A 270,005-nucleotide genomic window follows, 5' to 3' on the forward strand; every position below is an offset into this window, starting at 1 on the left:
AAGAAGTCATGTCAAATCATTTGAAATCAGTGACTATAAAGTGCACTTAAGTTAATGACTCAAGTCATTGAGAGGTCATTACTACACTCGAAGTATATTCAACACCCGGTTTCGTTTCCAATATTGCAAAACGTGGTAAATATTGAAGTTTAATAAAGATAGCTTAGTCATCACTCAAAAAATCTCAAAAATCTTCTTTTACCGGTACCGTAGGCCTACTCAAAATAACATACATCTGATTGACCGAGTTGTAAAGACGCAAATATATATTTTTACTTGACTTGACTTGACTTATTTTGTTTAAACAAAACACTTTAAACCGTTATAGCCACTGAAAAAGAGTGTTTTCATTTAACTTTTTATTTGTAAAATTAAGCTATTTATCTTAACTTTTGCATGTCAAACGATTATGTTGCTACATGTTTTTTTTTTTATTTTTTATTTTTTATTTTTTATTTTTTATTTTTTATTTTTTATTTTTTATTTTTTTTTTTTTATTTTTTTTTTTTTATTTTTTTTTTTTTTATTTTTTATTTTTTTTTTTTTTATTTTTTATTTTTTATTTTTTTTTTTTTTTTTTTTTTTTTTATTTTTTATTTTTTTTTTTTTATTTTTTATTTTTTTTTTTTTATTTTTTATTTTTTATTTTTTTTTTTTTTGGAGCAAGATGCACGACAGGTGCTAACAGAGAGGCGTACACTGCCTTAAGATTTCGCATTTAAATTTGTGGCGGTAAATACACCCTATTGACACTTGATTATTAAGCGAAGCTTATCGCAAAGTAATTGGTCGCCCCAAAAAATGCTGACGCCGCATTTAAAGCAAGCATTATAAATGTGTCGCCGATATACTGCCTTGAACATCCCTACTCGAAATGCTTCCCTGCGTTAATTGTACGGTGGGTGAAACTTTATTCACGGCCTTACCTCTTTGTGTATAACCGCGACAATACGATGAAATACGATTTGAAGAATATTTGAAAAAATCGTATTTGGAGAATATTTGCTATTTGCACCTGTGTAGTATGTTACTCCAATCCAACATATCAACACACAATTTTAAGTTGTGTAGGCCTGGTGTTGATATGTTGGATTGAAGCAAGATGCACGACAGGTGCTAACAGAGAGGCGTAGACTGCCTTAAGATTTCGCATTTTAACTTGCGGCGGTAAATACACCCTATTGACACTTGATTATTAGGCGAAGATTATCGCGAAGTAATTGGTCGCCCGAAAAAAAACTAACGCCGCATTGAAAGCAAGCATTATAAATGAGTCGCCGATATTCTGCTTTGAACATCTCTACTCGCAATGCTTCCCTCCTTTAATTGTACGGTGGGTGAAACTTTATTCACGGCCTTACCTCTTTGTGTATTACCGCGACAATACGATGAAATACGATTTGGAGAATATTGGAAAAATCGTATTTGGAGAATATTTGCTATTTGCACCTGTATAGTATGTTACTCCAATCCAACATATCAACACACAATTTTAAGTTGTGTAGGCCTGGTGTTGATATGTTGGATTAGATTGCCACCAGATTTCGCATTTAAATTTGCGGCGGTAAAATAAGTTGTTTCTTAACAGCATTAAGTAATTTTACTAAAGAGAAGCCTCGTTTTAAAATGCAAGTCGCACGAGCCTAGTTTAGGACGTGCCACTTCGCACAATGAAAATCTCACGCGCGGGACAATAAAGCGCAGCAGGCGGTAAGTCGCTTCGTCACTTCACAAGCTGGACAAAGCAAGCGAATATGAACGAATTCTGTATGAAAGTTTTTCTGCTGCTAGATGGCAGTCGTTAGCTACAAAGTGCTAAAACGCAATATTTCAGGTTTTTACCCCCCAAGCAAAGGCCCCTGGGGGTGCAGCCTCATAAACTTTTACAAAGCACCTACATACCACTCTACGCCATGTCTGAAAATTTGAAGGTTCTACTTTTCTATAAAGCTTCGGACAAAAATCGGTCTGAAACATACCATAGGAAACCATAGGAAACCATAGGAAACCATAGGAAACCATAGGAAACCATAGGAAACCATAGGAAACCATAGGAAACCATAGGAAACCATAGGAAACCATTGGAAACCATAGGAAACCATAGGAAACCATAGGAAACCATAGGAAACCATAGGAAACCATAGAAAACCATAGGAAACCAAAAAAGATCTAGACGGGAGTGCGGTTGTTGTATATTTTGTCAGGGGGTATATTTTCAGGGCTTAGTATTTATTTTCAATTTTTACTTTATTTTATTTTTTTATTTTATTATATGGGCCGAAAATTTATTTTCGGGACATATCTTGTTTTTGCCGTTATTCTTTTTTTATAACGTTTTTTTTTTTTTTTTTATAATTTTTTAATAACGGCAAAAACAAGATTTGTTCCGAAAATAAATTTTCGGCCCATATAATAACGGCAAAAACAAGATATGTCCCGAAAATAAATTTTCGGCCCGTATAATAAAAAAAAGAAAAAAAAAAGCTAGATTTAGTTTCATTTGTTTCACTATGTTTAATTTTACAGTAACAATGGCTTGGGCAGGAATTAAAAAGGAATTTAAATTTATTGTTCAGTCGCAAGTATCTTACTAATACACGGTTGAATAAATAATCTGTTTTGAAATATGTTCTGTTGTGTTTTGTTCTAAACCTACCTATTTTTTTTTCATGAAAATTCTATTGGAGCACAGAATTTTTTTGCAACGTAAATGGGCCACGAATGAAAAAAGATTCCACTGGTTTAGGTTCTTCTTAAATATTCGGTTAATTCCAATTTGGCTTCTTGAAATCTTACAAAAAATGTTTTAGGTTCAGTTACGGTTCGGAAAAAATTGGTCTAAAACCGGTTCATAAAGCTCCGGTCAGGTTCGGTCTCCCTAAATCAAATAAACAACAAAAATTAAATCAATCGGAAGGCTTTTGCTTCATTATTTTTAAATTAAGTCGAACCATGATATTGATGACGCAAAATTTGATGAATTTACACCAGGGCTGCGGAGTCGGTTAGAAATAGCCCGAGCCGACTCCGGCCAAAAAAATACACCCTAGTCCCGTCTCCAGTTCTGAATCTACAGCCTGTATTTTTACCCATTTACGCAACTAAATCAAGGTTGACTTTTCTGCAATCCACTCATATTGGTGTCATAATTGATCCACCCGCATTACATGATTTAAAAATATTTCACCATTTGCTATTACACTTTTACAACTTACATTTTGCCGCCTTAACAGCATGCGCACGTCGGACTCTGGACTCGGGTAGTTTTACGCGGTCTTACTCGAGTCCCGAGTCCGACTTTGACTCCGAGTCCGCAGCCCTGATTTACATAACGAAACAATAAATCACGATACAATAGCTGATGGCAGTAAATGGTCTGGAGATCAAGGAATCACTAAAAGCGCATTGCAATTGGCGATTCAGTGTTTTTACTTGCAATTGTTGTCATGAAATTTAGGAAACAATTAAACCAGGCATGAAACATTCTAGTCAGTTTTTAATAATATTTTGTAGAGCTTTATTACCCTTATAAGCTTAGGAAAAAGATCTAATGATTAATTATTGGAAGAATTTGATTAATTCTTTGTGGAATGTTGTTTTCTCTCCATTTTGAAGATAACGAACCTGTGAAACATAATAGTTAACGCACAATCCAGTGTTGCATGTGTATTAACACCCAATTACATATCAAATACCAAAATGTCAATTGTGGATTCTAATAAAAATATATTTCGCGCTTATTTTTTTATGGTTTAGGACTACGATTAATTTTTTTGCATTTTGAGTAAAAAAGATAAAATTTCATGATGTAATGTTTGGTGTGTGGTTAAGATTCCAGTTAGAGCTCGCCGAATTAATTGCCAAATTCCAGTATCGTCGTTTAAATTTCTCGGGTTGCAGCAGCTCATGCGTTACAACTCCACCTTGGTATTCGATTGACCGCCTGTCATCGCTATGGTTAAGTTGCCACTTTGGCACACTCCTTAAAATTCCTCCTAAAATATGTAATTACTATCTTAAAGATGTAAATACCCTCTTAAAGATATAAATACCCCCCTTAAAGATGTAAATACCCCCTCAAAGATGTAAATACCCCCTCAAAGATGTATATACCCCCTCAAAGATGTAAATACCCCCTTAAAGATAAAAATACCCCCTCAAAGATGTAAATACCCCCTTAAAGGTACAAATACCCCCTCAAAGATGTAAATACCCCTTAAAGATATAAATACCCCCTCAAAGATGTAAATACCCCTTAAAGATATAAATACCCCCTCAAAGATGTAAATACCCTCTTAAAGATATAAAGACCACCGAGCATTTTTGCTGTTTATTGTATTCCAGGTTATTTATTTTCGCGGAACTTTATTTATTTTCTTGGCTGTTGGGTCGTCCCCGCTCTGTTTGGTTGCTTTGCTATATCTTTGTTATGGCTATGCTATACGTACATTTAATTGAATTTGCGTCATACTAATTCTGTTTGTCGTAGCTTTGTTCGTTATTTTTGTGTACTCTATGGCAATGTGCCATTCGCAAAGATGTAAATACACACTTAAAGATGTAAATACCTCCTTAAAGATGTAAATACGCCCTTAAATATGTAAATACTCCCTTAAAGATGTAAATGTCCCCTTAAAGGTATAAATACCACCTCAAAGATGTAAATACCCCATTATAGATGAAAATACTCCCTAAAAGATGTATGTGTTTTTCACCACCCAGGACAACCCCAAATTTTATAAGCGTGGTTTGTTTAAATGAAGTTTTTTAGCTGTATTTCTTAAAGGTAAATAACTAATGCTGCAAATAAACTGGAACTTCTAAAATCAATTTTCGCACACTGATTTAAGTTTGTTATTTCGTTAGGAAAATAGGTCAATACTAAAATATTTCTTCCGTGGTTTCGCTGTCTGACTTAATTTGGTAATCTAGTTATACGCAAATATGAAAACAGCCAATGCAGTATTCTTGAGTATAATTCAACAACAAAAATAAACACGATGAAAAGAACAAAACAAAGAAACTAGCAAACGATTTTATTTGCATACATTAAACAATGAAAGAATAATTTTAATAATTAAAGTTATTTCACATTAGCTTCGACCTCACTTTTAGGGTTTTGAGTTTTTGCAATTACAAGTCTCTTGCATCGAATGTAAAAGTTGTCAAACAGATTTGAGTAAAGCAAAGGGTTTAAAGCACTGTTAATGGGAAGCAAAATACCAGCACTGACAATGTAAATATCATTAGTAAGGGGAACACCAGAAACAGCTAAAAAGCCACAAGTACACAAAGGAATCCAGCAACAGAAGTCAGTGATAAGCAAGCGAGAAATACGCCTTTGCATTTTGGTGTTAGCCTGTTTCTTTTTAGCTTTTGACATTTTGTTGCTTTTAATGTAAATGGCAACATAGGATATAAGCATGACAATAAACAACACAAAGTTAAGAGAGATAAGGAAGGTAGAATATTGCCAAGAAGCTTCATTTACAGAGGCAAATAACCTAGGCATGCAAACACTAGTTTCACCAAAGTAACCAAATTCACCTTTAATAGGAAATTGTGGGAATGTCGAGCTAATTAGTTGCTTGACTTCATACCAGGGTAAATCGGTAAAATTCTCCTTCATTATTCGTTTTGCAAGAACCATAGTTTCGTTTCGGGGAACTCTGTCAGTTTTATAAAACAGGTTTGGATACCACACATGGGAGGTAAAGTATCCAGATGGGTAGTAAAACAAGGGTATAGCACCCAGTAAGAAGCTAGAAGCCCACACAGTTATACAAGACAAGTAAGCCCACTTTAGTTTTAAGGTTCTAGTTGCAAATGGATTACAGACGGTATAAAGTCTACAAGCAGTCATTGTTGCCAATATTAAAGCACTGGCTTCAGAAGCAAATAAAGCAATGAAACCGAATATTTTACAAGTATCACTGGTTCGCCAAGCGGCATCATTTAAGCAATAATTACCTGAAAGTTGGGCGCTTTTTGCAGATATAGCAAGCAAATAAACCCCCATCAAAAAATCTGCACATGATAAATTAATTACAAACAAATTATTCATTTTTTTAATGACTTTAGCTTTGTTATCAGTAACCATTTCCTTTATAGTGGTGACGAAAACTATAAAGTTTCCTCCCCCAGCTAGAAAACCCATTACCCAAAACATGGCTCTGAAAAAAGGGTTTGCAATCATTTCTTTCACATTTGAAAACACGGTGTCATACTTGCTAACATTCGGACATTCGTCACTTCGGTCCGAACACTGTTTCAGTCCATCTTCAACCAAGTTGATGTCGACAGACAATGGTTGTTTGTTGTCGCAATAATACCTTGTGTTCTTGCATCGAGACTGCAGTTCATCTGATCCGTCGTCGCAGTGAATTAGGCCGTCACAAACTTGGTTCACGTCGATGCTAGTGTACAGGTTGTTGTTGCGACAATTGTGGCGTTTTGGACAAAGGTTCTTTCCAGTTTCGTTACAAAATGCCTCACCGGAGGAAGGGTCAGTCAATCCTTTGCAAACCCATCCATAATTTTCGTTTGCACGTGAACACCAGTCATCACAAAACGGCGGACGGTCTTTGCAGTCCTCACATTCGTCCTGGAAATTACTACATTCTGGTCTTCCATCGCATTTAGTAGCCGTTATTACAAATGATCGCGTATCCCCAAAATAAGCATAGCATTCGGTTGTGTTTTGAACTTGCGAGTTTTGTTTTTGTGAACTGCTGCACGGAATGGTGATTTGTACAGCACAACTGACTTGTTGGTTGCAAAGCGCTTTGTCTATATCCACGCAGTCCGTTTCATTGTGGCAATGCATTTGCATGGGAGGGCAAGTGTCTCCAGCGTTGCCAAGGATTGTCCTGCAAACTGTTTGGTCGTCACACAAACATTCATCAGAAAGATCGTAGCAATCTGGAACCCCGTCACAAACTTGCTGTTGAGAAACAACCAGTCGTTTATCTAAACACAAGAAGCAAACAAATTGCCCTTCAAAGAAACATACATCTGATTCGTCATCACATTGGGCGACCTCATCGTAGATATTACTTTGCGGTAGGAGACAGGTTTCATACCTTTGTGTTATCTGTCCTGCCACACATTTCAACCCGAATCTAGGCGCTTCACAGCTATATAAATCAGATTCATAGAGTCCGTCCTCACGTTGGTAGAAATATTCAAATGGTCCATCGGTACAAAGCCACTCTTCGCTTTCACAACGTTCATCTTTTCGATTCCCACAAGGCCCAAACTTCTTGACACAAGTTAAACCGCCTATATTAGAAATTAGGACGTCTTTTTTAATCTCGTTCAAACAATGCCACAAAAAGTTAACATCGCGAGCTCTGGTAATTGACCTCAGACATGGTTCATCTTCTCCTTCTATGCAATGCTTTGATCCATCCAAAATTTGTATTTCCCTTATACACTGTCCAGATAGATCACATGTACTTTGGTTAAACAAACAGCCACACATAACCGCGCCATCTTTGCAAGTTGTACAGTTTAACTCGTCGTTAACATCCCAGCATTGCCTATAGCCATCACAATTAACACTTTGCTGAAAACATTGACTTCCAGTTTTACATTTAAAAGGTCGATCGACGGGACAAGTTGTACAGTTGGACTCGTCGCTATTGTCGCCACAATCCTCTATTCCGTCGCAAACCCAGAATTGCTGAATACATGTATTTCTATCTTTACACAACCACAGGTCATCTCGACAAGTTGTGCAGTTTAACTCGTCGCTACCATCCAAGCATTGCCTATAGCTATCACAAACATCACTTTGCTGAATACATTGACTTCCAGTTTTACATTTTACAGGTCGATCGACGGGACAAGTTGTACAGTTGGACTCGTCGCTATTGTCGTTGCAATTATTCCATCCGTTGCAAACCCAACTTTGCCGAATACACTCTCTTCCATCTTTACACAACCACGCCCCATCTTGACAAGTTGTACAGTTTATCTCGTCGCTCTTGTCGTAGCAGTCATTCCATCCGTCGCAAACATAACTTTGCTGAATACATCTATTTTCAGTTTCACATTTCCACGCGCCATAGTTGCAAGTGGCGCATTTGGACTCATCTTCAAAACGCATGCATTTAGGTTTACCGTCGCATCTTTCACTCTCGTTAAAGCAGTCGTATGGCTTGTATAAAAGATCGAAGCACACGCCATATGGACATTCAAGGGCGGAACAGATCGGCTGAGCAACATAAACCATAGCTACAAAGCATAGTAGCTTCATTGCTGCAGTACACAACATACTTACCAATAACTTACAACTTCTAAAATGTACAAGGTAAATAAAAAGAATGCTGTAAGTCCAAAATTATTCTAGTTACTGAATATAGCCAAGTAAATAGAAAAACACACCACACCAAGAAATAAACATATAACATTGAAATATGAGAATTCTATCAAATGTTCCCTACATCAAATTAAAATAAAAAATCGTGTCGTGCCGGAAAAGTTTGAAGTTTAGTTGGGGCCTCTCTTGTCGTGCCAGGGACTTTAATCAACTTTGTAGTTTAGTGGGGCCTCTCTTGAAGTTTTAAGGAACTTTAAATAATTTTGCAGTTTATTTGGAGCCTTTCTTGTCGTGATAAGCAACTTTAAATAGCTTGTAGTTTATTTGGGGCCTCTCTTGTCATGTAAAGAAACTTTGAATAACTTTGAAATTTAATTGGGGCCTCTCTTATCGTCCCGGGGAACTTTAAATAAATTTGTAGTTCAGTTTGGGCCTCTCTTAACGTTTTAAGGAACTTTAAATTATTTTGTAGTTTATTTGGGGCCTCTATTGTTATGTCGAAAAATTTCAAACAACTTTGTAGTTTAGTTGGGGCCTCTCTTGTCGTTTTAAGGAACTTTAAATAACTTCTAGTTTAGTTAGGGCTTCTATTGTTATGCCGAAAAACTTCAAACAACTTTGTAGTTTAGTTGGGGCCTCTCTTGTCGTGTTAAGGAACTTTAAATAACTTGTAGTTTATTTGGAGCCTTTCTTGTCGTGATAAGCAACTTTAAATAGCTTGTAGTTTATTTGGGGCCTCTATTGTTATGTCGAAAAACTTTAAACAACTTTTAGTTTAGTTGGAGCCTCTCTGGTCGTTTTAAGGAACTTTAAATAACTTCTAGTTTAGTTAGGGCTTCTATTGTTGTGTCGAAAAACTTTAAACAACTTGTAGTATAGTTGGGGTCTCTCTTGTCGTTTTAAAGAACTTTAAATAACTTGTAGTTTAGTTAGGGCTTTTATTATTATGCCGAAAAACTTCAAACAACTTTGTAGTTTAGTTGGGGCCTCTCTTGTCGTGTTAAGGAACTTTAAATAACTTGTAGTTTATTTGGAGCCTTTCTTGTCGTGATAAGCAACTTTAAATAGCTTGTAGTTAGTTGGGGCCTCTCTTGTCATGTAAAGAAACTTTGAATAACTTTGTAATTTAGTTGGGGCCTCTCTTATCGTCCCGGGGAACTTTAAATAAATTTGTAGTTCAGTTTGGGTCTCTCTTAACGTTTTAAGGAACTTTAAATTATTTCGTAGTTTATTTGGGGCCTCTATTGTTATGTCGAAAAATTTCAAACAACTTTGTAGTTTAGTTGGGGCCTCTCTTGTCGTTTTAAGGAACTTTAAATTATTTTGTAGTTTATTTCGGGCCTCTCTTGTCGTGTTAAGGAACTTTAAATAACTTGTAGTTTAGTTGGGGCCTCTCTTGTCGTTTTAAGGAACTTTAAATTATTTTGTAGTTTATTTCGGGCCTCTCTTGTCGTGTTAAGGAAATTTAAATAACTTGTAGTTTAGGTGGGGCTTGTCTTGACGTTTTAAGGAAATTTAGATTATTTTGTAGTTTAATTAGGGCCTCTATTGTTATGTCGAAAGACTTTAAACAACTTTGTGGTTTAGTTGGGCTTGTCTTGGCGTTTTAAGGAACTTTAAATTATTTTGTAGTTTAGTTAGGGCTTTTATTATAATGTCGAAAAACTTCAAACAACTTTGTAGTTTAGTTGGGGCCTCTCTTGACGTTTTAAGGAACTTTAAATTATTTTGTAGTTTATTTGGGGCCTCTCTTGTCGTGTTAAGGAACTTTAAATAACTTGTAGTTTAGTTAGGGCCTCTATTGTTATGTCGAAAAACTTCAAACAAATTTGTAGTTTAGTTGGGGCCTCTCTTGTCGTGTTAAGGAACTTCAAACAACTTTGTAGTTTAGTTGGGGCCTCTCTTGACGTTTTAAGGAACTTTAAATTATTTTGTAGTTTATTTGGGGCCTCTCTTGTCGTGTTAAGGAACTTTAAATAACTTGTAGTTTAGTTGGGGCCTCTATTGTTATGTCGAAAAACTTTAAACAACTTGTAGTTTAGTTGGGGCCTCTCTTGTGGTTTTAAAGAACTTCAAATAACATGTAGTTTAGTTAGGGCTTTTATAATTATGTCGAAAAATTTCAAACAACTTGTAGTTTAGTTGGGGCCTCTCTTGTCGTTTTAAAGAAATTTAAATAACTTGTAGTTTAGTTAGGGCTTTTATTATTATGTCGAAAAACTTCAAACAACTTGTAGTTTATTTGAGGCCTCTCTTGTCGTGTTAAGGAACTTTAAATAACTTGTAGTTTAGTTGGGGCCTCTCTTGTCGTTTTAAAGAACTTCAAATTATTTTGTAGTTTATTTGGGGCCTTTCTTGTCGTGTTAAGGAACTTTAAATAACTTGTAGTTTAGTTGGGGCCTCTCTTGTCGTTTTAAGGAACTTTAAACAACTTGTAGTTTAGTTAGGGCCTCTATTGTTATGTCGAAAGACTTTTTAAATTACTTTGTAGTTTATTTCGGGCCTCTCTTGTCGTGTTAAGGAACTTTAAATAACTTGTAGTTTAGTTGGGGCCTCTATTGTTATGTCGAAAAACTTTAAACAACTTGTAGTTTAGTTGGGGCCTCTCTTGTGGTTTTAAAGAACTTCAAATAACATGTAGTTTAGTTGGGGACTCTCTTGTCGTTTTAAGGAACTTTAAATAACTTGTAGTTTAGTTAGGGCTTCTATTGTTATGTCGAAAAACTTCAAACAACTTGTAGTTTATTTGAGGCCTCTCTTGACGTTTTAAGGAAATTTAAACAACTTTGTAGTTTATTTGGGGCCTCTCTTGTCGTGTTAAGGAAATTTAAATTATTTTGTAGTTTATTTGGGGCCTCTCTTGTCGTTTTAAGGAACTTTGAATAACCTGTAGGTTAGTTAGGGCCTCTATTGTTATGTCGAAAAACTTCAAACAACTTTGTAGTTTAGTTGGGGCCTCTCTTGTCGTGTTAAGGAAATTTAAATTATTTTGTAGTTTATTTGGGGCCTCTCTTGTCGTTTTAAGGAACTTTGAATAACCTGTAGGTTAGTTAGGGCCTCTATTGTTATGTCGAAAAACTTCAAACAACTTTGTAGTTTAGTTGGGGCCTCTCTTGTCGTGTTAAGGAAATTTAAATTATTTTGTAGTTTATTTGGGGCCTCTCTTGTCGTTTTAAGGAACTTTGAATAACCTGTAGGTTAGTTAGGGCCTCTCTTGTCGTTTTAAGGAACTTTAAACAACTTGTAGTTTAGTTAGGGCCTCTATTGTTATGTCGAAAAACTTCAAACAAATTTGTAGTTTAGTTGGGGCCTCTCTTGCCGTGTTAAGGAACTTCAAACAATTTGTAGTTTAGTTGGGGCCTCTCTTGACGTTTTAAGGAACTTTAAATTATTTTGTAGTTTATTTGGGGCCTCTCTTGTCGTGTTAAGGAACTTTAAATAACTTGTAGTTTAGTTGGGGCCTCTATTGTTATGTCGAAAAACTTTAAACAACTTGTAGTTTAGTTGGGGCCTCTCTTGTGGTTTTAAAGAACTTCAAATAACATGTAGTTTAGTTAGGGCTTTTATAATTATGTCGAAAAACTTCAAACAACTTGTAGTTTAGTTGGGGCCTCTCTTGTCGTTTTAAAGAAAATTAAATAACTTGTAGTTTAGTTAGGGCTTTTATTATTATGTCGAAAAACTTCAAACAACTTGTAGTTTATTTGAGGCCTCTCTTGTCGTGTTAAGGAACTTTAAATAACTTGTAGTTTAGTTGGGGCCTCTCTTGTCGTTTTAAAGAACTTCAAATTATTTTGTAGTTTATGTGGGGCCTTTCTTGTCGTGTTAAGGAACTTTAAATAACTTGTAGTTTAGTTGGGGCCTCTCTTGTCGTTTTAAGGAACTTTAAATAACTTGTAGTTTAGTTGGGGCCTCTCTTGTCGTTTTAAAGAAAATTAAATAACTTGTAGTTTAGTTAGGGCTTTTATTGTTATGTCGAAAAACTTCAAACAACTTGTAGTTTATTTGGGGCCTCTCTTGTCGTGTTAAGGAACTTTAAATAACTTGTAGTTTAGTTGGGGCCTCTCTTGTCGTTTTAAGGAACTTTAAACAACTTGTAGTTTAGTTAGGGCCTCTATTGTTATGTCGAAAGACTTTTTAAATTACTTTGTAGTTTATTTCGGGCCTCTCTTGTCGTGTTAAGGAACTTTAAATAACTTGTAGTTTAGTTGGGGCCTCTATTGTTATGTCGAAAAACTTTAAACAACTTTGTAGTTTAGTTGGGGACTCTCTTGTCGTTTTAAGGAACTTTAAATAACTTGTAGTTTAGTTAGGGCTTCTATTGTTATGTCGAAAATCTTCAAACAACTTTGTAGTTTAGTTGGGGCCTCTCTTGTGGTTTTAAAGAACTTTAAATAACTTGTAGTTTAGTTGGAGCCTCTCTGGACGTTTTAAGGAACTTTAAATTATTTTGTAGTTTATTTGGGGCCTCTCTTGTCGTGTTAAGGAACTTTAAATAACTTGTAGTTTAGTTGGGGCCTCTCTTGTCGTTTTAAGGAACTTTAAATGACTTGTAGGTTAGTTAGGGCTTCTATTGTTGTGTCGAAAAACTTTAAACAACTTTGTAGTTTAGTTGGGGCCTCTCTTGTCGTGTTAAGGAACTTTAAATAACTTGTAGTTTAGTTGGGGCCTCTCTTGTCGTTTTAAGGAACTTTAAATAACTTGTAGTTTAGTTGGAGCCTCTCTGGATGTTTTAAGGAACTTTAAATTATTTTGTAGTTTATTTGGGGCCTCTCTTGTCGTGTTAAGGAACTTTAAATAACTTGTAGTTTAGTTGGGGCCTCTCTTGTCGTTTTAAGGAACTTTAAATGACTTGTAGGTTAGTTAGGGCTTTTATTATTATGTCGAAAAACTTCAAACAACTTTGTAGTTTAGTTGGGGCCTCTCTTGACGTTTTAAGGAACTTTAAACAACTTGTAGTTTAGTTCGGGCCTCTGTTGTTATGTCGAAAAACGTCAAACAACTTTGTAGTTTAGTTGGGGCCTCTCTTGACGTTTTAAGGAAATTTAAATTATTTTGTAGTTTATTTGGGGCCTCTATTGTTATGTCAAAAAACTTCAAACAACTTTGTAGTTTAGTTGGGGCCTCTCTTGTCGTGTTAAGGAACTTTAACTAACTTGTAGTTTATTTGGAGCCTTTCTTGTCGTGATAATCAACTGTAAATAGCTTGTAGTTTAGTTGGGGCTTCTCTTGTCATGTAAAGAAACTTTGAATAACTTTGTAATTTAGTTGGGGCCTCTCTTGTCGTCGCGGGGAACTTTAAATAATTTGTAGTTTAGTTGGGGCCTCTCTTAACGTTTTAAGGAACTTTAAATTATTTTGTAGTTTATTTGGGGCCTCTCTCGACATTTTAAGGAACTTTAAATAACTTTGTAGTTTAGTTGGGGCCTCTCTTGTCGTGCTAAGAAACGTTAAATTATTTTGTAGTTTATTTGGGGCCTCTCTTGTCATGTAAAGAAACTTTAAATAACTTTGTAGTTTAGTTGGGGCCTCTCTTGTCGTGCTAAGAAACTTTAAATTATTTTGTAGTTTATTTGGGGCCTCTCTTGTCATGTAAAGAAACTTTAAATAACTTTGTAGTTTAGTTGGGGCCTCTCTTTTCGTGCCAGGGAACTTTAAAAAACTTTGTAGTTTAGTTGGGGCCTCTGTTGTCGTCACGGGGAACTTCAAATAACTTTGTACTTTAGTTGGGGCCTCTCATGTCGTCCCGGGGAGCTTTCAATATCTTTGTAGTTTAGTTGGGGCATCTCTTGACGTTTTAAGGAACTTTAAATAACTTGTAGTTTAGTTGGGGCCTCTCTTGTTATGTCCTCTACTGTTATGTCGTTTTAAAGAACTTTAAATAACTTGTAGTTTAGTTGGGGCCTCTTTTGGCGTTTTAAGGGACTTTAAATTATTTTGCAGTTTATTTGGGGCCTCTCTTGTCATTTTAAGGAACTTTAAATAACTTGTAGTTTAGTTGGGACCTCTCTTGTCGTTTTAAGGAACTTTAAATTATTTGTAGTTTAGTTGGGGCCTCTATTGTTATGTCGAAAAACTTTAAACAACTTTGTAGTTTAGTTGGGGCCTCTCTTGACGTTTTAAGGAACTTTAAATTATTTGTAGTTTAGTTGGGGCCTCTATTGTTATGTCGAAAAACTTTAAACAACTGTGTAGTTTATTTGGGGCCTCTCTTGACGTTTTAAGGAAATTTAAATTATTTTGTAGTTTATAAGGGGCCTCTCTTGTCGTGTTAAGGAACTTTAAATAACCGATAGTTTAGTTGGGGCCTCTCTTGGTATGTCGAAAAACTTTAAACAAATTTGTAGTTTATTTGGGGCCTCTCTTATCGTGCTAAGTAACTTTAAATAACTTTGTAGTTTATTTGGGGCCTTTCTTCTCGTGTTAAGGAACTTTAAATAACTTGTAGTTTAGTTGGAGCTCTCTTGACATTTTAAGGAACTTTAAATTATTTTGCAGTTTATTTGGGGCCTCTCTTGTTGTGTGGAAAAACTTTAAACAACTTTGTAGTTTATTTGGGGCCTTTCTTCTCGTGTTAAGGAACTTTAAATATCTTGTAGTTTAATTGGGGCCTCTCTTGCCGTGTTAAAGAACTTTAAGAACTTGTAGTTTAGTTGGGGCCTCTCTTGTTATGTCGAAAAACTTTAAACAACTTTGTAGTTTATTTGGGCCTTTCTTCTCGTGTTAAGGAACTTTAAATAACTTGTAGTTTAGTTGGGGCTTCTCTTGACGTTTTAAGGAACTTTAAATAACTTGTAGTTTAGTTCGGGCCTCTCTTGTTATGTCAGAAAAACTTTAAACAACTTTGTAGTTTATTTGGGGCCTTTCTTCTCGTGCTAAGTAACTTTAAATAAATTTGTAGTTTATTTGGGGCCTTTCTTCTCGTGTTAAGGAACTTTAAATAACTTGTAGTTTAGTTGGGGCCTCTCTTGGTATGTCGAAAAACTTTAAATAACTTTGTAGTTTATTTGGGGCCCCTCTTGTCATGTAAAGAAACTTTAAATAACTTTGTAGTATAATTGGGGCCTCTCTTGTCGTGCTAAGAAACTTTAAATAAATTTGTTGTTTAGTTGGGGCCTCTCTTTTCGTGCTAAGGAACTTTAAAGAACTTCAAACAACTTTGTAGTTGAGTTGGGGCCTCTCTTGTCGTTTTAAGGAACTTTAAATAACTTGTAGTTTAGTTAGGGCCTCTATTGTTATGTCGAAAGACTTTAAACAACTTTGTGGTTTAGTTGGGCCTGTCTTGGCGTTTTAAGGAACTTTAAATTATTTTGTAGTTTATTTCGGGCCTCTCTTGTCGTTTTAAGGAACTTTAAATAACTTGTAGTTTAGTTGGGGCCTCTATTGTTATGTCGAAAAATTTAAACAACTTGTAGTATAGTTGGGGTCTCTCTTGTCGTTTTAAAGAACTTTAAATAACTTGTAGTTTAGTTAGGGCTTTTATTATTATGTCGAAAAACTTCAAACAACTTTGTAGTTTAGTTGGGGCCTCTCTTGACGTTTTAAGGAACTTTAAACAACTTGTAGTTTAGTTAGGGCTTTTATTATTATGTCGAAAAACTTCAAACAACTTTGTAGTTTATTTGGGGCCTCTCTTGACGTTTTAAGGAACTTTAAATAACTTGTAGTTTAGTTAGGGCTTTTATTATTATGTCGAAAAACTTCAAACAACTTTGTAGTTTATTTGGGGCCTCTCTTGTCGTTTTAAGGAACTTTAAATAACTTGTAGGTTAGTTAGGGCTTCTATTGTTTTGTCGAAAAACGTCAAACAACTTTGTAGTTTAGTTGGGGCCTCTCTTGTCGTGTTAAGGAACTTTAAATAACTTTGTAGTTTAGTTGGGGCCTCTCTTGTCGTGTTAAGGAACTTCAAACAACTTTGTAGTTTATTTGGGGCCTCTCTTGTCGTTTTAAGGAACTTTAAATAACTTGTAGGTTAGTTAGGGCTTCTATTGTTATGTCGAAAAACTTCAAACAACTTTGTAGTTTAGTTGGGGCCTCTCTTGACGTTTTAAGGAAATTTAAATTATTTTGTAGTTTATTTGGGGCCTCTCTTGTCGTTTTAAGGAACTTTAAATTATTTTGTAGTTTATTTCGGGCCTCTCTTGTCGTGTTAAGGAACTTTAAATAACTTGTAGTTTAGTTGGGGCCTCTATTGTTATGTCGAAAAATTTAAACAACTTGTAGTATAGTTGGGGCCTCTCTTGACGTTTTAAGGAACTTTAAATAACTTGTAGGTTAGTTAGGGCTTCTATTGTTATGTCGAAAAACGTCAAACAACTTTGTAGTTTAGTTGGGGCCTCTCTTGACGTTTTAAGGAACTTTAAATTATTTTGTAGTTTATTTGGGGCCTCTCTTGTCATGTAAAGAAACTTTAAATAACTTTGTAGTTTAGTTGGGGCCTCTCTTTTCGTGCCAGGGAACTTTAAATAACTTGTAGGTTAGTTAGGGCTTCTATTGTTATGTCGAAAAACGTCAAACAACTTTGTAGTTTAGTTGGGGCCTCTCTTGACGTTTTAAGGAAATTTAAATTATTTTGTAGTTTATTTGGGGCCTCTATTGTTATGTCAAAAAACTTCAAACAACTTTGTAGTTTAGTTGGGGCCTCTCTTGACGTTTTAAGGAAATTTAAATTATTTTGTAGTTTATTTGGGGCCTCTATTGTTATGTCAAAAAACTTCAAACAACTTTGTAGTTTAGTTGGGGCCTCTCTTGACGTTTTAAGGAAATTTAAATTATTTTGTAGTTTATTTGGGGCCTCTATTGTTATGTCAAAAAACTTCAAACAACTTTGTAGTTTAGTTGGGGCCTCTCTTGTCGTGTTAAGGAACTTTAACTAACTTGTAGTTTATTTGGAGCCTTTCTTGTCGTGATAATCAACTTTAAATAGCTTGTAGTTTAGTTGGGGCCTTTCTTGTCATGTAAAGAAACTTTGAATAACTTTGTAATTTAGTTGGGGCCTCTTTTGTCGTCGCGGGGAACTTTAAATAATTTGTAGTTTAGTTGGGGCCTCTCTTAACGTTTTAAGAACCTTTAAATTATTTTGTAGTTTATTTGGGGCCTCTCTCGACGTTTTAAGGAACTTTAAATAACTTTGTAGTTTAGTTGGGGCCTCTCTTGTCGTGCTAAGAAACTTTAAATTATTTTGTAGTTTATTTGGGGCCTCTCTTGTCATGTAAAGAAACTTTAAATAACTTTGTAGTTTAGTTGGGGCCTCTCTTGTCGTGCTAAGAAACTTTAAATTATTTTGTAGTTTATTTGGGGCCTCTCTTGTCATGTAAAGAAACTTTAAATAACTTTGTAGTATAGTTGGGGCCTCTCTTGTCGTTTTAAGGAACTTTAAATAACTTGTAGGTTAGTTAGGGCTTCTATTGTTATGTCGAAAAACGTCAAACAACTTTGTAGTTTAGTTGGGGCCTCTCTTGTCGTGTTAAGGAAATTTAAATTATTTTGTAGTTTAGTTCGGGCCTCCGTTGTTATGTCGAAAAATTTTAAACAACTTTTAGTTTAGTTCGGGCCTCCGTTGTTATGTCGAAAAATTTTAAACAACTTTGTAGTTTAGTTGGGGCCTCTCTTGTCGTGTTAAGGAAATTTAAATTATTTTGTAGTTTATTTGGGGCCTCTATTGTTATGTCAAAAAACTTCAAACAACTTTGTAGTTTAGTTGGGGCCTCTCTTGACGTTTTAAGGAAATTTAAATTATTTTGTAGTTTATTTGGGGCCTCTATTGTTATGTCAAAAAACTTCAAACAACTTTGTAGTTTAGTTGGGGCCTCTCTTGACGTTTTAAGGAAATTTAAATTATTTTGTAGTTTATTTGGGGCCTCTATTGTTATGTCAAAAAACTTCAAACAACTTTGTAGTTTAGTTGGGGCCTCTCTTGACGTTTTAAGGAAATTTAAATTATTTTGTAGTTTATTTGGGGCCTCTATTGTTATGTCAAAAAACTTCAAACAACTTTGTAGTTTAGTTGGGGCCTCTCTTGTCGTGTTAAGGAACTTTAACTAACTTGTAGTTTATTTGGAGCCTTTCTTGTCGTGATAATCAACTTTAAATAGCTTGTAGTTTAGTTGGGGCCTTTCTTGTCATGTAAAGAAACTTTGAATAACTTTGTAATTTAGTTGGGGCCTCTTTTGTCGTCGCGGGGAACTTTAAATAATTTGTAGTTTAGTTGGGGCCTCTCTTAACGTTTTAAGAACCTTTAAATTATTTTGTAGTTTATTTGGGGCCTCTCTCGACGTTTTAAGGAACTTTAAATAACTTTGTAGTTTAGTTGGGGCCTCTCTTGTCGTGCTAAGAAACTTTAAATTATTTTGTAGTTTATTTGGGGCCTCTCTTGTCATGTAAAGAAACTTTAAATAACTTTGTAGTTTAGTTGGGGCCTCTCTTGTCGTGCTAAGAAACTTTAAATTATTTTGTAGTTTATTTGGGGCCTCTCTTGTCATGTAAAGAAACTTTAAATAACTTTGTAGTTTAGTTGGGGCCTCTCTTTTCGTGCCAGGGAACTTTAAAAAAATTTGTAGTTTAGTTGGGGCCTCTGTTGTCGTCACGGGGAACTTCAAATAACTTTGTACTTTAGTTGGGGCCTCTCATGTCGTCCCGGGGAGCTTTCAATATCTTTGTAGTTTAGTTGGGGCCTCTCTTGACGTTTTAAGGAACTTTAAATAACTTGTAGTTTAGTTGGGGCCTCTCTTGTTATGTCCTCTACTGTTATGTCGTTTTAAAGAACTTTAAATAACTTGTAGTTTAGTTGGGGCCTCTTTTGGCGTTTTAAGGGACTTTAAATTATTTTGCAGTTTATTTGGGGCCTCTATTGTTATGTCGAAAAAAAAACTTTAAATAACTTGTAGTTTCGTTAGGGCTTCTATTGTTATGTCGAAAAACTTTAAACAACTTTGTAGTTCAGTTGGGGCCTCTCTTGACGTTTTAAGGAACTTTAAATTATTTGTAGTTTATTTGGGGCCTCTCTTGTCATTTTAAGGAACTTTAAATAACTTGTAGTTTAGCTGGGGCCTCTATTGTTATGTCGAAAAACTTCAAACAACTGTGTAGTTTATTTGGGGCCTCTCTTATCGTGCTAAGTAACTTTAAATAACTTTGTAGTTTATTTGGGGCCTTTCTTCTCGTGTTAAGGAACTTTAAATAACTTGTAGTTTAGTTGGGGCCTCTCTTGCCGTGTTAAGTAACTTTAAATAACTTGTAGTTTAGTTAGGGCCTCTCTTGTTATGTCGAAAAACTTTAAACAACTTTGTAGTTTATTTGTGGCCTCTCTTGTCGTTTTAAGGAACTTTAAATAACTTGTAGTTTAGTTGGGGCCTCTATTGTTATGTCGAAAAACTTCAAACAACTGTGTAGTTTATTTGGGGCCTCTCTTGACGTGTTAAGGAACTTTAAATAACCGATAGTTTAGTTGGGGCCTCTCTTGGTATGTCGAAAAACTTTAAACAAATTTGTAGTTTATTTGGGGCCTCTCTTATCGTGCTAAGTAACTTTAAATAACTTTGTAGTTTATTTGGGGCCTTTCTTCTCGTGTTAAGGAACTTTAAATAACTTGTAGTTTAGTTGGGGCCTCTCTTGCCGTGTTAAGTAACTTTAAATAACTTGTAGTTTAGTTAGGGCCTCTCTTGTTATGTCGAAAAACTTTAAACAACTTTGTAGTTTATTTGTGGCCTTTCTTCTCGTGTTAAGGAACTTTAAATATCTTGTAGTTTAATTGGGGCCTCTCTTGTTATGTCGAAAAACTTTAAACAACTTTGTAGTTTATTTGGGCCTTTCTTCTCGTGTTAAGGAACTTTAAATAACTTGTAGTTTAGTTGGGGCCTCTCTTGACGTTTTAAGGAACTTTAAATAACTTGTAGTTTAGTTGGGGCCTCTCTTGTTATGTCAGAAAAACTTTAAACAACTTTGTAGTTTATTTGGGGCCTTTCTTCTCGTGCTAAGTAACTTTAAATAACTTTGTAGTTTATTTGGGGCCTTTCTTCTCGTGTTAAGGAACTTTAAATAACTTGTAGTTTAGTTGGGGCCTCTCTTGGTATGTCGAAAAACTTTAAATAACTTTGTAGTTTATTTGGGGCCCCTCTTGTCATGTAAAGAAACTTTAAATAACTTTGTAGTATAATTGGGGCCTCTCTTGTCGTGCTAAGAAACTTTAAATAAATTTGTTGTTTAGTTGGGGCCTCTCTTTTCGTGCTAAGGAACTTTAAATAAATTTGTAGTTTCGTTGGGGCCTCTCTTGTCAAGTAAAAGAACTTTAAATAACTTGTAGTTTAGTCGGGGACTCTCTTGGTATGTCGAAAAACTTTAAACAACTTTGTAGTTTAGTTGGGGCCTCTCTTATCGTGCTAAGTTACTTTAAATAACTTTGTAGTTTATTTGGGGCCTTTCTTCTCGTGTTAAGGAACTTTAAATAACTTGTAGTTTAGTTGGAGCTCTCTTGACATTTTAAGGAACTTTAAATTATTTTGCAGTTTATTTGGGGCCTCTCTTGTTGTGTGGAAAAACTTTAAACAACTTTGTAGTTTATTTGGGGCCTTTCTTCTCGTGTTAAGGAACTTTAAATAACTTGTAGTTTAGTTGGGGCCTCTCTTGCCGTGTTAAGGAACTTTAAATAACTTGTAGTTTAGTTAGGGCCTCGCTTGTTATGTCGAAAAACTTTAAACAACTTTGTAGTTTATTTGTGGCCTTTCTTCTCGTGTTAAGGAACTTTAAATATCTTGTAGTTTAATTGGGGCCTCTCTTGTTATGTCGAAAAACTTTAAACAATTTTGTAGTTTATTTGGGCCTTTCTTCTCGTGTTAAGGAACTTTAAATAACTTGTAGTTTAGTTGGGGCCTCTCTTGACGTTTTAAGGAACTTTAAATAACTTGTAGTTTAGTTGGGGCCTCTCTTGTTATGTCAGAAAAACTTTAAACAACTTTGTAGTTTATTTGGGGCCTTTCTTCTCGTGCTAAGTAACTTTAAATAACTTTGTAGTTTATTTGGGGCCTTTCTTCTCGTGCTAAGAAACTTTAAATAAATTTGTTGTTTAGTTGGGGCCTCTCTTTTCGTTCTAAGGAACTTTAAATAAATTTGTAGTTTCGTTGGGGCCTCTCTTGTCAAGTAAAAGAACTTTAAATAACTTGTAGTTTAGTCGGGGACTCTCTTGGTATGTCGAAAAACTTTAAACAACTTTGTAGTTTAGTTGGGGCCTCTCTTATCGTGCTAAGGAACTTTAAATAACTTTGTAGTTTAGTTGGGGCCTCTCTTTTCGTGCCAGGGAAATTTAAAGAACTTTGTAGTTTAGTTGGGGCCTCTCATGTCGTGCTAAGGACCTTTAAATAACTTTGTGATTTACTTGGGGCCTCTCTTGTCATGTAAAGAAACTTTGAATAACTTTTTAGTTTAGTTGGGGCCGTTCTTGTCGTCCCAGGGACTTTAAACAACTTTGTAGTTTAGTTGGGGCCTGTCTTATCGTGCTAATGTACTTTAAATAACTTTGTAGTTTAGTTGGGGCCTCTCTTTTCGTGCCAGGGAACTTTAAACAACTTTGTAGTTTAGTTGGGGCCTCTCTTTTCGTGCCAGGGAACTTTAAAGAACTTTGTAGTTTAGTTGGGGCCTCTCTTTTCGTGCCAGGGAACTTTAAAGAACGGTGAAGTTATTGGGGCCTCTCTTGTCGTGCTAATGTACTTTAAACAACTTTGTAGTTTAGTTGGGCCTCTCTTGTTATGTAAAGAAAATTTGAATAACTTTGTAGTTTAGTTGGGGCCGTTTTTGTCGTCCCGGGGAATTTAAAGAACTTTGTAGTTTAGTTGGGGCCTCTCTTGTCGTCCCGGGGAAGTTTAAAGGACTTTGTAGTTTAGTTGGTGCCTCTCTTGTTGTGTCGAAGAACTTTAAATAACTTTGTAGTTTCGTTGGGGCATTTCTTGTCGTCCCGGGGAAGTTTAAAGAACTTTGTAGTTTAGTTGGGGCCTCTCTTGTCGTCCCGGGGAAGTTTAAATAACTTTGTAGTTTAGTTGGGGCCTCTCTTGTTGTGTCGAAGAACTTAAAATAACTTTGTATTTTCGTTGGGGCCTCTCGTGACGTTTTAAGGAATTTTAAATTATTTTGTAGTTTATTTGGGGCCTCTCTTGTTATGTCGAAAAACTTTAAACAACTTTGTAGTTTAGTTGGGCCTCTCTTATCGTGCTAATGTACTTTAAATAACTTTGTAGTTTAGTTGGGGCCTCTCTTTTCGTGCCAGGGAACTTTAAACAACTTTGTAGTTTAGTTGGGGCCTCTCTTTTCGTGCCAGGGAACTTTAAAGAACTTTGTAGTTTAGTTGGGGCCTCTCTTTTCGTGCCAGGGAACTTTAAAGAACTTTGTAGTTTAGTTGGGGCCTCTCTTTTCGTGCCAGGGAACTTTAAACAACTTTGTAGTTTAGTTGGGGCCTCTCTTTTCGTGCCAGGGAACTTTAAAGAACTTTGTAGTTTAGTTGGGGCCTCTCTTTTCGTGCCAGGGAACTTTAAAGAACTTTGTAGTTTAGTTGGGGCCTCTCTTTTCGTGCCAGGGAACTTTAAAGAACTTTGTAGTTTAGTTGGGGCCTCTCTTTTCGTGCCAGGGAACTTTAAACAACTTTGTAGTTTAGTTGGGGCCTCTCTTTTCGTGCCAGGGAACTTTAAAGAACTTTGTAGTTTAGTTGGGGCCTCTCTTTTCGTGCCAGGGAACTTTTAAGAACGTTGTAGTTTTGTTGGGGCCTCTCTTGTCGTGCTAATGTACTTTAAACAACTTTGTAGTTTAGTTGGGCCTCTCTTGTTATGTAAAGAAACTTTGAATAACTTTGTAGTTTAGTTGGGGCCGTTTTTGTCGTCCCGGGGAATTTTAAAGAACTTGGTAGTTTAGTTGGGGCCTCTCTTGTCGTCCCGGGGAAGTTTAAAGGACTTTGTAGTTTAGTTGGGGCCTCTCTTGTTGTGTCGAAGAACTTTAAATAACTTTGTAGTTTCGTTGGGGCATTTCTTGTCGTCCCGGGGAAGTTTAAAGAACTTTGTAGTTTAGTTGGGGCCTCTCTTGTCGTCCCGGGGAAGTTTAAAGAACTTTGTAGTTTAGTTGGGGCCTCTCTTGTTGTGTCGAAGAACTTAAAATAACTTTGTAGTTTCGTTGGGGCCTCTCTTGTCGTGCTAAGGAAATTTAAATAACTTTGTAGTTTAGTTGGGGCCTTTCTTGTCGTGCTAAGAAACTTTAAATTATTTTGTAGTTTATTTGGGGCCCCTCTTGTCATGTAAAGAAACTTTAAATAACTTTGTAGTTTAGTTGGGGCCTCTCTTTTCGTGCCAGGGAACTTTAAACAACTTTGTAGTTTAGTTGGGGCCTCTCTTTTCATGCCAGGGAACTTTAAATAACTTTGTAGTTTAGTTGGGGCCTCTCATGTCGTGCTGAGGACCTTTAAATAACTTTGTGATTTACTTGGGGCCTCTCTTGTCATGTAAAGAAACTTTAAATAACTTTTTAGTTTAGTTGGGGCCGTTCTTGTCGTCCCAGGGACTTTAAAGAACTTTGTAGTTTAGTTGGGGCCTCTCTTGTTATGTCGAAAAACTTTGAACAACTTTGTAGTTTAGTTGGGCCTCTCTTATCGTGCTATTGTACTTTAAATAACTTTGTAGTTTAGTTGGGGCCTCTCTTTTCGTGCCAGGGTACTTTAAACAACTTTGTAGTTTAGTTGGGGCCTCTCTTTTCGTGCCAGGGAACTTTAAAGAACTTTGTAGTTTAGTTGGGGCCTCTCTTTTCGTGCCAGGGAACTTTAAAGAACGTTGTAGTTTTGTTGGGGCCTCTCTTGTCGTGCTAATGTACTTTAAACAACTTTGTAGTTTAGTTGGGCCTCTCTTGTTATGTAAAGAAACTTTGAATAACTTTGTAGTTTAGTTGGGGCCGTTTTTGTCGTCCCGGGGAACTTTAAAGAACTTTGTAGTTTAGTTGGGGCCTCTCTTGTCGTCCCGGGAAGTTTAAAGGACTTTGTAGTTTAGTTGGGGCCTCTCTTGTTGTGTCGAAGAACTTTAAATAACTTTGTAGTTTCGTTGGGGCATTTCTTGTCGTCCCGGGGAAGTTTAAAGAACTTTGTAGTTTAGTTGGGGCCTCTCTTGTCGTCCCGGGGAAGTTTAAAGAACTTTGTAGTTTAGTTGGGGCCTCTCTTGTTGTGTCGAAGAACTTAAAATAACTTTGTATTTTCGTTGGGGCCTCTCGTGACGTTTTAAGGAACATTAAATTATTTTGTAGTTTATTTGGGGCCTCTCTTGTTATGTCGAAAAACTTTAAACAACTTTGTAGTTTAGTTGGGCCTCTCTTATCGTGCTAATGTACTTTAAATAACTTTGTAGTTTAGTTGGGGCCTCTCTTTTCGTGCCAGGGAACTTTAAACAACTTTGTAGTTTAGTTGGGGCCTCTCTTTTCGTGCCAGGGAACTTTAAAGAACGTTGTAGTTTTGTTGGGGCCTCTCTTGTCGTGCTAATGTACTTTAAACAACTTTGTAGTTTAGTTGGGCCTCTCTTGTTATGTAAAGAAACTTTGAATAACTTTGTAGTTTAGTTGGGGCCGTTTTTGTCGTCCCGGGGAACTTTAAAGAACTTTGTAGTTTAGTTGGGGCCTCTCTTGTCGTCCCGGGGAAGTTTAAAGGACTTTGTAGTTTAGTTGGGGCCTCTCTTGTTGTGTCGAAGAACTTTAAATAACTTTGTAGTTTCGTTGGGGCATTTCTTGTCGTCCTGGGGAAGTTTAAAGAACTTTGTAGTTTAGTTGGGGCCTCTCTTGTCGTCCCGGGGAAGTTTAAAGAACTTTGTAGTTTAGTTGGGGCCTCTCTTGTTGTGTCGAAGAACTTAAAATAACTTTGTAGTTTCGTTGGGGCCTCTCTTGTCGTGCTAAGGAAATTTTAATAACTTTGTAGTTTATTTGGGGCCTTTCTTGTCGTGCTAAGAAACTTTAAATTATTTTGTAGTTTATTTGGGGCCCCTCTTGTCATGTAAAGAAACTTTAAATAACTTTGTAGTTTAGTTGGGGCCTCTCTTTTCGTGCCAGGGAACTTTAAACAACTTTGTAGTTTAGTTGGGGCCTCTCTTTTCATGCCAGGGAACTTTAAATAACTTTGTAGTTTAGTTGGGGCCTCTCTTGTCGTGCTAAGGACCTTTAAATAACTTTGTGATTTACTTGGGGCCTCTCTTGTCATGTAAAGAAACTTTAAATAACTTTGTAGTTTAGTTGGGCCTCTCTTGTCGTGCTAAGGAAATTTAAATAACTTTGTAGTTTAGTTGGGGCCTTTCTTGTCGTGCTAAGAAACTTTAAATTATTTTGTAGTTTATTTGGGGCCCCTCTTGTCATGTAAAGAAACTTTAAATAACTTTGTAGTTTAGTTGGGGCCTCTCTTTTCGTGCCAGGGAACTTTAAAGAACTATGTAGTTTAGTTGGGGCCTCTCATGTCGTGCTAAGGACCTTTAAATAACTTTGTGATTTACTTGGGGCTCTCTTGTCATGTAAAGAAACTTTAAATAACTTTGTAGTTTAGTTGGGGCCGTTCTTGTCGTCCCAGGGACTTTAAAGAACTTTGTAGTTTAGTTGGGGCCTCTCATATCGTGTCGGTAAACTTTTAAATAACTTTGTAGTTAAGATATATACTTTATTTATTTTTGGGGTAACCCATAATATTTGTTTTGAACTGCAAATTGATTTGCTTGGTATTATTTTATTTTAAACAAGCTCCTGCACAAATTGAAAAACAAAGTTTGTTCTAAAACACCTCAAAAATGATTTTAACCATGAATTCCAATTTTACCCTCGATTCTTCATCAATTGTTTTAAATGAATCACAGCATTTTTTTAGTTTGATTATTGTTGATGAAATAGTTCTGTCAAAGTACAATTTACAAATCGAATAACATCAATCTTTTGATATTTAAAATAATCTTCTTTTTTTTATACAACCCAGTTTCCGTAACTCAATATTTTTAGTTGAGCAGTTTATTTTCAAAACTCAATGTTGTCAATCTAATAAAGAGTTTTTTAACGTTTATTTTTAAAAATTTTAATGCTAAATCATGTTGTTAAATACGATGCAATGACCGATGAATTAGTTATTCAAATTTAGGTGATAGTTTGAACTTTTGCAGCATTCTCTTTCCGGATTTGGCTAAAATAAAAAAACACGAAAATTTTTGTACAGTCAAAACTTGATAATGAATTTAAAAGTCAAAAAGGTTGAATAAATCAACATCATCTTGCTTAAGACATTTCGATACCGATAATTGTACAAAGTTCGTATCGAAACGTATTTGTCAAGATATGTAACTTGAAAAAGAAGTAGTTCTTTTTGTATTTGATATTCATTTTCAAGTTAACTTACAGATCCACCATTACAGATCCATGCATATGGTAGTTCAAATAAACTAAAATTGTCAAATATATGTGAGAATCAGGCAACAAACTTATTTGCAACGAATGTTTAATTTGTTTATATTAAAAAGCCAAAAACCAAAATTTTGAAGGCAAATTATCAGTTCCGACAGTTGTTTATTGCTATTTATAGTTTAAAATATTTTAACCAAATGTATTTTTTTTATAACGTATTTATCATGGAAACTTATTTTATAACATTAATTACGGCGGTCGTTAATATTCACTACATTTACGTTTCAATTGTATGTGTTCAAAATACTGAATTCCCAATTACATTGTTCAAGCCTTTTCAGGTTTGTCAATTAACATAATATTTTGACTTTTATCTGAAGTCACGAGCATATAGCATATCTTCAGCCAAAATATTGCAGATAAAAAAGAAACATGTAACATACCTAATGTGTCCAAAACTTAATTCTATCAACTGTTTTAATACCACAATATTTTTATCACGCCAACCGCTCTTTACCAAACAGCCTTACTCACAATTTGGTTTTCTCTAACTGCTGCAAATGCAAGATTGTTGGAGGTTTTATGAGCAGGACGCCTAAAAAAAAAAGCATATTAGGATAAAATGGCATTTACGAACAAGCTAGAGGAACAGTGGAGGTCGTTTGGAACGGAGAAAGTCGTGTCACTTCCAAGTAAGCTTCCGATTAGATCGTGTTTGAGTTCTCAGTAAGCGCTGGACGTCGCAGTCGTTAACATTAAACATGTGCACGAATCTGACGCATTGGTGTGAGCAGACTTGGACAACTAGATTTATTTTAGCTTTTTAAAATTAGATTAGAATTAAAATTAGAGCATTTCAGTTTTTTCAAATTAGATTAGAATTATAATTAGATCATTTTGAGTTTTCTCAAATTAGATTAGAATTAGAATTAACGAATTCTTAAAAAAACGAATTTAAACTAAAATACATTTTAATATTCACAATCAATTACATTTAAATCGAGAAGTATTTTAATAGGAATGTGCATGTCAATTATGTGTGTGCTAATTTGTAAGCATTTTAGCATAGATTACGTTTCAACCAAAGAGTTTGAATTCAAATTCTTTGTTTTCACTAAGAGACTAAAAATGTCGTTGGAAAAAGTAGGATTTTTGGTAAAATCCGAATTAGATTAGAACTACAATTAGAGCACACAAGTAATTCACAAATTAGATTAGAATTAGCCGCATTTTGCTCTAATTCATTGAATTAGAAAACTAGAATTATCTAATTGTTAAGTCTGGGTGTGAGGAAGAGTGCAACATATCATTCCTCCAAGCAACATCAACATTTATTAGAAATCTGACGAAATGTTGTGAGGTAGAGTGGAACAGTTCATTCTTCCAAGCAACATCATCATCTATCATAAATCTGGCGCAATGTTGTGAGGTAGAGTGCAACAGTTCATTTCTCCAAGCAACGTCAACATTTATCAGAAATCTGACGAAATGATGTGAGGTAGAGGGGAACAGTTCATTCCTCCAAGCAGCATCAACATTTATCAGAAATATGACGAAAGGATGTGAGGTAGAGTGCAAAAGATCAATCCTCCAAGCAACATCAACATTTACAAGGAATCAAGCGGATGGTTGGGAGCCTGAAACCAACCCAGGCTGCCACAATAAACAACAACATTGTGACGAAACATCCACCCGCGAAAAAACATTTAGCGAGAAGCTAGGATTGCGTATTAAAATTAAAAGCGGCATCAATCAACATTACCACACCATTTATATTTTACTGATTGATTAACCAAGTGGTCGGCAAACTGTGGGCCGCAGAGCCATTTTTGGTGGGCCGCGAGCTACTTTTTAATATTTTTGTGTTACCATGTACTCGTGGGACGCTTGATAGCTGTACGCGCACATTCATTGCACTGTAATTTAAAAGTTGGAATTTATATATTTTCTCACCGTGGTTCAGGCCCGCGTGCCAAATGTGGCCATGAGAGTGCCTGTAACTATATTATTTGCGAACTTAAACTATGTAAACGCAATTTTTTTCGCGCTTCGCGCGTTCATTTTTCGTTTCATACTATGTTTTACATCAGTGGTCGGCAACGGCCGGTCCGTGAGGAGTTCGTTAACAGTCCGTAGCAAGGCTAGGAAAAGTCAAAAACGATTAAAAGTATTTCTATATCCAAATCACCTTAACTTTCGTTTAAATATACTGCATGGTTAATTGGTAAGCCTATATGAAAAGTCACAATTAGTTTTAAGCAATCATGAGGTGCAAAACAAACCAGTGTGCTGTGGCCATATAAACTATAGAGCACTTTCGCAACATTCTAAAATGCGTTTTTTGATTGTAAAATCTAACTGGTTAATTGGTAAGCCTATATGAAAAGTCACAATTAGTTTTAAGCAATCATGAGGTGCAAAACAAACCAGTGTGCTGTGGCCATATAAACTATAGAGCACTTTCGCAACATTCTAAAATGCGTTTTTTGATTGTAAAATCTAACTCCTCTTATGTACCATATATCGCAAAAGGTCCAAAAAATCATATATTTTTTATGCTTAACCGGGTTCACCCTAAAGTGCAATAGAATCAAATCATGCAAACAACGTCCCGCAATAAAATTAATTATTATTTTTATACTCAGGCGGGAAAGTTTTTAAAAACAACGTATGCATTTTAATTCGTTTATTGAAAAAAGGTTGTAATAAATTTTCTTTACTGAGCATTGGTTGTTTTTAAGGCCGGTCCACGAAAAAAAATCAGTTTTAAACCGGTCCGCAGTGTAAAAAAGCTTGCCGACCCCTGTTTTACATTATACAATGGCAGTGTTTTCAAAAGCCTAACGCTGTCTGTTAACTGTCTGACTTAACTCCCTGCAAAATGCAATTTCTACCAAAATATGTCAAAATAGCTATTATAACGTAAGTAACATTTATCAAAAAACAACAAAGATTTCACGTAATATATGCATTTTTGCGTTCCGTGTGAACATTTTATGTGATTGCTATGTGATATAGTGTTAATCTGTTATGCATTAAGATAGTCTAAGTCAGTGTTTCTTAACCATTTTAGCGCTCGTACCCTTTCAGCTTTTATGGAATTTTGTCGTACCCCCTGTAAATATAATGTTAATAGTATGAATTAAACTCAGTGTATTTATAAATTAAGTCTTGAATTCATGCATGAAAATCAGTCTTGTCAGTTAAACAATCACTAAATTTACTAACGGACTTTTCTAAATTACACATTCTTCACAAACATGCCTAAATAGCGCATAATTTCACACTGCATGTCGTACCCCCTGTTTTGGTGCTGCGTACCACCAGGGGTACACGTACCCCTAGTTACGAACCCCTGGTCTAAGTAAACTATGAAAACAAATATAGGCGAATTTTTTACAAGTTTTGCGCGATAAACTTGGTTTAGTTACAAAACAACGCACCAGTTTGTTCGTGAACAACACGTTTCCTAAATTACATTAACTACGACGTTACTTGTGAAGTCAATGTGACGTCCAAAATTTTAGGACTAGTCACGTCTAGGCTTACAAGTTAGCAAACCCTAGGCTTAAGCCTCTGTTAGTGACATCATCGGGTACGATGAGTCAGAAATTCACAATTGTCCTCGAAACTGTACAAACTGTGGTTTTCAGTGATATATTATGGCGATGAAGGTGAAAGAACGGTGAACTGATTCGGCGACAGATAAACAAATACAGATCATATCCAGAGTCCAAAGGGAGAGCACAATTCAAATCACAGCATAGAGTGGGTTAACATTATACAGTAGAGAACACGTTGAGATTTCTGAAGTTCACAGTACCTAGGAGTTGAGCATCACGGTGTTGGTTTAATCGTCTAAACATTTAAAGAATAACAAAAACAATATGTAACCAAAACACTTCTTCATAACTAGACATTAGCTAAATTGCAATTATCTTACATTAACGAGCATATAAACAACTAAACTTACCCGATTCCAACAGATAACTGCCATTCAAAGACTGCAACAGAAAGTACACAAAGACTGCACAAAGAGGGTGTGCCGAAACCACGCCGAAGTAAAGCAATCATACCGTAACGCATGGTTGCACTGGACAGAAAAACATAGAAAACTTCTAAAACATTGCTATTTTGTCCGTAACAGTCAAATGTAACAAAGTTAACAAACCTGTAACACACAAGTTTCCAAATTTTTTTTCGCAGTTTCAATGTTAAAGATGACAAAAAAAAGTTTGTACAGCGCTGTAGGAGTGGTGTACAAGCCAAACGAAACCATAGAATCATTGCATAAAATTTAACTTAGAGCTCGCGCCCCCCTAAGAATTTGTTTGGCGCCCCCCCGGTTGAGAATCGCTGACCTACTAGACACGCTTTTGAAAGAAATAAGGACATATCCTACCATACAGTAACACTGATGGTATAGGATAGCCTAGGCCTACAAATCTAATAACTTTGCTTCATCAATGGGCCTTTTCAAATGTGAGGTTTTGTTGCCATTTTGCTGGCGCAATGTTTGCCATAAAAATTAAGAAGGTAGGGTTGGTAGGTCAATTTGTTGGAAAACCTGTTTTAAACCAGCTATTCAGCATGTTTCATGGCTACAGTATTTTTTGGAAATAAAAACAACGTCTCGCCTAAAAGTCTTGCTAAAAGTATAAGTAGGTAACTCGAAATGCGAAAAAAGAGGACATTTGGACATTTTTGAGAACCATTCAGTTTTCTTTAGAAAGGAGTACAAGTCCTCCTAAAAGAGGACATATGGTAGGCCTAAGATAAATATAATTAAAGTAGATAATGCGTACAACTATGTCATTAGTGGGTCAATAAAGCACAGCAGGCGTCCAATCGCTTCGCGAGCTGAATAAAGCAAGCGAATGTGACCGAATTCTTTACTGACGTTTTTCTATTGCTAGATGGCAGTCGATAGCTACAGATAGCTAAAACGATGACGTCACAATATTTTAGATGTTTTGTCCCCCAAACGAAAGCCCTTAGGGTTGCAGCCTCATAAACCTCTTATGTACACCTACATACAACTCTACGTCTTGTCTGAAATATTTAGAACTCTACGATGTATACTTTTTCTGTAATTCTTCGGACAAAAATTGGCCTAAAACATTTAACGACAAAAACGAGATACGTCCCGAAAACAAATTTTCGGACCATATAATTCGACGTTCTTTCATTTTCAGGTACACAAAAAACTTTTTTTTTTTATTGATTGGATGCAAGTCTTTGTACGTTTTGGAGGCCTTGTGTAGTGTACAGTATACAGTAACATATACTAACATTTTACTTTCAGCTTTATTTATAGAATAAGATTGTAAAACTATATCTTCTTCGTTTTTGACAATTTTATTGATTAAATGTAAAGGTTGCTTGGCAGTTTCCAATTGTGGTAAATTTAAAAATACCATTACAGCAAAATTTCGGATGTTTTCTATTACACAACCCGGTTGATTTTTTTAAAATAACTGCAACCAATCTGTAATTACTTCATAGACAATAAGGGAAGCTGAATCTCTCCCGGCAAAACCCGAGACATAGAACTGATGGTTGCTTCTAGTGTTGGCTTGATTAGTGGTTGTAATTCCACTTCTTCAAAAACGTTAAGCAGTTCGGCTATTACCTCGCTTGTCAGTTCAATACATGTTAAATTTATCAAACTGACAAAATAGACATGGATAGAACTAGAAAAGTTCGTGCATTAACTTAAACGCTGAATAAAATACGCAAAAACGCGCAAAATAATACGCCGGTCAACCTATAGTTGCTATTTATTTCGTTCGAACGCCAATCTAACCAAATTAATGCGATATAACAAACAAATGTAACATTTTTCCACTTAATTCCGTTCATTACGCATATACGTTTGTATATTGGGTCGTTACAATTTACAAACTTGACCAAAAAAGTTAAAAACGACGAATTTCTATTTTGCTCCCATATGAGCCCATTATAAATTGGGGCAATTTGGGATTTGAGCGCGCATGAATCTGAGTTGCACAACTTGTATAATTTCTATGGACTTTGGGTAAAATAAAAATTCCCCTTTAATATTTCTCTACAAACGTCAAGAAGGGGGTTTGTCAAAAAGTCATTTCATAGTCAAACTTTGGTAAACGGCTTTTAGTAGTAACATTACCCGTTATATTAAAAAATAAGGAATAAGAGTTACATTTATATTAAATACATATCAATACATACTTGACTGTTTGTGTATGTCTATCAAGCTTTAATCTAATTTCTCATTTCCAGCTTGAGGTTTCATTATTTATGCGCCAAATCCAGCATTTCGTTTGCAATGCGTTTGTTTTGGCAAATTCTTAATTAACTTTATGACATCGCTATTTTTTTTTACATTTTTATAGGTTTAAGTTGATATTAAAATCGTTGAGAAGAGAGAAAATCTTCAATATAGAATAATTAATACGTATTTTAAGGTTATTCTGCGAAATTTGATGTGAAATTTAGGTGTTTTGTTTTTTTAATCTAGGTTTTTTCTAAAAATTATTACTGGCAACCCTGCTAAACTCACCAAAATACCATATCAATATTATGTATGTTTTTTTTAATTTTAGTTTTTAATTTGGCAAAGTTTTGACATTCTTATTGATTGGTGAAATTGTTTTAAAAAAAAATTAACAAAAATGTTTATCTAGCCGTTGAAATTTCTTCGTGAATTTTGTGTGTTGGCTATCTTCTGCTCAAAAAACAATTTTTGTTGTTTTTTTTAGGGAGAAAAAAGCTAAAGAATGGGTAGGTCTAGGTCAAAAGAACCGGAAGGGGGTAGAAGGTCCCGTTCTAGATCACGCGACCGCGATGCAAGACGAGAACGGAAGAAACGCCGTTCCCGTTCCAGGGAAAGAAGAAGATCTCGTTCTAAAGAGAAGAAATCCAAGGAAAAACGAAGATCTCGATCAAGGGAAAGAAAAAGGTTCGTTGTTGTAAAAGCTTAATAATGTACAGTTAAATTAAAAACATATATATATAGGCGACATTGGCGCCAAACGTGGGTAGGCAGATTGTCAAAACGCCCTGGAATTCGCTTACGTTTCGTCTGCAATTAGTGTGCAACTTCGCTTTTGTGAACATTATATTACAGCTAGCGCAATGTACACTGCTAGTAGCACAATCGTGGTTCACTAATAGTATGCACAACTTTTCTGAATTACATGGGTATAGAAGTACCCTGCGAAAGTGTTCGTTCGCACCTATTAATAAACCACAGCGCTAAAAATATGAAATACCAGGTCGCGCTAATGTAAGCTAAAGTTGATGAGAAATTTGTGTTTAGTGAAAAATCTTCTGTGATAAAAGATGCGTCAGGCCTTAAGTTATTTTCCTAACTTTTAAGCTATTTTTACCATTTCGCTTTTGCTGGACGTTAATTGGCTTTGTTTGGTTATAAATGTATCATGTCATTCCCTTCACTATTGTCCTGCATACGTTTTTTTTTTAAATAAAACCAAATAAGGGTGCAGCCTTCAATATAAAAAGGTCATGTAAGATTGTAGAAGCAATACTACAGAAAATAAATGAGCTTAATTAACTGTTCGGAGCTAATATAGAATAATTTTAAACATCATAATGACTCGATTAGGTGTAACTTTTTCGTCTCGATTCTCGGTATTTCCAGGAATTTTTATGTTTCAATCCCGTTTCCCTGGAATGAAAAAATCTGGAAAATAAGAGGAACCCTACCTGTACCGCTAGAAAATAAATATGCACCCAAATTTCCTAAATGTTACAACAGGGGGGCATTTTCACCCTTCGATGCACCCAATGACCTTGATTTTTTTGGCCATGCACCTGCAAATCTCGTCAAGATCTGCTATACTTTCATGGTTAGCCACACAGCATTTCGAAACTTTGCCCTGTAAAATTAATATTTTAATTTGAAATTGTTTAATATCATTATTTGTGTCAGTGTGTGGCGGTATTCAATTCTTTAGGTTTGTACTATCCCATACCTGATAACGATAATTGATTTTTGATATACTGGAAATTAATAACTTTGTTTAATCAAAAATATAATCCAAATTACATTTGGCATTTAACTTGTGCAAGTCTTTTTAGCACAGTAACTTGAACCAAAAATTATGTTTAACCAGTCAGCCTTTTGAAAAAAAATGACAATTTCAGAAGTTCTAAAATTGGGAAATTGGTTTATTTGAAAGAAAATGCTATAGAATGTTTTCATAGAAAAAAAATCTGTCCGATATGTTCGTAGTAGTGGAATATCGGCCAATATATATTATAGCTAAATCAATGTGTCGGTCTATCTCTAATCAATACATTGGGAATTTTGTTTTTTGCAGGGCAAAGCGTTCCCCATCGCCAAAAGATAACAGAAAGGATGGTAAAAATGAAAAAGCTGAAGAAATTGAGGAAGAAATTCCAAAGAAAAAGGTTGATTTAACTAATTTATGCAGCATATTAAGATACACCACAAATTCTTACTTCAATAATATTCCAAATGGTATACGTTTTCGAACTTCCAAGGTTTCTCAAAAATAAGACTTTTTCAATTGATAGACCAACCCATATCAGTTTAAATACCGATAAATATCGGCTGACATTTCACTAATATATCGCTAATTGCTAAATTTTGGCCGATATTTACCAGGTCGATCTTTAGTGCTACGTTGTTTTACCCTTATATTATTTTCCAAAATGCCAACTGTAGATTTTAATTATATAATATATTATATTTGTGCTTATTTTATTTTAAAAAGGATTCAGGAATGCACCTAAATTTTTGCATTATTAATAAAATTAAGGAAGAAGCTGAAATCAAAACTCACATGTGAATAGGTGCTGAACTTTAAAAATTCTAGTGTGTTTTTTTCAACCATAACAAAATGCTTAATTACCAACAAAGCGTAACAACACTGGGAAAAAACATTTTTGCCCTTAAATATGCTGTTGCTACCAGGCATAGTGTATTTAAAACTGGTTCCTCTGGCATATATATTATTTTCTACCAACGTTTCGGCTTACTATCCGGCAAGCCTTCGTCAGGGACTGACACACAAAGCCAACAGGACGCAAAGTACCAACAGGTGCTAAAAATAACGACTAAATTGCGCATTGTCTTATCGCTGTGAATTTTGAACGCGTCTCGCACATTTTTATCTCCTTTTTTCTTGTGATTTTACTTTGTGTCTTGTTGGCTTTGTGTGTCAGTCCCTGGCGAAGGCTTGCCGGATAGTAAGCCGAAACGTTGATAGAAAATAATATATATTGCCAGAGGAACCTGTTTTAAATATTTTTGCCCTTCTGCCTAATTATCCATTGATGGAACAATGCGTTTTGTCTCTTGTAATTTCGCCAGAACAAATTGTTGTGTACTGATCGAAATCGGTCGTGTCATTTCACTGCTTTGGTTTATATATTTAGGGATGGTTTGTTGCTTTTGCAGATCTTACCTCCCCATGCCATAATACAGGAATGTATCGCGCAATGTTAATGAACCCAAACTGTGTAACTGAGGGGAAATTTTGTGTTATCTTACTATTTTTCTCGCATATAATTTGGTCAAATTTCAGGGCGTTTTGAAACCCTGCGAAAAATCCAGGGCGTCAAAACGCTCTGCACACCTTAGTTCAGCTTTGGTTTGAATAGCGGTTTGTAATTGGCCACGACAAAAGCCGTACCATCTACTTTTTTGCTTTTACTATTTGTTCAGACTCAGCCGCTCAGTTTGGAAGAAATGCTGTTCAAGAAAAAGGCAGAAGAGGCTGCAGCTGCTAAGGTCAGTACCAGACATTTTGGTGACAAGCATTTTGGCCCAAATTCTTCATTTTGTTTTTGTTCTGGTTTCCAAAGTGAAATACTGTGTTGGCCTAACGAATAAATAAACCCTGCCAGAATATAGCACCAATTTCTGAGGTTTTCTGATTGATTCTTCGGCCGACATAGTTACCAGGTCGCCAACATTCTACCATACTGGTCAGATTTAACATAACATTTTTTTATTTTTAAAGCAATGTTTTTATTTTCAACTTGTGTTTGATTATAATAATGCTGGACCAGACAGTATACTAAAAAGAAACTTTTCAGGTACTTTTTGATTTGTTTACCAACGTTTGTGCTACCTATGCACCTATGCCTTTGTCAGGGAATGCAATAACACCACACTAAAAACCTTCTGAAGCAAAATGACATAAAAGGGGTTAAAATGCGATAAACAACAAACAAAATAGAAAGCTTTAAGGGCGACGACTTATTTGCTATCTTTCAACACCGGGTACTTTGCAAGGTGTTGGGCGTGGTGTGTTTTATTTCCTGATGAAGGCATCCTGGATAAGTAGCCGAAACAACAAAAAAAAAATAAAAAAGTAAACAAATAATACCAGAAGAACTTATTTTTAGTATATACTAGTATAGAGCTAGAAATCAAAGTTTGTTTTTATATTTATTGAATCTGTATCAGTGATATCAGTATATCTCTAATCTTTAATGTTCAACCAACATTTTGAAGGAAAATTTTTAAAATATGTTTTGCTAAAAAATATACAAGCTTTCATAATTTCCATATCGGTAAAACAAAACCAAACTAAAAAAGAATCTTGGGTCTTGTGTATACTTTATGCTTTGTATTATAACAACTCCAATGACATTTAATCAGGGATAAAACGGGATATTTTGCAATTAAAAAGGGGTCCAATTACATGTTACACCTGCTGCAGGAACAAAATTTGCGCCCCCCCAAAAAAATTGCTTTTACATAGTTAAAATAGCAAACGGGTCATAGGTTGCCCACCCCTGGTTCAAAACAATTTTTTTTATTGTAGTTTCATTGTTTAGCCAATTTTTTAAGCCAACTTCTTAAACTCCGTTGAAATGAAAACTATACAAGGTTTTACAATTTCCATAACGTTCAAAGCAAGTATTTTTATCATTTAGCCCAAATTTTTAAGCCAACTTCTTAAACTCCATTGAACTGAAAACTATGCAAGGTTTTGCAATTTCCATATCTATGCAAAACAATTGTATTTTCATCGTTCAGCCAAAGTTTTTGAGCAAAGAAGAAAGAGCAGCGGCAGCCTTGGCTCGTCGCCAAGAGCAAGTCAGTCAACAACGACAAGAAATCGATGAGCTGCGAAAAAAACAAAGACAAATATTCGACGAAGGGAAAAAGCAACTTGGTAACATGAATAAAAGACTGAGTATTTGTATTGTATAGCGCAGTGGTTTTCAACCTGGGGGTCGCGACCCCCGGGTGGGTTGTTTGCCTTTTCTCTGGGGGTCGGTGAGACGACAATTAAATACCAATCACTGTTAGAAGAATGGCAATTAATTACCAAAAAAATTAACTGTATTGATGTTATTTAATGTTTAATCGGTTGTGTAAAGTTGAATGTTCAAACAGTGAGCAGCCAGGAAGCAAGTTGTGAGATAGACTAGTCACTATACTATTATGTGTGACTCACTAGATACCGAAAACACAATCTAAACCAGGGGTGGCCAACCAATCATATACCACAAGCTGCATTTGGTGTTTGGTTAACTGAAAGAGCCACACTTTACACACATGTAACAAAATGAATAGCCTATCATTCCATTTCTTACTCACCCCACAAAGCAGTTGCACGAAGCGCAAAAAAAACTATTTTTTATTTCGTTAAATAGAAAAAAAAACACTGAATGAAATTTACTTTGTTACAACTAACAACCGTATATACATGAAAAAATTTGAACTAAAAGCATCAGTATATAGTTCCAAGGGGGTGGTGAAAAACTGTCATCTAGTCAGCTGTCACCTGGCTGTGGTTCAATTCGTGTTAAGCATTTTTACAAAAAACAAAATACGACTTGAAATAATTTAGACAAATTTTCACCCTGTGTGAAGATTTTGATTTTTTTTGCCAGTCAACAATGTTTGCCTTTGAAAACAAAATATAATTAAAAGTTTGTTTTTAAAAATGAGAACCACTTATTTTAAATATTTTTTAAATATTTATTTAAATTTTGCTAATTCACTTATCAATTTTTTTGCCAAGTAAAAAAAAAACGCATTTGAAAACAAAAAAATACAAAAAAAAAGGTTTTTTTTTAAATGAGAACCACTAATATTAAATATTTTTTTTTTTTAAATGTAAAATTCTGCTAATTCGCTTATTGCTTTTTCATTCAGAGGACCCAAGGGATAGAGATCGTCGCGAGCGCGAAGAGCGAAGAAAGCAAAGAGCGACCGGTGATACTGGGGAAGGTGGGAAGAGACCCGACAAGGATTCGGAGAAAGAACTATCTGTAAGCAAACTCAAATATTGTTATTTAAGTTTTTTATATTTACTTTACAAATTTCCCAAAAGAGGACATATCAATGTCGAAATAAAACACAGCAACACAGTTTTTTTTTCGAAATAAAACACAGTCACAAGAATAAGACAAAGTAGGAATAATACAAGAATATTGTCTAAATCAGAATTTATTTACCCTTTAGAATACAATGACCAGAATAGGACATTATTTAACCTTTAGCCTAACCCAGTGCTTCTCAACCTTTTTTTCGCGGCGACCCAAATATTAGGCGTAAGTATGACGACTAAGCTTTGGCGACCCAATTGTTTTTTCTTGTAAGAGAAATAAAAACTAGCTTCTTGTAAGCGAACAAAAAATAGGCATTAGCATAAAGAATTTTAAGCTTTAATATTTAATAATAAGACATTATTTGTATTGCTTTCTTAAATTTTCTTAATTGAGAAATATTTCTCAGAACCAATCTCAATAAACATGTGAACTACTGTGGTCGGCGACCCAACCAAATCAAACAGCGACCCAATTTTGGGTCGCAACCCATTGGTTGAGAAGCACTGACCTAACCCCATCCCTACCCCTAAGTATATAACTAACTCCCCAAATAGTTTCAACCCTAAACACAACAAAAGTTTCAACTCTACCTAGTACCCGTTACAGCTATGCAAGACAAATATTGACAACACAATTTTGAAAGGCAGCCTTGGTGGACAAAAAAAACAAAAAAAAACTCGGCACAATTACTTTAGGTTTCGAGTTTTTTTCTGGTACCAATGGTTTTAGTTAAATTTTGTAAATTCTTAGTTTGGTAAAATTTTGTGGAACAGGCGTAGATCCCAATATTAGTAACAAAAATAATATTAGTACACCGAAAAGCCATTGCAGACTCATCGGACCAACGATAACGGCTTACGTATTATTAGTTATGTGTGTACATATGTTTCATTGAATAATAATGTTATTATCTTTTTATCAGTGTTCACTGTACATAAAATTATTTTGAACGTGTAGCTGAAATTGCAATTTTTAGGTAAGCGCCTGATCGTACACTTCTGGGCTAACAGATGAAAATAAACGTCGACTTGGCGGAGTAATTACAAACATCAATAGCATTAAACAAGGCAAAGTGTCAAAACAGCGGTGTGTTCTACAGTATTCATAAGGGTTCGATACTAGGTTGGTATGGGTGCCGATCCATTACCGAAGTAACATCGAAATTTAGCCATGATTTACTATCGAACTCAGCTTCAACTTATAAGGTAAAATAATAGTAGGTTAACAACGGAGGGTAACTATGCTCATGGGCGTAAAAGGGGGGGTCCCGAATTTTCAACTTAAGGAATTCCCCGTTTTTTTGTCTGACTTTAATGACGTCATAAAATAGTGACAGATATGACGTCATAAAGTAGCGATTGTAATGACGTCATAAGTAATATCAGAGCAGCCAATTAACGTCCAGCAAAAGCAAACTTTTAAACGCAAAACGCACACGTGCGTTGCCGACATTTCTGCAAGGCGCCAGCTGCGAAACCGCTTAGTGTGCAATCGTTAACTTCAGTAGAAAAACAGAAACAAGACCGTGAAGTATATGTGATTATTTTTGGTAGATCCATGTACGGCAGTACGCTAAATTGCAAGCACGTCTGTCGCCACATGCAATACTAAACAAAGTTGGTTTGCCCCGGTGTTATTTGATTAGCACAACATGTGCAAAAAACGCCACTTCAATACTAGTTGAGTATTTGTAACCTTGTGCACACCTGGCGAACGAAGCGCGCGCAATTTTTTTTGGGGGAATAACAGCATTTCTTTGCAAAAACACGCAGCTTCGGACGGTGAGTTAAACCCTGACAAAAACGAACAAAAAACGATGATGTCACTTACAAAAAGGGGGGGAGGGGGTCCGAACCCCAAATCCCTCCCCTGGATACACCACTGACTATACTTCCTAACCCTTAGCAAATTTTGGCCTGATAACCTGGAAAAAAGGCCTTCGAATATTTCAATTCACCTATTTTGTTTTTGCCAACTTAGTATTGTTGTCATTTGGTGTCTGATTGTGATACTTTCTGTCCAAAATATCGGGTATCAGTATTCAAATAAAATATCAAGTAGCGGACATACCTTATATTCATTCTTTTTAAATCGCAACTAGCATCCTTTGACATCAATGATGGTGTTTTTATTGGTAATATAGCTTGCCACAAACAACCATTTTATCCCGCCAACTTACAAGTTTTAATATTGGGTTTATCTTGCTTTTCTCGCCTCATCTTGCAAAAAACACGTGTTTCATTGCATTTTTTTTTTGCAAAAGAAGCGTTTTATTTTTTGTATGTCAAAAAAGCATTTCTAGAAACATCATTTGATTCGCACGGAGCCTGAAATTTTTTTTACATTTACTTAGTTAATATAGAAAAAAGATACATTTTTCGGGGGTGGGTACATAATTAGTTTCGAAAAAAGATTTGAATTTACTTAAAAACAAATTATTTTTAAAATAATTATCATAGACAAAGAATACAGTTTGAGGGTGGCCATGCCCCTTGCCACCAACAACCGTTGTATTCTGCCAACTTACAGGATTCATTTTATATGTCTTAGTTATATCGTTACCGGAAAGAACAATTTTACAACTGATGTCATATTGAATATATTGATTACAATTTTATTTTTATTTGCTTTTACGTGCATTTTAGTTCTTTTCATTTATACTTTGACCTGATGAAGCACGGTTGTGTGAAAGCTTGTCGAGAATTTAATACAAATTGTCTTTATATAGTGCCACCTGATTCCTCTATTTAGAATTAGACAATATACAAAGTTTTTTAATGATGGTATTGCTTGTTAGGCGATTAAGGACAGATATCTCGGCATTGTGAAGAGGAGGAAGCGTGTCAGAAGATTAAACGACCGCAAGTTTGTGTTTGATTGGGACGCAGGGGATGATACGTCGGTCGACTTCAATCCAATGTAAGTGCTGTGCTCATATACAAACGTTTCGTTTATTTTTTCTTATGTTTTTTACCTGCTCCAAGCCTGCGAAGCCGGTTAAAAATAACTCGAATCCGGCTAAATGTGCGATTTCGTTGAGTCGAACGCCGACTCTACATCCTGTGTTTTACCCAATTATCTAGCTGAAATAAGGTTGGTATATCAGCAATCCACTCATAGGGTTTTCATGTAACTCTTTCGACTACAATACGCTGTTGGAAAATATTTAGCGCCTTTACAATTTACAGTCGACTGCCTTTTTTATCAGTTTCATACTTGTTACTGCGCATGCGGAAGTTGGACTCGGTACTCGGGTAGTCTTACCTCAGTCCCGAGTCCGACTCCAGTAAAACAAACCGACTCCCCAATTCCGACTCCGCAGCCCCGCTTATTATTTTGGACTAAAAAGCTGGATATTCGTAGTCCAACATATGCTATTCCACCTTAACAATTTACAGTTTGCGGCCTTATTGGTTTTGAAATTTGGTACTATTGTACAAATGTCACATTTCAACCACATTTGTTAGGCTGTTTTGTACGAAAAATAGCCTTTTAGCATGTTTCTTTGAACTGTAGATAAGTAATTGATATAATTGTGTGAAGACTAAATGCACTATTTTATTGATTTGATGTCATGTGTGCTGCATCTACTTTATTTTAAATTTTTAGGCCATAAAACAGCCTAACAAATGTTGTTAAAATGAAACATTTATACAATGAACACTCAATTTTAAGCTGTAAAACAGGTTTATTTATGGCTATTCAATTGCAAAGCAATGAAAAAAAGTAGAAAAATTTTTTTTTCTGGGGGAGGATAAATTATTTTTTTCCAAAATTTTAGCCTAAATCTGAATTTTTAAATTGACGTAGCACGGTTAATACTGAACCAAAAGTGCTTCGATTTGGTTTGTGGGGGTTTTAGACGTAACCTAATAATAATTCCAGAGGGTCCCCACTGAAATTTGACAAAAAAGTGTTATATTGAACAACCCTAATGTCTATTTGGTAAAATAGATACTTTATTTTCCAAAATTACAAAAATTAAAATTTTTATATTTACTTTACAAATTTCCCAAAGTAGGACATATCACTGTCGAAATAAAACACAGCAACACAGTTTTTTTTTTTCGAAATAAAACACAGTCACAAGAATAAGACAAACTGGGAATAATACAAGAATATTGTCTAAATCAGAATTAAACCTAACCCTTTAGAATACAACTTAAAATGGCTAGAATAAGGCCTTATTTAACCTTTAACCTAACCTCATCCCTACCCCCAAGTATTGGCGGCACACTTGAATTAAAGCTTAAAATTACAATTTTTTGTTTTTATTTAGTTCTTCGATAATTTATTTTGCTCAGTTACAAGGAAAAGCACCAAGTCCATCTGTACGGTCGCGGTTTTGTGGCTGGAATCGACATTAAATCGCAGAAAAAACACCAATCAGAGTTTTACGACGACCTCATTGAAAAAAGAAGGACAATCAAAGAAAAAGAACAGGAAAAGTAAGTGGGAATAGTAAGAATATCGAAGCTCATATTGGAGTCGGTAGAATTTTGAAGGTTTTAAACATTTCTTTATTCATTTTACACCAAGATATTTGAAACGTTTAAAGTCTTACCTACTTCTGTGTATGCTTTAATGTTCCCTACAATGTTCAACTTCAACCTCCAACCATCATGCTGCTAAGTGGAAATATATTTTTGGTATTGTCGAGTGACTGATATTTTTAATATTTGTACTAGTGATAGTTAACTTTAATACCCGAAAAAATACAACAAGAAAAGTCCTTTAATTTCTTAAATTTAAAATCCTTATGAGGCTAATAACTGGTTGTGCCAATAAAGCTTGTTACCAGATGCCATGATCCAACACTCTGCTACAAATAATAATTTGAGCTCACCAATTAGATAGTGACAAATTGTTCCTTATCTGTGTTCAATAACTGTGATGTAGCGGAGTGCTCTTCAACCTTAAAGTTCGCTTAAAGTTGTTTGCGAACTCATGCACCCTGTTCACTTACAACGTAAAATAAAAAGCGATATGAAAAATCATTATGCACATCAATATCGTCATGTCAATTAAACCGAGCGGAGCTGCCGAAGTTTTACACATTGTCGTTGAGAGTACGATTATGGCTGCAGGCTGCTTGCGAGTACTATTGCATGTCATAAAACAGCTTTCAAACAAACTTGAGAAAATATCAAAAAACTATTTCAATTTTCAACATTTAAAAAAATACGGGGGTTCATTTATACATCAGTTTTTTTTTTATAATATCCTGAATGTCAAATATTAATTTTTATAGCATAATGGTTGGAGGTTGTAGTAAGACATAATAAGATATCAACGCTCATACAGAAGTAGGTACACTTTGATGAATAAAGAGTTACTAGAAACGCTAAAAATCCTACCCACTTCTGTATGGGCTTTAACATTCTTATTACGTCAAATATTAATGGTTCACTAAAAGTTTGTGATGCACCCTTGTATACCTTTTCGTACTGGCACACCCCATACATATTTTGGTGCACCGCGCACACTGGTTGAAGAGCACTGATCTATCCCTTCACGTATTTGTGTATCTTTAAATACTGTATTGCTTGTTGGCAGGAAACGTCTCAAAAACATGCAGAGAAAGGAGCGCAAGAAGTTGTGGGACGATCGTCATTGGAGTAAGAAGGAAGTAGCTGAAATGCAGGAACGAGATTGGAGAATTTTCAGGTTCGCCAAATATATATTTTATTTTGTAAAAAGGTCCAAATGAGTCCATAACGTTAAACTTGTGCCTACTTTGACTAAAATATACCTTGCGTAAAATGCAAAATAGAGCGATATTATGATTTTTGCGGTCTGTTTTATCGTAGAAAGGTTCAAAACACACTGGAACGTTGAACCTGTGCCGTAAAACTACTTTGACAGAAATATACCTTGCGCAAAATGCAAAATAGAACGATATTATGATTTTTGCGGTCTGTTTTATCGTAGAAAGGTTCAAAACAGACTAGAACGTTAAACCTGTGCCGTAAAACTACTTTGACAAAAATTTGTTTTATCTAAAAGCTATTGCTTTAAAAAAAGCTACTAATACAAAGTTTAGGATTATTGTGACGTAACACTTGGTTAAATAGAAATTTGTTTTGCTTTGAATATGCCTTTTCTTTTTGAAAAAGACTGCAACATTAGCCCCAATGTCTTAATTACTGATAGCGTATGGCGCAACAATATCACGGTTCAAATTCAAATCGGAAAGGCCAAATTGAAATATTAGTGTACATTTAAAAAGTAATCAATTTTTCTAAAAAAAGAGTTTAATTAAAAATGAAGCATTTTTGCACTGAATGTATTTAGACGTAATTTTCTTTAAAAAAACCTGCTTAAAATGAAGCCAACACCAATATTAGTAGCCTATTACAAAATTTGCTTACTACAATTAGCACGAAAGGCAATGACAACACAAATACGATTTGTTTTGCTTTCAATTTACCTTTACTTAGCGATTTTGTTTAGATTCAAATTTACTGTTGTATTGCAGAAAAGACTAAAATTTTAGCTGATAAGGCAATATCACCAAAAACGATTTAAATTTATTAAAGGCGTTCTAACTTATACCATAATAATTGGTGCTTTATTGTGGCGGTTGGTGCTTTATTGTGTAGCTGCGACATGGTTAAGTTAAGGAAAATAGGTAGCAAAAGCACAAACACGCGTTTATAAATGTACAACTGCGAAATAGGAAAAAAGGCGATCTGCACGCTTCGATGAACGTGGATGCACATCGGTAGGTTCGCTACAGAACCCCCCTCCAGAAGCGGGCACGTGTGAAGTTGCGTAGGTTGCAGGGAAGTTCGTCGGGTTGCTTCGTTGCGACTATATGCATGTGGGCGAGTTCAATTCGCTCTCAAGTACGCCACGTCGGTGACGTAGTGAATATTGCGGGTTGCATCAACGGCGAAAATAGTTGGCGAACTTGGATAAGCGGTTTTGGGAACGGATCCTTTGAAGGGTTTCTGCGACGTTCGAGACGAGCGAGGAAGAGCTAGTACCAAACGCAGGTAGGCTAGCTTCCATAAGCGGTCTTAAGAACGGAACCCGGTGGATTGGTGCGACGTTCACGACGAGCGTGAAAGCAGCAGTTTTCTTCAGCGGCCTTGCCAATCGAATATCCTCCGGCATGTGTTGTAGCCACCAGGGACGAGTGTGCCAACGAGAAAACGTCTCGAGTAGAGCGGGCATCTACTCTCGTAAAACAGGTGTTTCTGTTCGCCCGAGAAAACGTGTTTATAAACAAAAAAGTCGCGCTTCAAGTTCCTACCGGGAACGGGTAGAAAATGGAAGAAATGAACGCTGCCTCTTGATTGTCCAGTTAGTGAAGTTGAATAGTTGCGCTGCCGTTCCTGCCGGGAAAGAATAAACAACTAAATTCCTATCGGGAAAGCGCAGATGCCGAAAGCAAGCGCTCTTCGATTGCGTTGTGTCGAGCCAAGTAGCCAAAATCCTAGCTGTGTTTCCCAGAACGTGGGAAGCTTTGTAGAACAGGCGATAGTCATTCAACTAACTTTGCTTAGACTCCAGTTGTGCAATTTCTTCTTTTGACCTTCAAAAAACGTTTTGAAGACGCGGGGTCACCAGTAAAGCGGTTGGTGCTTTATTGTGTAGCTGCGACATGGTTAAGTTAAGGAAAATAGGTAGCAAAAGCACAAACACGCGTTTATAAATGTACAATTGCGAAATAGGAAAAAAGGCGATCTGCACGCTTCGATGAACGTGGATGCACATCGGTAGGTTCGCTACAGCATGGAAATATTATAACTTAATACGATTTGTTTATATTCAAATTTACTTTTACTTATGAGCTTTTTACTAACTCTTATAACCCAACAATGCTACATTTTAAATTTGTTTAGATTTAAATTAGAGCTTGCTATTTGCAGGAAGGACTACAATATTAGCGCAAAAAATATTTGTTTATATTCAAATTAACACCTATATTTTAGGGAAGACTACAACATCAGCTTAAAATGCCCTATATTATTACTAATATGATTATACGGTAACAATAACCTGATTATATTTATGTTAAATTCAAAGGGTTATTATCCCTGTACTGTGACGTAACAGTATCCTGGACTGGATTTGTTTCGATTCAAATTTACTCTGGAATTCAATGCGTTCTAGCTTATACCATAACAATTATACATTATACTGATGGTTTATTTTCATATTGTCACCAATGCGACTTGTTTAGATTGAAATGTACATTTATATTTCAGGAAAGACTATCATATCAGCACAAAATGCAAAATTATCCCAAAACGATTTGTTTAGATTCAAATTTACTGTGGTATTAAAGGCGTTCTAACTTATACTGTAACATTTACACTGATTGTTTATGGACAAGGGGTTATAATCACTGGACTATGACGTAACAGTGCGTTGGACTGAAATTGTTTAGATTCAAATTTACTCTTGTATAACAGGAAAGGCTACAATTGTTCCACAAAAGGGAATATTAAAACAAATACGATTTGTTACATTTTTTATTTAGTCCTGTCTTAATTGCGTTCTAACCTAAGTACACTTATTGTTCCCGTTTAAGGGGTTATTATCAATGCACTATGACGTAACAGTATGTTGGATTGGATTTGTTTGCTTTCAAATTTTCATATACAGGGGAAAATATTATCACTAATGCTTTTTATTTAAGTTCAAATATCAGGAAAACTGTTGTAGCATTAGAACAAAGGGCGATATTATCACAAAAAAACATTTGTTTATATTCAAATTTACACCTATATTTTAGGGAAGACTACAACATCAGCACAAAAGGCGGTAACATCCCAGAACCGATTCGCAAGTGGAACGAGTGTACAGACCTCCCAAAGGAATTGCTGGACGTGATTGACAGAGTCGGATACAAGGACCCCACCCCTATTCAGCGACAGGCCATTCCAATCGGTTTCCTAAATCGTGATATCATCGGGGTGGCAGAGACCGGCTCAGGAAAAACCGCCGCCTTTTTAATTCCGCTTCTAACGTGGATCATGTCGCTGCCCAAAATCGAACGGTATTGTTGTTGATTTTTTTTATGTAAATGTAAAAAAAACGTATCCATTTAAAAAAAGTCCTTAAAATTTTGATCCCCCCTCTCTTCCTAATAAATAACAGGCCCTTATGCGATCATAAGGTCATTTTACCGAAACGATTTAGGTCAAGTCAAGTCATTTAAAAACAGTGAAAAGTCATTACATTTTTAAAACAAGTACACTGAAAGCCATTGCAGATTCACCGGGACGGTCCCGGCTTGACCGGAGGTCGTGAGTTCGAACCTCATTGCAGGCTAGTTGTTTTTCTAGTCTGCCTTGCTTGCATCATTGATGGACAGATTCGGTGAGTCTGCGATGGCTTTCGTTGTACTAATTATACGTAAGCCGTAATCGTTGGTCAAAAGCAGCTTCAGAAGGGCTAGATCTCAGTTGTTAACACACATATGTGTGCATTGTGCATGTTTCATTGAATAAATTTGTAAAACAAATTAGATTTTTAGGGGGCTTTGTATAGATTTCTTCCTTAAGTTTTGTATAAATTTACTACAAATAAAACTCCGTGTTTTGGGCAGTCTTGAAGACGCAGACAAAGGCCCTTATGCGATCATAATGGCTCCAACGCGTGAACTTGCTCAGCAGATCGAAGAGGAAACGATTAAGTTTGGCAAGGAGCTGGGAATAAGGACGGTTGCTGTTATTGGAGGTCTTTCTAGGGAAGATCAGGGCTTTAAACTGAGGATGGGATGTGAGGTATGAGTTGGTTAATATTTAACATTTCCACACAAACTAACGAAAAATTTAAATTTTTATATAATGTTATGCAATTTGAAATACTAATAAACTTGTTTTTAATTTTTTTTTAAACCGAATAACAGTCTCTTGTAATAAGAATATCAAATCCCATACAGAAGTAGGGAGCATTTTGAACGTTTCAAACGTACCTTAAGTCAATGGCTGGAGGTTGTAGTAGACCAGGGGTCGGCAACCCTTGGCACGCGTGCCACTTGTGGCAGGCAAGATGATTTTGCATGGCACGCCAAATGGTTTAACGCGCACGTCATATCACCTTAAGAAAGTGCAAGCATTACATCACTACCACATCATTAACATAACTAGTACATCACTAACACTAGCGCTAACTAAATGGTTGCACACATTAATAGTTCGTGTCACAAATAAATGTCTTAACTGTGTTGTACTCAATATTATTTTTTGTCGGCGCTATACTTGTTGTTTACCAATAACCGTTCGTATTACGTCACCATGCCCCAAATTTGGCGTAACGTTCACTACATTAAAGCAGGTCATTCTACATCAGTGGTTCTCTCAACCGCCGGTTCGCGTCAACTTTTGTCGGTCCGGCAAATTTAGTTCAAATTTATATCTCAATTGCAAAAAGCAAGATTTTGAAGGCTTGTCCATCAAATTTAGAACTTCTATATAGTTCCATAATTTGCAGCATTGTGACGTAACATAGAGCTAATGGTCTAATTTTGACTTTATCGTACGTCACAATGCTGCAAGTGTTGTGCCCAACTGTTTAAAAGTAAGCTACAACTTGTTTAAGTCTTAAACTTTAAGACCAGTTGTATGTGAAATACTTCAATAGAACACGTATAACACGTATGATATCAAAAAGACAGCAGCTAATTTCTCATTACATTGAAGTTTTCGTTATTTGCTTTTAAGTTGTATACTTTTGTGATAATTACATTTTGGGTTGATTTTAGTTTTTGAAGGTCTATCGGTCCGCAAAAATTGTTTCAATATTTTACCGGTCCGTAAGCAAAAAAGGTTGAGAATCACTGTTCTACATTCAAAGTAAGCACGTGTGTTTTTGTGCGACTGAGAAACCAACAAAAAGCGAAACTGATAGTTAACACTTCTAGGTATCGGGCTATCAGCTTAAAAAGCATCGATTGTGGAATATCCACCATATTTTAGTTACGTAAATTGGTGAAATACAGAGGCTGAGTCGGACTCGGGACGCGATGAAATCTCATAATCGGCCGGACTCGGGTTGTTTTTAACCAACTCCGCAGCCCTGATTGCCAGTGGGAAACCAAACATAGAAAAATGTTGGGCACGCGAGTTGTTAACATTTTGACACTATTCATAATCTGGCACACTGCGTACGAAAGGTTGCCGACCCCTGTAGTAGACTAAGTATGGATATCAAAGACTGTACAGATATTAAACATTTCCACACAAACTGGCGAAAAATTTAATTTTTTTATACAATGTTATTCTATTTGAGTTGCAAATAAATTGAGGGCTTGCCAAAGATTTGTGACAAAAATATCGGCTGCGAGGTATGAGTGGGGTAACTGAACATTTCCACCCAAACTGACGAAAAATTTCAATTTTGTATACAATTCTATTCAATTTGAGTTAAAAATAAATATATTTTTTCATTTTTTTTTCACACAAAGTAATCATCTCTTTATTACGTAGAATGAATATCAAAGCCCATACCGAAGTAGGTATCATTTTGCGAACGTTTCGAATGACTCTTTGTTCATTTTCAACATGGTCAAAAAAATGATACCTACTTCTGTATGGGCTTTGATATTCATTCTACGTCTAACTATGACCTCCGGCCATAATCTTAGGATTTTTCTGAAGCGTTCACAAAATGCTAACTACATCTGTATGGGCTTTGGTATTCTTGATACGTATTAAAGAGATTAATATTCGGTGTAAAAAAACGACGTAGACTCGAAGTACAACCGCCAACTATTATGCTTCGAAAATCTCTTTTATAAATTGAAATTCAATGAGCATAGTTAACTTGCTAATTAGAAAGCTCTGAGCTATAAATGGGGTATTTTTTTTGCCGAGTTTTTTTAGATTATAAATAAATATGTTGCTCTCCCTGTGGGATTGTATTTTTATTATCTAATTAATAACAAGACATTGCCAATGCACGCAATATAAGACGGCTTGTATAAAGTTTAATAGTAAAATTGACCATTCCACTACATTCCCAGTCGCTATTGCCTCATATAAAACTCAACTGCATGACTACAACAATGATCGAAATCTTCTAATGCTTTTATGTGCAGATTGTCATTGCCACGCCTGGTCGTTTGGTAGACGTGCTTGAGAATCGCTACATTGTGCTGAGCCAGTGTACTTATCTTGTGTTGGACGAAGCCGATCGAATGATTGACATGGGATTCGAACCAGATGTACAAAAGATCCTAGGTAAGTCCAGTTCACAACTTTTGTGTGATAAAAGCTAGCAGGACGTACGCTGTAATTGATCAGTACGACTTTAGCTGGGACACGGTGTATACTAGTGTTGAAATAACTTGACTTAAGCGTTGGCATAATTTTTTTTAATTTTATAAGAAGTATAGAGAAACCTGCGGCTTTTGGTCCTTATGAAATTAAGTTTAAATACATTTAAAGATCCAGCGTCAAAGTATGAAATATTTTTGCTCGAAATCTTTTTTCTTTTAAAAAATTGTTTACCTCTTTTAAGTTATACACTTAGATTTCAATAAGGCTTTCATATGATTTTAAATCAACTCCTTTTCATAAAAATAAAACTTTAACAATTAAAACTGGTATACTCGTCTTTGAGTAATCCGACTATTTGAGCAATAACTCAAATAAAAAATAAGAAAAACGCAACATATAGCAAGCAAATTGTTTTGTGTGCAAAAATTAGGATAAATGACCCAATTTTATAAAAAATGTGCCTTAGGAAAACACTTAATTTCAAGTCATTTGTCCAAAATACTAAAGTCAAGTTGAGTCAAGTCATTTGCAAACTGTGTCTTAAGTGTCATTTACTTAAGTCATTACAACACTGCTGCCTCCCCACAAAAAAAATCCTACGAAAGGGTTTCTTAAAACGGCACACCAATATAAAAATACAAGGAAATACGGCAACCGCTAAGTGGCGACAAAGAGTTAACTGGGAAAACTCAATTTTAAATTTCATAATCAGGGGTGCAAAAACTGTTCCAAGGGGGTGCGGGGATGCTGAATCAGACACAGAAAATGTTTTACTGTATTTTTTTTTTGGTCAGTTAAATATAAAACTAGTTTGAACAAATCGCGAAAAGGCAAATTAATTTATTAATTTATTAAATCAAAATTAATTAAAAAGGAAGAATAATTTTGATATTGAAAATGAATAAAGAGCTATTAGAAACGTTTAAAATAATTCGTATTTCTGTATGGTCTTTTGCACTCAACTCCAGCCTCCAACCATTATTTTAGGTTTATTCGAAACATTCAAACCTACTTCTGTATATAGGCTTTGTGATATGCACACTTTTCTCAACAGAGCACATGCCGGTGACCAACCAGAAACCGGACGCTGATTCAATGGAAGACCGCAACATCATGAAATCAAACTTCCTTTCCAAGCACAAGTACAGACAAGTAAGTAAAGCGGTAATATCGGTATAAGCGTTCTTCTTCTTTCTTTTGGACGTTTTTTACTCTCCAGTATTATATGTCTGGGCAGTTTTCAACCAGCCAGCGTTTTGTTTCACAGTCCAGAATAATCAGACCGCTCATCCCGTTGGGAGGTCGATAGATAGGGCATTCCAAAATAATGTGATTAGCGGTCTGTTCCTCCGCGCCACACTCGCACGCCGCAGAAGAAGCAAGGCCCCATTTGTGCATGGATGACTTGTAGCGGCCGACCCCAGATCGCAGTCAATTCAGGCGAACCCATGCTAGCCGCTTAATTCCAAAGCCGAGCGGCTTTGCAGTAGGACGGGGGATGTATGAATGGAGTATAAGCGTTGCGGGTTGCTACGGGTAAGTTAGGGCTTCAGTCTTTAGGCGAGAGCCGATGGCTGCTTAAGTCTCTTACAATTTCCTTGTAGGTATCTGACTCCAAGGAGCAGGCCGCTAAAATACCTCCAACTTCTTTAACTCTAGACCAGCGGTTCCCAAACTGGGGTCCGCCGACCAACTGGGGTCCGTACAGCAGTTTCAGAGGGTCCACAAGGAGAATAGTCTTTAAGTTATGTTTAAAAACCTATGTTTGAAACATTATCTTTAATCATTATTGTCTTTGGTTATGCTTTATTATTCGACCATATAGCGTGTTTTATAATGTCTCTAAACTAAAGCATCTATTATGCTGTGCTACCTGCTATCAGCGAATCGTTCGCTTTAGTTAGAAAGTTGTTACATTAGAAAGAATCGTGACTTCACTATAGTGTACTACAATAAACATGGGTCAAGTGACCCTTGAATTTTTATAGGACCGTGAAATTTAAACGGGTCCACCGGGCAATTTTTTTAGAAAAGTTCGGGAACCGCTGATCTAGACACAATCACTTCAATCGGTAGCTATTGCTCGTCGAGTATATATATTAAAAGCACTTTTTTACAAATATGCAAAAGTTTATTTGCGCATTAAAAATATTTTGCTTATTTAATCAAGCAAATCATTCATGTTTCACCAAAACTGTGTTTTTGCAAACGTTTGTTTTTAGCCAAACTCTGAAGATTGGCCTTAAGCTGTGTAGTAGCAATGCGCATTACTGCATCTAAGTGTCCGTTGGTGAGCTGACTTTTGCTTCTTGTTTCTTCACACCATGCTATATAATTATGTGAATGCCAGCCTACACTACAGTATAATGTTATAGTACAGCGGTTCTCAACCAGTGGGCCATGGAAGCTTTTTAGGTGGGCCACAGACCAATTTAAAAAAGCTAGATTTATTGAAGAATTTAGTTTCATTTGTGTCTATACCTAATTTTACAGGAATGATGGTTTGGGATGTAAATGAAACGTAAACTTATTTTTCAGAAGCAAGTACCTCACTAATGCACGGTTGAATAAATAATCTGTTTTGATTTATGCTCCGCTATTTTTTGTTCTAAACCTTTTTATAGTTTATTGGGCCACAAAATTTATGTGCAACGAAAATGGGCCACGAAAGAAAAAAGGTTGAGAACCATTGTTATAGTATCAGAAGTAATTGTTAGTTGTCGAAATTGCCGCGATTGTTATTGTGAATAAACAATTGCAGTTGGCTGTATAACAAATTTACTATTTTATTTGACTATTGGCTGAATAACAAAGTATTTTTAGGGGCTTGCGTTCCATTTTTATAAGGTAGCGTTCCACCTTTGGCACGCGTGCCCGCGTGTCGGACACCCCTGGTGTAAGGGCTTGAATTCCAAAGGTTAAAAATCCGTGGTTCTAGTCACGTACGACAATTGATTGTGGCCGGTGATTTCAAAAAGCCAACACTAGCTATTTGCTCAGCCGATTTATTCGATCAATATATGGAATGCTGACTTACCACTATTTGCTTTTGCCCTGTTGTTTTTAGGACTGACGACAGTATTTGTTTGGAACATCTGTTTCAATTAAAAACTAAAAATATTATACTTTTTCGGGGAGGAATCGTAATCTGTATAGTTTCCTTGCTTTTACCTAGGAATTGAAAGTCCATATTTTTGTGTTTTTTTACAAACATTAAGTTCAATGCTCCGAAAATTACTTTTCTAATGTTGCAAATATTATCGAATCGCAGCCGATACCCGATGTCAAGTGGTAGTATCGGTTATCGCCCGATACTAGGGCGGCATCGGCGCCGATCTGATAACAAACTTAGATAGGTATTTCAGTCGTAATTTGCGATTTAACTCAGCGATTTTACATTGAAATAGTGAAAGCTTGAAAATGCTTCTTTCATTGAATGATATGGTGATGTAGATCGCCTTCAATTTGAAGTTGCTTGTAGAATGTGGCAAGCAACGGTGCTATGGTTGTTTCTTGACTCAATCCATCTGACGCTGTGTAGCTCAGTTGGAAGAGCGGCGGTCCCGGTATAGCCGAGGTCGTGAGTTCGAACCTCACCACAGTCTAGTTTTACGAACAGAATGCAGCAGGCAACGGTGCTATTGTTGTATCTCGACTCGCTGCCTTCTGAGCCTGCATAGCTCAGTTGGTAGAGAAACGGTCCAGGTTTATCCGGAGGTCGTGAGTTCAAACCTCACCGCAGGCTAGTTCTTTTCTACTGTGGCCTTGCTTGCACTATAATCCTGATCGAATTGTATTGTCTACTCCAGACAGTCATGTTCACCGCTACAATGCCAGCGGCTGTTGAGCGACTGGCACGAAACTACCTTCGACGACCTGCTGTAGTGTACATCGGCTCGGTAGGCAAGCCAATTGAACGAGTCAAGCAAATTGTCTACCTCGTCAAAGAAAACGAAAAGAGGTGGGGTTTAAATTGACAAATAAATTGTTTACAATTATTTTGCGAGATTTCTTTAATGGCAGTAAGATTATTATTTTAGTTATTTTGCGGATTTTTTGGGTTTTTTTGAATTTTGTAATAAATGTGTTGTTTTAGAAATCGATTTTACGGTTTATGCTTCAAGAAAAAAAAAAAAGTTTGACTGTTTTGTTTAAAGCCAGTGGGATTACCACGTTTTTTTTATTTCAATTTTGCACATAAAACAATTTGCTTACTAATCATTTAATTTTTATGACACGGACTTGACTTGTTATTTATTCAAAAAGTCTTTACTTGGACTTTAGTTATTTTGTAAATGGCTTGGTAGGGAATTATGTCATTTAAAAATGACTTTTTTACAACACTGGAGACAAGTATGTCGGGTTGGGATTGTTTTTTCTTTTTTAGAAAGAAGCTTCTGGAACACCTGTTGATTTCAATTTTTTCATTTTTTACCAATTTTAGTTTGTTTCCTGAATTTGTTATCGTTAAATTTTATATTAAAGGTGTGTTTTTTTTTCATTTCACGTTTTGGTCTTTAGGGGAAGAAATTAAAAGCCTGGATATTTTCAAAATTGTTTAAAGCCAGTGAAATTTCCAAAAATACGCCTTCATTATAAAATTTAATAAAAAAAACTCGGCTAAAAAAGCCCAAAAAATTGTTAAAGTTAGTGAGACAACTATATTGGCTTTTGTCTATTATTGTTTTCCTTTCCGTTTCAAAAAGAAGCTTCTGGGAAACAAAAATAAAATAAAAAATAAAAAACCTTATTATAAAATTTACAAAAAAAAAAAAAAAAGGGCTAAAAATTCCCAAAAAATTGTATAAAGTCAGTGAGACAACTATATCAGGTTGGTGTTATTTTGTCTTTCTGTTATTTTCTTTTTCCTTTATAGAAAGAAGCTTCTTGGAATCTTGGAGAAGGGAATTACCCCTCCCATCATCGTGTTTGTCAACCAGAAGAAGGGTTGCGACGTTCTTGCAAAGTCTCTTGAGAAAATGGGCGTAAGTTTTTTTTTTATATATTTATTTTATTGAGGTAAAGATATTCCATTGGTGTTGTCCAAGTTTTTTTTAGTTTTTTTTTATTTGCGGATAACAGTTTTGCACTCCGAAAAAACAAGTTGAAAACATTTGATTTATATTTTGCGAATTTTCCCTTCTATTTTATTTATATATAGTTTAATTTTCTATTTTTATTGTTTATTTTTTTATTTTTTTAACGAATAAATTTTTTGCACTGATAACCCATAAAAGAATGCATAAGTTGACATTCCATTTGTGTTGTCCAAAGTTTCATTTTTTTTTCTTTTTTGATAACGTTAAAATTATTTAACACTCCGAAAAAACTATTTTTAATCCTAAAAACCAACAATTGCGTTGAAGACGAACTAGCAATTGAGCGGTTTTAACCCTATTCAACAGTATTTTAATCACTCAAACGAATGATTTGACTTTTGGGTAAATGACTAAAAAGTGAAATATTGAAGTAGAGCTTCGCTAAGAAATATCTAACATAACGAAATACCTTTTTTTCCCTAATTTTATAGTCATTCCTGTTTTGAAGGTCCACTTCGGAAAACAAAGTTTTTTTGTTTTTTTTAAGTTTTTTTTTTATTTATTTTAAGCAATTCAAAATCTAAACGACCTACAGCATGTACCTTGTTCCGCGACCCATAGCTTCTATATCTTGTTGTTACAGTACAACGCTACCACTTTGCACGGCGGAAAGGGCCAGGAACTAAGAGAATTGGCTCTGAGCGGCTTAAAGAGCGGCAACAAGGACATTCTGGTGGCTACCGATGTTGCGGGACGTGGTATCGATATTCAGGATGTCTCCATGGTCATCAACTTCGACATGGCAAAGTCCATTGAGGGTAAGATTTTGTCTTTATCTCTACTTCCTTGTTTTTTTGTAAGGTAGCCAAAAGAAAAAGGAGCGATTTATGATAAAACGCTTTGAAGGCGCTAATGACTTCATTCAGTAATGACTTCATTCCGTACAGACGTGCTTGTAATGTAGCGTAGTCCCGTACATGGATCTACCAAAAATCAATCGCATATATTTCACGGTCTTGTTTTCGTTTTTCTCCTGAAGTTAACGATTGCACATTAAGCGGTTTCGCAGCTGGCGCCTGGCAGGAGTGTCGGCGACGCACGTTTTCGCTTTGCTTCGCTTTTGCTGGACGTTAACTGTCTGTTTCTGATGTTTTTTTATTTATGACGTCATTACCGTTAGACCAGGGGTTCTTAAACTGGGGTCCATGGCCCCCTTTGGAGTCCGTGAACTAGTTTTAGGGGGTCCACGAAGGTCTAATTGAAATATTAGTGTTTATTTGAGAAGTAATCAATTTATTAAAGAAATCAATTTAGTTAAAAATAAAACGGTTTTGCACTGAATGTATTTAGACTCCATTTCACTTTCATAATTTTGGACCAAAATCAGCAAATTTATGAAGTCTATGTGTACTGTGACGTCAATAATTTATGACGTCAGTTTTTAATTTGATTTTTGCCTACAGTGGTCCACGCGAGATGAAAGTAAATTTTAGGGGTCCGCGGTAAAAAAAGTTTAAGAACCCATGCGTTAGACGAAAAAAACGAGTATTCCCTAAGCTGGAAACTCGGGACCCCCGTTTTTGAATTCTGGATTCGCCCCTGACGTCATTGGTATCGTAATGACGTCAATTTGTTTGAATCGGTATTGGATTATAATGGTGAAGTTTTAGTTTAATATAATTTTTTTTCGGAGAATATTAGTGACGTCATTGGTGTCGGACCGCGATAGTTTGCAACGGTATAATTGTTTTAAATTGACAGTCCATATTTCTTGGCAGTTTTAGTCTGATTTTGTTCTTATTCCGAATGTTAAACAAATATTATTTTAACTGAAAATGACGTCATAGGTATCGGATACTTTTTGTTAAAAATATCGGGTATCGTTATCGGAATAAATTGTTAGGTATCGGACATATGGTGAGCTAACTTTTTTTATTTCCGATTTTTTGAATTTTTTTTTAGTGTTTGATTTTTTTTCTTTAAATCGAATTTAATCCGCCGTCCATATTTCTTTGCAGACTACACGCATCGTATCGGCCGAACCGGTCGTGCAGGCAAGAGCGGTATTTCGGTGACTTTCCTCACCCAGACCGACTCGTCGGTGTTCTACGATCTGAAACAAGCGCTCATAGAAAGCCCCATTTCGTCATGTCCGCCCGAATTGGAACGACACCCGGATGCACAACATAAACCTGGCACCATACTGACCAAAAAACGACGCGAAGAGACTATATTCGCATGATTTTTTTCAACCTTTGATTTTTTGCGGGTAGGTACAATATGTTGTTGGACTGAATATGCGATGTTGCAAATCACATTGACACTTGCAAGATAAATGTCGAAATCAATTCCTTTTTGCTAGGGCGATTATTTTTGACGTAAAAATATTTTTTTGACCTATTGCCATGAGTTTTCGACTTTGATTTTTTACGGGTTGGTACAATATGCTGTTGCACTGCATATGCGATGTTGAAAATCACCTTTACCCTTGCAAGATAAATGTCCACCAATTGTTTTTGACTTGAAATGAGAAATTTCGATCAAAAAATTTAAAATTTTGACCTAAAAATATTTTATTTTGATCATCGCATGAGTTTTTGACCTTCGACTTTTTACGGGTAAGTACGATTTGTTGTTGGACTGAATATGTGATATTAAAAATCACCTTGGCCCTTGTAAGTTTGGTACACTTTATAGAAAAATCTCTTGATGTTTTGATGATTTTGATAAAGCCGTTTTGATGATCAAGAATAATCAAATTTCACTTATATATGGTGGTAGCACTGAATATGTGATATTGGAAATCACCTTGACCCTTGCAAGATAAATGTCGACCAATTATTTCTGACTTCAAGGCCAATTATTTTTGACTTAAAAATGAGAAATTTCGACCTATAAAAAATGAAATTTGGACAAATTTGAACTAAAAATATATATTTTTTGACCTATCGCATCTTCGACCTTGGAGTTTTCACGGGTAGCTACAATTTGTTGCACTGAATATGTGATAATGGAAATTATCTTAACCCTAGCAAGATAAATATCGACCTTAACTTCTGATCAGTAGGGCGATGAGAAATTTTGACCTTTGAAATGAGAAATTTTGGCCTTTAAATTAGAATTTTGACCTAAAAACTATTTTTTGACTTATTCGACCTTTGGCTATTTACGGGTAGGTGCACTGAATATGTGATATTGGATATCACCTTGACCCTTGCAAGATAAATATCGACCTCAATTCCTGATCAGTGGGGCGATTATTTTTGACTTTGAAATAAGATGTTTTGACCAATAAAGTTAAAATTTGCACAAATTTTGACCTATCGCATAAGTTTTCGACTTTGATTTGTTACGGGTAGCTACTCTAATTTTTTGCACTGAATGTGTGATGTTGGCAATCACCTTGACCCGCGCAAGATAAATGTCGATCAATTGTTTTTGACTTAAAATAGAGAAAATTCGGCCTATAAAATTAAAATTTGGACAAATTTGACCTAAAAGTATTTTTTTTGACCTATCGCATGAGCTTTCGACTTTGATTTTTTACGGGTAGCTATTACAATTTGTTGCACTGAATATGTGATATTGGATATCACCTTGATCCTTTTGCAAGATTAATGTCGACCTTAATTCCTGATCAGTGGGCGATTATTTATGACTTAAAAATAAGAAGTTTCGACCTATAAAATTAAAGTGTGGACTAATTTTGACCTAAAATATTTTTTTGGCCAAATTTTTACATATCAGGAATAAATTGAAATAAACAACGCAATTTTGCTAAAGTACTGCATTATGGTCTTGGTGCCGTTATTCAATCTTTTTGGTGTTCTGCTGACGACCAGTGGAACAAAAAACAGTTTTTTTTTTCGGTTTTAAAATTGTTTTTCGGTTTTTTTTGAAGATATTTTTGGCATTTTAAAAAGAAAACAACTATATAAAAATGCCAAGAAAACGCGGGTTATTTGAAAAAAAATTTGAAAATAATTCCAAAAATTAATAAACAGCTATAATATTATCGAAATAGCAAACAGGAAAATTACAAATCACCACCGAAAAACATCTGTGATTCAAAACTATTATCGAAGTTCGCTAAACCTAACGCAGTGCTTTTCAAACTTTGAAAGCACTGTTCGCACTTTTTTTGTTTCGGAAAATTTTCATCCGTACGAAACAAGAACACTAAGGTTACAACCTTTAGTTTTCCCGATTTGTAAAATAACAATGAAGGGCTTTGTGAATTAAAATCGTGAGCCTTAACCGATGTAAAATAGAAAGGTTATAAGCCGCAATGAACCACTGAAAGACTATATTACTGTACCTGTAACGCATAAGTGGGCGCACCAGCTTATTTGATTACTGTATTAAACATAATGAAAAATAATAACATGCATCAGTTTCATCCGCACATTTATCCGTACGACGTTAGTCATCCGCACAATTTTTTTCATCCGCACAAGTGCCTACCATCCCACGGGTTGAAAAGCGCATCAATCTTATATCGTATATTGCTCTATACAAACATAATGGAGTTAAAATCTTGTTAGAGGTAATTTAAAACTAAATTTTGATATAACTAAACGACAACTTTAAAAAGCTTAATTACAGTTTCAAAAAAAATTTTGTAACGATTTTTCGCCATTTCGTAAAATATTTTGACAAATTTTGACCAAACGCGCAAGAAGTCAAAAAATAATCGCCCTATATACTGAACAGTAACCGCAGAATAAGTTAAGCTTTCTTACTCACCGAATTTTGAGAAGTTTTTTGTCAATAGACAATAAAACGTGTGTATTTTAGAAACGGCGCCAAACTTCTAAACATTTTTGTGTTTGTAAATTAAACAAAACCTGATTTCCAGCTTTTATTTTTATGTTCCATTTTTAATGTCAATCAGCTTTAGAGCATAATGGTTTGATGTTGTATAGTTCAACGTAGTAAGAATATCAAAGCCCATACAAAAGTAGGGAGCATTTTGAACTTTTCGAATAAATATTTATTCATTTTTTCAACATTAAGTTTGACAACGAATCAACTTTAGTTTAAAAAAATATTTGCACAATGACTTGGCAGTTTTTAAATATTAACGTTCATCATATTTGGCCTTGTTGTTTTACAACATCTCTCTGATAATTTGAAAAAGGGAAAACAGCGCGCATAAAACAAATTTTGCGGTTTTACTTGGTATGTAGTGTCGTAAGCGCTAGACTGGAATGCAAACAAAGTGCGATTTGGCAAATATGTAAACGGGAACACACATGAAGACCTACGAGGCAGCAATATCTTAAGCAAAATATACGCCAATCCAATAGCATTAAGACCAACGCAATAATAAAGCCTAATAAACTTAATAAACATTAATTTCCACGACAGAATAAGATCTAAATCGTCTTAATAAAGGATAAGTCTTAAATTAATCAGAATAAACCTAAACTTGTACTAAGTACTAATTCGGTGAGAATAATGCAAAAATGGCCAAAATAACGCCTAAAACTGTAGCGGTCAGGGGCCATCGGCCGTTTTGGTGTCCAGGTTTGGGCGCCTTAATTTGAATGGCGCTGTTATTATGGCTGGGGTCCCAAGTAAATTTACCCCCTCCCAATTTACCGCCTCCATAAAATTTAACTATGAATCGTTCCAATACATAATTTGAATATTTAAAGAAAAAACAAATACTCCCTAAAAGTCCCTAATTTATCTAAGGTTTGAAGAAACTCCCGGTTTTAAAAAAGTTAATTCATTTTCAGATTTTTTTTACAATAGCTCATACCATTATCAGTGTACAAAATGAAGTTAGTATAAAGTTCAGTTTTTTTGATTGATAAGGTATTTATTATAACCCTCGCTATGACGCCACACGCGCAATTGCTGGAATTTTGGAAATGTCGATTTTATAGACTGTTGTGGCTTTCATATTTTCTTAGCGTTGTATTTTATATATAATTGAAATATATTGCTTTGCATAGCTTGTTAATAAACCTCAAAGCCAAAAAGGTCGAGTAAATCGACATCATCTTAACTGACTAAAGATGAGACCAGTTCGTATCAAAACGTCTTAATCAAAATCGATCTACTTGTCCTATTTGACTTTGAAATTCATTATCAAGCTACATTACAAATCAATGCATAGTGTGGACCCAAGTAGATTGCTTAACATCCTTATGAAGTATAAATATTTGCAATGTATACCTTTTCTTTAGAAATGATTTCAGCCAACCTGCCTAAGCGACCATCTTACAATGAATGGTGTATTCAGCTGAAATCGCAGTTTCATTTCTTGGCAACTTTTTGATGAAACGGTGCATCTTTACCCTGCTGAAATTCTAAACTGCTGAAAATCGTGAAATTCAAGGTTTCTCACCCGGATGAAAAAAACTGTTTGATTGTTTTTTTTACAATTTCAACATTTTTTTTGTGACAAAAAAAACAACCAAATGTTCCCATCCAAGTTTCTGTTTAAAATTCGAATCTATTTCTTTGAGGGGGTATCCCAAAATGGGGGTATCCCAAAAGGGGGTTCATCAAACTTTATATTTCTGTTTTATTTGAAGGCATCGTTGTATTTGCTCTGTCTATAGTTTAAAGTCTAAAACAGGGGTCAGCATAATACGACCAAAAAAACTTGATTAACTTAATTATCGTGAAACGAAGAAGATATAAACTAGTATGCAACCAAAACTGTAGTGAGCCTGGTAAATTGCCATACCGTTTAAAAACTGAACGTAACTAAACTTCTCAACGCTAAATCATATTTTGGTCTATTAACCTGGAAAAAAATATCTTTGAACGTTTTAGTTTTAACTATTTTGTTTGCTTTGGCATGGTAATGACGTCATTCGATTGCAATACTCGTTGTCTAAAATATCAAGTATCGGACATTCCTAGTACCGATACTTCCTACCATGGTATCGATTCTGATTCGATATTATCGGTCATCCCTTACAGTTTCGCGTCTTTTCTTTGGGCACTGCTGAAATAAATTCGAACGTGAAACTTTGCAAAAGTGGATTTTCTTTATTAATTTAGTGTTGCTGTCAGGTTTCGTTAAAAGTATAGAAATAGGGCGATATTACACACTGGTCGATATATCGCTATCGGTGAATTCATACCGTTAATTTTGCCGATATTTTACTTTTTAACTAGTATAGCGTTTTCCTAAAAAGAAACGAATTGTTCAACTCCCAAATGAGTTTTCTCAAATTAGAATTACCGAACACCTAAAACATCAAATTTCAACTAGAATTTGAACAAGAATCACATTTAGTTTTTACAACCAATTTAATTTAATCGCAATTCTTTCTCATAAGAACGTGAATGGTAAATATGTGTGTGCTAATTTGTATGACTTGTTATGCTTTTTAGCCTGTAAAAATTACATACAAGTCGTTCCAATCAGAAAATTTTAATTGAAATTCTGTGTTTGAACTGAGAGACTAAAAATGCTGTTGGACAAAGTAGCATTTTTGGTAAAATCCAAATTAGATTAGAATTAGAATTAGAGCACACGAGCAATTCACAAATAGATTAGAATTAGAATTAGCCGCATTTTGCTCTAATTCATTAAATTAGGAAGCTAGAATTATCTAGTTGTCCAAGTCTGCCGTGAGGTGAAATAGATCAATAAACTCTGTTCAAGAGGTTTGAATGTTAAACCTTTATCAGACGCCCCTTAATATAAAAAACATTACTTTCCAAAGAGTGAGTGAAAATGTTTGCACGGCTTAGCTTAAACACTGTAAAAGTATATTATAAACCAATTTTGCTTTTGCATAAATAAAATAACGTATTTTGGAGAAGCGTAGCTTACCGTTTTGCCGTGATGTAGCCTAGCCGTTATTTATAATGAGTAGTTATTTCCATACTTGAGTTGCAAGTCGGTCCGCATGTTTTGTGAGTTATTAAACGGAATGAACCCGAAATTAAACCCCACAAATATTTGTAGGTTTTTATAAAAATAAAAAGCTTTATGCTGAGACATAATAGACGAAAAAATACGCAATGCCGACGACTCTTTTGCCCGATAATTAAAGGTATAGTTTATTATTTATTCCGTAACTCCATTTTGTGCAAACGTGTATTGCGGATTGTCAATTTCCAGTACGCATTTGGTGAATGCCAGTATTGTGAACAAATAATTTTGAACTGCTTAAGTCCCGGTCAAGTCATTTGTAAAATAATTCAAATCCAAGTTAGGGTTAAAAAAAAGTGAATTCCAAGTCATTATTCATGCAAGTCAAGTCCAATAGTCAAGTCATTATTGGAGCAAGTTTAATTACTGATATCAATAAAACGAAACCTTTAAAATTGATACAATCGTCCGATTTGGAGCAATAAGTGAACTAAATAAAGAATAAAAAAACAGCACAATCTAATTGTTCTACGTGCAAAGCATAAATAACTCAATTTTATAGCAAACTATTAGTTTTAAACATTTAATTTCAATTAACCCGAGTAAATGAACTCAAAACGCAAGGCCAAGTCAAGCCCTTTGTCCAAAAGACCTAAGTTAAATCAAGTCACTTTAGCAAACCCTATAAAGTCAATTCAAGTCATTTGAAACAGTGACTTAAGTGCACTAAAGTTAAGTTACCTAAAAGTTGGTTTTACACATGTCAAAATAATGCCAAAATTTAATACGCGCAATTTAAAAAGAAATAAAAAAATCTATATAAAATAAAACATACCCGAAGTCATGCTTTATGTAAAAACGTTAAAGCCAAGAACCCAAATGCTTTGTGTCAACCCTTAATCGGTTCCTCTTATCTGTTTGCTCTGTAAGTTACGTACGAATTTATGTGGTAGCTGTGCTATTAGAGCAGCACACACCCTACATCACGTAAGCAGTGCCATATTCCAAACATTCAGGGCTATTGGGTCGCGAGCCACGGCAGGCCTTTTAAATAATAGAAAGTCCAACACCAGCTGCTTTTATTTGCGTATTTCTTGTCACAGTCAAACACCAATCGAGGCCCTATTTGACTGTTACGCCCATATGAGCTATAACTGCTAACTAATTTTAGACGCCACAGTGCTGATTTGTTTTGTCACTGTTCTTGGAATTGTCTTTGTGCTGCATGTACGTCGCATCGTTTTTGTTGGATCAAGCCGGCTTAGATCTGCGATTTTCGACGGCAAGCTGAGCAAGCTACAAGCATGCACAATGGAGACCTGCTTGGATTCTAGGACAAGCTATGATTCAGCTTTGCGTAAGTGTACACTTTTATAAATCATTAGGCGGAAAACCTTAGGCTACTCCTACTGGAAACATTGCCGCGTTTTTTGTCCGATAGGAACAGACTGATGTGCGCTGCGTATAGTTGTAAGACGAAAGTCGCCAGTTTTAACTTGATTATGCATTTAAAAAAGGAAAGGTTGAAGACAAACAGTGTGTTGTTAAAATTAGGACAACTAACACCACTCATCTAGTTAAAAATGTGTTTTGTTAGGTAAAATTAGCATTAGGCTGCATTGTCACAGCTGCGTACAGTGTACGGTTATTATTAATTTACCGCCGTAAAGGAAGTTATAATCAAAGAGTAGCGAGATGGCTTTACAAAGTCACGTACACAATTGTGATTCAACACAGCTGTGGTTAAGTTTGCTGTTTTTCTCTTTGCTTTCGTTATAGTGTACAACGTCTTCAACTATAAGTATATCCTCTGTTTATTGAACAGAACAACCGTCACAAAAAAGCGTAAGAGGGTGCGATGCCAACGAAAAAAGAAACATATCGAATTTCGTATTCGGCGGCCTACAAAGTCTTTAAGTCGCGCTAGCCACTTGAATAAAAACGTAAATATTTCAAAAACAAAGTTTGTTTTGTTTCTGCTTGTTACAGCAATCGATTTGTGCAGCTGCGAAGACCTAAATGTATTTTTTTTTAATTGTACCACTCATTAACTGGTTCAATCATTTTTCTTAATATTTTTAACAGCTGAAATTAAAGTTTCAGGGTCTATTGTGAAATATATCCCTGCGTATGTGTGCTAGTACAGTAGCTGGTAAAAATAACACTAAAATCCCATGTAGTGATAATTAACGCTTGCGACAATACGATTTCCCGAACGGCAATTTTGTTGGTTTGTCAGACACTTGTTTAATGTGTACGTGACATCGTACGTACTCAAATGGAGTCATTGTTGACTCATAGATTTGTGCAGGATTTGTTTAACGGTTTGCTTTTGTCGGCCGCCCGAAAACCTGCAAAAGATCGAAACAGTTTTAACTAGTTTTGTAAAAAATGATCCTTAAGTTTCTCCGATTTTTTTTTTCTACTGAACAAAAAGTTGTAGAAGTAATTCCCTGATGTAAAATAAAGAGATTTGGCATTTGTATTTGCCCGGCACCTTATGCTAGGTTTGATGGGTTATAAAAATCTTTCAGATGCTAAATTATTTTCCTTCTTGGACAAAAATGAAAAAACGCGACAAGTCTATTGAAAACGGGTGTTAAATCCACTCCCCATGTTTTGAAATGTTGCGTACGTGATCAAAAAGTTATGTAACCAGGCCGCTACGCATGGCATTTTATCCTAGAAGCCAGCGCCTTCCAAAACAAATCTTTAAAAAGCTTAGTCACTATTTGGTGAATTTAAATGCCTTTTAGTTTAAAGATTATACATTTATGCCGCGCTGCAGAATAAAAATGTTGTTGGAACTTTTTAAATATAACATACGCATTTAGTGTCACACCAAATGCTGCTCTCGGTAAACCCAGTTTACCCAGAAATTGAAACCAAACATTTGGTGCAATTAATATTTCATTTTGCCCAAAGGCATTTCCCTAAGTTAAAATACACTTTTTTATGTCTTTTACCAATTCACAATACGTATACATGTTTTTATAGACATGAAATTCTCTTAGACGCCTATAACTAATGCAAGTTCACTTAGTTTTAATACCCAGCAGTCTGGTATTTTATTGCACTTTGCGTTAAATTTCAAGACCTATTAAATTTAAGGGGTGACGTCATAAGTTGATATATTTCCTTAAAATGGTCCGCAAAAACACACATCTTGCTTATCAATGATGGGTGCACAGGTGTTCGTTGTTTAAATGCGACATTAGACTCTATTATAGTCTCAGAAAAAAAAAGAGATTGGGCCTACACCAAACACAGCGCGTTTTACACATTTTGATGATAGTTCAAACAATTGTTCGAAATAAAGGCTATTGAAAGTGAGAATAAGTGGTAGGCCGCACTTTAAAATAGTTTTTTTGCACCAATTTCAATTTCTAACTGATTCTCAGGCCGATATAGTCGTCAATTCTGCCATACTGGCTGACAGTATGCTATTTATGCCCATAAAAAAATATCTTTATAATATATATATATATATATGTATATATATTGATATTGTTACCAATTTGTAATACAGAATTTGCCTGAAATAATTCGCACATACTGCTGTTATCACTTAAACCATAGTTCACCTGGATTATCAAAGATTGTCCGGAATTTTTGCCTGAACCCTGTGTTATGGGTGGCAGCAATGGCAGACGCAAAATGTCACGTTTGCGGCTCGTTAGATAATATTTCATGGTGCTCACGTTGCCACCAGGTTGCCTATTGCGGCAGGGTCCATCAAAAGTCTGATTGGAAGGCTCACAAAAGTAGCTGTAAAGTACTGGCTGAGAAGTTTGCCAATTTAAAAGTGGATGGCGACAGCGAAGAAGAAAATACTGAATCAAACGGCAAGGCATTTTAGTGGTTTATTCATTTTGGGTTATTATATATGGGGCATAGAGATAGGTTTTTCTGGTGTCACTTACAAATTTATTTTTATGTTAACAAAATTTAAAATTGTGCAGTGTTTTAAAAGTTTATCGAACACAGATTCAAAATAGATCTACTTTTTTTTTAAATCCAACCGCTACCCAACTCCATCAAGCCCATTGAGCAGTACCATACTTTAAAACTGATATTGTCGCCAACTGTGAATTTTAAAGGTGGAATAGCATGTGGTGCAAAATTTTACAATCCTGTTTTGTAACTGGATGAATAATAATATGACAGCCCTATAAGCGGATTGCTGAATATCCACGCGATTTTAATTACGTAAATTTATTTTTATTACTTAAATGTGGTTAGTTAGAGAAATTAGGAAAGACCGGAAGGGCGGCACCGGCACAAAAACACTCAAAGTATCTTTAAATGTCGCTGTTTGGCGCCTCTTGGGAATAAAAGAAGCGGATATTTTTTTTTAATTTTGAAAAAACGAATGATTTTGAAAAATTGGCAATGTATTTAAACTGGGGTCCCCTTGAGGTAAGTGAACTAGTTTTAGGGGGTCCATGAAAGCCTAATTGAAATATTATTATATATATAATTAATATTTTAATTAAAAATAAAACGTTTTTGGACTTACTGTATTGAAACTCTATTTCACTTCCACATTTTGAACCGGAAACAGCAGATTTCTAAGGTCTATTTGTATTGTGACGTAAATGCTGACCCCGGTCCATGCCAAGCTAAAACATTTTTTCCGCGTTAAAAAAAGTTTAGGAACCCCTGCCGTTGAGTCATTGCCGCACATTTGTCCAGATTAATACTCAGGACTTGGACTCTGGTTATTTATAACCGACTCTAGAGCACTAAATATAATCCTGCTTTCTTAAAACGGAAATTTAAAATATTTCAGCAACTCGTCCAAGTTCTGCTTCGTCGGAAAAGCTATGGTCTGCTCAAAATTCCGTTCCCATGGAGGCGTATAAAGAAGAAGACGTTCTAGACAAGGACCGAGCACTTGTACGCTCGATTTGGGCGTCTTTGCAGCAGAGCGGGCTTTGTTTACTTGACGACTTCTTGCAGACGAAAGACGCCGAGAATGTGAGTTATTGATGTAATTTGACTTTTAAAACTTGTAAACCAGTTCACTATTGACCGATACCAATTAAATTTTAAAAGAATTGATACCAAAAACACATATTTTTACGTTTTTGCAAACCGATAGCGATTTTTTTTATATTATATATACTGTTTACCTGAAATATAGGCTAAATTTGAATTAATTAAAAATAATTCTAAATAACATTTCAATTTATCTATGGTTAATCAACCCTAAATTTTGCATTAACTTGTCATTATGCTAAACATAATATAAAATTTGTTTGTTTTCAGGACAAAAGTGTATTATATTAATTATATAATGTCATAGATATTGGACGATATTATCTGAAACTGCTATATTAGCCTATAAACTACTAAAAAACATAGTGGCAAGCTTAACGATTATTATTATTTGTAAAACAATAGTATACACCAGTGCTTCTCAATCTGCGTTTCGCGGAACACTAGTGTTAAAAAAAAATATGGCACAAATCCAACAATATTACTGAATAAATAAATAATCAGTGATTACAGATCTTCCCCCACCTTTTTTTTCAATTATGTCAATAAAACCAGATAGAATGGTGCGTCAATCACATCAATGTTGATAATGTCGCCTTGCGCGTAATGTGCCTATATTATTAGTACAGCAACACATTGAAAAAATTAATTTGCGAATATCTCCAAAACCCAATGTGCTAGAAAAACGGAAAACACTTTTAAGAATCGATCTATTACGCCGCCAAATTTGTTGTTGACCAGTGTTATTCTTCTCGCAAAAATTTTTAATCAAAACAATTTTTTTACAACCTAAAAACTGTATTGAGTTGCTCAAAGATGTCCAGCAAATGTACTGTTGTAGATAAAACCAGATAGAATGGTGCGTGAATCACATCAATGTTTATAATGTCACGGTGCACAATTTGCCTACATTAAGAGTACAGCAATACATTGAAAAAAATTAAAATGCAAATATTTCAAAAACCTATTGTGCTAGAAAAAAATGAAACACTTTAAGAACTGTCCATCACATCTCCACTTAAAATTTGGCAAAAATTGATGAAAATTTTTTTTGTACAACTTTATACTTTATTCAATAAATATACTGTTGCTGACAGACATTGTTTCAGTTGTAGAAAAAAAATGCCAGAACAATTTACAATTAAAACCTAATTTAATAAAATAAAAAAAATTATTAATACAAAAAATAAAATAACATAAAAAATTGCGGGAAGAACAATTTTACAACTGAAACTTTATTGAATAAACTTAAAAAAATGTTAAAAAAAATTATTTTGAAAGAACAATTTTACAACTGAAACTTTGTTACATAAATAAAACAATTATTTAAAAAAAAAATTGCTTGTAAGAAAATTTTACAATCAAATACTGTATTTAGTTGCTGAAAGACGTCCAGCAAATGTACGGCGCTGGCATCTTCAAAGACGGCGAAATCGTCAAACAAGGAAGCAACCTCGGTACTACGAGGATTCGTAGCGATCAAATAACCTGGGTAGACGAGGATTATTCTCAGTGCAAAGGTCTGGAGGCCCTTTGCAAGAGAATGGACATGATTGTACAGATGTGCAGCAAACTTGGTCATTGCAAAGTTGTCTCAAGGACCAAGGTATGTGTTATGCCCTAAAGAAAAAACCCTGGGCCAGTGCCTGATAATTTGTGGCCGCCTAAGATTTACGCCAATTTTTTTTGCCTGAAAATGTTACGCCAACATAGAACGGTACATGCCAAAAACGAAATTTTGTCGGGGTTAATTCACTACGCCTGCGATCAATGTTCCCGCTAAGCGCAAATTTTGCGTAAGTTCCTCATTTTTACCTAAATTTTTTCGAAAAAGTGCTCAAAATAGTTTTATCAAGCTATGTATGAACAAAAATGGCCCAAATTTGTTTTATCCAAGCTACATACGAAATAATCCAAGCTACGTCCAAATCGATGTACGAAGCGCATCCAAGCTACGTACTAAGCCCACTTATTTTCAGCTTGTCCGCCAATTTTTGGGCACTTATGCACATGATCAACAATTAGAGGGAACACTGACTGCAATATTTCATGCCAAATTATGTTATTGGCTAGTTTTGGGCAAGCATTCCACGCCAAAGGTCTCTGGCGGCAAAGCACTGGAATGTTATCAAGGCCCAGTGGTTCTTAACCATTAACCAATGTTAGATCCAACCTGTTTCAGTGGTTCGTCTCTAAAAGTCACATATTCTTTTGAATTGAAAGTTTTGCCAATTTAACCTATATAAATGCAAGTTTATAATTTGATTATGCCGGTTTCAGCTGCATATTAGCGAACCGGTTTGCTAGAGAACAATAGGTGATTTAAGATAAAATGTTTTATGATGTCTTGTTTGAGTCATCCCTAAAAACCTTGATGTTACCCCAACCAAAAATCCTGGATTTGGCCATTTTGATGACAAACATTGAAGAAAGAAACTGATACTGAGTGAAAATTTTGGGTTCAATGAAAGCTAACAGAGTAACTTGGGGGTCTGACAGGTTGCAAAAGGTTAAAAAGCACTGTCCTAGAAGTGGTCTCCAAATCGGGGTTTGTAGACCAATCGAGTCCATGGAGCAGTTTAATTTGACGAATTAGAGCAAAATGCGGCTAATTCCAATTCTAATCTCATATAAAAATCGTGTGCTCTAATTCTAATCAATCAGATTTTACGAAAAATGCTATTTTGTTTACATAGTTCAAATATAATGTACACCTTGGTGAACATGTTTTAATGTAACTCTTTAAATGGAAGAGGCACAAACACATATCAAAGAGCGACAATTTGCCCACATCTGCCCTAGAACATGGGCTACAATTAGCTGTGGTTCCAATTTAGTTGCCCGCCTTAGAGACACAGCACACCTCTGTGTTTTCAAGGCAGTTAGATGTGTACTTACCAGTTGTTTAAATTGTGACGTAATACTCTGGGTGGGGTGATGTACTTTTCAACATTGGTTTAACAAAAGGTCAAATCTACCAATCTCCACTTGAAGCATGCTTTGAAACTTCTTTATTATGTGAATATACTGTCGCCAGGCATTGTTTAAATCAGTGGTCGGCAAACTGTGTGCCGCAGAGCCATTTTTGGTGGGCCACGAGTTACTTTTGAATAGTTTAGTGTTACCATGTAGTTGTGGGCCGAGTGATAGCCGAACGTTCATTGCACTTATTTCAACAGTTGATATGGAATAGAATTTTTAAATTGCCTAAGCTTGGAAAGGCTCATGTGCCAAATATGGTCCTGGGAGTCTGTCTAACTATAATTTTTGTCAACTTAAACTGTATGTAATTCAAATTTTTTTCGCGCCTCGCGCGTATATTTTTGTATGTTTTACATTATGATATGTTTTCAGCACCAAGACGCTCTGTCATATTTCACCTTAAAAACAAATATCCTTAATCTGCCACTTTTTCATAGTGGTTTTGCGTAGTGGGCCTTCAATAGCTCTGAAAAGAGTACTTTGGGCCACGACAAAAAAAGTTTGCCGACCAGTGGTTTAAATTGTAACATTGTTCTTCCGGCAAAATTTTTTTTTAACTTTTTTTTCATAGCACGTTATAAAACTGTTCTTCCGGCAATATTTGTTAAAGTACCAGCGTTTTAACCCACTATTCAGGCAATCTTTTTCAGTGCAATAATATTGCAACTATTAGCCAAAAATGCCTGCTATATATTTTCCCCTTGCAAACTAATCCCCATTGGCATTTTATTCATGTTTGCTTTTTGTACAGAAACTGATGATTCCTATTGATAAGGCGAAATATTTATTTACAGTGATTTCTTACAACACTGGACATCTCTAGTTTTAACCATGAAAATCAATTTTAGCCTATGCTAAGTCAAGTCAGTTGTTTAAAAAACTTAAGTCAAGACAAGTCATTTTGCCGAAAAGACTTTCAAAAGTCAAGTCTACAACACTAGGTTTAAAAGATTTAAGTCAAGTCGTTTTGCTGAAAATACCAAGTCATTACAACGCTAGTCATGTCTAGTTTTAACTTTAAAAGTCAAATTTAGCCTATGCTAAGTTAAATCATTTGAAAACAGTGATTTAAGTGCACTTAAGTCATTACAAAACTGGACATCTCTAGTTTTAACTTTAAATATCAATTTTAGCCCATGGTGTCATGCTACCCGGCCAACTCTACCCACTACAAGAAACACGTTGACAACCCAGCCGAAGACGGAAGGATATTAACCTGCCTTTATTACCTCAACAAGGGTTGGGATTACAAGGTGAGCAACTGTTTCTAGTTTGAAAACTTTTTTGTTCCCTCAATATTAGAGATGTACAATACCAGTTGATATTTTGCTTCATCTATATCGCTATGAGCACCCAAACCTGTTGTATAAACATGTGTTTATCAAATATACTGTTGCTGTCACTTGCCAAATATGAAATCTTTATTAGGGTAATGATATTATAATTGGGCGAAACTATATATTAGCAAATAATAAAGAAAAATACAATGGAACACGGTTATAGTAGAAGCAACCTTCGGTCCATACAGTCCTTTGAACTCTTGTAAAATACTATTGCTGCTAGGCATTCAGATAGTTGTAAAGCTGTTCTTCTGGCAATCATTTTTATTAAATTAACCGACAGTTCAATATAGGCTATACAGGAAATCTTCATTAGTGCAATGAACTGGCAACTGGGCGAAAAACTATGTATACCAGTCAAACAACTACACCGAAAGCTGTCGCAGACTAAATGAGTCTGTTAATCAATTATGCAAGCAAGGCAGGGTAAAAACAACCAGTCTGTGATAAGACTAGGCCTCGATGGGACACATGTGGCCGGAGGTCGTGTGTCCGAACCTCACTGCAGGCTAGTTGTTTTTCTAGCCTTCCTTGCTTGCATCACAAATCGACAGATGTGGTGAGTCTGCGATGGCTTTCAGTGCGCTAATGGTAAGTAAACCGTAATCGTTGATCGAAAAGCAGCTTTGGAAGGGCTAGATCACAATTGTTGAATGTATTTTTTCGTTGAATGAGCAGTCAACTAAAAGGGAAAAACTTTAGAACACAGTTTACGAGGCGCGAAAAATAATAAGAAAAATGCCGATAACAGGACAATCCAATAACGAGGCCGTGTTTATCGGTTTTAAATCCTACATCTTGTTTTTGCAGAAGGACGGTGGTGCGCTCATCATCTATCCACAAGGCCTCAAGCAAAAGTTCATCTGCGAACCAAAGTTCAATCGCGTTATGATGTTTTTCTCCGACAAGCGAAACCCGCACGAAGTGTTGCCCACCCTTAAAAAGAGGTTTGTAAAAATTTAGGGATGCTCATATCTGGGTTCTCATATTTTTAAAAAGTGCAAAGTTTTAGCAGATGGTAACCCCAGATATAGACCACAAAACAGTGCACAATAGCACTATTATACAGGGGCACACAATAAGACTCACAAAGCAACAATACCTGAAGCAGATCTATAATAAGTCTTAAGCTGTAATATCAATGTCAGAATAAGATCTAAGTAATCTAAACAAGACATAAACCCTCCGCCTGATGAGGTCCTAAATTCATTAAAATAGGGCCTAAATGTCCAAAATAAGGTCACAGCACAGTGCTCAATAGCACTACTTTATGGAACACACAATAATACCTACAAAGCACCAATACCTAAAGCAGAAAAAGGTGTTAAAACCAACGACATGATAATGTCAAAAGCGCAGTAATAAGCACGACATAATAAGAACTTAGTCGTCTTTATAAGTCATAAACCCATCGGAATAAGGCCTAAATGGCGAAAATAATTACTTAAACTGTAGGCATTAGCTGCTTTTGTGGCGAGGATAGACTTGACCTGACCACAACTGGGTTGGGTTTATTGAGACCTGACCACACCCGGGTTGGACTTGGGACCTGACCACAACCGGGCCAGAAATAGAATTATCAAGTTTCCAAGTCTTACCCAAGGTTCAGGAGTCTAGCACGACTCCACTGTTTACTACAGTTTACTCTTGTTTTTCTCGAAGGTTTGCAATAACTTGCTGGTATTTCGACCATGACGAGCGACAACGAGCACTCGACCGAATCCGACGTAACCTCACAAGCACCTAGACGTTGTAAAAGTAAGTTGGACGACTTTATAATGGCTGGAGGTTGTAGTAAGACATAGTAAAAATATCAAAGCCCATACAAAAGTAGGTTGCAATTGTGAAAGTAAGTTTGCAGACTTTTGGAGAATAATGGTTGGAGTAGTTTTTTTTTTACATACGTATCGACTCGGACTAGGATCATTTTTTTCGTAGAATCGACGCTGAAAGTTTTTCAACTTGGGAGCATAATCGTTTGAGTAGGAGTTTTTGACATATAAATTGATCTAGACTAGCATCATTATTTTCATAGTAAAGTTTGGCCAAAAATGTACCAATATATCGGTACAAACCAAAAATTAAGTTGACGCTAAAAGTTTATCAAAAGTGACACACATTTCAACCAAGATTGCCTCTAAAGCGGTATGCGAATAAATTATCAAATTGATTCCGAAACTTTCATTTTTTATGATATGTTTTTAAAAAGTCACAGCTGGTTAATTAGGTACACCGAAAGCCATTGCAGACTCACCGAATCTGTCGATTAATGATGCAAGCAGGGCAGGCTAGAAAAACAACTAGCCTGCAGTGAGGTTCGAACTCACGACCTCCGGTCAAGCCGGGACCGTCGCTCTACCAACTGAGCTTCGGTGAAGAGTCTGCAATGGCTTTCGGTGTAATAAGCTGTAGTTATATAGAAAAATATTCGTAGAATGAAGAAAATATTTAGTCTTGTAGTACGTATAATAATAATTTAAAAAAGTGGTTCAAGCTGGCATCCCCGATCTTGAACAGTGATTCTAAGCTATGCGCAGGCTCAGAGAGGAGCGAGTCGAGAAACAACCATACGCCAATGCTTGCCACACTGGTTAATTATTATCTTAAATTTCGTGTAATGCACGTTGTTTTAACGGTACGGTAACCGTAACAACAGCACAATAAAAGCCATTATGGTGTCGAACCATTCTTCTCGTATTAAATATTTCTAACTTAAAGAAAACACCAAAAATGACCCCCTTAAAAATTACAGCTGTCCTTTTTTGTGTTTCAGATTCGGCGTGATAAGAGGCCACTCTCAACGCAGCGCGAAGTGTACATGATCGTTGTTTTTATTACAGCAACTCCTCGAGGCCTAAAAACAATAACATTAAACTACAATGCCTTCTGTTTTACGCCTTTCCGCAATGATTCAATTTGACCGAGTGCTTTTAACACAAAGCACCATTTTCTACGTTGTGCAGGTCTGCTTAAACGTACTGTGTGTTGCCCGCAAGGGGTGTCCGATATTACCGGATCGGAGCCGATACCCGATATTAAGTGGTAGTATCGGTTATCGCCCGATACTAGGGCGTTATCGGTGCCGATTAGATACCATATTAATGTAGGAATTCTGGTCATGATTTGCAATAGACTTGACCTTAGAATTTTAATGTATCAAAAAAAATAGTGGGTTTATTACAATTGGAGGTAATTGTGTATACCATGGAACAAAAAGTAACTCTGAAAGTTCCAATTTCATATTTTTGCTTGTTTGAGCATAATAATGACGTCATTTGATATGGTATCGGAACACGATACTTTTTGCCCAAAATATCGGTTATCGGAATACGATGTCAAGTATCGGACACTCTCAGTGTTAACGATGACATTTATACTCTGTTGTTTTCGAATTATGGTCGAAACATATCAAGCAATCCAATTTCGGGTCTTTTAAAACCCTTTAAATGCATAAGGTCAAAATGCCTGCCATTGGTGTGCCATTTTCGTGTTAATTCTACTGTAAAAAGTGCAATTAAAAAATGCAAGTAATACACCTCCGGGAACGTCGCGGCACACATGTTGCGGAGCACTGGTCTAGTGTAGCTATTCTTCTGAAACGGCCTACACAAAATTAGCTATTTATGAAAAAAAATTCATTTTCTGATCATTGAATCATGAAGTATATTATGAACATATAGTTTTTTTTTGGTTTATTTTAACCAGAAAACCAAACGCTTCACAGATTTGTGTACATTTCTCGTTCTGAAGTTTTCGCATCCCCATTCTTGTTTAATATCTCTAATACAACATGTTGCTTATTTATTACGAATAAGTAGCTTTCTCCTAAGATGGCAATCTCATAAATTGGCAACAGTACGTTAACAGAAAACGTTGTTTTTCTTTTTCACGTAAATATATATAAACTAAAAGTGTAGCCATATACAATTTTGCCTGTTAACCCTATAAGTTCATTTTTATTTTAAAAAATATTATATTTTTCCAAGACAAAGATTATATCTTGCTACGCGGATGACAAAAACGACGTAGATCATAAACCAGACCTGGGAAAACTACAACCCGCTAATTTCGTTTATTTTTTAAAAAACTTTTTTTAATAATAAATATGCCTTAGCGTGTTTTTCCTAATTTGAAAGGATTTATTAAATAAACTATTGGCATGCAAGGCATCCCCACTTATTTCTATACTCCTAACTCTTAAACCAAATTGTCAAAACTAAAATATTTATCGATATCTTTACAAAGGAATAACACTTTATATTACGTGTTTTTCGAATACCCTTTTTGATTGGGCCCGCCCAGACATTTTTATGCGGGCCTCTTGTCAAAAATAATTGCCCGCCCCTGCCTTAAACTATATTGACCATTAATTTTGTTTTATTTATTTCTTTGTGAATTTGAACTCTTAACGTTGTACTTGTCATCCTAAACTACTACGTTCTTTTCGATCATGTAAATATGACGTTTGAAAAACTTTATTTAAAACATTCTTCTCCACTACAAACATAGAAAACGTGCGATCGTTTACAACCTTTAACATTTTTCTACACTTACGGCGTTTAAACATACAAAGCGATTTTGTACAGGTAAAGTAGGCTTGAAAAAATTGCTGGCAAGATATCTACTTTTTCTACTTTGACCTGATGAAGCACGGTTGTTCGAAGGCTTATTTCAATACAATTTGTCTTTATGGAGTGCCACCTGATTACCCTATTTGAATACAAGCAAGATGCTTTTATACCGATATTGTCATAACCATTGATGTCCACGAAACAACTTGACTTTATGTTGTATCATTTAAAGTATGATAATACCGGCTATATTGTCAAGTGGTAGTATCATTGTCAAGTGGTAGTATCGGTAGTTGTCCGATACTGGTGTGGTATCGGTACGACCGATCCAAAACCAAGTAATATGACAATTTTATCTATAATTTGCCATCCCATTCAGCGAGTTTTATTTTAAAAGGTAAATTTCATTCTGAAGGTAACTAAACTAAAGTAAATGTTGGCCGAATAATCAGTAAAAAAAAAGTGAATTTATTTTGCTTGTTGAGGCATTGTAAGACGTCATTTAGTATCAGATCGCGATACTTTTTTTCCAAAATATCGGAATAAAATTTTAAGTATCGGACATACCTAGTAGGATACTGACGCCCCTTTCCATCGTTTCGGCCGATCAAAAATTCAAGTCCAAAATATAGGTTATAGAAATGAAATCATAAAAGTTGCAGACATTCCTATAGTTTCATTATCGCCTTTTACTGTTTGTTAAGCATATGTCACCTCTGTCTCTCTGCAAAGTTGGTCCCTTTTTTATGTCGGCGAAACGCGGTTAGCAAAAGTTGTTTCCCTAAACAAATTTGAACAAGGTTTTATTTAGGCTTTTTAAGTTTGATTAGAATTAAAATAAGAGCATTTCAGTGTTTATAAATTAGATTAGATTTAGATCAAGACCGGCAAGTTTACAGCAGAAAGGCATAAGGTTATGCTAAGACTCGAGTTGTCTTGCAAGAAAAATATTTGTCGTCTAAGACTGTTTTAAAAGAAAGTTTGGTTTGGTTTGATGTTTGACTAAAAATACGACTTTTATGAAATTATCCTTTTTTGAAAGTTGTCTGTTTATTAAATACGGTGAACCTAAACTGTTAAACGGTAAAACAAATATCAAGCATAAATGTTTTTGACTTTAGTTTCCTGCTTAGCTCATTAAGCCGCAGTGCTTCTTTTTTTAGTTTCGTTCACCCTTAGCACCTATCTCCAGATTTCATTCACTCATGATATGATAAAACTATCTCGTCTATATATAACATCAGCACAAAATGACTTAGGTTGTTTTGATTTTTGTTAAGATCAACTCAAGCTAAGTTTTACCATTGCAAACCTACAATTTCTCGAGTCCAGAAATATAAAGCTACAAAAGCACAAAACACAGTCACCAAGTTTTTGTATTTATGCACTCAGTGCAGGTGAACCATTCGCCTAAATAAGAAACACTGTGGTAAGGTACTTCACTTATTGACCCTCTAATAATTTGTTTTCAGTATACTGTAGTTATTTTCTTGTCGTCGGCCATCTAGTGTGTTTGTGCCACCTAGTGTCATAGCCCCTGTGTTGCCATGTTGTTGTTCGAACAACGTCCGGCGTGGGCCACCGGAGAGTGGTTAGACTCCTGCAACAATCCATTTTTACGCGATAAACTGGTCACAATTAAGCTTTTACTGTGTTTCTCAACCCATGGGTGACTTTGTGATTTGGTTGGGTTGTCGGCTTGTGCGATTTGGTTGCAACAACTTAGGAATGTTTTTGTTCCACTTTTGTACAGTTATTTAAGAATGTTTTAAGTGAGCTTATTGTGAGATGAAAGTTAACCACTTAGCGATAATGCAAGTAGGGGTTTTGGGAAAAGCAACATAATGACCCCTCAGATGAAAAAGTTATTTCGACGTTGATAGAAAGCTAAGAATTTCGCACTAATGCATTATTTTAACGTTACTGGCGCTCGACACATTTACCTACAACTAACCAAAACAACTTTGTTGACATAAAAATTAAGGGCAGTATTGCAAATAAGTCCTTTTTAAACTAAAGTCCAAGACAAGTCTTTCAAAAAATACCAAGTTCCAGTCAAGTCATTATTAGGACAAGTCACCTTCACGTCGCGTCAATGGCATAAAAATCAGAAGTTAAACTATTAAAATTGGCAAACTTGTCTGAGAACAACCCAGACCTCAACTAAGAAATAACAAATACCCAAAAAATAGTGAAATAATTTTTTTACGCGCAACAATTTAGACAAATAAACCAATTTTATACAAAATGTTAAATAAAAACACTTAATTCCAAGCCAAGTCATAAAATACTTAAGTCAAGTCATTTGAACTCATGCAGTGACTTAAGTTAAGCCAAGTAATTGGAAATCTTTACAACATTAGTGTGGTCATCACTTGGCCGATTACTATTTTTTAACTTAAAATAAGTCAAAATTGTTTTCAAAATTTACACGTAGCTTAAAATTATTTCAAGTCTAAATTGTTTACAAAATCCACAAAAATCGTTTGCAAATAAAACAAAACTGCATTGAGCCTTTAGAACTCTCGTTTAGGTTAAATTTTTATCAAAAGTTAGTTTTAAATCCACGAAACAACGTTTTAACGGTATTATATCTTCATTACAACAATATATGATATAGGCGAGTAGGCAGAATTACCCACGCAGGTCTGATTTACCGCATAAGGTTTAGCTTAATGTTTTTTATGTCTTTTATTATTTCGATAATATGCTAGGTAATTTTCTTGCAAATTCTTTTAGATTTTTTTGGAATTATTTTTGACATGCCTAAAATATCAACTAAGCGTTTCAAGAGGTTTGCATACACCTAAAGCAATAGCTGATTTGTGTATCACCGGTAGTCAGTAAAAGGTCAACAACAAATGACCAGCGACGCCAAGAAACTGACGCAGGACATAATGCTTTGCTGAAATTAATGTACCCTATTCCTAATAGGTAAAAAATTCGTCGAAAAACTTTAGGTTAACATTTTAACTTTTCAAGTACAAAATTATCGTCCTAGTAATTAGTCATCACTATTAAACTGAACAACTCAAATATAAAACCAGGGTAAAATAATAATCTAAATATTTTTTATGAATGTAGGGTAAGCCTGTGCTCTAATCGTTTTACAATACACATAAAGAGTCACACGATATTACTTTATATATTTACTTTCAAACAAAATATTTACATTTAAACAACATGTACGATCTTTGGAGAATATTGTTTGGAGATTTTACTTAGACGTAGTGAAAATATCAAAGCTGATACAAAAGTAAGTATATAGAATTTTGTGAATTAAAAAAAAATCTTTCGTCAATGGATTGAAGTAGTTAGACATATAATGAATATCAAAGCCCATACAGCATTTTAAACGTTATTCGAATAAATCTTAAGATAATTGTTCGAGGTTGTCGTTAGACGTGAAATAAATATTTAAGGTCATTCAGAAGTTAGTAGCGTTTTTGGAACGTTTCGAATATAAATTTTTAAACATTTTCAACATCATATATTTCATCTTGCTTTAACAGCTGTTTCAAACTTTGGACATGACTTGTTATTGAGCAGCAGGTTTTTCCAATAGGATAGACTGCGCAAGGTTGTAGTTAGACGTAGCAAAAGTATCAGTACAGCCCATACAAAAGTTGGTAGTATTTTGTGAACGTTTTAAATAAATCCTAATATAATGACTGGAGGTTCTAGTTGAACGTAGAATGAACATCAAAGCTTGATACAGAATTAGGTAGCATTTTGTAAACGTTTTAAATAAATCCTAATTTAATGAAGGAGGCTGTCGTTAGACATAGAATAAATAGTTAAGTCCATACAGAAATAGGTATAGCGTTTTAAACGTTTTTTTTTCAACATTATATATTCCATCTTGTTTTAATTTTGTTTCAAACTTCATACATTACTTGTTGTTTTGGGGCAGGTGTTTCAATTAGAAGTAACTGCAAAATCTCTTAGCAAAGTCAAAGGTTTTAAACATAATGGTTTGAGGTTGTAGTAAGGCGTAGTAAGAATATCAAAGCTCGCATAGAAGTGTAGGAAGCAGTATTTTAAACGTTTCCCCGCAAAGGTAAATTCGCAGTCTGCCAAGCGATGCCTTTTTCTGTATCGATCGGCCCATGGCGCTTTCATAAGCGAAAGCATATGGAACAGCAGAATAAACCACACAGAATAAACCGTATATCGAATTTTAACGGCCAGCAGCTAAACATGTGCTGTTCGTTAGGCTACTGCGACCGCCAGGCAGGTGACTGGCGTCCTAATAAGAAGGCTTTCTATTTTGTCTCTTCGCTTCCTTTCGGCTTACAATTATATTGATTAGAATTTTGACGTCATACCAACGCGATGGAAAAAAGCTCCAAAAAATCATAAACGCTTTGCCAGGTTTCGCTTTGCACGTATGAAAAACAGGTTCGATAATTAGGCCTACCTCATTACACTTTATAAAAAACATGTGATTTCCACAATGAATAATTTCAGTTCAAACTAATTATGACTTGGCTTGAAACTGACTTGTTTATTTAATAGACTTGACTTTACATTAAGTTATTTTAAAAAGATTGCATTTTTTACAAATGATTGGTTTACAACTCTGGAGAATTGGGACTTATCTTTGTTAATGTTTTGCTCGCTTACAAAATGTTCAGGCACGAGAAATGGGTCGCCAAAGCTTCGTCTTTGTACTTTGTATACGCTTGATGTTTGGGCAGCCGCAAAATAGGGTTGAGAAACAGTGATTTCAAGCAACAGCAACTGCCAAACTCTGGCTGATTACAGGTCGGTATATGGGGAAATTTTAAAGGTTTGGGATTTCTGCTCATATTTCATAACCGGTTTCAGCGTCTGGATGTTAGTTAACATTAAATAAAAAATGATGGGAAAAATGTTATAATATAGAGGTTGTCAAACTGTGCGTCGTTTAAATTTTCTAAGGGAGTCTTCAAAAAAAAGAAAATAAGTTCATTCAAAAAAAATTAATAGTTTATTAACAGGAATGTATGACATATGCCCAAACTAGGTTAAATTTTGATAAATTGTCAAACTAAACAAACGTCCTACTTTATATTTTGATGAACAATGGTGTATGGATTCTTCGTTTTATATTGATCAAGTCAATACAAAGTTTTATATCTGGTCTGCGACCTTCAATATCTACACTTATCCCGCTCGCGTTCAATAATGCATTTTCCCCTGGTTTAGTGCTTTAAAAAGAGAAAGTCCATCAGCTGATATCAACAGTGTAGAATGTACTTTTGCAGCACTGCACATAAAACTAACAGCTTTACCAAGGCACGGTTACTTCAGCTAGACATCATTACAAAAGTCTTATTGGGTAGAATTTGCCGAAACGTTAGGTGGGTAACACTAATTTCCTGTGGGTAACACTAAATCCCTGTTTAAACGGGGTAACACTTTTAAATTAGTGAGCGTTCCGACCATTTCGACCATTCATCATTCCGTAAATTAATATTACCCGCGTTAGGTCAGAATACAAGCTATTGCAAATGCAAGTAAAGTGAAATTCAAGCCATTATGATTATAGCTATCAACAATATAATTTCCAAGTGTACATTGTTGAGTTATTGTTAACGTATTGTTCCTGAAAACCGTTTGTTACTCGTTTTATAATACGGTGTCATAACAAAAGGTTTTTTTCACTCACGCGACTGCCACCTGATTGTCGTTAAATTAATAAAAAAAAAATTATTTGGAACCGACAGTACTTGTTGTAAACACTTTAGAATTACATTGAGTAGTGATGCTATGTGATTTAACTTAAAGCTATTACAAGTCTTTGTTTTTAAATGAAAGGACTGCACCTAAATCTTTTGGGTAAAATGACTTGACTTGACTTAATTGGTTTGGACAAATAACTTGGGTTGAAATTAGCTTTTTCATTAAATATTGTTAAATAAAAAAAATGCTCATACACGGAAAAAACGAACAATAGAGTTAAGCAACCTTAAAAACAGGTAAGCTTCATTCTCGCATTGAAAAAAAAACACAAATTTGGCAGACAAGTCGGACTACAATGTTTTGTCCACACTTGCCTTAACTCTGGCCTACAGACCAAATTTTTACGGCGTGTTTGCGTATCGGAGATACACATCCGTTGTCGTAAACACTACATACGCGTTATATTTATGTGTTTGGTTTTCGTCCTACCCCGGATTGGGCCTCCAGCCGTTCGCTGTTTGCTTTGAACGATTGCGTTTCGTTTTTCCATCTGTCGGCTACTTTCATGACGTCATCACGTCCAAATTTCGTGCGCACCACGTTCCACCGGTTCACAACCTTTACTTGAGGGTTCTAACTCCTCGTCAAGTCATTGTTAAAAGAACTTTATTCCAAGTCATGTCGTTTAAAGCATTTAGAGCTACATTCCAGTATTTTTTGTCTTTTGTTCATTTAGAAATATTATTAACGATGACCAGCACTGAAGTGGATTTGAAAAAATACTTGACGCTTTTAAGCCTATACCCAAAAGTGTTAACTAATAGTAAGACGCAATAAGAATATCAAAGCCCATACGAAAATAAATAAATATTCCAAACGTTCAAAATGATACCTATTTATATATGGGCTTTTATATCCTTACTGTGTTAACTATTAGTTTTAGCTTGGTTTCTCGGTCGTACAAAAAACACACGTGTTCACATCGAACCCAACGACATCAACAAGTTTAACGCATATAGGAAAGAATGTTAAGTACAACCGTTAGTTAGTGATTTGTATATTACGTGAAGGCGTCAGTTTAACATCTATAGTTGCCATTCTAGATTATTTTAATCTCCAGTTAGATGTTTATGTTTAATTATAGTGAACGATCTAGATCAGGGTTCTTGAACATTTTCACCGCGGACCCCTAAAATTATTTTTTGCTCCACGTGGACCCCTGTAGGCAGGAAGTTATTAAAAATGATCTCATAAATTGATGTCACAATCAAATAGCCTGTCAGAAATATGCTGGTGGTTTAAGTAAAAAGAAGTCTAACATTCAGTGGTAAAACATTTCATTTTTATTAAACTCTTATTTTTAATTTGATTACTTTTTAAACGTACACTAATATTTCAATTTGGCCTCATGGACCCCCTGAAATTAGTTCACGGACCCCCAAGGGGTCCATGGACCCCAGTTTAAGAACCCCTGATCTAGATGTTAGATGTTTTTTTAAATTATTATACAAAAAATATTGTATAATCTAAACTGCTTACTGATTAACTAGAATAAATATTTTATTTTTATGTAATTAACGGTGTATAAAATCAAAATTTCAATACCTAGCCATACCCATTAAAATGTTTTGTAAAACAAAAAATCTTAGATCTAATGCATCAGACAAGACCCTTTACGCAAGGAATACGGCATTGAGCTTCATATTGTTGTTATTGGACTTGACTAGGTAATTTGCAAAAATGACTTTACTTGGACTTGAGTTATTTATTCCAAATGACTTATTTACAACACCGTTAATTTGTGGCAACATATTACCAGTGCACGCGTCAGTTTAAAGTTGTCACACGGATTGGCCAATATAATAAAAAACACTAAAATACCAGGACCCGAAACCGGTTCATAAATCCCCTTTTTCTTTTTTCTATAGGGGCCCTATACATGTTGGGACTTGACTTTGCCAACTGATGACTTGAACTGGGGCATGACTTGCTATGTTTTGAAAATGACTTGACTTGAACTCGAGTTATTTCCCAAATGACTTGTTCACAACGCTGGTAATTTGTGACAACCAACATAATACCAGTGCGCGCGTCAGTTTAAAATTGTCTCCACACAAGTTCGCCTATAATAAAAAAGCACGTGGCCCCGAAATCGCATCAATAAAGCCTTTTTTTATAGATTTTGGGACTTGAATCGGGTAACTGACCACTTTCTTTTGAAAATACTTGAATTAGACTGGGACTTAAGTTAAGTCAAAATGACTTGTTTACAACTCTGGTAATTTGTCACATCCAACATATACCCAGTGCACGCGTCACCGAAACCGATTTATTAATGCCGTTTTTCTTTTTCATAAAGGGTCAATACATTTTTAATGCCATGGGTGTCTTTCTGTTGCGCTGCGGCATAAGATGTTTGCGTTACGTAATTAATCGTGAAATCACCCCCGTTTTGCAGTTGACTGACTGCTGGGCCCCAAACCGAGCCCTTTAGCGCAGAGCAGACGCAATAAGGCTCACGTATGGCACTGTTAACTGGGCAAACACGCCGACAGGTTTTGTGCGGCCCTTCCCACTGGCGGTTATTGCAACGATCGATAGGTACACTGGTATATAGCCGCGCCGTTGGAAGCTATTGATAACCATTCGCGGGTGTTGTGTTCTAGTCTAGGTGAGAGCGGGGAGCGAGAAATGTACGGTTTTTGATGATTTCAGTGCGCCTGTTTAGTTTGCGTGCTTTACGGATGTAATTTGTGTATTTTTTGGGTAAATTTAAAGTGTTATTTTCGTTAAAGTATATTTCTAAAAAAAGCTTTCAGGGGTTTTGTAACTTAATATTTAGCAATCACATTAAATGTGATTTGGGGTGTAATTTCGGTATAGGCCTAGTGGTGATTAAAAAGCATAATTTCGGGCTATTATGAGTTGGTGTATAGTAGGCGTAACAATGACATAAAAACGGTCACCTGTTTAATTTTCGTACTTTTCGTATGTAATTTGTGTCATTTTTGGTTAAATTTGTTAAAATGGCACCGATAAGTTAAAACTATAGGCGTAATGCGATTTATGCTAGGCATATTAGCCGAAAGAGTAAAATAATTGTGACTTTTTAAAGTAAATTGGTGTAATTTTTTCGAGTATATTTGTAAAAAAAGGGCTTTTGGAAGTTAATATATGGCTTAACAAAGACATAAAACAGGTTATATTTCAAAGTAAAGTACTTTGGGGTGTAATTTTTGTATAGTAAGGATAAAAAACAGGTGTGCCATTAATTTTTTTTTAATTCGGAAAATAACTTGTTTGCACTACATAGAGGCATATAAGCACACATCCATGGAAAAAAACTGGATTTACATATTGCCTTTCAATATTTTTAGGGTGAATTTCAATTGCATGGTTTAGAAGAATTTTTTCTATTTCTTATTGTGTTGACTAATAAGTTTGCTACCGCCAGATTTAAATTAAACTGGCAGCTAACTTTAACGTGTAGCATTTGTTACAGAGTCAGTTAGAGCAATGATAATTTGGCAGAGATTTTAACATTACCAGCTCTTTGGGAGAACAATAATAGCCATATGAATTATCATGCTAATATTGGTTTAATATTGACTTCATTTGTTGAACGCTCTACGCACTTTTGTAACGAAAAATTAAGATTTATGGGTAAGTTTACTGAATAGCGTACATTATGTGGTATCAGATTTGGACAACTAGATTTATTTTAAATTTACAAATTAGTTTTTATTTTTTTTTAATTTAGAAAATTATTGTTATTAAAAGTTGGTCTTTTTGTTTTTTACATATGAAATCACATTAGAATTAGAATTAGATCATTTTAGTTTAAAAAGTGAAATTCGAACAAGAATTATATTAAATTATTCACAAACAATTTAATTTATTCGCATTTTATTTTCATAATATTATGAATGTTAAACATTTGTACTAATTTTTAAACTTTTAGCAATAGCCTGCATGCTATTTAGACAGTAAAAGTCACTTACAAAACAGTAAAAGTTACATATAACTTAGATTGACCTTTAGTTAGAGCAAACAAGCAATTCACAAATTTCAAATTAGAATTATTGGCTTTTTGCTAACTAGTATTATCTAGTTTCCCAAATGTTAGGCATGTTTGAAAACAAGAACTTGATTTTTGTTCAATTAAGCGCATCAGCTCACTATAGCTAACGTCGGGTGAAAGTGGTGAAGGGCACACAATATAGCCTAGTTGTTTGAATAACAACAAATCAATCGAAAGAGAGCTGCGACGCTTGTGAATAACAAGTGACAATTGGTAATTAGGGTACATATATATATATAGATATATATACCATGGCTGATGGATGTTGCGAACCACTAGAAAAAACAAAAAAATCGCATTTTGGGCGAAATTACAAAACAAAAACCGATACGATAGCTTAAAACAGCGGTGGGCAAAATTTTTTCAGTAGCAGGCCAAAATCATACACAAAAAGGTCTACGCGGGTCGTTAACAGGAACAAGATTTCCACAGAGCGTAAAAATAATTGCGTTTACGTTGTTAAAATACCCAAAAAATATGAGGAATGACCTTGTGCCCAGTTTATAAAATTGATCACCACCAAAACAGGACTAATACCTAATTTTCGTAATAACGTGTAAATCGGAGTAAGAACGTAGTGGCCAGAATCATGCCTATACAATATTTTACTTAACCACACCCCTCAGTGGGTTTCATTACTAACTCCCCTAATATTTTCAATCCTAGCCCATTTTCTAACCCCATCCATTAACCACCACCAACTCCTAAGAGGGCCAATAGGTTTTCGCCGTTAGGTATAGTATTGCTTTTTAGGTTTTATTGTGTATTCCCGTAACTAGAATTAAGGTACTTTTAAAAATGAATTATTAAGGTTCTGTTAAAATTTTAATTAATTCATGTTTTGCTGTTTTGACGTAAAACTTGTGGAAAAGCCCCATTGGCCTCGGACCTGGAAATATTTAACTTTACGACAATGAAGGTTTAACGGTTTGTTGATTTGCTTTTCGACTCGGCGTTTTAATTTATTTGGGCGCCAATGCAAAAGCCGCCCGACCAACTCAAACATTGTGTTATGTAGTGTTGCAAATAAGTCAATGACGTCACCTACAACCTACCTGCACTTAACTCACTGTTTTCAAATGACTTGACTTGACTTAAGTCTAATGGACAAATGACTTGGGTTGAAGTGTGTGTTTTCTTTCAGTAATTACTTATAAAATTGAGCTATTTATCCACATATTTGCACATAAAACGATTTTATTGCTATATGCTGCGTTTTTCTTTTTTTTAATGAATATTTTGCTCATACCGTACGAGTTTAAATATTCCAATTTGTTTAATTATTTATTTTAATGACAAGGACTTGACTTGGATTGACTTGCTCTAATTATGACGTCACTGACGCAACTGATGATTTGATTGTGACTTTTAAGATGGCTTGTTTACAACAGTGGTGTGGTAAGGCACTAAAATGCAACGCTTACCAATCAAGTTATGTAAAAACGGGCGACTCTGCTGGGATTGACATTTCCTGAATATGTTCGCCGTACGTAATCTATTCGCGCTCCATATACTGCGCTTTGTCAAGTTAATTTTAGCAATATATCAACATTGAAGCTTTTCAAGGCAAAGGCTTTTATACAATTATACGTGTTTAGATTTGGAATTAAGCTTAAATCCTGTGCGGAAGAAATACGTAGCATGTTTAGTTTCGAATACATTTAAGTTCATTGTCAAGAACTGTACCTGTGTGTTGACTTTGGTGTTCATTCTTCTAACTACAACCTCCAGCCATTATGGCAAAGTATGCCTATTTAGAAGTAGGTATTATGTTGAACCTTTCGAATATCTCTTTATTCATTTTCAACAGTTAAAATGAATAAAGAATTATTCGACACTTTAAAAATGCTACCATGTATGGGCTTTGATATCCTTGTTACGTCTAACTACAACATCTAGCCATTAACTTAAGATTTATTCGAAGCGTTCAAAACGATTCCTACTTCTGTATGGGCTTTGATATTTTTACTACGCCTAACCGTGCGTATTTAGTTTCTAAGTTGGCAGGAACAAGCATTATTTTTTCAGGTTTTTGAATGATCGATGTTAGCCAATCAAAGACGGTAAGAAGAGTAACCAACAGTGTTGTAAACAAGTCATTTTGAAAGACCTAAGTCCCAATCGAGTCATAACTTAGAGCAAGTCAATTCCAAGTCAAGTTCTTGTCATATATAAAAAAACAAAAATAGGAAAACTCCGTGAGTGAGGAAGTACTGAAGTAAAAATAACCCAAAACGCAACAGACAGCAAGCAAATAGTTTTACGTGCAAAACTTAAGATAAATAGCTCAATTTAATAATAAATTGTTAAATGTAATCGACTTAGGTCATTACAACATACACCTTTTACATTTTGCAAAGTTGCCTTTCTTAAGTCAAGTAAATTTATCAAAAACGTAACATATAGCTTCTAACAGCATTATGATGGCACTGGTGTAAACAAGTAGTTTTATATGCAAAACTTAAGATAAATAACCCAAATTAAAATACATCCTTAATGAAAATCTTAGTGGTCTTGTCTTGTGAAACCTGGGGTTTGGTCGTTAATTTTATTTGCCAATACTTGTATGTAAATTTCCATCTCCCAATGTAGTGGCTTGTTTGCTCTCGTGACTAGTATGCGATCAACAAACTCAACTTGGCAAACATTGTGCAACGGGGTAAGTGTTAGTTCCGCCTTTGGCATAACTTGGGCAAAGTTAGAAGTAATAGGCATAACTTGGGCTAAGTTAGGAGTGATAGTTAAACAGCCGGTAAAAGAATGGTCAGGACTTCTTTTCTTATTTTAATTGCTTTAAAGGTGTGTTTGAAAAAAACAGTGTCTGAACAAGACGCACACATTTACGAATCTACATAAATGCAATTAATTTTGGAGCATAATGGTTGGAGGTTGTAGTAAGACGTAGTAAGAGTATCAAAGTCCATTCAGGAGTAGGTAACTACTTGAACGTTTATTCATTTGAGTTATTCGAAACGTTCAAAATGCTACCTACTTCTGTATAGGTTTTGATACTCTTAATACGTCTTACTACAACACCCAAATAGGCAGCATTTTTTGAAGAAGCCGTAGAATTTAGGCTATATACTGTTTTGCAAGGAACTTTTTGGTAACTGGGTAATCTTGGGGTTAATTTATATTAGTAATCTGGCTTGGAGATGACTTTCTCTAATGACTTGACTTTGACTTAAGTGTTTTTCTCAAATGACACGTTTGCAACACTGGTAAATTTTTGTACAATTGTTTTTAGGTAGAATAGGAATTTACCCCTTTTAATATATTAAGGTTTACGTTTTCACTTGGTCTAACTTTTTACATTCTAAGAAAGGCAGTCTTGCAAAACGTAGCTCTGTATTCGCGATACTTCTACAGTAAGTGGGTGCGGAACACGCCGGTCGCACAAACACAGCCATAGCAAGAGTTGCAGCTTTTTCAGCACTCGACTAATTCGTGGCTTGTTCGTTCGGCTCGCGTCTTCTACTCTCCGCAATATCAACCAGAACGGACAACTGTATAGTCACTGTGTTTTGCATTGCTTCATAAAAAGGATAAAGTTGCTTTATTATTATTTGTTAAAAAAAATCAGTATTCTTTGTTGGAGCTGTATTTTGACCTAAAATTATCAGGTTACATGGTTTGAATGAAGTGTGTTTTAAGATTTATTATAATCTTTCGCACTGTCTTCCTTTATCAGCCTAATATGAGCTGAAACACTTTAGGTAGTAAGAAATCATTCGAATTAAGAAACTGATGATGCCTTATAGGCGAAATATATATTTCTGTTATAATTTAAGAAATGATTTTATGTTTTACCTGTTTTTATAAGCAGTTTAAGATTATCAGCCTAATATGAGAATGAAAGAACTGATAGAATTTAATAAAAGTTGTATTTAGTTCTCTCGTAAAAAACACAAAATTGATTTGAAGCAATATTATATTTTTCTTAAGATAAAAACAAAGCCCATTGTTTCAAAATAATCATTTTTTTCTTCTTTTAAGCGTTTCGAATGCCTCACGTCATTCTATCAAGTAACAATACCTAGAATTTTTCAGGTATCTTTATTAATCATTAACATCTGAATTAACTTGACGAGCTAAATCCTTCTAATTTGGTCTTCAACACAAAATAGGGCCATCAGCGCATCAAAAGAACTTTGAAATAAAACAACTTCAACAGATATAAAGGTTGTACAGCAAATTCCAGTCGTGTATTTTCGTTTTTAAGTTTTTTTGTGTTTTGAAATACAAGTGACGTCATACTACGTGGTTGGGCAATGTGATGACCTCATGGTTCACGTTTGGCATGCTGTTTTTTAATATACAAACTACTTGGGATTTTGAATTTTGATCATCGCAGCTCTTAAGCTAGAAAATCATAAATGGTTCAAACCCATATATTTCTGTATCAGCAGTGTTGTAAACACTTCTACAGATATAAGCGTTGTAGACTCCGTCATTCTAACATTGCACTGTAATAAATAATTTTAGTAGATTTGTATTTCATGTGATTGTAAACATTTTGGACACGCTATCGCAAAATAAAAGATACATTCTAATCTAAACGTTGTTTATAACGAGTGTTGCTCTTCCAGCAGAATATATATAAAAAAAAGTTGTTCGCTGGTTACTGAAATAGGCTGAAAAGTCAGAAACCTCAGTGTTGTTTTATCTGCTATTTGGTAATCACTGACCACCGGTTGCTAAATAATACAGAACAAAATAGGTACATAACGGACAAATAAATGGTCAGCTACATTTTCAAATATGTGAATGGTGTCGGTCTGTTTTTTAGGTTTTGGAGTTAATAAAAATCAATACAACAATTTAATTTCACCCGTACAACCAGTGATTCTCCTTATCCAGGTGAAAAGTCGAAACTAAACGGGGGTTGCTGTTGTTGTATATACAATAGCCCCTGCTGGGGGTTATAGCACGGTACTGATAATTAATTTTACCAGGGGATATTGTATAGTTGTACTATTCTACAGATCTTATTTGATACTGCCCAATGTTATTTTTCGTTTTTGTGCTTTACCAAAGTTGCGTGTAAGGCACGAATCAAAATCATCAAAATTTTGTCAAGATTTGCACGTTTGGTCAAAATTTGTCAAAATTATTTCCAATGAAAATCGATTAAAAATACGCATAAATCGCTTAGTATTTCAACTATTTACACAAATTTTTTTTTAAATAACCAGCGTGTTGTTTTTCTTTGCCATTTTAGTAGTTGTTTGTCTTTTTTTAATGACAAAATATTACCTATACGTTGCATAAGTTTTGCATAATCCGAAAATTAACTGATTTGTGTTCGACCGGCACTCAGCAAAACATCAAAAACGTGTGGTTGACGACGACAAGACACTAGTGCAGTACTTTAAACGACAATATTTGTTGTTTAAATCAATGTATTTCTAACAGGTCAAAATTTTGTCAAAAAAATATATTTTCAGGTAAAAATTTGTCAAAATTTCAATTTTTCAGATTAAAATTTCTCATTTTTCAGGTCAAAAAATAATCGCCCTATTTACGAATTGCAATAATGTCCAGATCTTACCAATTTTTCCAATTAAAAATTAAAGAAAAACACCAAATATTCAGGATGTGAATCTGCCAAACAAATTTACCGAGCTTGTTGTTTCTTAAGGTATTTGCCTAAAATGATATTGCTAAGAAGGTAACAAATTCTCTTAAAGTAAAACTTCATTTGCATTGTATTGTTTGTGTTCTTTTTGAGCAAAGAAAAAATCTTAGGCAGGGTGAAAAAAATTGACAGGGCGCATAGAACTTTCAGAGATTATATCACACTGTTACGTCATAACGGACCGTCTAAAACAAGTAACTTTGAACATCGCACTTTGCAAGGCACTAATATAACCTAAAAACCTAGTTAAAATACTTTTAAGGAGATGGTCTTATGGGAATTTGCATTATGTTCCCATTTTTGTTCCCAATTTCATTCAGCGGGAACAAAAATATTAGACAAGAAAAATTGTCAAAAATATTTTTTTTAATTTAAAACAAAATTGTTAGATGGACTGCATTTTTGTTAAGCTGAAACATTATGAAATGTTTTATTCCATTGTCTGCCGTAACAAAAATTGTTCCGAGGACAATATTGAAATATTGGAATGGCCTGCGGTGACAAAAAGAGACACGGGATACTTTCAACACTGATCTTAGGCCTATTACCAGTACATCTCTAGTTTTTAAAACTACATTTTCGTTTATTTACAGCCAAAAAGCAGGTACAAACGTATCCCAACGTATAAGTATTACGATATTACCTTTTACCAAAATACTACAACACTTCAGCAACAAATCAATAAAAAGACACTAAATCAAAAATAAAGGCAACTCAGTAAATCGAGAAAAAAATATATTGACATCATGCTTAGGTTTAAGTCGCGTTCCTTGCTTGTCTTTGAATCTTATGTACTTTCTAAACAAAAACAGAAACAGAAGATTTGTTAAAAGTATGCTGAACAAAATTACCATAAACACTTCCCCCAAAAAAACATATATAACATTTTTCTGTAATTAGAAAAATGTAAGAAGCACTGATATAATCTGTGTTTTTTTCCAACATGACCCATTGATTTTAATGGTGCTTTAACCTGCTTAACAAAATAATATGTTTTATTTATAGTTGATATTTACCTAAAAACATTAAAAAAAAAAACAGGATTTTAAAATTATCAGTTTGTACATACTGGAAGATTCATATGCAAACTCTAGTCCTTCTGAAGTCGTACTGGCCATCGACATTATATAAGACGCCCAGGGTCGGATTAAGGAGAAAGAAGGGACAAATTTTGCAAGCCAAGCTACAAAATCTCTCACACAAGGCACATATTGACTCGACTCAGTCTTGTAAAAACTGTACTGAACTGGTACTAGTTCTGTATCACTATCAGACTTACAAAATTTAACCTTAAAAAATTGAAGGGCCGAATTTTTCCAGGGCCTAAGGTTATAGCCTTAGTAACCTAATGTTTAAACCGGCACTGAGGGAACCAGATGCTTACGGGAAGTACCGGAATCAGTCAGCCTAACTAGGATTAACGTGTGAGCAACGCCAGGTCTGCTGCATCCTGTTTCGTAAATTAGCAAGTCGTGAGATTCGAACTCACAGCCTCGGTCATACCGGGACCTTCGCATACCATTACCGAAACCAGCAAATTTACTCAGGGTTACAATATAAGCAAGGCGAGAAACAAAAAACAACTAGCCAGTGGTGAGGTTCGAACTCGCAAACCAGGATCGTTGCCCTACGGACTAAGCTACTCAGTTGGAGCTCGAATGCACAAACGGACCATTTTAACGCGTTTTATTTTGTTCCGCATGCTGGCGCCCGCGGGCTTTTGCTAACGAATTTCGACCCAAATATTAAGCTATTACGTCGTACTTTGAAACGTTCTAGGTTATTTTTAAATTTAAATAAATACAATTGACGTAAACGGAAAAAAAGAAGACTTAGTAAAGTAGGACATCCAGTGAAAATATTACGTTGCTGACGTATTTAAAACATGACAAAGATGAATCATTTGGAATATATGAGACTTTAATGACCTAATAACAAAAAATTTTTAGCGCAAGCAAGAAACTAGTTAAAGTGCATTTTGCGTTTACCAGCTTTACGCTGTACTACGCAAATTGTTTTAAAATAATAAAGCTTATTGTAGTTCTTGAATCATCATGTTGACTTTAACGTTTTTCGGCAAAACAGACTTTTTTTGAAACAAAAGATTGTGACTGTTTCTTAGACTGAATTTTCTTTAGGTTTAATAGTTCATCTTTTTAAGTCCATACAGGTAGCATTTTGAACGTTTTATTGAACATAATCATGTTGGAAACGAATTAAGATTTATTCGAAAAGTTCAGAATGCTACTTGCATGGACTTTCGTATTCTTACTACGTCTAACTACAACCTTCAACCATTATAAGATATATTTGAAACCTTTACAAAATGCTACCTACTTCTGTATGGGCTTTGATATTCATCCTACGTCTAACCAAAACCTCCAACCATTATCTTAAGATTTATTCCGAAGTTTGCAAACTTACTTGCACGTTTTCAAGGTTTATTTATGCTCAAAAGCTCATTTGTTGCGACCGTAAACTGCATTGTGGCTTTACTATTATATGTGTGACTTTGTGCTTTAAACGAAACTATCTTACCCGACCGGGACACTAATAGACAACTCTGCTTGTTTTCTAATTCAAATAACTCAAGCAAATTGGTGATTACCGGTTACAATCCGTTAATTTGATGCATTTTTAGTTTAAGTTGCACTTACTTGGGCAATGGGCTGCATAGTTGGGTATCTTGTTATACTGCAAAACAAAACAAAAAACTCAATAAAAGGACTATTTCGACTTTTTTAGGGTTAGTTATTATTCAGGCTATTTTAGGTCTTATTCTGTCGTTGATATTACTGCGAATTTGGCTTTATTAGGTCCTTGTAGGTCTAATCTCGGTAAATTTAAGACTTTTTTTCCAACAAGATTAGGTCCTATTACAGGGGGATTTTAAATCTTATTCCGTCAGAGATATTATTTGGCTTAATATCTCGTAAAATCAACTAAAATACTGACTTAAGTGTTTATATTAAAGTTTTCTTACCCCTTTGCAGCTGTCGTGGGTTAGCGGTCGGTAGCACGTTTCACATGTGAAGCATTTTTTGTGCCAAGCCTTGCCCAGGCACCTTAAATCGTCCACTAAAAAAAAACGCGTTACAATTATAAATGTACATCATAAAAAGACTCTTATCCTTATCACAAATGTTATTTAATGACTTAAGTCAATGATCAGGGCAATATAGTTGCGACTAAAGTCGAAAACATATATATATATAGCCTATATATATATCGCACCTTTTCAACGCGGTTCATTGTTGTTTTCTTTCGTTTATTGTTTGCCTTGTATAAATATAAATATGTTTTCGCCTATAGTTGCAATTATATTGCACTGATGAAGATTGCCTGAATAGGTGTTCGAAACGTTTAATCAAATTTTGTCCAAAGAACAATTTTACAATTGAAACAATGCCTGGCAGCAACAGCATATTCACTAAGTGAACGACTTGAATGACTTGATTTAAGTTTACTCAAATCACTGTTTTTAAATGACTTGACTTGATGTAAGTAGTTCGGACAAATTACATGAATTGACTTAGGTCTTTTGAACAAATGACTTGGGTTGAAACAAGGTGTTGAAATAAAAGTAGGTTATTTTTTCTACATTTTGCTTAAGACAATTTGTTTGCTATATGTTTTTGTTAGTTTTTAGATGAGTGATTACTTATATTTGTACAAGTTGGCTAATTTTAATTTAAAAGTTACCATTCTATTGTTGTGATAAAGAGTGGCCTTGAAATTGATTTGCTCTAATTGTGACTTAATTAGAGTTCTTTTAGAGCAGGGGATCTTAAACTGGGGTCCATGGACCCCTTGGGAGTCCGTGAACTAGTTTTAAGGGGTCCATGAAGGCCTAATTGAAATATTAGTGTATATTTAAGAAGTTACCATTTTTTCAAAGAAAACAATTTAATTAAAAATAAAACGGATTTGCACTAAATGTATTTAGACTCCATTTCACATTTTCACATTTTTGAACCGAAATCAGCAGATTTATGAAGTTTATTTGTATTGTGACGTCAATTTATGACGTCATTTTTTATTTTTTTTCTCTACCGTGGTCCACGCGAGGCTAAAAAAACATTTTAGGCGTCCGCGGTAAAAAAAAGTTTAAGAACCCCTGTTTTAGAGTCATTTTAAAATTGGTGATCGGATCGTTATTTCAGTTGCCCAAAAAGATCGGTTATCGGGTAAATAAAATACCAAGTATCGTACAAAGCTAGCTGTCTGTATAAAAATAGTTGACGACTCACGATACTTTGCTCAAATAGAAATAATAATAATTCTGGAATGGCGTAGAACTTAAACGTGGCACAAATTACCTTGATAGACGTACTTGTTGCATTTGGCGCACTTGGGAAGGATGGTTTTTAATTGTCAGTTAGCAATAATAAAAAACTAATGTCCTGATAGAAAAAATCACAAACGTTATATTTTAAATTGATACGTTTAACAACGTACCCACATAAGATTGATCGTATTCGCTTAACATAACTTATTAGTGTACATTAAATCTTATACAGTCTACTGCAGGGGTTCTTAAACTGGGGTCCATGGAGCCCTTGGGGGTCCGTGAACTCATTTTAGGGGGTTCATAAAGGACAAATTGAAATATTAGTGTATACTTAAAAAGTAATCAAATTAAAAAAAGAGTTTTAATTAAAAATAAAACGTTTTACCACTGAATGTTAGACTATATTTTACTTTTAACAGGATATTAGATTGTGACGTCAATTTATGACGTCATTTTTGAAAATTTTCTGCCTACAGGGGTCCACGCGAAGCAAAAGAAAAAATTAGGGGTCCGCGGTTTAAAAAGTTTAAGAACCCCTGGTCTACTGTCTGCCTGTTTGTAATTAAAGTATAGGTTAGTTGTCAAAATTACCAAAATTTAAGAATCATAATATTTTACAACAACTGACTTTAACTGACCAAGCCAATAGGTTAAAGCCATAACATATTAGTTATCTAATTGTGTAAATAAAATCTCTGCCTGTTGTTAATTCGACATATCGCGGCACTCTTGACAATGTCTCGAAGCACAATGTTTTAAAACAACTGATTTAAAGCAAGACTCTATACTTAAGCTTTAGTTACTCAACAAATGTCTTCACTGGGACTTTAGCTATTTTACCAATGTCATTTCAAAATGACTTGTTTACAACACTGCCAACTTCACATAAATAGTTTATTGCGATTTCAATTGATATACAACAACAGCAAGAACAGAAGCAGCCAAAGGGATACAGTGTAAGAAGTTACGCGACTAACGGCATTTAAACGCTAAACCATGTCGCCGCAAGTTCGATTAACGATCACCCCATCTCTCGCGCCCACTACCGGCGTGGTGATCGTCGCGATTCCGCCGCATTGCGGCGCCGCGGAGTTTGCCTTTTTCTGAGCGTGCGTCGGAGTGAGTGGATACGAAGAGCTTCTTCTCGGTCTAAACGAGTTTACGAAGCTCTGCGTGTTGCTTTGTAGCTTCCGCCAGGTTTGATAGACCAGGTCGCGACTCTCCTCGGTCTGAACGATGCAGACAAAAAAGAATGCCACTCCTGTCATTTAAAATACGTTACAGTTAGAATGAATATCGTAGAATGAATATCAAAGGGCATACAGAAGTAGGTAGCATTTGTAACATTTAAATAAATCTTAAGATAATGGCTGAAGGTTGTAGTTAGACGTACATAAATATTAAAGCCCATGCAGAAGTAGGAAGCATTTTGTCAACGTTTCGAACAAATAATAAAATAATGACCGGAGGTTATAGTTAGAAGACTGAAGTTCAGTCAAGCAAGTTTGCCCAAAATGACTCAAGTCAAGTCATTCCAAAAACCCAAGTCAAGTCAAGTCATTCCAAACCAGTGACTTAAGTCATTAGTAAATCTATTTCACACCGGGCAATGTTTCGCATATTAGCGGCCCAAATTTAAACAAATAGCTTTCTACGTCTAAAAATAAAGTCAAATAAAACTTCAACAACCTACCTTGCAAGCCGTTAACGCAGGTATGTGCCACCAGCACATAACACCGATGAGGCTGCGGTACAAAAGAGGCGACCATTCCAACGATCCATGGAAGACCCAGTATAGGGTTGAGCTTGCAGAAGGCAGTTAACGATTTGCGCATCGCCTTTGCCTTTAACTTCGCAACAGTGTCTTGGTGACTCTTTGGCTGTGTAAATAAAACGGTACATTTTGACGTTGTTTGTCGTACGGTAACGATATTTTTTTAACGCTGTTAGTCGTATGGTGCATAGGTACAGACGTTGTGTAAATTGAAGCCTTAAGACTTCGTACTTCTATATGGAAAGGTTATAATGGCTTAAAAAAAATTGGACATTTTCATTACCATTTTATCCAAATCTAAGCCAATAGCTTAATCAAATTAAACAAAAGCTCTTCCGGTACTTATTTGTTTAACCGACGTTGCGGACACCTTTACAGGAAGATGCTTTTACCAGGGAATGCAGATGAAATAAACCTTTCTTTTTCTTGATAAAGGCATATAGGGAACATAAACGTAGGATAAAATAATTAAGTACCGAAGGAGCTTCTTTTTAGTAGACGATGCCTGAAAGCGTATTTATTAATCAAATTCCCCCCTTATTTATTTAGCGCTGATCCCCAAGAAACCTTTTTTGTAAAACTACTCATGCATCTATAAATACTGTATTTAATGTGCAACCATCACACGTTAAACAGTTATTGAAGGAGTTATGTATTTACAGGCGAGGTCGCAAGTTCGAACCCCATAACAGACTAGTTTTACGAACATGTTGCAATAGAATAGGCCATGACGCTATACGGTGGTTATTTCACTTGAACTTATTTGAGCCTGCGTAGCTCAGTTGGTAAAGCGACGGTCGCGGTATAACCGTATGTCGTGAGTTCGAACCTCACCCCAGGTTAGTTGTACGAACAGAAGTCAACAGACAACGGTGCTGTGGTTGTGTCTCGACTTGCTCCCCTCTAAGCCTGTGTACTCAGTTGGTAGAGCAACGGTCCCGGCATGGCCGTGGTTGTGAGTTCGAACCTCACCACAGACTAGTTTGACGAATAGGATGCAGCAGGCAATATTGCTATGCTTCTTTTGACTCGCTTCCTTATGAGCCTTAGTAGCTCAGTTTGGTAGAACGACGGTTCCGGCACGGAAGTTTTGAGTTCGAACCTCACCATAGGTTCGAAAACCTCACCATAGGTTAGCCGTAGGCTAGATTTTTTATTCTTGCCTTGCTTGCATGTTTAATCATGATGGAAGGTGGCCAAACTAATATTAACCGGAAGAGCTTCTTTTCAGTATATACTATGATTGGTAGCAACAGCATAATTTAAAGTTGCGTTGAAGATGTAGTAAGAATATTAAAGCCCATACGGTAGAAATTTAAACGTTTCGAATACATTTTTATTCATTTTCAACATTCACTATTCAAAACGTTCAAAATGCTACATTATAAATCAAATTAAGCTGAGAAAACTTACCTTGTACTTTTGGCTGTCTCTCGTCAGACGCGCAATCACAGCCACGACCTTCAGTGCGATGAGGAAGTTTAGAAGTAGACTGGCAGCTGCTGGGACAACAGACGCCCATACAAGGTCCTCTGACAGATAACACAGCGTGTCATCTCTTGGTTGACTTTGGTTAACGTTTGGTTGCTGTCCACGAAGATATGACTCTGGAAAAATTGGTGATTGTCTTTATAAATTGAACTGTTGTAAACAATTCATTTTGAAATGAATGAAGTCCAAGTCAAGACTTGAAAAACAACTTAAGTCCATATAAAGTCATTGATATAAAGATAAAACGTTAACTATTAAAATTGGTAAAATCGTCCGCGTATCAAATAACTTAAAAATGTCAAAAACGCATGATGATATCAAAGTGATATATAGCATGAATATTTTCCATGATGTTGAAAATGAATAAAGACTTATTCGAAACGTTCAAAATGCCACCTACATCGTATGGGCTTTGATATTCTTATTACGTCTTACTACAACCTCCAACCATTATGCTCCAAAGCATGAATATTGTTTTACGTACAAAAATTGAAATAAACAACTCAATTTTATTCAAATGTATTTATTGAAAGCACGTAATTATAACCAAAGTTATTTAACATAAAAACTCCAAGTCAAATCATTTGTCCGAAAGACTTAATTTTAGTCAAATTATTTTGGTCAAACGGCTTACGTCAAATCTAGTCATTTGAAAACAGTTACTCAAGTCAAGTTATGGGCTTAAGTAATTGCAACACTGGCAATTTGTAAGCAAAAACTGCCTAGTTTAAATGTTAAAATAAACGGAAGATTAATTTGTCAAAATTTGATTTTTAGAGGTCAATAATTTTCATTTGTTTGGTCAAAAAATAATCTCCTCAGTTATAAGGTAAAAAATATAGCTTAGGGTTTTTTAACCATGCGTTTTGTTGAAATTGCAACAATGAAACTGTGTTTTACTGCTATTTAAATAACTACCTTCGGTTAAAAATCCGACCAAAAACGTGCTGGCCACAATGCAAAGCGGCGGCAGCCAGCCAATCAGGTGCTTCCATTTCCCCATGGCTTTGTGACGTAGATCGCGCTTAATGACCAAAATGTAAAGCAGGATTCCCTCGACTGACATCCAGGCGAAATTGCACAGCAGAAAAAAGTGGGTTGCGGCAGCCAGAACGTAGCAAAACCAATCGGGATCGGTAGCGCCACCTTGTGGAGTATTATAAGAGTTCGTGTTGTCCGCTAGAAGGACGAGATGCAAGCAGAGCATGGAAATGGCGAGGCACATGTGGACTGTGTTGCGTTCCACCGTTCTTTCGGTGGTCTGACGCGCGAACCAGAAGAAAACGACGCAAACCAATAGAAAGACTATTGATAGTGCCCCGGCAATGTAGCTCATCATCTATACAAGAAAAGGATAAACATTTTGTATTAGAGATGCACACACATATGTGTTCAACAACTGCGATCTTGCCCTTCTGAAACTGCTTTTTTACCAACTATTACGGTTTACGTATTGTTTGTACACCGAAAGCCATCGCAGACGCTGCTTTATTTTTTGGGAAATGTAAGATCGTTTGATTAAGAGCAATAACTCACTTAAATAACAACAAAAGCTCAACATATAGCACGTAAAATTATTTACGTGCGACAATTAAGATCAAATACATTTCATTTTAACCCAAACCATTTGTTCAAAAAACTTAAGTCAAGTCAAGTAATTTCACCAGAACGACTTGTGTGCATCTAAACCCGAACAAATCTCACCGAGAGGTAATTTACAAACGCTTTTGCAGAAATTCGGTAATTTGGCAAGCCTGAAGCCAGTCCGAGTTGTTTAGTATTTCATAGGGTTCCGACTATACATGCACAAGTTCCTAAACCCTGCATATATTTACCTCAGATAGTTCTTCGCAAAACCCTGGTGTCTCTCTATCATTTCTATCTACATTCATGTCTTCCGTTTGGCTTCCAGTGTCTAAAGGAATCAGCAGCATAATTGCAAAGTTGGTTGTATGGTTGCATTGGCACGAATAAGATCCACTCATAGAAACCTCACATCCGTAATCCGACCACAAGTCGGCGGACGTGTTGTAGAACACGCACCTCGTGGTTACGTTCCGGTTTTGTTGACCTTTGTCAAGGTCAAATTTGACCGGGACACTTTGCTTCTTAAAGTTTTCTCCAGAGAATGCGGTTATAGATAGAACGTTGCTAGTCGACGGGAATATCCACGCGTTCACAATAGTGTCGGATTTTTCGCCAAGCATTTCATTGCAGAGCTTATCGCTTACCATAAACCCTTTCTGAGCGCACAGGTTCTCATTTGAGCTGTTGATAAGCTGCGAGATATTGCTGCTAGCTTTAACATCTAGTTCTGTTACATTAGAACAGGCGCTTAGAATCTGTGGGACTGTTTTGTAGTCGGCCGTCAGCACTGATAAAGTGCTAGTTGTTTCCGCGTTGCGTTTTCTTCTTTGCTTTGTCTCGAAGCTCGCCTCTGACAAGTCTAGATATTCGCCGTCGGAAATGTTCACCGTCTTCAGTGTGATTTCCACCTGAGGGCTTGCGAATATCACTGTGGAGGCGTTGGTTTCTTGTTGTTGTTGTTGTTTGGCAAATTCATGTACCGAGTAATCCAGTACTTCGTCCATGCTTTCCAGAAGCTTCGACGGCGTAAGTGGGTCTAAAGCAAAAAAAAAATTACAATTTAAAATGAAACATTTTGAAATTTGAAAAAATTTTTTTTACAAAATGTGACTAAACGTTTACAAAAATTGTTTTTAGAAAATTAGAAAAACTTTTTAGAAAACAAGTTTTTTTTTTTTTTTTTTTTTAACATTTAAAAAAAAAACAGAGTAAAACTAAATATCAGACAGTTGTTTTAGTTAGACGAAAATAATTTTACTTGTGACAATAAACTTTGGATTATATTTATATTAGTTTTAGTTAGACGTGGTAATAATATCAAAGGTCATACATAAGTAAGTAGCATTTTAACGTTTCGAATAACATAAATGATGTTGAAATTGAATACAGAAGTATTTTGTTTACTGTGAAGTCTATAACGACGATACACACGTAACGCGAATCCAGCAACTTACCTTTCAGGTTTTCGTCCTGCTGATTCGTCACTTCTTTCCACGACTCTGTGTTGATAGGATTTAGCAGTTGGCTCGTCACTTTCATAAAGTTTAAGGCGTAGTCGGCCACATTCTAAACATGAAGTGCAAAAAGAAGTCGGTGTTTAATTTAAAACTGTAGCGAGCGAACGTCGGTATGTCTATAAGTAATCATAAGGTGTTTGTTTCTCGTATGTACTTCAAAGCGGTGCGCTTCTCAAGCTATTAAAAATACTTTTAGAACTTTAATCGTCGGCATTTATGTGTTGGATTCGGTTGTGGAAGCACATACTAAGCTTAAAAACGCCACAAGTGTTTTTTCTGTGCTAAACCAGTGTTTGTAATGACTAGAGAAGACAATGGCGTGCCTTGCACTTATGTCACGGTTTTCAAATAACTTTACTTAACTTAAGTATTTTGGACAAGTGACTTGGGTTAAAATCAAGTGTTTTCAATTAAGCATATTTTATTATAAAATTCAGTTATTCATTCAAGTTTGCACATGAAACAATTGGCTTGCTATATATTAGCGTTTTGTGTTATTTTTTAGTTGACTTTTTGCTCAAAATCGAACAAATTTCCGTATTTTAATAATTTAACTTTATTTTTTCGGACAAGGACTTTACTTGCAATTGACCTGCTCGAATTATGACCTGACTGGGACTTGACTGGAATTGATTTAAGTCATTCCAAACTGACTTGTGTACAACATTGCGCCAAACACAAGGAACCTACATTATGTACCTGGTTGATCTCGCGCGGTTCGGACCTAACTTGACTCGGCTTGGTAAGCTGTTCAGGAACAAGAGACGGCAAGAGACCGTCAGCGATCGCCAGCAAGTCACCAGGAGACACCGCTTCCATTTCTTTATCATCGCTTGAAGAGTCGTTGAGAGCTTCGCTCAAGTTTTTCAGCATCTCATTCGCGCTCAAAACGGTCTTGGGTGGATTTTCGATCGAATTTTGTACGAAAATCTCGATTGGGGAGGGGGTTTGAGCCTGGGGGGTAAACTGTGTGGTTTCTGGTAGTTCAGGGGGTGGCGACGCTTCGTACGTTGATGATTCGAATCTGTGCATTTTGTCAGCTTCGTCGTTTAACTTTGGAAAAACGCTCGTGTGTAAGTTAACAGTGCCTTGAGCTATTAGCCTTAAACTTGAGTTAATCTCTTGTTGTTGTGATGTATAGACGCTACCGACTGGATAAGAACTTGAATTAGTACGATTTTGAGGTGCTGTGTCGGTTTGAATCGGATAAAAACTTGAATTAAGTTGATGTTGCGACGAAGCAAGACTCCTAGTTGAGAAAAAATTGGAGTTAAACTGCTGTTTTAAGGTTGTATCCTTTTTGAAGGGATAAAAACTGGCATTAAACCGCTCTGAGGATGAAAAAAGGCTTCTAGTCGAGTAAGAACTCGAATTGAACTGTTGTTTTGATGTTGAAAGGCTTCTAGTAGGTTTCCTTGTTTGGCCAAGCTCAAGTTCACTGCCTAATTCCTTCCGACTATCCCCGGTAATTGTACTTCCGTTCAAAGCTAGTATCCGACTTCCTTCGCTTGCTGCTTCCACCGCGCGTGTCGCGTACGTCGTGTCGCGTCGCTCTGATGTCGCCTGTCGCTTTGTGACCCGACTTCGATTCGCGACAGGCAGCCTAGTGGTGAAGGCCCGCGCGATTTCGGTCATGATCGTCTGCGAGATTTTTTGCTTTACGCGACGCGGAATGCCCCACTTTTTTGGCTTGTTATTGTTGTTGTTGTTGTTGTTGTTGTTGTTGTTGTTGTTGTTGTTGTTGTTGTTGTGTGATCGTAGAACTAGCTGCGAAATATCGACTTCTTTCTCGTCTTTGTTTGGGCCTTTTTTTCTTCTTGGCGGACAGGTGTTGCGACTGGATGCTAGGGAAATAGAGGAGTTTTATATTTTAAGTACTTTTTAATATTACTATTTTTTTTAAATAAAGGAGTTTTTATAGCGATTATTTTTGTGAAAATCAAGGAGTTTTATTACTCTTGGCCTTTGGTGAAGTAAATTATCGCATTTGTTTCATTCTAAGTAGTATAACCTGGTTATCCTATCTGTATATTTTTACAACGTAAAGCTAATACCTGAGTAGCATCAAAAAATAGGGGCGGATCCAAAGTAGGGCACTTGGTAATGTCCCCCCCAAAATGGCATTTTTTCTACTTTGCCTTTACGTAAATGCAAATGAATATACATTCCGTTTCTATAGTATTTCTATGTAGGTGTGAAAGTAGAATTGGTTTGTTACCGGAACAATAAAATTGTTTAATTTCTTATACAATTTCTTACGCATGGAATTTTAACGCCATAACAAAGCAGTTACGCCATAACATCAAACGTGACGTTTTTTTTTTCTTTTTAATAAACACTCTTTCTACGTAAAAAAATTAAAAATGCTAATTGCGCAGAGCGCCTTTGGGCTTAACCGATTTTATAAAATGGGCCAATGTATAGTTAGAAACATAAAAAAGTAAAAAAATGTTTTGATTTACCAAAAATACATAATGTAGGGAATAGGGCATGTTGCTCTGAAATGCGCATAAAATGTAATCCAAAAAAACGGGTATTACAAAAATGCTGTTGCTTTTCAATTCATTACTGTGAAGGGACTTCCATGACTTTTAGCACCCAGAGGGCGATGCCCATTGAAAAAAATTGCGCATACAATATAATTAAAATAAAGATTATTAAAAAGAAATTCAATTTATCACTTTTCAAATTAATAAAAAAATCTTCTGTGACATTTGGAAAGCATAAAAGCAGCCAAGAAGCTAGAAAAAGCAATGCCTATTGCCTCCATTGCTCTCGATTGCGCAAAAAATTTAATTAAAAAAATTTACCACTTTTCCAATCATTAAAAAACCTTTTAGTACATTTCGAACACATTAATGCAGACCAGAAAAAGGGGATGCCTATTGCCTCTATTGCTCTGAATAGCGCATTAAATTTAATCAAAATAAAAAGGTATTAAAAAAAACATCCGAGCTTCCATGACAATTGAAATGCATAAAAGCAGTCCAGAAGCTAGAAAAAGCAATACCTATTGCCTCTATTGCTCTGAATTGCGTGGCATTTGTGATAGGATCGCACCTTGGCAAGACAATACAACAGCCAGCAGGTCGAGCGGCCTTATAAGGGCTTCGAACTGCTGCTGGCTTGTTGTGTTGTTTGCCGCTGTGCAGGTTCAAAGCGCTAGCTCGTTGAATTGGCTGCGATAAGATAGGTCGCGCTGTTCCGCTCTGATCATGCTGATACTGACTTGAAAAGGCCTATATTAAGCCCGGCCGGTGTACCTTTTGCGCGTATGGGATCTTTCGCGGGTAAAAAGCAATGAAAAATAAACGATTCCCGCAATATAGGTCAGACCTATATCTGACATTGATTGAAAATTGTTTTGGATAAATAGGACGCGGAACGAAATTGGGAACAACACTAGGAGCACAATGCAAATTCCTATATGAGGAATCTCCTATCAAAACCCAATCCACTTTTATTGAAACAACTATCACTGCGATTCCTAACCTTTTATGGTTTGCGCCAGACTTCTAGATAATTTTAGTTTTCGATTTTTTGTTGGTCAATTAGTCTAAAAGCCGAAACCTATAAACAAAATGCAGAGGAATATTTACCATTCACTTTCGTGCTAGAATAAATTGCGATTTACACTAAATTGATTTGGAATAATTAAATGTAATTCTAGTTCCAAGTTTTAGTTTATACTCTGATTTTTTTTAAAGAATTCAGTAAACTAATACTAATTTCTAAATCTAGTTGTCTAAGTCTGATTTAGGTATTGTTCCAGTTTATACTTTATTCCGACTACTCAGTATTGGTCCTATTTTGGTCTTATTCCGAATTGTGTTTTATTCCGACATTGTTGTTGTTCTTATTTCGGTCTTAGGCTGGAGTCCGCAAAAAATCATTGTAACACTGTATTCCTAACCCGTTGGACATTGAATTCCGACGTTAAAGTTGTTCTAATTTCGGGGTTATGGCTGGAGTCCGACCAAATCATCATTGTTAATACAGTTATACGTTTGTCATTTTTAGTCTCATAATCGCTTGAGTTAAATAATTGTATTAGTTTAACGTTTTTTAGTCGTGACTTGACTGAGTTACAACACTGATGTTTACCACACGACCCTCAACAATACAATTAAGCAAACACGTGTTCTGTTATTTTGCTACTGAGCAATTTTAGGAAAAAATCGTTGGCAGATAAATTCAGAGGCGCGTCTTCTGCACCTAAGTGCACTTAAGTCATTGCAACACTGGTGTATACCTACCGCGTTGGCATATAAATCCAGAGGCGCGTCTTCTGCGTCTGCCGTTCACTTTCGTCTTCAACGCGACCCTGGAACATCCATCCTTACTTGACATCTTCAGCAGGTGAATCGGTTTAATGCGTGACACGATTTCATCCGGCAATTTTCCACCGCCATTTTGTGTCAACCTGAAAACAAAAAACAAAATCAGTCTAATAAACAATGCTGTAGTAACGACTTGAATTAAGTGCACCTAAGTCACTGTTTTTAAATAACTTGACTCGAGTGTTTTCGACAAACGAATTGCTTAATCTAGAATCTACTTTTTGGGTCTGAAATTCAATATCAAGCTACATTACAGACCAGTGCATATTTTCAACTATATCTAAAAAAAAATAGTCAATCTATTAATAAAACGTATCTTCCTTTTTGTCGTTAATTAAAATTTCGTAAAAACTTGAATAAATAAAAAGCTTTAAATAAAATCGATAACTGACCAGTCATCACAAAACTTGATTCCCACAATTCCTAATGTCAGTCGGTGTTTCTTCATTTTCTTGCGAAGAAATACTATCTAAAAAACAGAAAAAATATTTTATTTTACGTCATATCAAATCTCAAGAACCAGGATGTCCGATAATATCGGCTCCGAGTCGATACCCGATGCCAAGTTGTAGTATCGGTACTCGTCCGATAATATCGGCTTGAAGTCAAGATACTCGGGAGGTAGTGGTGCCCAGGGCTGAGGAGTCAGACTCGGGACTCGGGACTCGAGTAAGACCACGTTGAACTACCCGAGTCCCGAGTCCCGAGTCCCGAGTCCCGAGTCCCGAGTCCCGAGTCCCGAGTCCCGAGTCCCGAGTCCCGAGTCCCGAGTCCCGAGTCCCGAGTCCCGAGTCCCGAGTCCCGAGTCCCGAGTCCCGAGTCCCGAGTCCCGAGTCCCGAGTCCCGAGTCCGACATGCGCATGCGCAGTACCACATCTTTGACCTGATATGATCGCCAACTGGAAATCGTAAAGGTGGAATAGCATATGGTGGAATATTTTCCAACCCTGTATTATGAGTAAATAAATCATACGACACCCCTGTAACTGGATTGCTGAATATTCGTGTTATTTTGGTAAATTGGCGGAATACAGGCTGTTGAGTCAGGGCCGGATTCGGGACTCGACAAAATCGCACATTTGACCGGAGTCGGACTCGGGACTCGGGAGTCGGACTCGGGTTGTTTTTTTGGCCGGAGTCGGACTCGGGACTCGGGAGTCGGACTCGGGTTGTTTTTTTGGCCGGAGTCGGACTCGGGTTATTTTTAACCGACTTCGCAGCCTTGGTGGTGCTGATTCGATACTAAGTTGTTTTTGGGATTTAAGCCAACGTGGCATATCAATATAAAAAGGTAAATTTATCGAAAACATCCCTAATTGTAATGACGTAATTTTGTATCGGATCGGATCGCGATACTTTTGTCTGAAATATCGGGTATCGGTTATAAAAGCTTATAATTTTAGCGAAATATTCTTGCTGGACGCAAAGATTTGATTTCAAGAGATGTCATTTCATTACATAAACAATTTCGATACACTTATTGCATAATTCATAAAGCGTGTAACTTTTGCATTATGGTTTTTGCAACGTTTTTGGTCCTTTACCTAAACCTTTGGTTTTATTAACCTGTGTTCTAGAGACATTTGGACTTTTTGGACAAAATTAGGTACATTTTATCAGTGTTGAACATAAGACACTTGAAATGGCTAAGTCCCAGTCAAGTCATTATTTTGTTATTTTTTCAAAAAGACTTTGGATAAGTTATTTCAGAAATGACCTAACTGGGAATTAAATTATTTTAAAATGACTTGACTTGGACTTAATTTGTTCAACGAATGACTTGACTTGGACTTAAGTTATTTTAAAATGACCTAACTGGGAATTAAATTATTTCAAAATGTCTTGTTTACAACACTGCTATCTACATAGGGTTTATGATTGCTTTCGCGTCAACGCATTGATCCTATAATTACCGCCAGCTTGGCAAGAGCCTGAAACACTTGCTATTGACCCAAGCTCTCGACTTGTTATTGCTTTAAAAACTTGCCTTGGACTTCATATGAATTGTCTTGGACTTAAGTTATCTTACAAATTACTTGACTTAAAATTAAGTTGTTTCACAAATGACTTTACTCGTACTGAAGATATTTTACAAATGATTTGACTTGGACTTAAGTTATTTCGTTATTTCAAAATGACTTGTTTACAACACATGTGACGTGTGAGTGCCGTGATCCTATAATTACCGCCATCTTGGCAAATGGCGAGAAACACTTGCTGTTGAGCCAAGCTCTCGTCCGGCCCGGCACGTGCTACGTGGGTTAAAAGTAAATTGATTGACGCATTTGGCGCAAGGCACCGGCAAGCAATCGGTAATAATTGCGTGTTTACAGTCGTACGCGCAATCCAACACCGAATAGGGTCCTGGCTAAAACAGCCCGAGTTTTGATAAAAATTATGCCTTTATCGACTATGTACCTCTGTCTTGCGGTTACTTTATCTGTCAAACGTTATTTCGGTAATAATATTCCATATATCGCTGTTTTTTATCGTGTCTGCCTATATGCTCTATCTACTTTCTTGGCCAGAGACTGATCTCTCGCCGAGTCCAGAACAGCCTTCTCTAGTATTTCACTTTCCTTCTATTCTGCGACCTTCTGTTATAAGATAAACTAAACAAACTAACAGTTTGCTCGTAGTCGGTAATCGCTATTTATAAGATGCACTACAAGGCGAAATCGTATCTGAACTTTATCTACTTGCACGGGAAGATTAACTGTTCACATTCTAATAGAGAATCAATTGCGATTTACACTAAATTAATGGTGAATTAATTCAATGTACACCGAAAGCCATCGCAGACTAATCGAATCTGCCAATCAATGATCAATGTAACCAGGGTGAGCTAGAAAAACAACTTTAAGTATAATCGTATTCGTCATCGTAAAAAAATACTTGCAACACGATTTTTGCCATTGAAAAACATTTTTGTTTCATACAACCACTCTTTACTAATTTCACCAGGCAGATCTTTCTATATTGCTAGAGCAGTGCAACTTAACCGTAGAGTGCACCAAAATATGCATGGGGTGCACCAGTACGAAAAGGTATACAACGGTGCATGACAACATTTTATTGAATCATTACTATTTCACTTCTAAAGTTGTTTGAATGCTGTTTTTTTCTCAAGTTTGTTTGAATGATGTTTTATGACAATAATAGTGGGCTACCCGCTATAGCCACAATCGAACTCACACCGACAGTGTATAAAACTTCGGCAGCTCGCTCGGTTTATTTGACATGTGATATTGATATGCATAACATAATGATTTTTCAGATCGCTTTTTACCTCAGCTTACCTTTTAAGTAAACAAGGTGCATGGGTTCGTCACAACAACTTTAAGGGTTCACAAAACCAAAAAAGGTTGAAGAGCACTGTGCTAGAGTACTTCGCGAAGGATTATTGGAATAGGTTTAAATTTATCCATCTTCCAAAGCAAAACCGTATAGTTTGAAATGTAATTAAGAATAAAGCACAACACATTTTTTTTATTTTATAAAAACACTGGTTTTATTTTTCTTCTAATATAAAACGGTATGTTTCTTTAGGCAACCGAAAACCTTTTCAGTTGACCGACGGTCTTAAAGTGTTTTGGAGGAAGAAGGCATACTTTATTTCTTCTCGACTAAGTTAATGTACCTACATAAAAGTGTTTTTCAAAGTGTAAAACCGCCAGTCAAACCCCAGAGTTGAACAGTATTCAAATTTTTAAATAGCTTCGCGTTTTTTGGTGTTTCAAGTGCAACGCTTTCCTTCCTAATTAAGCCTGATTGGCAATTAGCTCGTGGCCCGCGGCTGCAAACGCACATTTGGTTCCGGAAACGGTTCCGGCGCCGCCCGACCGACACTTGTTGGGGCGATGACGTGGCAGAAGTCCTTTGTTGCTCATAATGCTTCATTGTCGATGAGTTTTCGAGTCAAATGAGTCAGACAAATTCGACGAAAAGAACATTCAATTCAATCGATCGATTTTTGGCTCATGTGCAGAAAAAAAATCAAATTTTCAAGTTAAAACTTTCAAAATAAAAAAAATTCTAAAAATCAATTTTGTTTCAAGCTCAAACTCCAAACCAACATAGGCTAAAAATCAGTAACCTTCTAAAAATCGATTTTATCAGATATTCTACCTTTTGTATTGTGGTAAAAATTGCAATGAAAAACCGTACAATGTGTTCAATTCAACCAATTGTTCGAGTTCAAATTTTCACATTGTAGCGATTTTTTTTTTTCAGTTTATCAAATAAATTGAGAACCAGGCGCACATAAATATTTTTTTAATATTACAAACCTGTCTAATTTGATGCACCCTTTTCGCTTACAGCCATGTTTGTAAACTTTTTTCTACCAGTTGTAGCATTACACGTACATTGAGATAAACCACATTAAATGGCTTCAATTTATTGATGCACAAAATGTAAAGTTCCATATAAATGTAAGCGAACAAAAACATAAGACATTGCTTTGCACAAAAAAAGAAAAAAACATTCCAAAATTCGATTTTATCGAATGTTCTGCAGCTGTTGTATTTTTATTAAAACTTGAACGAAAATCCGTGCATAGTTCCAAAAGTTCTCATTTCATTTTTCAAATAAAAAAAGTGCGTCCAACAAAAGTTTCAGTTCAAATGAAACTACTCCGAGCACAAAAGCAAATGTCGGCTTAATACCTTAAAGATAATTACCATTACGATTTTCAGATTGACCAATTTTGCTTGTTTGACCATAGCAATGACGTCATGATCGCGATAATATCGAGTATCGGAATAAAATGTCAGGTATCGGACATCCTCACTGACAATAAATGCAATAACGCTAGAATTCGATTTTATTAAACATCCTAGATTTAGCCTTTTGATTAAAATTGCAACGAAAACCCATTAAGTGTGTCCAAAACCCAAAAATTCCAAAAACTTTCAACGAAAAAATCCGTATATAATGTCCCAAACCAAAATTTTCCGGTCCGGTCGCTTTTGGTGCGGTTTCGCGTGACGTTTTTGACGGTATGACGTCACGTGAAACCTGGCGGGTCGCAAGCGGGCAATTAAACTTTTGTTTTCTTGCGATGTGCGCACGAAAAATGCGTTTGTTTGCGAGTTGCTCTTTTTGGAAAACCCGGTGTTTGTCACGATACTTGGCTTTTTTTTGTTCTTGAACAAAAAATTGAAAATGGGCGCTTGAAACCCCCACGCATAACTTGGACAACATATTTTTCAAAAAAAATAGAGCTAGGAGTCGATAGTAACAAAGAACTAAATGATGACGTCACACTGTTTTAGGTTTTAGTCCCCTAATTAAAGGACTCATATACCTCTGAATCGCACATACATACCACTCTATGTCATGTCCGAAATTAATAAAAATACGATGTCTACTTTTTCTATAAAGCTCCGGAAAAAACAGTCTTAAACCAAAGCAAACCAAAGAACAATAGCGGCAAAGAAATTTTCGGCCAATATAATTTAAAAGGTCATTTTAATTTTCTCAAATTAGATTATAAGTTTGCTGAATTCTTAAAAAAAACAGAATGTAAACTAGTTTTTGTATTAGAAATACATTCAATTATTCAAAATCAATATAGTTTAAATCACAATTAATTCTCATAAAAATGTGAATGGCAAAACTTCTGGTTATTTTTTATAAGTTTTAGGATACCCCATGTTTACCAGACTATGAAATCACCTATAAGTCGTTCCCATCAAATAGTATTAATTCAAATTCTTTGTTCCAACTAAAAGACCAAAAAAAATTTTTTTTTCGGTAAAATCCAAACTAGATAAAATTAGAGCACGCGAGCAATTTACAAATTAAATAAGAATTAGTCGCATTTTGCTCTAATTCATTGAATTAGAAAACTATCTATTTATCCTATAGTCTGGCCCCGTGGCATAAGTTTGTCGGCGTTTTGCTTCTCAACTTTCAAAAAATAATAGATAAAAAATTCAAGATTGCACAACCAGGTATTCCGGTCAATTGTTAGCAAACAGTTCAAAAGCGTTCAACTTTACTGAGGTATTTACTAAACTATTCAGCTTCAATATTGGTAGGCCTACGCATATTCAAAAAGCTTGAATTGAAGTCATACATGAATTAAAGAAGGAAGTGACTTGAATACCGCCAAAACTGCTTACTGTGCAATAATTCAGTATTATACGTTAATATACAACGAGCTTGAATAGAAAGAAAAGGATAAATTTTCAATGATCCAATTTTTGTACACAGTCTAATACTCTAATACAGTGTTTCTTAAAGTGGTGAATGGTTTACCCCAGGGTGAATAAAATTTTTGCTGGGGTGAACCAACCAAAAGGGTGAATAAGGGTGAACGAAAGTTCAGGAGCATCCTATAGTCACTAGTAAACAACTTTCTGAAGTAAATCGACTACTGAACTGTTGTTTTTTGGTGTTTTTTTCTTATTGTAATAGTTAAGTTGGTTTGCACTGAGTGTATAAGTTAGGCCTACCATATGTCCTCTTTAGGAGGATTTGTTCCCTTTTCTTACGAAAACCGAATGGTCCTCCGAGGACGCTCAAAAATGTCCAAATGTCCTCTTTTTTCGCGTTTCGAGTTAGTTGCTTATACTTTAAACAAGACTTTTAGGCGAGAGGTTGTATTTATTTTCAAAAAATAGTTAAGCCATTAAATATGCTGAATTGCTGGTTTAAAAAGGGTTTCTAGGGGGGATCCAAGCAATTCGTAGGGGGGAGGCGAGCTCTAAGTTAATGTTTCAATTTTTTGCTATGATTCTAATGGTATCGTTTTCGTTTTGGTTGTACACCACTCCTTCAGCGCTGTACAAACTCTGTTTTTGCCAACTTTAACATTAAAACTGCCCAAAAAATTTGCGAATCTTCTGTTATCTAATTTTGTTTACTTTGTTGAGCAAAACGTCTCTTTGAGTGAAATTCCATGTTTTCATATTATCAAAGGTATAACGGCCCTATTTAATTATAATTTTTCTAACTTATAGATAAACGATAAAAGTCATCTCCCGTTTAAACTATTTTTATCCATATTTTATATAATTGGATAACAGGCTAGCAACAGGGGGACGAAATGTTTTGCGAAAAGCCTCCTGATTTTACAGTTTAGCGCCAATTCAACCAATTAAATCCAATTTTTTTCGCGTTTCGCGCGACCAACAATAAACTTCACTATTTTCAAGTTGCCTCAGTGTTATTTAATTAAAAATTCCGAATTGCTTTTCGTAGGGGTACAAGTCATAGGAAAATTACAAAGGGTGCCGCTGCCGAAAAAAGTTGCGGATATGTCACGTATTTCTGAAACGTAACAATTCTATTTTCGTGTTACTTGCAGGCAAAAAAATATTGTCTTTATGCGTGTTAAAAATATGGTACCGTAGCCCTATTATAAGTACAACAATTTGGTGACTTTGTTTTGTGCTTTTGTAGCTTTATATCTCTGGACTCGAGAAATTGTAGATTTGCAATGGTAAAACTTAGCTAGAGTTGATCTTAACAAAAATCGAAACAACCTAAATCATTTTGTGCTGTTATATAAAGACGAGATAGTTATATATTATGAGACAAAGGTGAATGAAATCTGGAGATAGATGCTAGGGGTGAACGAAACTAAAAAAGTTTAAGAAGCACTGCTCTAATACACAGTTTTTTTATTATTCGACCAACAGTATACTTTTTTAAATAATGTTTTAAGTAAAAGGAATATCAAACGCCATACAGCAGCATAGGTTGCATTTTGTGAACGTTTTAAATAAATTTTCGAAATTGCCTTGAGATTTTAGTTAGGCCTAATAGGAATATTAAAGCCTACACAGAAGTAGGCAACATTTTGTTAACGTATCTTATAAATATCAAAAATATGGCTGGATGTTTTAGTAGGGCGTATAGAATGAATATATCAAAGCCCTTACAGAAGTAAGCAACATTTGGCAAACATTTCAAATAAATCCCTAAAATGGTTGGAGGTTTGCAGTTAAGACGTAGGAAGAATATCAAAGCCCATACAGAAGTATAGGTAGCATTTTAAACATTTCAAATTAATCCTTAAAATGGTTGGATTTTTAGTAAGACGTATAGATTGAAGAAGTGCTAGCATTTTGTGAACGTTTCAAATATTTCTACATTTATTTCCCACAGACGTCGGTAAACGAATTCGACATTATCAATTGAATTTCCACTCTCATGTGCACCTTTACATAAGGCAGGTGCACGCCCAGTATTTCTAACCTTTTCCAAGGCCTACTAGCAGCCTGCAAATTGTCCTGGGAAACTTGCCCGGCGTTTAAATTCGCAAGCGCTGCCAAAAATAGCCCGGCTCACCTTATCAAATCACTTTCCAGTTTAACTAGAATGGACCTGTGTCTAGCAACCAGACTTGGACAACTGGATAATTCTAGTTTTCTAATTCAATAATTTAGAGCAAAATGCGGCTAATTCTAATTCTAATCTAATTTGTGAATTGCTTGTGTGGTGTAGTTCTAGTTCTAATTTTACCAAAAATGCTACCTAGTCCAACGGCATTTTTAGTATCTCAGTCAAACAAAGAATTTGAATTCAAACTCTTTGGTTGGAACGTAATTTTCACAGTCTGAAAATCATATGATATGCTAAAAGGCATCAAAATTAGCACACTTATATTTGCCTTTCACAATCTTATTAGAATACTTCTCGATTTAAATGGAATTAATTGTGAATAATCAAAAGTAATTCTAGTTCAAATTCGTTTTTTTGAGAATTCAGTAATTCTAATCTAAATTGAGAAAACTCAAAATAATGTGATTCTAATTCTAATCTAAGTTATAAAAACTGAAATGCTCAAATTTTTGTTCTAATCTAATTTAAAAAAACTAAAATAATTCAAGTTTGCTCAGTCTGACGTATAGGCTTCAATTGTTAAGCAGTGTTACGCCACAAACGATAGTTATTATTAATTACGTTTGCTATACTTTAATGTAGTTTTACTACTTTTTAGTCATTTTGTTTTTGCTCTTTGAATGTTTTTTGAGTATTGCGTTAAAACTCAGTCATTTGCTGTTTGAAACGGTTTTCTAGCATATTTAATTGTGTTCGATGTGGCAGTTCATACAATAACAAAAGCTAAACAAAAAAAGTTTAAACTTGCCAACCTTATCGACGCTATCCAGTTCTGCCAGAGTTGACCTTTGTCTGGCGCAAGCCTCTGTAGCGTTGTTCACGTTCACGTGTCGAACGAGGATTCGGTATTCGGTGCTGTTCTTGTAAAAGCAAGGGGAGGAATCTGAAATCACAAACAACGAATATAAGAAATTTTACGAATTTGGTGACTTTTAGAATCGTTGTTTTGTATAAAAAGTATATCTAAAGAAATATTTTGAAATCATTGTGGTCATTTACTTGTAAGGGCGGGGAGATGTCTCCATTGTTTACACATTCAGCTTCCCAATGAAAAGAAAACAATTACCTGATTTTTTAAACTCGCTACAAAAAAAGCGTTAAAAAAATCGCATTATTATTTGGTTACCTTTCGTCCAAAAATGCTAATTAGAAAACATTTAGAAGTATGATAGTCACGAAACCGCAATCTAAACGAATCTAATGTTTTCAGTTCCAATGTTGCGGCGGTAAAATGTACAAGGAATGAGATATTTAAGGTTTTTAATATTCTTTTGTAAAAGCATGGCGCAGTATCAGAAACAGGTAAGAATAAATGAATTATTGTGCACAGTCATTTTTTGCTGTATACTATTTGATTTCAGCTCAATATTCTACAATTTTCAAGGGAGTTTGGGCCATGAATTCATCAACGCGAATTTATGTGTTTTTCTTTGCTACCGCTGGTTTAGAATCCTACCACATTTTCGTCCGGGGGTTTATATTGCTAACATTATAAGGGTTAGGGTGAAAGTTATAGCGTTTGGGTTTAGCTGGGTCACGCATTAATTATTATTAATATCATTTATTCTCCCATATTTATTTATTAATCGCGATTTCAATTTTTACAAATTATTTCGTTAATGTAAAAACAGTAGAAGGATTCTAGACCAGCGCCGTTTATTGTAAAAAAGTATTTGACGCTGGTCTAGAATCCTACCACATTTTCGTCCAGCGCAGTATTTCAAAACAAGCGTTGTGTTTTTTTGCTACCAACAAGACTTGACCAGTGAAAACGCGGTATTAAATAAAAGTAAACAATTTGACCGTCATTAAACGCTTTTATAAATGAAAAGTTAAATAAAATGAGCCATGGGCCGGATTAAATTGCTCGGCGGCCGTAGTTTGTCTGATAAATACCTTTTAGTGCTCGTTTAAATCCAAAAATTGCAACTGTTATCTTCAGCAGGCAGACCATGCAGAAAAGATACCGTTCCGACATCATCTCGCAATCCAATTGCAATTTTTTGCCAATTAAACTTTTAACAACTTCCCATAGAGTACACTTACAGCGAAACACCAAATTCTACAATGAACTTAATAGGCTTTCAAATATCCTATTGTGTTTAAAATACTAGAACAATAACCTTATAGAAGTATTCAAACGAAAATTTTACTGTTTCTATCATACGATTGTTAAATAAAACTTAAATTTAAAAATAATTTCAGTTTCCTATTATTTTAAATGTATGGCAGAGTGAAATAGATTTAGAATATATAGAAATATATAATTCAAAATAGAAATAGATAATTAAAGTCATCTTGCATTTCGCTAATATTAAGACAACCGTCAACAAGTAAGTAAAGCATTGAGAACACAACTGAAATAAATACCTAAAATGTTTAAAGTAACAAAAATATAGTATCTATATTGCCTGTAAAACCGCCAACTTTTATACTTACCGAGGTTTCAAATATAACTTAATCTTCCCAACCTTCTATTATTTATTTAGTTACTTGACCCTTAGTATAGATTAGCCTTATATCTGAGGTAATATTTGTCTGCACACTAAAAAGTCTGTTCACCCTGTCTAGAGTGGCTTAGTTCCCTCAATTTTAAAACCAAATTGTGACAGTATTATACCAAACGCGCAATCTTTGTTCAGACAACATGAATTTTTGGTCCAAACGCTTTATATATACGGTACTTTAATTTTATGTTTTGCAAAGAGACGCAGGACGCCTTTGAGCACAAACAAATTTATCAAAATGGGGTAAGACGTAAATTTTTTGTGGAGAAATACAAAGAAACGCATTTTGTAGCGAAAAAGGCAAAACATGCAGTTTGAGGGGGGTAGAAGGCCACATGCCCCCTCTATCCAACCAATCAACCATGGTATTGACTCTACAAAAACTAGCCATATCTGAGGTAATACTTCGACTAACGACTCAAATGCCCGGTCAATTTGTCTAGAGAGGCATAATCCCACAATTTTGAGGAGGGTCGTGTCCCCCCTGGTAGTGACCCTACAAAAACTAGCCGTATCGTAGGTAAAACTTTGCCTAACGACTCAAATGTCCGGTCATTCTGTCTAGAGTGGCATAATTTCCACAATTTCGTCACGTAATGTTGCGACAGTATTACAAAACAAGCGTCGTTTGGCCAAACAACACGAATTCTGGCCCAAACACCTTTATATATAGTCTAAATTGCCAAAATTTATATTTTGCGAAGCTACGCAAGCCGCCTTTAGGCTCAAACAAATTTACCAAAATGGGGTAAGATGTTCAATTGTTTTGTATAGAAACACTATAAAATCCATTTTGCAGTAAAAAAGGCAAACAATACCATTTAAGGGGGTAGAAGGCCACATACTCCCTGTATCCAACCATGGCATTGACCCTACAAAAACTAGCCGTATCCTTTTTTTGCATCTGAGGTAATACTTTGCCTAAACGACTCAAATATTCGATCACTTTGTCTAGAGTGGCATAATTCCCACAATCGTAAAACCAAATGTTGCGACAGAAAAATACAGCTTGAGGAGGGTGGAAGTCTACGTGTCCCATGGCAGTGACCCTAAAAAAACTAGCCGTATTTGAGGTAATAATTTGCCTAACGACTCAAATGTCCGGTCAATTTGTCTGGAGAGGCATAATTCCCACAATTTTGCCACCTAATGTTGCGACAGTATTACCAAACAAGCGTCGTTTGGTCAGACGACTTGAACTGTGTGCCACGAATTTCTGGTTCATTCGTCGCACTGTGACCCAAGTTAATTTATTTGCATTATGTTTCACACCGTAAGCAGGGCGGAAATAATGCAATTTGCAGCACGCTTTTAAGTACGCTTTAACCATAAAGAAGGCTACTTCAGCCCTATTTGTTATACAGCTCCCTAAAACCAGTCGTCGTAACCTCATGGGATTAACAGACAAACGTTTTAAAGTGACTTGCATATGTGTAACAAAAGAAAGCGGCAAAAATAATTCCACTTGCAGCACCCTTTTTGATAATTCGCTTCAATCGCAATTTTTTGACGCGAAGACTGCTTCAGCCTTTATTCGACATCCTTTCTTTATTTTTATTCGACATCCTTTCGCACCTCAGTGTGTCTCTAGTGATTGTAAATTGTGCCGTGATTTGTTTGTGATTTTGCAAACATAGGCCACTGCATAGCAAGCAAATCGCTTTATGTGCAAACAAGACAAATAACCAACTTTTAGAAAATAATTGCTTAAAGAAACACACATCATTTCGCTCTAGTCATTTGTCCAAAATACTTAAGTCATATCAAGTCGATTCATTTTGCCCGGAAGACTTCAGTCGAGCTAATTTATTTGAAAACGGTGACTTAAATGCAGGTGACTTGCTTAAGTCAATTGATTGACTTACATCATTGCCTTTATCGCACCTTTTGCATTTGAGCGTCTTGCTATCGAATTTAAATTGAATAAATATTCACAACGCTTACTGGGTATTCGGTATACCTAACATGTTTATCTTAACTTGGATTTGCAAAGCGTGTTTTTGTACGATACGGGTCGATACGTGTTAAAACAGAGATGGGCAAACTACGGTCCGCTGATGACTATCATCCGGCCCGCCAACTACTTTACGAAATGGATATACGAGGCCATTTCTCATATTTTTTACTGTTCCAACTAGATAAATGCGAAAAACTTTTAGCCTAAAGACGTAATTCTACCCTTGTAATAAACCATCAACAAAGAAAGATTTGCCAACTCATTGTATCTGAATGCATAATCGTCAGTTGAAATTTATTACGACCTACAGAAGACCTTTCTGAGGTTGGTTTTGGCCCGCGACTAAGAAAACCCTGCCCACCCCTGTGTTAAAAGTTTAAAAAGCTCGCCTGGGAACCTGTCTCCTCACAAATGGGAACCTGTCTGCTCTGCCTGACGAATGGCACCTATATATGCCGATATCGTAGGTCGCAACCGCCAGTTAAAATCTCTGAAGCCGGCGCGCATTTCTGAAACGATTTTGACCTAGTTGTCCGCGGATATTTTTTATCACATTCTGATCAGAGCCAATGCATTCGATGGCGCTTTTTTGAAACCTTTTCGAGAAGTCGTTGGATTGCCTTTTGCTTCATATTAACCTATTCAAATAAATCTTCGACGGCGCTCTTCTAAAACCTTTTCGAAGAGTCATTGGAGTAGGTTATCTCGGCCTGATCCTTTCGATCAAACTGAAGAGTCGGTCATACTGCAGCGATAAGTTGCATTTGCCTGCCAAATCATTTCAAAGGGAACAACTAGACGCTCCATAACCGTGTGTTTTCTTTCGCGGCATTATTACAGCGTTTTTTTGGGTTTATTTTAGAAGAAGACTCTAAAATAGGGGCCGGCAACATAGGGCGCGCCAACTCTTTTACAAACTGGACAAGAGGCCGTTCCCAAATTTTTGGTCATTTACAATAGATCAATCCAAAAAATTTCGCGTGAACTTGGTCTCAGCTGCGTGAGTGTAAAAGTTCTTAAAAAAATATATATATAAAAAATAAATAACATAGAGATTTTAACGGTCCTGTTCAAATTACATCGTAAACTAGATCAACGATTAAATTTATGGCTTACTTTTATTTATACTTTTTCATTGTGATCATGGATGACGCTGTGCTAACTTAACCCACGTATTACAAAACGCTTTAACGGCTTCTTTCACAATGTAGACTTATTATCTGATTTTGTAATGCAAAAAAAAACTAGGCACTTTAAAGTGTGTATTTTAACAAAATTATTAGTTTATAGGCTATAACGGTCTGCCGAGACCTTTCTTTGGGTCAAGCTCGCGACTCAGAAAAGGTTGCCGACCCTGCTCTAAACTTTTACCAACGCATAGCGCAGTGGTTCTTAACCTTTGGCAACCTGTCGAACCCCTATGCTATTCTGCAAGCGTTTGTCGCCGAACCCTTGAAACAGCTGCGTCACACCCCAAGGGTTCCATCGAACCCTGGTTAAGAACCACCGGATAGCGTTACGTAGGGCTTGCTTTGGTCTTTTCCATACCGCTTAACTTCTCTTAAATCTTTGGGACAAAAATAATTTCACTTGACTTACTACGCGTGTATCTCAAGAGAAATCCAAGACTCTAAACCAGGGTCGGCAACCTACGGCACTCGGGTAAACGCAAATCATCCAGCCCGCGGCCTGTTTTACAAACTGGGCACGAGGTAATTTATCGTAATTTTTTGCCTATTTAAACTACGTAAAAGCAGAAAATTTTCGCGCGTTTTTTCGGACCTTTTTGTGTTTGGTTTTGACCAGCGACTAGAAAAAAGCTGCCGATCAATGTTCTCAACTTTTACCAAGGTCGAATTACACAGAACCTGGTCCAGTGCTTTCCATATCAACTAACTTGAGTTAAGTTTTCTAGGCAAAATGACTTTCACTTGACTTACTACGCGCGTATCTCAATAGAATCTTAAATGCGCCAAACTTGACTTAAGTCTTCTGGGCAAAATTTCTTTCACTTCCCTTACTGTACGTGTCAACAGAATACCCAATGCACCAGAAGAAGACTCTAAACTTCTACCAGCTTCGCATTACGCAGGACCCGCTTCCGGCCTTTCCATACAAGCAAGCTCGAAAGGAAGCTAATGTCGAGACCGTGTGTACGCCAGCCCGCGAGCACACTTGAAGTCAAAGGAAGGCACCGGAGTTTGGTTGAATGGCCGCAGCTGCGTCTCGCGAAAAACAAAATCAGCAGTGATGCGTCATTACTCCGCGACAAGCGATTCTTGGGCCTCGACTGGCCAATTAATGCGGTGGTACCTGTCGCGGCTTTTTCGTTTTTTTCGACGCCGTCTGTTAAGTTGAGGTCCTTTGCGGTGTTTTTCGACTTTGTTTGACCCGACGGCTTTGCAAACCAAATACGGCCGCAAAACCGCCCTCAGGACCGGCTATAGTGCTAATTGCCATTAAACGGTAAAGATACCGTTTCTCTTATTTTACAAACAGTTTATGAATAATCCCTGTACCATTAAAATACCGTTTTCTTTTCTTTTAAATCGTTTGAAGAAAGTTGAGCTATAGCGCTAAATAATATCAAATTGTAAAGATACCGTTTATCTTTTAGTCCTATTAGGAATGGACATAAGAACGATCCTCAATCTATTTTGCAAAATCTGTCGCGGACTTTTGTTTCGACGCCTTCTGTCAATTTAAGGTCATTTGCGTTGTTTTTCGACTATGTTTGACCTCACCGAAATTGCAAGCCAAATAGGGCCGCAAAACCACCATGAGGCAGGTTGAATAACGACAAATTGCATATCATGTGGCACTGTATAACGACAAAATGTATTTTGATTTCGACAAGCTTTCGCACAACTGTGCTTCATCATGTCAAAGTAGAAATAAAAACAATTATAATGCACAAAGTATAAAAGCACAATTGCGAGTAAAAGGCGATGAGAAAAATGAAGTCGAATATATATTCACCTGATTGCCCTATTTAGTTTAGAGAAAATACGGTCATTTAGAAGTATTGTTTCTATTAACCCAATTGGGCCGCGAAACTGTCCTAAAGACAGTTGACCTATAGCGCTAAATAACATCAAACGGTAAAAATACTGTTTCTCTAATCTTACTAAGAACATCCCTCAATCAAACTTGGGAAATATGTCTGGACTTCGTTTTTGAACGCTGTCTGTCGAGTTGAGATCCTTTCTTTTTTGCGGTGTTTACCGATTGTGCTTGAATAGTTGAGCTATAGAGTGGTAAATAATGTAAAACGGTAAAGTTTCTTTATAATCCCTGAAAACAAATATTAAAATATATATTTTTTTCTTTTTTTAAAATCGCCTGAAAAAAAAGTTGAATTAGTGCTGAATAATTTCAAATGAGAATGGCCAAGTTTGCGAAATCTGCCGGCTCTGCAGGCCAAAGAGGGCCGCGAAAGTGCTAAATAATATCAAACGGTAAAGATACTGTTTTAAATAATTATTTTCTTACTCACGATTTGTTGATAATCCTTTTTAAATTATTAAAATAGTACTCTTTTCTTTTTAAAATAGCCTTGAGAAAAGTTGAACTAGTGTTAAGTAACATTAAACGGTAAAAATAATGTTTCGTTTATCTTACTAAGAATGACCATAAGAACGGTCCTTAAGCAATTTTGCGAAATCTGTCGCGTCTTTTTCGCTTTTCGACGTCCTATATGCATCAATTTGAGGTCCTTTGCGGTGTTTTTTGACTGTATTTGACCACAGTTTTTCGACTGCAGTATGTGACCACAGTTTTTCGACTTTGTTTTGCCGGCTCTGCAAACCAAATACGGCCGCAAAACCGCCCTTGGACAGTTGAACTGCTCGATTTATTATATGTTTCTAATTCTATCTCGAAAAAAGTTTTGCCAGCTTTAACAACTAAGAGGTTTTTTTTTCGCTTTGCGCGAATCTTTAATACATTTTGTCGTGTAGCTTGAAAGCAACACCACCGAACCTACATCTTAAGCTGTGTGATGTTTTTAATGTTACTTGTTTATGACGTCACGTCACGTAACTTGTTATAAAAAAATGTTATGAACAAAAATCCTGGATCCACACCTTCCTGGCTTAGTTGTTGATAATTGTACTACCGGTACTTTTAAAAAGATCTTATTTAGTTGGACTAAACTTCTGAAAACAAATTATCCCCCCCAAAAAAAAATACAATTACAAGCCAAATGCCGCTTTAATGCACCAAGTTTGACCGTTTAGCCAGACCAACTTGCGCAAAACTGCTTTTGGACTGTTGAGCTATAGTACTAAATAATATCAAACGGTAAAAATTATCTTTCTATTCGTACGCGCAGTTCGTTGATAATTCCTGTAGCTATTAAAATGGCGTTTTTTTGAAAAAAATCTTTCTTTATATACTTAGGCACAATTTGTTGATAATCATAAACAACTATTAAAATACTTTTTTTTCTGTTTTTTTTCAATTTCTCACTCGATCAGGTAGAATTGTCAAAAAATTCCAAAGTGTGAAACGGTTCAGCTTATAGAAGAACATAGTGCGGTCCTTAATGAACTTTGCCTAACCTGTCAAGGATTTTTTGTTTTTCAACGCTGTCGGTCGAATTGAGGACTTTTGCGGCGTTTTGATATTGTTTCTCCAGTCTTAGTCCCAATTTGTTGATGATCCCTGTATACAACTATTAAAATAGGCTTTTTTGTGTTTCATATTTACTCGATCTGATTAAATTGTCAAAAATACCTTCGCTCAGAAGAATCAAATGCGAAGCGCTCCGCTAATAGAAGAACAAACGTGGTCCGCAATCAAATTTGCAAAACCGACTGAGATTGACCCTCGTGACTTAAGTTAATGACTTGACTTAAGTGCCCTTAAGTCACTATTTTCAAATCGAATTGACTAAAGTTTTTTTGACAAGTGACTTGGGTTAAAATTAAATGCTTTCATTTAACAATTTCTCATAAAATTTGGGTAATTATTTAAATCTGCTTGATCTGCAACCAGAAACGGTTTGTTTTGCACCATTCGGATTTAGGCAGATTCTGTTATTCGAAAGAAAATTCTGAATAGCCTATTCGCCTATTGTTACGTTAAGGTTTGAGTATGTTTGCCAGTCCACGCAAAGCCATCCATAAGCAATGCGTGCGACTTGAATGACGTATTGCCCGCAATGCTTCTCACAGCAAATGACTCGATATAGAAATGACCGGAAATTCACTTGCATTAAGAGACTGTGGGAATTCAGGGCCCAGCGACCCGTTATGTATCTTTGGAAGATAATTTGCGCAACCTCTACAGGTTGACATTTTACCACGACAGACAACTTCACTTTCCATTTCATTCTTAAGACCAGTGGTTCTCAAATTTTTTTAGCTTTGGGCACACAAAAAAATCTAAAATATTTTGCGGCACTTTCTACAGAAGAACATTATAGCAATTTTGCAATCGCCCTTAACACACGACAAACTATATGTAGGCCCAAATGTCTCAATAATATAAATTTGTGATGGGTAGTGCGTATTTAAGTATAAAGTGCTTGAGTGTATGCCTATTCGTAGGCGTAATACAAATAAACATAATTTTAAAAATTACAAAAAGTTTCGACAATCTCTCGAGGCACACAGTTTGGTAATCACGGGTCTTGGCAATTAATAAAAATAAAGATTTATTTTTTCTATAGGCACTGTACTGTAAAACAAGTATTTGATTGTGTTTTACTAAATATGCAAAGCCTAAATTCTGGCCCAAAGCTAATTGTTGCGAATTGCCTCTACGCCTGTTACGAACCTTAAAAAAAATCATGAAACAGAGGCACTGATGAGAGTTCAAATATTATTGTTGCTCATTTAAAGATTACACTCAAAAAGCACATTCAACTGTTTTAATTTTAGTGTGGTTTCCATCCACAACAGAATCTTGCCCTACAACAGAACACATAATGCCGACGATAAAAGTTCTAAAATGTTTTAATAGGTTGAGAAGCGCACCGCTTCGAACAACAATCAGTCAGCAAGGTCTAAAGGCCCGTTTACACTACAGCTGCACTGAGCTGCGCTGGGCGTGCTTGAGTTTAGCAAAGCGTGAAAATCGCTCCAAAGCGTATATTTAAGCTAGCTGCAGCTGCTGCACGGGGCTTGAGTTTAGCAAAGTTTGAAACGCTCACCACAATAGAATTTAAATGCAAATTACGCTTTGCTCAGCTCAGTGCAGCTGTAGTGTAAACGGGCCTTAAAACTTTTTAATAAAAATATGCATTTCGTCATATAAATGAATGGCATCATCAGTTTATCTATACAATTAAATAGACTATGTATAATATTATATAAAATAGACCTAAATTTAGTTAATTCTAAACATTTATCTTAAATATAGTATTTATAGCCAGGGAGAACTGTTTGGCTATTCCGGTCCAGGTTCGGTTCGGGTTCAAGGATTTTTTCGGAATCCGGTTCGGTTCCGGTTTCGGTTTCGAGCATTTTAAAAGTTCCGGTTCAGCTCCGGTTCGACTGTCTTTATTTCAAAACCGGTTTATAAAGTTCCGGTTCAGATGAAATATGAGATGAAAATATGGGTCAATAAATGTAGAGTTACGTGGTGTAAACAAGCAGCTCGTTATTGAAATAACTGAATAAAAAAAAAAAATTACGTTTTATTTAGGCAATTTTTTCTTTTTTTATAAAATTTCGAACATGGCATAACTTGGCTCTCTCAAAAAGAGGTTGTGGCGCCATGCTAGAGTGAACCGCTTTTGTTGATAGGTTCTGCCAAAGAGAATCTCTTTGGTTCTGCTTAGGTTCAGGTTTAGGTTCTTTTAAAATAACCGGTTAAAAATGCAAGTCATCATTTCCATTAGATGTGCCTTAAAGAAGGATATAATTTTTTATGTTACCTATAAATCTTTTATAATAATAATAATCTTTATTTCTAGCCATTTTATTTATAGAACTGTCTTTTGAATAATAATCTGGTATCTGTTAAAAAAGTTGGAAAGACGGTTAAAATGCCTTTACAAATTGGGGATTTTACCAACCTAGAAGACAATGACTTGCAAATTTTTTTGTTGACATGTGTTCTGACTTTTACTTTGTCATTATTATCTTTAAAATAAAATGGAAGTGGCTAGCCTATTTGACCTGAGGCTGATCGCTCTTTTACGCTTGCACCAATGCGTGATTTTTTACTGATTTGGATTAGAGTTGGGATGAGACTTTGGGTTTAGGTGGTGATAGTATTAGATTTAATTTTCCGAGTTTGGCATAATTTTAATGATTTTGCGTCCGGGTGAATCTCCTTTAAGTGATTATCAGTGCTATAAACATAATTTATGTGTTTGCTGAATTACTTTGTTAGCCGGGTAAATAGCCTCAGGAGGTGCCTATAGGCCAGGGGTGTATGTTTTACCCTTTTAACAAAGATGAATATCAGAATTAATTAAAACACGAAAGTAACAAATTACGGCGCTCTTTCACTATTCTACGTAAAAATTAATAAAAAAAAAATTTTTTTCAAATGCCGCATACCACAACACATATTGTTTGGGTTAGGGTGCGGGTTAGCGTTTGGTTGAGGGTGGGTCAAGTTATTATTAATAATAAACATAATATTACTTGACCCACCCTCACCCAAACGCTAACCCGCACCCTAACCCAAACAATGTGCGTTGTGGTATGCGGTATTATTATTATTATTTTTTTGCATAACTTTTCACGTACAAAAGTGAAAGAGCGCCCAAATTACATCAGTGATATTGAATGTGACGACCGTCTAGCATTTTGACAAGAAGTTGTTCAATTTTTGGTAAAGTGGTAGATAATACACAACTAAAATGAGTCTCGTCAATCGATGTGGATACTTTAAAGATCATTTACTCCCTAAAACGAGAAAATTTACCTCCTGGTGTAAATTTACCCCAGGTTGAAAAAGGCTGCTATAGGCCATTGGAGTGGATTGCTCTTTTACACTTCCATTCGCTTTTCCACTTAATTTTCAGTGCTTTAAACATAAATTTTTTGTTTGTAGGCAATGCTATGCTTCGCATCTTTTCACGGGCTTTACCGTGTTCAAACTATTACAGCCAGCATTCTCTGAGGCTTGCCAGTTTAGCAAAACAAAAAACGACATTCAAAACTGACGCGAATTTTCGTTTAAGAATGGCTTCGTCCAACGTGGAACGTAAAGCCAACAGATTGGCAGAAGAGAAGTCGCCATATTTACTGCAGCATGCATACAACCCTGTGGACTGGTACGGTTTTAATTTGTAACTTTTTGAGATATGCCAGCAGTGTTAAGTCAATGACTTGACCTAAGCGCATTTAAGTCACTATTTTCAAATGACTCGACTTTACAATTACAATTGACTTAACAATTACAATTAGAGGAGCTGCTATTGATTATTATTATTATGCCTGGTAGTTTATATACACATAAACTGTGTACGTCTTAGGACATATTTTTATTGGGTACAGGTCTAGAATCCTACCACAACACACATTATCTTGGTTAACGTTAGCTTTCGGGTAGGCCAACGTTATTAATAAATGCTATATAATAAGACTTGACCCAACCACATCCAAACGCTAACCTGCACCCTAACCCTAATATTGTGTGTTTATCTAAGAATTGATTAAATGCTGTGGTAGGATTCTAGACCAGTATCTTTTATTGGTTTACTACTATCACACGCACCAACAAATGTATACGACAGAAAAAGTTATGCCTAAAACTAGTTTTGCACCTTCAGTCCAAAACTAATAAAGTGTAAAAATTGTCTTTAAAATAAAAAAAAGCAAAGATTAATAAAAAAACCATTGATATATGTAAACACAGGCCATTTTATCCAAAGTAACTTTAAAACTGAGATAAAAAAGTGATAATTTGCCCAAAAATGCTTTACAAAGTTCAGGTTTGGTTTTGGTATGACCGCCCTAATTACCCTTTTGTTCAAATCAGTTTTTCAACAACATAATTATATTCATAAAATCAAATTATTTATTATCATTGAAATTGCTACAAGACCAATTCCAGCTGATCAATTTGAAAGTTTTTTGTGCACAGGAGAAACAATTTGTAAGGGTCCCTAACCGTTGTAAAAGTTTTTTTTTAATATTTTTTTTTATGTTTTTTTTTTTGGGACACAAAAATTAATATATGTAATCCTAGGTAATTTTTTCCAAGTAACTTTAAAATTTTGATAAAAAACTGACATGTTTTTTGTGCGCAGGTATCCTTGGGGCGAGGAAGCATTCGCAAAGGCCAAGAACGAATCCAAGCTCATTTTCCTGTCGGTCGGTTACTCGACGTGCCACTGGTGCCACGTCATGGAGAAGGAATCATTTGAGAACGAAGGCATCGCGAAAATCCTCAACGAAAAGTTTGTGCCGATTAAAGTGGACAGGGAGGAAAGGCCAGATGTTGATCGAGTCTACATGACTTTTGTACAGGTAATTTTGTCTTTTTTGTAAAATTATGGCACTGATTATACTGCTGAGGCAGACTGCAGAAAAGAAGGAAATAGGGAGAAATACATTATCTAAACCAGTGCTTCCAAACCTTAAACCAGTGCTTCCCAACCCCTTCAGTCCAAGTCAAGTCATTTCTCCAAAAGATTAAGTGATGTGAAATCATTTGTCCAAAAGACTTCACTGAAAACCAGTGGCTTAGGTGCACTTAATCCAAGTCATAAGTCATTACAACACTGTTCTTTTATTAATTTTTTTAATGGAAGTTCATACATGGTTGTTTCTTGACCTCCCTGAGCCTGTGTAGTGTGTAGCTCAGTAAGTAGAGCGACGGTCCACGTTCGTGAGTTCAAACCTTACTGCAGGCTAGTTGTTTTCTTAGCCTGCCCTGCTTGCACTACAATCCTGATCATGCTGACTGATTTCGCTAATAGCTTCTCCTTATTGTTGTTGGACATTACAACTCCAGAAGGGCTTGGTCACAGAATACACAATATGCAGTATGCTTCACCTTCAGCTTTTTGTATTTGTTTTCGTCACAGGCCACCAGTGGTCATGGGGGTTGGCCGATGAGTGTGTGGATGACTCCCGACCTTAAACCGTACATCGGTGGGACTTATTTTCCACCGGAGGATTCAATGTCGAGGAGAGGCTTTCGATCCATTCTTAACATTATTGCCAAGAAGGTATGCATCAGTATTTATTTTATTGAACTTTTATATTTCTGTTTTAATTAATGAAACGGTTTATCATTATCATGTCTTAAAAATATTAACAGAATTTTTATATCAAAATATTTGAAACACTTTGTTCGAAGTTCGAACTCTTAAAAATCTCCACAAAATTTTTGGGTCAAAATATTTGAAACATTTTTCTCGGAGCTCGAACTGTTGAAAGTCTTCACAAACCACAATCAGGGAACCCCTTGTCCAAGAATATATTATATCCTAGTAACTAGGAATTTCAAAAGTACTCATTCTATATAAGGGTGGTATTGGTGCCGATCCGATATCAAATTAATAATTTTAGCTATGACTGGCAAACCAATGCAGCTATTTTTATCTTGAAACATAAATAAAACATAAGATGTTAGTAGCTCGAAGTAACTGAATTTCTTAACCCTAAAGATAAAGCTAATTTTGGCGTAATAATCTAATAAAATTACCCTTATATGCTGCAATTTCATCTGTTTTGCTTATTTGAGTATGGCAATGATGTCATTTAGTATCGGACCGGATTGCGTTACTTTTTTGTTCAAAATATCGAGTATCGGTATAAGAATAAAATGGTGAGTACCAGACATCTCTAGTAGTAACCTAATAACCTAAAGCTAGTCAACCTACAAAATCTGGTCCTAGAATTTCAACGGCAAAATAAACATATTTACGTAGCTTAAAAATAATTACCTCCACTCTAGGCCTGTATATATATACATATATATATATATATATATGTATATATATTATGAATATTAAAAAAAATATAATTAAAAAAATATTAACCAGCAAATTGGCGTAGATCTTGATCACTACTTTCCAACGATGCCACTGGTATGGTGCATAAAGTTTCTTATTGACTCGAACCGATATTAAAATTCATAACTGAATGCGATAATATTTAAACGCCTGTAGCAGCTACGTAAATAGGTTTATTTTGCCGTTGAAATTCTAGGACGAGATTTTGTAGGTTGACTAGCTTTTGTTAACCTAGTAGTTCTTTTAAAAAAAGTGCTTTCATTTATTATTGTGATTGATATTGTATAGTGGGAAGAAGACAGGGAAAACTGCTCTACAAGTGCCGGGAAAATTATGGAGGCAATAAAGGTGTGTAAATAAGTAAAATTCTGTCAATTGTGTTCTATTGCAAGCTTTCGGGAGTCAGGAATTGCACACAGAAACTAAAATGTAAAAGAAAGATTCTTGCTTTCGCATTAGATCATGTCAAGACTGTTTATGGAAACAAGTATAATACATCATAAAATTTTGCAGAAAATATATATATTGCGTTAAAAATGGGCATCATCAGTTTCTTAATTCAAATTTATTTATTCATGTGGCGAAATATATATTTCTGTAAAATAAAAATAAAAAATTTTATGTTTTATACCTGTTTTTGTAAACAGTTCTCACATCATTTAGTTTTATTGTTTTTAGATATGTTAATTACTTTCTCAAAGGTTTAGAAAAGGTGTCCATTTTAACAGACTGACTGCTTGCTGCATATTGTATACAGTGTTCAGGAAAAGTTAAATTATTAATCTAAAATATAAATTATAAAAATTTATACAACAAAAAAAATAAATTTTTCCTAACGGCAAAATTACTGAACCACGACATTTATATAATATCTTAAGTATTTATGTACAACGGGTATTGCAATTCACAATTATATAGATGTGTGACATGCACTATTGTATTTTTTTACAATTTCCCCCTGCTACAAATTTACAACAGCTCGCTGCATATTGTATACAGTTTTCAAAAAAACATTTAATTGATAAAAATAATCTAAACAATAAAAATGTATACAAGTCTAAACCATTGTTTATTGAGTAACATAATGGCTGAAGGTTATAGTAAGATGGAATATCAAAGCCCATACAGAATACGTAGCAATTTAAAACGTTTTAAATAAGTCTTAACATAATGGCTTGAGGTTGTAGTTAGTCGTTGTGGGAATTCTAAAGTATATATAGAAAACTTGAAAATGAATACAGAGATATTTGAAATGATTAAAATGGGCTTTGATATTTTTTCTTCTTCTAATTACAACCTGCAGCCATTATGTTAAGATTGATTCGAAACGTTCAAAATGCTTCCTATACTTCTGTGTGAGCTTTGATATTCATTCTACGTATTGTTTATTGACATTTTCTTTTTTTCTGATTTAGAAAGCAACGGAGACCAAAACAGAGCTGAGTGCTTCGATTCCCGGCCAAGAATCTTGCGATAAATGTGCCGAACAAATGCAGCAAAACTTCGACGACGAACTTGGGGGATTCGGGGGGTCACCTAAGTTTCCCCAGCCAGGTACGTATTAAATTAAAAACTTGCTTAAACACCAGCGAAATATGCTAAAACTGGACAGTTTAGGATTTGCTACAAAGTCCTTTAATTTTAAATTGATTCACATATTAAAATTCGTTTTTCCAAACCCTATGTTATATTAGAAAAAAATGGACCCCTGTGAGTGGATTGCTGAATATACACTCGATTTAAGTTAAGTAGCTTGGTGTAATACAAGCTGTATAGTCGGAGTCGGAGGAAACAAATTTGGCAAGAGTCGGACTCGACTTTTTTTTTAATTTTTTTTTTTTTTTTTTAATTTTTTTTTTTTTTTTTTTTTTTTTTTTTTTTAAGTTATCACCAGGTTGTTTTTACCAACTCCGAAGTTCTGCATATGTGCATTTAAAAGATTTGAATAGTCACCCTTGTGTTAAAAGCTTGTAACAAGTTTATCGGATAACTTACAAATATGGTTGAAGCTAAACACTGTTTCTAGACAGTTCTATTGGCCTTTTGAAACAACTATAAATAAATCTTGCTAACTTTCACATGTCTTTTCAGAGAACATGCAGACCAGATTTTATTGAAACGAACAAAAAACAAGCTTTTCGATAGAAAATTCTCCCAGAAAATATACATAAAGTGGGAATTAAGAATGTTATGTAATTTGTAAAAAAAATGTCACAAATATTTCTAGTTGAGTACTCTATGCACGGTTCTGTAATGTAGCTTGAAATAAATTGTAAAGTCAAAAAGGTGGAGTATATCGACATCATCTAGATAAGGACGTTTCGTCACAAACTTGTATCTTGTTCTTTTGTATCATTTCCCACCTTTTTATAAGTAATGCGATTTACTTCTCAGTTACATTAACTGAAGATTATATAAGTTCGTATTGAAATGTTTTAATCAAGATGATGTCGATCAACTCGACGTTTTTTGCTTTGCAAATCACGGGCAAGCTATTTCTAGTAAAGTTTATTATTTAATTACATTGTCATTGATGCATTTTCTAGTAAATCTGAACTTCCTGTTGAGATATCACCACTGCCATGCCGATTCAATGCTGGGTCAAAAAGCTTTAGAAATGGCCACAAAAACTCTCAAGGCAATGGCCGACGGTGGAATTCACGATCATATTGGTTATGTGAGTAGTTCAGTTTTTATGTAACTATAAACATATGTATGGTGATCGATGAATAATGACTTAATTAAATGACATGCCTTATGTGCACTCAAGTCACTTTTTTCGAATGATTTGAGTTTTTCTAAAATAACTTAACTTGACTTAAGTCTTTCGGACAAATGACAGGACTTGAAATTAAGTCATATTATTTTAAATGATATTGTTTTTTTTAAATAATATTTTTTTTAAATGACATTGTTTAAAATCAGCTGTTTTCATTTTACTTTTTACTATAGAATTGAGCTCTTTATTTATTTATTTTTGCACATAAAACTATTAGCTTGCCAACACGTTGTATTTTGTTATTTTTTAGTGGACTTAGTGCTCAAAATCGGACGTATTCACAAGTTTTAAAAGTTTAACGTTTGATTTTTAAATTGTTAATTAAACTTGACTGGTTCTCGTGACTTGTTATTTTTTCAAAAGACTTTACTTGGACCTAAGTTACTTCTCAAATTATTTGAATGGGACTTAAGTCATTTCAATTACTTGTTTACAACACTGATCTGTACTCGTTCGATACTAGGGTAGTATCAACAATTAAATATGTATTTTTCGTGATCAAAACGCATTGATTTATAGTTTAAAAGATAACTTTTTGTTAAAAAATCGTAGATTTATAGGCTTTCAGAAAATTTCGGTGGAATACTCTAAAACAACTTCTAGGTCTGCCTGCATTTTTTAGAGATGACGTCAAACAGTAGGTTTAGACTTGTAAAACCTGCTTTTAAAATTAAAAAATGTGAAACTGAAATGAAGTAAAAAAAAAAGACTTAGGAAAAAGGCGACAAAGCTTTTTTTCAATTAAACCATTTTCCTTACAAAAAAAATCTTTTTTTTTTATTTTAATTTGGCGTTTGAGGGCCACTAAAAACCAATCCACGTACCCCAAAGGGGTACACAGACCCCAGTTTAAGAACCCCTGCTTTACAGAGAGTGTTATATCAGTGTATAAAAACTGAAAAAAACAAAAAAACTTGAAATTAAAAACATGGATTAAAATCTGATTTTTTGTAATTTTATTTTCCAGGGTTTTCATCGCTATTCCACAGACCAGTATTGGCATGTTCCTCACTTTGAAAAGATGCTCTATGACCAAGGACAGTTGGCAGTTGCTTATGCGGACTGCTATGCCGTAACGAAAGACGAGCAACTAAAAGACGCCCTAACTAAGCTTTTGGAATATGTCGGCAGAGATTTAACAGACAAGGTTGAGATTTTTTGATTAAAATATGATTTTCCTAATTTTAACCAAGGATATAAGCTTTTTTAATTACTTGTTTTATTTCTATGTAATTCAAAACATTTTTCTCATACATTTTTATAGAGTTTGGGGTTTTGTTCAACAGACAAGTTTAGGATTTTTTTCAGTGAAATATTTATTTACCTAATTTCTATTGATGATATAGCAGCAGGTTATCTGCTTTTTTTTAAGCTAAATCAAAGTGACTTTCAGGGGGCTCGTAATGTTTAACTGGCCGCGGGTTGGACGCCCCTGACTCAAGTCACGGTGTTTGTGTTGAACTGTGATCAGTAGATCGATTATTTTTTGACCTAAAAAATAGGAAATTTTGACCTGAAAAATTAAAATTTTGACAAATTTTGACCTGAAAATAATTTATTTTGACAAAATTTTGACCTGTTAGAAAAACATTGATTTAAATTACCTAGGCGTCGTTAATCACGCGTTATGTATTTCCGGGGGGGCCACTGCCTTTGGTTGACACTTCAACCATAGTTAACTTTTCTCGTATAAGAAAAAATTGTTTCAAAAACTGTAAGATTTCATGAAACAAATCCATCGTTAGGTTTGTTACTCGCTCTAAATTTACATCTATATGCATAGTTCTACTATAATGGCGGTTTTCTAGACTTCCAAATTCGATTTTAGATGGTTGTATTACACAAAATTCACCAAATGCAATGTCATTTTTCTAAGGTTGTTGGTAATGACGTAACGTCCTGGCATACATGTTTAATGCGGAATTACGATTTTTGTTTGGGAATCCATGAATGACAACAATTACCGATCATATGGGGACTGATCCAATCCAGCTACCCTATCGATCCGTTATGGCCCAACATTCGTGACTTACATGGCTACATTTATTTTAATTTTATCAGGTATTAATAAAAAAAGTTTAGGAAATTTTTTAATGCAGTATCTTCCGGAAATTTTAATTCATTCTATATCCCAGGATCCAAAAGTTTGTCTAAACCGTCTCTAGAACACGATAATCGAAAAACAAAATTATAAGTCGAATATTGGCTAACCACCAGCACCCTCTTTCTGGGATACCTGGGCTAGGACCCTTTCACAATTTGTGCGGAAGTCTATTAACTAAACGTCGACCTGCATCCGGCTGAGAAAGATAGCGTTTTGTGAATTGCACATCATAACAAGGAAGCAGCAAGCATAGGCCCGTTAATCATGTTCCTGGTGTGATTCACACGCTAAGAGAATGGCCAGCCTTAATCTGGGACAGGGATGGCGAACCTTTTCGTCGCGCGTGTCACAAACACGACCTTAATCCTAATAAGATGCACAAGTGGGTCATATATTTAATTATCTGCTAATTTTATGCGAAACTTTGCTGCTGCGAGGTTTCAAGTGTTATTGTCTGGGTCGGTAATTCAAGGTTTATGGACGATTTTCAAATTCGGATTCGATTTTCCAAATTCGGATACCTAAATAGTTAATAAATGCTGCAGCATTTATTTCGCGAAAATCTTAATTTCCCGCCACCCTTTACGTTTTACAGCGATAAACACAATGTTTTTAGTTGTCTGCAATTCTGCACGCATTTGTCGAAGTGCTGTTAATCTAGGCCAGTGGTTCTCAACCTTTTTTCTTTCGTTGCCCATTTACGTTGCGAAAAAAATTCTGCGGCACAATAGTTTTATGAAAGAAAAAAACTGTAAAATAGGTTTAAAAAAAACACAGCAGAACATATTTCAAAACAGATTATTTATTCAACCGTGCATTAGCGAGATACTTGCGGCTGAACAATCAATCTACATTTCCTTTTAATTCCTCCCGAAATTAGTATTCCTGTAAAATTAAATATAGTGACACAAATGAAACTAAATCTAGCTTTTTTAAATTCGTCTGTGGCCCACCTCAAATGTCCCTATGGCCCACTAGTGAGCCATGGCCCACTGGCTGAGAACCGCTGATCTAGGCCCATACTAGTCGCCCTTAAAACACTTTTGCACGACCCACAGATTGGGCAGCCCTGATTAAAATAGTATATATAGTGTTATTTAACGAAGAATTGTTTTTTACATTTTTCATTTCCCGAAATGGATTGGCAACATTTCGGTATTTTTAGAGAGACAAGTGGGTCATAAATAATTTGTGGTGCGGGTCAGTGGTTCGCCATCCATGATGTGGCCTTTTCCAACTACATATGCTATTTCTATGGAACTAAAAAACAATCTATTTTTTTATTCGTTTGGTTTGTTCTAGTCCTATTTATTATTTAAATAAATATAAAAATGAAGAATAAATTTATTATTTTGTTTTTTTAATGAGGTATGAAAACTATTACTGTAGTGTTTTTTTTTTCGGATTAGGAAATTACATTTTTTTTGCAGTCTTCAAGTTCTTATTTATTTTTATTTTATTTACCAGACAAGGTTGACATTTTTTAATATTATATTTTACTTAATAGCTATTGGTGATACAGCCTTTTTCAATTACTTGTGTTGTTTCTCTCAAAGACAAACATAATTTAGTATTTGTTTAATTGCTTTGATCTTGTCCCATGTTTAAAAATAGGAATTAATTGAATTTTTATTTTTCGGTAAGTGCAAAACTTCTACATTTTTCTTTTTTTTAGCTTATGAAATATGAAAAATGTTTTGCAGTCGTTAAGTTCTTATTTATTTTAATAGAGTATAGGTTTTTTTTAGCAGACAAGGTTGAGATGTTAAGATTTTTTATTGAAATATATTTTTATAGTTAATTTTAATTGGTGATACAGCCCTGTTTAATAACTGGTGTTGTTTCTTTATAATCCAAAAAAACTGTTTTTTAATTAAAAAATAGGATTTTTTAAGCTCTCATTTATTTTCATAGAGTTCAGGGTTTTATAGCGCTGAAGACGCTGATTCATTGGAAGAAAAAGACGGCTCACACAAAAAAGAAGGGGCTTTCTACGCTTGGACTCAAACAGAAGTGAGAACGTAGCAAACAAATGTTTTGTGATACGTAAAAAAATCACTTCTAATTTAATTAGAATGTTATTTTGTATGAAAGATGCGTACACATACGCGTACAAAAACTCTGATCGAACCCATTGCTTTCCAACCTTCAGTTCGCGACCCACTTTTAATGCAAGTTTTATTGTGTGACCCACAATGAGAAATGACCAAACGAATGAGAAAAGAAACAATGTACACACATGCAATTTTCTATTGATTTTTCCACTTTTTCTATTGATTTTGGCAATTTTCTATCGAAACTTCGCTTGCATAGTGGATATTATCGTTTTAAATCGAGGCTTGATTGGAGACAAGCTCACACGCAATGTTACGTAATGATAATGCAATAATTTCCCATCTAATAAAAAACTGTAACATTTAGAAATGCTTTACTTTAAATAGCTTCGACCCACTGGTTGGGGGATGCACTGATCTAACCCTTCTGAAGTTTTCATTTGAATTCAAATTCTTTGTTTTGACTAAGAGACTAAAAATGCCGTTGGACAAAGTAGGATTTTTAGTAAAATCCGAATTAGATTAGAACTAGTATTAGAGCACACAAGCAATTCACAAATTAGATTAGAATTAGAATTAGCCGCATTTTGCTCTAATTCATTGAATTAGAAAACTAGAATTAACTAGTTGTCCAAGTCTGCCTATAACCATTATTCACCAAAATCCTTTCAGTGTGGCTATGAATATATGTGCAAGGGGTTTGCACCCAATTTTGGACCCCGACCCACGATTGAGAAACACTGTCTTCAATCCTGCATAATAATCGATCTAATCTAATCTGTTTTACGTTATACGATTCGCTTTAGATACAAGACGCACTAAAAGACGAACACGTTGGTGAAGTTGCCCTATCTTCTCTGGTGGAAGAATACTATGGGGTTAAATCGACGGGCAATGTGTCGTTTGACCAGGTGAGTAAACTGGAGTAGTTGTTATCAAGTTTGAGTTGCACAGCCAAATTGGGCGTTTCATTTGTTAAAAAGATTTAAGTCAAGCCAAGTCATTTTTTCGAGCGACTTAAGTCAAATCATTTGTCCAAAAGACATTTTACGTAAGTGTAAAAAAATACGACACTTTAGGTTTAGGTTAGTCGTTTTTTTAAAAGACTTTAGTCAAGTCATTTAGTTAAATTACTTCAGTCAAGACAAATCATTTTTCGAAAGAATTAAGTCAAGTTATTTTTTTCAAAGAATTAAGTCAAGTTATTTGTTTTCAAAGACTTAAGTCAAGTCAAGTTATTTTTTTAAGACTTAGGTCAAATCATTTTCCCAAAAGCCTGAGGTCAACTGAAGTCATTGACTTAAGTAATTACAACGCTGGTAAATGGCCAATAGCATTTTTACCACAGGACCCTCACGGCGAATTACGCGGAAAAAACGTTCTCATAGTTCGTTCCACCGTTGAACAAGTGGCCGATAAATTGGCCCTAAGCCCCGATGACGTAAAACAGGGCCTCGAAGTGGCCAGAACCAAAATGATGGCCAAGCGAGACGAAAGACCGCGACCGCATCTGGACAACAAAATGATCACCGCGTGGAACGGTATATTTCTACTTGTACTGTGCTGTTCGTGTGGTGACTTATAACTAGAGATCGACCGATATATTTTTACAATTTTGTCAATCGATACCCGATACCGATTTTTTTTATATACCTGCTAAATCTTCAAAACTTGAATTAATTGAAAATAAAATCCAAATAACCTTTTAGTTTATACACCTTTATTAATTATTAAACTATCATTTTGCAAAATAACTTGGCGTGATGCTAAAACCCAAATTTTTCATCAAAAAATGGACTAATCGTTTGTTGTACAGCAAAAATTATGTCATATTTTCGTACTAAAATATCGGCCAAAGTATCGGCCTATATTTACCGATACCGATATACCGGTGAAAGCCAAATATCGGCCGATATTATCGGTCAATCTCTACTTATAAGAGGACTCCAGCCATAAGATCGAAATAGGAATAACATAAACTTCGTAAAAAAACACACTTCGGAATTAGGTCAAAATCAGACTAATACTTAATATTTTAATAAAAGGGTGTATCTTGATGGAGCCCTAAACCATTAGCAGCAGGTTTCTGATAAAACACATTTCGGAATTAGACCAAAATAGGACTAGTACCTATTAAACGGGATAACGTCTAAATAAGGATGAATTCGAAATATGTCGGAATAAGGCCTAAATGGCCAGAATCAGGCCATACAATATTTTACCTACTATAACCCCAAACCCCACCCATTACCCAGCAATAACCCAAACAGGGGCAAATAATCCGGTGCCAAACAGCGGTGCTCTTACGGTACTGTTCAAACTAGGGCGTCCAAACGTCGACACAAAAACTGCCAGTGCCTTGTATTGTGGTCTGCCTGACTTTTTGTGTTTTCGTGGGCAAGGCTCTCGTTAGGTCGGGGTTCTTAATTTTATTTTAAAGCGAAGTCTTGAAAAAAACATTCTATCATTTAAATAAAACACTAATATTTTAATTAGGCCTCTATTTACCCACGTATTTTTCTAAGGATCATTCTATGTCACAAGCCGACAATATATATTTTTTTTTTTCATTCTATGTCACAACCCGACAATATATTTTTTTTGTCAAGTCACATTTTTAGCCTTACTTACAAAAATCATTAAACGTTCCAACCGTTGTTTTTGTTTAATTTTTTTTTTATCAAAGCAATTTACCTAAAGCTCGCTTTTTCTGCATTACAACAAACTGGTTTTCGTTGGTTGAGTTTAATACGCATTTCGCTGCCACAAAATTAAGTGTTAGCCAGAAAGTTATAGAAAATCATTGGCTCTTAAAGCTCTGCAATTTTAAACACAACAGGAATTAGAACTTCTTACGGCCGCAAAAGTTATAAATCTCGAAATATTTTTTATATATAGGGTACACTATGAACGGACCTGTAATGCAACGTGATAATGAATTTCAAAGCCAAAAAGGTCTGTAGATCGACATTATCTTGATTAGGGCGTTTCGATCACACTTGGGCATTAACTTAAAGTGCACTTAAGTCAAGTCATTGACACAAGTCATTACAGTACTGTTAACCTCACAATTCAATGTATTTCGTTCGTCAGCTCCGATGATTTCGGATTTCGTTCGGGCTTGACTTAGATAGAAGCCATTTACTCAAATGACTAAAGTCAAGTTAATTTGCCCAAAAGACTTAAGTCAAGTCAAAGTCGTTTTGCCCAAGTCATTTTGCGCGAAAGACTAAAGTCTAAGTTAAGACATTTGTCTGAAAGACTTCAAATTACTTGAAAACAGTGACTTAACTGCACTTATGTTAAATCATTGCAACACTGCTAACTTTAGAATTCAATCTATTTTTTTCGGCAGCTCTTATGATCTCCGGTTTCGCCCGGGCCTCCTGCGCGCTGAACGAAGTTCGCTACAGCGAAACGGCGGTCCGGGCTGCCCAGTTTGTCCGCGATCATTTGTACAACGAAGATAGCGGTTTGTTGCTGAGAAGCTGCTATGCTGGTGATAACGAACAGACCGCCCAAATGTAAGTTGTCAGTGGCTGGGAGTGTCCGATAGTATCTAATCGAAACCGATTGAAGTAGAAGTATCGTTACTCGTCCGATAATGGGGTGATATCGGTGCCGGATTGATAGAGAATTTATTGGTGAATTACTGCTATAGTTTGCGAGCCAACGTAACATTAAAGTCTGAGAGTTAACAGTTTAAAGAAAAACGTTTTCAACGTCTTACTGTAAACAAGTCATTTCGAAATTAAGTCCAAGTCAAGTCTTTTCAAAAAATAAAAAGTCAAGTCCCAGTCCAGGTTAACAGTTGCCCAAACCAAGTCAAGTCATTCTTAAAGCAAGTCAAATTCATGCCAAATCATTAATATGGAAATATAATCAAGTACAAGTAAAGTTTTTTTTGAATAAATAACAAGTCAAGTCATAATTAGAGAAAGTCAATTTCAAGTCAAGTTCTTGTCATGAAAGGTGAGCTATTTTTTTTTTTTTTTTTTGAAAATAAGAATAAATAACCGTAATTTATAAAAAAAAAGCTTAAATGAACATTTAAATTCAATTTTTTCTAAAAAGTAAATTCACGTAATTTAAAAACAGTGACTTTAGTCATCCCAACGATGTGTCAATGTCGCTTTGGCTCACTCTTTCAATAAAATAATAAAAAAAACTTTCTCATTTACAGAAAAGTTCCAATCAAGGGCTTCGACGCGGATTACGCTTACCTTGTGAAAGCGCTAGTGGATTTATACGAAGCTACGTTTGACGACCAATGGTTGGAGTGGGCCAGTAAGCTGCAGGTAAACCAAAGTGTTTTAAAATAACGTTTTTTTTAATCTAAACAGATTGTACTGTTGTACTCCGGCCTTAGATAAAAAAAGAACAACATCAAAATAAAACACTGTTTGGATTAAGACCAAAATAGGACTTATACCGGATAGTCATAATAACGTAAAAATCGTTAGGGGAACAAAATGGCTAGAATCAGGCCTATATAACTTTTACCTAACCCAAAACCCAACCCTCTAAAGAACATCACTAACTCCCCTAATGATTTCAACCCTAATCTATTTTCTAACCCCAACCATTACCCACCAATAACCTCAAAGAGGGGTCAATGCCAGATCGACGGCCCCCGATTGTCTCATCACCCCTCCCAACAATTTTAGGCGTTATTTTGTCCATTTGGGCTTTTAGATAATTTTTTTTGGACAGGGTTATGTCTTATTAAAGACGATTTAGGTCTTATTCTGTCGTGGATATTATGTATTTTAAAACTGTTAAATCACATAGTACTGTTGTTTAAAAATTACACAAATAAAGAATATTGAAATAACTTTTATTTATTTTAAATCTGTTAAATCGTATTGAGAAATCGTGGTGTTGGATCAAAATAATGACTCAAATTCAATGAGGATTTTTCTCACGTTTGACGCAGTTTAGCACCGGGATTACGTATTTGCTTAAACATGACGCTATCAAGCAAGTCTAAGCAATTGCTGCTGCAACCTAAAGTTTTAAGTTTGGGAGTTATTCTCAATTGACAAATGTCACTGGTTTTCGTTACTTAAAATATGTATTACATGCTTAGCTAAATGCTTTGCGCTATATTCGATTATTTAGTTGTACCATTTCAAAAACATCACACGGCATTGCAGTTTGGTTGCATGTCAGATCCGAGGGTCGCGCGTGCGATTTCTCGCAAAACTTCTTGACGAAAAGGGTAAAACATTTTTTAACATTTATCAGGCAATAATCTGCGTGACCGTTAAAATCAAGTCAAGTACGTTGCCTTGGTAAAAATAAAGTTTCATGTGGCCCTTGACGCGTGGTTTAGGCTTTTCACTAAGACTGCCCGGCAAAACCTACGCCTTACTGTATATACCCTACTTAGCCTGGGCAACGCCGGGTATTTCGTATTCGGCATCAATTCGGCACCGATACTACGATAGTACATTTAAAGTAAACTAGTAATTACCGATACTACCACCCTGCTACTGAAATACACTGTTTGTTCATTGTTATCATTTTAAGTTGTTTATTCCTAACATTTTAGTCCCGACTTGTTTTTAGGACAAACAAACGGAGTTGTTTTGGGACAAGGAGAACGGAGGATTCTTTACGGTGGCTGAAGGTGACCCTTCCATTCTAATGCGAATGAAAGAAGGTATTTATTGGTTCACAAGAGCATACGTTATGTACAAGCCTGTTAAACATCGTAATGACTTTTTTGCGAACCAAATTTGAGTTTGTCATTGCAAACTTAAGCCGGGGCTGTCCGAAACCGACATTTTTACTTAAATACTTATCACTAGGGCGATTATACTTGTCAAAAAAGTATAAAGTTAAAATTTACAGGTTAGGTCAAAATCGGTCAAAATTATTTCAACGCTAAATCGTTCACAAAGTTTACGTTACGTTATGTACGAGCATGTCAAACATCATATTTTTTGGGGAACCGATTTTAAGTTTATCATTGCAATCTTAAATAATGATTACTGTAGGGCTATTATTTTTTGCCTTCCTAAACTGCCAGTTTTTGATTTATATGTGAATATATTAGTGATTTGAGTTGGAGATCACTTGTTCTAATAATGACTTGACTTGGACTTGTTATTGTGTGCAAATGACTTGACTGGGACTTCTTTTTGAAATACTCGGGTGCCAATTTTTTTTTAGTTTTTTGCTATCTTTTATGTGACTTGACTTGAAGTTGACTTGCTTTACTAATAACTTGACTGGGACTTGACTTGGACAAGCGATGACTTAATTCTAGCTTGACTTTGTTAGTTATTCGAATGTAAGGTGTTTTCTCTCCTAACATATGGTAATAAGGAAGTCTTAGATTGTTATGAAAACCTCTCGCCATTGATTTGCAACCCAAAACTTGAAAAAACATTGTCAGTATTCGCGGTCGACTTGGTACTTATTTATTTTCTTCAATGTTTCGGCTACTTAAACCGGATGCCTTCATCAGGGAATGTAACAAACACCACGCAAAGAAAAAACGAGACTACTTCAACTTAAGGTATTTCACAAATGACTTAACTGGGACTTGACTTGTTATTTTTTTAAAAGAGTTGACTTGTTAGTTTTGAATAGACTTGACTTGAACTTAAGTTATTTCACAAATGATTGACTTGGACTTGAGGTAGTTTCTTTAAAAAAGACTTTACTTAAACTTAAGTTATTTTACAAATTAATTGACTGGTAAAACCTGCACTGACTCGAACATATTCTCGTAAAAAGCAAAAAAACAGCTCTTATTTTTCAGACCAGGATGGAGCCGAGCCAAGTTCAAATTCCGTTTCAGCCACCAACCTACTTCGGCTTTCAGCATACCTCAACAAACCAGCGCTAAAGGATCGGGCTATAATGCTTCTGAAGGCATTCTCGGATCGCCTCACCTCAATACCTTATGCTTTACCGGAGATGGCTTGTGCCTTACTATGGCTGACTAAGGGCCATAAAGAGGTAGTTTGTTATAGGTTATTCATTATTACAGTTATTCTACTAGGTTATTTCATAAGAATTTTTGAAACGTTTAAAATGACACCTACTTCTGTATGGAAAATAAAATTATTACATTTTCTCTCCGTATCTAGCTGAAAAAAGCAAACAAATTCTATCGTAAAGCAACAATATTGCAAACAAGCGATTTCTGGTACTTTTTTGGATCCAAACCGATACCTAACATTTTGAACAAAATGTATCGTTTTCTGGTCCACTATGCTTAAAACAATAAAAATAGACAAAATTGAACCATTCAAAGGCATATTTTTTGTTTGTTTTTTTGGCAAAAATTTGCTTTAACGTTAACAAGTTTAGTTATCTCTATATTTTTTGGTCGAAGAGACTCGTTGGTTTTTAAATCGCACTTTCTGGCGCTTTTTAGCTCCACATTAATTGGTGCCACCCCCGATTCCCATAGCTTACATGTGTAGCCGCACATTTACATCAACCGGCCAGTCATACCTCCACCAACACCTTACTCACAGCCCACAATAGAAGCAAATATTTGCGTTTGCTCGCTTGAGTAGTTCCTCTTGTTTTTTCTTTTTGATACAAGGCGTTGTCTGACTTTTACGAGTTTCACATGATAGACAGATGTAAAGATTTTTTCCAGTGTGTTCATAGAGCCCTGATAATTAATTCTTTTACAAAGCAACAATTCACAAATATAAGCATGAAATTAAGTATTAGAATAGAGAGTAGCATTTTAAATGTCTAAATAAGTTAAAAATATATTTATTATTAATAAAACAAAATCATTTCTGACTTCGGTAAAATGTATTATATTGCTTAAGCAGAAATAAAACGATTTGTGGACACAATATCGATTAACAAAACAATTGCTCTAACTAGAGGTGTGAGAACTGTTCCAAGGGGGTGTGGGGATGCTGAATAGCACACAGAAAAAATATTAGTGTGATTTATTTCTTTGATCAGTTAAATGTAAAACTAACTCACATTTTGGTATTGTATTTCTGTGCTATCTGTTACTAGTATAAAAATAAAATTACAATGGTTTTGTTTTTTAAGCAATTCTAGAAGGGGGTGCGAGAATTGTTTCGTGATTTGAAAAGGGGTGCAGCAAGGAAAAATGTCATTAGGTTAACCTTTTATTTTTATAAAATTCACATTTTTAAGTAAAAATCCGCCGCCTCGGATCGCAAATTCTTGCCCGAAATTCTTATAATAATTAGGTATCGGATCGGCACCGATACCAGCCTAGTATCGGCCTATTACCTACCATTTAAAATCAGTATCGGCTCCGATTTGATATTGAAACACCGGGATATTTTTATATGATTTTTTTCCTTAGGTTGTTATTCGAGGAAATGACGAACAACCAACCAAAGATGTTATGGAAAGAATCAACTCAACATTTTCACCGTTCAAGGTATTTTTTATTTTTAAATTTTTATTTTTTTAAATTTTTTTTTTATTTTTAATTTTCTAATTTTGGTCTTTCGATATAAAATTTGCTAAATTTTAAGGTATAAATTGTTTTTAGGATGGTATTATTTCAACATAATTTTTTTTAATTATGGCATATCTGTTTTTGTAACATCTTAAAGAACACCAAAGTTTTAAAGTGTGGCAAAATTTCAATTTCAATGATTCTATTAACACCACATTGGGAAACAATTAGCAAGTTCTTAAACATTCGAAGCACCAACCTGAATAAAACCCGTTTTAACACTCACTTTTTTTGTTGCTAATGATTTCCTTAGTTCTTACTTAAAAAATTGACCATAGCAAAAATTACATTTTGAAAATGAATAAGGAGATATTCAAAAGCAACAAATTGTTCCCTACTTCTGTATGGACTTCGATATTCTTAGTACGTTTTACTACAACCTCCAGCCATTAGGCTATAAACAATAAGGTGTATATTCAGCAATCCACTTATAGGGGTGTCATATAATTCATCCAGACACAATACATGGTTGATAATATTCAACCATATATGCTATTCTAACTTTACAATTTTCAATTTTCAGGCCTCATTAGTCTCGAAATTTGGTACTGCCCATGTGTACGTCGGACTCGGGAAGTTTCATATAGTCTTACTCGAGTCCCGAGTCCGGTTCGGGTCCAGAAAAATAAACCAACTCCGTCGAGTCCCGAGTGCGACTCCGCAGTCCTGTCCAGCAACGTTCATAAAATGCCACCTACTTCTGTATAAACTTTAAAATTCTTACTATACGTCTTGCAACAACCTCCAGCCGTTAGGCTCTAAATAATTAGGTGATATTCATGAATTCACTCCAGAAAAATAAACCGGGTCCCGAATCCGATTCCTACCAAACACCAACGTGATGTTTTTTGTTTTAGATTCTAATACCGCCTGGCATTAACTCCGACGACAGTTTTCTTTACCGCCACCTGGCGGCGCACATATCCGGTATGACGGGGCCACCAACCGGCGCCAAGGAGCCGCCGCTCGCTTTTATCTGCGAGAACTTCACCTGTCAGTTGCCTGTTAAAATTTCCGACCCGAATGACATTGAAGTGCTTTTAAAGTGACTTTATTGGCGCCAGACATACGTAATTGTATTACTATTATTGCAACTTTTATTCCAAACTTTTAATGTGTCATTGAACTTTTTGCTTTTTATTGCAACTATATCATGTTTTTCTTTGCTTGTCGGTCAATAAATCGCGTTTTAGGTGAATTGTAATACAAGCATCGGCCCATGGTTTGTGAATGTTTATTGAGTTCAAAAGTTGTAAGTTTTTTAAACGTACCAAACTATATTGATAACTGACAGTGTTGTAATGTTTTAAATCAAAAGATCCAAAGTCCATGACTTGACTTAAGTGGCCGTTTTTAAATGACTTGACCTGACTTGGCTTAAGTTGGACCATTTACTTGACTTGAACTTAAATAATTGAATGAAAACCGCGAGTTAAAACATAGTGTTTTCGATGAATATTTTTTAATAAAATTGGTTTAATAATTCTAATATTTGCACGAAAAACATTTGCTTTATGGCCTTTTTGTTATTTTTTCGTTTATTTGTTGCTCATAATCGGACGAGTTAACCAATTTTTTACAGTTTAACAGCTTATTTTGATATCAGTGATGAATTAAGTGCACTTAACTTGACTAAAATTATTGTGTCGAATGACTTGGCTTAAAATTAAGTATTTTCATACTTATTTTTATTTTTTAATAAAATTGATTGCTTTATCTTAATTTTTGCACGTAAAACACAATGCTTGCTATATATTATTTTTTGTTTTTTTAGTTGAGGCAAAGCTCATTATTAGACGAGGTTCCGCTTGTAATAGTTTAACGGTTTATTTTATGTGAATGTCTTGACTTGCTCTAATAATAGCTTGACTTGGACTAGTACTTGACTTTTTTGCGCAAGAATTGACTTGGACTTAAGTCATTTAGCAAATGATTTGAGTGGGACTTGAAAATGACTTTTTTACAACACCAGTAGCTGATACAAAAACGTCTATTAAAGCGTAAAATGTCGTCGTTTTAATTGTAAGCTGCAAACTTCTTTGTACTCAATGAAACACTATTTTAGTCATTCAAAAATCGATTTATTTTACATAATACAAGAAAATACTGTTTTATTTATCCAAAATTTGATTAGTTTTATTATAATACATAAAAAGATTGTTTTAGTAATCCAAACTTCAGATTGTTTCATAAAATACAAGAAAATGCTGTTTTAGTCATTCAAAATTCGATTTGTTCTATCATAATACAAGAATCCAATTTCGACCGTTTAGTAAACTCTTCTTCTACGCTTTGTGGTTTTTGTTTGCTAAAAGGGCGACATCTCTAAACCTCGTTGTTGGGCGAGAAGTAACTGCGTGAACTTTACGCAATGTTTGCGGCGACGCCTTATTGCTTCTGTGCGTCAGCCAAGCGCAAACATTGAGCTTTTACGTAGACGTCCATGCGTCAGGCGCATGTGTGGTTTGGATCTTAAAAATTCTGGAGTTGGCATTCAGTCTAATTTCATAGAAAGCAGCAGCTCGCATGCACTAAGCACGCGGGAAGCTAACGAAAATAGGAGAAATAGGAAGTTAGCTAAAATAAGGCTTTTAAAGAATGATAACTTGACTTTGGACTGGGACTTTTTTTTTGAGAAATAGAAAGTCAGCTAAAATAAGGTTTTTAAAGAAAGTGCTTTACGGTTTTGACCAAATTTATTTTCCCGTGTTGTGCAATGACATCAGTTCAGCCAAAGTCATTGACTTAAAAGTCATTACAACACTGACAGCAATAACTTTACACCGGCGCTACGTAAACCATAGGTAGAATACGTAAACATGGGATGCCTGTACTTAAGTCACTTTTGTCAAGTGATTAGACTTACCGTAACTTAAGTTGTTCCCTCGCCAATTTTAGAAAGGCTGTGAAACTCCATAATGTTCCAAAAAAGTATAGAAAAATTGAGATTGTTGGTCAATTTTATATTTAGCTTAAAATAAAAACTTAAAACTGAACACTACTATAGCTGCTATAGAATATTGATTATCGTTATGGTTCCAGGTGTCAACTAAATTACAAGGTGTTAAACTTTGGTCAATTAAATAAATCATTGTTGTAATGACTGAAGTCAATGACATGACGAATTGTACTTAAAGTCACTGTTTTTAAATGACTATGCTAAGTTACTTTAATTGAATACTCTTTTGTAAAATTGGGTTATTTAAGCCAATTATAAACTGTTATAAATGTTAACTTTCGATTTGTTTCGTTTGTTTGTGTTTGGTGTCAAACATTGGTCAGGATGAAAACGTGTTTTGCTGCTTTTAGAAGTTTAATAATATTCATTTTAGGTGTCAATGCTGTGTTTGAATTTGACTTACGTAACTAATAACTTTGACAGGGACTTGACTTGAAATATTTTAGAAAATGCTTGCCTTGGGAGTAATTTTGCAAATGACTTGACTGGGATACAAGTCAAAAGACTTTGTTTGCAGAACTTAAACAAAAGTGTCCTTTTTGGTAATAATTGCGCTAACTTATAACTAGTAATAACCTGCTAGACTATTTTAACCCCTGCGTATTTGCAATGTCCGTTTGCAGTGTATCGAATGGTTATCGTCGTAATTACGTCATCACTTTTTGACAGATTTAATCGGAGCCGCTATTTGGCAACTACGTCACGTTTTCATGCATCGGTAAGCAAGGCTTGCGATGCGTGTCCATTGCAAAACAAGTTTTGGTCGAAGACGTTTGCAGAATCAGACGTTTTACAGAAACAAGCTATGCTAACTGTGCTTTTACGCAAAAAATGCGCTTTAAAGTTACTCTAATTATCGGTTTTGGAGTGATTTTTAGGTGAAAATTTTTTTGTCATGATTTTTAGCTTTAAACAGCTTGTTATGCATTATTTTGCCAAAAGATTCACGACAAAATTTGTTTTGGCTGAAATCCTATGCCAAAATAGGACAATATATAGGCCATAAACGACAATTTTGTTTTGGTAAATTCACAAGGCCAGCGATATTTCACGCCAAATAACGTCACTGGCGTGATTTTGGGCAAGCATTCCACGCCAAAGATCTCTGCGGCGGGAAGGCACTGGAATGCAATTGGGCCACATATTCGTCTGGAAATTTATATTGCTTACATTATTGGGGTTGGGGTGTGATTTTGGGTTCAGGTGGGTCAAAGATTATTATTATATTTATTCACTCTTAATTATTTCTACCCTGCGATTTCAATTTTGAAAACCCAATCGTTACTGTCAAAAAAGTATTAGGGTTTCACCGCCCACTATTTTAACAGCAAACTTTCACACACAGCTCAATTTTAGATTTAAACCCTGTTTGGTGTTTTTGAGCTTCTGAAAAATGGCTTTTCCAAGCGCAATGAGGTTGAGAAGGCTGATATGCTTCAACAAGATGAGGCCATTTCTACCTGTCATTATCGGCATTTCCTTAGGCTTCAGTATGAGTATAGTGCGGATGCCGATATCTCATGAAGACTGTGTGCACTTATCGAAAGATAGCATCGACCGAAAGGTAAATACCAGATTGGAAACTTTGGATTTTGCAGCTTGAAATTGCGCGACTGTAATAACGTTATTTGTAAAATTTGCACGGCTTAAAATGGAGTATTATACTGAAATTTTTTCGGCGATTTTTTGTGGCTGACCGCATTTACGTTGAACATGAAATGCGCGACTATAACCACCGCTGTCAGGGATAAATTCCCTGTGCAGGCCTTACTTTCCAACCTGGGGTAAATATGATCAAAGGCATTTCTTTGCTTTGCAGTTGATACTTTTGTAAAGATCAGTGGTTCTTAACCTCTTAAGCAGGGAGCACCATGTAAATTTATTTACAATGTGAACATACTTATAGTAGTATACAGGGTGCCTTCGGAAAGGTTATTACATAAATTAGTTGACCTAATCAGAATTGTAGTTCAAGCAATGCTAGGCTAGAAAAACAACTATAGACTGTGGAAATGTTCGAACTCACAACCTTGACTATACCGGGACTGTCGCTCTACCAACTGAGCTACACAGGCTTCAAGAGGAGCGAGTTGAGAAACAAGCATAGCACTGTTGCCTGCTGTACCCTGTTTGTAAAAGTAGTCTGTTGTGAGGCTTGAACTCACTACCTCAGCCATACCTGAAACATCTACATACCTTTTATCAAAATTAGTTGGTCTAATCTGGCTTTATAATTGTATTTAGTTTTATAAGGCATTTTTCTTTTAACACAGGACTCAATCGACTCGAAAAATGAAAACGTCGACTTTGAAGTAATGAGCAAAGATGAAGCCTTTAGATATGTGAGTTGATTTGATATCTACAACTTTAAAATGTTTTGCCTGGGTACACTATTAACATTTCTGTAATGTAGCTGGACATTGAATCTTAAAGCCAAAAAGCAACATCATCTCGGTTAAGACATTTTGATACGAACTTGTATCAAAACGTTTTAAGCATTATAATGTAAATCTACTCGGCATTTGTCTCACTTATTTTAGTAATATATTTCATTTTATATATATTTGCTGAAAAGTTGGTTAAAAATAAACAGAGTCCGACTCAAATGCGTGATTTTGTCGAGTCCAGAGTCCGGCTTTGACTCTACAGCCTGTACTAACCCTCCTGTTTATGATTTTTACAGAGAAAAGACCGGGAGTATGCTCCACCGGTTTATGACACTCTGGAAGACTTCGAGCCAAGGATTATAACGGACCCTGCCCTTATGCCAAAAATCGACTTTGAGGCCAACAAGAAGAAGATAGTTCGGCCGCGATTTATCAGTACTGAGTTGGGAATAAGGCAGAAGCTAGTGTGTTCAGTTATTACCTCAAGAAACACTTTTGAGACACTAGGTATGTGGGTATCGAACAAATGTTTTATATATAGCACTAGCGGGTTTATGATAAAGTTCAATAAAAAAACAATACGCGCCAAACTTTTGAAATTTCATGGATATAGTTTCTATCCAGTGCAAAATTGCTTATTATCTATTTAAAAATGTGAACTCTTGAATTGCATTGCTCTGTTACATGTTTTAATTGAAAACAAACCATTTCACCTTTTAAAATATTCTTATAGAATCTTTAGGCTAAAAAAGTTTCTATTGAAATTGGCAAAACAGAACATAATTAAAACAAAAAATTGCATTTATGTGTAATTTAAAAACATAGTACGGATTCTATGGCCTCGTGCCTGGTAATTCAGAAAAGTTTTAAGCAAAGTTGGTGAACTAAAACTGTGCTACAGATATTATTTTGCATATTTTGGATAACTTCTAGGGGCATTTTGAGGCCCTACAAAATATCCAGGTCGTCTAAAAGCACTCTGCACACCTATGTTGGGATCCTATGGCTAAGCCATTTTGTATTCTTTATAAAAAACCTACCTACTTCTGTATGTGCGATATTTTATCTGTAGAATTCCTACTTTTAGCAATAATTCTTGAGAGTATGAGCACTATATGTTTGTGTGTCCTTTTATAACTTTAAGAAACACTTAGAAAAACACATATATATTTCATTTAGAGCACTTACGGGCTTAGGATACAGTTATTTTGCTATGACATTTTGTATTCTTCACAAAAACCTACCTACTTCTGGATGAGCTGATATTTTATCTAGGTAGAACTACAACTTTAATGAATACACGGCCGAAAGTATGCTATACGTTTGTCTACTCTCTTTTCTAGAGCAAGGTTATACTGAATAAGGTTTTACTGATTTAAGGTTTGCTGTAAATTATAACAGCAATGTGTTAAATGTGAATCTGTTAAAACTATGAAAGATGCATGTATACAATACAAGAACAAACATTATGATCTAGCTCTTCTAAAGGCTTTTTTTTATCTGTTAGCTATTAAAACAAGAAAAATTAGTAAAGAAAGTATTTCTAACTTTTTTGGTTCTTCTTAATGGTTAAGTCAGCGGTTTCCAACATTTATTTTCAACTACAGACCAATTAAGGTCTGTCTTGTGTTTTGGAAGGGCAGTAAATCTAAACTTGTTAGTTGTAAACCCCAGCCAAAATTGATAAATGGAATAAAGCTAAGAAAGTGAAGCCATCTCACTAAATTTCGTTATATAAATATATATATATTAACTGGTTATTAAATGTTTGTTTTTCACTTTTTATTCTTTATTTAGTGGTGTTTTTCTTCTTCAAGGTATTGTTATTGCAAAGGGACAGCAATGATAGAAAAAATTCGCTACATTAAATTCTTTAAAAAGTTTGGGAAACCACTTATGTTTATGCTGATACTATGTATTGTTAACTAACTCCATTGTCATGTACCTATTTAGGAGTTGCTATGAACAGAACCTTTTCACATCACATGAAGAAGGTGATATTCTTTGACGGCCAATCAAAATCCAGCAACAACATGCCGCCGTCAGTATCTGGAATTTTCCTCGTGCTTCATCCGAATTCCAATCCTGTTCATGTGCTCTATCAAACTCTGATTTACTTGCATTCCAAATACATGTAAGTTTCAATGGGTTTTTAGTGAACCATAAAAACTACTTTACATGAATATTTAAATGTATGCAAGACTGCCATTGGCCTTATGTACTGTCAAGGTTTCCATCATACAAAATTTTTGTTTTATTTTCTGCAAATTTTAACTTGCAAACCCATTTAAGTTATCCCAATATCAATTGTAGAATAGAAGTGTTAACATAAGGGTCGCCGTCTGCAGTAGTCCACATGGTTAGATTTGTTGAGCAAGCAATACAAAGATATTGTTTTTTATTAATTAATTTTGCACTTTTTAATGTCTTATACTAGAGATCGACCGATATCACTTTTTTGGACCGATACCCGATTTTTTACAATTTTGTCAACCGATACCCGATACCGATACCGATTTTTTTTGCAGACCTGGGAAATGCTCAAAACTTTAATTAGTTAAAAATAAAATCCAAATAATGTTTTAGTTTATATACTTTTCTTAATTATTAAACTATTATTTTCCATATTAACTTGACATGATGCTAAAACCCAATTTTTTTGAACCAAAAATGGGCAAGTTGTTTGTATATTATCGGTAAACCGATATATCGGTCTATCTCTATCTTATACTCCGCTACCCAACCATTAGGGAAGAGAATTTAGTCGCAAACGCTTCGTTGTTATACTTACACTTAGGTTTTTGGTCGCAGCTAAAAAAGGGTAGTGCTTTAATACAAATATAACAATGGTAGACAAAGAGAAAAAATTATGCAAGACTTGTGAGGTTTTTAAGCTTTTAATTTTTTAGTTTTGTCTATGATTGGTGCTTTGTGGTTTTTCATCATTTTTTTTCAAATTTAGTCGCTTTTAATTTTTAGAAATGAGTAAGATTGGTGTCTTGAGGTTTTTTATGTCATATTATATTTAGAAGCTTTTATTTTTTTAGTATTGACTACGATTGATACCTTGAGGATTTTTCATATTTTTTTACATTAGGATGCTTTTAATTTTCTACTAATGACTAAAATTATTACCTAAAGAGGTTTTCCATAATATTTATTACATTTTTTATTTTTTTAGTAATAACTACAATTGGGACTTTAAGGTTTTCCATAAATTTTTTCACATCGGACACTTTTAATTTTTTATTAATGAGTACGATTGGTATGTTAAGGTTTTTTATTATTTGTTTTTCACATTTTTATGCTTTTAATTTTTTCAGTAATGACCAAGATTGGTGTCTTGAGGTTTTTCATGAATATTATTCATATTTAGATGCATTATAATATTTTAGAAATGACTACGATTGGTACTACCTTACTTCGGACCAAACCTATTCTGAAGGAGATCGGATTAACGAGATTGTCGATCAAATCAGTATTAATCGAAGACTGTATCTTGGAAATCCCGAATCGTATAGAGACGATACGGCCGGCACTGTGACCTACTGCAATGTGAGCATGCACACAAATATATAATTTTGAAAATATGTGTTTTTTCTGTATTTTTAGCGCTTTAATTTTATTGTCTTAAAGAAAACAGTCATTTTGCGATTTGTGGTAAATAAAGCTTAATAGTTCAACCAACTGTCGAAATTTATGCAGAAATTGGGTCGTAAATGGGATGTATTATCCATTATTTTACAAGATGATTTATTTATCATTGTTTTAGGGTTTTTTCCAAGGGTGCTTCGAGCACTACCCCAAAAGCCCTTTAAACTTGGCGTCCACGCTCTGAACATATTTTAGTTGAGATTAATGCAAAAACCAAACAAACTTTTGTTTTACTGTTAATCTATTTAGGTCGTTTAATCAACCTTACATACTGTAGCTAGAGTGCTATTTTTCTTACACAGAACATTTTAGGGCTATCTTTTAAAAAAAAGTTAACAGACCTCCCTCAAAATAACTTTAAAACTTGAATATAAAAATGAAAAAAATATTTTTAAAATAATTTCTAAATAAAATTAAAAAATATTTGTAAAGTGCGTTTTTGTTTGTCTGGTGACAACAACTTAAGTTTAATTACGTGTTCAGAAAGCTGCAGAAATAACCTTGAGTTATATTTTGAAATAACATAGGTACCCATTTTAGTTTTTTTAATGAACATTTGTGCAAACAGGGTGCAGTTAACTCAATGTATCTTACATTTTTTCGGTACAAACAAGTGTCATTTTATTCGTAAACTGTCTACTGAGTTCTAGTTGTTGAGGTTCCAAAAAAATATCTATCTAATCTATTCATACATGACATTCTAAATTGTTTGTTTGTTTCTATAGATGAACAGCGGATTCATAATTTCGCGTCTGCTTCTCATCGACCTAATCCCCCACTTGGAGCGCTGTTTGCAGGACACGGCCAGCGTAAACACCCTCACTCCCGATAAATGGCTGGGCAAGTGCATCAAGAAAGTAACTAAGGCGGCAGTGGACTGTGTCAATGAAGAGGAGGTATGGTAGAGTTGCTACAATTGTTTTTTTTTTGTTTTTTTTTAACTTTTGAAAGTCTTTAAGTGTCTGGAGCATAATGGTTGGAGGTTGTAGTAAGACGCAGTGAAAATATCATAGTCCGTACAAACGAGGTATCATTTTAAACGTTTTTCTGAGTTATTTAAAACGTTCAAAATGATACCTACTCTTGTATGGGCTTGGATATTCAAAATTGCCAAGCTGAAAAAATCTTATTTCCTTTGGAGCACAATGGTTATAGTAGGACAACGTAATAATGTTAAAGCCCACACAGAAGTAGGCAGCATTTTAAACGTTTGAAATGACTCTTTATTCATTTTCAACACTATATTCCAAACGTTTAAACTGCTACCTACTTCTGTATGGACTTTGTTATCGTCCTTTAATAAAAGTGCCCCTTGATAGCAAAGTTTTTAAGGTTTAAGTGTCTTTGAATTGATTTGTGTATTTCAGAAGTCTTTTTTGCAGAGTTTTTTAACACCAAAATAGATAATCTGAAAAAAAAACACTGTCACTTGAGTCAACCATTATTTTCTGTCTGGTTTATCTAATTCATAGACAAGATATAATCACGATTTACGAGACAATGTTTGAACCAATTTGGACTTTAATGTGTGGTTTTCAATTGTCTTGGCTCCACTGGAATTTTGTTCTAACCACCCTTTGCAAACACAGCTTTTCTCCTTAAGTCAAGCTGTAAAACTCACTGTTTGCCTTGAGCAAATATCACTAAAGTGTTGCTTCTTACCATAGTGTATGTTTCTTGCTGACCTCAAATATCCCATGCCCCATAGTTTATTTGTATGTGAAGCACTTAAAAATCTTGACTATTGTGGAATAATTTATTTACATAGGTCTATATAAGTTATACAATCTTTAACTAAATAATCATGATTATTTCAGAATAATTTATTTACATGTGCTATATATAAGGTATAAAACCTTTAACTCAAAAATCTTTGTTATTTCAAAATATTTTTTTACGTATATAAGGTATATAAGTTAAACTACCTCAGTACTATACAGATAAAAGATATAGATAATTTTTTTTTTGATATTTTTTTTTGATATTTTTTTAAATTACAGCCTTGTAAAAAAGTATTTAGTTACGTTTAGTCTTTGACTTAAAAATCTGAATTAATCTGAAATATTGCTTTAAACAAAATTGCCTTAATGCATTATTTAGATTTGTATGTGAAGCTGGTCTGTCACTTCCAAAATGAAATTATTTTTTAAACACTTTTTTTGTTTTAACTTTTATATATATCTTTTTGAGTGTTTTTAGGTAATTTCCAATACATAAGTGTTTAGTTAATAGGCAATACATTTTTTTATATTAAACAGATCAAATTCCAGGTTTTAATTCAATGAATTAGAGCAAATTGCGGCTTAAACTAAAATGTTTTAGTTTTAATTCTAATCTTATTTTGAAAATGTTACAATAAACCCAGTTGTTTAAGTATGATGATATGTTCAACACTTTACTCTGTACTTTTCAGGGAATTTTCTACCATACGTTTGATTTAAAGACGGCAGCAGGCAATTTCGACCCGGAAACAGAAAATCATGCCGGATTCAAAAATGCGGTCACTGTGAGTGGGATTGAGACTCCAGAAATGATGTACCTTCTGCACAAAAGATTTTCACAGATCGAAATCCAAAAGGCATACAAGGAAATTGAAGAGATTCAGGTAAGGTCTTTCATGGACTAAATTTGTAACAGATCTTGTTGTTTATTTATACAGGTTTGCCACAAAGTTTTTGAATATCTTTAGATTGATTTGCGTATTAAAAAGTTTTTGAAAAACCTATGTTTTTTAAATGTCTTTGAATTTCTTTGGTCCAGCTTAAGTTAATGTTTGGAAAGTGCTTTTAAAATAAACCATTAAAATATATTTTTTAATTGTGCTGACTGCTGACCATGGTATTTGTACTGTTGTTTTGAGTTATATTAAAAAATTGTCAAGCAATCGTACTTTAGGTCTTTAAAAGCCATAAATTTTCTTTGAATTTTTTGGGAATTTTTTCATAAAATTGTGTTGCAACCTTGCTGTTGTGTGGTTTATTTTGTTACAGTTTTAAAATTTTTGTTTGGGTTCTGCAAAATTATTTTAATGCACAATTGTTGCGTGGCAAAAAACAAAACGTTAAAAAAACAAAAACGAAAAAAAGCCTGCCTTGCTTGCACCATTAATCGACTGATTCGGTAAAACCGCCGAAGGCATTGGTATATTTGTTAGCATATAAAAAAACAACGGATAGTGCAACAATACACCAAAATCCATCTCAGGCTCACCGAATTTGTCGATCAATGATGGCTAGTTGTTTTTCTAGCCTGCCTTGCTTGCATCATTGATCGACAGATGTGTTACGTCTATGAAGCATTTTTACTGTAAAACAGCACATAAACATTTCAATTTAGTAAATTTGTTATTTTTTTTGTAGGAAGAAATAAAAGAATTAGCCCCGAAGCTTCCCAAAGGAGAAACAGAGTTGTCTTGGCCTATCGGAATTAATCCACCTTTTAAGCCGAGCAACCGATGGGATATTATTGTGTGGGATTACTTCACGGAGGATTACACACTTACGTGTCCAGGTAAAAAATAAAAGGAATAAATAAAAATAATTTTTTTTGTGTGTTTTTCTGTTTAACTACTCGTCAAACCCCAAACTACTATTAAATTTAGTTGTTTAGTAAATATTTAAACTAATTCAACAATTTTTTTTTACTTTTGACAAAGATGTACAAAGCAATGAATTTAGAAAAAGTTCTTGGAAAAGTTGTAAAAAACATACAAAATGTTTTTTTACATATGATAGTTTTTATTTTATTTTTAATCCCGTATATCTGATATCATTATAGCCAAGAAGTAATGAAAAAACATAAAAATTTTCCCATATCCATTAGTAAAAATAATGTCTAAAGCGTTTTGGCAAACATCTATTGATTCTTTAATATTACTTTACTAATTACAAATAACAATATTTGGCAAACATCTATTGATTCTTTAATAATAACAATATTTTGGCAAACATCTATTGATTCTTTAATATTACTTTACTAATTACAAATAACAATATTTTGAAACTTTTTGTTTGCATTAAAGTCATTTCTATAAATTGTGGAGCATAATGGTTAGATGTTGTAGGTTAGACATTTAAAATTTCTATACATTTTTTAGTAAATCCTACAAAAAAAAAGAAACACAAAAAAAAGTTATTTCTGACCAATTTATTAGGTTTTGTAAAATTAAAACCCCAGACACTATGCATAGTAAATAGACAATGCTCAACATGATTACGTTTTAACAATGATCAATCCATTTTCCAGCCAAAACTGATTCTGAAAAGATAAATCCTTGTTAATGGCCATATTTGTTCAATTCGAAATAGAGGATAATCAGCCTTCTATAAAACCAAATTGTATTCAAACCTCAATACTACCATATATCTTTATACATTGCAACCTTTATCCTATATAAAAAGACAGAGAGATTACCTGTGTGCGACAATTAATCTACTACTCAGCCAATCACAAGGCTCTTAACCATTTCCTGTTGTACAATTACAGGCGAGGTACCAAAATGTGAATTGTCTGGTGTTGATAAATTGGATGTGCAGAATGTTATTCAAACTGCTATGGAGCGCCTCAATGAAAAATACAATCCGAAGGTATATACTTTTTGCTTCGTAAAAATGATTTTTTATAAAAAAAATACTAAGGGCAGATTTCAAACCTTGCTATTTTTTATTATGAAATTAATCTGCAGAATCCCTAACTGAAATTTTTTTTCTTTTACAATTTAATAATCAACAAACATTTTTTTTTCAATAAAAATGATTTTTTATAAAAAAAAAAAAAAAAAAAAAATTGAAATTATACCCCAGGACCAATTTAAACCTTTGGTTTTTTTAACATGAAATCAACGTCCAGAATCGCTAACTGAAATATTTCATCTTCACAACAGGGTTTAATAATCGACAAAAAGAAGCTGGTAAACGGCTACAAGAGGTTCGACCCGCAGCGGGGCATGGAGTACATTCTAGACCTCGTACTGAACGTCATCGTCGAAAAGGAAAAGGAAGAAGTCGAAGTCAGTCATCGCGTCAACTTGCTGAGACCGCTAAGCCAGGTATTTACATCAAAATTACTTAATTTGTAAAAAAATGGATTCATTTTTCAACCTTTATTTAACCAGCAAAAAATAGAATACATATAGGAACAAACCAGAGTTGGATCAATTGTTTGTAATTGTAATTGATGTAATTAATTACAGTTTTTAATGTAATTGTAATTGATGTAATTAAATACATTTTTTTATGTAAATGTTATTGTAATGTGACTTCTTAAAATTTTGGCTCAATATATGGATATTGAGAAAATTAAAGTTTCAATAATGTTCCACTGTTGCTTATTTTCTTTGGAAAGGCATGAGACGTAAACTGTTTTCCATATTTCAGCAGCAATAAAAATTATAATTGTAATTGATGTAATTAATTACAGTTTTTTTTTAAATTGCAATTGTAATGTAATTAAAACATTTGAGGGAATAATTGTAATTGCAATTGCAATTGAACTGAATTAATGGTTTGAAAAGACTATCTAAATGAAATCGGTTTGGAAGAATAAATGAAAGATACACACATATGTGTTCAACAATCTGGCCCTTCTGAAGCTGTTTTTACCAACAAATGATATGAAACTGTAGAGCAGGGGTTCCCAACCTTTTTTACACCATGCCCCCCTTAAAAATTTTGGAGAAATCATTGCCCTCCTATTTTTCACCCTTTGGAAAAAATTAGAATGTTATTGTAATTCAAAAAAATGTTTATACAGTAAGTGGTAGTTAGCATGATGAAATTATATAAATGCCATACACAATAAACATGACAGTCCATTAAATAGTTATCACTAGGGCAACTATTTTTTGACTTGTCAAAAAAGTTAAATTTTACACGACTGTGATTTAGCCCCTCTAAAGCTACTTTTTGACCAACAAATGATATGGTTCTGTAGAGGCCTGTCGCGACTTATGCCCTATTCTTAGCTAAACCTAATATATTAGCTGTATAACTAGTAAATTCTACAGTATTTATTTAAAACATGGCCAAAAATCGCCATGAGTAATTTCCCTAGCTTGACCTGTTTAAAACTTGTATTAAAACACACGCCACTTAATTCCAATTTATAATGATATGCTACTGTGGATGCCCTTTAATATGAAGTTGGTTGTGCTAACATAATATAGCAAGCATTGTCGTATGATTGTTTCTCGACTTGCTTCCCTCTGAGCTTGTTAGCTCAGTTGGTAGATCGTCAAACCTGGTATTATTGCTGGCTGTGAGTTAAACCTTACTTTAGGCTAGTTGTTTTTTTAGCCTGACTTGCTTACTTGCATCATTGATTAACAGATTTGGTTAGTCTGCCATGGCTTGAATGAAAGACACACAGTACACACTGTTTAATAACAACTGTGATCTAGCCCCTCGGAAGCTGCTTTATGACCAACGATTACGGCTTCCGTATCAATAGTACACCGAAAAGCCATCGCAGACTCGCCGAATCTGTCAATCTATGATGCAAGCAGAGCAAGCCAGAAAAGCAACTGGCCTGCAGTGAGGTTCGAAGCCGGGACCGTCGCTCTACCAACTGAGCTATGCAGGCTTAGAGAGGAGCGAGTCGAAAAACAACCATGCGCCAATACTTGCACATTTTGTTAGTACAAGCAACTTCACACTGGGGGATCAACAGTCCGTTATCAATCAATGAAAGACACACACAAACATATGTGTTTTATAACAACTGTGATCTAGCCCCTCGGAAGCTGCTCTGCCATTGTATTTACTTCAAAAACTATCACTTTCTTAACTTAATATATAAACAGCAGCGTTATCAACTAATAAATTTCATTAAACTTTTTTTCCTCAGATTGAAGTGATCCCTATGCCTTATGTGACGGAAGCAGCGAAAGTCAACATCATATTGCCGCTCTCAATTCACGAACGTGGACACTTTGAAGCTTTCATGAACTTCTTTGCAAAGGTGAGCTTCGTTTGATAACAGGCTTGTTATGAAGTCTTTAAATCATGGAAATTTTTGGTTTTTCTTTGAATTCATATATGTATCAAAAGTCTTGAAAAGCCCTATGTTTTTTCAAAAGTACTTAATTAGTAACCCTGTGCATTTAGGTTTGTCTGAATAGCGATGAAAACGCTGGTCTGATCATCGTGTTTGTTTACGACTCGGAGACTGCCCAGCAAATCCACAACAACGACATTTTTGCCGAACAGAAGGAACTGCTAAAGACCTTTGAGGTAACTTACACCATGAGTTTTGTAAAAGAATAAAAAATCGCTATTTAAAATCTTGTTTTTGTTAATAACCTATGCCAGTGTTTCTCAGCTTTTTATAGCTAGCGGCACCCTTCCGAAATAATAAATAGATTGAGGCACCCCTATAAGAAATACACATCAACTCTACACAGCGTAAAGAAAATTACACTTTAAAAGCATGAAGTTTGATAAATGTAAAAATAACATTTAGATGTGTTCTCCTCAGAAAGATATCGTTTTAATTTGGTTGGAACGTTTAAACGACAATTTTCACAATTTATTTTATTAGGAATTAGGAACCGTTTCTACAAAGTAATCTTTGTTCAGGAAATTACAAGCAAAATCTATTTCAACCCTATTTTTTTTTAGCCTATTTTTTTAGTAAATTTCATCTAGTTCTATAGTTTTGTAAAAAAAAAAATCCCTTCATTTGGGGTATTTCGAAATTATTTTCTACTGTAAATTGCTGAGACAATTTTGTATGTTCAGTTACATTTTGAGTGTCAGAGCAGTGTCGGTTAAAAATAGTCAGAATTCAACCCCTGCTAAAAGTGCGGTTTTGTTTTTCACTTACTTATAAATTAAGATGGATATTCAGCAATCCACTCATAGGGGTGGAAAAAAATTTTGGTAAATGCGCACGCCGGACTCCGGACTCTGGTAGTTATATGTGGTCTTACTCGAGTTTCGAGTCCGACTCCGCAGCCCTGGTTCACTGACTTCAATTTTGCAAATACTTCTTATTTTTTACAACCTTCGACTAACAAGTATTTTCCAACAACAGGCGCGTTACAAGAAGGATTACGATTCCGGTTCGAAGCTCATCCCGTGGATCAGCATCAAGACAAGCATACCATGCCAGGTTGGTTTGAAATCTTCGTTTTATTGTAAACCTATTCAGAGGAGAATCTATAAATTCAATTGGTATTAAAGCCCATACATAATTGGGTTGTATTTTGAACATTTAGAATAAAACAATATATGTTTTCTTTCATTTTTCTTCAAAATATTTTAACATTTAAAAAAATCGTTTTCAAAATGAATATATAGATAATCAATAATGCTACCTTCTTCTGTATGAGCTTTGAAATTCTTACATTTTAAACCTTCCTACGTCTTACTACAACCTCCAACCATTATGCTCCAATCGTTATTGTAAATACAAATCTGTGTAGAAAAGGCTCTCAATATTTAATTTACAATATGCCGATTCCGAGATAAATATTTTTTTTTTTATGTTTCTTTCAATTTTTGTTTTTAAATTTAAAAGTACATAAAAGATGTCGGGCTAAAAAAATGTGAGCAACTGATTTTAAACTTGACGGCCATTTGAAAATGTAAATCCATAACTGTATATGGACTCCATCCATGAGACTGAAATAAAAACGAAATAAACGTCGAAATAAAACAAAGTTCCGAATAAGACAAAAATAGGACTAAAGCCTAATAGTCGTAATAATGTTTAAATAAGACCGAAATGGCCAGAATAAGGCTTATTCATTACTTTACCTTATCCCAAACCCCGACCCTAACTTATCACTAACTTCCCTATTAATTTAACCCAATTCCAATTTCTTACAATCAAACTAGGTCGCCCGCCCAGACGTCGACTGCGAAACGACCAATGGTCCCCAATTGTCCTATACCCACTCAGTTTCGGGCGTTATTTTGGCCATTTCGGCCGAATTCCCATGAATTTAGGACTTCCTACAGGTTTAGGTCTGATTCAGACGATTAAGTTCTTATTCTATCGCAGATATTACTGCGTATTTGGCTTTATAATGACGTTGGTCTTAATACTATGGTTATTATAGGTTTTTCTGATTTAGATATTGTTGCTTTGTAGATCTTGTTGTGCCTTCTCTCGAAAATTATGTATTTTAATTCACAACAAAACGATTACTCTATATGACGCGGTTTTTGTCGGCCCAATGACGTTTAGGTTTTTCTAATAAAAATGTTGCCAACCGTAATGACCAAGTAGCGTATGACCCGATGAACTCTATAGCGCAAATATCACTGGTACAAAAACAATACACAAATATTTGATTAAAAAACATTTTGAAGTTTAAAAACATTAAATTGTGTAGCAAGAATATCAAAGCCCATGCAGAAGTAGCTGTGTGGAAATTGAATAAAGTGATATTAGAAACGTTCACAAAATGCAACCTACTTCTGTATGGGCTTTGATATTCATTCCACGCCTAACTACAACCTCCAACCATTATCCGAAGATTTATTCAAATAGTTTACATAATGGTCTCGATAATAATGAGCCAATAAATCAGCTGAAACAATAGCGCAATTGGCAAGCATTTTTTTACAAATTAAGATACATTACTCAATTTTATTTAAAAAATATATAATAAAAGCACTTCATTTTAACCCAGGTTATTTGACACAATAACTCCAAGTCCAAGTCATATCTTTTGTCCAAAATACCCAAGTTTAACAGTCGTTGCGATTGTTATAAGATGCGTAAAGTCTATACACCATTGGTTCCCAAACTGGGGTCCGCGGACCCAGTGGGGTCCGTACAGCAGTTTCAGGTGGTCCGCAAGGAGAATTAGGCTGAAGTATTTTAACATTAGGCTTCAGCGAATGTTTTTAAACATTAGTCTATGTTTTAAACAATATCTGTCATCACTATTGTCTTTAGGTATGCTTTATTATTCGATAATATAGCGTGTTTTACTCAGTCTCTTGTGACATCATATCAGCGAATCATTCGTATTAGTTAAAAAGTTGTTCCATATGATTAGAAAGAATCGCGACTGCACCAATGTACTACAACAAACATAGGTCAACTGACCCTTGATTTTTTATAGGGCCGCGAAATATGAAAATAATTGCAAAGATTCCACAAGGAAAATTTTTTTGAAAAGTTTGGAAACCGCTGCTATACACAGTTGAAATGTAACGGCCCGAAGATAGCTTATGATTTGGACCGCAACTAGAAAAATGTTGCCCACCACTGGACTAAATGTATTACCTGTTGAAAACTGTTTTTTTAACAGGAGTAGGTAAATTAGATAACAAAACACGGAATACTGAACCCCTTATACCAGGTATAGGTATGTCGTTTCGCTACCTTAACTTGTAAAATAATGCTTTTATCCAATTTCAGTTTAGTGAATATTAATTATTTCGTCACTAACCTAACAATACCAAGCTACGCCGATATGCTACCTTTTAACTTGCAAGAAAATGCTTTTATTTAATTTCACTTTGGCGAATGTTAATTATTTCGTCGTTAACTTAACAATACCAAGCTACGCCGATATGCTACCTTTTAACTTGCAAGAAAATGCTTTTATCCACAATTTCAGTTTAGCGAACAATGTTGATTATTTCGTCACTAACCTAACAATAGCAAGCTACGCCGATATGCCACCGTTTAACTTGTAAGAAAATTATTTTGTTCAATCCAATTAAGCGAACAATGTTGATTATTGCGTCACACAATATTGTTTGTTACGTCACACAGCTGAAGATAATGGACGTGGTGGCGAAGAAGTACCCGACCGATGCACTTTTCATGCTCACAAGTGTGGCGGCCAACATGAACTTGAACTTTCTCAATCGCTGTCGAATGAACACCATTCAAGGTAAACAGTGATAATTAGGGCGATTATTTTTTGCCCTAAAAAAGAGAAAATTTTAAAATTTCGGCAAATTTTGACCTTAAAATGTATTTTTTTGACAAAATTTTGACCTAGTACAAATACATTGATTTAAACAAGATTTTGTTGTTAGAAGTACTGCTGTAGTTTCTTGGCGTCGTCAACCACACGTTTTCGATGTTTTACTGATTGGTGGTTCACAAATGAAATATTGTTTTAAGATTGTGCAGAACTCTTAAAAGCTTAGTTGATATTTTTGGCATATCAAAAATACAAACAACTATAAAAATGCCGAAGAAAAACAAGACTCTGTTTTTTTTTAGAAAAATGTTGTGTTAACAGTTAAAATACACAAAATTACCATAAACCTAGTTATCGAAATATCAAAATTGAAAATGGGATAATTGCAAATAACAAGCGAAAAAAAACAGTATTATACTGTTTATTACAGTTGTCCAAACCAGAGATACGAAACTATTTAAAGCAAAAACGAAGGTCGAGCTCAGCCTAACGTGATAAACTATAGACTTGAGTGGTTAATGAATATATACACTTAAAACGTCGTTAAATATAACTCAAAACTAATTTATTTTAATAACAATTTTACTGAACGTCAAATTCCAAAAAATGACTTGGTTTTTTCAGCTTTGTGAACGATTTATTAGCATTTTGCAATCGATTTTGACTTGAAAAAATTTTGACAAATTTTGACCCTAACGTGTAAATTTTGACAAAATTTTGACTTTTTTTGACAAGTCAAAATTAATCGCCCTAGTGATAATAGTAGGTACGTAAAGCTAGTTGTCCACTATCTTGCAAATGTATGGATTAGTGTACTAATATACGAGAAAAGATATACATTATACATGTAAAACTCATAGTTAAAAACATGAGTAAAAACAGGATCAGACTTTTTGTTTAAAAGGAAAATATTTCGCCAAAGTGGCATCATCAGTTCCTGTAAGAGAATAAATAAATAAAATTAGAGCGCAGCCATCAACAAACCAATAAAAGTAAACAATAAAATATTGAAATATGACGATAGACTAAAAAACGTAATGAAAAGCACTACAGCCTCGCAAGCAACACGACTGGGACAAATGAGTAGGTGTTAAAACCTGCCGCCAATGGTTTTGGATTCTATAAAGATACACCCTATTGTTAACATAATACGTGTATACGTGTTCAACAAATGTAATTTGTCCACTATCTTGCAAATGTATGGATTAATGCACTAATATACGAGAAAAGATATACATTATAGGACTCTGTTCGTATATATATTTAAGGTTTAGTGCTTGTTACAAGGCGTGATTAGACACGCTTAATGTGGATATTCACCAAATATCAACATTGCTTTTTATTCTACAGGATGGCAGGCATTCTTTCCCATTCCGTTCTCGCAATACAACCCGGACATTGTGTTCAAGGTACGCATTTCCATTTGTTTTTACCTAAACGCACATTGTTGACAGTCCAAGCTATTGCGTTACCTAGACAATAAACAAGCACAATTAAATCCAAGTTTTTCTTCAAGTGAAAAAAAAAACTTACACTCGGCTGAAAAATATGACGTTGGTTTTTGTGATGATATAACTTTTTTAATAAATTTCACTGATTATACTGTTGCTGACAGACATAATTTCAATTGTACAATGGTTATTTTCGGCCAATTTTTTTTTACCGCAAATGTAAGAATCTTTTTTTATAGAAACGATATTTTTTCTAACGTTTTCTAAAGTTTAAATGTTTCTTAAAAGGCATTCTTCTAACATTTTTTGTTCGAGAATGACATTAAATTGTTCAGTGCAACTTGAGGGGAAGAAGAAAATAAACAAAAATGCGAATTCTTGTATGTTCTAGAAACAGTCTTTTGTACCTTTTTCGAACGTTATTTTGCCAGTTTAAATGTTTCTTAAAAGCCTGTTCTAACATTGTTTTCTAGAAATGACCAAAACTTCACAAAATAAACAAAAATGCGTTTTCGTATTCTTGTATATTTTGTAAAGCTCAACAAAACCGTATTCATAGGCTGTACATGTTCAAACGATCCACGTTGTACATTAAACATTGTTGCGTCACACTGCAACGTCACAATCGATTCCAATTCCCATTGTCTGACCCTTTGTTTATCCATTGTGACGTCAGAACGTGCCGGTTCCGGAACAGATTGACATAACGCCCAACAATGGCCACTTCGACATTTACTCTTTCGACGAGGTTTGCTTCTACAATGCGGACTACATGGCTTCAAGAACTAAAATGGACGCTGCAAGAGATGAACCTGAGGTAATTGAAAAACTTCAGCCGTAACACCGAAATTAGAACAACATGAACGACGTACGAATATATATGAACAACATGATCGTCCATTCAGAATAAGACTAATTTAAAACTACCAGTAACAGTCGTAATATAAATCGAAATTTTTTTAATAATTAAAAAAAATCGTTTCCCAATGGACAATAATTTTTTACAAAATTGACAAGTTCTCATGGACTCAAGCCAAAAGACCGAATTAAAACGGGAACACACAGTATGACCTGCATTCCTACAAGGCATCAATATTTAAAGCAGAAAAATCTATAATACCATGGCATTAAGACCAAGGACACAATAAGGCCAAATACACATTGGTATCCACGACAGAATAAAGACTTCGTCTGAATAAGACCTTGTCGGAAGAAGTCGTAATTTAATCATAATAAGACCTAAATATGACTAATACTGAAAGTATGACTGCTACCTAATAATGGTAATAACGTATAATTAAATGTAGAATTATTTTAAGGTCAAAACCGTTTACAAAATGCACAAAAATCGTTTGCGAATTAGCAAAAACTGTAGTGGGATTTTGAAACTGTCTTATTTTGTACTTCGGACGGTTACCGAATATTTGGTATTCCTGTACCTTCCGGGCCGGTTACCGAAGGTCGATTTTTCACTTTTTTCAAAGTCAAAATCATTTTATCAAAAAACAAAATTTTTAGGTCTAAATTCCTTTGTTTTGGGGTCAAACTCGTTTTTAGGCTCAAAATCAATGGCCCTAATAACAAGTCGTTTTTGTTGTTTTTCTCGCTTAGAATTCCGACATGATTGAAACGGTGGATATTTACGACATGATGGTAAAGTACTCACAACTTCACGTCTTTAGGGCGGTCGAACCACAGCTTACTAGAAGATATCTACACAGGTTAGTAAATGCTGGGAAAAAATGATTTCCCACTTAAGGAACTTTCTTCTAACTTATGGAACTTAAATCCCTTGTAATTGACTTTCCTAAAAATCAATTATAAAAAATATTTTTTGTTGGGTTCAGTGTTCTCACAACATGTTTATTACGGTGTTTCTAAATCTAAATTCCTACATGAATGTTCCTTTATTACCAAAGCCATCAGTGGTGTCTTTTAATATAGGTATAGGTATTTGATTAAAACATTGTAACACCAGTTATTTTTTCAACGCAGGAATTGCAACCCGAACAACGGCGAAGCGATATTCCAGCGTTGCGATCGAAGCAACGCCGAAGGTTTAGCAGCTCGTACACAATTAGCCATGGAACTGTTTCCGGATGACGCCAAATCCAAGCAGACATGATCAAACCATCTGCTACCTCCACCTAGAGTTTGTTTTATTGGTTCTTCCGTCTTCATATAAAGACCAGAAGTCTGTTTTTTGTTTTATTTTTTCGTTTTTTGCCGGGGGCAAAATCGCGACCCCCCTTTAAACTTTCAAGTGGGATTTTATTTTTGCGTGAAACTAAATGCCGGCTGCCGAAGGCTGTTTCTTGGCCTTGGTTATGGGCCGGTTACCGAAGAATTGGGATTCCTGTACATAACGGGCCGGTTACCGAAGTCCGGTTTTTCTTTGGATGCCATGCCGGTTACCCACTCTTGGTGTTTCCCTAGTTATGTGCCGGTTACCGAAGATCTAGAATTCAAGTACTTCCCAGGCCGGTTACTGAAGGCTGGCTTTGCTCTGAAACCTGCCGGTTACCAAATGTTGGTGTTTACTTAGATATGTGCCGGTTACCGAAGATTGTTTTTCCTGTACTTCCCGGACCGGTTACCGAAGGTCGGTTTTTTTCTGGAACCCCTGCCGGTTACTGAATGTTGGTGTTTCCTTAGTAATGGGTCGGTTACCAAAGTATTGGTTTTGCAGTACCTCCCGGGCCGGTTATCTAAGGCTTAGCTTTACTGTGAAAACCTGCCGGTTACCGAAATCGGGTTTTTACACTGGAATTCCGTGCCGGTTATCCAAAATATGTTTTTCACTAAAATCCCTGCCGGTTACTAAGGTTCAATTTTTCATATTGGGTTTCATCCGGTTGCCGAATATTGGGTTGCGTACTAAATACCCAGAAGCCATTTCAAAAACACATTTATTTATTTTGAGATTGTTGCGCTCTTTGCAATGATAATTTCTTAAAACACGCGAACTGTAGTTTTAAAAATTAAATTTCGATGGAATAAGCCGTCGTACCTCTATCCATTCGGACTAAAAAATGCTGCTAACTTTTAATTTATCTTATTTGACAAAACTCATTTTTTGTCGCTGCCTATTCGCATCTGTTAGCCATTAATGAAAAAGTCGATTTTATGTGAAAACAAAAACAACTTATTGGTTTAGTATATTTCGTGAATTTCACATTTCCCGTGAATTTTCACATTTTAATCTAAATTCTTGCCTTAGGGCTAGGCTTAATATTTTTTAATGCTTTGTTTAGTTGATTACGCTTTTTTTAAGTTGATTTGCAATCCATGATAAAAAAAACAACACCATATGATGACGTCATAATTTGCATGGAGTTTTGAATTGCTTAACCTCATATCGTTTCAAGAATTATCCTCAAAACGCCAAAATTGCATTTTTGGTGGTATTTACCTTTAAGAAGCACTGATCTTTAAGTACCCGGATTTTAACTGTGAAAATCTCTTTTTAAGTGCTTAAACTGGACCCTTGGTGATCCGTGGACTAATTTTTGTCTGTCTATAAAGGCCTTATTAAAATCTTGATATATAATTTATGAATTTGAATTTTTCGAAAAGGGGTTTGTTTGAATAAAAGATTTGGCGCCTTTTTCTTAAATGCATTTTGACTTTATTTCTGTTTTGCATTTTTTCGACTAAAAAGCAGGTTTACCAAGTCTACTTATTTTATGACGTCATCTCTAAAAATTGCATGCCGACCCTTCACACGAGCCAAAAACATTTTGAGAGGGTCTGCGTTAAAACATGTTTAACCATCCCAGCTTTAAAGACTTATAAATTAAAAAAGCAAACTTTAAGATTTATAAATTTAAAAAACAAACTTAAAGATTTATAATTGAAAAAAAAACTTGAAAATTTATAAAATTAAAAAGCCTTAAAAATTTATAAATTAAAAAAAGTAATAAAAAACCTTTTGACCCTCAAAAGGACCAATTCTTCGAAAGCCAAACCTTATGACATTAGAATTATAAATTAAAAGCAAACTTAAAGATTTGCAAAGTAAAAAAAATTAATATTAAAAAAAATTCTTAAATTTGAAAAATATTTTGAAGGAGTCATTTTTTTGGCACTATTTTTCGGAAAGCCAACCCTTACGACATTAGCAATGCAACGTTTTGAGCGCCGAGTCACACTAGTGCTGTTTTTATAGCTTTTCTGTACAAAAAACTGTCGCGCCATCCTATACACTTCTATATATAATAGCTTACATATCGCTGTGTGCTTTTTATACGTTGTTTTTTGCTCTTTTATCTCTGTCCTATCACGTGAGTTTTGCTGGTTTAAATTATTTGCTCCGTATTATTTAAACCGCACTTTCTTCTACCGTCCATTTTGTTTTAATCACGCTTTTTTTTCCTGTGGTAATTTTGTTTGAATAATTTTTTTTTCGGTTATTTTTCTACGATTCTTTTCTCCGTTAAACACCCACCGAAGTATAGCTACAGAAGCTGTATTAAAAAGCGTAGCAATATGCAGTATACGTTTGTAATTGCGTTGTTTTTTAACACCAATTATTGGCTTGTAGAAGCGCTGTAAAATTTTATTTGATAGGTGCCTTTAAGCAAGAGGTTTTTAAATTATGGTTCGTGGACTACTTTTAGGGGGTCCATGAAGGTTATTTATTTGAAAAATAGAATGATTTTTCAGACTAAGACTGTACTTGAAACTATACTTTTTGCACCTTATTCTTGAATGGATGTATTCTTCACTTTAGTTTCGCATATTTTTGGACCGTAAACAGCAGATTTCTTAAGCCTATTTATTGTATGAAGCCAGCACTAGAAATTGACTGCCGAAACTGATCCATAAAAAGAAAGTTTTTTTTGGGTCTCTTTTTAAAAAAGCTTACGAATCCCTAAAGGTTTAAATGCGCTTACACATTATGCCTTATTCGGTGCTGCACAGTATGTAAAAACGCAAGCTTACAAAGCGCTTACTTGTTATCGATATTAGGAAATAAGGGAAAATATTACAAGATCTTTTTTCAAAACAATATAATTTTTTAATTTTACCCAAGGTAAATTAATTTTTTTAAGGAAATTTTGCCTGACCTTTGTATATTTCCGGATTATCTTATTTTTAGATTAAATTAATCAGGATTTAAAAGAAAATGCCTTGTCCATCAGATCAACTTAACATTGTACTTTTCATAAAACAACTTTAATCGTTATTTTCCAGTCAAGCTTTCTATATCGAGCCATGCATAGTTCACCATTTTTACAGCTTTTGTGGCAGCAATTGAAACGCAGAGATCTTGACACTGTTTAATATAATAACTTTCAACGCGTAGATATTGCCTTCTAACCTTTATGTAGGTAAACGTGATTGTAATGTGTTTTTACATTGACCGTTAGCCCCAAATTAAAATAGGTTATCTGTCGACTAAGTGGCTTCTTTACTGTTCTGAAGGTCTCTTTTATTGTGCTTTTTATCTTGTTGCCTTATTCGCTATATCGTCGCAATACACATGATATTTCTAGAAAACTGCTGTTTTTGTGATTTATTTTTTGTTACAAGCAAAATTTTTGCCATGCAATACGAAAGACCATTAGATTTATTTAATTTTGTAGAAAACGAACTCTTTTTGTCCTTCAAGTTTTTCGAATATAGTTTTATGTTTTGTTTAAAACAAATGATTTTTTATTGTTTTAAAAAAATGTTTCTCAGGAGCATAATGGCTGGAGGTTGTAGTAAGGCGTAGTAAGAGTATTAAAGCCCATACAGAAGTGGGAAGCATTTTCAAAGTTTCGAATATCTCTTTATTTGAAAAAAGATGTTGAAAATGAATAAAGAGTTATTTGAAACGTCCAAAATGATGCCATACTTCTGCATGGGCTTTGATATTCTTATTACGTCTCACTCCAACCTCCAACCATTATGCTCTAAACAATGTTCTGTTTTATGTTTTTATTTCACCAGTGTCGGAAAGTGTATCCCGACGGTCGTTACCGGTTATACCAGGGCTGCAAGATTAAAATTTTGATTTAAACCCAAACCCTAAGCTATACGTAAACGCCGGAAAAGAGCTATGTAAAAAGCCGGAAAAAAGCTAAGTCAAAAACAATTAAATCTATTTTTATATCCAAAACACATAACTCTCGTTTAAATATACTTCATGGTTGATTGGTGTGTGAAAAAATCACAATTTTGCAGTGTGATGTGGTCATATAACATAGCACGTTCACAACATGCGAAAGTGCATTTTTTATTTTAAAATCTAACTCCTCGTATCGTACAATATATCGAAAAAGCTCCATATATAAGGTTTTTGGATTTTTAAGCGTGCTGCTCACCCTAAACTGCAATAGAATGTTACCATGCAAAAAATGTTTATAAACAATGCCACAAAATAAATTATTATTTTTATGCTCAGGCAGGAAAGTTTTCGAAAAACACGTATGCATTTAAGTTAGTTCATTGAGAAAAGTTGTAATAAATTTCCTTTACTGAGCATTTGTTGTTTTTTAAGGCCGATCCGCGACAAAATTTCAGTTTTAAACCGGTCCGCAGTACAAAAAAGGTTACCGACCCATGCCCTATCACATCTATCAAGGATAAAGAGTCCGGTGACAAAACAGCGGGCCGCCCTTTAAAACGCCGCCGTTTAAAACATGGCGCATATACGTCGACACTATATTAAATCTATCGTCCCATACCCATTCCCAGCTGTTTTGTAAGTTATTTAGGCCACTTCGACCTGACACTAGAAGCGCATTGGGTTTTATTATGGCGTTTGCTGCTTTGTAGCTTTTGTTGAGAGTTTCCCTGAAGTATATTCTGTTCTTTAAATGTGAGGCTCTGAAATCTCTTTTTTAACTTTTGTTTAGAAACAATCTGAGCACTTATCCGTACGTGCAGGTTGTGCATTCCAGGTTGTACAAGTGATTTGCAGGATTGTGGTCATGCTAGATATAACGGCTACAGTATTCATATTAAAATTCAAGCGCTCGCCAAAATTGTTAAAACGTCTTCGAAATTCCCCCATCCGATGAAAATTTTGTTAGGAATAAGACCTATGACCAGAATAAGACCTTTGCAACCTTTATGTAACCTCAAACGCCAACCCGGACTTCACCTAATAATTTCGACCCTAACCCAAATTATAATTCAAATCATTTACCACCCTCTACCCTAAACAGGGGGCCAAAAGCTAGCTAGCACAAAAGATCCCGAAATAAATTTTAACGGCAAAATAAACATATTTAACTTGAATTGTTTTCGAAAAAGAATTTTACCACAACGATAAGAATGGTCTATATTTACAAAAATTAAAAAAAAATTAAAAATTAAAAAAATATTAATGTTCAAATTAATATTCGCAATAATTTTTAGGAAAAATCAATTTACGCACCAAGAGACCAAAAAAAAAACGTGTAGCGCTCTTGTGTGCTGGCTTTTGGCAAACGGGGCAAACAAATCCAGTGCAAAAACAGATGCGCCGTTCAAACTAAGGCGCCCAAAGTCAACACCAAAACAACCGATGGCAAAAATTCTCCCCTAACCCTCACACACCACGTCCTTATTTAAGATGTTCTTCTGTCGTGGTTGTTATTGTATGTTTTGCTTTATAATGTCTTCGGTCTTCATACTGTGGTAATATAGATTATTCGGATTTAGATGTTGTTGCATTGGTGGTCTCATGTGTGTTCTCAATCACCGGTCGTGGTGTAAAGATCAGGTGTAATGAAATAGCCACCCGACGGATTTCAATCAAAGAAAATACTTTTCAAAAGAAAAATAAACTTTATTTATTCTATTCCATTTTTTTACCTCATATCTCTGTGACCAGATTTTCAGCTCTGACTAAGATACCCTGTGTTTTCATAATTTTACAATATCCGAGGCTTAGGCCTATTTTATTTTTTCTTGCTCTATCGGCTGATCTCACAGACCATATCGTACTTTTATAAAATGAAAACTAGGAGGTCTATGGAATAAAAACTTGTTAGTAACGAAAGAGTGTAACAAGATACCCAACAAATTGCGCTCACTCGCTCGCCAGGTGGGCGACTACGTTTTTAAAGGACAGCTCAGCCAACTAAGTTAAGATTTTAAACAGAGCACACAGAACTCATTTTGCATGGAAAAGGTACTCCAAGAAGTAAATAGGTTTTTAACCCGTGATCGTTTAAACTGGGGTTAAAAAGGTTAAGAAACACGTAGGCTATTATTTTACTCACGGACCTAGAAATCTTGGATTAAAAATAAAAAATCAATAACGGCTGTTTTGATTGGAAGTTAAAATCAAACTGCGAAATGCAAATCAAACTGCAAAAAATTAAAAACAAAAAAAAATGCAAATTTTGAATTAAGACTCTTTTAATCAAGATCCATATCACTCATATCTAAATTAGCACCGATTTGCAGTGGTCCGCCGTTGAGATCTTTTTTCATTCTTTCCTTTCTTTTTTCGTCTAGCTCTTTCTGTTTGTCAATACAGGCCATCGCGAACATTTTAAACTCTTTATAATCAAGTTCTTCGTCCCCAGAGACATCAAATTCGAAGAAAATATCGCGTACGGAGTGGTCTTTAAGGTTAAAAAGAAACCCGTACTGGCCAAACTCATCTGCTGAAATTGTACCTCCACCGTCTTCATCCATGAGTTCGAAAACTATTTTCGAGTGCCGAAAAATGAACTGTTTTTCGACCCTGTCTTTCAGCGCTATTAGAATACAGGCGAGCAAGTAGAACTCCTGGAAACGTATATAGCCTGTCGCCTGTTGATCCAACATGTCCAGCACCAGAAAGATTTGACGCTTGTCCAAGTTAGTAACATGTCGCATGAACTGGTAGAACTGAATGTCGTTCAGTTTTCCCTTGTGATGTACGTCAAGAAAGCGAAAATATTCCAGCAGAAGTCTTGTGTTTTTGACAGTCAGCAAGCTGAAAGACCTGTCGAGGTGAAACAGGCCAAGAACGTTCGATTTTATCTTCATTTCTTTGCAATGTATATCTCAAAAGCATACGATTGTTAAAATATCCTTTCCGTAGCAACGGTTGTTGTTAAAAGCATTATTGGCACATAGATCAACCAATCATACTTTATTATTGTACCTAGCATTCAAGATATATCTTACATATTTTTACAAGCATGTGTATTATTTGTTGCAACAAATAACATGTTGAATCGAATAAAAAAGTAATGAATTGTTAGTTTCATCTGGAGTAAAATAAACTCCCCATTTTTGGAAATCTAACAAATAATACGAAAACAATTTACACGCCCCAGTAAATATTTAGCGTAAAGCGCACTGGAGCGTGGAACAAAATGCATGGATTGTAATTTTTTGAGTTTATAATGCAAATAATGCAAGTGAAATGCATGTGTTTTTATTATTTACGTAGCGATATCAACAAAAATAGTTCAACGCACGTGTTTGCTGATTTCAACCAATTCAAAAGAACATTTGGCGCTGGTTTAGAATCCTACAACATTTTTGTCCAGTTTACATTGCTAATATTTTTTAAGTGATGGCCAGTCTGCATTATGTGGCAGGTGCACACCCAATCTTTTCTCTAAAGCATTTTGTGTGCACACCTGACATGGCATTGCGCACTTAAATATCGAAAAAAAAAACACTTGCTTAGGATTTCCAATATTTTAAGGTGTGCGAATAAACATGATTGCACATGCACCTGCACACCTGAAAATTTGATGCTGCACACCAAAAATCTTGGCTGTGAAGTGCCAGAAAATGCAAACTGGACCTCAGTTATGTAATTATACTGCAATTCAATTTTTTTCTAAAGTTTGGGTTTACATTCGACTAATACAAGCTATCACTTCTTAGGATGATTTAAATGTAACTGCGCACAGCCACGGACGGCTTCCTAACTTTAATTTTTTACTTTTTTAACACACACAGTAGTGAATTTTTCATCGATTCGCGCGAATCCCATTTGTATTTTCGGGATTGTTTTAACGTTTAATGAAATCTCACTATATCCAAAAAGCCCTGTTCTTCCGACGGAGCTCCGTAGTAAAAGTTGTGCAAACTTAGCTTTCTGTGCTTAGTATGTACTGTCTTTTAAATGAGAACAAAATACAGGGCTCTGTTCTAATTACTGTTTTTTCCAACTTATAACTATATGTTAAAATTGTACTATATCTATGGCTGTCATGGAATACCACCAATAATATTTGGCTTTTATGGCTCCCTTAGCTAAAAAGGTTCCCGCCCCAGGGTTAGATAGTAAGGCCTGATTTATCCCCCTGGCAGTTCCCCGCGCAGTCACAGTCATAGCAGTTATGGTATGGCCATGTCTTAATAAAGTTACTAAATTTACTTTCACATGGTACTAAATTATAATAAAGTCGATTGGTTTACATATTCAAGAGAAATAAAGCACAAATAATAACATAGTTTCACATGTACTAATAGAAAAATAGGTTAAGTAGAAAATAACTAAAAAAAAATTACCACTTAATTAACAAAACATTGTGCATTAAAACTAAGAAGTTAGAAGTTTGAATTTAATTAAAAAAGGATCCATGACTTTCCACAGCTCCCTCAATTTTTGCTCCAGCAAAAAAAATCTCTATATTTCAATAAAATTTTGCTCTGAACAAATCTCTATAAATCTGCTTAAAGACAAAATGCCTTTTCAATTAGAACTTTCTAAACAAAGACTAATTAAAATAAGTTTCAATGTGGCATGTTTGTTCATATATGTAAAACCTACATTATATAAATGTAAATTAAATGATTGGAAAACTCTTTTTATGTAGTTAAGTTATGCATATCTTACAAAATTGGTTAGGCAGTTGGCAACTAAATCAACCAGTCACCCAAAGGTTGTCTATACTCCTGGCTATTGTGGTTTTGCTTATATATCATAATTTATATCAGTATAGTTTTAACGAAAAATTTTTACTCCAAGCATTTTATTTTGTATTTAATATCACAGCTTTGAGGCTTTTTGGCCTAACCTAATTTGCAAATGTCTAAAATCGATAGATTTGTTGAAGAGACGTCGCGACATGTGAGAAAGCTTCACCGAAACCGTCTAAATGATGTGAAGCATTGGAATGTGAATGAAGACAGGAATAATGTATATGGTGTTATGCCACCGTTGGAAACTTTTATGGATGTTTCGGCCATACGATTGGAAAACCTCATTTGGTCCAGATTTGAAAAAGGTGACATTGTCGTTGGAAGAATCACATCCAAGAGCGACAATGGACTTTACGTAACCTTGCTTTGTTTTGACGCCGGTAGGTCGCTTGACATTGAACAATTTGAAATTATGGCCAGTTGTCCGAGAAGTGAAATTCCAAAGTTGAATAACCACGAAAATCCGGTCCTGAGATTCGCGGCGGGTGATTTAGTTCGCGCAGCTGTAATCGATGTCGATAAAGATCGAGAAAAACTCGTTCTAAGCTTTCTCGAGAAGCACAGCAAATACGACTTGGAGTTAGGCATTGTTACAGAGGAGCACCTGCCTACTGCCTATAAGCGTGCTTGTTCTTGCGAAGATCAACTTTATAATGATGTTTTAACGCACACATCAGGGTTTTACAATCCAAACGTTGTCCAGTATTTAAAGCAGCGCCTCGTGCTTGGGTCGTTTCATTCGCTGATAGACGATCTCAGGCACATGACTTTTCCAGCCGAAGAATACGCCGACCAGTTGCGTAAAAAACAATCGGAAAAGATCTCAGCGATGGCCGTAAAGCGCGGTGTTGATTTATATGGGAAAGGTCAAATAATGGAGGCCCTTCAGGAACTGAACCACGCCTTAGACCTGGATTCTTCAAATGTTGAAGCTCTAGTCGCAAGAGGCGCCGTCTTTGCGAACCGTCGCAGTTTCCTCAAAGCTATCGGCGACTTTGATTTCGCCTTAAAGTTAAATCCAAACAACAAAAACGCCAAAAAGTATTTGGTTGAAGTCTTGGTCGAACGTGCCAAGAGCATTGAGCTTGAAGCAAAAGACGTTCAGCAGATTAAAGAGGCGACAAAACTGTACAAACGAGCCACTGATTTAGATCCGGATTGCCAAGAGGCTAAAAAAGCTCTCGGCGTCCTGGAAAAAGCTGCCGCCAATAAACGTCAGCACTCTTCCTCCACAGATTCGATTGAATCTGAATCAACGTCGAAAACAGCCACAATAGTCAAGGTTAAACACTTGCTTGAGAAAGAAGTTGACGCAAAGCATTCGCGACACTCAAAAACCAGCAGCCACCATCAGAAATCACGGAGGAAGAGTTCATCCTCGAGAAGAGATTCAACATCTTCTGATTCCTCTTCTACATCATCCACTTCCTCCAGCAGTTCTTCTTCTTCGGATTCAAGTCCTAGGAGAAAGCGGAAAAGAGTGTCGTCAACCTCCTCCAAAGGAAAATCGACAAAATCAGCTCCGACTTTTGTGAGTAAGCACTACGCCACTAACAACCACATGAACAAAATCGAGCACCTTCGAAGACAAAAGAGCCACGAGTACAATCACAAGGACAACAACCGATTGAACAGGAGTTTTTCGTCAAGCTACGAAAACCGAAACTCTTCTCATCAAGACACCTACAGGAGAAAGTCCACCGGATTTACGACACAAAGCTCCTATTTTAAAGACAAACCCACTCAGCCATCCAGTAAGCCAAGGGTGGTAGCCCCCATAACAAAAGTGAACAAAGATACGTTCGGCAGCATTTTAGATCAAATTTCTAAGTTTGAAGGCAAAAGGAAAAAGTAACTTCCTACTTTGCGATATTTGCGTAACTCGACAGGGTTGCCAAGAAGTCTTTCATATGCGCGTTAAATAATCTACAAAAACCTTACGCTTTTTTAAACCATAGGTATATATTTAATTTCTAGCTTAAATTATTAGTTTGAGACGATGTAAAACCAATTTTTGTAGTTGTTGCAAACTCTGATTGCAACATATTTAATAACCAAAAATTCTGTGCTTTCTTAATGTTCCTTGTCGATTTTATAGCTGTACTGTATATGCTGAAAAATTTTATTTTATTTGTTATATCTGTGAACCGTTCCTGAAAAACATTTTTTTTACGGTTTGCTAATCAATGCCAATATCATGATAACTTTATGCAATTGTTTGATGAACAAAGAACAATCACCCCAAACAAACTTAAATTTGCGATCCAAACTCTTTGTTTCTGTATTTTCAGCACATGCTTATAAAGCTACAATGCCTTTAAAAATTCTAAAATTACAATGTAATCTTTATTCATGGTTAAGATAGTTTCCTGTTTTGTGGTGTGCGAAAATTGTGTACTTTTCAGGTTCAAAAACTCATATATGCCGACCATTAATAAATGTTGGAAACTTATTTCAGCAGAAATTCTAGCAATGTAAAACTTTGAATGTCCCCCTGTCTTCTGAATTTCGCAAAATGTCAAAAACCCTTCCAAGTAAAGCTTTATCACATTTCAATCTCAATGCTGGAGTCAGCCTTCTACACAGGTACATTATTGTTGTTCTACTAATATATATATACTGTAGGGTTTTTCTGGTACTGATAACCTATTTTTACAAACCTATTATGTAAGCTTTGGAACATAATGGCTGGAAGTGGTAGTTTGGCGTAGTAAGAATATCAAAACCCATACAGAAGTAGGTATCATTTTCAACGTTTTGAATATGTCTTTATTCATTTTCAACATACTGACTAAGAGTTGTTTGAAATGTTCAAAATGCTACCTACTTCTGTATGGGCTTTGATATTCTTACCACGTATTATTAGGTATGATTTTTGGAATTTTATTGCATTGTAAAATACATCACATCTTCCTATTCAAGTAAAAACTCATGCACTGCATTCTTTTAACCCTGATAATAAATAAGACCAGATTCTGACCAAACTTAGGTTGATAGGTCAAGGTCTGAACTTTTTTGGAAATATTTGTAGAAAATATAAGGCAAGATAAAATACGAAAAGTACAAGTTTTTCGCAGAAAATATGTTATTTCAAGAAGACTAATTTTAAGTTTACAGAAAAATATTGGCAAATGAATCGGTTGAAATTTAGCTATGCATCGATAGAAGTGAGATAACTGATATATTGCCTGACTGAGTGCAAATTTTATTTCAATATTAACCCTGGATTGAATAATATACTTTTTGGCTTGGCTTTAGTCACTGTTTCAAATAAATTGACTTTACCTGAGTCTTTCCGACAAATACGTTGCATTAAAATGTAGTGTTTTCATTGAGGATTTTATAATAAAAGTTTAATTTTTTTATTTGAAGGTCTTGACATGGTCTAATGATGACTTGACTGTAACATGATTTGTTGTTTATTCAAAATGACTTGACTTGTCCTGTTTTTTTACAAATGACATCACGGGGACTTGAGGCAAAAAATGTCTTGTTTGCCCCACTAATGCTCTTTAAAGCTGTGTTTTTTAACCTTTTATTTGTGCATTACTTATCACCTTGGGTACACTATGCACAGATCTGTAATGTAGCTTGATAATAGATTGCAAAGTCGAAAAGATCGAGTAGATCGACATAATCTTGATTAAGATGTTTCGATATGAGCTTGAATCATCTTCTAAAACTGCAACGGAAAAAGTACACCCGCAAGGCCAGTTGAACTCAGTACTCAATAAAAAATCGCAAATTTGCTCGGACTCTGCTATATTTTATTGGCCAAAGTTCGACTCGGTTGTTGGACTTTGACTCGGGTGTTGGGGTATTTTTAACCAAATCCGGAGCCCTGATCATAAGTATAAAATTTTGTTGTTTGTGCTTTCAGTTATGAAAAGCAATGGCAAGCCATGCACTCAACAACATTGAACTGCGCAAAAAGAGCTGAGGTAATATTTTTATTTAAGCTGTTATTAATTGCACATTATATAGAAGCTGACATTGTTTACCAAAAGGGCATCGTCAGGCTCAGAAATATTAACTGCCATTAATATATAAAAAACATAATTATTGCTTGCTGCTGCATTCTGTTTAAAATGGGGCAATTTATTGAATAAAATCTTTGGACATTTCCTTTTTAAAAACTCCAAAATTTTACAAACCGATTCGTTTTCCTCGGTCAATCGACGGCGGCTCGCTTAATTGTGGACTAGGATTAGCGGAGTTTGCGGACCTAAGACTCCGTACGTGCGTCTGGCCTGGTTCGCTTATAATCGCGGCTGAGCATACAGCAGAAGTATCAGTGCGCGATTGTGTATCGCGCAGGTCGCGCGGGCCCCTTGGCTCTCAAGACCCCCTGGACGTTCCTTAAGGGTCCTACGGTAAAAAAAACACAAATTTTTTTTTTTTTTGTTAAAAATCTTTTTTTTTTTTTTTTTTTTTTTTTTTTTTTTTTTCATAGAATTATTAATTATATATCAAAGCCAATACAGAAATAGGTGGCCCTTGTAATGGTTTCTAATTAATCTGTATTCATTTTCAACATTGTGATCTGTGTTTTATCATCTGTAAGTTTGTAACGACAGCAACTCTGTTTACCACCAAACTAAACTATTGTTCATTAAAGACGAATATTACAGGTTGACTTATATTTAACTGATTCTAACACGGCTAAAAAGCTTGTTGCATTTTGCAGAATCTCAGCAAATCGCTTTGCAGCTACTCGCTAGATTGGGAACATAAAAGTAGCAATGTTGATCGTTTGTGTAAACACTTTGTTTTGCTGCCGGACATTCTTATTGAAATCGATAAAATTGCAGTTTCTATCGGTAAGCTCTTTAGTATTTAAGTTTTCTGTCCAAATTAAAGTCTTTTGATTGTAAAGAAAATGCCAAAAATACATTTTAAGTTTTCATTAGACCACTAACTGTATAAGACTATTGACAAACACACAGAAAAATTATTAATTTGGTTATTAGTAAACAAAAAAAAATAAAACTGCTTAACAAAACTGTATTAGGATTTATTAAATTAATGAATATGCTGTTGTTGCCAGTTTAACTTTAAAAAAAATGGTTTTACTTAAAAAAAATTGGTTTTCCGGAAAATTTTTAATAAAGTACCAACGTTTTGACCACCCATTCACGCAATCGCGCCTTTCGGTTTTAAAAGTGGTTGATTGCTGTTTTTATTTTACTGTTTACATGGTATATATATATATAGTTGCAATTATATTGCCCTGAAGAGGATTGCCCCAATAGGTAAGCGGAACATAAGAACTTATATATGTAAACGGAACATCAGAATAAAATTTTGCCGGAAGAACTATTTTACAAGTTATTTATTAAATTGTTGTTTGGTAAAAAAAAAAAAAATTAATAAAAGTAGTACTTTATGTGTTAATAAAATAGGTCACATTGGTGCCAGCATAGAAGAAGTGTCATCTAGTTTGGCTTACCATGAAAAAGTTTGCAAAGAGTTATCAACTGCTCAAAACTGTCAGGAATTAAAACCTAAATCAGAAAATTCAAATCTCGCTTAAAGGTGAGTCGACTGAATGTTTAATGTAAAATCCAAGCAATAAAATACACAGTGTTTTAATACATTTAATGCAATGTTGCCCAAAGGAAATAGGTCAGTATCATTAATAAAGTCGATTTTAATAAATATCGGTCATGTCTTCCTATTGCTTCTGCGATTTTTGTACGTTTTAAAAATATCTTTTTTATATAAAATATTTTTTTATATTTGTTGCTTTTTTATATCTGTTGACATTAAAAAATTTTAATGGTCACCAAAATAAACCTTAAAAAAACTTAATATACATATAATTTTTCTGTTTTATGTGACTCTCTTGAATTACCTAAACCTTAAATGTCTACAAATAAACTAAACTTTGAGTTAATACATTGACCCAGAGATGTCGAAACTGCGTTCTGCTGCTTTGTTTGAATTTTCCAAAGGCGTTGCTAATTGAAATTTTGCATAAATAAAATGCTTACGACATTTTTAAAACCTGACTTGTCGAGAATCCAACTGAAAATTAGTAAAATTCCTGTAGGTTGGTGGAACAAATTTTTTGTAAGGCAATTTTTTTGCAGGCCTTGAAAAAAATGTTTGGAAACCATTGCAATAAAGTAATAATAAGGTTTACATTTTTGTTTTTTGACTAGGCCTAATTATGACAACGTTAGCTTGAAATACATGAAAAGTTTATTTTATATTTTGTTTGTTTGAAGTCAACCTAATCATTCTCCCAACTTTTATACACAGATAAGGAAGCTAAAAAGCAAAAGAGCTGTATGACTCCACAAAGAACTAAATGGAAGAATTTTATAGTTAACTGTGTTCACAATATTTGCTCATGCAATAATTTTTCTTTATTTAGATTCATCACCAATTTTAACAGTGTTAAAAAACAATGTTTCGCTTTTTTAGAATTTGCTAATTGATTTGTGTATTGTATTATGTGTTTAGCGAGTTAATTTCTATGCATTTTTTTATTATATTTTTTTTTTTAGTAGCTATGGTATAAATCAGTGGTTGGCAAACTTTATTTCTGGAGCTAATGAAGGTCCACTATTCTTAAAAGCACTACAAAAACAGGATGTGTTCAAATTTTGGTTTGGGGAGCAAATGTTAGGAAAGACGACACAAAGTTCCGTCATATAACAATTAATCTGAATAACCTATTGTTATTGAGTGAAGTCGCATAAATATTCAGCTTAAACCCAGTCTAATCTCATGTAGCCGAAAAGAGTTGTGTTTATTGATTTGAAAATAGCAGTTTGGGGGTCCATAGCCTGTTAGCCCTATGATACAAAAATGACCCAAAATGAAATATGTTTGCCACACTATTTTTACAATAAAGTACAATGGATGTACCTCACGACCTCCATCAGTATAATCAAACTGAAATTGCTAAGGCGCTACTAAAAATAGCCCACATTCGGGCCGAAGCCCACAGTTTACCGACCACTGGTTTAGATAATGGTTAAGTTACTGTGGTAACTAAACTGTGCAATAGTCTCTTTGTTATTACATTATACCTGTGGTTTTACTGTGTTTTCTCAAATAATTCTATTTTATAAATTTAATGGTTTTGTTATTGTGATCATAGGAACATAGGGTTGTCTGTTTTTCATGGCCTGTAAATACTTTAAAAATAATGGAAGAGGGAGAATTAATGTCTTTATCAACTGGAAAGATTATGAAAATTCCGCAAACAGACAAGGTTTGCCGAAAAATAATTAATTGTTATATTACTACAAAAGATAACATTCATTACTCCTTTAAAAATAAAAAAGTTAAAGTTTTATTTTTTTATAAAAACTCTTAATTCAATATGATTTTTATTGATATTTAATGTTAATACTTGGTAATTTTTTAGTTTGGCAGGTGCAGAAGTGTTACATGTTTTGAAAAGTTGAACAGAATTGGGGAAGGAACATATGGCATCGTTTGTAAGTTAAACTGTTTTTAAACAGAGATTTTATGAAATCTTAAAGCAAAGCTTGTAGTTTTTAAACATGTCACATTCAAGAAGATTAATATATAAACTGTTGCTACCAGGCATATTATTATAAATAAAAAAACAGCTCTGGTAATTTTATTCCTTTACCAACGTTTCAGCCGCCTTTATCACTGGGGTGAATGACACTGAACGCTTGTACAATTAACGGAAAATACACAAAGGAAAACAAGTGATCAACGTAACGCTGAAAAAATAATTAGCGAAAACATTTGCCTCTAGTCCCTCAGCAGGTCCTTGTTTCACCCTGACGAAGACGGCTTGTATAGGTTACTGAAACGTGTGTAAAGAAATTAAAATTACCAGAAAAGCTGTTTTTTTATTTATATCAAGAAGATTAAGTTGGCTCATTTAATATTTGGCAAATATAGGTTCCTAGTAACCTGTATTACAATAAAACCAAGTGCTGTGTTTAAAAAGAAGCTTATAAAATCCAATGTACTCTTATCTCACATAAGTATTTGTACTATTTTACTTTAGTAGAATTATTTTTATCATTTTTATCATACAGTCGAATAGTGTCGATTCTGAATTGCTGAATAATAATTTGTGATTTATTTCCATTTGCCAGAAATAATTTCATGCCATCTTTCTTACAATCAGGACAGGGTAAATCACATTTGTTAAAATGGACAGTAGAAAAAATAACTTTATGTGTGATCCAACAGTCTTGAAATTATTTTTTTTTTGAGTTTCTGGGTTTGAAGAAAGTTTAGTATAATACCAAAAATCAAATTATTAAAAAGTTAAAGAATATAGTAAAACTTTAAAAGATGCATGTAATTTTTTAAAATAACGTTTTGAAAAAACTTTTTTAATCAGGCTTTTTAATTAGTCTTTTTGATAATTACTGAAATCAATCAATAGATAGTTTTACTGGTATATGTGGTAACTGACGATGATAAAAGCTTGTATCGAAACGTCTAAATCAAGATGATGTCAATCTACTCAACCTTTTTGGCTTTAAATTCATTAGCAAGCTATATATATAAGCATATATACATATAAAACTAGTAAAATCCTGATTCAAATCCCATGTATTTTACATGATAAAAATCACCATTTTATGCTTTTACATCTTGTTTTATAGTTTTGAATTTTGATCATACTGTGAATTTGTAAGTAAATTTTATTTAATTAATTTATTTTATATATTTTAGTTGCTTACAAAAGTTGATTGTTCACGACCAGCTTTACGTATAGCATGAAAGTTTAACTGTTTAAGACCATTTAATAGAAATTTAATTGTTTAAGGCCAGTTGGTAGTAATATGATTATTTAAGACTATTAAATAGAAATTCAATGTTTAAGACTAGCTTGAAAATTGCACTTTAACTCTTTTATATTCCAGACAGAGCGAAGGACATTGAATCGGGTCAAATCTTTGCTCTCAAAAAAGTCCGCTCGGAGAAAGAAAAAGACGGCATGTCAGTGAGCAGTCTTCGTGAGATCATGCTTCTTCTAAATATCAAGCACGACAACATCGTACAACTCTACGAAGTGGTCGTGGGCCAGCATCTAGACAGGTCCTGTATTTTTCGTATGGTTCACAAACATGAGTCGCAAAGGGTTTCAAAAAGATGGGTCTCACAGGTACGATTAAAATCTGCCAAAGATTGGAGCGTCATAAGTTTATCTGTGGAAGTGCGTTCCACCCCAACAGGGTTTTAACCAGTACAGCGAAAGCCATTGCAGACTCACCGAATTTGTCGATCATTTAATGTAGGCAGGATAGGCTAGAAAATCAACTAGCCTGCAGTGAGATTCGAACTCACGACCTCAGGCATACCAGGACCGTCGCTCTACCAGCTGAGCTACAAAGGCTCGGAGAGGATCGAGTCGAGAAACAACCATAGGCCAGTCCTTCCACATTAAATGCGGAAAAATATTGAATCCGAGTAGCTAAGGTATAGGTCAGTAGAGTAAAAAAAACGTTTGAAACTGTCAAGCCAAGAATTGACTGATTTCACCCAAAAATTACATTTCATACTAAATAGGGTTATCAGGTGGAATTATTTAAAGACAAATTGTATTGAATTCTCGACAAGCTTTCGCACAACTGTGCTTCCACAGGTCAAAGTGGAAAATATTTAAGAGAATCTCCATTGGTATTTTAATTTATGCGGTGCCTCACAAACTTAAGAGTTAAAGTTATAGTTTGAATTAAACCTATAAAAATTATGACTGGAATTAAACCTCTAGTAAACCCAAACATGCCTTGGAATCTTGCAATCGCTACCTGTTCGATACACACTTTAGCTGGATCTATATAAAGACAAATTGTATTGCATTCTCGACAAGCTTTTTTTTCTACTTTGACTTGACGAAGTGCTGTTGTGCGAAAGCTTGTCGATAATTCAATAAATTTTGTTTTTATAAAGTGCCACCTGATTACCCTATTTAGAATATAAAAAATACAGCAATTTAAAAAGATATTTTATACAAATCTTTATGGGTTGGTTCGCCAGCTCTTAGATAAAACTCTCATTCAGGTGGCACTATACGAAGACAGATTGTATTGAATTCTCGACAAGCTTTTGTACAACCGTGCTTCATCAGGTCAAAGTAGAAACCTTTGGAACCAAGTAAAAAATTGTACTTTGACTTGATGAAGGACGGCCGCCTTTTACAAATATATTTTATACTAGTCTTTGTGTCTTGGTTTCGCGAGGTTTGCGATAAAACTCACATTAAGGTCGCACTCGAAAAAGTCTGGAAGTCACTGCCCTATGTTGTCGTAGCAATTTTGTGTGTGCAGTATTTTCCTGGTTATGGAGTATTGCGAGCAGGATCTGGCAAACCTCCTTGACAACATGTCGTCGCCGTTTTCCGAGGCCCAGGTCAAGTGCATCACCTTACAGCTTCTCAAGGGACTGGCGTTCCTTCACAAAAGCTTCATAGTACACAGGTGGGAAGCAGTGTGGTAAACAAGTCATCTTGACCGAAAGTCCCAGTGAAGTCATTTTAAATTGACTTAAATCCTAGTAAAGTCATTTCAAATTGACTTAAGTCCCAGTGATGTCATTTTAAATTGACCTGAGTCCCAGTGAAGTAATTTTGAATTGACTTGAGTCCAAATTAGGTCATTTAAAATTGACCTCTTATTCCCAGTGAAGTAATTTCAAATTGACCTGAGTCCCAGTGAAGTCATTTCAAATTGACCTAAGTCCCATTTAAGTCCTTTCAAATTGACCTAAGTCCCAGTGAAGTCATTTCAAATTGACCTGAGTCCCAGTGAAGTAATTTTGAATTGACCTGAGTCCAAGTTTAGTCATTTCAAATTGACCTCTTATTCCCAGTGAAGTCCTTTTAAATTCACCTAAGTCCCAGTGAAGTCATTTCAAATAGACCTGAGTCGCAGTAAGTTAAGTGTTTAAGCAGATGTAATAACATCTTAATTGTCAAAAACTTGCATTTTTAGGTAAAAAACTTAATCGCCAGGTAAATAAATGACCAAAGGGCCAAAATCTTAAAAAGTATATTCTCATATAATGGGACTCGCGCTTTTTAAACAAGTTAGTTTAATCTTTTTAGGGATCTCAAGGTGTCCAACCTCCTTATGACCGACAAGGGAACCTTAAAGATTGCCGACTTCGGCTTGGCGAGAACGCACGGAATCCCACAGAAGGAAATGACGCCCGGTGTTGTTACGCTATGGTACCGGGCACCTGAGCTGCTGTTTGGTGCTAGAACACATAACTCGGCAATTGGTAGGTACTACAGCTGGTCGTAAAACCGTTCGGGATAAGTCCTAAATCTGCCTGAAATCGGAATAAATCCTAAATGTCGGAATATAGACCTAAATAGTCAGAATCGTAACTAAACAACCCTTTACTTAACCCCAAACCCTAAGTACATCACTAAACTCCCCTATTTTCAACCCCAACCTAATTTCAACCCTAACCTAATTTCTAACCCCACCCATTACCCACCAATAAACCCAAACAGGACCCCACAATCCGGTGCAAAAACAGCGGCGCTCACACGGCGCCAATTAAACTTGGGCGTCAAAAAAGTTGACACTAAAACGGTCAATGCCAGACAGGTGTGGCCCAGCCGTACCACAACCCATACCTATACAGTTTCGTTATTTAGGCCGTATTCCGATGAATTTTGAAATTATTCAGACGATTAAGTTCATATTCATTCGTGGATATTACTGCCAATTTGGCTTTATTATGTCGTTGGTCTTAAAGCTATGGTATTATAGATTTTTTTGCTTTAGATATTTTTTCTTTGTAGTGTGTGTTCCCCTGTGAAAATTGATTTTTGGGGTATTTAAAAAAATTTTCTTTTAAAATGTATTTAAATGCTATTTTGTTAGTTTAATTTATGTTTAAAGAATCCGCAATATTTGTGTTTCATAGATTTCAATTGGGATGTTCACAGTAGAAATAAAGGGTAGTTCAAAATACAAGGGTATTTTTCAATATTATCTTTGTAATCGTGAATAATGAATCCAGAATATCGAACCAGCCATTTTTGCCCCTTTGTTTGAAAAGCAATTGTACTAGCTGTTGTTTTTTGCTAGTTTATATATGGTATTTATTTTGTTTAATGGTGGCCGGTTTCTTTAACTTTGCTTTGCAAAGATTTCAGTGCGTAATTCTCAAACGTGATATCTCGAATTTTCTATGGGTTCACAATCCACATAAAATTTGATAAAATGTTCTTAAAAATTATATCCGCCACAGTGAATTATGTAACAAATTTATATAACAAAATCATTCAATGCGTGACTGTTCGTTAGCCTGGCGTATCAATCATGTTTGCTTCGTGATATTTAGTCATTTTTCCCTAGGGTGATCCGATTACCTGCGCTAAATGACAGGGTTTGCTATTAAAACAATTAATCGGAATATAACGTGTGTACATTGCCCCTGCAGACATGTGGGCCACCGGTTGCATTCTGGCAGAACTCCTGGCTCACAAGCCACTGTTTCCCGGCAAAAGCGAAATGGAAATGATCGAACTCATCATAGAAATGCTCGGTTCACCGAGTGAACAGATTTGGCCGGTAAGGTTTTGATAGTGTTGGTGGAGAAAAACTTAATTCTAAGTCAAATGATTTGTGCAAGTCAGGTCATTTGTAAAATAACTTAAGTTCAAGTCAAGTCATTTGTAAACTAACTTAAGCCCAAGGCAATTCATTTTGAAATAACTTAAGTCCAAGTCAAGTCATTTGTTCACTTATTCGAGTCCAAGTCAGGTCATTTGTACATAACTGAATTCTAAGTAAAGTCATTTGTAAAATAACTTAAGTTCAAGTCAAGTCATTTGTAAAATAACTTAAGCCCAAGGCAATTCATTTTGAAATAACTTAAGCTAAGTCAGGTCATTTGTACATAACTAAATTCTAAGTCAAGTCATTTGTAAACGAACTTAAGTCCAAGTCAAGTCATTTGTTAAATAACTTAAGTCCAAGTCAGGTCATTTGTACATAACTGAATTCTAAGTAAAGCCATTTGTACAATTAGTCAAGCCCAAGTCCAGTCATTTGTAAATAACCTTCAGTCCAAATTAAGTCATAATTCCTAATTACAAGTGAAGTCATTTATTTGTAAATTAATCAAACCCAAGTCAAGTCATTTGTAAAATAACTTAATTGAATAACGAGTCAAGTCCCAGTCAAGTCATAATTGGAGTTTCTACACATTTGTTTTAACTGATATTAACTTGTACGTTTTTTATAGGGGTTTGTGGTTTTGTTGCCAGACAAATAAAAGTATTTTTTCCCCTTTTTTATTGATTTAAGAATGTCAAAACTCTTCTTAAGGGCTACTCGCAGCTGCCGGCTATCCGCAGCATCTACCTTCGCAAGCAACCCTACAACAACCTCAAGCACCGCTTCCCCTGGCTCACCGACGCCGGCATGAGATTGCTCAACCTTCTGCTCATGTACAACCCGGACAAGCGAGCCACCGCCCACGACTGCCTGGACACTTCCTACTTTAAGGAAATGCCGCTGCGTAAGTTGTGCAAACGGTAGTTCGTATTAGGGCTGTCGGAAAAAAATAACTTTTTTTATTTGTAGCTTGCGATCCCGATATGATGCCCACATTTCCACATCACAGGAACAAGCAAAGGCCATTACAAGACGACAAGTAAGAAATAATTATTACATTCTAAAAATTCTAAAATTAATTTAAACGAGCTGTGAATATTCTGCTCGTCTCAATTCAGTTGCAAGGCCTGTCCTGCGTGCATAGTGCACACACACATTACAAATGGTTTAATCCCGATTTCTCATATTTTTTGCAGGTCTGCTAAAAAGTTGGAATCTTCTGTATCCGTTTCAAAGGTATGATTAAGTGGCAGTTTGACTTGACCTAAGTGACTGCTTTCAAATGGCTTGACCCCAAAGTCTTTCCTTAAAATGACTTGACTTGAATTTAGGGGCATTTGTTTAAAACATTTTAGTAAAATTAGGTTACGAAATCCTATTGTTAATTGTAATGAAAGTCAACATGACCTTTGTTTTGATTTTTGTTGTTGTTTGCTTCGCAAAATATTGGTCAGAACGAAAAGTCAGTCATTTGAAAACAGTAACATAGTGCATTTCAGTCAAACGTCATTGCAACACTGACTTTGGTTTATTTTACGCTTTGCTTTCTTCCAGGGAACCAAGCGGAAAACGGCCTCGTGACATTTCTGATCTGGAAGTCCATTCTACCATTTCTCCGCCTATTGAATGTTGGATCGCACTTCGTGTGTTTTGTGGGAAAACAAAGCCATCAAATTTTTGTTGTCCCAAACTTTTTTTATAATGTATTATCGAACAGGATGCAGCAGACAACGTTTCTACGGTTGTTTCTCGAGTTGCTTTCCTCTGAGCCTGTGTAGCTCAGTTCGTAGAGCGACGGTCCCTTTAAACCGGTGCCTTAGTGTTTGATGAGATAATTTGAGTTGGTCAGACGACTTAGAGCTGATAATTTCCCGGTTGAACTAAATTTTTGGTTATTTCTTCTTTCTCCAGTTTCTTTGCTAAAGATCTCTATACAAAAAGGCCGCACAATAAGTCATAGACAGGTTTTGTACCACGAAACTTTATGTTCTTTCCTTAGTAAATCTTTATCCAATTAAGGACGAATTCCTAGCCAGGGCTGCGGAGTCGGTTCGTTTAGCCTAAAGTCGGTCTCGGGACTGTAAGACTACCAGAGTCCAGGAGTACCATTTTGTAAACCGATAGACTGCAAACTGTAAATTGTAAAGGTGGTAAAGCATGTGGTTGAATATTTTCCAACCACTTTAGAACTGTATTATAGTTACGCATAAAAGTCAATGTGCAAGTAGAATGTCAACAGTTAACAAATAGAAATCCACACAAACCTTAAAACTTTTTAAACGTGTTTAATTATTTTTGGAAAACATTTTCTAGTAAAAGATAAACCTCTGCGGCTCTGGTTTACTTATATTTTTATTTAATAATATTATTACGCAAATACCACATAAAACAGAAATGCAGACGAAGATAAAATGTAGCACCTATCAAACAACGACAAGCTTAGGAGAGTGCTCTTTTTCTAAACCTTCGCAGTCATCCTGTACGACATCTTGTCTAGCGCCATCAGGCGGCCGTTGGCAGGCGTGTTGAACACCCGGTGGATGGCGTACACCTGCAGCGCGTAAATAGCGAGGGCGAGCGCCAGCAGAGCCCAGGCCCGCTGGTTCATTAAAGAAACGTAGTCGTTTTGCGATTGGTCGTCCATCGACCACTTGGACTTTTTGTATTGCAGAAGCGCCCGCATTCGCCGTACGTTGATCACCATCGAAGTAAATGCACGCTGGGAACAGAGTAAGAGTTGAAATTAACCTTTCGAGTTTGTCATTTGTTTAATTTCAAGTCAAGTTTTTCTCAATAAACGATAAGTCGAGCCATATTTAGGGCAAGTCAATTTTAAGTGAAGTCTTTTTCACAAAAATTAAACGTTTCAATTTTAAAGTCGGTAAACTCGTCTGCTTATAAGCAATAATTGAGCTAAAACTAGCACAAAACCCAACAAATTGTTTTATGTGGATAAATTAAGATAGATAACCCAATTTTATAACCAAAATTACTTCCTGAAAACCAATCATTTAAAAACCAAATCATTTTACTGAAAGGCTTAAGTCAAGTCAGACAAAAATCTAGAAATTAATCGAAAGTAATAGGCCGACCTATTTTTTTAAGAATCAACTTAAGCGTTTTCATGTTGTCTCACTGATATCTAATAAAAATTACCGAATTGCCTGTGCTATTCTAATTATTTTAAATATATAAAGGGGCGCAAGGCGCTGCATAATTACCAAAAATAAGAGAGGCGCGGTGAAAAAGATTATGATCCCGTGACTCCTATTCCGATGGGTTTAGGTCATATTACGGCGTATTTGGTTTATTATGTTGTTGATACTATGGTATTAGATCATTGCGTTTTATATATGTTTCTTTATAGGTCTTATTAGAGGTTGTCGATAGACAATGTTTTGTACTGAGGAAAACACAACAAACATATCCTGGGGTTATAGCATGGCTTTTAATAAGTTTTTTCTAGTTGCTGCGTTTATCAATTTGCCCGAATGCAGAGCAACAATTTATTTTACCTGCGAAGGATTCATCTTGGTGTTTTTGGCGTCGAAAGGTTCCACCTCGAAAACCACGAACACCTTGCGCGGTTGCCAGCGAAAATTGGTGAAGCAAATGTGGTACATTCCTAAAAACACACCAACATCTTTAACAACCCATTACCTGTCCGTTAATCCGGATATTTTACCGTCGAGGTGAAAATTTTGGAATAATGTGTAGAGCAAAATTATAGAGCAACTTATCTTTAACAGCATTGTAACCAAGCGCAATATACAGTTTTTAAACTTAAACGATTTTGTTAATATGACAATTTTTGCATTCTACTATGTCGTAGGAGTAAGACAAAACCATTTACAACAGCAATCCTGTTAAATAAATTTGCTGGTAGCGGTAAATATGTAGAATAAAATTAGACTAAGATTTCTCAAGACTGAACGATACCATTCCTTTATCTTTTTACCCAGAAAGGATCATTTCACCGTTTTTTCAAGCCTGGATGGTAATTTAGAGAGCCAGGTCATCAAGGAACGTATTTCTTAAAAAAAAACTTGACCATAATCGTTAAAAACTTGATACAACTTTTTTATACGTCCTCCATAAGCAAATGTGTCTCTCATCCTAAATTTTACGATTAAACTGCCTTTTCGTTGACTTGATTTTATTGGATCCTATATTAAAATTCCAAAATTAATTTCATATGGGATTGGCACCGATATCACCCTAGTATCGCAAAAGTCCCGATACTACCACTTGACATCGTTTATCGGCTCCGATCCGACAATATCGGACATCCCTCTGATCATATCTTACCGTTATATTCTGAATTGATGTTAATTGTTCCTGACTTGTTTGAGGGAAACTCTTGAAGAACTCTTTCCTGCTTGTCGAGAACCGTCACGGGAATGCCTTGGTTTGTTGTGTCCTAAATCGTATCACAATAAAAATGTCTTCCTTTCCAACAAACGAATATTTATTGTGCCTTACTTAGACAAATTGTGCCTGTGCCGGTACAGGCCACTGTGACCTCGTTTAACAGAATGTGATAGAACTCAATAACAAATAGGGATAGTACAACAAACCTTTTAAGAATATGGACTTTTGCCTTAAAGCCAAAAAGGTCGAGTAAATGTTTTAGGATGATTTCGATCTACTCGATTTTTTGGCTTTGAGATTTACAAATCCGTGCATAGTGCACTTAAAGTTACATGTTGTCATTGATATATCACTACTTCTGTTATATAAATAAGGGAAAAATACGAGTTGGTTCGCATACTTAAGTCCCATAAATATTCTAATACATTTAAATCCTCCACATGAACTTTTAGTTTTAAGTGAAAAATTGAATAAATTTATTTTTTGTTTGTTTAAAAACTCTTTTCGCGGCCATTAGTTTTTCACTTACCATGTAGTATACCGTCATATTTGATCCAGCCAACACAGACTGGTGGTAGCAGTTTCTTCCGCTATGCAATAGTAGAGTGTAGTGTTGCAAAAGGACCTTCACTCCGACGTTCAGCTTTGCGTTTTCGTTCGCAACTGCAGCAAAAATACGAAGTGTTTAAGCAGTATATAATACAGAAATATAAATTTCGCCTTAAATATAGGCCAAAAAAGGTAATATATATTTGTGTAAAATTTTGAAAAAATAAAATATTTTTTTTATCTGTTTTTTGTTTTAAATATTTTTAACATTAGGCATTTAAAGATACAAAGACTTACATGAGCCACCAATTGAAAACCCAAGCTCCTTCTCAAGCTGTCGAGTCTTTTCGTCCAACTCTTTGCTCCTTAAGAGAACTTTTCGTCGACGTTCCTCGGCCATTTCAGCCACTTGAGAAAAAAACCCGGAAAACACGATTTGTTAACAGCTCGATTAAATTGACTTTTTTTGCAAAACATTCATGCTATTTACAGGGTTGGAATAACCATTAAGCGAAATAAGCACGTGCTTAGGACATCATTGAAATTTTCAAAGCCGAGTTTTCAAATTTGTTAACAAAAAATAATTAAATTTAAAAACAGAAAACTTTTAGCAATAATTTACACAGCGACTACTTTAATTGCAGTAAGTTTTATTTTAATGTTAAACGCAAAAAAACAAAACAATGTTAGCATGATTTCGGCTGAAATTTTATAGCTTATTTTTGTAATCATAAATAAAGTGCAATGCTGGTTACCCGACTTTCCTTTGAATTTGTTGGAAATGTCGGGCGGGAGATCTTTTCTATCCTTGCCTTTCTTCAATTCTTCTTCCTTTTTCCTTGTTTCTTTTTCGGTTTTCACTTAAAAAAAAAAGAAGAAAGATGTGAAAAAGAAATGTGCACACATATACAGTTACGAGTGTACACGACACTTGTGAATTTCCTAGCTGATTCGCTTAGAAAAGAATTATATTTTTTTCATAAAATGTACCTACTGATAAGTGAAGCAACTGTATGGTGTTTTATTATTTTAAAAATCCATTTTTTGTAACTTGGCTGTGTATGTTGCATTTTAGTTAGATTTTAGTTGAGTTGTTGCTCATAGGCGGACGTGTTTATGAATTTCATTATTTAAACATTTTATCTTTAAATCGGTGATATGACTTTACTTGCTCTAATTAGTTTACTAGATCTAATTATGAACTGTTGACTTTGACTGGGACATTGATTTGTTAAAATTTAAAAATATTTTATTTGGACTTGAGTTATTTTACAAATACCTTGACTGGGACTTAAGTCATTTCAAAATTTATACGAGAATTTCACAGCACTAACCTACTGTATGCACCTATAGTACAGACTTACTTTTTTCCATGTGAATTTTCACTTCCTTCATGAATTTTTCCGTGTGTTTATCTTTCTCCTTTTGCTCTTTTTCGTGTTGCTCTTTAACTGTTATGGTAATACGCAATAATGAGAGGTATTCATTTGTTAAAAGGAACAACACAAGCATAAAACCCGGGTAACATCATTTTGTTCCGCTCAGCGAAATTAGGTAACTGTAAACTTACGGTCTGAAAACTTTAAAGTGGTTTAATGCATCGGCCCTTTTTGGGTCGGCATTTTATGCCGTTATGGCACCCGATTGTTTACCCCTGTTTGGGTTTAGTGGTGGATGATGGGTGGAGTTTAAAATCGGGTTCAAATTATTGGGGGGTTAGCGATAAAGTTAGGGGTGGAGTCTGGGTTTGGTTTGGGCAATGGTAGGGGTTCCAATTTGGTTAGGGTTTAAATTATTATGTGGATTAGTGATATACTTTGGGTGGGATTTGGGGGTTGGTACAATGATGTGTAGAGGCCTTATTCTTGCACTTTAGGTCTTATTCTCATTAAGTCGTTATTACGATTTAGTCCTATTTTGGTCTTATTCTGAAGTGTGTTTTGTTTCGAAGTTGATGTTGTTCTATTGCGCTCCAATGGCTGGAATCCGTGTTTTATTAAAGAACACAAAATAGTAATTAACTTACACTCTTTGGTTCGTTCCTTAACCATTTTCTCCACGTGTTCCATCATCTTTTTGTGTTCCTTTTCCTTTTCCAAGTCTGCCTTAGTCTTTGGTTTCTCGACATTGGCTGTCTGGTTTTTCAATTCTTAGAAAATATATTTTCTTTAATTTTTATTTTTTTATGTTTTAATTTTTTTATTTTTTTATTTCAATTTTTATTTCTTTAATGTTTTTTGAAGCTATTTTTTGTTTGCACGGAAGAAAATAAAATGGTGAAAGTAAAGAATTAAGCCTGTACGTCGATCTCCTACGGGGTTTAAAACAGGGGTTATTAAACTTGGATCTGTGCACCCCTTGGGAGCACGTGGAATAGTTTTATGGGTTCATATACTTAGGGTTAATTTAAAAAACGAATGACTCTTTAAATTAATAGAATTCGATTAAAAAAATTTTTCCTTAACCAAAAAGTGCTTTTTTTTCCTTAACCAAAAAGTTTTTTATGGGTCCGCTTAAAAAAAGTTTGTGAACCTCTGCATTTTTTTTAAATGTGGTACCAGGTTGTTTAAGTATTCCAGCTTGTTTGATTTGTTTTATCTTAAACTTTCGTAAGACTTATTTATTAAGATATTCGCTTTGCTATCCTAATTGTGAATGGTGCTGATAAAGCTATATCGTGGGTTTGGAAAAATCACATTACAAGCTTAGTTATATGATTGGAGTATTAGTTTAACACAAAGCTCTACAAAACAGAAACAGTTCATATAGGTTATTGTAATCGATTCCTTAAGGTAGAATTTGTTTTTTAAAGTGGGTTCACAAATCATCTATATTTTTAGCAATCATTTATTTCTTTAAATTGCTTGTGTTATTTTATTCAAACCCTTAGTTTTTTTGGAATGCAGTCTTTTTTGCCCTCAAATTTAGATTTTCCACCTAATGATTATTACATTTTACCTGCAATTTCTTTCAGATGTTTAGCTGTTAGTTTGTGTATTTCATCTTGGCCTGCAAAACAAAAATCGATCTGTTAAACCAAGTTTTTAGTTTAAAGCAGTTTTTCCTAAACTGCGTGCTTTGAGAAATAAGGCCGCGCAACTTTTTAGGTGTTTAATAATATCATGGTATTTACCCATAATTTATACTTTGTTGAAAGCAAGTACACTGAAAGCCATTGCAGATTCACCGAATCTGTCAATCAATGATGCAAGCTTTTAGAAGGGCTAGATCTCAGTTGTTAACACTCATATGTGTGTACATGTGTTTCATTGAATGACTTGTTGAAAGCAATTGTCAAGTAATAATATTATTGTTTGTAAAAAGTATGCCGCCATTTTTTAAATGTTTAGATGTGCCGCAAGCTGACACAATTTAAGAACCATTACTTTAGGTTACAAATATTATAAAAATCTAAACTAAGTTCTGTCGAAAAACGACAAAAACGGACGGACATTAGTGACAAATTTAATGCAGACAAACTAAGGTTCTTGCTTTTATCAACAGACTGTTCATCAGAATCTTGTTTTACAAAAGGCGATAAAAAAAAACTTACTTAGATTTTGATTTCCAGCTTCATTGCCGTGAACTGAATGAGAAAAAAAATTATTAATTTTGATTTTTTATTCGCAAAAGTTCCATACAGCTATAATAATATAAAATTTACCCTTCTTGGCTATTTCCCTGATTTCTTCCTCATATTTTTTCCTTTTTTCTTCTATTATTTTGTCAGTTGAAGAGGCGTTTTTCTTTCCTTTACATAATAATTCGAAGTAGCACGATTTTATTGTTGGTTAAACAAGAACGGTTTCGGACCGTTTCGGTCCCCCAAAACAAAAAACACTGAATGTTGTATTTTTATTGCAAAGACTTGACTTGAAGTTGTCTTGCTCTAATTATGACTGACTGGGACTTGACTTATTATTTAATCTAAAAGACTTGACTTGGACTTAAGTTATTTTACGAATGACTTGACTGGGACTTAAGTCATTTCAAAATAAATTGTTTACAGCACTGAGGGATGCAAAAACTCGGAATCGGGTATCAGCTCCGATCTTATTTTTGTCCGACAAAATGTTATGTGACACCCCTATAGGCTATACACGTTTACAAACCGAATGTGTTCAGGTGGCTTTCGACAAGTTTCTTCACATGAGCGTTGAGGTTTGACTTGTCTTTTTTAGGATCATTTGATTTGGTGTCTGGAAATACAATAACCTGTGACTGTAATTAATGTTTAAAATTATATTTATGGTTATATTAACTGTCTCATTGTTACTAAGTCTTCAAAACAAAGCACATACATAAGTAAAAGACGATTCACTAAAAACAAATTTTAAAGGAAAATATTTGGAATAACTCGGCCTATATTACAACTGTAACACCAATGTTAACCGCTACAAAAATTAAGAGCAACCTAAACAAGCTATATTGTAAGAATCCCATAAACGCAGGCGATCTTAACCACGAGCTTATAGACCTGGTGGTTATTTCAATAAAACTGAATCGAAGTACTGTTTTTTCTTATAAATGTACAACGATTCTTACCGGTGTTGTCAGACTGTTTGCCCTCGGTATTCTAAAAACAAAACTCTGTGTTATACATTTGTTCAAAGAAATCAATCCTACAAGAAAAATAAAGAATAAATTTTGTTATTGAGAAATGAACCTAATATTTTTAATATTTTTTATAGTCTTGTTGTATTGGCTATTGACAGACATACAATCTAAGTCGTGAATAAAATCAAACTGATTTATATACAAAATAAATCAATAAATATACTGTTTTTATCAGGCATTGTATAAATTATAAAAAAAAACGGTAAAGTTGACTTGTTTTCAACTTTAAAATTGTTTTCTTAGCAAATATATTTATTGATTTATTTTAACATTATTTTTAAAGGCAACTTTATCCCTATTTTCAAAATCTATCAAAATGCTGTTTTCAAAATTTCAATCTATTTTTGTGTGTGCCATAATCAAGTAATTTTCTCGAATAAATTTGCTAAATATCGTTTAAAAGCAATTTTAGGCAACAATTCATGTAATAAATTTATAATTGCGTGAAAAGCCTCGAAAAATTGATACGATTCACTCTATTACCGTTTTCGGGTGGAACACCTTCCACTTTCCGTGATCTTCGTCATCCTCGTGATCACCATGATAATGATGGTCGTCATCGTGATATCCGTGACCGTGGTCGTCGTGATGATACTGATCCTCATCATAGTAACTGTGACCGTGTTGATCATGATCATAATGAGCATCGTGATGGTAACGGTGACCGTGAACATGATGGTCATGATGATCGTGATGGCGATCATGGTGAAAATCGTGATGTGAGTGGTGTGCTTCGTGATCGTGATAACTTGTCGTGAAAGAACAAAACCAGCACGTCAGAACGATCACGGTTAACCACAATACAGAACTCATTTTTCTTCTCTTCACTTTAAACAAAAGAGAGATCAGATCACGCCTTGTTATCAGTTTTAGATTTTTTTGCAGTGTTGTAAACAAGTCGTTTTGAATTGACTTAGGCGGCTGTCAAGTCATTCGTAAAATACGTCCAAGTGACGAACTTTAAAATAAATAACAAGTCAACTCATAATTAGAGCAAGTCAACTTCAAGGCAAGTCCTTGTCATCAAAATAATACTTTGAAATGAGCTATGGCTTAACTAAAAATTCGCATAAACGCATTATATATCAAGCAAATTGTTTTATGTGCAAATATAAGATAAATAACCTAATTTTATAAAAAAATTGCAAGTCATTTAAAAAAGACACTTAAGTCCACTTTAATCAGGTCGTTGACTAAAGTCATTATAACAATCTTTTTTTTCTTAGTTCTACTTTAAATAAATGGATGCATATATAGCGGGGAAAAGTAACTTTGCAACTTATATTAGATAAAATTTACAAAAAGAAAATTTGCACATTTTTTAATTTATTTTTTTGTAATCATGTTTAATTAAGAAATACCATTTTATCTACAATAATATTCCTGTTATCTATACGTTTCTCTTCGGGTAACCCAAATCTGCTGAGTAATTGCTACGTTATCGGTCCAGTTAAGTAACTTTACCTAAAAGTGTTGCTTCCAGTGTTCTAATGACTTAAGTCAACTGAAGTGCACTTCAGTCACTATTTTTAAATGACTTGACTTTACTTAAGTCATTTAGACAAATGATTTGACGTGACTTAATTTATTTAGACAAATTACTTGACTTTCAGTCTGTCGTCAAAGTAAGGCTTCCAAATCATGTTCAAAACATACTATTACTGAAAATAGCTGGAATAATGCTTAAGTGTCTTATCATCTACTGCGCACTACTTTGGAACTTCAATAAATTTGTAAAACAAAAACAGCTAAAGCTTGGTCTCCTCTTTTACGATTAGTTGTAACTGTCTTGTACCTTGTTGCAACAAGTATGCGTACGCAGCACGGTTGCGTGTTGTTTTAGCGAACACTTAAGTTTAGCGTGTACCAATAAAGCCACGTGGCCAACCAATATAATTGCTGCATTTTTGATATGTATAGCTTTACGTCAGGGGTGGGCAACGTGCGGCCCGGGTCCGCATGCGGCCCGTTTCCATTTTTTGTGCGGCCACATTCTTCCAGCTATTTTTCACTAAATAAGGCTATGAGTGTGCACCATGTTGGAACTTTTGCTCTATCAGTTTCTTGTTTAAAGTGCGATGTAACCCACAGGCTACACCTCTACAATAATGCAGTTGAACTCTAATGGGAAGCATCCATAACAAAACAATCTTCATTCATAAAGTTTTGCTTGTGTCACGTTGTTATGATAAAAAATTGTTTTACAACAATTACACTTGTCTAATACAATCAAGTTGAGCAGACTTTTGCCACACATATTGACTGATATGTTATGTTTAACAGCTGGTTTTAAATTAAAGGCTGTTAATTAAATTGTACTGAGCCGATCCGTACGAGAAAGGCGTCATTGGAGTTTTAGGAAAAGTTATTTCCGAATTCACAAGGAGACAGCACTGACAAAACTGCCGTAGTTGCAGCCTAGCTCATGTTTTTCTAGTAAAAGCTGAAAATATGAATTAGTGTTTATGATGTGCGGCCCTCCTGTAAGCATTACTTTTCCTAACTGGCCCTTGTGTAAAAAAGGTTGCCCACCCCTGTTGTGCTTTACGTTTACTACTATACTGGTTAAAATAAGATGTTATCTTGTTCTACTCTTCATTTAATCGTTAGTTTTAATTTTACTTTTCAATTTTTAACTTACTTTTAAATATGTGTTAAAAAAAAAGAACCAGAGCAAGTTTAACTACAAAATCCATTTCAACTACAACAATCTGTAACATTTTTACCAGATTTTTTTTAATGTTTTCTTTCAAACATTTACAATGTAATTCAAACATTTCATAAGACGTAAAGAGAAATACGTTTCACCAAAATGCATCTTAAATATTTTAAATCTTTTCATGTAGGCTACTATGCCCTTTTTCGTTTTTTCTGTTGAATAGAAACAAGTAAAACAAATGAAAATCAGTCTTACACGCGGTTTATTTTCAAATTTGCAACAAATTTCCGCAAGAAAGAGCACATTAATACAAACAGCCGTTCAAACTATTTCGAATGTCAACAAAACTCCTTGAACCCTGTGTTTGGTCATAGTGAAGTATGTCACGTCACAGCTCTTGATGTTGTTCTGGGTTTGGGAGTTCCCCTCGCAGCATTTTGTCCGCAACTTCAGCCGTTACATTTTCTGTAAAAAAAAAGAAATTTTACCCAAAAAACATGCAGAAAGGAATGGTTTACCTTCGTTTAAGAAAAGAAATATTTTTTGTTAAAACAGTCCCTTGATGATTTTTCGTGGGTTTAAAACACGTTGTTTTCTTATTTCCTAGTTGACTTATCAAGCAAGTTTACAAATTTAAAAGTGATCGTTTTATTTTTTTATGTAAGTAACGTGACTTGAAGTTGACTTTCTTCAATAATGACTTAAATTTGACTTGACTTGGGCAACCAATGACTTTGACTGACTTGGCTTTTGTTTCTGAAAAGACTTGACTTGGACTTAAAATTTTACGAAAAACTCAGTTTTTCATTATAAATTGGCTTATTTATGTTAAGTTTTGCAGTCAAACTGTTTGCTTGCTATATTTTGCGTGTTTTTTATTTTTAAGTCAACTTAGACAATCAGACTAGTTTACCACTTTTTTTTTGACAATTTTTTTTTTTTTATAAACTTGACTTGAAATTTATTCCAAATGATATACCAAAATTGATTGTTTTTCGATCGTTTGTTGTTTTATGCTGAAGATACACAGAATTTTAAGTTTTGCCTGTAGCTGTAGGTAAAAGATGTAGCAGCGTTGCTCTTAAACGTAGTTCTTGCACTTTATCAGATCCGGTCATTTGATACCAATAGGTAGCCTAATAATGGTTTGCATTATAAGAGTATTTAATGAGCAGATTTAAAAATATTCTAGAAGGATTAAAAATCAAACTTTTTTATAATTAATTTAGTAAGGAAATAGAAAAAAGTTGTTTTTCAAATGACTTGATTGGGAATAAAGTAATTTTAAAATGAAGTGCAAAATAATGAATTAACAAATTTAAAATTTAAAGTATGGAGCGACGGATGGATAGGTAAAGGTACGTTTTGCTAATCCATATGTGCTTATTGTTTCGTATTTCAAATAAATGTACCGGTAAACAGTGTTAAACTATTTTATAGCATTCCGTAGCATAAGTAACGATTGAATAGCTATACAATTAGTTGCCCCAAGAAGTTGATTTTTCCCATATTATAATAGAGGCGTAAATATTGTTGCCACCTATATTAGCTGTGAATTCAATCCAATCTTTTCGCCTTCTGTGCTTTAGAATGTTAATTTTATTTTTTCTGAATTGTTCGAGAACGTTAGTTATCTATAGGCCAGTCTTGAAATCTCGGTAAAAACTTAACTGTTCACTGTTCAAGACTGACCAGCAATTCGTAATTGGACAATGATGGTTTTATTAACGTTGTAGGAATATCGAAGCCCATTCACAAGTAGGAAGCATTTTGTGAACGTTTCGAATAAATGTTAAGATAATGTCTGTAAGTTGTATTTAGCCGTAGAAATATTATCAAAGCCCATACAGAAGTAGGTAGCACTTTAAACGTTTCAAACTTTGATATTCTTAATTCGTAATTTTGTGTTTGTTTTGCCCCTAAACATGCATTGAGGTGGACTGGAGGCTTACAGACGAACTCCAGCAATGTTACTGAACTTAGAATAACTTCCACGCCTAAAATAGAATTTTTACATAATAACTTGAATACGGTCTGATTTAAAAGTAGAACTGAACAGTCTAAATAAGATAATATTTTTTACCTAACATAAAACCCCACCCCAAACTTTACCACAAAGTCCCCTAGTAATTTAAACCCCAACCAAATTTTAACCCCGCACATTAACCACCTCCAACCCCAATCATTATGCCAAACAGTTTAAATATTACTGGAATTTAACAAAGTAATTCTAAGGGTTCTGCAGTATGGACGGTACTTTGTTCTTTCACCGACATCTGATATAATTAAATTACAACCAGTTGTTACCTACAATTTTAGGACAAATTGACATTTGAAGGCAGAATCACTGGGATCGATCGCAAATTAAAGCTGAAATTTCCATATTAATTTTGTGATCGGCATCGATACAAACCTATGGTATCGGACAAGTACCGATACTAAAATTACCAACGTACGTGTGATATTGTTTTTTTACTCACTTGTCTGTATCAAGTGGCCTCTTGCGGCTTGCCAAATTTCATCATGTTTTTCTTTATTACGCGCCTGGTCCACTTTGGGCTTGGGTTCTGAGAAAACGTTAAAAAAATCCATTTAAAAGACACACAAATGCCTATGTGTTTAACAACTGTGGTATATAGCCCTTGTAAGGCCATTTCGAACAACGATTACGGCTTACGTATCATTAGTACACCGCAAAGCATCGCAGACTCGCCGAATCTATTGGTATGCAGGCTAGAAAACAACTAGCCTGCAGTTGAAAATAATTTGAGTTTAAACAATCAATTAGGAACCCCGACTCTAATAACATATCGGACAATAAAATAACACATCTCATGCGGAGCCTTCGAGCCTTCTTACGGATCCCAAGGGGTCCGCGGACCCCAGTGTTACGGCGAAACGCCGCATCCCCATATTGTTTAAACAAAATTAAAAAAAAAACTTTTATTAACATTTGCTTTACAACAAAATAATCCGTTTTATTTGCACATAACTCAGTTATTACTGTTAATAACGTTAAGTTAACTGTAATTCTTGCTATTTTACCTAGAAATTGAAATGAATACTAAATAATTAAATTGTTAACACGCGGCAAAGTTTCACTAAAGCCACAAGTATTCGGTGAGTGTTCTCTCGTGTTTCTTACCGCCAGTGTTCTACTTTTGTAACCGTTTCTTTTTTATTTTAGATAACGCATATATGAACGTCAATGTGCTACATGTACCTTTTGTACCTGTGCCTCCAAGTGCTGATTTGAATATATTACCTTGATGAAGCTTGCATGTTGTTGTCGATACTTATACAACAATTGACAAGTTTTCGCCGCAAAGACAGTCAACTACTGTCACCCTCAATGTAACTGCTGAGAAGCTAATTACGGCAGTTACACCCAGTTTAAAAAAACATTCATCTAGAGCAGTGTTTCTCAAACTTTTTTTAAAAAATTACGCAACGGTCTCCAGCATTTTTTTTAAATTGCTTACGGTCCCTTGAAAATAGACACAAATAAACACAAAATAACACGTTGTTTTTAATGGTATCAATGGGATTGGTGCACTTGCTTCTTTGCTATGCTCGGCTATGTTAACCTCTAACGAATCACTTTATTTGAGTGAAGCAATCACGAACAGTTTTAAAATCGTGACAACACGGCCCACAGTGTCAGCGCAGCAAGCTGTGAAAACGTAATTCTCATTAGCACAACGCAACGCTATGACGTCACAATGGACAATTTAACTCAAAGCGTACAATAATGTGAATAAACCACTAATCAGCTTGGTTTGGAAAAGCAAGTTGCCTGAAAATTTTTAATGTACAAAAAATTTTCTTCTTAAAGAGCGTCGTGTTGATTTCTTGTTAGGTGCTTCGCGGTCCTAAAAAAATGTCTCGAGGACCCCAAAAGGACCGCGGACCCCAATTTGAGAACCACTGATATAGAGCGATACTTCAACCATCAAAGATTACCAGTCGGAATCCATAGCAGGTTTTTTTAAACTGGGTGACATGAAGGGTTTGCAAGGAGTTGCGAAGACTTTCCGAGAAATACAAACTCTGTTCCAACTATATTTCATCTCTTTGAACTACTTTTTGATCCCAATACACAAACACTATTTTATTCCAATCATTTAATCTATACACCCTTATTCGTCTCTATTTTTTCTTACTGGCGTTTAGGTCGATTCCCATCTTCTTCAAAAGTTCATCATGATCTTTCAATTCTTTAGTTGCTGGCTGAAACGAATCAAAGTAATGCTTTGAACAATGTCAATATGAAATAACTGACAAATCAGTGCTGTAAAAACTTAAGTCAATAACTTGACGACTTGACTTAAGTGCATTTGAGTCCCTGTTTTTAAATTACTTGTCTTGACTCTATTTTTAAACTCTTTTTTTAATCTTTTGACCAAAATGACGTAAACAAATAAGGGTTTATATCTGAATTTTTGCTCGTAAAACAAATCGTTTGATGTTGTTGCCGATATTGGAATAAGTTTTTATTGATTTTAACATTTTATTTTTACGTCGTTTAATGACTTGACTGGGACATGACTCGGGCAACTAATGACTTAGAGTGGGACTTGACTTGTTATTTTTTTAAATGACTTGACTTTTGTCATTTCTAAATGACTTGTTTTCAACTCTGTTTTTACGAATTTAATTATACTTACATCGCTCTCATGATTCTTCAGACAACATGCAGACACAAAACATCCAACAAGAACAACACACAAAAATAGATTTCCTAAATTCATTGTTTTACTTTGAAAGTTGTTGTGTTTTTTCACCTGTATAGAATAAGTAAATGTTAATATCTTTTGCGGCTAACTTTAACACCAAAAAATGATTTTTTATTCTTTACGAAATCGCCATAAGGCATCCATAGTTTCTGAAAAATATGGGCTTTTCTAATTGTTCACGTTTGATGAGGTTTAAACTTCTGCTGAAGAGAAAAATCTGTTTTTTTTTAAGTCGGTATCAAAATATACAGCTTAAAAGACTTCCTAAGGCGATCAATAAATAATATTTAGCAAGATTACATCTACCGCAACTATTTTAAATCTATATTTTCCTGTTTCCAATTGATAGCACGCCAACTTTGATACGCTAACCGCAGTTAATTGCTTTGTTGTTACAAGATCTCTTTTGCCAGGTGTAGCTCGTGCCAAATGCTACAAGCCTAAAGATAACTGTTGGTTTTACTCAGTAAAGTGCCCAAACGGTAAACGACTATATACCAAGAGCCTACACGTGTTCCTTGTCACCAGCATGATGTTATGCCAGTGTTTCTCAACATTTTATGGCTAGCAGCATCCCTCAGAAAAAGCAAACAGGTTGCGGCACCCTTACAATATTTTTTCGTAGGTAATTCACTAGAATGTCACTGGAACAACACATCAACTCTACCCAATGTAGGAAGTTATAATTGGATTTATCATATACAAAAAGTTATTAAAGTTGAGCAAAAATCAGATTCTTGAAGATACTCAAATATGTCGCAGTACCCTTTGGAATTAACAATGGCACCCCGGTTGAAACCACTGTGCTATGCTGCCAGGCTTCGGTTCTAAAACCTCGCACCTTGTGCGTTTTATTTACTCCTTAAAAAATCAAAGTTTTCGTTATTCGTCGTCCACCAAAAAAAAAAAAAAAAAAAACAGCTCTGCCCACATTCATTTGAACACACTATATGAGTTCATTTAAAATACTATCTCATTTCACAATTATTACCTCGGTCATAAACTATAAACCGAATAACTTGTCACCATACATACGTTAACAATCAGTAAAAATATCAAATTGCAGCTCTAATCATTCATCAAACAAAAAGTCAAAACCTTACAAAAATGCATTGGCAGCAGGTTTCTGCTTGTCGATCACTGTTGCGCTGACGCGTATATAAACAGTATAATAAAATTCAAAGTTTGAAAACCCAAGTAAACTTTTTGCATATTCTATACTGATTTTATATGCTTTTGACTTCTTTATTAATTTCAATATTACTTTGCCATGTATATGTATTTTACTTTACTTATAGCTTCTGACTATGTCTGTATAGGCCAGCGGTTCTCAACCAGTGGCCCATGGCTCACTGATGGGCCATAAGAACATTTAAGGTGGGCAACAGACCAATTTAAAAAAGCTAGATTTGGTTTCATTTGTGTCACTATATTTAATTGCAGGAAATAATGGCTTGGAGAGGAATAAAAAAGGAATGTAAATTTATTGTTAAACCTCAAGTATCACACTAATGCACGGTTGAATAAATAATCTGTTTTGAAATATGTTCTGCTGTGTTTTCTTCTAAACCTTTTTTTTGGTTTTTCATTAAATGTGCCACGAAAGAAAAAAGGTTGAGAACCACTGGCATAGGCGAAGTATATAATCCTTTTAAAAAATCCCTGATCCTTATTTATTCGGGTTTTGAAACTTTGAGTTTTATTGTTTAATTATTGGGTTTAGTTTCGAAACTATGTCATAGTGCTATGTAGGGTTGTAAAGGGGTGGAAAGTTTCCGGGAACTTTGGAAACTTTCCTGGAAACTTTCCTGGAATTTTGAAGGACCCGGGAATAATGGGAATATTGGGAATTTTTAAATTTGGCATTTATTATGTTTAAAACATTTGTTAAATATTTTATCAACCAGAAAGAAATATTAAAAACCTATCTTGAGCATTTCTAGATGAGTATAGGAGGAGATGCTAACCGGCAGCAACTAGTACAGCGGCCGGCAAACTTTTTGTGGTCGCGGGCCTAAAACAAACTAGAAAGGTCTCTGCGGACCGCACAATAAGTTAACTAAGAATTTTGGTATTAAAATGTTAGAACAACTCTTAATCAGACGGGTATCGTTATTTTGCACTTAAAGACGTGTTTAATTACATTTAAGAAGGCAGTAAAGTGTTGGCATAAAGCGCGAAAAAAAGCGTTTGTTTGGTGTAAAATTCGAGTCCACACGTCGTTATCCATATTACTAATGAAAAGTGTAATGAAACTACTTTAAGGAAAAGCGATAACTTTATTGGTTCAATATTTGCCAAGTTTTTAAGTCTGGGCGAACCTGGCGAGCGAAGTAAGCGCGATTTTTTTGGGGGGATACCGGTATTTCTTTTAAATTTCTTTTAAATTTCTTTTAAGTTTTTATTACACTGCCGAAAATAAGGTCAAAAAAATTTAAACACGTTTTCCGTTTGTCCGTGACGCACTTGTCAGCTTTCCACGCCGCAACGGTAAAGAAGCACTAATCTTTTAAAAAGACATTACAAAACGTAAACCAACCGGATGTATGAAGATCATTCGCGCGTAGCGGAAAAAGTTTTCGCACTTACGTAGTTAAAATAGTCAAAAAGTATGTGAAATGGACTCGTGTCTATTTTGTCAAATAGGCGGCGGGCCGGATAAATTACTTTGACGAGCCGTAGGTTGCCGACCCCTGCACTAGTACAACGACTTTGTAACTCACAAAACAACAAATGTTAAAGATTTAGCTACCGTAAGCTGGGGATATTTTGGCCCAGACCCGTCAGTGTTGTTTTTGTTTGCAAAAAAACAGATTGGTGATGATTCATTTTTGCAGTTAATAAACTAAACCATGTGTTTGCATGTTCTTAGGTATTTTAGTTATACATAGTACTTTTAATCTAAACAGTATAAGGCCATTATTTTCCTGTTTCAATATCTAACTAATATTGTTTTAAAAGTTTCCGAAAATTTCCCAAAATTCCGTTAATTCCCAAAATTTCCATGGAAAGTTTCGGTTCTGAAAATTCCCGGGAATTTTGCAACCCTAGTGCTATGCCCTTAAGGGCTTGAATCAAAACTAAACTTGGATTTAATCATAAGCGAATTTGGTCAAACACGTGCAAAATAGTTCTGATTATTAGGACTTGCTTTGAAATTTAATGTGACGTTGTGAGGCTTTTATTGTTGGTTGTTTTCCATAGGTCATTCTTTATTTTCTCGTTCAGTAAACACCCACGACTAATTTAAATCACGTGTCACAAAAAAATGAAAACTGTATTGAAGTCATGACTTTTATTAACCTATTTAGAATTAGACAAATACGTCCATTTACAAAGATTAATTTTGAACCTATTTGACAAAATCACTAAAGTAAATTGCATGAAATAGGGAAAAATCGACAATTTATTCGTTTATTTTTCAAAATTGTTACACCACAACACATTACAATTACATTCATCTATGTCTATTAGCACATAACGTCGACAAGAAACTAGACAAAAACAAACATTAGGCCTTGAGTATATTCGCTAAATGATGTAAATTAATTCGGACACGGAATGCAAAGCATATAGGCTTAAGCTAAAGAGGCAGATATAACAAGGTGTGAAGCTTTCTACAAATGTTTTTCTCCTATGCTGATAACGTTCAGAGGTCTTCGTGCTGTTTTGTTTCCTTCATTAGTCTTTCGCCTTCGGCCACGATTTTTTCGGCTTCTTCCAAAGTCATGTTTGCTGAAAATGAAAGGAATATATAACCAACTGAGCTATGTAAAGCAAATTGGTATATACTGTGACCATGTGTATCGACCGTCTGCGCCCTGGGTAATGATCTGCAGACAGTTCTCCGGGTATTCACTAGGACCATCCCGCTCACATAGTATTGACAAGCGAGCTCAGTCGATAGATTGATGGTCCCAGTATAGCCGAGGTCGTAAGTTCCAACCTCACCCCAAAATAGTTGTACAAACATGATGCAGCAGGCAACAGCTAAGGTTGTTGCTCGACTCGCTCCCATCTGAGCCTGTGTAGCTTAGTCGATAGATCGATCGTCCCAGTTTAGCCAAGGTCGTGAGTTCAAACCTCGCCACAGCCTAGTTTTACGAGCAGGATGCAGCAGGCAGAGGTGCTATGGTTGTTTCTCGACTCGCTCCCATATGAGCCTGTATAGCTCAGTAGGTAGAGCGATGGTCCCGGTATGACCGAAGTTCGTGAGTCAAACCTAATGCAGGGTAGTTTTTTTTTCTTGCCTGCCCTGATTACATCTTTAAATTGCAGATCTAGTTATTCTGTGGTGGCTTCTAGTGTATTATCAATTAACTTATAAATAGGCGCATTTAAGATCAGCATGGGCCTGCATATCGAACGAACAGGTTATTATTTTCCAAACTTAAGGATTTCTTGATGCTTGCACTTTTAAAACTATTTGATGAATTTTGGTGCATAATGGTTGGAGGTTGTAGTAAGGCGTAGTACAATATCGAAGGCCATGAAAAAGTAGGTAGCATTTTGAATGCTTCGAATTACCCTTTATTCATTTTCAACACAGTGAAAATATACTGATCTAAGTGTATGCATACAACTGAGGCAGAATGCAGAAAAAAGGAAAGGAAAAATGCACTCTAAACCAGGGTAGTTAATGTACGGCGATAAGTATGCAGGTCGCCGACAAGAGATAAGGCCCATCCACGGACTCGGATATTAAAAAGAAATAGTGGCATTGAGCATTCATTGATGTTGTCATGGAGTTCGACCGTTGGACTAATTTTGTACCCTGTGTTTTTGTTGTGGCACTCTATCAGTCCACTGACCTGCAGCGTACACGCCTAGAGTACGCGTTTCTCGGGTTGCTATTTCGCTAGATAGATAGATATATTTTATTTGCACGTTTGTAATGGTTCACAAAACAGAATGCAAAGAAACGAAGAAATTAACGTGCAGGGTGACGAAAGACCCGAAGGTCACCAAGTCAGCGACCCTTTAAAAGCTAGCGTCCTTAAGGCGCAGTAGTTATTAGTTTACAGTGGAATGGTGAGTGCATTCTGCGCCCTATAGAACCGTGCCTGATTTTCGTTCTTTCATACTACCGTACTTTACTTCTACACACATGATCAATAAACCTCCTAGGAATACAGCAGACGTATTATTACAGCTTTGTACGTGACTAAACTCACCAACAAGATGGTGATTTTTTGCAATATGATCTTCCACGTATTTTCTCATCGCCTCCTTTTCTGCCGCTTTCTTTGCCTCTGTAAAGTTAAATTCAAAAGTGGTAAAGCTTGTTTTGCAGGAGTATTTATTGCAGTGTAGTGTATATCGTTAACCCACGGGCTCGATTTTAACTTTCACTCACACAGGATTTTATTTAAACAGTTTGCGGTATTGTAAATGACTTGCCCAAGTCAAGTCTTTTGCAAAAAATAACAAGTCCCATTTGAGTCATTATGAGAGCAAGTCCACTTCAAGTTAAGTCATGGACGTAAAAATTAAAGGTTAAGCTTGTCCGAATGACTATGAGTCATAACTCAACAAATAACGAAAACGGAGTATACAGAAAGCTAAACTAATTTAAATAACCCTTAAAAATAAACCTATTTGTAAATAAAAAATGTAAAGAGAACACTTATATTTAAAAAGACTTAAGATAAGGTAATTCATTGGGAAAAATGTGTATTTAAGTCAATTAAAGGCTCAACTTATTACTGATACGCCTCATCTCATAACGTAATTATTTATTGCCGCCTTTTCTCTTATCACTACTCAAAAATTCACATTTTATTGAAAATGTAAAAAAATACAATAAACTGATAGAACTCGAAACTATTGCAAAAGGAGTATTTTAATTTAACGGGCCAAATAAGGTTTTATGTTTCGTTGCATTCTAACGTTGCTGTGATCAAGGGGTGAAAGTCGAATCTTAATTAACAGAGGACCGCATGAAAATTTTAGATATGACGTCACAAAGTAACGTCATAACAGGACGCCCAAGACAAGCAACCACAGAAACCTGGGTTGTTAATCGGCGTGCACAAATAAGCAATTTTATTTATTTTTAAATATTTTCAAGGACATGACGGTATGGCCTGGTAAAAAACAGAAATGGCCAAAAACATTACCGGTGTGGCGTGCCTGTAAAATTGATTTCACCGTCAGGCCTTTTCTGGCCGTTACGGCCTACTTTCACCCCTGTTGTACATTTAACACAGTTACTTTTTTTACCGTATTTTTGCTTCATTTCTGCAATTTCCGCTTCCGTGTGATTTTTGCGGAAAGAGGTCTCTTTAATTTCTGTAAACCATAAACAATATATTTGCTCAGTTAAAGATGCACACATACACATATGTGTTTTAACAACTGTGATTTAGCCCTGCTGAAGCTGCGTTTTGACCAACGATTATGGCTTGCGTATCATTAATGCATAGCTCAGTTGGTAGAGCGACGGTCCCGGCTTGACCGGAGGTCGTGAGTTCGAATCTCACTGCAGGCTAGTTGTTTTTCTAGTCCGGACTGCTTGCATCATTGATCAACAGATTCGGTGAGTCTGCAATGGCTTTTGAACAATATAATTTAAAAGATTTCTGCCAAGACTTCCACTAGAAGGTTTAGCGCAGGGGTTCTTGAACTTTTTATAACGCGGACCTCCTAACAACTTTTTTGGTTCGTGTTGGCCAGAGCATTTTTAGAAATAGCGCTATAAATTCACGTCCTAAACAAGCAATTTTGGGTAAACTGCTGTTTCCGGTCCAAAAATGCGAAAAACTAAAATGAATTTTCAATACACTTAAGGCGCTAAACCGTTTTTTTTAATTAAACTCCTTTGTTTAAATTTTTTTTTTAAGCTATGCACCACGATTTTATTTATAGGCCGTTATAGACCCCTAAAATCAGTTCACGTACCCCAAAGGGTTCCACGTACCCCTAATCTAAGGGTTCTATGTACCCCCAAGAGGTACACGTATCCCAGTTTCAGAACTCCTGGCTTGATGGGAGCTATATTTTTTAGTTTAATTTAAACAAGTTTACGTGAAAGTACTATTCGGTGTCCCTCTTTTTCACAAGAAAAGTAACTAGTCTTACTGAATGTATCCGGATGCAGGTTTGGAAATTCTTCGTGGATTTTTTTGATGTACTCTAAATCCTCTTTGGTGAATCTCTGGCAAAACAAAACGAGAAATCAACAAATTAACAACACAATAGGAAATCTAGTTGTTTTACGATAAATGTAGTTTTTAAAGAATCAAATGCTGTGCGTAAATGTAGAAACCCTTAAAACCTTGCGAATCGTGATCTTAATGCCAGTGTTTTAGGTAATACTGGTGCATCCGGCGCAGCTATTTCTAATGATTTAAGAGTGTTTGTACGGTTATGCTTGTGATGGATGTAATTAGTTAATCGCTGATTTTGTATTTTATTCACTACCTATTTTATAATTTGTTTTATTCTTTTAATTATTCTGCCTAAGTCTATGCTGTTTTCATGTTTACTCAGATATACTGACGATGCTTTTGTCGGCGAAATTAATATCTATATTTTTTAACTTTATAAAGAAGGGTTTTCAAACAAGAGTGCGAGAACTGTTCCAAGGGGGTGCGGGGATTCCTATGTTAATGACGGAGGCTATGCAAAAACGAGGTTTACTGATCGAATAAGGGTTCCATTATGAGCAGCTTTTGTTACATAGCTCATATTATTGAAATTTGTAATTATAATTGATATCTCATTTGGGCTTTGCTTGCTTTGAGCTTACAAAAAGCATTAAAAGGGTTAACAAACATCGAAATAAGACGTAGTAAGAATAGCAAAGCCCATACGGAAGTAGGTAGCATTTTTAAGTTTCGATTATCCTTTATTTTTTCATTTTTTTTATTTTTTTCTTGAAAATGTATAACGAAATATTCGAAACGTTCGATATGCTATTACTTTGGTATTCTTACTACGTCTTATGTAGGTGTTTCTTTACCTTTTCTGTGGCGACCTACGTCTTACTGGAATAAGGCATATGCTCATGTTTGAGTTATTCATTTTCCAACAAGAGCTACTTACCTTTGGAATTCCAGACGTTTCTTCTTCTTCTGGTGGTGGAACCGTTGCCTTTTCGTCTGCCCAAACAACTTGAACGCAAAGCAGAACAAACAGAACTAACACTGATTTCATGATTTAAGTTTAGGTTCAGTTTACTATAGGTGAAAAAATCTTAATATAATGGCCGGAGGTTGCAATTAAACTTGGAAAGAATATCAAAACCCTATACAGACGTAGGTAGCATTTTGAACGCTTCGAATAAACCTTAAGAGAATGGCTGGAGGCTGTAGTAAGACGGTAAACGAATAAAAAACTCATACAAAAGTAGGTAGCATTTTGTCAACCCCTCAAATAACTCTTACGATAATGGCTGGAGGTGTGGTTAGCCGAAGAATAAATATCAAAAGTTCTACAGAAATATTGGCATAAAACGTTCAAAATGCGCTACCTACTTTTGTATGGCCAATGGCTCTTATTACAATGTTGCATGCACTGATATATAATTGTCGGAATTGTGGTCAACATAAGCCTGCAGGTTGACATAAAAATTTTATTATCTCTCACTAAGGGTTTAACAAAAGGTAGTCAACTTTCTAGCTAATTACCACGCCAAACTTAATTAACTTTTAGATCTCTCTTTAAAATGGGTCTATCTGATTTACTTTCTTTTACTTGCACAATGAGCCGTTTTCACCTATTTTTTCCCTAAGAAACTTTATACCCAGCAATGTATCCATAAGTATAAAACTATTTTCACTGCGTGATGGCTCCACTTTTTCAGTCAGTCAGCCTATCTAAGCAGGGCATAAATACACTCGTCAAAAATTCATTTGAACTATGTAAGGCGTGCTTAGTTCAACGTGGCTATCTCCGGACGTAGCACGTGTAATAGTAGATGGCTAAAATAACAAGACTGGTAGTGTTGGTTTTGCTTAAGCATTCACAGCCGTGTACAATATTTTCATTAACTGAAATTAGATCAGTTGTTTTAATGTAATAGCTTGTATTAGGAAACTTGCATAAAACGTTGAAAAAGCGTGTTGCTATATTTCGGGCTTTAACATCATCTTAATTATTAATTTATACGATTATTAATTATTGAAACTTGCATAAAATAACTTAAATTACGGTTTAAGCTAGTGCTTCTCAACATATGGGCCGCGACCCAAAATTGGGTCGCTGTTTGATTTGGTTGGATCGCCGACCGCAGTTAGCTCACATGTTTATACTAATTGAGATTGGTTCTGAGAAACAAATTTCAAAAATTAAGGAAGCAATACAAATAATGTCTTAGATTAATTATTAAAATTCGAAATTCTTTATGCTAATGCCTATTTTTGTTCGCTTACATAAAGCTAGTTTTTATTTCGCTTACAAGAAAAAACAATTGGGTCGCCAAAGCTTAGTCGGTTTAAGGTCTGTTTGCGTTTTCATTTCAAAGAGGAAAATGTATTTTGTCGTTATGACGTAACAATGGAAATTTTGTTTAATTTAAAACTAAAGTGACCATGTTTATTAGTCAAACAAATAAACAATAAACACAACTATACTTGTTAAATTGTCCTTTGTAACTAACCAAATAGTATTGATTGAGCCGGCCGCGTAATACATAGTTAAATCCAACCTGTGGGAACAAGGTTTAAATTCATCGGAATAAAGGCTAAATGGCCAGAATAACGCCTGAAACTGTAGGTAGAGGGTATGGGACGATCGGGGGCCGTCGGTCTGGCATCGGCCCTTTTAGAGTCGAAGTTTGGGCGGACTAGTTTTACCAGCGCCGCTGTTTTGACACCGGATTTTTGGTCTTGTTTGGCGTTATTGGTGAGTAATAGGTGGGGTTGGAAAATGGATTAGAGTTGACAATTATTAGGGGAGTTAATGATGTACTAAGGGGTGAGTTTAAGCATGATTATATCGTTTTAGGACTTATTCCGATTTAGACGGTGTTACGACTATTAGGTATTAGTCCTATTTCGGTCTTATTCTGACGTTGGTGTTGTTCTTACCTCGGTGTCCACATACAGTTATAGGGATATTAAGTGCGTATACGTATTATACGTATATAAGTGCATAATATACGTATAATCTCCCAAATCAAAAATTATACTGCGTTTTACTGATCGAGACATTTAATGTGTCACGTCTGCCACTAGCAGAGAAATACATTATTTTCCAATTTCAAAGTTTATTCGAAATAGAAGTCTGAACAGTCTAGTCTCGCGCAAAATTCTGAGCATTTGTCATTTTCACATAAAATTTCCGCAATCTAAAATTTGGCGAATAAAGCAATACATCATACAAGAAACTCACTTATAAACATTTCAAAGCAAAGTGTTTTTTAAACATGTTAATAGTTTTTTTTCCAACAAGCAGTTAACATAAATAGATAATCTAAAATCAGGAAAAATAACGAGGTAATGTCCAAGTATATTGAAATGCATACTGTCAGGGTTTTTTGTAAAGATCTCCAAAAACACAGCATAACACTCACGCTAATATTGCACGATTTCAACACCAAGGCATCCGTTTTAGAGCTCCGAAAAACACTTTAAAATTCCCTAATTTTTTCTCATATTGCAACTCTATAACTTCAATCCCATCCTATCTTGTTACCAAGCCGTTTATTTTCTTTTACAAGCCATTTGCTGAGTGGCCTGAAGTACTTTTTCATAGAGCCGGCGTCCATGTGACATTTCTTGGTCAAAATCTTGAAAGTGTCTTCCCAATGTTGACTATTGCCGAGGTTCAGCATTTCCCTTTTTTGAAAAAATAAAACGACATTTAGATATTTCTTTGGCTATTGCAGAGATTAAGTGATTACCTGTCTTTTGTAGAAAATGCAAAAAAATATTCTATTTCTATGGCTATTGCCGAGGATTAGCATTTCCCTTTTTTTAAAAGAAATACAAAAAAATTATGCTTCTTCTATGGCTATTGCCGAGGTTTAGCATTTCCCTTTTTTTGAAAAAAAAATAAGACCATTATAATATTTCTATGGCTATTGCCGAGGTTTAATCATTTCCCTTTTCTAAAAACAATACAAAAAAATTGTTCTATTTTTATAGCTATTGCCGAGGATTAGCATTTCCCTTTTTGTCGCTATTTTTTGAGTTGTGCTATTTCTATGTATGAAGCTATAAATTTCTATCAAACGGAATTAATTGCATGGTTCTAATGCATAATTATCTAAAGATGCTACCATTCTCCATTCTTTCGCCAGACTTATTTATGTACAAAACCGTTGAAAAAATATTTTTTGAATGAGTTTTAAGCAGAAACGATTTTGGCGTTTTTGGCGTAACCGCAGTATTTTTATTTTTTTTTAAATAAAGTTGTTTTAGTTATTTTCTAACCTTTGTGGTACCTTTTAGTTCCTACAAATTGTTGGATTTTGGATCCTACAAATTGCCGTTTGTTATCAATTAAAAAGTTAGACACGGCGTAAAATCGTTAGATAAACTCGAATTAACCGCGCAAAACAGTTCAATGCCATGAAAAGGCTAAAATACAAGGGACAAAAAACAGTTTAAAGAATTGCTATTAGTACTCGCAATATCTACGGATCGGTATCCGTGTTTAAATTTAAGCTGTACTTGTTAAACCGGTAGTTGTAAACCTTTTTTCTTGTGAAACTTGGAAAAGTTTTTTTGGAATTGCGACGCATCCAGAGATAGGGATTTGGCTTTGCTTTATTTATCTGTTTGTTTGTCATAGTAAATCGAAAATCAATCACTTGATTTCTTATAGATGAAGTTCCTGTTAAATTTGCATAGGTTCAACCTTCGAGAATAGACGTCCTTTAGAAAAGATTTGTTTGCAAAAAAAGAAGTGCTAACACGCCAGTCACAAACCTGTACTCAGACCGAATTCAACCGCACCTAAGAATAATTTTATTTATTTACTAAGCTGTTAAGTAAGTCGAATACGAAAGGCTTTCAATAATAAAGGCTAAAGGTGTGGTTAGACTAATAATGAAGATCAAAGCCCATAAGAGGTTTAATGTTGCAGTTTGTAAACCTTCCGCATAAATCTTAAAATAATGACTGGAGGTGTAGAAGAAGAATTTGATTTATGTACAAAGGCAGTGGTTCTCAACCGGGGTGCCGCGGCGCCCTGGTGTGCCATTTCTAACGCTTAAGGGTGCCAATAGGTATTTGAGAATTTTTAAGAGTCTGATTTTAGCTCAATTGGCAAGCTTCTTGATACAACTATTTGTGCACGAGTAGAGACCATTATATCAAATGTTGATTTGTGTTGCTCCAGTTCCATTTCAGTAAAATACTCAACGAAAATTCCAGTCGCCGTGCCAAAATGTATTTAGTATTTTTTAGGGGTGCCAAAAATCTATTTATTATTTTTAAGCCATAAAAGGTTGGGGAACACTGTACTAAGATGTACCGCAGTCGACTACGATTTAACGCACCGTACAATCCACTATTGGTGTACAGAGCTAAAACAGGTTAACAGGCCTGGTTTTAACGCAGCATATGCTCCCACCTTATATGAGTCATCTGTATTTCTACTTTATTACTTATGTAAAACTCACATGAACTTGGCTCCGGCTTTTTTGGACCCAGCAAAGTCGCATTGGTGGAGATCTCCTTTATGTCCGGATAAATCGCACAGTGCCTCATAAAACTGGAACTGGATGACAAAACTGACGAAGTACCTGCAAAAAATGTGCGTAAAACATTATTATACAAGGCCAAAATTGTAACTCAATAATTTTATCTAAAAAGCTTTTTAGGCCATACGCATTTAGTCCAAGGCTTAAAATGGCACAAAGTTGGTGGTTAAATGGTATGGTCATTGCCAATGGAAAAAAATATATTTCTCCTTAATTTTTTTGTTAAAGTGACTGGCTTTAATTACGACAGAAACGTCGGATTTGGCAGGCAACATTTTTTTTAAACACTACATTAATGGGTCATGTGGTAAAGCAATAAATAATTTATGTGGCGCCCACAAAGCATATGAAACCTGCAATACTTTAAACTAAATAAAACAATACTAACCGGTATAATATTTTAATGATATGTGGCTCAGTGCAAACTAACCTTATTTTTAAATTTAGTATTACGTTGGGTACACTATTCATGGATCTGTAATATAGCTTGATAAAAAACTGTTAATGTGACTGAGAATTAGTTCAAGCATCACTTATAAAAGGTGGGACGCAAGTGTTGTAGGTGATGCTTGAATTACTCCTCAGTGACATTAACTGAAGATGATACAAGTCGTATTGAAACCTCTTGATCAAAATGATGTCTATCTACTCGGCTGTTTTGGCTTTGAAGTTTATTATCAAGCTAGTATACGCTGTTGTTTACTTAAATCAAAGCACAAGCATATTCAAACCAAATAAAACTATTTTATCCCAATTGAAAACAATGGTTAGGTAGTTATGTGTTATGGCATACTAAACTAAAATAAAAGTAAGATATTTCGAACCTATAGTATAAGAATATCAATTAACGTGACCAGAAATATAGCAACTACAATTGAAAAAAAATCATAAACAGCTTGACGCAATTGCTCAGTAACATTTAAAACACAGGCGTTGAGTTTTTGCATAATCAAATAAATTAAAACTTTACCTGATATAAGGAACGCTGTAAGTGACGTGGAATTTTGCTCCGGCGTCAAAATCTTGTTCCGTTCGTTCTACCGGGGGCTTTAAGCCTCCGTATTTTAACCTTAAAATTGTAGAGATTAATAAGAAAAGACAGAATTTATACTCACATTGCGACGTTAAATAAGTTGTTTATTCTGTGCCATTACATTTATTAATGTTTTTTATTACTACAGAAATCGTTGACGACATGAAATAAATATCCAGCTATCAGGCTTTACTGGATTTCTGGGAACAGCTAAACTCCAATAGTTTGTACAAGTATAGTGCCCGGCGTTTGAGGTTATGAATCAGGATTGTCTGTGCAAATAACATCGACTGCATAGCAAACAGTCAAGGAAAACGGTACTTGTGTTTCAAGGTTTTTTTTATTGGCGAAATCCCTATTTTTTTTTACTTATTCTGCCACCACGCGGCGTTGAGGTTCTTTTCGGTGACGACTCCACGAAAGACATCCCAGCGCCATTTCTCCAGACCCAGTGCGAAAGGGTAGAATGCGATCTTCTTCAGGGCTTTGCTCATTAGGAAGTTGATGTTTTTTTCTGGGTACAAAAACATTTTATTTTAAAACAGTAACTGGCTGTTATGTTGAAAAAAAATATTCCGATTTTTGTTAAACTTGAATAAGGTGTGGTAAAATAATTTTAGGTTTGCACAATCAATCTCCGTACAGAACTTGATTCTATTGAATACGATACTGATGATGCTTTTAGTAGCGAAATATATTTATCATATTACATCCAAACAAACTGTTATTCGGTTTACTAAGTTCTGCATTTAGTTTACTCTTTTTTGGAGAACATTATGATTATTTTTGAATACCTAAATATTATAGTGACTACTTGCCTACCACCACAAACAACAGCTTAAAACGTTTACCTTCTGCCTTGCGCATTTTTAACTCGGGCCCTACCTCCGTGGCGGCACTGGCTCACTAGTGGAGACACGTTGTCAGGGGACTGGGCTCAAATCACTACTGATTAAGTCATATTCCTGACCACCTTTTCGGCCAATGGGACGAACTCAACCACAAGAACCGAGCCAGAACTCTTACCTACGTTTTTACTTTTACTTACTTTCTCTTAGTTATAGGTAAACCATTTGTGGACAGAAAAGAAGCAACAACACAGGAGTTAGGAGCCAGGAGTGATGTGAGACTAAGGACACACAATAAGACCTAAAAAATATTTTTTGACCCTGATTGGGATTATTGATGGGCAATTGTTGGGTTTAGAAAATGGGTTAAGGTTATTAGTGGAGTTAGTGATGTAATTACGGGTTTGGGGTTTAGGTAAAAAATTTAGGGTTTTGGGGTTACGTAAAATGTTGTATAGTCTTATTTAGGTTTTATTCCGAACTGCGTTGCAATCCGACTTTAATGTTGTTCTCATCTCGGTCTTATGGCTGTGGAATAAACAATGACTCGACAAGAGTCCGTAATACTTGAAAAACGACAATGCCATGTGTAGACAATATGCTTACTGTAAAAACTTGTGTTAAGGGAATGGAAATACCTTAAACAAATAAGTAAAAGCGCTTTGTTACTAATTCTTTTTACACCGAAAAGCCATCGCAGACTCGCCGAATCTGTCGATCTATGATGAAGCAGAGCAAGCCAGAAAAACAACTGGCCTGCAGTGAGGTTCGAACTTACGACCTCCGGTCAAGCCGGGACTGGCGCTCTACCAACTCATTAATTCTTTTTACCTATCAACTTACTGTAGGCGACTGATTTGTCTTTATCCTCTTTAATGATTCCCAGCTTTTTAAGATGTGTAGGTGAAATAACGGAGAGGGCTGCCGTGTCGCCAATCGCCTCGTGAAAACCGTTGTTAGCTCCGTTCTGTCAACATCAAGCAAAATCATAAATTTACATAGGATAGGTAGTTCTCATTTAGTACAGCTCTTTTTATCAGTTGAGCCACAAAGTACTTTCCAGAGCAGTGTTTCTTAATCAGGTTAATGGTTCAACCTAAGGTGAATAAAAGGCAGGGGTGAACCAACCAAAAGGTGTGAATAAGCGTGAATCATCATAAATGGGTGATAGCTTGCGGGCAGGGCGTGGGGGGGAATTTAAAAAAAAATGTGAACATGGTCGGAATTCCCAAAGACAAAATCAATTCTAGTTTTTTTCACAAGGGTGAATGAAATCTGGAGATAGATTCGTGGGGTGAACAAAACTAAAAAAGTTTAAGAAGCACTGTTTTAGAGGACCAGTTTATATACTGGGCAATTTGGAAAAATACGAGCTCCTCTAAATTACAATTTATTTATTTTATGTAATTAGTTATGTGGCATATTTTAGCACGTCCCTGCATTATAAAAACTATCAGTATAAAAAAATGATTATTTTTTTCTGATTAGGATTGAATTGCACTGTAGGCATTTAAAAAAAACTATGTCATCAAACTTGGTTTTCTTCGTACAAAGACCACCTCATCTTAAAACCATAGGCTTCCGTACAAATAAGCTAGGCCATGCAAATCTAATTATACGTTGGTTAAAAAAAAAATTAAGGATGCTTTAATGGGATTTATTATTAATCTAATTATATTGTTTCAAAAACGTTTGATGTATTTATACCTTGGGCCGTCACGTATCATGCGTCACTCTTATGTAACACATTACTATTGCGCCACAAATCTGTTTACTTTACGTAACGGAAACTTAACACTTAAAAACAGTAATTATATAGTTGTTATCTAACGTTTCGGCAAGCTATTCAAATACGTTAATCTGATTTCAAATAATGTGGTTGCCTTTTTCATAATGAATGTCACGAAACGATCATCTAACGCTATAACAATTCCAAAGGGGCTATCCTATTTAATTAGTATTTATTAAATTAATTAGCATTTTAAAAAATTCTGAAAAAAGACGTTTAAGTTTTGTATACTAATCTATTTCAGGTTTTTTTAATTTTTTTTTAACGCAGCCCCCCAAAAAATAGTTTTACTTCGCGCGGACCAGTGTAGGCAAGGAATTTTAGACATGACGTCATAAATTGATGTCGCAATACAAATAGACTTCATAAATCTGGTGTTTCCGGTCTAAAAAATGTAAAGCGCAATGAAGTCTAAATATACATTCAGTACAAAAACGTTTTATTTTTTATCCAACACTTTGGTCTGAAAAAATGATTACTTTTCAAACATACACCAATATTCAAATTCGGGTTTCTTGTGCCCCCTAAAACTAGTTCACAGACCTCCAAAGGGGATCATGAACATCAGTTTAAGAACCACTGATCTAAATCTATAAATGTATCCCCGAACTTTAAAGGAAACGTTGAGTACCAGTGTTGTAATGACTTAAAAATTGGATTATTTATCCTCATTTTTGCACATGAAACAATTTTATTGCCCGCTATTGACTTTTGTTTATTTCGGTTAAGGTGTTGCTGCTAATCGGACGAGTTTACCCAATTTTAATAGCGAAAAGTTTAATTTTTATGACAAGAATTTTAATTGGAATAGACTTGCTTTACTTTATTATGACTGGACTGGGACTTAACTTGTTATTTTTATGAAAAGACTTGACTTGACTTGGACTTAAGATATTTGACATATGACTTGACTTAGACTTGAGTTTATTTCAAAAAGACCTGCTTACAACACTGTTGATTACCTGAAACAATGTGGGCTGGTGTCTGTTGTAAGCGAGGTAGTACTGGCAATGTCCCATTTCATGATGAACAACGTAAAGGTACTCACTGTTTACTTGAGCACACATCTTAACCCTGTAAGTAAACAGGTTATTGCATTTAAAGTTTAATGGGCTTTGATATCTTTTATAAAAATTAACAATTACTTGGTTACAGTATGCACGGAGCTGGAATGTAGCAAAATAATAAAAATGTCAAAGTCAAAAGGTAAAGTAGATCGACAGCATCTTGATTAGGACGTTTTGATACGAGCTTGTAACATCTTCAGTTAATGTTAACTTGAAGCATTACCTAAAGATGACGACGACTATAGAAATTAGTGCTTGAAATTTATAGAAATTAGCTGTTAAAAGTTATAAATTAGGTGTCAAACGCTCGAAATTAGCGTTTAAAGTTATAAGTTAGGTGTCAAACGTGAAATAAGTAGTTTAAAGTTAAAAGTTAGGTGTCAAGCGTAAAATAAGTGGTTGAAAGTTATAAGTTAGGTGTCGAACGTAAAATAAGTCGTTAAAGTTATAAATTAGGTGTCAAACATCATAAATTAGCGTTCGAAAGTTATAAGTCGGATGTCAAACGAAAAATAAGTAGTTAAAAGTTATAAGTTAGGTGTCAAACGCAAAATTAATCGTTTAAAGTTATAAGTTAGGTGTCAAACGTAAAATTAGCGTTGGAAAGTTAAAAGTTTGGTGTCAAACGAAAAATAAGTAGTTAAAAGTTATAAGTTAGGTGTCAAACGTAAAATAAGTGGTTGAAAGTTATAGATTAGGTGTCATACGTAAAATAAGTGGTTGAAAGTTATAAGTTAGGTGTCAAACGTAAAATATGTAGTTAAAAGTTATAAGTTAGGTGTTAAACATAAAATTAATCGTTTAAAGTTATAAGTTAGGTGTCAAACGTAAAATTAGCGTTGGAAAGTTAAAAGTTTGGTGTCAAACGTAAAATAAGTGGTTGAAAGTTATAGATTAGGTGTCAAACGTAAAATAAGTGGTTGAAAGTTATAAGTTAGGTGTCAAACGTAAAATTACCGTTAGAAAGTTATACGTTAGGTGTTAAACATAAAATTAATCGTTTAAAGTTATAAGTTAGGTGTCAAACGTAAAATTAGCGTTGGAAAGTTAAAAGTTTGGTGTCAAACGTAAAATAAGTGGTTGAAAGTTATAGATTAGGTGTCAAACGTAAAATAAGTGGTTGAAAGTTATAAGTTAGGTGTCAAACGTAAAATTACCGTTAGAAAGTTATAAGTTAGGTGTCAAACGTAAAATATGTAGTTAAAAGTTATAAGTTAGGTGTTAAACATAAAATTAATCGTTTAAAGTTATAAGTTAGGTGTCAAACCATTTGATTCATTCGAATTAAGTTATTAGCAGAACTGATGATGCGTTCTTGCGTAACTATATAGTATTCTGTTTTTTTGTTGAATAAAGTTGTTTTAGATCTCTTTTACAACCTTTGTGGTTTTGTTTGGATCATTAGGTGTTAAACGTTACAAATTAGTGGTCTAAAGTTATAAGTTAGGTGTCGAACGTAAAATAAGTCGTTACAAGTTATAAGTTAGATGTCAAACATCATAAATTAGCGTTGGAAAGTTACAAGTATGATGTCAAGCGAAAAATAAGTAGTTGAAAGTTATAAGTTAGGTGCCAAACGTAAAATTAGTGGTTGAAAGTTATAAGTTAGGTGTCAAACATCATAAATTAGAGTTGGAAAGTTATAAGTTGGGTGTCAAACGAAAAATAATTAGTTGAAAGTTAAAAGTTAGGTGTCAAACGTAAAATTAGTGGGTAAAAGTTATAAGTTAGGTGTCAAACATCATAAATTAGCGTTGGAAAATTATAAGTGAGATGTCAAACGAAAAATAATTAGTTGAAAGTAAAAAGTTAGGTGTCAAACGTAAAATTAGTGGGTAAAAGTTATAAGTTAGGTGTCAAACGTTACAAATTAATGGTCTAAAGTTATAAGTTAGGTGTTAAGCCTAAAATAAATGGTTATAAGTTAGGTGTTAAACGTTAGATATTAAGTCATTTTGCCCGAAAGACTTGGTGGAGTCAAGCTATTTGAAAACAGTCTTGTAAGTGCACTTAAGTCAAGTAATCAAGTCGTTGACTTAAGTCATTACAAGCAATGTACTTTGTTATAAATATTACGAAGTAGTTTTATAATGAATGTCAAAGCCAAAGAGGTCGAGTAGATCGACATCTTCTTGATTAAGACGTTTCGATATGAGCTTGTAACATCTTCAGTTAATCTGTCTGAGAATGTAAATGACTTTTATAACTGATTCTTAAATTGTTTTATTTTTAACTGATTGAAGCCATTAACTTAAGATGACTTAAGCTCGTATAGAAGCGTCTTGACTTGATCAAGATGATGTCGATCTACTCGACCTTTTTGGCTTTGCAATTCATTATAAAGCCACATTACAGATCCGTGCATAGTGTACCTGAGTACGAAGTATCTCCTAGAAAATGTTTTTTTTATTTGTGGCACAATCAGCTTAAATGTTACCTGACGTCATCCTTTTCCAAGTTCCATGCTGACGCATAGCAAACCACTGGTCGTCCCTGAGGCCTCACGAACATCGAGTTGTTCCAGAACTGCTGAGTCATCTTCGGTAAACCTGACGTGGCAGTTAAACAGGTTAAGAAAGAGATTCTTGAACCTTATTGGTTTGCGACAACCGACAACTAAGTTTGAATAGTTAGAATATCAAATCTTGTATACAGAACTTTATTCATTTTTAACATTCAAAAATAAGTTATTCGAAACGTTTAAAATGATAACTACTTGATCATGGGCTGTGATATGCTTACTACGTCTTAATTCAACCTCCAACCATTATCTTAAGATTTATTCAAAACGTTCATAAAATGTTACACCCAAGTCAAAGTTATTGAAGGTGTTTTCAACGCTGTCTGTTTGTTTAACTGCCGCTATCCACAAAAGAAGATCAGTTGATAGACCGATTATGACCGAAGGTCGTGAGTTCGAACATCACAACAGGCTAGTTGTTTGTTGGCCATGCTTGCACTACAATCCTAATCAGGCTGACTGGTTTTGTTGAGCCTCTCCAAAGGTATCCGGTGTACTATGTAAGTGCCGTTATCATTGGCCAGTACGATTCCAGAAGGCCTTGATCACAGAATACGCATTGCGTATATATACGTTTCAGTTACTTCTATATGGGCATTAGTATTCTTTTTATTCGGCAAAAGCATCTTGTGAACTATATATGGGTGCAATTGTTGTTAGTCAGTAGTACTCCCGAAGGCCTGATTACAGATTATACATTGTAGATATGTACGTTTAAGTTGCTTCTATATGTGCTTTAATATTATCTTTATTCATCATTCTCTTTATTCTATAAAGGCATCTTGTGTACTATATATGGGTACCGTTATCCTTGGCCAGTACCACTCCAGAAAGACTTGATCACAGAATACCGTTTGCGTTTACCTGTATGTGTCACTTGCTTTTACTATCAATTCTCACTTACCCATGGAGCGGTAGAACTTATCAGCCAGGTGAAACATGCTCATCACGGTCATGTTCTTTGCCTTCATGCCCTTGGTGACCTGGAACGACTTGATCTTCTTAAAAGGACGCAAAAGGCTGTAGATTGATGTCCACTGCATTCCCCAGATATCACCTGAAAGTAACAGCTTAAGTTATGTAAAGGTCAAGACAATTGTGTAAATTGATGCTTGACATTTTGTTCCGTTTGCGATTCCTCAAATGCAGGACGAAAGGTATCGCGATTTGATCCGATGCCAAATTAGTTTTGCTTTGCAGGGTAAATTCCAGAGAAACATTGCATTAAAAATCGAGGATAACCTGTCGCAATGAAAGTTACGGAAATATACCCAGGAAAAATTACCTTAAACGTTTCAATTCAATTTATTTTGCTAATTTTACTACATGGTTGACAAATTTAGTATCGTTTCGGATCGCGATACTTTTTGCCAAACATCCGATATCGGAATATAATATCAAGTATAGGACATCCCTTGATTCCAAGCCGCCAAACGAGTCGGATAATTGCATTACTGTCAATTAGTGTTGTAAACAAGTCATTTTAAAATAACTTAAGTCCAACTCAAGTCTTTTCGAATAAATAACAAGTCAAGTCCCACCCAAGTCATAATTAGAGCAAGTCAACTTCAAGTCACGTCCTTGTAATAAAAGTAAAACGTTAACCATTAGAATTTTTAAACTCGCATGAATATAAACAATAACTGAACTAAAAAATAAGGAAAACGGAACATATAGAAAGCAATTTGTTTTTTGTGCATAAATTGGACGAATAGTTCAATTTTATAAAAAAACATACTTAAAGAAATGCTTTATTTCAACTCAAGTCATTTGTTCAAAAAACTTGAGTCAAGTCAAGCCATTTGTCCGAAAGACTTAAGTCAAGTCAAGTATTTTTGCCCAAATGACTTAAGTCAAATCAAGTCTTTTTGCCCAAATGACTTAAGTCAAGTCAAGTCATTTAAAAACAGTGACTTAAGTGCACTTAAGTCAAGTCATTGACTTAAGTCATTACAACACTGCTGTCAATTGCATTATTCAGGATTATTGAACGTCTTGAACGTTTCGCAATAAATCGTTTTTTTTTTCATTTGGAATGTTTTCGAAACTTTTTATTCGAAATTTTTTCAAACTGCTACCTACTTCTGTGTGGGATTACTTATTCTTATTACGTCGTAATAAAACATCTAACCATTATGCTCCATACGCGTGCACACTTTCGCAAATAACACGTCCCCTGTTGACCCTTCTACGTAAAACTTTCTCTTACCAAGCACGTGTGCCGGAATCGCTCCAGTCAAGTTGATTTTGTCGCCGTACTGCTGATGGAGACGGTACCTCACAAAGGCGTGCAGTTGCAGGTAGAGGGGCTTTATGTCCTTCCACAGCTTGTCAACCCGATCAGCAAAGTTGCTCACTTCGTACCTCGACCGCCAATATGCGCCCTCGTCTTGGTAGCCTGGTTGTAACAGTAAATCAGGGTTATTCGTTATAAGACTGTTTTATTGATTTTATTATTGCTTTGCTGTGGAATCAGAATTTTCTTTCGAATAACAAAATCTGCCTGAATCCGGGAGGTGAAAATCAAACGATTTTGGTTGCACATTAATTAATAAAAATTAAACTAAATACAGAACTTAATAAACCGAAAATCTATTTGTTTAAATGTTATATGATGAATATATATTTCGCTATTAAAAGCATGATCAGTATTTAAAAAAATACATATATAAATCATATTAGCGTACATGTTGATTTATATTGTTTTAAGTTTTAGTACTGATAATGCTTTTAGTAGCGAAAAATATTTATCATATAACATCTAAACAAACTAATTTTCGATTACTAAGTTCTGTACTTAGTTTAATCTTTACTTTGCGATGTATATGTATTTGAGTTCACTTATAGGAACTGAGAACGCCAGTGTAGACAAAATATAAATATTAAAAAGTGTCTGATCCTGGTCTTACTCGGGTTTTTAAACTTCAGTTTTATTGTTCTTAATAAGGCCTTCCGTATTTCTGCTGGTCTTTTTGTGAAACCTTAAGCCTAAGGTTCTGTCGATCGCAATCAATGCTAAGAAAGTCAGTAGACCCCATGCTGTAGTGAAATGGGATTTATATATATTAGACAAATATTTTTTTAGAAGGGGGTGGAGGCCTATGGTAGGGGGGCTATTTCGGGGGTGGTGGGCTATTTCGTTACAAATGCTGAAATCTAAGGCAGAAGGTCGTAGCTGCTCACATAAACCAAACGTCGCACATTTTTTAAAGGGTTAAATCAATAATCTATTAAACAATGGACGAAGTTAAATGCAATAAAGATAAACTTTAAAAACTATGATAGCTGTCCCGTAAGTATTCAACTTCGTTTCGTCTCCTTTCAATTGACAAGCCTACCGTGTTCTTTTGCCCCGATGTTCTGAATCCGTGTCACCTCGTACCAATCCTTGCGAATTTTCGGACCAATAGCGTCGCGGAATCCCTTCCACGCCCACAAAAGCTTGCTGGTGTGACAAAAAAAATGCACTTTTTAATGATTAAATGGGGTGGGATGAGAATACCATAGTCTATAGATTAATACGTATCATTGTTAATTTATTTTTCAACAATGATTTGAGATCGATGTTAAAAATAAATAAAGAATTACTCCAAACGTTCAAAGTAGTTACCTACTCCTGTATGGTATTCATTCTACATCTTACAACAACCTCCAACCATCATCTTAGAGTTATCCGAAACGTTCACAAAATGCTACCTACTTATGTATGGGTTTTGACATTTTTATTACGTTTAGCTCCAACCTCCAAACATTAAGCTCCGAAATTGGTTAGCTTTTAGCTAGTAGATTATAATATCTTAACCGTCATGTGTAATCTTAACCTGGCCTTTAAATGCGTGATATTAAATCTAAATGATTTGAATAAAAGTATTGAATTATTTTTTATTCAATTTCGGCATCGTATTTTTTAATTTTACTTTTCTTTTATTGTTTTTCAAAATATTTAAAATATGGTCGTTTGTTTGGTCAGTTTAAGCAAAAAGTTTAAACATAATTTTATAATTTTCCTACTTTTTTTCTTAAGCAAAGATTTAAAATAGAAATTTATCATTGATTCTTTTTAAAAGTTGTTAATTATTTTCAGTTTCTTAAAAGGTTCGTACCGGTCACATTTATTTAAATCAATTAGTTATTTTCATTAAAACCTACTCGTAATCTCGTGACTTTGCCATTATGTTGATCAGTCCCGGTTCATATTTGTAGCACTTTTCCGATGTTTTGTTGCAAACCTTCGCCTTGCTGTAGATGGTTTGAATCTTAGTTTGAAGTTTTAACTTTTTGCTGAAAAAAATATATATAATTCGAAATATCAAATAATAATAATCCATTCCATGCAAAGACACGATGTTAATTTGTAGTGTTATAATGATTTAAGTCAATGACAAGAGGTAAGTGCACTTAGGTCATTGTGTTCAAATGACTTGACTCAAGTCTTTTGGGTAAAACGATATGCGCCCTAAGTTTTGCTCATAAATGCTATGTGCGGCTTTGTTTTGCTAATGTTTGAGCGATTTTACCGATTTTAATGTTTAACAATTTATCTTTGGCCTTGACCTGGGAATGACTTGCTCTAGTTATGACCTGAGTGGCACTTGACTTGTTCAACTGATGAAATGGACTGAGACGTGACTTATCATTTATTTGAAAACACTTGACTTGTTTACGACATGGACGAGCTATAAAGCATAATCGCATTCCAAATACGCCCAGTTAAGTCAATTCGTTACGCAGTGGTTCTCCTTTTGATAAAAAATTACGCAACGGTCCCCCAGCAATTTTTTAATTGCTCACGGTCCTTAAAAATATACACAAATAAACTCAAAATAGCACCTTGTTTTTAATTGTATCAATGGGACGGGTGCACTTGATTCTTTGCTATCAGTTTTGTTAACCTCTAATTAACGAATCACTTTATTTTAGTCTAGCAATCACGAACAGTTTTAAAACCGTGCCCACAGTGGCAGAGCAGCACGCTGTAAAAACGTAATTCTCACTAGTACAACGCAACACTATGACGTCACAATGGACAACTCAACTCCAAGCGTGCAATAACGTAAAACTAATGAGCTTGGTTTGGAAAGGTAAGTTGGCTGAAAATTTTATTGCACAAAAATTATCTTCTTTAGGAGAGTCGTGTTGATTTTTTGTTAGGTGCTTCGCGGTCCCACAAAATTGTCTCGCGGACCCAAAAAGGACCGCGGACCCCAGTTTGAGAACCACTGTCGTAACGCAACTATCGCCATTGTCTCTGTAATTCGAAAGGAACCGAGGCCTTTGTGACGTCATTTATCAAGTCTGTAACAGTAAAAATCTGTGTGTTTTTAGTGAGAAATCAACACTTCTAATTTGGTAATTGACGAGTGGGTATTAGGCTTCCTAAAGTTTATACATGCACTTATAAAAAAAAAACTTATGATAATTTTGTTTGAATATTCTTTTAGTGTCACGTAAAAAAATTGTTGCGCGTAGAAGCACTCATTTCGGGCCACATTTTTTTTTCCATATTTGTGGTATAGGATGCATTTTTTCTATCTATCTATATTGTCGTTGTTAAGGTCTTTTATTGTGCGGAAATATAAACTTCTGTGGATCACACTTAACTTAAACAACAGAATTTCGGTAGAATAATATAATATAATTTTAATAATTGTTTACCAAACTTTTGGTTATGGTTTGAACGGTCTTTTACCTTAAAGATAAATTTTATCATAAACATAGAGTAACATTTGTAGGCAGTCTTGTAAAGAAGTCATTTTGAAATGATCTAAGCCTAAGTCAAGTCATTTAAAAAAAAGGCAAGTCTCAGTCCAAATTCAATTGCATTGCGCTTTTAGCGCTTTTCAAATTCATTACGAAGCTACATTACAGATCCGTACATAGTTTACTTAAATTTTTTATAAAGTTATTTTAATTTTCCCGCCTCTTGTTTAAACTCACGCTCTAAGGCTGGCTTCGTTTGGGTCAGAAGTCTTTCGAACCTCCTTCAGCATTTTGGTTTGCTTGCAATTGAGACCTTCATAAGTAAACTGGGCAGTGGCGTAATCCCTTTGCTTCTTCTCCCATACGCTTTCTTTGAGTGACGCCTGTAAGTGGAAAATACACAATAAAATTGTGATTCCCAAACTGTGTGCCTCGAGAGTTTGTCAAGTGTGCCGTGAAACTTTTTGTAGTTTTAGAAAAAAAGATACAGCCATACACGCAAGCATTCCAGACTTAAATACGCACTTTCCATTAGAAACTAATAATGTTGAGACATTTGTACATGGTTTGTTGTGTGGTAAGGGCGATTGTAATGTTTATTTGTTGTTGTTCTGTTAAAAGTGTGCCGCGAAATATTTTAGATTTTTTTAGTGTGACGCAAGCTAAAAAAGTCTGCAAGAAAACCTAAAAAAAAGCAATAATACCTAAAGCAGAAAAATCTATCAAACCACAGTTTTAAAACCCACGACATAATAACGCCCAGACGCAGTAATGTCAATGACAGAATAAGAACCTAATCGTCTTAACAAGACATACACCAGTCGAAATACGTCCTAAATCCGTCGGAATAAGACCTTTATGGCCAAAATAACGCCTAAAACTGTAGGGAAGGGGTATTGCACGATCGGGCGTCGTCCGTCTGGTATCGACGTTTTGGAGTCAACGTTTGGACGCCCTAGTTGGACCAGTGCCGTTAGGGCGCCGCTGTTTTAGCACCTTATTTTTTTGCCTTGATAAACATTGGCAAAAGTAATAGGCCCGCGTCCCGGTAAAATACATTGTTCGGGTATGGCATTCCGTTAAAAAGATATTATTTATTATTCTAACAGGTTATTTTGCCATATCGTTAAATGTATTTCAACTAACATTTCAAAAGCATTGATGGTGGATATACAACGATAACCTAAGGTTTCAAGGTTTCCTGTTATAAAATAGGTATTTTGAGCGTTTTTTCAACATAACACACAAAGATTAAATAAATACGCATAGCAAATTAACTAATTTGTGATAAATCAGTGTTTTCTCAACTTGTTTTTGTCGTCCAAAACTACTAATATGCAATTTTTCATTTAACTTTTATGTCAGCGAACTGAGGACATTTGAACAAATTAATTCGAATTTAATAGATGTGAGCAACGTCTTCGCTTTGCCGGCAGCTTTTTTAATTTTTGCGAAACTTTTAAGCACCAATCACAGTAAATCCGACCACTTAAAACTGCTGCAGTCGACAGCTCAGGCAAATCGAACAGCACCCATTTTGGTTTCCAAATCTATTGGTTGATAAACACTTAGCTAAACGTGAATATCAAAGCCCATACCGAAGTAGGTAGCATTTTGATATTTATTCTACGTCTAACTACAACCTCTAGTCTTAAGAGATATTCAAAACATTCAAAATGCTACCTATTTCTGTATGGGATTTGATATTCTTAGTACGTCTAACTACAACCTCCAGCGGTCCAGCCAATATCTTAAGATTTATTCAAATGCTAGCTATACTTTTGTATTGGCTTTATTGCTGTTACTACGTCTACTTAAAACATCCAACCAGTATGCTACACTGTGTTAAACGATTTGTAACAACCGTTCAGTAACTTACAATATGATTTCTTTAGACAGACTTACCGCAATATACGCCTTGCTGTTGGCCGTTGTTAGATTTGTGTTTTTCGCCCAAGCGACCAAGTTGATATTTCTCCTGCGAACTGACAATTGCTTTTGATAAATCCGCAAAAAATTGGCCACTTTCTTGGGATCTGTTGAAACAAAATGTAAGCGAATTTCTAAACAAAACGTTTATTTGTACATCATGAAAAAATATGCTGAATATCAAAGCCCATACACGAGTAGGAATCGTTTTGAACGTTTCGAATATCTCTTATTTTTCAACAATCAACAGAGTTATTCGAAACGTTCAAAATCCTTCCTATTTTTTCCTATTTTTTTTAACGTATATGTTGACTTCTGTATGGTTTTTGATATTCTTACTACGTCTTACTACAACCTCCATCCATTATACTCCAAACATGTATAGAAAATGTTTAAGGTTCTTGAAATATTACAAAAAAATCTTGTTTTATTTCCATCACTATACACCTCGTGGATGTAAGCTATAGTAGTAAAGCAGCAGCATGCTAATTTTAGCAGTAGATTAATGCTTTGCCTATAACGTATCTTAAAGACCAATAGACTTTGTTAAGTTTTACTGAAGGTCTCATTTAAAAAAGATGATGGTTATAGTAAACCAGTGCCTCTCGACCTTTTTACCCAGCGCCCTAAATGCCCGGCGGGATTATACAGAGAAACTTCGGCGACCCGATTATTGTGACTGAACTTTCTGCAAGCTTTAAGTCAGTGGTCGGCAAGTTGTGGGCCGCGGCCCAAATGTGGGCCGCAGAGCCATTTTTAGTGGGCCGCCAGTTACTTTTGAATAGTTTACTTTTGAATAGCCTATCGGAATGTATTTTTGCCAACTTTAATTATATGTGATTGAAAATTTTTCGCGCTTAGCGCATATAGTCTTCGTTTTATAGTATGTTTTACAATTACATTATGGTACAGCAGCCTTTTGGCCATTGAGACGCCGTGTAATATTTCACCTTAAAATCAAATATCCTGAATCCGCCACTGTTTTCGTTAGTGGTTTTACGTAGTGGGCTTTCAATAGCTCTCAAAAAATACTTTGGGCCGCGACAAGAAAAGTTTGCCGACCACTGCTTTAAGTGAACAAAGAAGAAATAAAACAGGAGCATAAATAAAGTTAACTTTAACAAATATGGGTCATCGGGTCATGTATTCGTATTACTTCCGCAGTTTTCGTAAATTTCAGAAGATGTTGCTCAGAACCCGTCTTAAAAAATGTAACCATGTGAAACTAGCTCAGTCGTCGACCCAACCAAATCAAACGGCGACTCATTCTCTTCAATAAAACTTTTTGAAGAAAATAAAACACAAAACAGTAGGATTAATATATTCCAATGTCATTTAATATGAGCCATGTCTTTGTTTTAGCTCCTTCAACTATATTAACTTCTGCATTCGGCCACCCAACTAATATAAACGGTTTGATTGGCGACGCTGGTTAAGAAATACTTTTGAAACACAGCTAATTGTTTATTCTGATACCAAGTATCGAAAACGATGGCGTTCAACACTTTTCTGGCAGCAGTTTTGCAAAAAGCACCTTATTTAGATAGTAGATAAAAAAGCAGATGATATATGTACTTGCATATATGTTGGATATATATATTTAAGATATCATAGGATGTCTGGATGGTGTAATTTCAGCGAATGTAAAATTTACACTTTTTATTCATATGCGTAGCGCTTTAAAAAAAGTTAAAATGCGAAATTTTGTCAATAAAATATAAGAAAACTTTCCAATGCCATATAAGAAAACTTTCCAATACCATATAAGAAAACTTTCCGAAACTAGATCATATCTTCTTCTTTTGTTGTATACCGGTGTTCAACCTATTTTCGCGGCGTTTTTACCATCGGATCCAACACAATTTTTGACAAATCATTCTCGGAAACAATCCCAGTTATTCTAACCATATACAACTACTTCAGACGGCGACCAAACGATGAGTGTTATCCTTTATGGTTAGGGATAGCATATACTAAATCATGAAGAAAACACAAACTTGGGGAAACAGGGTTAACCAAATAAAACCAAGTTTGGGTCGATAAAGAGATGTTGTACACGTTCAAAATGCAACCTGCTGGTGTATGGGCTTTGAAATATTCGTACTATACGTCTTAGCACAGTGGTTCTCAAACTTTTTTGAGCGCGACCCAAATCTGAGTTTTATAAGCATTTTACGACCCAAGCCTCAATCATCGAAAAATGTACTTTTTCTGATATGCATGAAATAGAAAAGGACACAGACAACCAGATGTAGTAGGCCTACACCAGGGGTGTCCAACAAGCGGCACGCGTGCCAAATGTGGCACGCGACCAAATAAAAAATGGCACGCAAGTCCCCCTAAATTACTTAATTTGCTATTCAGCCAATTGTAAAAAATACCTAATTTTTTATACAGTAATTTGCTATTGTTTATTCACAATATAAAACAATCGCTGCAATCACGACAACTAACAATTACTTCTAATACTATAACATTATATTGTAGTGGAGGCTAGCATTCACAAAACTATTAAGTTTGGTGTGAAGAAACAAGAAGCAAAAGTCAGTTCACCGGCGGACGCTTAGATGCAGCAATGCTCACTGCTAACTACACGTTTTTACTATTTGTAAAAAAGCGATTTTATTATTAGAGGAATTATATTACTAAACTTTGGCACGGAAAGAAGTTATAGGATAAAAATTGGCACGCCGGCATGTTTGAGTTGAACACCCCTGGCCTACACAGTTCGATGAAACAATGATTGATTACAAACAAATGATTGATTTATTTTAGTGTGATTGGTGAAACTGAATTTTTTCCTTTATATTATCAGCGTGGCTTGTTTGGTGATTAAAAGCTTACACCAGTCACAGAAGCTACTGTAGCTGGCTACCATAAAAACGTTCAGAAAACCACTTATGATGCAATAATCCAGGTTAAAGAACTGAAGCCACGTGAAAAGCTTATCATGCAATAATTCAGTTATGATTAAATTAAAATGTTTCAAAAATTAAATGAAAAAAGTTCGTTTGCGCAGGATTGAATCACCATAGAGCGACCCATTTTTGGACCCTGCGCGACCCATGTTTGGGTCGCGACCCATACTTTGAGAACCACTCTCTTAGCACAACCTCCAACCATTATGCTCCAAAATTAGGACTAAAGAAACGCAAGAAAAAATGCCTCTTACTAGTCAGTGAAGCCAATAGCTTCTCCAGGTTGCTTCGGGCTGGGCCTGGGGCCTGATGGGGCTTTAGTGGGGCCCCTAAGCCCAGCACCTTGTCCCTTCGCATACAAGCGCTGCAGCCCGGGGCTTTTCTGCTGGGCAGAGTCCAAGAAGATTGGACGACTTCAATCCTTTCCGTGAACTCGTAGAACAATTCGTCGCTCAAGTCGTCCAAGGCCCTTTCAATCTCTTCGTCACTCATGTCGACGTCATCATCGGCGACGTCATCGTAGGCTGTGACGCGCGGAATGATTGACAGCAGGCAGGCCGCGGACAGAGCTAGCAGTGCTAGCTGCAAGCGGTTCGACATTTCCGAAAATACAAAATCTCCTGCGTGCATTAATCGCGGCATAATTAATTAATGTCGATTTGGAAGAGTCCTAGCTAAAGACATTTTACGGCTATTTCGGAGGCAAACATAGTTTTACTATTACGAAAACCCTTTATGCAGGGTAAATCGCAGCATTATTAATTAATGAGGCTTTTCAGGGTGACTTACAAAAACCCTATTGATTGAACTTTGGCGTTTTGATTAAACCTCTGTATGAGAATTGGTTTGGTTATTTTTAGAAGCAAGGTAGTTCGCTTGCTATTTTTATGAGTTTTGATGTTGCAATGCGGAAAACTGCTTGAAATGAAAAGTGTTTCACCATATTTAAACGTTTAGCATTTGTTTTTGAGGCAGTACATTGAAAAAATCAATTTTGAACAAAAATTTATCCACAAAGCGATTTCTTTACAACAATGAAAAACGTAGCATCACTCATTAATGACGCTTTTAGGTGACTTTGGTGTTCGCTGGCCATAGCCTCGTTTTTTTGCATTTGTCGTTTACCATTAAAGCCTTGGCAATATATACAATCTGAATAAATACAGCAGGACTACAAAGTTCTACGCATGTGTAGGCTAATAGAAATATGTTGTTTTCAAAACAAAACTATAGAAGTCACGCGGCACACAGTTTGACTATCAAGTGCCCCAAAATTTTCAAAAACAATCTCTCACTATTTGTATAGTTTTAGTTTTACGAAAACCCTATGTTGGGTAAATAGTAGCATTACTATTAATCACGCTTTTATATAGTGACTTGGTGTTTTTTTTAAATATATATTTCGTTTACCATTACGTACATTAAAGCCTCGGCAATTAATCAAACCTTATTAAATAGGCCTACAACTTCTACGCACGTGTAGGCTAACAACAATTGGTTGTTTTACAAAATAACTAAAAGCTACGAGGCGCACAGTTGTGAATCGCTGTTCTAGATCGGGGATGTCGAACCTATAAGCCTGTTTGAACCACTTTTTTAAATTATTATTGTACGTAATACAAGGAAAAATATTTTCTACATTCTACGAATATTTTTCTACATAACTACAGCTTAACATAATTCCATTCAAACTGGGCTCCGTGAAATTGCCGTTTAGTTAAAATAGCATCAAGAAGTAACATATATTTTTCACGACATTGAAAAAGCCGCATTGCTGTACCAGTATAGTGCCGCGTAACTTGCGTACCGGTACAAGTGGTAGTAGGCCTATTTTTTCAAAAAAAAAAATTCTTTCACTATCACCAAAACGTGTAAAACGATGTCATCTCATAGTTTTTCTGAGACTCTAATCGAGCCATATGCCGCATCTTAACAGCCATCGTACACTTGTGCACTTACAATTGCTAAGTGAGAGTTGTGTTCTTGAGAACCGATTTAAGAAACTATGCCATTCTAAAGGTATCGTATCACGGTATGGTACAAAATGCTAACTCAATAATCATGAAATTTACTTATATTTGCGAAACTCACGAAAAGCGTGTGTTTGTAAGTTTGGTTGTTTTATGACGCCACTGTATGACGTAACTTATGACATCGCCTTCTTTCATTTATTAGTATTATAGAAGCATTGGATTATTTTTAAAACCAATGGGCCCATTTTGTGTAAAGGTTGGACATTCCTGTTCTAAGTGCTAAGTTAAGTAATGTAAAGCAGTGGTTTCCAACCTTCAATTCGCCTAACTATTTTATGGGGTCGCCATCACTCACCAATTTCTACAGCTTTAGTGGTTTCACTGTGGTTAAACAAGACATTAAAAATCATAAAACAAATCAAAAAAAGTAGTGTTTCCTGTGTTAACTTTAAATCCATGTGTTAATTTAAACTTCTCATTTTGGTACACATGTACAGCCCTATATTCTGGAATTGCGTAGCTATAAATTAATCGCCCGTGTTATTTAAAGCATTATAATTATGGGATAACAAACCGGGGTCGCTTGTAATAAATAGGTTGGCAACAGTTTCAGCAAGAAAACGTAAATACAGGTATTTTGATTAGATTGGTAAAACGCAATTTCATTATATTTGATTTGGGGTCGGTTAGTAATAAGTTCGTAGACCGCTTTTACACTGCACAACATGCCGTAGTATTCCCAGCGCCTTTGGGTTGAATAGATTTTGTTCATATAACAAACACAAAGCAAAACAGCCACAAGTTAGCGCTTAGCGCGAGAAAAGGGGCGTATTTACATGGCAAAAGCTGGTAAAATAATCCCCCCATAGACCCTATTACGCTACCTAAAAAGATGTTTGAAATCTGCTTGAGATAAAACTAACTATACGTAACGTACTACTTTGTTATGCTTTGAAAGCCCATAACTAGTAGCACTAGCGTACCACACAATTTTATCACAGATAATTTATTGCTTCATCTGACATTTAATTTATGGTTAACAACTTTAAAAGATCTGTAGGTTGCATAATTAGAGTTAGACATAGATTATATTGGGTAAAGTGTCTTAACTTATTGGAAAACTAATGTAAACCTTGCTAAGGTTCTGTTATGCACAACTGCCAGTTATACCCAAACACAATTATGAGGCGTCTGAATTTTACGCGCATTTTAATCAATGGTTTAGCAATATTTCGCTTAGATATGCGGGGACAACAAACCACAATATATGCAGCGTAAACTCTTCTGAACTCTGTGACTTTTTACCAATTTCCTGACCTGTGCAATTTCGCTTCTGCTCTGATTTCCAAGCGATATTCATAAATCATTTTCGACTTACGCTATCAACCAAAACTTTGGTTGTCAAGCGATCTTAATACAGCCTCTATAGTGCGACAAATTTAGGTAAACCGTGCTGTTAGCTTGCTGACTTTTACCCAGCAACCTTTCTACATTTGCCCAGCGCTGAAATTTTCGCCTAACAGTTGTTGGAAAACGCCAGTCTTTCCATACGGTCTTAGTACGATCACACGCTGCTGTCACTTGGGCTTCAGGATACGACAACTAGCAGTGACTTCCTACTCAGACTCTATATTATGCTGGCGCGTGATCGCTATGGACGTCTGGCACCGAACTTAGTCAATCTTATCTAAACCATTTTTGTAGGAAACAACGAATTATGAACAGCTGTCTCAATTATTTAAAGCTAACTATTAATAGTAACGTTTACTGTTTAAAGTGCATAGATTACTGGTATGCCTCCTTTTGTAAATAACTTAATCACTTTTAATTAAAACTTTTATTAAATGGCACGAAATTATGACCGACTGTCGTATATTTAAAACAACAATGACGTAATAAAGTAATAATTATTCGTATTAAGTACATAGATTACAGGTTTCTCTACTTTTCTAACCAACTTAATCAATTTTAATTAGGTTTTTTTTACAAAGCAACAAATTATGACCAGTACTCAATTATTGAAAGCTATGTATCGCAATTAGGACGTAATATAGTAACAGTTTATAGTTCAAACTTTAGTACATAGATCAGTGCTTGTCAACCTTTTGGGGGGTGGTACACCCTTTTTACGCTTACTCAAAACTTAATTCTTGCCAGTTTTTATTATTACATTGCCGAATATAAACAATAAAAAATGTTAAAAAACTATATGTCCATAATGCTTACATATTTTGAATACGTTTTCCGTTTGTCCGCGTTCTTACGGCGAACGGTATAAAAGCGCTGATCTATTTTAAAAGACAGCCTCAAAAGGTTAACAAATCGGACGTATAAAGATTACATTTTTCGCACTAACGATGTTAAAACGGTCAAAAAGTAATGGCCGGATGAATAACATTGGCGGGCCGTAGGTTGCCGACCGCTGTGCTATCAGATAGCAAGTCATCGGCCTGTTGTCATGCGTTATCTGATACACCCCTGTACACCCCTGTACACCCCTGTACACACCTGTACACCCCTGTACACCCCTGTACACCCCTGTACACCCCATCTAAGTGGTACACCCTTTAAAAAGTGTGGGTGTGCGATAGACCCGGTTGAAAAGCACTGACATAGATTACTGGTATCTCTACATTTCTAACTATAGATTAATCAAGTTCAATTAAACGTTTACCAAAAACTCAGAAATTATAACCAGTACTCCATAATTTAAGGTAAAGGGTCACCAGAAGACAAGAATAACGTTTTACTATTTAAAATACACTCTGCGACAAACAAATTACCCTTTTTAAAACCGCAAAACTACATGAACAGCATCCAACAAATTAAAGAAAAAGTATGTTATGAATGGTGTTCGTACTTCGCTACAGTTTAAAATACATAGACTACACGGGTATATATGCCCCAGAGACTAACTAATTTTAATTAACTTTTTCTTAATCTCAAGAGCTGTCAATCATTTAAAGTTACCTATCCCTATAATGACGTATTAAAATACTACCTCACAGTATTAAAGTACATAGATTACTGATATATCTGCTGTTGTGACTAACCTAATCAATTTTAATGAAAATTGTTTTTATGAAAAGCAAGAAATTATGATATTTACGTTCAACTATCGCAATAATGACGTAATAAAGTAACAATTGACTGTTGAAACTACATAGAAGACTGGTATCCCGTGTGTCTTATTGAGTTCCAATTACCCTTTTTCTACAAAACAAGAAATTACAAATAAAAATTAACTGTTTGAAGTAAAATATTGTAGATATGGCATAATAATTTGCTTAATTTACAGTTCAAAAAATTAGATGACAGCTACCGCTGCCTTTGGAACTAACTTAATCAATTTTAATAGCGCTGATTTCAAACAGCAAGAAGTTATGACCAGCACATAATTATTTTCTAAGGTAAAATAAGACAATTAATGGTTAACGTCCTCATTTTAGGCGAGACAGTCACGATTTTTTGTCCTGGCGTCTCGATTAATTCCCAAAATGTCCCCCTTTATAGTCAGGCGCACTTTTCCCATACATTACACGGACAAAACATTTCTTTGCTGTGGCCTGTGATTTGTATGTTTTGAAAACTAAAAAAAAAAAAAGTGTTACCAGATGTTTTTATTTTCTTGCGTTAAATGAAAATGGGATTGTTAGGTCACCACCGCGTGTAGTTAGCTCAGTGGTTGGGTTAATTGCTTGTGGATTAGCTATTGAGATTCCGATGTATATAGTCTTGCCTTTTACGTCCTATTGCGTGTTTCCACGGTAGACTAGTATAGGAAAAAAGAGAACAGATTTTTGAGGGTATGTTTCAGACCAAACAGTTTTCCAGAAAATAATATGAATCGTAAACTTCAAATTTTTAAAGAGGCTTTTAACTGGGGTAGAAATTCTAAACAAAATGTGACGTCATCGTATGTTTGGTTTCAGTTCGATACTCCCATCTAGCGGTAACAAAATATCAAAACAGGACTTGGTTAAAAGAAAAACCAGTTGTACAGGCAGTCTCGCGTTAAAATGTGCAAAAGGTGTGTACAAACACAAAAACATATTATATAATATTGAAGGTTTCTAAATGGCATGAAAAATGCTAACTCGAACGTTGTAATTCGCACTTTAATGTTCAAATAGTCTTTTGGAACACCAACCAAGATAAATTTGTGCAATAACTTTAAAATAAAACAGTAACAGTGCGTACCGAGGTGGATAATACGTTAGAACAAATATGATCACTTTTTTTGTACGGAAGTCGCATTGGTTTTGAACGTATAGATAAAATCTCCGGGGTTACGCTTTCTTGGGACACCATTGTTGTATTATATAGGCCAGGATGGGTTTTTCGCTTTGCTTGTGCAAAATTTAAGATTTTTTTTTGTGTACAGCTATGCAAAAATATTTCCCCGTGGCATCAACCGAGCTACCTAAAAATATGCAAAAATCTTCAGTAATATACTCTGGGTATATTTGAAAAAGGTTCCTCTGGCATATATTTCTTTAACCAACGTTTCGGTTTACTATCCGGCAAGCCTTCGTCAGGGATTAACATACAAAGCCAAACAGGGCGCAAAGTAAAATGACACAAAGAAAAAGGAGATAAAAATGTGCGAGACGCGTTCAAACTACACAGCGATAAAACAACGTTCAAAATATAAAGCGATAAGACAACGCACAATTCAAAGGTTATCTTTTAGCACCTGTCGGTACTTTTTAGCACCTGTGCTGGAAACAAAACGCCCGTTTTTATGTTCATCGTATCCGGCCTTCGGAGTGTATGCCAGGATTCGCGAAACCGACGTTTTCGGTAGTCGCTCTCTCTTGCAACAACAGTGCCCCCATCAAAATTAATACCGTGTTGATGACTGCATGCGTGCTGCGCCAAGATTTGTGTGTTAGTCCCTGACGAAGGCTTGCCGGATAGTAAGCCGAAACGTTAGTTAAAGAAATATATGCCAGAAGAACCTATTTTAAATATACTATGCCTGGTAGCAACAGCATATTTATTACTCTGGGTATATTTTCCACTCGAGGGTACTCGGCTGGTATCGATATTGTAGGTGCCGATGCGATACCAAACTTTAGAAACTTCGGCGACGATTTGCGATCCAACGGAGAGGTTTTATCTTGCAAAAAACCTGTATTTGTACGATTTTCTATTCCACTTATAGGGAGTTGATACTTGACCCATAAGGCCAGTTGCTTGTTAGGTCTATTGTACAGTAAGTGAGCTGAAACACTCAAGAACAGTAGGGATCTCCCGCGGACAATAGAATATAAAAGAAAGATTCTTGTCTTCGTATCCAAAGATCGTAAAACGGTTTATTTATTAAAACAGATAAAACATAAAATATTTTCTTAAAATCTTTCATAAATATATATTACACCTATAAGGCGTCGTCAGTTTCTGTACAAAAAGTGTAAGTGTTAAGATATGGGGTAATTGCGGTTATTATGATTGAAATACATACATTTTTTTGTTTTATTTGAAGATTAGTTGGTTTTATTTGAAGACAACCCAAGACTAAATGATTGGCGAAATGTAAAAAAGCAAGACAGTGCAAATGCAATGCTTTGGACCATTGAGATTGTTCTTGTCAATTTCTAAGTTTCTCAACCTTTTTTGGCCTATGGCACCCCTCAAAAATAATAACTAGATTTTTGGCACCCCAACAAAAATCCGTTTTCCCCTTTTTTTTCTATAGGGAATGTTTGCGTTGGGCATTTTTTAGCCTAAAGGAGTTGTACATAACTTAGAACTGCTAACGGAAAAAGTTTGCCTTATTTTTATATTTGAATGCTTCATTATCCGCGCTAGTTCTTGCGTATTTTAAATGTAAAAAATATTTTTAACATTCTTTTTCAAATTACACAGTAAACTAGATGAACGATTGAAGTTATCACCCTTTTCCCAAGTATTTTATCACAACTTTTCATTGTAATAATAGATGGCATTGTTGTAACTCGAAATTTAAACAAACGTATGCTTTTTTAAATGTAGGCTAAATTTAGCCCTCACTTTCTAATTAAATTATCAGTTAAAATTAGGGCCCGCCGACACCTTTCTGATTTCGGGTCAGACCCGCGACTAGAAAAAAATTGCCGACTCATGGTTTAAACGAGCAAATGTCCGGGCAGTTGAGTTTGTTTCAAAACTATTTCCAAATTACGACTTTTTAGATTTATTGCATACAGTCGAATCCCTGCCTGGACTGTACGTTTTTGTTATTATTAGTGCTGAATTTTGAAACAGTGCCTTTGGAAAATGGCGCAAGTAAGACCAAAGACTAAAGATACTCATGGACAAAATAAAGGTTAACCAGTAGCAATGATATCTTAATTAAAAGTTTGAAAAAGTAGCAAAGTGAAGGTTATGAATCTAGTAGCAATGATATTTTAATAAATTTAAAGAAAATTAACAAATTGAAGGTTTTTTTAATATATTAAATATATATATGCCTTTTACACATCGCCGCACCTGGCATGGCTTTGCGGCGCTCCGGTTGCGGAACACTGAACTACATCGATGACTTGTATATGTTAAAATAAAACAAAACTTATCAGTTCATTAAATCACAGTGGGGCGACTTCTACTTCGTACCTACAATTTCAATCTTAAAAAACAAAATTTCTCGCAAGGATCTTGAGATTTGTGGAGGAATTGAAAGTCTAAATTTAACCTGGTAAAACTAACTGCATGAAATTATACCAAACCTTTAAATGCATATCGAAAACTTGAGCCATTTCGATCATAGAAAGTAGATTTCGGAACTAAGGGCCCTAAAATATTTTAGAAAGACTGTCATATACCGCGCAGTGAACAAAAACAAATGTTGACCACAGTAATTATGATATGAGGCTTTATATTCTGTTATTGTTATTGTTGCATTTTAACATGGCAGTTAGTTCTTCAGTACTTTTGTGGAAGGCAAGAAATGGTTTTGCTAATTTTGTATAAAAAAATATAAATATATTCAATTAAAATTTAACATAAAATTACTATTTAGTTTGTAAAATTGTACAAAAAAAAACATAATTTCGCATCGTCTTCAACCGAAGGCAGTTAACCACTCGTCATTTGTTCGTGTGCGTGTGTGTGTGTTTGTTTGTGTGTGCGTGTGTGTTTGTTTGTTTGGGTGTGTGTGTTTGTATGTGTGTGTTTGTGCGTGTGTGTGCGTGCGTGTATTTGTTGTGTGTGTTATACGAAAAAGGTTACGTAAAAAATTATTTGTTGAGGTTAACTTCGAGATGGCAAAATACCTGAAAAAAAATTCTGGAAAAAAAATCCGGTTGTTGTTGGTATAAGTGTGTGTGTGTGTGCGTTTTTTGTTAGTGTTGGGAAAAAGGCTCCGTAAAAATGAAAGAACCTTTTCGGTAATGTTATCTTTCAGATGACAAAAAAACAAAAAACGACATAAAAAAAATAGCTTGATATCAAACCTGTGCAGTATACACAACGCTATACCTGAGTTTGCATTGACATTAGTGCATTTGTTATGTGTCTCCAGGAAATTACGTCTACCCTTTTTTCTGATTTACGTGTTTATTATTAATACATTTTCTTTGCAATTTCGTGCCGAGACGAACTCCCTCGACCTTGTCCATAAGCCTACAATGATTATTTTACGTCACCGAAGTTGCAACATTTCTAATAAGTAAATAAAAAACGTTTGCTTTCGCGCGACGCAAAACGCGACAGGAACAACAGGTGTACTTCCGTGTGACGTCACAATAAACAACCTTCGATAATTTTCGAAGGCATTTTGGAGCATTGTTATTTTAAGATGTTGTTGACGTCTTACAAACGCAGAACAAATGCATATAAGATATTCGCATTTGACTTTACCGTGTTTATTGTAAGGGGGATATTTGCAGAGGCAGGATCATATAAATGGTTTTACGTTTTATTTGTATGTTAATGACTTGGCTGAGACTTTTCAAAATGACTTGTTAACAACAATGCTAGTTTCTATCATAAAAAACGAAATTTCTCGCGAGGATCATAAGGTTTGCGGAGGAATTTTAAGCCTAAATTTTACCTGGGTAAATCACTTGCATAATATTTCGCCAAACTTTTAAGTACATCTCGAAAACTTAAACCAATTCGAACAAACAAACTGCATTTCCGGATCAAGGGTTCTAAAATATTTAAAAAGACCTTCATATATTGCGCAGTTAACAAAAAAAAAGTTTTATTATATAAGTCCAACTCCGACTCCGCAGTCCTGTTTATTATTAAGAGTATTATATATTGATAGATTTACTTTGTAATTTCGTGCCGAGACGAACTTCCTCGACCTTTTCCATAAGCATGAGATGATTAATTTACGTTACTGATATTGCAACATTTCTACTAAGTAGATAAAAGACGTTTGCTTGCGCGCGACGCAAAACGCGGCAGGAACAACAGGTGTTCTTCCGTGTGACGTCACAATGAACATAATTCTTCGATAATAATTTTCGAAGGAATCTCGGAGCATTGTTATTTTAAGATGTTGTTGACATCTTACAAACGTAGAATAAATGCATATAAAATATTCGCATTTGACTTTACCGTGTTTATTGTGAGGATAATATTGCAGAGGCAGGTTGGTTAGATAAATAAAACAAAGTTGATCGTTTATTAACAAAGTTTCTATGTACTTGGTAAATTTATGCAGTTTTCATCATTTTTTGCTTCACTTTTTATATTGCGATTTTTGTTAACCAAAGCTTTCGAAAAAAAGAAACGAACCGTGTAAATCAACGCGCGATAAAGGTGATTTGAATCAGGTTGCAAAAAGGTTGTTTGACAAATGTTCTGTTTTTTTATTTTTTTGTTATTGAAAAACCGCTGTATAACCACATAACCAGGAAAGAACTGATTGCGATAATTTTTTTTATAACAGTGGACAAAATAAAAATTTAAATTACCATAAAATAACTATTTAGTTTGCAAAATTATACAAAAAATAATTTTGCATCGTCTTTACGCAATAGTAATTAACTACTCGTCTTTTGTTTGTGTGCGTGTGTGTACGTGCGTGCGGACGTGCGTGTATGCGTGCGTGAGAGTGTGTGCGTGCGTGTGTTTTGACTAGTGTTGGGAAAAGGTTTCGTAAAAATGAAATACATTTTTTTGTGAAAGTTAACTTCCAGATGGCCCCCCTAAAAAAAAATACCAACTTTAAAAAATAAAAGTTAATGTCAATCCTTTACATAATGCTATCTGCGTTTGTATAGAATTAATCGTTACTTGTCTCTCACAAACTGCGTCTATTCGTTATACAGTTTTACAAGTTTTTTAGTCGGTTAAAAATAACCCGAATCCGACTCCCGAGTACCGAGTACGACTCCAGCCAAATGTAAGATTTTTTCGAGTCCCGGCTCTGGCTCGACGGCCTGTATTCCGACAATTTACTTAACTAAATACGGTGGATTTCAGCAATCCTCATAAGGGTGTCATATAGTTCATCCACTTACAATTTACATTACATGGTTTGAACATATTTCACCATTTGCTATTCCGCCTTTAAAATTTACAGTTCGCGGCAATTTTAGTCCCAAAATTTATCACTGCGCATGCGCAGGTCAAACTCGGGACTCGGGTAGTTTTACGTGATCTTACTCGAGTCCCGAGTCCGACTCCGACCACGACTCCGCAGCCCTGTTTAATATTAATAGATTTCTTTGTAATTTCGTGCCGAGACGAACTCCCTCGACCTTTTCCATAAGCCCGAGCTGATTAATTTACGTCACTGATATTGCAGCATTTCTACTAAGTAAATAAAATACGTTTGCTTGCGCGCGACGCAAACGCGACAGGAACAACAGGTGTACTTCCGTGTGACGTCACAATAAACAACATTCTTCGATCATTTTCGAAGGAATCTTTGAGCATTGTTATTTTAAGATGTTGTTGACATCTTACAAACGCAGAACAAATGCATATAATATATTCGCATTTGACTTTACCGTGTTTATTGTGAGGGTGATATTTGCAGAGGCAGGTTGGTTAAAAGTTCATCGTTTATTAACAAAGTTTGTATGCACGTAAATTTATGCAGTTTTTATCACTTTTTGGTTCACTTTTTATATTGCGATTTTTGTTAAACAAAGTTGTCGAAAGAGAAAACGAAACGGTGTAATTTACCTGCGATAAATGTGATTTGAATCAGGGAGTCGAACTGTTCGACTTTTCGGGTTCAGGTTCGGTTCGGGTTCAAGGATTTTTTCGGAACCCGGTTCAGTTCCGGTTTCGGTTCGGAGTAATTTAAAAGTTCCGGTTCAGCTCCGGTTCGAACATCGTTATTTCAAAACCGGTTCAAAAAGTTCCGGTTCGAATACAGTTTAAGTTGCATTAAATCCAAAAATGTCGGTCAATAATAATTATTAAAATAAAATCTGAATTTCGCGATATATTAAAAAGCAAGCAGCTCATTATTAAGGTATCTGAAAAATGAAAAAGAAGCGTTTTATTTGATAAATATTCAATTTTTTATGACTTGATTCTGTAAAATACAAATTGGGGCTCATGCTGGAGTAAATCGCTTTTTCCGTTTCAAATATTCGGTTCTCTAAATCTTACAACTAACTTCGGGAAAAATAGCCTAAAACCGGTTCATAAAGTTCCGGTTCGGGTTCGGTTCGACTCCCTGATTTGAATAGCTGGCCGAAACGAAGGTGAATTAAATAGGTTGCCAAAAGGTTGGTTAGCAAATATTCTGTTTTACATTTTATTGTAAGGGACACACCGCCATAAAAATAGCTATTTAGTTTGTAAAATCACACAAAAATTAATTTGGCATTGTCGTATTTTGTTTTTGTGTGCGTGCGTGCGCGCGTGTGTGTGTGTGCGTGTGTGTGTGTGTGTGTGTGTGTGCTTGTTTTTTGTTGGTGTTGGGAAAAAGTTTCCGAAACAATAAAATATTATTTTTTGAGAAAGTTAACTTCCAGATGGCAAAAAAATAAAATACCAACATTCAAAATTGACAAATAGGTTGATGTCATTCCTGTACACCAGTGTTAACCGACCTTTTTTACACTAGTGCCCCCTTGGGCTCCATAATATTTCATATCGCCCCCTCATCTTGCTTTACAGTAAAGTATTATATTAATCGTTGTCTAACATTATACTGTCTGCAAGTTCGTTTCGATGCTGTCAGTCATGTTTTAGGTTGTCTAACATACATTTACGTGAGCAAGTGTGTAAATTGAACTAAATTAATGACATAGTGCATACCTTAAAAATATTATGGCATGTACCTAAAATTTTAACTAAAAATTGTATTATTAAAATGTTAGAACAACTGTAGATCAGACGGGCTTCGGATATATTTTTGCACTTAAAAACGTCGTAAATTACATTTAAGAAGGCCGTAAAGTGTAACAAAAAGGCGTTTTTTTTGCTTAAAATTTGAGTCTACAGTCCACATGTCTTTATTCATACTATTAATGAAAAGTGTAAAAAAAAACTACTTAGAGGAAACGCGATGACATATAAAGTTAATCTAGTTGAGTGTTTATAAACGTTTTTCAGTCAGGCAGACCTGGCGAGCAAAGCGAGCGCGATTTTTTCGGTATACCGGCATTTTTTTTCAATTTTTTGCGAGTTATTGTTACAGTGTCAAAAATAAAAAATAATAACACGTTAAAAAATATATGTCCAATATTTTGGAATACGTCTTCCCTTTGTCCGCTACCAATTTGGCAGCCTTCCACGGCGCAACGGTAAAGAAGTGCTGATATAGCTCAAAAAAAAAGATCAAAATGTAAACAAACCAGACGTAGAAAGATCATTGCGTGAAGCGCGAAAATTTTTCGCACCTACAGTCTAGTTTGTCAAAAAGGCGGCGGGCCGGACCCGACCTGCTGCTTTGAATATATAAACATTTTGCCGCGTATAAAACGGTGAAACGCAACACCAACCTTACATAAGAAACCAATTATTACGTAACAATGTTCGGGAAACTACTAGGCTACAAGTTCGCAGCACGAAAGTTGCCATTTAAGTTAAAATGTTACATATTACAGTGCTGTTCGTGACTATTTTGATGTGAACTTTTTGTAAAATTTTACGAAAAGTACTTTTAAGTAACGCCGCTCCTATGTGCGTTCAGCGCCCCAACCCCCTCCAAATGAGAAAAGACCCAAAACGCCCCCTTGTTACTCGCTAACGACCACAAGGGGGCGGTACCGCCCAGGTTGAGAACTTCTGCTGTACACAATGCTACCTGCGTTTAGATTGACTTAATCGTTACTTGCCTCTGATTAAGTGCGTCTATTCGTTATGCAGGTTTACAAGTTTTTTTATCAGGGCTGCGGAGTCGGTTAAAAATAACCCGAATCCGACTCCGGTTAAAAAAATAAACCAAAGTTCAACCCCCGAGCCCGAGTACGACTCCAGCCAAATATGAGAACTTTTCGCGTCCCGGCTCTGACTTGACAGCCTGCATTCCAAAAAATTACGTAACTGAATTCGGTGGAATTTCAGCAATCCCTCATAAGGGCGTCATACAGTTCATCCACTTACACTACATGGTTGGAACATATTTCACCATTTGGTATTCCGCCTTTAAAATTTACAGTTTGCGGCAATTTTAGTCTCAAAATTTATCACTGCGCATGCGCAGGTCAAACTCGGGACTCGGGTAGTTTTACGTGATCTTACTCGAGTCCCGAGTCTCGAGTCTCGAGTCCCGACGCCGACTCTGCAGCCCTGTTTATTATTAATAGATTTTCTTTGTAATTTCGTGCCTAGACGAACTCCCTCGACCTTTTCCATAAGCCTGAGATGATTAATTTACGTCACCGATATTGCAACATTTCTAATAAGTAAATAAAAGATGTTTGCTTGCGCGCGACGCAAAACGAGATAGGAACAACAGGTGTACTTCCGTGTGACGTCACAATAAACAACATTCTTCGATCATTTTCAAAGGAATCTCGGAGCATTGTTATTTTAAGATATTGTTGACATCTTACAAACGCAGAATAAATGCGTATAAGATATTTGCATTTGACTTTACCGTGTTATGGTAAGGATGATGTTTGCAGAGGCAGGTTGGTGATATAAATAATAAAAAGTTTGTCGTTTATTGATAAAGGTTCTGAGTACTTGGTAAATTTATGCAGTTTTCATCATTTTTTGCTTTACTTTTTATATTGCGTTTTTTGTTAACCAAATCTTTCGAAAAGAAGAAACGAAAGCGATGTAATTTACCCGCGATAAAAGGTGATTTGAATCAGGGAGTCGAACCGTTTGACTTTTCGGGTTCAAGGATTTTTTCGGCATCCGGTTCAGTTCCGGTTTCGGTTCGGAGCAATTTAAATGTTCCAGTTCAGCGACGGTTCGACCACTGTTATTTCAAAACCGGTTCATAAAGTTCCGGTTCGAATACAAATTAAGTTGCATTAAATCCAACAAACGGGTCAATAATAATTATTAAATTGTAAGTTGTAAGAAATCGAAATTTCGTGGTGAATTAAAAAGCAAGCAGCTCATTTTATTAAAATATCTGAAAAATTAAAAAGCAACGTTCTATTTGATAAATAGTCATTTTTTATGACTTGTCTCTGTAAAATACGAGTTGTGACGTCATGTTGGAGTGAACCGCTTTTTTCAATGGTTAGGTTAAGGTTCAGGTTGTTTCCAATATTCGTTTCAATTCCAGTTCGGTTCTTTAAAATCTTACAAAAAACTGTTCAGGTTTGGTTACGGTTCGGAAAAAATCGGCCCAAAACCGGTTCATAAAGTTCCGGTTCGGGTTCGGTTCGGCTCCCTGATTTGAATAGGTCGCCAAAAGATTGGTTAACAAATATTCTGCTTTTTGTTTTTATTGTAAGGGACAAATCGCAAAATAGCCATATAACCCACCAGGCAAGAAATGGTTGGCATAATTTTATTTATAACAGTGAACAAAATGAAAACTTAAATTACCATAAAATACTATTTAGTTTACAAAATTATACAAAAAATAATTTTGCATCGTCTTTACGCAATAGTAATTAACTACTCGTCTTTTGTTTGTGTGCGTGTGTGGACGTGCGTGCGGACGTGCGTGTATGCGTGCGTGAGAGTGTGTGCGTGTGTGTGTTTTGACTAGTGTTGGGAAAAGGTTTCGTAAAAATGTAATACATTTTTTTGTGAAAGTTAACTTCCAGATGGCCCCCCTAAAAAAAATACCAACTTTAAAAAACGAAAATAGGTTAATGTCATTCTTGTAGAGTGAAGACAATGCTACCCGCGTTTGTATAGAATTAATCGTTACTTGCCTCTGACAAACTGCGTCTATTCTGTTTTCTGTTTTACATGTTTTTGTCAGGGCTGCGGAGTCGGTTAAAAATAACCCAAATCCGACTCCCGACTCCCGAGTACGACTCCAGCCAAATGTGAGACAGCCTGCATTCCGACAATTTACCCAACTAAATACGGTGGATTTTCAGCAATCCTCATAAGGGTGTCATACAGTTCATCCACTTACATGGTTAATACATATTTCACCATTTGGTATTCCGCCTTTAAAATTTACAGTTTGCGGCGATTTTAGTCCCAAAATTTATCACTGCGGATGCGCAGGTCAAACTCGGGACTCGGGTAGTTTTACGTGATCTTACTCGAGTCCCGAGTCCGACTCCAACTCCGACTCCGCAGTCCTGTTTATTATTAAGAGATTTTCCTTGTAATTTTGTGCCGAGACGAACTCCCTCGACCTTTTCCATAAGCATGAGATGATTAATTTACGTCACTGATATTGCAACATTTCTAGTAAGTAAATAAAAGACGTTTGCTTGCGCGCAACGCAAAACGCGACAGGAACAACAGGTGTACTTCCGTGTTGAAGAATGAACATCATTCTTCGATAATTTTCGAAGGAATCTTGGAGCATTGTTATTTTAAGATGTTGTTGACGTCTTACAAACGTAGAATAAATGCATATAAGATATTCGCATTTGACTTAACCGCGTTTATTGTGAGGGCGATATTTGCAGAGGCAGGTCGGTTAGTTAAATAATATTATGTTTATAGTTTATTGATAAAGGTTCTGTGCACTTGGTAAATTTATGCAGTTTGCTTCACTTTTGTGGTTCCCTTTTTATACGGCGATTTTGATGTTATTAAAAACGATTAGTGTTGCTGTGAAAAAAGAATATTCACAAAACAAAGCGAAATTCTAAAAAAATATATGCAGCCTTGTCTATTTGAAAATGACAGCTGGTTGGTGTGGTTTTAGTTTTGTGTTGGACAGCACCGATCCGACACTATCCGACATTCCTCGTTGTACATTTCATCGAATGTTTTTAGCGCAGGATATTCTACGCCATAAGTTGGTAAAATGCTGCTGGGAATGTTTGCTTGTGTGTGTTCGTTGTTTGTCTTGTTCATCGCTGCAAACGCGAGATGCGCCCAAGATCAGTTCCAATGTAGCAAGAAGCCTTCGGAATCGCATGGAAAGTGCATCAGCCAAGCTCAGGTTTGCGACGGGCCGTACGACTGTTTATTTTTCGATGATGAGAGGGACTGTACAACTTGCAATGGAGGAGCGAAGATGTGCGCTGATGGTTTACAGTGTTTTCTCACAGCTACGAGGTGCGAAGGTTTAGACAGTTGCCAGGATAGGAGCGATGACATGAATTGCACAACTTGCAAACCAGGAGCGAAGATGTGCGACAATGGGCAGTGTCTTCATGCAAGCCGGTGGTGCAATGGGGAAAATGATTGTAAAGATAAGAGCGATGAGATAAACTGCAGTTGTCCAAGTGGCCGTGTGGCTTGCAACGATGGGCTTGGGTGTGGTATTATGTGTAACCGTTGGTCTGAATGCTTAGACGGAAGCGACGAATGGTATTGCAGAGCTTGCCAGCAACAAGTGGCTGACGGTAGGATCCAGTGCGTCGGACGAAAGGAGCCTTGTGATGATCGGAGTATGTGGATTGGAGATAAGTACGTAACTCTTTGTTCAAACGAGACAAGTAAAACCAAGTTCGAAGCGATCCACAACAAGACACCTTGCCGCCAACTAATGGGACCGTGTGAAGGGCAGAAAGACAGGGTTTGTGGAAATGGTCAGTGGGTTTGTGAGGAGGGAACGCGCACAAGTTTGTTACGATGCAGTAACGGTAATCTAATTTCCACTGATTATTATTGCAACAACTTCGTTTCCTGCAATGATGATGAAATCAAAACCGGGCTGGGATTTAAATGCCCGGGGACAAGCCAAAGAGGGATTTGTGTTTTGCCGCAGATAAACATATACGACGATGAACCTCAATGCTCAGATGAGTCAGATATATGCTTTGTTGATGGACAATTCGTTTGCTTCTTGTGTTTGGACAAACGACTGGTCGTTTCTCAACAGCAAGTTTGTGACGGGGTTCCAGACTGCTTTGATCTTTCCGATGAATGCTTGTGCGACGACCAAACAGTTTGTGAGGCAATATTGGGCGACGCTAGAGACACTTGCCCCCCCAACCAAATGCATTGCCGCAGTGCCACGGACTGTGTGGATATGGACAAAGCACTCTGTGACCCAGAAGTCATTTGTATGGGTGAATCCAACACGAAATTTTGCGGACTAGTTAAGGATGACAGTGAAGGAGGTCACATGTTCTGCAAAACTAGTATGTTTGCCTCTTCATCCACCGTACGCGCCACTAAATGCGACGGCAGGCCTGAATGTTGGCAGCTGAAAGACGAATGCGAAGGTTGTGAGCTCCGACCCAAGTTTTGCAATATAGCTTGCATGCAATATACATCTTACTTTGGACTCACCTGTGACGGCACTAATTTGTCGCGGTATGGTTTACCGTGCAACGAAAGTGGATTGTGCCCCAAGCGTCACGATTGCGCCAGTGGAACCCTCACTAGCATCGATGTCGACAATCTTTGTGACGGAACATTAGACTGCGACGACGGATCTGACGAAGATACGACGCGATGCAGCGAAACGAGGTTTTACTGTCGCAATGGAAAGCCCTTGTCGGTTGACATCAACTTGGTTGAAGATGGATTTCATCAATGTTCGGACGGAAGTGACGAATGCCCGCCCATAAGTAAGCGAAGTACCACTTTCTCAAATCAAAAGGAAATGATCGCCAATCCTGTTTACAAAGCCTTCTTCTGGTTAATGGGGTCGGTGGCTATCATCGGGAATTTAGCGGTAGTTGTTATTACCGTAAGGGACATTGTAAATAACAAGACCGCAGATAATTTCACAAAAAGCACTTACATATTTTTGCTTAATTTGGCACCCGCTGACTTTCTCATGGGTATCTACTTGATTTCAATAAACATAAAAAGTTTTGAGTTTTCAGGGGATTATTGCTCGTTTGACGCACTTTGGCGTACTAGCAGGGCATGTTCCATTCTTGGGATGCTGTGTGTTGTAGCTACCATGGCCTCTTCGGGTACTATGGCTGTCATGACAGCGTTTAGACTAGCAACAGTGTACAAACCATTTATCACTAGAACAATGGAGTTAAAGGGGATTTATATTTCATGTGCATGTGTTTGGCTGTTTGCAATTTTATTTTCACTTCTGCCTTCGTTGGATTACAGTTCAGGTTATTTTGTTTCTCACGTTTGGTTTTCAAGTCGATTTTTTAATACTAATCAAGTGCTTAAACAACACATGGTTGATTTGGCAAATAAAATAAAACCACAAAACATGGCGTCACTTGATTGGCATGAAGTCACTCAGCTAATAAGCAAAACATTCCCCAATCAACCAATAAAAGGAATTTTTGGTTATTATGGTGAAACTAGTGTTTGTATGCCCAGACTGTTCGCCTCGACAAATGACGCTTCTTGGCAATATTCTGTGTTTCTTATCACACTCAACTTCCTGCTGTTTATTTTCATGCTTGTGGCTTACATACTTATTTACATACACAGTAACAAAATGGCTAAATCTAGAAACAAGCAACCCAACAGCGAAATGCAAAAACGCATTTCCCGCTTGCTTATTACTGACTTTTGTTGCTGGATCCCAATGTGTGTGCTTGCTTACTTGGCTGTTTCCGGTGTTCCACTTTCCAATGATATTTACCTTATTAGTGCTGGTATTCTGCTTCCTATTAACAGTGCATTGAACCCCTTGCTTTACTCCACATTGATAGACAAATGCATTGTTCGGTTGGAGAAACTTAAAAAACGTAAGATTCCTGCCTTAAACAGAAATAATGAAGGGGCTGTCATAGCAGAAAGTCAACTTTAAAAAGTCCACAAATGCAAAAAATAGTGTTTATGGATAATTAAATAGCATTTGAATTATATTATCTGTGGCTGGTATAATCACCATCGCTTCATGTTTGTTTGTCAGTGCCCTTGTTTTGAATATCGTTTTGTGAATTGTTAAAATTGACTTGTATATTTTAAATGCAATGTGCATTAAGCGTGTTTTACAATATAACCAAATAACATTTTGGAAGCTTGTGATTTTTTACAAACAAGCAAATATACATGGAAATTTCAGTAGAAAGAGGTGAAAATATTAGGCTCCACAAGTTAAACGATTTACAGCTTATTTAACGGTTGCTAAGCCATTGACAGGAATCGCAAAAAACAATAGATTAGTGCAGTGTTTTAATTTTTTTTTCCAGCGCGGTGCCCTTTTTAAGAGATTGCATTGGTAAATAAATAAAAAAAGAGTGCATTGGTAATCTTAGGTCCCATGAGAATTTCAATTATGTTTGTAAAAAACGCCAAATGTAGTCGCGTATACAAACTAGACATTAAGTGTGACGTGTAGTCTTGCACAAGAGTGTAGCAGCTTTCGAAAATTGGTTAAAATATTTTAAAAGAAAGAAATAAGCAAAAATCTGAATATAAAATTAATGTTGATTGACATTAGATAAAGGTTGAGTTATAAATTATTATATACCAATGATTGTTATTTTGCAAACGTAACTACACACAGTTGTTACCCTCTTGAAATATTTCCGGAATGTTCCTCACTGCTAATATGCTTTCCAGTGTTGTAATGACTTAAGCACTTAAGTCACTGTTTTCAAATGACTTGACTTGACTTAAGTCTTTCGGACAAATGACTTGACTTCTGGACAAATACCGTGGTTAAAATGAAATGTTTTCTTTAAGTATTTTTTTAATAAAATTGAGCTATTTATCCGAATTTTGCACAAAAAACAAATCGCTTGGTATATATTGCGTTTTTCTTTCATTTTTTAGTTCAGTTATTGTTTATGAAGTTATAATAGTTTAAAGTTTTAATTTATAACAAGAACGTGACTTAAAGTTGACTTGCTCTAATGTGACTTGATTGGCACTTGACTTTCTCTAATTATGACTTGACTGGGACTTGACTTGTTATTTATTCAAAAAGACTTGACTTGTACTTAAGTTGTTTTACAAATGACTTGACTGAGACTTAAGTCTTTTTGAAATGGCTGGTTTACAATTATTTCACGTCGTTTAACAGACGAGAACCATTTTGTGAAATTGTATTCGCTTCGGCAGCTCTGCTAAATATTGAACTGTGGGTTTTGGCACAATGATAGAATATTTATTGCAAATATACAAACGACAAACAGTACTTACAGGTACTTACGATACATACATACAATAATTACCTCCGTATAACGTACGCGATCTGGACTCCGCAATGAACAGTATGCAAGACTGCCATTTTTGGTATAAAATGAAATCCCTTATATACAGCATTCCAGCTGGCGGTAATTAAATATCGTGACAATGCGGTTCGGCGACGCATCGAAAAAGAGGAAACTCGGACAAACGACGAAAACACGATCAGGCAATAAACTGTCAATTTGATGAATTCACAGAGGCTGGTGTGACGACGTCACAACCGGCCAGCCTGCTTCATTTGGTTGGCCGGGGTTTCAAGCCGGTAACAATATGGAGCGCAAACGCTTCATCACTCCCCTTGTCTTTGAAGCAATAGGTCCGGAGAGACTCCATGTTGGACTTCTTCCTCCAGGAAGTCAAACATTGTTCATGGGATGATCATGTCCTCCTTGTCGATCGGCTCTTTGTAGAACAAGTCAGGAACGGTGGCGACCTCCGAAACATAAATGACTGTTGTCCAACGATGAAAAAGCTCGCTTCGTACAAAGCACGTTGGTAGTCAAAGAGCTGAAACTGAACTGCTCCTTCTAGTGTTCGAGAATCCCTCCGTAATCGAGCTGGTACTTTGTTGCTGAACAATCTGTGTAAAAATACTTACACCGGCGTTTAACAACATGCGAATACAAGAAATGCACAGCTTACAATGCAGAAATAGAGCCGTAAAAAATCGTAATTTTAATGTAGAAAGACAAAAACCGTCAGTCAAATGCCTAGAATCTATCGTTCTAGAATACCGAAATAAAGAAAGTTAAACGGTGCTAATCTCTGAAACTCGAAAACAAAATTAACGCCTTGCCCATTTTTGAAGTAATCCCTAAATGACAGACATTGTAACCTTGGCGTAAAGGTTAAACGAAAAAGTTACACTATGCAAGCTTGTAACTCAAATGGACATGCGACGGTACCTCAGCCGTCAGTAAGGTAAAAAGGCATCACGTGGCCTTGAAAACATCGGGAACTATGCCTGGAATACAAACAAAACGGTCAGGTTATTTTAGGTGTGATATCTCTGATCAAACACCGTAAACCATACAGGACCAGACTGCAGGTTAGCTGCAAACGGAAATGGCACTTTAGAAGGCACAACTTCTGTAAGTGTGAGAGATAAATATATCTGTTTATAGGCTTAGAGATAGTTTACGAGAGAAGAATATTCTCTTACGTAAGGTTTCACCTTTAACTTAACAAAAAGAGACGTAATTTTGCAAATGACTGAACAGCTATGCCGTAAATTTAGTTAGCTCAAAAGCGGTTTTAAATCTGCATTGATCAACCGATATGTCAACATTAAAACGTGCGCATAATTACGCAACAACATACTTACAATGGCGGCGGCTTAGAGAGAAAAACAGGCGTGGTGCGTAAAAAGGTACACAAGGCATGTATCAATAACTGACAATGCATAGCGCGCACAAAAATTACGAATAAACAATAGCTGCCATCCTACGCGATGAACCTTTTAGTAAAATTCAATTTGATTATGCAAGGCCATCCCTGCGTTAGCGATAACCTTAAGCCATAGGCGCTAAAAATTACCCAAAAACGTTAACAAAACGTCTATCAAGAAAACTAGCAAAAAGCTGAGGATAAGAGGAAGAGAAGATTAGAATAGTCAAGGTTAGAATAGTAAGAGGCCGTGGTTAGATAAGGTAAAGTAAAGTAATGAAAGCTTACTAGGTTATCATCGGGTGTAAACGTCGTAGGAAAGTGCTGCTTCTGTCGCAACAGATCCGCAAGATTTGCTTGCAAACTGTTAGGTCAGGTGGACGATACCAGTCATCGAGATACTTAAAATCATCAATCGATCGACAAGAATTCCTGTCTGATAAGATTAGGTAAAGAGAAAGTTGAAAAATATAGGTTAAAAGTACCTTTCGAATAAAGTCTATCTTTAAATAGCATGTCGTCATAGATGTTTGGAACGTCGTAGATGCAGTAAACTCGCTTTGTTGACGAGGCATCGCTTCTGCATTTGAAAGTTCGCTGTTGGACGTAACTGCTATAGGCTGAAAAGATTTTAACGGAACATTTAAAGGTTTTGCCGTGTTGCAAAACGACGATGGAGCGGCTTCGAAAGTTGAATAAGGTAAGTCGTTGGTCATCTGCGGCTCAGCTGAAGAAGCTGCTGCAGGTTGCAAAACTGAATCAGTAGACTAGAATGGCAGTGCAATCGGTGGAACAACTTGAACCGATGGCATTAGAACATCATTTTCTGTAAATTTCTTTTTAGAGAAAGGAGAAATAGGTTTGAAAAAAGAGCCTATTTTGGTATGACGTAGCTTAGAAATGGAAAAGTTCGATTTAATTCCCTTAGGTTTCGGAAAAACATTACCTTCCCTTATATTACATAGCATGGCAGCTATACGCGTTGAAGTTTTGACGTTGCAAGCTTTAAATTTGCTTGAAACCTTGGAAAACAAAACGGAAAAGTTATTCTTCGACATAACGATTTTAAGAATAGCACACGGTAAATAAGACTAAAAATAGGTACAAAAGCGTAGGTTACAAAATAGATTTAAATCAACACAATAGGTTAATATTAATTATTTTAGAATATTAGTTAATCAGAAGGTATATGCGTGTTCAATATCACGTCGGGGTCACCAAATTGTGGGTTTTGGCACAATGATAGAATATTTATTGCAAATATACAAACGACAAACAGTACTTACAGGTACTTACGATACATACATACAATAATTACCTCCGTATAACGTACGCGATCTGGACTCCGCAATGAACAGTATGCAAGACTGCCATTTTTGGTATAAAATGAAATCCCTTATATACAGCATTCCAGCTGGCGGTAATTAAATATCGTGACAATGCGGTTCGGCGACGCATCGAAAAAGAGGAAACTCGGACAAACGACGAAAACACGATCAGGCAATAAACTGTCAATTTGATGAATTCACAGAGGCTGGTGTGACGACGTCACAACCGGCTAGCCTGCTTCATTTGGTTGGCCGGGGTTTCAAGCCGGTAACAATATGGAGCGCAAACGCTACAGAACCAACAACCAGATTGAAAACCCCAAATTTATAGTAAATACCCCCTGTTCGGACAGTATAGTCCGGGGGTTCCCAACCTGGGGTACTCGTACCCTTGGGGGTAAGAGATTGGACATCAATGGGTATGATGATCTTTGGGCAGCAGAGCAGCTTTTCAAACAGATTTCACAGCACAGTTTTACTTTGTAATTGTAAATGATATTATGTCATTACTTTCTCTTTGTAAAAAACAAACAATTATCTACTAAAATTGTTCCTTATTGTCTCATAACAATGCGTGTTTTTAACTACGCCATCCGACTTGAAGGTATTGAGATATTGAATATGACTTTGCGTGCTGCCAGCAATCAACAAACAAGCACAAAGTTTGGAAGAAAATGCACAGATTAAGGGGCATTCAATGTAGTTTTGCTGTAAATCTGCTACAAATGGTCTACAATTCACCTCTAGAACTAGAATGCAAAATACAGTATTTGAGGCACAGAAATCGGCTGTGCCTCAGGAGTTATTGACCGAACAATTCACGAAACAGACATTAAAAACCTCAAATATAATAACTTAATTTTCCTTGGGTAAAATCGAACCATCGTTTGAGTGAATATTATCAATGAAGCAACAAACTAAAATGTGGCAAACAAAATATTTGACCTCTAATTTTTTTGGCGATTTTTGCGAAATACCGGTGTAACGTTAAATTAATTGAGATATAAAACAAATATAATTTAGCAGTATGTATCTCAAAAATTCCATTAGTATTTTTTTGGGGTACGAAGAATGCTCTGAACTCACTAAGGGGTGCGAGCAGCAAAAACGTTTGTGAACCCCTGGTCTAGTCGATACTGAAGTCACTGTACGCTATGTTTGTGATTTAAACCGTCAGCATATTGCTGGTCGCGCTTCGTCACGTGTCTAGAATCTCTTATTTTTTGTTTTGTGTTTAAACCGCGGGCAATTGTGCTATATGGTTGTTTTTAACCTGTCTAGCACGGTCGGTTAAGCAACGGTCCCGGCATGGCTAAGGTTTTGAGTTCGAAACTCACCGTAGGCTAGTTTTACGAACAGGATGTAGCAAGCATTTGCGTATGGTTGTTTCTCGACTCCCTCAACCTTTGATTCTGTGTAGCTCAGTCGGTAGAGCGACGGTCCTGGCATGGCTAAGGTTATGCGTTCGAACATCGCTGTGTGCTAGTGTTTTTTGAGCCCCGCCTTGTTACCACCATAATTCTTCATCAGAATGACTGACCGAATGACTGGTAAGCCTTCAGTGCTTATCATCGGTCAGTAGGCGAAAACACCAGAAGGGCTTCGGGCAACTGGTGATTAAACCAGGATATGGTGTTTTCACAACTTGATTTGTTTTTTTAAAGGTATCGGTAAACAAACCAAAAAAATACACTGTATATATCAATGCTACAATGTGTAGTAGGCTATTCATTATTTAAAAGTGTCAAATGGAAGAGTATAATGAGAAACATGTAACGATTATCCTGAATTATAAGAATATCGGTAGCTAAAAATAGATTTAAAACCTTGGTTTGCAGTTTAAAATGCGGATGAGTTAGATGTCGAGATTCTAGGTTGTTTGAAGGTTAGTAATACTTAAGGGGGTTTGACAAAAAAAAATTACCTTTAATATTAAAAAATGCCTGTCTATGCGCGTGGCTATGTGGCTAAATATAAAATCCTTAAACCAATCGCATCCTTGAAATAAAAGTTTGGGCAACTTAAATCATATAAAGGCGTTTTGCGTTTGCGCTCATCTATGACATTGTTGTAGCTTTTATATTAAAGGTAACACCTCTCCAATCTAAAACTTTAACTAACAAACTGTGTGTCCTTTGGGTTTCTTTTTGTGGCGTCACGTTCAGCTTTGTGGGGCGCAGCCACAATGAAATAAAGTTTATTGCAAATAAACAAACGACAAACAGTACTTACAGGTACTTACAATATACGTACAATAATTACCTCCATAACGTAGTCGGTCAGACTCCAGCTAAGTGAACAGTGAGACTGCTGATTTTGGCATAAAATGAAATCACTTATATGCAGCATTCCAGCGGGCTGTAATTAAATATCGTGACAACATGCTTCAACACAAATAATAAAAAACAGAAAATTTTGGACAATTTGCGAAACGCTTCGAGCAATTTGCTGACAGTTTTGAATAACAGGCACAGGCAGGCGTACGTTGACGTCACAACCGTGTTGCCTCTCCAAATAAAATTTTCAGATCCGCCCCGTGTTGTCTTTTAAAACGACAAAATTTACCGAGGCATATTAGAAACACAATAAACGGTTTTCAAGATAATGTCTTGTATAATTTAAAAAACCTAACCCTGTATAAAAATCAACTGTTTAATATTTGCTTAACTTGGCACTGGACTAAAATTATTATCATAGAGTACTTGTGCTTGAAATTTGCTACGAAAAAATGAGCGGTTTTTCGGCGCATGAGCATTCTATGCTTTTTGTTGTTGTTACGTTGAATTTATGAAAAGTTTGTGAATGTGTGAACAAGAGGACTATGTTAAAAACATGGCACTATTTGTGCAACTCTTTTTGTATCAACCACGCAAGACGAAAGAGGAACTAGGCTGCGCAGTAGAGAGATCATTTGTTTTTTTGCTTTCTGAGTGATAATAAGCAAAAACTTGTTCCTTTTTTTGAAAATATGTAGAACTCAATTTGGTGCTGGTCTACTCTACAATACTATTCGGGTTAGGGCGCGAGTTAGCGTTTGAGTTTAGCTTGGTCAAGTTACATTTTTATTGTTTATTCTTTCACAATTTTTCGTTATGCAATTTCAATTCTAACCCCCAGTCTTCATCAAATGACACGTGCACTGCGCAGTGCACACCATAGGCGCCGAACTTTCAAAATTCCAGGGCGTTATTTTCTAACCAATTTGAAATTGCTTATTAATTACAAAATGTGAGCTTTTTAGATAACAGCCTTTTTGCTGTTACATGTTGTAACTAAAACCATTTCGTATTGTAGAACTTTTTTTAAAGCGCATTTGGACTAAAAAAGTTTTAATTGAAATAAACAAAGCATAACAGTAAATTGAAACAAAAAAATGCTTTGGGTATAATTTAAAAACATACTTTTGGGTTCTATGGCCTCCTGTAGATATGGTAATTCAGGAAAGTTTTAATCACTTTCGGTAAACTAGATCTTTGCTACAAGATTTAATTTTGCAAATTTATTCATAACTTAGCCGACTTCTAGAGCGTTTCGACGCCCTGTCAGGAATCCAGGGCGTCTCAAAACGCTCTGCACACCCACATTCGGTGCCTATGGTGCACACCCTATACTGTTTTTCAAAGAAATGTGTGCATACACCTGAATTGGTATATTACGCTCTTAAATTTCCAAAAAAAATAGGTTTCCCATCGAAAGTGTACAAAAAAAGTGATTGAACACCTGAACTTCTCAAAATTTTAAAACACCTTTTTGGCATGAAGTGTCATGAAATGCAGTGGTTCCGTTAGTCCGATACTGTAATAAGTTGTAATTAAATATTCTCTTGGCATCACATTTTTTTATTAGGTTATTCTATACCATGTAACAGCATGTTGAATTAAAACTTTCTAATTGGTAATTTAATTTTATAAGATATGTTTAACAACTAGTTTTTAGAAATCCACATTTTTGGCATTTTTATGGAAATCTCAGTATTACAATCAAGGTTTAAATCAGTGATTGGCAAACTGTGGGCCACAGCCCTAATGTGAGCTATTTAGCTATTTTTAGTGCGCACAAGCAATTTGGTAACAGTTTAGTGTTATCATATAGTTGTAAGCCGTTTGATAGCCGTACATTCACTGTTTTTTAAGTTGAAGTGGCTAGGAGTTTTTATCAGACTCATTGTTGCATCACAGCCCCCCTCCCACTGAACTAGACTTTTAACCAAGTCTTTCTATTGAAATACAATTTTTTTTCGCGATTTGCGAACTTTTTTCATTTTACTCTCAAGTCTATTCAACCATTATACGTTGTTTGTCATCTTGTGTCATTAGTCTCATATATATACTCTACAGACCAATTTGTGATAAATAACACTTTAAATGCCGTTAGTTTTAGCACTATTCGCATCTCTTTTATATGCCTTGTACATTGCATATTTGTTAATTGAACTTTTGCAAGTATAAAACAGATCAAACAGCAAAGCAATTCTTTGCACTCTGCTTGATAAGACTGCATTAACTGCAAACACGAGAACAACATTTTTCAGATTAATAACTTAATGACAGAGTTTTCTGAGGTCATTCTGATTTTTTTAAATTGCCACAGTTCAAATAAAACCCTTGGTCGTCGTCTCTTGTTTTTGTTGTGGTGCTACTGATTAGTCACTTGCTCTGAAAATGAGAACTTTTGGTCCTAACAAAAACTTTGCCCACCACTGGTTTAGTGCACCAAATCTCAACTTAAAACCACTGATACAAACTAAGTATAAATTTCCTGAAGTTTAGGTGTGAAATTTACTGAATTTATTTTATGCCCAGCTTAACAGCAAAAAGTGCCATTAGAAAACAATTTTAAACTGTTTATTATTTTAATGACCGTGATATTTATATGGTTTTGTTTTTCAATTTACTGATTCAAATGGCTGAAAAAAATCTAATAATGTTTTTTAAAAAAAGGTCTTTTAAGATTCTTTGAATTTATTTTATGTCCAGCTTAACAGCAGCCATTAGAAAACAATTTTAACCTTTTTTAATGTGTTGAAAGTAATGGTTATACCGTTTTGTTTTTCAAATTATGTTCAAACGGGTATTTTTATGTCTTTAAGTTAAGAACCAACAATTTTTCTTTGAAAAGTCTTTGAACGTTTTTTTTAAATGCATGGCAACCTTATAAGTATAAGCATTTATAAACACCTGTAATATATGTTTATATTGGATTAAGTAATTGTAGAAATTTGATTTGAAATCATTTGATTTAAAACCAAATGTCTGCTCAAATGAAACAAAACTTTCAATAAATTGTATTAGTTTCGACATATTGTACAATGCAGAGTTGTTAACGAGCATAACATTTGTGAAGTCACTTATAAATTAATGATTTTGTCAATTTAAATATTACTTAACCACATAATTTTGTTTTGTTAAAGTTCATTCGAGAAAAAAATGCCGTAAACCGTGTTTCAACCATGCAATCCAGAGTTATCAACAAACGTTCTGAAGTCACTCATAAAAATTAATATGTCAGTTTAAATATCACATAACCACAATAATTTTGTTCGTGATTTAAAAAAAAATATGATGTTAACCATGTTTCAACCATACATGGCAGAGTTATCAAGAAACATAACATTTGTGAAGTGACTCATTAAAATGATTTTGTCAACAAACATAGAAGTTAGTCATAACAATGATTTTTTCAGTTTAAATATTACTTAACCACAATAATTTTGCTTGCTAATTTTTATTTAAGGAAATTTAATGTTAAACCATGTTTCAACCTTAAATTGCACAGCTATCAACAAACATAGAAGTTAGTCATAAAAATGATTTTTTCAGTATAAATATTACTTAACCACAATAATTTTCCTTATTAATTTGAATTTAAAAAGGAAAATTTAATGTTAAACCATGTTTTAACAAACATACTTGTGATGTCACCCATAAAAATGATTTAGTCAGTTTAGGTATTACTTAACCCCAATAATTTTGTTGTGTTATTT

At 35.2% G+C, this 270,005-nt stretch overlaps 10 protein-coding genes and 1 non-coding gene across 13 annotated transcripts; 7 read left to right on the top strand and 4 right to left on the bottom strand.

Moving 5' to 3' along the window:
- Positions 1–33,448: 33,448 nt before the first annotated feature.
- On the top strand, positions 33,449–63,251 carry LOC146141503 (putative ATP-dependent RNA helicase DDX23). Its single transcript, XM_083389426.1, has 17 exons — positions 33,449–33,638; positions 35,023–35,113; positions 36,393–36,458; positions 37,716–37,854; positions 38,844–38,959; positions 41,817–41,938; positions 43,324–43,467; positions 44,576–44,686; positions 47,766–48,029; positions 48,582–48,759; positions 51,075–51,216; positions 52,310–52,407; positions 55,065–55,216; positions 56,132–56,240; positions 56,938–57,112; positions 58,313–58,563; positions 62,492–63,251. The coding sequence occupies exons 1-16, from the start codon at positions 33,457–33,459 to the stop codon at positions 58,534–58,536; spliced, it is 2,313 nt and encodes a 770-aa protein (XP_083245552.1). The 5' UTR covers positions 33,449–33,456; the 3' UTR covers positions 58,537–58,563; positions 62,492–63,251.
- Positions 63,252–67,673: 4,422 nt separating this feature from the next.
- On the top strand, positions 67,674–76,650 carry LOC146141504 (prolyl hydroxylase EGLN3-like). The gene is made up of 7 exons (XM_083389947.1): positions 67,674–67,985; positions 68,933–69,120; positions 70,520–70,747; positions 73,257–73,376; positions 74,274–74,410; positions 75,126–75,221; positions 76,237–76,650. Exons 1-6 carry the CDS (start codon positions 67,784–67,786, stop codon positions 75,208–75,210), a joined length of 960 nt encoding a protein of 319 aa, XP_083246073.1. The 5' UTR covers positions 67,674–67,783; the 3' UTR covers positions 75,211–75,221; positions 76,237–76,650.
- Positions 76,651–98,616: 21,966 nt separating this feature from the next.
- LOC146141505 (uncharacterized) lies at positions 98,617–119,645 on the bottom strand. Its single transcript, XM_083390154.1, has 11 exons — positions 118,672–119,645; positions 117,528–117,658; positions 108,813–108,889; positions 108,337–108,503; positions 104,780–105,924; positions 104,018–104,129; positions 102,812–103,599; positions 101,895–102,315; positions 100,899–101,092; positions 99,405–99,591; positions 98,617–98,972 (listed from the first exon to the last, which is right to left on the bottom strand). The coding sequence occupies exons 1-11, from the start codon at positions 118,754–118,756 to the stop codon at positions 98,701–98,703; spliced, it is 3,579 nt and encodes a 1,192-aa protein (XP_083246280.1). The 5' UTR covers positions 118,757–119,645; the 3' UTR covers positions 98,617–98,700.
- Positions 119,646–129,257: 9,612 nt separating this feature from the next.
- On the top strand, positions 129,258–148,798 carry LOC146141506 (spermatogenesis-associated protein 20-like). The gene is made up of 16 exons (XM_083389893.1): positions 129,258–129,475; positions 130,454–130,673; positions 131,234–131,377; positions 132,455–132,514; positions 133,582–133,720; positions 134,713–134,843; positions 135,913–136,092; positions 138,964–139,062; positions 139,910–140,014; positions 140,452–140,644; positions 142,459–142,627; positions 143,287–143,401; positions 144,675–144,768; positions 145,876–146,075; positions 147,427–147,504; positions 148,443–148,798. Exons 1-16 carry the CDS (start codon positions 129,261–129,263, stop codon positions 148,632–148,634), a joined length of 2,334 nt encoding a protein of 777 aa, XP_083246019.1. The 5' UTR covers positions 129,258–129,260; the 3' UTR covers positions 148,635–148,798.
- Positions 148,799–151,896: 3,098 nt separating this feature from the next.
- LOC146141507 (chondroitin sulfate glucuronyltransferase-like) lies at positions 151,897–174,400 on the top strand. Of its 2 annotated transcripts, XM_083390783.1 has the most exons (18): positions 151,897–152,108; positions 152,818–152,886; positions 153,228–153,438; positions 154,885–155,065; positions 156,327–156,486; positions 157,311–157,481; positions 158,999–159,190; positions 159,945–160,095; positions 161,071–161,171; positions 161,468–161,632; positions 163,429–163,542; positions 163,689–163,814; positions 164,617–164,694; positions 167,320–167,440; positions 168,827–168,885; positions 169,604–169,744; positions 170,539–170,648; positions 170,923–174,400. In XM_083390783.1, the coding sequence occupies exons 1-18, from the start codon at positions 151,938–151,940 to the stop codon at positions 171,050–171,052; spliced, it is 2,451 nt and encodes an 816-aa protein (XP_083246909.1). In that variant the 5' UTR covers positions 151,897–151,937; the 3' UTR covers positions 171,053–174,400. The 2 variants fall into 2 exon arrangements, with proteins under 2 accessions (XP_083246909.1, XP_083246910.1); XM_083390784.1 differs by lacking the exons at positions 169,604–169,744; positions 170,539–170,648; positions 170,923–174,400 and adding an exon at positions 169,401–169,484.
- Positions 174,401–177,264: 2,864 nt separating this feature from the next.
- LOC146141508 (EF-hand calcium-binding domain-containing protein 9-like) lies at positions 177,265–177,882 on the bottom strand. Its single transcript, XM_083390155.1, has one exon. The coding sequence runs from the start codon at positions 177,880–177,882 to the stop codon at positions 177,265–177,267; it is 618 nt and encodes a 205-aa protein (XP_083246281.1).
- A 1,994-nt stretch (positions 177,883–179,876) lies between these two features.
- LOC146141509 (tetratricopeptide repeat protein 14-like) lies at positions 179,877–182,154 on the top strand. The gene has a single exon (XM_083389861.1). The coding sequence runs from the start codon at positions 179,888–179,890 to the stop codon at positions 181,634–181,636; it is 1,749 nt and encodes a 582-aa protein (XP_083245987.1). The 5' UTR covers positions 179,877–179,887; the 3' UTR covers positions 181,637–182,154.
- A 97-nt stretch (positions 182,155–182,251) lies between these two features.
- Positions 182,252–186,167, top strand: LOC146141510 (dysbindin-like). Its single transcript, XM_083389397.1, has 5 exons — positions 182,252–182,367; positions 183,662–183,722; positions 184,469–184,601; positions 185,184–185,316; positions 186,046–186,167. Exons 1-4 carry the CDS (start codon positions 182,297–182,299, stop codon positions 185,312–185,314), a joined length of 396 nt encoding a protein of 131 aa, XP_083245523.1. The 5' UTR covers positions 182,252–182,296; the 3' UTR covers positions 185,315–185,316; positions 186,046–186,167.
- Positions 186,168–186,313: 146 nt separating this feature from the next.
- LOC146141511 (cyclin-dependent kinase 10-like) lies at positions 186,314–194,605 on the top strand. Of its 2 annotated transcripts, XM_083389395.1 has the most exons (10): positions 186,314–187,006; positions 187,163–187,235; positions 188,655–188,829; positions 190,062–190,211; positions 190,838–191,013; positions 192,190–192,320; positions 193,080–193,272; positions 193,338–193,407; positions 193,565–193,604; positions 193,923–194,604. In XM_083389395.1, exons 1-10 carry the CDS (start codon positions 186,941–186,943, stop codon positions 193,947–193,949), a joined length of 1,101 nt encoding a protein of 366 aa, XP_083245521.1. In that variant the 5' UTR covers positions 186,314–186,940; the 3' UTR covers positions 193,950–194,604. The 2 variants fall into 2 exon arrangements, with proteins under 2 accessions (XP_083245521.1, XP_083245522.1); XM_083389396.1 differs by lacking the exons at positions 186,314–187,006; positions 187,163–187,235 and having other exon boundaries at positions 188,732–188,896; positions 193,923–194,605.
- On the bottom strand, positions 189,054–189,127 carry Trnat-ggu (transfer RNA threonine (anticodon GGU)). The gene has a single exon. It is a non-coding gene; the product is annotated as a tRNA-Thr (tRNA).
- A 24,816-nt stretch (positions 194,606–219,421) lies between the features above and the next one.
- LOC146141513 (angiotensin-converting enzyme-like) lies at positions 219,422–235,293 on the bottom strand. The gene is made up of 12 exons (XM_083389932.1): positions 235,148–235,293; positions 233,360–233,491; positions 232,549–232,655; positions 231,420–231,608; positions 230,115–230,267; positions 229,127–229,238; positions 226,585–226,696; positions 224,677–224,800; positions 223,355–223,499; positions 222,923–223,021; positions 221,872–221,994; positions 219,422–220,081 (listed from the first exon to the last, which is right to left on the bottom strand). Exons 1-12 carry the CDS (start codon positions 235,198–235,200, stop codon positions 219,916–219,918), a joined length of 1,515 nt encoding a protein of 504 aa, XP_083246058.1. The 5' UTR covers positions 235,201–235,293; the 3' UTR covers positions 219,422–219,915.
- Between the last annotated feature and the right edge of the window lie 34,712 nt (positions 235,294–270,005).

This window comes from Ascidiella aspersa, chromosome 5 (assembly GCF_963924565.1).
Source record: "Ascidiella aspersa chromosome 5, kaAscAspe10.2, whole genome shotgun sequence".
NCBI lineage: Eukaryota > Metazoa > Chordata > Ascidiacea > Phlebobranchia > Ascidiidae > Ascidiella > Ascidiella aspersa.

What these genes read in the sequence shown, in the direction of transcription:
- LOC146141503 (XM_083389426.1), top strand. Translation starts at nt 33,457, where the DNA reads ATGGGTAGGTCTAGGTCAAAAGAACCGGAAGGGGGTAGAAGGTCCCGT. An exon ending in CGAAGGGAAAAAGCAACTTG is followed by an intron (nt 37,855 to 38,843) that starts GTAACATGAATA and finishes TTTTTCATTCAG; the next exon opens with AGGACCCAAGGGATAGAGAT. An exon ending in AGTCTCTTGAGAAAATGGGC is followed by an intron (nt 56,241 to 56,937) that starts GTAAGTTTTTTT and finishes TTGTTGTTACAG; the next exon opens with TACAACGCTACCACTTTGCA.
- LOC146141504 (XM_083389947.1), top strand. Translation starts at nt 67,784, where the DNA reads ATGGCAGACGCAAAATGTCACGTTTGCGGCTCGTTAGATAATATTTCA. An exon ending in AGAAAATACTGAATCAAACG is followed by an intron (nt 67,986 to 68,932) that starts GCAAGGCATTTT and finishes AAAATATTTCAG; the next exon opens with CAACTCGTCCAAGTTCTGCT. An exon ending in TTGCCCACCCTTAAAAAGAG is followed by an intron (nt 74,411 to 75,125) that starts GTTTGTAAAAAT and finishes TTTTTCTCGAAG; the next exon opens with GTTTGCAATAACTTGCTGGT.
- LOC146141505 (XM_083390154.1), bottom strand. Translation starts at nt 118,756, where the DNA reads ATGATGTCGGAACGGTATCTTTTCTGCATGGTCTGCCTGCTGAAGATA. An exon ending in ATTTAAACGAGCACTAAAAG is followed by an intron (nt 117,659 to 118,671) that starts GTATTTATCAGA and finishes TTGTGATTTCAG; the next exon opens with ATTCCTCCCCTTGCTTTTAC. An exon ending in ATCAAGTTTTGTGATGACTG is followed by an intron (nt 108,504 to 108,812) that starts GTCAGTTATCGA and finishes TTTTGTTTTCAG; the next exon opens with GTTGACACAAAATGGCGGTG.
- LOC146141506 (XM_083389893.1), top strand. Translation starts at nt 129,261, where the DNA reads ATGCTTCGCATCTTTTCACGGGCTTTACCGTGTTCAAACTATTACAGC. An exon ending in GCAGAGATTTAACAGACAAG is followed by an intron (nt 136,093 to 138,963) that starts GTTGAGATTTTT and finishes TTATTTTCATAG; the next exon opens with AGTTCAGGGTTTTATAGCGC. An exon ending in ACGCTTGGACTCAAACAGAA is followed by an intron (nt 139,063 to 139,909) that starts GTGAGAACGTAG and finishes GATTCGCTTTAG; the next exon opens with ATACAAGACGCACTAAAAGA.
- LOC146141507 (XM_083390783.1), top strand. Translation starts at nt 151,938, where the DNA reads ATGGCTTTTCCAAGCGCAATGAGGTTGAGAAGGCTGATATGCTTCAAC. An exon ending in AAGATGAAGCCTTTAGATAT is followed by an intron (nt 152,887 to 153,227) that starts GTGAGTTGATTT and finishes TGATTTTTACAG; the next exon opens with AGAAAAGACCGGGAGTATGC. An exon ending in AGACAAGCATACCATGCCAG is followed by an intron (nt 164,695 to 167,319) that starts GTTGGTTTGAAA and finishes TACGTCACACAG; the next exon opens with CTGAAGATAATGGACGTGGT.
- LOC146141508 (XM_083390155.1), bottom strand. Translation starts at nt 177,882, where the DNA reads ATGAAGATAAAATCGAACGTTCTTGGCCTGTTTCACCTCGACAGGTCT.
- LOC146141509 (XM_083389861.1), top strand. Translation starts at nt 179,888, where the DNA reads ATGTCTAAAATCGATAGATTTGTTGAAGAGACGTCGCGACATGTGAGA.
- LOC146141510 (XM_083389397.1), top strand. Translation starts at nt 182,297, where the DNA reads ATGTCAAAAACCCTTCCAAGTAAAGCTTTATCACATTTCAATCTCAAT. An exon ending in ACTGCGCAAAAAGAGCTGAG is followed by an intron (nt 183,723 to 184,468) that starts GTAATATTTTTA and finishes TGCATTTTGCAG; the next exon opens with AATCTCAGCAAATCGCTTTG. An exon ending in TAAAATTGCAGTTTCTATCG is followed by an intron (nt 184,602 to 185,183) that starts GTAAGCTCTTTA and finishes TTAATAAAATAG; the next exon opens with GTCACATTGGTGCCAGCATA.
- LOC146141511 (XM_083389395.1), top strand. Translation starts at nt 186,941, where the DNA reads ATGGAAGAGGGAGAATTAATGTCTTTATCAACTGGAAAGATTATGAAA. An exon ending in GTGGGCCAGCATCTAGACAG is followed by an intron (nt 188,830 to 190,061) that starts GTCCTGTATTTT and finishes TTGTGTGTGCAG; the next exon opens with TATTTTCCTGGTTATGGAGT. An exon ending in AACACATAACTCGGCAATTG is followed by an intron (nt 191,014 to 192,189) that starts GTAGGTACTACA and finishes TTGCCCCTGCAG; the next exon opens with ACATGTGGGCCACCGGTTGC.
- LOC146141513 (XM_083389932.1), bottom strand. Translation starts at nt 235,200, where the DNA reads ATGCTGAAGGAGGTTCGAAAGACTTCTGACCCAAACGAAGCCAGCCTT. An exon ending in AACGAAGCCAGCCTTAGAGC is followed by an intron (nt 233,492 to 235,147) that starts GTGAGTTTAAAC and finishes TATTTTTTTCAG; the next exon opens with CAAAAAGTTAAAACTTCAAA. An exon ending in AGACAAATCAGTCGCCTACA is followed by an intron (nt 223,500 to 224,676) that starts GTAAGTTGATAG and finishes TTTTGTACCCAG; the next exon opens with AAAAAAACATCAACTTCCTA.